The 278,726-nt window shown below is 44.9% G+C and overlaps 6 protein-coding genes across 6 annotated transcripts; 4 read left to right on the top strand and 2 right to left on the bottom strand.

Moving 5' to 3' along the window:
* Positions 1–61,530: 61,530 nt before the first annotated feature.
* LOC121340560 (nascent polypeptide-associated complex subunit alpha, muscle-specific form-like) lies at positions 61,531–63,019 on the bottom strand. Its single transcript, XM_041413384.1, has 4 exons — positions 62,890–63,019; positions 62,551–62,844; positions 61,829–62,380; positions 61,531–61,721 (listed from the first exon to the last, which is right to left on the bottom strand). The coding sequence occupies exons 1-4, from the start codon at positions 63,017–63,019 to the stop codon at positions 61,546–61,548; spliced, it is 1,152 nt and encodes a 383-aa protein (XP_041269318.1). The 3' UTR covers positions 61,531–61,545.
* Positions 63,020–63,963: 944 nt separating this feature from the next.
* Positions 63,964–212,836, top strand: LOC121340554 (endonuclease domain-containing 1 protein-like). Its single transcript, XM_041413375.1, has 14 exons — positions 63,964–64,331; positions 68,681–68,859; positions 89,560–89,893; positions 97,286–97,549; positions 119,920–120,003; positions 173,058–173,141; positions 175,648–176,905; positions 179,335–179,565; positions 179,680–180,284; positions 181,350–181,591; positions 183,007–185,444; positions 205,833–205,884; positions 209,925–210,240; positions 212,262–212,836. Exons 13-14 carry the CDS (start codon positions 209,959–209,961, stop codon positions 212,799–212,801), a joined length of 822 nt encoding a protein of 273 aa, XP_041269309.1. The 5' UTR covers positions 63,964–64,331; positions 68,681–68,859; positions 89,560–89,893; positions 97,286–97,549; positions 119,920–120,003; positions 173,058–173,141; positions 175,648–176,905; positions 179,335–179,565; positions 179,680–180,284; positions 181,350–181,591; positions 183,007–185,444; positions 205,833–205,884; positions 209,925–209,958; the 3' UTR covers positions 212,802–212,836.
* Positions 212,837–217,895: 5,059 nt separating this feature from the next.
* Positions 217,896–221,345, top strand: LOC121340552 (endonuclease domain-containing 1 protein-like). Its single transcript, XM_041413374.1, is given in 3 exon segments — positions 217,896–217,937; positions 217,939–218,181; positions 219,315–221,345. Coding segments are annotated over 3 exon segments (831 nt in total). The 3' UTR covers positions 219,861–221,345.
* A 3,612-nt stretch (positions 221,346–224,957) lies between these two features.
* On the top strand, positions 224,958–228,288 carry LOC121340559 (endonuclease domain-containing 1 protein-like). The gene is made up of 3 exons (XM_041413383.1): positions 224,958–225,062; positions 225,977–226,299; positions 227,948–228,288. The coding sequence occupies exons 2-3, from the start codon at positions 226,011–226,013 to the stop codon at positions 228,286–228,288; spliced, it is 630 nt and encodes a 209-aa protein (XP_041269317.1). The 5' UTR covers positions 224,958–225,062; positions 225,977–226,010.
* A 3,068-nt stretch (positions 228,289–231,356) lies between these two features.
* Positions 231,357–236,320, top strand: LOC121340568 (endonuclease domain-containing 1 protein-like). Its single transcript, XM_041413404.1, has 3 exons — positions 231,357–231,637; positions 233,215–233,533; positions 235,478–236,320. The coding sequence occupies exons 2-3, from the start codon at positions 233,249–233,251 to the stop codon at positions 236,015–236,017; spliced, it is 825 nt and encodes a 274-aa protein (XP_041269338.1). The 5' UTR covers positions 231,357–231,637; positions 233,215–233,248; the 3' UTR covers positions 236,018–236,320.
* A 13,490-nt stretch (positions 236,321–249,810) lies between these two features.
* LOC121340574 (interleukin-2 receptor subunit alpha-like) lies at positions 249,811–264,082 on the bottom strand. The gene is made up of 7 exons (XM_041413415.1): positions 263,956–264,082; positions 255,221–255,406; positions 254,880–255,002; positions 254,358–254,585; positions 252,567–252,620; positions 251,614–251,686; positions 249,811–250,370 (listed from the first exon to the last, which is right to left on the bottom strand). The coding sequence occupies exons 1-6, from the start codon at positions 264,029–264,031 to the stop codon at positions 251,634–251,636; spliced, it is 720 nt and encodes a 239-aa protein (XP_041269349.1). The 5' UTR covers positions 264,032–264,082; the 3' UTR covers positions 249,811–250,370; positions 251,614–251,633.
* Between the last annotated feature and the right edge of the window lie 14,644 nt (positions 264,083–278,726).

The raw sequence follows: 278,726 nt of genomic DNA, 5'->3' as shown, positions 1-278,726 counted from the left end.
AACTTCCTTGTCCTTATGAAGCAAACCCTGTGCGGAGTTTTCCTTCTTCTGCCCCCCTCACTTGGGACCTCACTGAAAGCCTCCAGCACGTTTTGGTGCCTCCCAGCCCAGAGCTGCCTGGGTGGATCTGTGCTGCTTGTGGCTGGCTGCTCTCTGAGGATGGGGCCGCCGAGGGGAAGTGAGAGCTTTCCTAGCAGCAGAAGGTCCCTTTGGTGTTCAGGGACCAGCCTGCCAGAGAGCTCGGAGGTCCCTGGACGTGTGCCTTGGACAGTAGCTGGAGTTGCTGGGAAAGGCCAAGGTGACCACAAGAGATGTTCCCCACGTCTCTTTGCCAGGAGGATGCACACACAGCATTCACATTTTTGTCATCAGCGAGCTGGAACCCCAACTGCAGGAAACTTGGGGATTTTACAATTGTTTGTCAGCCTCGAGACAAATATCTCATCCCCTCCATCAGAAACTTGCTTCTCTACTGCGCGTGTGTTTCGAGTTTCCTCATGCAAAACCTCGCGTGGGCGTTTGGATATGTAATGAGCACATAGTTCAGGATGAAAACAAGTTTCGTGGAAGAGCCAAGTAACGCCAGAAAAATGAAAGCAATACAAACAACAACATGGCATGCAGCCATACCAGCCAGCTCGTGGGCCAGCCGGATCTCACGTCCTCCCCGGAGCTGCGGAGCCGATCAGCTGTTGGAAAAAGAGACCTTTAAAGACAAGCGAGAGAGGAAATAGCATTGGCAGCACAGGCCGCTGCATGTTTCCTTCCAAAGCAGGACAGAGCCAAGGACATTAGGCAGAGCTGTAACATTTGGGGTCTCGTTGCTCAGCCATGAAGCAAGGCAGAAACCTCAAGTGGGCTGCAGTTGTGTAAACTCCTATTGTTTAGGGAGCGGAAGCGGAGCGCTGGCCCGGCGGGGTATTGTCCTACCAGATTTTGGCGGTGCTCACCTAACCGAGCTCCTCCTGCAAGGCCAGGGCCTTGTTTAACTCAGACATGGTGCAAAGGGAATAAAACCTCCTGCACCAGACCCAGCCTAAGAGCTTCCTCCCGAGCCAAATGCCTGCTCCCTCCGCTAGCACCCTCAAAGAAAAATGTTTCTAACCTGTGGGCAAGGCTGGAGCAGGACCAGAGGGAATTCCAAAAACTCCTCAAACTGGCCTCACTTGTCTTCATCTCTCATTTTGATGACATGATGGAAAAAAGTGGCAAAGCTCATTGAGACCCATTTCCTGTGGGGCTGCCATGCACATCCACACCGAAAAGGGATGAGAACAAGCCTTAAAACCAGATGATGTTTTATTTCTCCTCTTAGAGAGAGGGATCATCTGTGCCTCCTTTACAATGCAGTAAAACAATACCTCCTTCAGCATAATAAAATACCTCTTCTGATCTAGGCCCTGATCCAAGCATCTGCTCCTGGGCTAAACACTCCAATACCTGTTTGAGTCCTCTTCACTGCCTCTTGCAGCATCCGTCCTTTGGTTGAAGGCTTAAATCAGTGAAAGACCTCACTGACAATCCAGAAGATTGAAAAGGGCCCGAAATGCCAGCGCCTCCATGCACACATTGGCATAATTCTCTGCATAAAAGCCAGCTTTAAAAGGCTTGTTTTGCAAAGCACAAGTGTGCATTTTTTTCGAATCAAGGTCAGTAACTCAGCTTCATTCACTAGTCTCCAGCTGCAAAACAACATGCCCCAGACAATGGAGGAAAGTGTATCTGAGTCAGAAGATGCCTTTTAAGGGATGCAAGTGGCTCTGAGCCACACTGGGGAAAGAAGGTCTCCTTGGTACCCTGGCATGCTCAGCCCTGTCTGAACTGAAATAGGGCACCCGAGGGCAGGGAAAGACAGTGAGATGGGAATGGTGGCACAAATCACACTCACACTCGCCATCCTTTGGTAAAATCACAGAATGGTTTGGGTTGGAAGGGACCTTAAAATCATCTAGTCCCAACCTCACCTGCTGTGAACAGGGATACCTTCCACTAGATCACGTTGCTCAAGACCTTATCCAGCCTGGCCTTGGACACTGCCTGGGTTGGGTCATCCACATCCTCCCACTGGTGCTCCAGTGCCTCACCACCCTCACAGTAAAGAATTTTTTCCTAGTACCCAGCCTTAATTTCCCCTCTTTCACTTTGTACCCATTACTCCTTGTCCTGTCACTACAGTTCCTGGTGAAGAATCCCTGTCTGACTTCCCTGTAGGCCCCATTCGGATACTGAAAAGTTGCTATGAGATCTCCACACAATCTTCTCTTCTCCAGGATGAACAGCCCCAACTTCCTCAGCCTGTCTTCATGAGGGAGATGTTCCTGTCGTCTTGCCAACTTTGTGGCCCTCCTCTGGACTTTGCTCAAACAATACCATGTCCTTCTTTTTTGGAAAATGCAGTTTTCTGATGTCACCCCCATGCCACTCCCTCTGTGCCCACCAGTGTGACGCGCCACCACACTCAGCTCCACTCCACAATTCAGCACTCGTAGGAAGCAGACTAGACACTCCCAGCTGTGCCTCAGGCTAAAAATATTTACTCATCTCTTCCCCCCCAGGCAGGTGTGTTCATCCCAGGCAGGACTGCTCCCACAGGGATGCTCTTCCACGGCAAGCACTCGCTGCTCATTGTACACTGCAGAGCGTTGGGGTGTTGTGATGATTCCTCTTAATCACCCAAAGAGAGCTCTGTCCTGTGTTTCAGATGCAAAATGTGCCTTGGAATTCAATAGTTGCTATAGTGCCTAATTACACTTTTTATGGCGTACTTAGTCACAATGGCTAGAGCTCTTGTTACTAGACTTGAGCTCCTTCTGTTGCTATAAAGCTCCTCTTTTTGCTAAATGTTTTCTCTCTGCATTAGAAATAGTGTATTGCAGCATTTTCTCCCTCGAAAAATATCCCAAATTCATAGAGCACTGGTCATCAAATTGATAGTAATGATCTTGCAGCCCTCTTTCTGTCTGTGGTGCTCCACAATGCTCATCAAAGTCGCCTCAAATGACAGCAGCAAAATATTTCCCAGGATCCAGGAACTCTTGAGCACTGGTCCAGGCAACACTGCAGTCTGTGGTTTGGAGACAAGTCACACTGTCTGCTTGGGGCATCCACACCTTCCCCTGGGGACTACAGGGAAGGTGGACTCCTTGGGTGCTCTTCCCAGAGGATGATTCAGCCCACCATAGTCGGACACATCTTGTGTGAAGCCGAATCACTCTCCTGAGGTGCTGGTCTGTCTAAGCACATTCTAGAAGGGCTCAGCTTTATTGCAGATGGCTGAGATGGGTAAGACAAGTCCCATGCTCTGCATTCCTCCTCTAAACTGGAGGAATTCAATTGGAATTGACAGGAAGGTCACACCCCACCTAAAACACTATGTTCATCTCTGGAGCCCCCAACATAAGAAGAACATGGAGCTGTTGGAGCAAGTCCAGAGGAGTCCATAAAGATGATCCAAGGGCTGGAACAACTCTGCTCTGGAGCCAGGCTGGGAGAGCTGGCAGTGTTCATCTGAAGAAGACAAGGCTCTGGGAAGACATTAGATCTCCTTCCAGTGCATAAAGGGGCTCTGGGAGAGCTGGAGAAGGACTTGGCACAGAAGAATGGGGTGACAGGATAAGGGGGAATAGCTTCCCACTGCCAGAGGGCAGGGTTACATGGGATATTGGGAATAAAATCTTCTTTGAGGGTGGGGAGGGTTGCTCAGAGAAGCTGTGGCTGCCCCATTGCTATAAGTGTTCAAGAAGAGGCTGGAAGGGGCTTGGAGCAACCCAGTGGAAGGTGTCCCTGCCCATTGCAGGGGAGTTGGAATGAGATGATCTTCAGAATCTCTTCCAACCCAAACCATTCTCTGATACAGGTGCAGGGATGTTCTCCACCATATAGGACAGGATTGGTCTGTCCCCTATTAACTTTTTTTGTGCCTGGTTTTCTTCACAAGGAGAAGGAAGCTAAGTACTTAATTGCCTACTTTCTAAGGACTCAGGCAGGATAATTAACTAATGTTTGGGTAATGTGTCATAGGGTAGGAGTGCTAAGTAGTGTTCTGTCAGCAGCACAGTGGGAAAGTGAAGGACTCAATCTTGTTTTTCAGCTGGGAATGTCACGATCTCCCCTAAGTCCATTGTTCCTATTGAGTGGTTTGCTGAGGGCAGGGAACTTGGGCAAAGTGTTTATAGGAAGGGGATGCGAGGGGACAGCGGAGAGCTGTTTGTGGTCCAGAAGAACAGTCAGAAAAACTGGGTGAATTTTGGAAAGAGAAAACTGCCAATGAAGCCAGAAGCCTGAGACTGCACAGAAAATCCTTACATTTTTAAGGGTGGTGTAAATGTTCAACAGCAACATCCTCCGAGTAAAAAAAGTGCATCAGAGAAACTTTTCTTGCACTGCACTTATTACACACAGGAAACACATTGGGAATTATGGTACAAGGACCCATCTAACTCACCCTGGGGATTGAAGCAGACTCAGCCCAGCAGAGATTTCACATCTTTAATTTTTATTACTCTGCAAATTACGTTATGGATGAACTTCAAGCCCTCCTCATGTCCGCTGATCATAATTTATGAGATTTCAATCGCACCTCCTTGAAGTTAAACATCTGAGAGACACTTTGGTTAATAGTTTGCCTTTCAGAGCAGTGCATTAGTTCTCTTGTGCTCCTGTCTGCTTAATTTAGAGTGAGTGGCCAAGAGTGGTGCAATTAAAGAAGGAGGAATCTTGGGTTGTAGCTCTCGGTGCTTTCAAATGACCAGCAGACCCTTCAGAGCCAGCTTGGTTTTTTTACAGTAGCTGGAACAACACTTTTCGTGACTCACTGCTAATTATGCTCTGGATTTGCAAATAAAGGGTTTTAACCTGTTCTGATTTCATATGAAAATTATAAAATTCAGTGCTCTCCCGGTACTCTCCTAGGATGTTCTGTCCCACCTTTGCAAGCCTGACTCTTTCCAGGCTAATCCAGGGAGGCACATTCTCCTTCTGCCTCTCTTCTAAACAGCCCAAGGTTTCTCACTCTCTTTAGTTACTTTCTCCTCTTGAGGACAGTTCCATGTTTTGATCTGTGCAGAAGATGACTTTTCCAGTGAGGCTGTTGAGCTCTCCCTGTTTCCTGTGGAGTGTCCAGCCACAGGCCACATGGAGATGATGCCAGCTCCCATCCCTTTTCCCTGGAGTGGCTTAGCCAGCTGCAGACCATCTCAGCAGCTTCTGCCAACTGCTCTGCATTCTGTACAGACTTCTCACTTGGAATCTCCACAGCCAGGAATAGGGAGAGGAAAAACCACGGATAACCTGGAACTGATCCTCTCCACCGCGGGTGTTCTCTGATCTTTTGCACAGAGATCCATAAGGAGCAGTAATGCCTGACCTCTGGAAAAGGAAAACATCCTTTCACTTCCCAGGCCTGACGAAATGCAATTATATGGCCACGCACATGAAACATCCACATGCCAAACCCACCAACCCATCCCAGCACTTCCTGAGAAGAGGTTGTGCCCAGTCTCCAGTCTCTGAAAAGCTGCTTTATTCCAGAGCATTGCTTCCTGTTGTGTCTGTTCCTAGTTTTGTAGGTGGAAATACTGGCAGCAGTTCTGGGAAGGGCAGGGCTTGGGGAGGGACATGCCTGTTCACCAAGGTCACCCTCCATGGCCATAGATGCTCCACTTAAGACCCTTTTTAGCACTCAGGTGCAAGTGGAAAATAAGGGGCACACACTGCTCCCATGAAGAGAGATGAATTTTGCTTCCACTTAAGAGAGAAATAAAATTCTATGGAGGAATAAGCATTTTCACTCAGTACAGGTCATTCAGGGATCTCAAGCTGCATTTTACTGTTGCCCCAGCAGCAAATCCACCCAAACAGCCTCCTCTGTCCTGTCCAGGGCCCAACCCCACCCCCACCAAAAGGCTTTTTGGGAGGGGCTGGGGTGACACATGGTCCAGGGCTGTTTTTATCAACAGATCCAGAAGTTCTCAGTCCATTGCGGGACAGTGCTTGCACTTTTTTCGGAAGAGAGGAGAGCCACATAGCCAGCAGGAGGCTAGTTTTTTCCAGGCTCAGCTTCTCCTGCCTCATCAGAAGCAATTTCCCAGGAGCCACAGACAGGCATGGACTGATGCCTGAGCCCTCCATGCTCTGCTGGTCCCTGTGGTTACATGGATTTGCAGTCTGCTTCCTGGAAAAAGGAAGGAGGCCTCCTGTGACTGCTGGAGGCTTGGGATGGACTCGTGCTTACAGGCATCATCTATGTTGGTTGGCAGGTAGAACTCAGAGGTTTGTGGGATGTGGGAGGGCCACCCCTGCTACTTTCCTGACCTGTCTCCAGATCCATGGATTGACTGTGGGGCTCAGGGACCTCCCCACATTGCTGAGAAGAAGGACTCCCTCTACAGAGATGCCAGAAGAGAAGAATACACAACACAAAGCCAGAGAAGAGAGACAGAAATATGACCCAAATCACCACATCCTTCAACATGAGTATCTGGAAAAGCACAGTCCAGAGAGTATCAGCCCCAACACGTGCTGGAATGAAACAAGCTCCCTCCTAACTCCATCCAGCACAGGTTTTCCCTTGCTGGTTTAGACTGGGACACAGAACAACATTTGAGTTGTGTCCTGAAGTGGTGCTGCATGCTGCAAGCCAGGCAAATCCCAGTTTCTCCTGGTTCTGCTAACAGGAGGGACACCAAAAGGCAGCTTTCCCTTCTACAGTCTTGGCACATAGCAAGAGACTTCTCTTCCTGCACTCCACATCACATGCTTGTGTATTCCTGTTTGCCCAGACTCAGGTGTGGAAATTCAAGCTTCTTGGTCACTGCAGAGGGTGAAGGAGTTTGCTCTGCATAAGCCCCAGGTTAAGAGCCTTTGTGCAGACACCTTGTTCCTGGGATTTGTCTCAATGGGGCCTAAGTCTGGCTGTGTCCTTCTGCAAGGCGAGGCCCTGATCCCATGGGAACCCTCCAGTTCACTCTCTTTATCTTCCCTGAGACCCTTAGATCTGCCCTTGGCCTTGAATCCAGTCACCTTTGGCAAGGATGAGAAATTTGGCTTCATGCAAAACTGAAGGAGGGTCAAGAGTGTGTTGTAACCTCATGGAGTATGTCCCTACACATACCCCAAAGCTACAGATTTGTGATTCCCAGCTCGCTGTTTGTCCTGGTTGTCTGGGGAGCACCTGCACCCATGAGAGCTACAGAGACCTAAAAATGAGCCCTGGGAAGGCAGAAGAGCCCTGCCTCTTCCAGCAGGACAGCAGCAGCAGACATAGCCCCCCTGGGTATACATAGCTCCGAGAGTAAAATTAACAGTTCTGGAAATGGAAAAGGGCAAAGCAAGCAGGTTTTCTGGAGAAAAGAGAAGGTGGGAGGATGAGCAACAAGACAATTCAGAGCTGGGGGTTCATCCTACCAAGCAGTTAGGGGGCATTAAGGCTCAAGAAGTACCAGAGACACAGGCACAGAGACACAGACATGCCCTGAGCCTTGTGCAAAGCTTTCCCCTCACAGCACCAGCCCCCCACCATGCTCCTCCCCAGCTCCTACATGTGTCCTTCAGTGCTTCCCCTTCCCATGAAATGATGAAGATCACAGCACTGGGCAGAATGGAGGTGCCAAACCTGCCCATGGTGAGTGCTGAAGTACCTCATGTCAAGAGTCATTCAAGCCACCCACTGCTGCTGCCCGCTTAGACCTCGGCTTCCTCTGCTGCCAGCGAGCAGCAGTCACAGCTGCGTGGGCATCCAGAGTGTGTGGCTGAATGAGGAAGCAGTGAGTGGTTAAAAAGAAGGTAATTCCAAGAATATGCTTGTGTGTGGTAAGCAAGGACAATGTGTACTCCAGACTGCTGAGAGAGTGACCTTTTAGAAGTGATGGAAAACGAGGCAGATAGCTGGGAACTTGGAAAAGGAAACGGAAAGAAGAGCGGTCTTGGAAATTTTTACCTGGCAATTCTGACTTCAGTCCTGAACGCAGCAAGAGGGAAGGCAGGGAGTGACATCAATCTCTGACCGGCGAAAGGATGATGGGATAACAAAAGTTAAGGAGTAGGGCTACCGAGAACACAGAAATTGAGAGATTTCTTATCATTTTGTAAAATGAGTAGATGTGGGAGCGCCATAAGGCAATAAATCAACTCATCACTGAAGACTTCGATGTAGTGTCTAACAAAGCCTTTTTATTTTTTTTAAATTAATTTCTCTTGGCTTGGATCTGAACATCGTCATGCAGTCTGAACATTGCAATCTAAAGGTCCTCTTGGATGGCCACACGGAATCTTGATTCCTCCCAGATAAAGTTTGCGTGTTTCTGTTAAAGACCCCACCCCTCTGCTGAGGCTGGCGCTCTGCAGACATGAAACCACTGCATTCATCTGCTTCCTCCAACCTCAGTGCAGATAAGACTCGACAAAACACCGCATCCTGCAGGATGGAGGCGGGAAGCGAGAAAGCCAGCGAGTGACTCATCCCAGCCTTACGGGCAGGAGTTGCCTGGGATCTGCGCTGTGCAGGAGGCGAAGAGCTGTGCTAGGGGCTTGCAGGAAGCTGGTGCTGGTCCTGCAGGAATGCTGGACTCTTCCCAAGGATCACCCTGTGCTAGCATCATCATCATCATCATCATCATCAACAACAAAAAATATAGAATTAATCATAGAATCATAGAATGGCCTGGGTTGGAAGGGACCTTAAAGATCATCTAGTTCCAAATATGCTGTTGTGGACAGGAGCACCTTCCACTACCCCAGGTTGCTCACAACTCCATCCAACCTGGCCTTGAACACTTCCAGGGACTGTGTGGCCACAGCTTCTCTGGGCAACCTTGGCTGGAGCCTCCCCACCCTCACAGGGAAGAAAGTATTTCTAATGTCCAATTTAAACCCACTCCCTGAGAATTTGAATCCACTCCCTCTTCTCCTGTCACTCCAGGTTGTTGTAAACAGTCTCTCTCCGTCTTTCTCGTTGGCTCCTTCAGGTACTGGAAGGACACAATTAGGTGACCCCAAAGCCTTCTCTTTTCCAGGCTGAACAATCCCAACCCTCTCAGCCCTTCCTCATGGGAGAAGGCCTTCATCCCTCTAACCAGCTTAGTGTCCCTCCTCTGGACTTGCTCCAAGAAGTCCATGTCCTTCCTGTGCTGCATGCAGAACTCAGCAAAACCATGTGCCAGTCACCACCATGTCCTTGTCTCCCTCTCTTCTCCTGCAGGACCAGAAGCCATCTCTGCTGGTTTTCCATCTGGGAAGAAGTGTCTTCAGAGAGGCTGCAGCAGTGGTTTGTGGCCGAAATCCTAGGGGGTGTAAATATAGGCCACACTGCAAGAGAAAGTGGCTTTCCAACTGTGTGGCAAGAATGGTCCCTCATTAAGGAACCAAAACACGATCCATCAAGGCTGTCTCTTGCAACATGCCCAAGTCCTGATTATGGTCATTTTCCTCCCTGCTTCCACTGCATGCCTGGGAAAGGGCCGCAGTAATTAAAGTCTGAATCTCATTAAAACCCAGAAAGTGCTTGGCTTTCTGAGAATCCAATTATCACAAACGCTACGTAACGCCAGTCAGGGCACGGCTTGTTTTTGGTGTTTGGAATTATTTTTGTTAAACATACAAATATGGTGTGAAATCAGATTTTCCAGAGGACATTGCAAATCCAAAGAGAGCACAGTTATAAAAGCAATTGAAGGAAAACACTTGGGAGAGGGAGGGAGAGTCTGCAAGGAGGAGGAAGTGGGGGGAACACAGTGATGCTGCTGAAGAAGGACAGAGCCGAGGTGCCAGGCAGCAAGGATGATGCATATCCTGTCCAAGGTCCTCCAGAAACAATCTGTCTGGGTCTGCATCCTGTGGATGTGGCATGTCCCAGCTCCTGGCTGGTGACTTTAGGCACAGAGCAGTAGCCTGCTGTGGCTCAACTATGCTCCAGCTGTCCATACTCACTACATGGCTGCTTGGGTTTCACAGGGAAAGTTCTTGAGTCAATGAGTGCAGCAGGCATCCATGGGATGGGAAAGAGATGGGAAATTACATGAGCTGGGCAGCAGGAGATGAAGCTGCTCTTCCTCTCCCAACCTCAGTGTAGCAAGCCCTACAAAAATGCATTGTGGGAAGGAGAACCCTGCCACTTTCCAAGGAAATTGATCTTTTTCAGAAGAGCTTGACTGTGGAAAGGCAAGAGATGGGGTCTCCATCCTTCACTAGGACGGGAGCCTTTCTGAGCACACAAACTTTTCGTGTCAGCATACCTAGAACCAGTCCCTGTGGCTGTGCACCAACTCTGTGGGCCTTTCCCCAAACTCTGGTGGGCTGCAGCATCTCCAGATCCCATCCAAAACACCCTTCCCCTCTGCTCCCAGCTGATCTCTGGGCTGTGACCCCAGAGTTTTGCCAACAGTATGTGACAGCATCCATGCAGCCAGGGGTTATGGAATGTGACCCCTAACTGGAACTAGCAGTGGAATTAGGGATGCCTGGCTTTGCTGCTGAGTCCCCAGGGGAAAAGGCACTCCATTGTTCTGTGCCTCAGTTTTCTCAGCTGTAAGTGTGTATTAAAACAATTTGCTAATTTGTCCAGTGCTGACAACCTCCAGCAGCAAGGAGCTCTGCCAGCCTGGGGGAAAGGTGCTGGTTCAGTGCAGAATAGTTCCATGGCTTTCATGGCACACTATGTCTGCCATACGTTGCACTTATGTAACATTTCTTAGCACTCAGTTGGCACTTCACATCTTTAACTAATTACACACATTCAAACCATTTACCAGCATGAACAGAAAAACATCCAATAATGACTGATCTAGAAGCGTTGGACTGATTTCCAGATTTCTTCAGAAGTGAGAATTTGCAGAAGGTGGGAAATAGGGTTTTGAAGAAGAAAGGCCAAGCAAACAGATGTATTAAAAGAGAAAAAAAAAAATGTACAAAAAGTGTGTCTGCATGGAAGGAATGGCAGGGTGAAACGGCTGACTGCAATCCCTCATGGAAACACCCAGCCAGAGCACAAGCTACAGCATCTCCAAAGTGCATTTAAAATTCACCTCCTCCTTCTTTTTGCAATTAAACACATATTCTTATGCACCTCGACATTTAAAATAAATAATGACAATTTTTAGCGCTGGCAATTAAAAGCAACGCTGTTTACATTTTAATGAGCTCCTCGAATGTGACTAGCTCAGCTTCTTTCAATCAGAAATGGATGGATTTAGAAACAAGACATCTTTGAATTCGCTTCAGATTTCTGTAAACAGTAGTCCAGCTCTGCTTTCAGGTTCTCGGGGCGGAGGGAACAGAGAGGCAATCTGCTGGATAGAGAACTCTGCACAGCTTTTCTTCCTGGTGGCGATTCTCTGTGGGAGTGCAGAAAAGGAAGTTTGTTTTGGAAGTGAGAAAAATAAAGCAAGGTTTTGTTCCAGGAGAACACAAAAATAAGTAGCATCTGTGCAGCTGGAAGTGCCGTATGTGGCTGTGAAGCTCATATTTACAGCTGCAAAATGCCAGGTACATTTTCACATCCTGGTAAGACTTCAGAAGGCATCAAAGTGCTACCAAGCTGGTTTCCAAGATGTATTTTCCACCCACCTTTGGCTTGCACTTGGAAAACCATTAATCATGTTTCGGCTCAGTGCCATCCAAGGGTCTTGATTCAGCGTAGTGAGAGTGGATGAAAACTTTATTGCTGATTTCAGTAGAAATAATTGTTTTGTTCCAGCCTGGGTAATACAGGTGGGGTACACTGGGCCCTAGGGCTCTACAGATCAACGCTGCTCCATCTGAACCTCCTCCAACAATTCCAGGGCAGCAGGCAGCCAGCTGGAGCTGGCACATCTGCATCTCAGATGCAAACCTCTTGGAGAAGAGGTGGATGTCAAAATACCACCAGAAAAGCTTTTGCTGCTAAATAATTCTGGCATAAACGCCAACAATGAATAAGTTGACAAAGTGGGCAAAGGAGAAGCAGGTTCAGAAATCCAGCAATAATAGGAGTGGGGTTGGATTTAGTGCTGCTAAGCAATATTCTCCTTCCTGCACCCTCACGCTGCTCAGTGACAAGGTGTCAGCATTTCTGACTCACAGAGAGATTCTAGCTTGCAGGGCAGCAGGAAACACTGTGGAGGTAGGATGAGGATTTAATACTCTTTTGGGGAAAGCTCTCATAGAATCATAGGGACTTCAAAGGTCATGTTGTTCCATAATCCTGTCATGGTCAGGGACACCTTCCCCTATTCCACGTTCCTCCAAGCTCTGTCCAACCTGGTCTTGAACACTTCCAGAGATGGGGCATCCACACCTTCTCCAGGCAGTTTGTGCCAGGGCCTCACCACCCTCATAGTAAAGAATTGATTCCGAGTTTGTAATCTAAATTTACCCTCCTTCATCTTAAATTCTGCCCAAAAATCCCTGTTTCCCAGTGATTTCAGCCCTGGCAAACTGGTAAGGGAGAAGTTCCAGAGGCACTGCAGCTCCTGAGAGGTCTAGCTCTGAAAAATACATTTTCTTTGTTTCTACTTCAGTTTTCTTCTACAAACAGCACTCCTTGGCATGGGGTTAATGTAGGGAAAATGCCCTGTAAAGAACAACCATTGTCATGGAGTTGGGAGAGAAAAGACACGTCCCTCTGATTTGAAAGATAATAGAGCATCTCTGCCATGGCTGAGCATGTAAGGAGAAGGAATGAGGTATTTGGGAGTGTCTGGGGTATTCCCATGGGGAAATTACTCCTCTCTTCAAGAGAAAAATGCTGTAGAGATCCTCCCTTGGACAATTCCTGGCAATTCCTCATGGGGGTGGCTTCTGGTGAGTGAAGCTGCAGGCTGGTCCCTGCCAGCCCCAGGATCCCTGAGACCTTCCCTCACTGCTTGGTCTCCTCCAGCCTCACAATAAGCAGATAAATTACTGAGACCTTCAAGGGCTTTGTGTGGGCACCACGGGCTGGGATCTGCTGGGAGCACACAGCCAGAATCACGCCCAGGTACTGAGTCACTTTCAGAGAAATCCATCAACAGCCAGGCTCTGGGGAAGGAGAACAACCTGGAGAGAACCAGTCCGTAGGGAAATGCCATTTGCAGGCTGACATCACTGCTCCTGTTTGCCCAGTGAGGCGATGACCACCGAGTCCATGTGATTTAGCAATTATTCCCCATGGCAGGGCTGAAATCTGATACTGAAATCTCAGTTTAATCATCATAGCGATTGGAGTGGGATTTTTTTTTTTCCCATTTTTGTGCTTTCTGTGTAGCAGGGGTGGTATTTCAGGCAGAGATGGGCATCCCTCAAAATGCTTCTGCCTTTGGAACTCTCATCCTTTCGCCTTCCACAGAAGCCCTGGGTGGTGAGTGTAGAAACACTGGCACAAAACATGTTCCCCCCACCAAGGCCAGCACAGGGGACGTTTTACCCAAAGCAAGGAGCCTCACTGCTATTTTGGGAGCAGCTCTTGCCAGTGTCTCTCCTCAGGGCCCCATGCTCCTGGCAGCCCAAGGTGAGGAAGCTGCCAGCAAGGACCAATTCCTGGAATGATGGGGCAGAGCCTGGAGGCAGCACGACAAGTGCAGGAGAAACCAGAGCTGTCACAGCTGGTTACAGCTGCCTGCCCTGAGCCTGACATCCTTTGAATCTCCCTTGGATGCTTTGAAAAAGAACCTGTGGCTCATTGGCTCCTATTGTAAGGCTGAAGGACCATCCCAACCTCCCAAAAACTGTCTGCTTCCAGGCTGCACTTTGCTTTTATATTTTTGTAAAAGCGAAGGTTTTTGCAGCAAAACAGGTTGCTCTGTCTTGCTGCTTCGAGGCTGCACTTTGCTTTTACATTTTTCCAGCCAATCCTCCACCCAGTCCCTGCTTCTCTCCAACTCAGCTGCTCACCCCAAAGGATCCAATACAAGGATCCAAAGCATGCACTCATGTGATGAGTTACACTTTGGAAAACCTTCCTAACCCTGCTTCTTCCAGACTGGAAATGGATGGGAAATCTTGGACATGCAGCTTGTGAAAGGAGTTCAGCTGGGCCACAGTGAGGATTGCATAAAGTAAGAAAATAAATAAAACAGGAATTTGGAGGGGTTTAAGTCTCTGCTTGAAGGGACAGTAAAAGCCAGAGGTGAGGGAGAAGTCTGGAAAATCCCAAGGAAGGTTCTCCTTAGGGCTGAAGTCCAAGAGTTTGTCAAACATAAAAGTTGTTCAAGGCTGAGTCTCAAGAGGATCCTCAGGGATGGGGAGCCCTGGACAGATGTGCACTCCCGGATCCAGATGTGTCACTGGACATGCTCCTCCTCCAGCCTCTCCTCCCCACCTCCCAGCTGCTCCAGCCCTTTCAGCACAGAGCAGCATTGCTCATTGGAGCAGATTTGGGGTCAGAATGACACTTCCACAGACATCATGGTGCAGACTGTACTGTGCTGCTGGGGATGGTGACAATTAGCTGGGGCACAGTGATGTTTCCAGCTGGCACAGCCATCTGCAGGGTGGACATCTGCCCGTGGATGGAAAATATAGGGAGGTAACCACGTGGGAGCCTTTTGAGACAGCTAAGAATTGCTGGGAGGAGGATGGTCAGCCAGGCAGCAAAACAGGTTGGTCTTCACTGAAGGATGAAGAGGGGATTTACACCCAAAAAGGAAGTAGGACGGTAAGTGAGGAAGAAAAAGACACTATTGAGAAGCCCAAAGGGCCAATATTCTGAACAATCCTTAAAATCCTGTTCTCCAAGTGTAGGGAGAAAGAAGAAAAAGGCATTCTTGAGAAACTTTATCTTTAAGAAATCAATCTGTATGGGTTGCAGACATTCAGTATTCATTCTCAGTTGCTAACAACAGGTTTCTTTAATGAATATATTGATCCTTGGGTGGTTGCATTTTAAAATCCTTGGACAATGTGATCCTGAGAGGCAGAAGAAGGGAAATGAGGTGGTGATTTAAAACAAAGAAGGGGAGAATATAATTCTGGCAATCACCAGCCTATAAAAGTAGCAGAACAAATATTCTCTAAAAAATCATGATGAAATATTTAGAGCTTGGTTCTGTCCACACAATAGTGTCAATGGGGAGAAAATTTGCAGAAGCCAGATGCTGAATAAAATTACCATGAGACAACAGTCAGACTCAAGGGATGACGGGCACAGAAAACTGCCAGTTTTCTTCTTTTCCAACTTTTTTTGGTGCAAAGAGAAATGCTGTTAGAGAACGGCATGGCCAAAGGATGAAAGCAGTGCAGCCTTTTATGAACATGTGTTTTTATTTTGACTAATGTATTTTGCTTCTTTGTCTTAGGAAATACAAAAATTAGGGGAAAAAAAGCCTTGGTCTGAAATGTGGTTTATACAAACTGAAAACACATTGGGATGCAGTCAGTAATCCTAAACAGGAGTGGGCTACATGGAGCAAGGCCCAGTTATCAGGGCAGAACAAGAGTCAGGGCTAAAGGTCAAGTTTCATTAACATCTTTGCTAATGATCTGGAAGGGCAATGCATAAAATGAGATACACAGAGAATGGTCAATTTGAAGCAGTTTGGTAAATAATAAGGAGTTGTTTTCTTGCGAATACCTGGAAATTTCCATCCAATATCAAGAGGTGTTGAGCACGCTGAAACATCTCCTCTCGCTGAGTGACATCTCCGTTACTCACCACTTAGCCCACACAGTGTCTCTTTTTAACCCTCCCAATTTACTCATGGGCGTATTTCCCAGGTCTTGCTGCAGACCCAGCCCTGGGTTGATGTTTAGAGAGACATTTCTGGAGCAAACAAAGCAGCCCAGCACACGTAGCTGCCTTCTCCAGGTTCATTCTCCTTTCCCCACCTGCAATGAACACTTGTGGAAAGGATGATGATGATGAGCACTGTGCCTTCAAACGTGTGTCCCACCTCGCTTCTCCTCCACTGCTCCGACACAACGTGGCTTAAACTGGTCCCCCCAGCTGCCTCAAGGTCTGTGCTGGCCTCGTGTTCCTCTGGCCGCCTCCTCTTTGCACTATTTGGGTGATTCACGGCTGTTGCTCAAGACCTTTCCATCCGTGAGGGCTTGAGCAACAGCCGTGAGCTGCTGGAGCGGCCTGATCCAGGTCCTTGGAGCACTGAGCCGAGCTCTCTGGGCCATCAGGAGACAGGGAGCAGCAGGGGACAGGGACCTGGGAGCATCTGTGTCCTCTCTAAGCAGGTTAGAAGGACACAGGATATTTCTGGGGAGGATTTCATGGCTTTTTGTCTTTATCACAGAACAAGCTCAGTGGTGGAAGGGAATCAGAGAAAGTGTTACCCTCAGTAAGGGAACCAGGAGTCACTATGGGAAGGGGACTCCTTCATCTGTCAATCTTCTCAGGACCTGCTGGGGAGGGAGAGAGGAAAGAGGTGAGGATTGCAGGAGAAGTGGTTTTCACCTACATTTTCTACGGTCCCAAAACCTCATTCTCTCTCCTGGCTGTGTCTGCCTGTGGCAGATGCCCTGGTCAGAGCATGACCAGTTGTCCTTGGGGCTGCAGCACTGTGCAGACGCCAGCAGCACACCAGGAGCAGAAGGCCTGAAGAAGGGAGGGACACAAAACATTGACACCCTCAGGTCTTCAGGTGTGGTGGGATCTGGTCCTCAGGAGGTGCATTTTGCAACTCCAGAGCTTTAAAAAAAATTTAGACAGGAGGTAGGTGTTGCAAACTCTATCATCACCCACTGGAATTCTTGAGTGCCCTTGAGTGAAGGAGGAAGAAACTAGAAGAAAGCAGAAATAATGGATACCGTGACTGATGAGGGGACCATGAGCAAAATTACCAGGGCTGGGGTGTAGTTGGGTCAGCTGTGGAGGCTGTACCCTGCACAAGGCAGGAGCAGGCAGCATGGGGTAAAACTTTCTGGAGAGAAAATATTTATCCAGTTTGGTTTGAGACTGTTTGAAGCTGCTGGATAATTTGCTCCCAAACAACCAAACAAACAGAGGAAAAAGAAATACATGTGAATGGATCCAAATGTCTCTTTATGGTGTGGGGTTTCTTCCCTTCTTTTTTTTTTTTTTTTTTCTTCTTAATGAAATTTGTGGATTTGACATTTGCAGCACATCAGGGCTAATTTTAGGAATTATTTGCTTTAAAAAAAAATAGCTGGGGGGGAGGGTGGAGTTTGCAAAAGATAATACATGGTCTTCATCCCCAAAGGCTGAACTTTTGGCTTTCCTGCCAGAGAAGCAGCAATTCCTAAGGTGGGAGGGCAGGCTGTCAGCAAGGCCCTCCAACCAAGCTGTGATCCTCGAGCAGGGCAGGGGACCAAAGAAAAATTCTGCTTCCAAGCACGGGGAGCAGGGTGGCCTTCCCAGGGAAAGCAGCTCCAGGATTACCAGAAGCTGGGAGGACCTGCTGTCTGGTACCTCCTTGTCCCTCCCAGCCTCCAAGGGACGTCCTGGCTCAGCAGGGACAACACAAAGCACAGCTGACCCTGTTCCCTCCCTTCATGCTGCTCTCCCAGGCCATGCTGGAATTGGCCGCGGGCACCTCGTTCTCTGACTCAGCCGTTATATCTGGGGAATTTATGGCTTTTCCTTCCTGCCAGCCTTAGTAAATAACCCTGTCATCTGACTGGTTTTTGGGAACCGACCAGGAGCAGGAGCCTTGCCTGCAGGCTGAGAGAAGGACTGCACCCAAGCAGGAAGCAGCACTGCCAGAGCTGGGGGTCCCCAGCAGGACCCTCAGTCATGGCATTACTGTCTCCTTCACTGTGGAACTCTCACTGTCCCCAGTGAGACCCTTACCCACGGCACCACCATTCCTGGTTGGATCCATGGCATCAAAAATCCCCAGCAGAATGCAGAGCCAGGACCAGGGGGTCTAACCCAAAGTGCTTCCCCACTCAGGAAGGGGAACACTGGGCATGGCTGTGCTCCCACACCTGTGACACCTCTCTGGGATTTGGCTTTTATTTTCCTTTTCCTTGGAACATCATCCATGAAACTAGAATGAGGAGAGGAGGGAGTGGGGGGATTGAGGCCATGGTCTAAGCAGATCTCCATCAGCCATGTTCTTCAGCACTGCTGGTACCTCCTTTGCTTCCTTATTCACCCAGAGGGAGCTGCCCAGGTAGAGAGATGCTTTCACCCAGGGCATCCCAAAGAGCCAGGGGCTCCAGTGGGCTGAGCAGAGCAGGGAGACCCAGGTTCTGCCTGGTGGACACCTCATTGCTCCAGGACAGACCAAAACCACCTCCACAGATTCCCTATAGCTAATTTGGGCATCCTGACTTGCCCCCTGGAGGCGGCCCCAAGCACTTGGATGGAGGCAATGAAAATTATGTCGGCAGCAACAAGTATAAGGATGAGCTGATGGAGAAGTTCAAGCACTTTTGAAAGTCTGTGAGGAGAAATATGCACTTTTGGGATGTTGAAGCAGCTCTTTTGGATAGATGGGACCATGCTGGACTGGGAATGGGATGAGCAAGAATATAACTCCAGTGTCTAAGAGGATGCATGTCCCAGGATGGATGCTTATCCATTCCAGAGCACTTTCTCCCATTAGGCACCACAAAGTTAATGGGAATTTCAAGCAGGAAGATAAGAGAGGTGTTTTAACTCCCTGTGGTGAGGGAGGTCAGGCTGAACCTTGGGCACTGCTGTGGAAACTGCCATCCCTGAGCCAGGAATTATGTGCTGCATCCTCCTGGCATGGGCGTGGGGAAATGCCTCTTCCTTCCTGGCCTTCCTCTTCCCTGTCATCACCTCGGCAGGCTTTGAGGACTGCTCCAACACAGGGTCTCTGCTCCCTGTGTCATTGCTGCAGCCTGGATGCCAATGAAATGCCATCAGGAAATAAGTGCCATCTCTCCACCCCCCTTTCCAGGAGTTTGCCCTTTGGAAGGTCTTCTAAGCAGCCCCTCCTCACAAGAAGACTTTTCCCTGTTGTCTCCTGCTCCAGCCAGTTCTCCCCAGCATCCTCACATTACCTGTCACCAAGGCTTCCATTCTCTATTTAACAGCCTCACAGCCCCCAAATCCCTCTCCTTCCTGCCATGGGGCTGCACAACGATCTCAGCTAGGGAACTGATCCAGCACAGAATAACCTTGCAAATAAAAACCCTCCCCAGGCCCTGCTTGGACAATGCGTCTGCCGGGGAGCGGTTCCTGGATAATTTAAGAGTGAGGCTGGCATATCCCTGCATCCACAGAATGGTTTGAGTTTGAAACCACCTTAAAGATCACCTACTTCCAACCCCTCTGCCACGGGCAGGGACGCCTTCCATGAGAAGCAGCCCTGTGCTAGAAGGCTTCAGCACACTGTGAATTGGAGGAATACCATGGAACAAGAGCTGACCTCCAGACCCTGGAGTACCTGTGTGTACTCTTGGGAGCTGGGCTGCAAAGGTGTAAAATATCCTCTGTCTCATGGCTGGGCATTATTTTACCTTCTCGTGGATGCTGAGCAGCTGATAGTACATAATTAGTTTCCTGTCCATTGTGCACTTATCTGTGTGTTCTCTGCATTGGGTAGAGAGTTCATAAATCAAAAGCTCTCAAGAACTCTTCTGTCCCAAAGTGCTTTCATGGGCAAGCAATCCCCAAGAGGCCCTAGAGCAGTGATTAATAGCACCCATCTCTCTGTTTGGGCTGGTTTAGGGCAGCCTGAGTTACTGTTCTCAGTGAGAAATTCGTAGGTTGGCACAATTTCTCACCCCCAGAAAGCTCAAGGCAGCAAATCCCTATGAAACACCAGAGTCAAAAATAAGTGAATAAATAAAAAGTGCTGCTGGGATCCTTATGGAGACCCCGCAAGACAAAAATTGTAAAGACAATCTGCAAATTGCCACTCTGGACCAAGCTGCGGAGGCAGCCTCTAATCACTATCCTGATGTAGGGCTGCCTTAGTCATCCTTTATTGATTCCCTTTTCTGTGAATCATCAGCTCCTCTCGGGGAAGGGCTCTCCAGCTCCCCGGCTAGGAGAGACACAAATTACCAGGGAGCAGCACATAAACAGGAGCGGGAGAGCGGAGAAGATGCCGACGGAGATGCCCTCGGTCATGTGCCCGGCAATTTGGGGAGGCGATTAGAGCTGCTAACCAGGAAAAAAAATTTTAAAAAATTGAATTTTCAGTGGGAAAATGAGCCGGGTGAAAGGTAGCAGGCACGCAGAGGAAGCTGCTGGTCTTCTCCACGAGAGAAAGTCACCTCCTGTTCACTTTCCAGGGAGCAACAGGGAAGGGATTTCTCCCTTTGATCGAGCACTCTTATTTAATCAGGTGAGAGGCTCCTCAAGTCTGAAGCAGCGGGAGCACCTCGGGAGCAGTGATTTGAGGTCACCTACATCTCTCCAACCTGCTCTAAACCCCTTTGAGTCATCCACGCCCCATCACACCCGACCCATCCCCTCCCCTGCTATTCACAAGAGATTGCTCAGTCGCAAGAGCCGAAATTTCCTCTGCTTGCCCCGTGGCCACCTGTGCTGTGACTGTGCACGGAGCAAGGTGGGGACACTGAGGAAGGATTTGGACCTTCTGGGGGGGATCACAAGGAGTGCAGCCCTTGAGGCAGCTCCGGTCGGCTCTGCTGGCTCTGGCGCCGAGCGCAGCTGGCCTCGGCAGCGGCTGCAGAGCATCCCCGGCGCTCTGCAAACACAAACTGCAGCAACAACATCGCGGGGGGAGGAACGGGGGGTGCCAGCCAAAAACCGGCCTGGCTTCCTAAATGCTGAGGGCTGTGTCCTTGCCATTAACCCCCAGGACATGGGAAAGGCCGGAGTCCATCCCTGCTCCAGCCTGGGTTTATTCTCCTGCCTTGCCGGGGAGACGGATGCCGCTGCAAGAGCGAGGCAGGCGGCTCCCCTGCAATCCAGAGCAGAGCGAAGGCGAGCAGGCGCTTCCGCTGCCAGGGAACGAGCTTGAAAGGGATCCAGCGGATAAAGAGATATTCAAAGTTCAGCTAATGAGTGAGATGAGTCACTGGCTCAACGAGACAAAGGTTAGGCTGGAAAATAAAAGCCCTCGCAGCAAGGAGCGGGGCTGGTGGGGGTGCAGAAGGCAGAGGATGGGGCTCAGCTAAAAGCAGTAAGTGCTGACAGGGGCAGAGGGGCAAAGCAGCGGCTGTGGCTTGGTTGTGACCTCGAGTTTACCCCAGATTTGGCCCAGGATGAGTGTAGGGAAGCTGGGATGGTGGCCGTGGATATTCAGGCACATTGCAGCTCCCTCCAGCAGTCAGCAGCCCTTCCAGACCCTCTCTGCGGTGAAGCACAGTTGTTTGGGGGCCCAAGTTGTTTCCAAATGAAACACAACAGCCCTTCCTTCACCACCCAGTGCTGATGAGAAGGGACAGGGGATGGTCAGACCTCAAAAAACACTAATTAATCACTGGGAAGCATCAGCCTACTTCCAATGCTCTCATTGTTACCACTGTGCCCAAGGAAGAGAAATACTGTGGTAAATGCAGGTCCTGCTCCAAACCATCCCGAAAATGAGGACAGGAAAACCATTCACCTTCCTTCTCGAAGATGCTGGCTTGGGGGTACCCAAAATCCTGTTAGAGCACCCCTGTGTTAATGCTGAGCAAAACAGAGGAAAAGTTCTTCTCTCCCCATGGTCTTTTACAGTCCAGAAACCAAAAAGCTGCAGCTTATAGACAGCACAGAAGGGGTACCTGTGGCATGGGGCAGGTGCAGTGCTGAGGGACTTTCCTAGAGATCTCAGGACTTCATTTTTGGATGGGCTTTTATTTCCTTCCCAACTGGGTTCATCCTGGGCCAGCTGAGTTGCCACCTGAACTGCTACACTGAAAAAACATTCCCCTCCTGAGAAAGTGAGAAAAAGAGGAATGGGAAAGGATGTAATGCAAATATTAAATTGACTGCATTTTTGATTGATTGATTTTTATGGTCCTTCACATGCTTTTGAAGCCTAAATTAATCACACACTAGTTTTGCACACTCAAACTGGCTCTGCTTTGCCAGGCCACTGTCCCTCTGCCCACCAAGACCTGTGGGGCAGGCCAGAAACAGTAGGATACACATAAAAATTCCTGGCATGAAGGCTGATGGTTTTAAACTGGAAGAGGGTTTATTCAGATAAGTCATTAGGAAGAAATTTTTTTACAATGAGGACGGTGAAATATTGGCACAGGTTGCCCAGAGAGGTTGTGGATGCCCCATCCCTGGAAACATCCAAGGTCAGGTTGAATGAGCAGGGGCGTCTTCAACTAGACCAGAGCTCAGAGCCCCACCCAGCCTGGCCCTGAGTATTTCCAGAGGTGGAATCACCTCTCTGGGCAGCCTGTACCAGTGTTTTACCACCCTCTTTGATTTCAGAGCTAAATGTGCAGCCTGGGAATGAATGTCTGAGCTGGGCTGCCCCAAATGCACCATCTGCATTGGCAGTGTTAGAAAAGCCAGCTCAAAGAGGTCCTCCTGCAGCCCCAGGTGCTGTCACTGCCAGGAGCTGTCACTACTGTCACCAGAGCTGATGGAAGCACCTCGCAAGCTGTGAGGAATTGGGTGGGTTGAATAGAGACAAATGGATGGAGTCATCAGGGAGTTCAAAGAAAATGGTGACAAGTCAAATTGTTTTTAAAAGTTATTTCCACTCTAGTGGTTGAAGGCTGCCACAGATTTCTCTCAAAAAGCCCTGCTGATGGAGAGTGACTCAAAATAATGCCTTCTGGTAATCAGAGTGTTGGCATTCCTCAGGCTGCACAAAGAGGGCATGAACAGGTTTCAATTAAAATAAAACAATCCCATGACTGATGGATATTTACAAATAAAAACCTGGTTAAAAGGTATCCGTGTGGACAGAATAAGGCTCCTCACACCAAGAATCCTCAGAGCACATTCGCCTCCTCAACATCATCAGTGGTACACGGTGGAATCCAGCCTACAGCATGGAGCAGCCATATCCCACAGGCTCAAATCCTGCCCCCACCTCTGCTCCTGTGCCCCTGTGCTGTGATCAAAGATCTCCAACAGCTGGAGACTGCAATGATTTGGTTATTTTAGTCCTACCCAGGGCTTAAATAATGTAGTAACTGAGTAATTGCCCAGAGAAGCTGTGGCTGCCCCATCCCTGGAAGTGTCCAAGGCCAAGTTGAATGGGGTTTGGAGCAACCTGGGATAGTGGAAGCTGTCCCTGCTCATGGCAGGGGATTGGAGCTTGAGGGTCTTTAAAGTCTCTTCTAACCCAAACCATTCTGAGATTCAATGATTCCATGAACATGCACAGGGGGCTTGGAGAGAAGTTTTCTTGCAACAAAAAGTTTTGCCTGTGCATTTTTCCTTGTACATCTTGAGCTAATCCTTTCTCAGGGTGGTGCTGAGGAGCTTATTAATTTTATAAGAGTGAAAACCTTCCAAAATACCCTATTTGTGTTCAACCATTGGTCTGAAATGCCCGTAATTAAAGTGGAAGTGAAGGATCTTCTGCACAAAATTGATGCAGCCAAGCCCTCAGCAGCTCATGGTGCTGGAACAGAATCATCCCAGCTGCTCCCCTGGGAGCATCACGGACAAAAAACACCTTCTGAAAGCTTTGAATAAAACACCACTTGTAAGGACATGAAATACAAATGGGTTTGTGTCTGTACAGCCAGAGTAAAAATGAGACAAGGAGGCAAATGAAAATAAACAGATCGGGGTTGAGAACGATTTATGCCCAAGGGATGAGGTGAGGGCTGGACTTTGAGAAGTCAGCACTGTGTTTTTGCCATGGGCTTCAGGGCAGTGAGTGTTTCAACAAACATTTACCCTTTGCATGTGTTTATCACACTTTTTTCCACCTTCAAGCACGACCTGGAGGAGACTGGCCTTTCTGATGATGGATGAAAACCCTACATTTGTGCCAGAGAGGCATGAACGAGGAGGGGACCTGATGCAGGGAATCCATTCTGCATCATCTCAGCACCTGGGAGCATTTAATTCACCCAGATGATGCTCCCAGGCCAAACAGACTCATCCCTTTAACGTGACATTATCTCGTTGCTGCTGTGACTCCTGTTATTAGCTTGGAAACGAGATTTACGATGGATTGCCAAGGGGATAAATGGGAATATAGGGGTGAAATTAACAGAGGGAGTGTTTAGGTTAAATGCTGAATTTTCTCCTGGTGGAAATACAGTAAGTTGCCTCCAGCATGTACACTTGGACAAGGCTGAAGATCAGAAAATAAATAGAACAACTCTACACTGGCAGGGATGAGGGCTGGGTGACCTGACATATCTTCCTTCTCTCTATGGTCAGAGCAAAGATTTTGCTTTAATTGGCTTTAAACCATCCATCTAAGTCACTCCCAGTACTCCAGAACCTGAACAAGAGCCAAGTTTTTAATATACTCATCCTCATGCAGCTCTGCAAGGATAGGAAAATACCCAGACCTGGTTTGTACATGGAAAACTGAGGCAAAGAGAGACCACAAGCCTTAACCACAGCTTGCAGGGTGGGATGGCTTCACCACTGGGTGGGATACAGCATCCTTTCCCAAGAAATGCCAAAAGCATGGCACATCCCTTAGGATGCAGAGAATGGCACAGACTGTGGCCAGCTTGAGAGAGATGCTGGACCAGTGTGTAGAGCACCATTTCTTGACTAAGCGTCATCTGTCCTGGCCAGATTTCAGTGGAGTATTTTCAGGTGCTGTCTGCAGTGTGAGTTCACCCACAGATACCACATGGACTAGAGTGTGAATCCTCTCTCCAACACCTACACAACCCTGCCATATTCCAAAATCCTGAAATGTGCTCCACTCCACACAATGAACCAACCACGCTCCAGCACTGCAGAAAAATACTGCTAGCAACTTATATTAAATACCTGGACCTCCTGTGAGTCACTTGGGAAGCATCTCCCTCTCAGCGATGTAGAGCAGGTCTACAACTGCTGGTTTTGATGCCAGTTTACAGCTTGTGTGAGCCCATGCCCCCCTCAGCAAGGCCATCAAGGGCATTGCTCTCCAGCACCTCCAGCAAACACCTGCCCAGAGATAAAGACATCCTTCCTCCTTCCCTCAAGAGAGCAGCTCTTCACTTGGATGTTCTGCGTGACTTGATGCACTGCCAGGCTTTGAGCTTTGGTCTTCATCCAGGAGAAGCAGATACCAAATTCATCAGCTTTTGCCTCAAAGTTCCAGGCGCAAGTTCCAGGTGTTGAGCAGACGAACCAGCGGGACCCAAGGTTGGCCAAAGGTGACTCTGCCATCGGCAGTGACTCCAGAGTGGAGTATCATCTCCTCTCCAGCCAACAGCACAGCAGAGGGGGATCCCAGTTTTCCAGGCTCCTGCTCCACTGTGGAGTCACTGCCCTTTGTCCCTCGTGGCCTCTTCCGTGCGGTCACGTGAAGGCGATTCCTTGGTGAAACCCCAAAGCCATGGAGTCACACTGAGCAGGGGAGGACTTTACTCCTGCCCTGTCTTTCCAGCTAGTCCAGGACAAGGTTCAGCGTCTAGACATGAGTGACTGGCAACAAAACAGGATCGTTCTGGGCAGTCTTTGCAAGTCAGCAGTGGTTGGGTTTTGGCAGGGACAGCAGGGACCAAGCCTAGCACGGGAGCCGGCGGTGACACGGTTGGGCGCCATCGGCTGCAGCCCAAGGGTTGGACCTTTTCCTTTGCGCAGTGAGGAAGGATTGTCCTTCCTTGTCCCAGCAGGACTGTGCCAGACTCCAGGGAAAGGAACAGCACTCATCTTCCCTGACTTTGGGGGCAAACAGGAGCCTTCTGCTACTCTCATCAGCCTTGGCTCCCTTCAGTCACCCACTAAAGAGAGACACAGCTGCCCCTGGAGGCTGGTCTGTCACTTTTGATGCCAACCTTAAAATGAAGCAAATCAGCCCCTGCTGCTGCAGTTGGCATTTGTAATGTTGTGATCTTTGTTTCTTAAGTTATAAAGGTGCTGTAGTGAGACACTCCACAGCCCACCCATGAAACCTGACCTTCCTTATAAATGGTTCTGTTTGTCCTACAGACATGTCCGGGTCTTTTAATGGTCTTTTAAAGTCCGGCATCCATTTAAGGGGTACCACATTCCTGTTGAGTTCACAGGATAGTACAAAGTTAATCCCTACAAAAGCTTTTCATTCCCTGGGGAAGTACCTTCTCTCATTTATTATGACAATGGTCAGCTCAAAATCTGTGGGCATGGAGCACAAATCAGGAAGTCCATGAGCAGTCCTGCCCTGGCTCACCACAGAACTCTGTGCAACCCAAATCTCAAGGTCTCATTCCCAGTATTTTGTTCCAAATATTTCTTACAGATCTTGAATATCCTTCAGGGCTTTGTTTTGTGCCTCTGGCACAGTGGAACCTTGGGCAGTGGGCAGTCACCCAGAAGATGGCTTTGCTGGCAGATGTTCTGCTGCCAGCTCTCAGTTTGGCCAAGGCATCCTCTCTGTCACAGTGGTGTTGGTCCTGCATTTCCACATCACATGGGGAGGAAAGGGATTGTGGACCTTGCAGGACTCTCAGGAGCCACACCCAACGTGCTGGAAAGTACACAAAGATGATGGGTTTTATTACCAAGTTTTAGAACTCTGGTGCCCTCTAAAATGGCTTTATTCAGACAATGCAATCTATAACACATCAGGTGTCCGTTTTGTTTGGTTTTGTTTGGTTTTGTTTTCCTTAGTTAATATATTTATGAAAGTTTCTCCCTCCAAACAGAGACCCTGCACTGGTGGAATTGCAAGAGATGTGGAAAGACACAAGGTGTTTGTTTCTGTGCTTATCATGGATATTTCTATATTCAGTATTTCCTCATTGTCCTTCATCTCATCAGGCTGAGATTATAATTTGTTGTTAGTTCCATAATTATTTTTTGCCTCCTGAACTCTTCAGAAACCCAAAGGAAACTAAGTGCCATGATTTTCTGGTATCTTTGATGGCTTGTTTGTTTAAAAGATTTTTTGGGGAAGAGCAAGCGAAACATGGCTGAGTCTAATCTGGAAATTGGATCTTTCAAAGTGTTCCCCTTCCTGCCTGGCACTCAGCTGAGCTAAGCTGCTCTCTGGAGCAGTTAATTCCACTGAGTGATGGAGACATATGATTTTTAACTTCTAGGTAGCACTCCAGGATGGGTTAGTAAATCACCCAGAGCTTCCCACTAGAAGATGTATTACCTTGCTTTTAACACTGTGAACTCTGGAACATTTGGGCAGAAGTTTTCTGTGCTGAATGTTTTTGTACTAATGCTCAGCCTTCAGCCAAAACCAGGCAGCCATTTCTATGACCAGGAGTAGGGAAGAGCAGGATGTTTCTCCCTTTTAAGAAAATATTTGCGGATTTCAGCTGTGGAGTGGGATTGATTGTTCTTTGGATTCCATCATCTTCAAAAACGGCCATTGGCCAGCGTTCAGATGAGACATCTTCAATGACAGCCACTGAAATCCCAGTGCACTCAAAGCCCACCTGGTGCCTTCCCTGCACCTGGAGAAAGAGCAGGAATATCCCTGTTCCATCAGGGCTGCCAGGTCCATCAGCTCTGCGGGGTTCAGCCTGGAGCAGCCAAAGAACAACACTGATTAGCTGCTCATTAACTGAGCACAGCACATCCTGAGCACTAAATGAAGCAGCAGCTCAGTGCAAAAAATAGCTCAGTTAAGGGCCATCAGGACTCACCCACACAAGGGGGATCATTGCAGGTTGCAGGGATATTTTTAAGCCAGGGTCTTCCCAACTTTCCTTTGCTCAGCTTTGCTTGGTGAGGGTGTCTCACCACAGACATGCCTGGAGCCTTTTCTGCTGAGATTTTAATCTGTGACAAAAAGTATTAAAACTGAGCAGTGCCTTCTTCTTTCCCATGCCCCAAAAGGACCTTGCATCCCCATGCAGGGCAGACCCAAGAAGAGCCACACTCCTTTACCCACAGGAGCTGGTAACCACTCTCATTACTCCCAGTGGGCACCAAGGCAGAACAAAAGTTCCAGGAGCACATCCCAAGCGCCTGCCCCATCCCACCAAAGATTTGTCACAGGTCCATCCGTGGTGACAGGAATAAGGTGACCCTGCCCTCGCTCTGCAGGGCCCCTGTGTCACCTCCCCTGCTCCAGTTTCAGGGTGGTCACACGGTGCTTACTCAGAGGGGATGAGGTAACATCCCTGTCAGCATGACGCCATCGCCTTCCCCCTAAAGCACCCTTCTTATCGCCTTCTCAGTCATGTTTTCCTGGCAGGCAGCCCAGCCAAGGGATATGGTAATCTCCAAACGCTATCAGGGCAATCAGCTGAGGCTGGGATATCTCCCTGTAGTGTTTGTGGTGATAGCATCCATCCCCATGGAATCAAAGAGTTGTTCCGGCTGGAAAACCTCCTGAAGATCAGCAAATCATGCAATCATCTAGGCTGGAAAAGACCTCTTGGATAATGAAACCCAATCATGAACCCAGCACTGCTGTGTTTACCACTAAACCATGTCCTCAAGTGCAAACAGTCTTTTGAACACTTCCAGAAATGGTGATTCCACCACATCCCTGCTCCAGTGCTGGACAGCTGTTTCAGTGAAGACATTTTTCATAATATCCAACCTACATCTCTCCAGGTGCAACTTGAGGCTGTTCCCTCTCCTCCTGTCCCTGTTCCCTGGAAGCAAAGACCTCCCCCCCGGCTGTCCCCTCCTGTCAGGGACTTGTGCAGAGCCACAAAGTCCCCCCTGAGCCTCCTTTGCTCCAGGCTCAGCCCCTTCCCAGCTCCCTCAGCTCCTCCTGGAGCTCCAGCCCCTTCCCCAGCTCTGTTCCCTGCCATGGACATATTCCAGCCCCTCAGTGTCTTTCTCATCATTAGGGTCATCAAGACAAGACAAAGATTTCTGGCTCCCTCAGGCTGTCTCCCTCACCTCCTGTCATTCCCTTCCTGCTCTTCTCATGGCTCTCTCCTTTCCCACCACGCTCTGTCCCTTTTTGGTCTCACCACTGCAAATGGAATCATCCTGCTGCTGTCTCCTGGCCCTTCCAGGGTGATGCAGAGGTGGTGTCCATGGGGTTCTTCATCTGGAAAGGAATCCTAGGCACCGAGTGTGGGTTGTCCTAACGTGCAGCCCAGGGTGGATTTTAGAAATCCACTTTTTCCCCCTCTGGATGGCATTCTTGTTTCTCATGGTAGGTTTCAGCGTTGCTGACTCATGTAATTTTATTATAAATCTTGTGATATTTCATGCCATCGGTGACGCAAGGGTGGCCAGAGTCACATGGTTCTGTGACAAGGAGCTTTTATGAGGGGCAAAATAATCTGGTGTGTTTGTGCTTCTCATGCTATGAGGGAAGCAGGAAAATATGCCCCCTAAAGGTTCGAAAAGCAGGCACAGAAAGGAAAGAAAAACCAAGCACAGCCTAAATCTGGATGGTCATTTTAAAAAACACCATGATTTTTAACCTGCTGTGATTTTTTCTGGTGCTGGATCACAATTCCTGCCCTCCTGAGAGCAGCTGCTGTGCTGGCTTCCAAGCTGTTCCCTGAAATGTGGAAATCCCCCCTTACACAAACAATGGCACTGTTAGTCTTGCTGATTTTCTGGAAGCACAAAAACATGTTTGTTTTCAGCCATGATCCTCTGAGGGAATTTCCTCCCTGGTTTGGAATTTGGGATTTTATTTTTTTTTATTTTTTTTTATTCCTCTGAAATCCATTTTCCCAGTTTCCAAGATCCTTAATAAACTACAATCACCAAGATTAAGAGCATTATGTGGCTGGCATCGGACACAGAAACAGACCCTGAATTGTGGTTGCTTTGGTGGAATCTGGCCGGAATAACTGAGTGAAATGATCCCTTCTCCTGCACAGAGGGTGAGGGTGTAGAATTGATGTGCTCCTCTTTGGGATAACAGGTTGCCTGTGGCAGGAATTTTACATCCATGGAAGGTCAGGCACCTGCCCCAAGTGCTGAACTGTGGAGGAAAGGCAGGGAGAACTTGCTGGCAGCATCAGAAGGTGCTGCTGGGGGATTGCAGGTTCATGGAAAGGAGTTCAAGGGCTTTTCCCGGTAATGGCCGAGTCCCAGGTGCTGCTGGTGACCAGCACATCCTGTGTGTTCTCTCCCACTGCATGGGTCTCAGCAGGAATTTGATGGAGGGATGGATGAAGGGGTGGGCAAAGGACTCAGGTCACCACGGAGGAACACACTGTCCTCATGAGGAGCATGAGAGCATCACTCCTGGAGCTGGTGCTGGGTTTGAGGGCACCTGTGACTCCTCTGAAATGACCCATGTGGAGGCAGGAGCAAGAGCTGCTCCATAGAAAGAGCTTCTCCACTGGCATCACTGGCAAATGCTCTTGTGGTTCCTGGAGCTTCCTGCTGCTCTTGCTCCAGCTGCTTACGTGCCCTTGTCTGGAGAAATATCGGCAACACCAAATCCCGCCCAGACCTCGCAGGGATGGCCGAGTGCCACCAGTGGAGAACAAACACTGACCCATCCCAGGGAGGCTTTTGGGAGCCAGATGAGCTGCAGCACTTGGAGCTGCCAGCGCCGCCCTTCCTTCCTTTGTGTTTCACTGGCTGTGGCCACCCTGTCCCTGTGCCCCGAGCCTGGGTGGCACCACGAACTCTCTGATCTGCGCCACGAACTCAGCAGTGCCATGCTGAGCAATGCCCAGCTTTGGGAGGGCGCTGGGTGCCTCAGCTGAGGGATCTTGGCAGATCTGAAGGGAGGTTTGACCCTCCTGGGGGCTGCAGAGGTGGGGAGTGCCACGAAGGCTCCACGCACGTCCCTCCCATGGGAGCAAGAAGCTCCTCTGCCAGGTACGTGTGAGATCTTCCCAGTAGGGAAGACAGTAGTTATTCAAGGAGGAAGTCTTTGAAACTGTACTCTGCTGCAAGTAGCTCAGACATCCTCAGTGACCCCAGGATGAGTAAGAAAGGACCTTTTTTTTTCCCTAGAATATGTTGAAGGATATGTGGGATTTCCTAAAATCCTCCTATTTGTGTGGCCATGTAGCTTTGATTCCAAGCTGCCGGGCACGTAAGCAGCTCAGCAGCTCAAAACCCTTTGGAGGACAGAAACTGCTGTTGACCATAGTGGATCTTTCCACCACAGGTACACAGTGGAGACCCAGGTGATGCCAAAAATTTGCCAACATCCATTCTTAATCAGGCACCCACAGCAGGCTTTACAGAAGCATCCAAATCTGCCCTAAATATTGTTCCAAGGGAAGTCTTCTCCTGCCACATCTGCAGCTTGATGGTGGGATTGCAGCCAGCGCAGGAGGATGAGGAGCCCTCAACCCCTTTTTCTGGCTGTGTGGGCTGACCCTGAGGTACTCAGCACTGAACTAGATCCTGCTGGGCTCAGGAGAGCATCCCACAGATGGATGTGCAGCAGCAGCTACGCCCTGGTGGGCTCAGGAGAGCATCCTGCAGACAGACACGCTGCTTTTCCCACGGCGCCTTCCCTGCAACGCTCCACCAGCGTGAGAGCTGCGAGGGAGGCAGGACTTAATTAGAGGAATCTGGAGAAAGGCAGATTTTGTCATGTAAATGATTCCTGTCATAGGACACGTTCTAAATTTGGATTCTGAAGCTGGGGCTGAGCAGAACAATCTCTGCCGTAGCGTGGCAGCTGTCAGAGGTAGGGAGAAGCGTGGAATGCCTACAGGAGTGATGGCTGGTGCCTTTTATTTCACTGCGGGGTGCTTTCAACCTCTGAGCACATCAAGTGATTTCATATTGCTGGACAGGAACGATCCTGTGAGACAGCTTCCATCATCCCCACTCCTTTTAACTAAGGTAGCCAAACCCCCAAGTCCGTGTGGGCAATAAAAGGAGTTGTTATCGCAGACATGATTTGATCCTAGATTTCCAAACCCCCGGGCCTGTGCTGAGGCTGTCAGCCAATATCACAGCCCGTTTCTGTTTAATATTTTCTTTCTGAGTTGCTCAGCCCCGCACAGCATCACAATGGGAGGCAGCGCTTTCTGCTCGGCTCCACCTGCTAATGGTGCCTCTCACTGTGTTTTTCTTCTGATGCTGCACCAAAAGGTACTTATTCCTTTAAAATAACAACTTTTAAATAAATGTTAAAACTCCCTAAGGTAGGTATGGTAGCGACAGATAAGGTTCCTGATAAGGATGTCTCTTGAGTGTGAATTCTCTTGTGCCTCATAGAGTTGAGGCTCACCTTGCTTGCAGGCAAAGGTCTTACAAGAGTTCATTTCTCTCTGGATTCACAGGGGAGTTGCAGTCAGCCTGTAATCTTTATTTTCCTTGCTGCTGCATTTTGCTTGCTTTCATTAAACTTCCAAAAATGCTCATAGAATCACAGAATGGTTTGGGTTAGAAGGGACCTTAAAGATCACCCACAGTTCCATCCCCCTGCCATGGACAGGGATACCTCCCACCAGACGAGGTTGATCAGAGCTCCATCCAGTCTGGCCTTGGACACTTCCAGGGATGGGGCAGCCACAGATTCTCTGGGCAATTTCCACTTCTCCATTTATTAAATTCAGATAAAGATGCCACCAAGTTCAGCAGCGCTGAGAGGTGCTGGAAAGGCAGGTATGGAAGTGTGGCTCCAAATAAACAGTGCTCAAACGCATCAGCCTGGCTTCCTTGGGAACCCAAGCTAACAGGAAACAGTAAAAATTCTCCTTGGGAAACGCTGGAACAAATCCTATTGAATGTATAATGTGGATAACGTTCCAGCATCTGGGAGAAGCGCTAAGAGAAGCAGAGCAGAGCGGTAAGTGCATCATTCATAAGCACCAGCTTCTTTAACAAATGTGGCTCCTTATTATGCTCATGAATTATCCATGGAGGAATCACAACTCCTGACAGTGTTCAGCACTCACAGTCGCTGGGTTCAGCCATGTGACCCTGCCCGGACCAGGCACCGGCGCCGCTCTGGAGCTGATTCCATTTGGATGGGATCATTCTGGCTGGCCGGAAAGCATGGCTGCTCCTGACTGGCTGATTATTCCGACAGCTTCAGCCTCGATGTAAATCTCTCAGCTGTGAATATTTAGTTGTAAATTTGATGTACAGTTTCTGTAAGCTGGTAAAAGTTCACCTAGACTGGCAAAACTGTTATTGAGCTAAAAGACCCCACCCACTCAAAACACAAATCTAGTAAATCTCCTGGAATATGGAAGGGAGTAGAGGCAAAACACTATTGGCAGCATTTGCTGAAGTTCTGAGAGGCAAAACACTATTGGCAGCATTTGCTGAAGGTTCTGAGAGGCAAAATACTATTGGCAGCATTTGCTGAAGATTCTTTGTCAGATTTCAGTTCTGTGACCCATAAAGCACATCCATATCGTATTAAATCAAACAGACCATCCTAATAAATCATTTTCAGGAGTAAAGCCCCTGAGGGAGAGGTCCAAAAGTCAGACTGCTTGATATGCCATCACGGACAGCAGCGATCAGCCCTCCTCCTGCCCTTTCCATCTGCAGGGAGCAAGAAGCAGCAATTAGCCAGCCTGGGGGTGTGTTCCCTGCTTGGGCTGAATGACTCCCTGAGCCCAAAAAGTTCAGGTGCGACCCTGTTTGGTGGCAAACCTGGCTTGGGTTCAGGCAGCCAGCGGTGAATCGAGATCTAAGGTCAAGCTGAGTTTGCAAAGTGTTGAATAACCCAGCAGCAATCACACCCCGAGTGCCCCGATCCCAGAGCAGTGGCCCAGCCGTGTGCCGGGCTCAGGACACCAGGTCCTGGGCTTTGGCTCATCTCCTACTCAAAGACGTGGCCCTGATTTTGGAGACCTGATCCTGAGCTTGGCTCAGCTCCAGGATGGAGGAAATGACTCAAGTGACTCTTTAGCAGCAGCGGTGAAGAGGAAATAAAGAAATCCTTGAAAATAAAAATATACCGTCATTAGCAAAGGACAGTGAAAGTCCAGAGTTTTTATGGGGTTTTTCCCCAGGTGAACAATTAAACTCAGAGGGAAGCAGCACATGGTTCAGATTCTTTCTGGGGCTGTATGTATGGACCAGGATGGGCTGTGCAAGGAGTACAAAGCCAGAGCAAAGGACTCACCTCAACCCCAGTGATGGCTTCCACCTCCTGTGCTTGGCACAGGAGACAGCAGATGGACTCAGATTAAAGGACACATAAATGAATATGAGATCTCAATGACAAAGCCATCTGTCTAGCCAAAGTCACCCACTTTTGTAGTCTGTGAGGCATGGATCCACCCACCTGTGTTGTGGAGCCAGACTCTGAGCTCAGTAATTCTGCTTATGGTGGAGTGTGGTGTCTCATTTACAGGGAGATGGATTGTACCCTAAGGGTTTGTACTTCTCTGCATTTACTGCAAACTCAGAGCAGGATTTAGTTGTTGTTTTGTCATCTGTAGTCAACACATCCCAGGCAGACGCTCAACAGTTCAGCTCTTGCCCAATTACAGATAACTTGTTTTAGTGTCTTGATATTTAGGGCTTAAGTGATGGACAAGCAAAGAACTTCAGGATACTCTCATGACTCAACCCAATGGCAACAGGATTTGTGCTCAGAAGGACCTGTTCCACTCTTCTCACTCACTGACACCTGAACACATCTTCTCCCAGACTAGGAAAAATTTAGGAAAAATTTCTCTGTGAAGCACTGGAAAAGCCTGCTCAGGGCAGTGGTAGAATCCTAATCCCCAAGGGAATTTAAACTATATGTAGATATGGCACTTGGAGTTTAGTGTTGGCCCTGGCAGTGCTGGGTTAATGGGTGGACTTGATGATCTTAGAGGTCTTTTCCAACCTCAATGATTCTGTGATTCTGTACTCAGAGGGCCCTGCAGGAGCACAGTGAAATAAAGCCTTTGATATTTTGGTGCAATGATCTGTTCCAGCTGGAAGAGAGGTGAAGTTCCCTGCTGTGCCACGAGTTTGCTTTTTGGTTTTGTGTGCTTGGATGTGAAGAACTGACTGCTCACCCAGCCATTCATCCCAGCTGAGTGTTTCCTTTGAGATCCTGCACACTGGGAACTGGCAGGAACACCGTGAGTGCACTCAAGAGCATGGGGCTGAAGGGAGTAAACACCTTTTGGGGCATTAGAAAGAAACCAGCCAAGAACTCCCATTGTCTTTGGATTAGGCTGGCTTTGTGCAGGTTTTTGTGCCTGCATTGGCCCCACAAGGCTCCTGTGGACCAAACCCAGAGCCCCTGGTGTGGGGCTGGCTCCCTCCCTTCCTCCCCACCCGTGCTGCTCACAAGGACCAGCCTGACAAAATGAAGCTGCAATGTCCCCACCTCCATGAATCCCTAATTTCTGCTTAATAAATAGTCCAGTGGGTAATAAAACCAACCACTTCTGCTGGTTTGGCCCACTGGATGGAGAGGGCTTCACTTGCTGAAGGATCTTGGGGCTTGGTAGGATTTTGTTGTCATGTTGTTATTTTGAAATGCCAGGGCCACTTTGCATTTTTCTGCTGGACATCAACAGGAGCCACCCCACCACCCATATGGGACAGGACAGGGAGCAGGGAGCTGGGCCCAGCCCTGGCAGAGCCTCAGCCTGGGAGGGATTTGCAGAAGCCAACACAGAGCCCGTGCAGAGTCCCAGTGCTACAGTCAGGAAAGGCAGCAGCTTTGCTTCCAATGTGTTTCCTCTGCTGTCCTCCCACCCGAGCTCCTACGAGCTCCTCATCATCATTTTTACAGCACAGCTGACAATTCCCTCCCATGTTTTCTGTCCCTGAGATCTCTCTGTTCAAAGCACCAGCGAGAGCTGCCAGGTATTTAGACCAAGGGCTCACACAGGTTCCCCCTAAGAGCTGTTTCTCCACTATTTACCTGCTTTTTCCTTGTGCAGTCTGCAAAGTATTTGAGGGAAAGACATATTCACCCTCTGGGCTGCTGGGCTTTTTTTGTGGAAAGAGCATCAAAAGCTCCAACCTTTCCAAGCTGTGCTGCAGAGCTTCTTGCGGAGTCATCTCTGTCCTCTGGCAGTGGCTGTCTCGTTAAAATACAGGTTCCATTATCTCTGACTCGGCCAGGAGTGTTACAGGTGCCTTGCCAGTCCTGCACGTGTTTCTCCTGCAAATGCATCACTTTTCCTCTGGTCAGGCTGATTTTTCCAACCCTTCCCACAGCCACTCATTGATTCTTTTAAGCAAATTGCAAAGCAAAGAAAGAAAGAGAAACAAACCAAACCACAACCCCCAAATACAACACAAAACACAAAACAAACACCCCAAGCCTCATCAACCTGTGTAGTTTAAAGCCAGAGAATACATTAAAAATTTCCATCATGGAAATTTCCTAGCTCAGCATGGAGATTTCCCAGTATATTAGACTCTTCTGTTTTTCAGGGCTGCAAGCAAAGAATGGAAATTTCCAATTACTGCATCAAAGGCTGCTGCTCTCCTGACAGTCTGCTTAGCAGGGGTCATCCTCTGCTCCTGTAGGACACTAAATAATTTAAGGGAGGGACAGGGAGGATTTGCTCAGCTGCACCATTTCCTGCACGAGGCATGAGCATTTCCTCTGCTGCTCGGTGGAAGGGAAGGACCTCGGTAGCTGAGAAGCACCTCAGGGTCAGGATTTTGGGAAATGCTTCTCCCTCATGCTGCCAGACCTGGCGTGCAGAGGTGGGACCAGGGGAGTCTGGCTGCCTTTGCCTTGACTGGAGCTGTCCAGCTCTTAACCTGTTGCACAGTTGAATTCCCACCACTGGGATGCACAGGCAGAAAACTTCTCTCTACCAAAGGACCATCACTTCTTTTTCCTCTCAGAGCACTGGACCGGGAGGAGGGGGGAATATGCCAAATCAAGAAGGGATCATACAAACCCCCCACTTTGCAGCTGTGCTCCACCAGCACAAAAAAAGCTTCACTGGCCACTCGCAGCCAGGGTGTGGATGGAGGGAGTCAGAAAGGCAGGAGAAGCAGCCCCTGCTTTCTTCTCCCACTCCACCACGGGACCAGCAAAGCCCACCAAGCCCTGGCGTGGTGCCTGGCAAAGGGGGTGATGCACTGTGGGGTTTAATCCGTGCTCGCGGATGGTGTCGAGCTCCCAGCTGCAGGTCCTGTACAAAAGTGCCAAGTAATGCCATTACACGGGGATTTTCCTTAACAAGTCTCGGCGCTGCAACGCGAGAAGCGCTCGGGATGATGCCATTAACAGTAACCAGCTCATCTCCTTTGGCAAAAGCAGCAGGGAGGGAGGAAAGGGAGGGAGGGAGGAGAAATGAATACATATGAGTCCTAGGAGAATTGAGATTTGAACTCGGTGTCTGATTTTTCACAGGCCGTGTCTTATCTGTCTTTGTAAATCTGGCTCCGGGGCATTTAAAGGAGCTCTTTTGCACTAATGCTTCTTCTGAACTCTGGTACTTACAGCGTGTTTTTTGTAGGTCCCAGCTCGTTACAGAGGTAATCATGTGAGCCTCTTTATCTAAAAGGGAAACTAGATCTGAATGTTCTCCAAACCCAGAACACCTTTTACGAGCATGAGTCTGCAGTAGTAAGTGCCTGAACTTCTGCAACCTCTTCCATCCAAGAAATTCAGGATCCTTTATAAAGCACAGTTGATTTTGTTTCCCTTACAGTGACAGAGAAATGGAGAGAAAAAGGGGCTTGTCTCAATGTTTCTTTCTGATTTATTGGTAGAACATGATTAGAAGCTTGGTCTTATTGTCTCATATAACTTCTCCATCCTCTCCGTTTTAAAGTCAAGTCAGGCTGATTGTAGTCCAGCCCAAGAGCAGGTATTTGTAGCATCTGAGAATCAACATGGGTCACACAGTTGAAGAACAAAGTCAAATGAACTTTTTTACGAGTTCATAACACATTACAGAAAATGCAACTGTTGTTAAGAGGAACGTCAGCATGAGTCAGGTATAAGACAAGTTTCCTGCAGCCAGCAGAAAAAAACATTGCCAAGCCTTCTCAAAATTAAAGGAGATAATTTCTGACACAAATGGTCTTGCACCAAATGTGAGCCAACTGGTTCAAGACTCATTTTGACAGATAAAATTATATTTATCACAAGACTGGAAGCTGGTGGCTGTTCAAAGCCTCGTGAACATCACCTGCAACAGCATTTGGTATGAACTAAGAGAGAACAGACCCAAAGAGAGACACAGCAGCTGGTAGCACAGTAGGTTTCCCAAAGCTGTGGAGAGAAATGGGATAAAACATTGAGATAGAGCCCCTTGAGGAAAAGGCAAGGCTGAGAGGAAGAGAATTTTTTAAGATGCCCAAAAAACTCAAGCGTTCAGCGTGATGTTCATCTTGGGTGAATAGCAAGATGAAAGCAGGAAGAAGAAATAAAAGGCAGAACATAATCAGCACAAAGCAGGGGAAGAAGGGGATATGGACACTGGACAGAAAGTGTCATGCACCAATTAATTAGGGGAACTGTAACTGCTAGAGGCAACACAGGAATGGTTGGGCTGAGCGGCACAAGGAGGATTAGGAGGAGTACTTAGGGTAAATAAGGAGCAAAGGGAATGCCTGCACTGGAGATGTTAAATCACTGCCAAAAGGGAAGAGGGCTACCAAGCCTCAGTGCCTGATGCAGCCGCCTGCTTTGCCTTTCTAAGCAGCTGATGGAGAGAGACACCTCTCCTGGAGAGTGATTCAGTCGCTCCAGAGATGGGTGGGATGAGTTGCTTTCTAAAACTGCTTCCCTCCATTGACTAGAGAGGGGGAGGCCAGACTTGGCTCACACCGAACACCTGACGTTTTGGCAGCTAAAATTAGGTGAGATGAGCCTCATCTGTTGGTAGAACCAAGGAGGATATTGGATATCTACTACAGACAAATATTTTTAGATTAGCCATCGAGGAAATTTGCATCCAGTGGTCCTCAGGAGCTGCCTCCACAGGCCTCTGTATTGCTTGTGTTAATATTTCTGGCATATGGAGGAGCTCCTGAAGGCCTGGAGAAGGATAATCATAGAGTCATGAGATCCTAGAATGGTTTGGGCTGGAAGGGACCTTAAAGATCATCTGTTCCAACCCCTCTGCCAGGTTGCTCCAAGCCCCATCCAGTGCTGATTGCTGACAAGGCAAGCAGGGCAGCACAAGTAATTATAGATATGACAACAGTCCCATGAAAAACCGTGGACATACCACTCAGTCCATATGGTATAAAATGACAAGAATATAATCAGCATCAATCAAGTTGGTTTTGATAGAAAACCAACATTTTTAATTGAGTTTGGCTTAGCATTCTTGAGTGAAATTACAGGTTTGTTTGATAGAGGCAATGATGACAGTACAAAATGCCCAGACCTTTGTCCTTGCACCCCATACTCCCTCGTTGGGGATATATTTCCATTAAAAAACTGGCACTGAAAATGAGCACAAATTATTATTTGCAAAATGGATTAAAAAGCGTCTGCCTGGCAGACCTCGAATTCCAGCTTTGGCTGGGAATTAGCACCAAATGCAATTTGGAAGGTGAGGTGTCACAGGGATGAGGAGTCTGGTGCTAACACAGAGTCACTGCTGCTGACGTGCCTCTTTCTGATCACACCTGGTGGGATGAATAGATTGATTCAGGCTCCCCAAGCAAACTCTGCTCATTTAAATACTTCCTAATGGCAAATTCTCCACCAAGGGAGAAGGATGGCTGGTCATCCCTGTCTGCTGAAGGACTGTACTCTGAAAGATGGGATCATTCAGGAGAGAAAGAACTCAATAGGGTCTCCCAGTGTGAGACTGGTTGAAATGGTTGATGCAAACCCTCTGTAAGAAGCACACCCTCCTTTCTGTGCGTGGTGGGGAGCTCTGTCCTGCTCGTGGCTGTGAGAGGATGTTGGAAAAGGGGTAAAAGGATCAGGAGAGGAATATCACACCCAGAGTAAGGAATGGAGCTGGGGAAGGGTCTGGAGCTCCAGGAGGGGCTGAGGGAGCTGGGAAGGGGCTGAGCCTGGAGAAAAGGAGGCTCAGGGGGGACCTTGTGGCTCTGCACAGCTTCCTGAGAGGAGGGGACAGCCGGGGGAATCAGGCTCTGCTCTCTGGGAACCAGAAACAGGATGAGAGGAAACAACATCAAGTTGCACCAGAGGATGTTTAGATTGGACATTAGGGAAAATGCCTTTACTGAAAATATTGTCAAGCACTGGCACAGCCTTCCCAGGGAAGTGGTGGAGTCCCCATCCCTGGAAGTGTTCAAAAGACATGTCAATACATAGCTGGGGATGGGGTTTAGTGGAGAATTTGGCAGTGATGGGTTAATGGTTGTATTTGGTGGTCTTAGAGGGCTTTTCTAGCTGTCATGATTCCCTGATCAATGCCTTGGAGACTGGAGGCAAAGTTTTGGAGGGAATGATCAGGAAATTCTGGCTTTTGACTACTAATAAGCTGGGCAGAAGTTTGCCCTTCCACAGGATGTGAGGGAGTAGGCTCTCATGGACTCTTTAAACATCAAAAACAATCTTGTCACAGCAAGACACAATGACTCCAAGGGGAAGCCAGACAAGCTCAAAGAAGAGATGAGCTTCAAAACCACAGCAGGAAACTTGATCTACCACTGAATGAGTGGAGAAGTGAGTGGTGGCTCCTTCCCTGCGTGACGCTTTTCTGGAGCACTTGGGCATGTGCAGGGACCCCCACGCTGGGGGAAATGCATCAGCTCATCACCTCAGAAAGGCCCAACCAGATGATCTCACTCCACTCATGACTCTGACTTGAGCTCCCCCACGTCTCCCCAGGTTGGGGCACTTGCCAAGCCCATCTCCCCTCCAAGGGGAGCTCTGCATCAGAAGGAGGAGTGAAATATCGAGATTTCTGCCGGGCTGTTGGGGTCCACTCTGGCTAGCTATGGACCCTTGCCCACAGGATATTTCATAGATGAAGGAAAAAGATTGAGAAGTGCTCTTCTCCACGTGGGAAATGTTCTCCTTTATTCCAAGAGACACACCAGGTGGACAAACCCATGGGAGAAAAGAGGGCGTTCCCTGGTGGCAGGGGACTTTTATACCCCGGGAATGGGGACAGAGGGAGAGATCCACAGCCAATGGATACCATGAGGAGTGGTGAGGGGAGGGGTAACCCAGGAGGGACCACCAGGGTTACTGGGGTGGGTGAGGGAAAGGCCATGAGATGGGGGAAAGGGATAACAAACCACGTGATATAACATAAACTATTCAGTGCAACATAAAACTACTCTGTGCAAATTCCCAATCACCCAGTGCAAGAGAACAGCTAAAACTAGTGCACCACAACAGAGGAGCCCTGCAGAGCCAGCAGTGCCTCCTCTGAGCCAGCTGTGCACACTCACTGCTGGGATTTGCTCCAGCCCTTGGGGTTTGCTCCTGTCCCTGCTGCCGGTCACAGTGCGGTGACCAGGCCCTGACTCAGTTGGGATGTGCCGTGTGTGCGTGACTCCATCTGCCTCCCTGACCCACTGCTCGTGCACCCAGTGCTGATTTCAGGCTCTGGACGTTTTCCTTGCACCAGCTCGGATGACTTCAGCCACAATATTTCCCTGAATGCCCACGGCTGCTTTTCCTGCAGGCACTTCAGCGCTGGCAGCTGTTTGGCAGCATTTTGTGCTGCTGCAGTTGGGATGGAGGGCAATGACTACACCAGCAGTGGATTTTGGGGTTTGCAGCCCTTGGCAGGGGTGGTGACACCCCAGGGGGTGCTGCTGGCACTGGTCTTGTTGCCAGCCAGGCGATTCCCCGTGGCTGCTCAGCTCAGCAGGGATGAGCCGTGACACCCAGGCTGGGCAGGGACATGTTCTGCACAGGGATCTGCCACAAAAATCACCTTTTCTACCAGGAGCCCCCCACCACGTGGAGAGCAAGACAGCTAGAAATGGTGGCTTCACCAGGTGCATCGTGCAAAGTGGGATTTGGCCTCCTCACAGCTTGGGAAGGAGACTTGCAAGGAAAAGGCAGGTGCTGCAGGAAATGCTGTGTGTGAGATTGCACTGATGCTCCTTGCCTGTGTGAGGGGGATCTTATGGAGCAGAGGATGGACATGGCATGCTCTGGCCACGTGGAAGAAACACCCTCCATTCTATGTCCAACCTGTTTGGTGATGGCAAATCTGTGCACTCATTTCTCTGCATGTGCCTCAGTTTCCCTGTTTGTAAAACCCAATTCCATAACCTGAGCAATACAATGATCCCCAGCTGCATCCTACATATGAGGTGGGAAAGAAATGTCCTGGCCATGGACCACAGAAGGTCTTATTCTTCCCAGTCTTCTTGGCTGAACCTGCTCATTTTCTTAGAAATTCTTCCCTGTGAGGTTGGGGAGGCCCTGGCACAGGGTGCTCAGAGAAGCTGTGGCTGCCCCTGGATCCCTGGAAGTCCAAGGCCAGTTTGGACAGGGCTTGGAGCAACCTGGGACAGTGAAAGGTGTCTCTGCCCATGGCAGGGGGTTGAAACTGGATGATCTTTAAGGTCCCTTTCAGCCCAAACCATTCTGAGATTTCTTCAGGAATCCTTTGGATACTTGGCCACCCAGGTGGAATTTCTCCTCATCCTCCACAGTGAAGGTAAGGGGATTTTCCCCCTGCCCCATTCAGACAGGTTGTGTGTTGTCTCACTGGAGACACCCAGCACTGTGGAGGATGCACCACTTTAATCCCATAATTAACCCCTCCAAATAATGAAAATATCGCTGAATAATTCAGCCTAACCTTTCACACTCAAAGAACAGTGTTTTATGGACTGCAACACATTTTCCAGATGGGCCCTGCTGCTCTCCTCATACCACTCTGGACTTCCAGAGACTAATAAATAAATGTGATATAACATAGGATGCCTTTGTGCCAGCCAGTTATACTTGTTTTAAAACAGAGTCAGAGATTTGCCACATGAGTTGGCAAAAATTACTCCAGTAGCCCAAAAAATGCGTTGCCAAGGCTTTTTTCACAGGATGCCCAAGCAATGATGCAATCTAATGCTTCTTGCAGCTTCACTATATCATGCAGAGACAGCAAGAGAAGTGTGCAGAAAGTATCCAAAAGTCCTGGGCTGAAATCCCAGAAAATCTGGTGGCAGGATTTCCATCCATTTCAGTAGAGCCAGGACATCTCCCCTGAGAATTCCTGCTGGCTCTGCTGGGCTGTGTGTCCATCTCCAGCCTTTTTTTCTTTTGTTTTTTTTTCTGTTACCAATACAAAGGACACAGGAGCCCGTTTTACTCATAAGGGTGTTGGGAAATTTAACTCACCCATTCTGACATTGTGGGTGGGAATTACCCTTTTGAAGGGTCAAAATGACCTCATTATTCTCCTTTTTGCCTGAATTTTTGCCTGTGCTGAAGGGTAGGAGCAGATTCATGCTCCCAGGCCATGCTGTGCCTCCAGATGTGAGGTTTGTTGATGGAGTTCTGCTCCCCATCCTTTCTCATTACAGGCTTTAAACTGTGGCCAATTAATATGAATAATGGGATCAGATGTGGGGTTTTTTTCCTGGTGTTTTCTCCTTCCTGCCTGGGGCACAGGTGAAATCCAGCCAAGTGGGATGCCTGGGCTGGGAGATGGACCAACATTATACCATTTTCACATAAGGATCCATCTGTCCATCCATCCTCTGAATAACTCACAGGTTCTCCTGCTCTGCATTTTCTGGTCCAAAAGTAAAGCACAAGATCCATGCATTTTTTTTTAGAGACTTTCATCATGCCAGTCACTATTGTTCTATGTTCATCCTGGACCTTGGGTTTATATCCTTCAAAAAAAGCAACAAAACCAGGGCTCAGATTGTGCTGGGGTGGTTTCCTCTTGGAAAGACTCACAGATCTTCACTGCCAAAGGGCTGAGATGGACTCTCTAGGAAAGAATCATTCCCAGATGGTTTGGTTCCCCAGTGAAACTGGTGGTGGTTGAAAATCCCTTCAAGACACAGAATCATAGAATCATAAGGTTGGAAAAGACATCCAAGACCATCGAGTCCAACCTTTGACTGAAAAGATCAAAGGATGGTGGGGTGTCCTACATCTTCTCCATTGGATGAGCAAGGGTGAGCCAGTTCCTCATCATTGTGTCATGCCCACCTCTTCCTGAAAAGCCAGGAGATATTTGTGTTTAAAATCTGAAATTTGTTTTCCTAAGCAAAAGAGAGCTCCTGGCACAGCATCCCTGTGATCCCAAGACAACGGGAGAGGGCTGGAAGTTCAAAGAGGCAGAAGTGTGGGAGACACTTTTGCCACTGGATGTATCATGGGGCGGTCAAAGCCAGGAAGAAGGTGACATCACAGGTGCATCACCCTGCAGATACAAGTCATGGGTAGGATGGGAAACCAAGGATGAGTCAGAGCCAGCTGCTGGGAAGGAGACAACACTGGTGTGCTTTGTGCTGGCTCTACATCCCCTTTGCTGTCTCAGGCTCAGTGTAATCACCCAGTGAGGTCCTGGAGTATTCCCTCTGGGGGATGGACTTGAGTACCTGTAGCAGGAGGCTGCCATCCAGCCCTGGTGGGATCTATCCCAGCCTTACCTCTGGTTTCCTGTGTGTCCTCCAAGGTCCCACGTCCAATCCTCTGAGAGCTTCAACATCCCAGGTGAAACATGGGTGGTTTTCTCCATTCCCAGACTGCGAGCCCAGGAGGATCACAAGGGACCTGCAGGAACCCAAGCAACCAAAGGGAGCCCCAAAGAGCTCGCCAGCAGACCCACTGCAGCTTTTCCCTGGAGAACATTTTCAAGGCTTCCTTACTTCCCACGTGCCAGGGAAGGCCTGGGCTGGGAAGTTCTCAGGTAAGTTGCTGCAGTTCTGCCCATCAGCTTTCTCATGTGGTGATTCAGATCCCTTGTGTGGCTTTACCCCGACCGCTCCGTCCTCGTGCAGCACGGAGGAAAACACTGCCAGGAGTTTGTGAGTTTGAATATTCCTGGCTAGCAGGAAGCCAAGGTTTGAGTTGTTTGGTGCTCAGGAGAGTTAGAGGAGCCCTAAATGGCTGAATTGTTACTTGTGCTGAAAGAAGCAGGCATGGTGTTTCCAATTATTCTTCATTTCAGACAACAGCGAGCTGTTTTGGTTTATTGGAGCAGCAGCTGGGTAGAGGAACAATATTGAGTAAACGATGCTGAAAAAGGCTCAGTGTGAGGCAACAAATTTTTCTGACATAGACCCAACCTTACTCTGGAATATTGCTGGCAAGTCAATAATAGGTACGGCAGAAATCAATCGGGAATAATGTTGCAAATGAGGCAGGGAGCACAAAAAGTTCTTTCAGCACCGTAAATAAATCCCTGTTTGTTCGAACAAGTTAGCATTTATGACATGATATGGAGCTTCCAAAAGCAGAGATTTGGGCAAACAGGGGAAGATGTTGACTTTATTAAGCAGACAAGAAATAGGCAACCTAAGCAGACAAGAAATAGGCAACCTCTTTCTTCTTTTCCTCCCAACAGCGTAGAGATGAAATATTAGGGGAAAAAAAAAAAAAAAGCAAGCAAAAGATTCTGGAGCTAAAACATCTTAGAGATTCAGCTGGGGGGAGGCAGTTTCCTGCTAGAGATGATGCTCTCTTGGGCATAACATTATTTTTAGGTTGCAAACCTATGTTAAGATCCTATAGAATTTAGCAGGAAATTATACCTCTCTGTCGAGCTCTTAGCTGATATTAAATCAGTGCAATAGAATTTTAGAGGTTATTAAAAACTCTGTAAAAATTAAATTATTCTCTGTTTAACTCTGCAGATTTTAAAATAACTTCCATAAAACTGAGTTACATTTCTATTGACTCCCACTGCTTTCTTTCCTTACCCAGTTCTACGAGATTTTTTTCCCCATAAAGCTATATTACGTAACATTAAAATTGCAGTTGATTTTCACTTGCAAGTGGACTGTCTTTCAGCTATTTTAGTAGTTATTAAAATGTACAACTTGATAGTACTAAAAAATCAGTAGCATGGCAGAAAAATCACATTAAATATCCGCAGATACATATGGAAAGAAATGTGATGTTCAAATCACTTAAAATATATTGAAATTGTGAGCTTTAAACCTTGGAAATTCTGGTATCATCTAGATACTGAAAATACTAAGGGAGAATCAAACTGCAAACAAGGAAGAGCATTAGGAAAAAAAATCAGATTTTTTTAATGCATGAGACAGAGTAAGGAAACCTGGAAGGAAACTGGCAATCTTTCAGACCATCAGAGAGTAAAAGGGGCAATTAGGATGTTGCAGAGAAGAGAAATGATTTCTCTGTGTCTGTTTCCAATTCAGAGGTTGTCAGTGAAATACTTGTTCTGTGCTTGCTCATTGCATGTAATAAATCTGGGAATATTGTCAAAGAATTAGGCTAAACTCATACTTAAACATTTTGCTGGAATAACTGCGTCAGCAGAAGCCCATGTGCTTTTTATATTATAGCAGCAAAAACTCAGCATAATGCAAAAGACAGCTTATTCTGCTGGAGGGAGCCTGTTTACCCAAAATTAACAAGAACTGAAGTGTCAACAGAAGATAAGTGTGTGTAATATCCCCACTGAGGCTGCACAGCCCCATGACTTCCAGGATGGGTAAGGAAAGACCTGCAGGGTTGAGTAGACCTTCCCCACAGAAGGGTCCAAGGCCAGGCTGGACAGGGTTTGGAGCAACCTGGGACAGTGGAAGTGTCCCTGCCCATGGCAGGGCGTGGAACTGGATGGTCTGGAATGTCCCTTCCCACCCAAACCATCCTGGGATTCCGTGATTGGTGGCTTAAAGAGCAAGGAGCCATCCCAGGAAAGCCAGGCAGGAGAGCATGGGTAGGGTCCCATGGGTGCTGCCTCAGGGGGCACCCTGTGCTAGCCTGGTCCTCGTGCTCCAGGGTTTGTGGTATGGACCTGGTGCTCTCCTGGGGGCTTGGATGTCCTTGGCACACAGGACAGGCTGGTGCACATTGGTCTTTCTTGGATACAGACTTAGGACATGGCCATAGAATCACGGAATCATTAAGGCTGGAAAACACCTTTGAGGTCATCCAGTCCAAGCAGTAACCCAGCACTGCCAAACCCATCACTAATTCTTGTCCCCAAGTGCCACATCCACACCTCTTCTCAATCCCTCCAGGGATGGTGACTTCACCACTTCACTGAGCAGATTGTTCCAATGCTTGACCACCCTTTTCATGAACAAATTTTTCCTAATATCCAACCTAAACTTCCCATGGTTCAACTTGATGCCATTTCCTCTTGTTCTGTCCCTGTTCCCTGGGAGCAGGGCCCGATCCCCCGGCTGTCCCCTCCTGCCAGGGACTTGTGCAGAGCCACAAGGTCCCCTCTGAGCCTCCTTTTCTCCAGGCTGAGCCCCTTTCCAGCTCCCTCAGCTGCTCCTGGTGCTCCAGACCCTTCCCCAGCTCTGTTGCCCAGCTCTGGACACACAAAGAAGGCCCAGGAACCACAGAGCTGTTTTCTCAGTATGGGCACTGCTAATGTCCCTTTTAGAACATCCCAGGCCAAGCCTCATCCCCAACAGGGATTGAGAGATATAAAGATCAGTTCAGAGTATACGCCTGTAATGCCTGTTCCTGGTTCTTAGAGGACATTTTTGGATGTTCTCATGCAAACCACATCAACAATCCCCAAGAATGAGCAGGCAAATGCCCAGGGCAGTGTCCCAGCCATGGTTTGTATGTGCTGGCTGTGCTGGCAAGTGCTCTGCTTTGGGACAACCCCAACTACTGAGTATTTCTTAGCACCTCTCTCTGAAGTGTTTATCTGGAGAAGTCATATGAGGGCAGAAAGAGATGCTGGAAAAATAGGATGAACTGAAGAGCAAGAGGCTTTTAGGACTATTCATGCACTTCCACATATTCTGGGGAAAATTAGCTATGAAGTATTAAAGCCATTAGGAAACACATGTGTTAATTGCATTAAAAGTCTGTGACAAACCAAAGGCCTGGAGCACACCTGGGTCATGGTGTACTCTGCTGTGAAAGAGCAGAGGAGTATCAGCAATACTGGCTCTCTTCTCTGGCCCTGTGTCCAACTGGCAGCATCTGACCACCAGGATAAGCTCTTTCACCCTCCAGAACAGGCATCTCATAGTCCAACTTCCCAGCAGAAGAGCTCAGACTCGTGCCCCTACATGATCTGGGAGAACATTCATTAGCCTTGGCCAAAACTAGACCAGGGACCACACAAAAAAATTATCAACGTGAGCAACGCTTGTCCCTGTGCCCTGATCCTGGTGTAGATGTCACCGTTGGGTCACACCAAGCTCCAAGCAGTCCCACAGACAAGCTCCTGCGATGCCCCCACACCCACGGGGCTGTTTGCAGCAAGCAAGTCTCCACCCAGGAGGAATTTGTGACTGTGGGATCTGTCTCACGTCCTGCAGCATTGCGCAAAAACAGGAAAGCCGTGCAGTCACCGTGGCTAAAAGTAAATTCATGATGAGCTAATATGTTTTGCTCTAATAGTAACATAGTGATGTCTGGTGCTAGCTCAATAGCCAAAAATGACTGGTGATAGTTACACCCTGTGCTTTGCACAGAACAATAAATAAATGATCCAACAAAAATGCCTTGCTCGGCTTGTCCCGTTTCCTCGCTAAGGTGCAGGCAGGAGTGCCAGTCCCGAGCTCCTAGAGCCAGGAGTTGTCAGGTTTTAGGCTGAGACTTCCAGCACCCTCCATTTATCACTGTCCTCAGTAGTTTTCAAAAATCTCAGCTATGAAGCAACTATCCCAAGTGAATGTGACAGAAATAGTTGTGCTGGTGAAGGCTCAGCTTGTGCCCTGTGTGGTCACTGTCTACAGCCAAAGAGCTGCAGACATGCAGGGGACACTTCTCTCAGGTGCATCAAAGGCCACAGCACGTGTTGGGGACAGCTTGTGTCCCCCAGGGCTGCTGTTGAGTGGCCTGGTGAGGGTAGAGAGAGAGAGCCTTGAATTCCTTCAAGGAGCACCATGTCCATCCAGCAAGAGCAGCGTGATGGGATCCCAGCTCTCTCCACAAAGTAGAGTTTGTAACAGGCTGGGGCTGCCCCATCCCTGGAAATGTTCAAGGTCAGGTTGGACAGGCCTTGGAGCAACTTGGGATAGTGGAAAGTGTCCCTGCCCATGGCAGGGGGTTGGAACTGGGTGATCTTTATAGTTCCTTCCAGTCCAAACTATTCTATAAAAGGGCAGCATGCACCTGCTGAACCTTTCTCCCTTTGGTTTCCAGCTGCAGAGCACTTCCCAAAGGAGCCAGGCAGGATCTGGCCCAGCAGGAATGATGTGGCTTTCATCTAGTGCTTTTCACCTGTGGCTCTCAAAGCATTTGGCAAGGGGCTCCCCTCACTTTCCTGTAATTGCAATAATCTCAGCAATCCACATAATGAGTCAGAGGTTTTATTACATACCTTTGTGCAAAGGACGTGGCACAAACCCGCCTATCTGCAACTCAAAATAATTTCCCCTCGTTAAGGTTGCAGTCATGAGTTAATTGCAGGAAAGAAAATGCAGAAGACTCCAGATGCAATCCCAAGAAATTGTTGCTGTCATTCATCCAGCTGGTCAAAATGTGACGATCAGGATCAGTTACTCAGCAACTGACCTGGCATTGGGCTCCTTTCATTTAAGGTCCTGTAGACTCACTTGAACTTGCAGGCAGAAATAAGTTCTTCTGAGGACAGATAGTCTCCTCTTGGAAACCTAGTACTTCTTGTGAATCCTGGAATTCCTTTGAATTGGAAGGGTGGAGTTTTTTTCCACAGGGGAGCTGACTGCTTGTGAATCAGACTTCTGAAGAAAAAAATTTAATTTGGTGATAATTTAAGATTTAGCTAATGCACAGGACGATCTTTTGGCAACAGTGTGATGCAAGCTTGACGTTTTCAGGTTATAAACCTCAAGCAAATAAAAAGAGAGAGAAGGATGGCTTCGGAAAAGTTCCATTGGGCTGTAAGTCAGAGGCTGTTCCACAACATTTTATCTCTGAAATGTCATGCTGTACTGGCCTCAAAGCAAGAAGAACAGACGGTTCATCTAATACAATTATTTTAGGATCCTTTCATCATAAGCAGTGTGCATGCCAAAATGAAAACGTATCATGGGAAAGCATTTCTCATTGAAGCCTGAATCTCCTCCCTAATGTTTATTCTATGTCATGGAGAACACTAGGGGCCAAATACACTCTGGGTTAAAAACACTGGCATCGGTTCTTGCAACACAAACCTGGCAGGGATTCAGGATGTGACAGCTGAAGGAGGCTGCAGCCTCTCTTGTACCAACAAACCAGTTGGTGCCCAGTGCTGGTGAGTGAGGAAGGGGGAGGATGAGGAGAAATCTGGAGCATGCTGTGGAGGTTTGCTCCCTCCTGGAGCTGCTGGCTGGCACCTTGGATCATGGCTGTGGAGCCCCAAGAGCCTGCAAGGTGCAAAGGAGGTGGGTAGCAGCAATATCCTCCTCCTGCCTTGATATAAATCCCTGCACGGTGGTGAATGTACCTGCTGGCAACTGCTCTTTGAATGCTATCCTGGGTGGCAAATCAATCTCTTCTTCATCTTCCTGAAGTCTTTTGCTTGGGAGGAAAAAAACTTTGGTTGCTGTTAGTTGAGTTGGGATACTGCAAAATTTTCTCAGCATGTTCCCATTTAGTGGATTTGTTTGGGCTGTTTCGTTGTTCCCACACTCTGGGCTGTTGTCTTTCTTCTTGCCAACACAATCCACACATTTAACAACAGTGACACTGCACTCTGTTGTATTTAAATTCACCTTATTTCCTTGGCTTTCTCTTGCCATGAGTCTGGAACTTCCACGTCATCTTCGAGTTTATCAGTGATGATTATTATCATTTCCTCTGGGTCAATCCCAAAAACACTGAACAACCCAGGGTCCAAAATAAATAAATGGAAGACTTCAATATCTCTAGTCTAATTGAATTTCAAATTGCATTATAAGATCTCTTGCTGAAATAGTTTTTAATCCATTTAGTAACCCAGATTAGGTTTTGTACTGTTTTCCTTTAATTGGGACTGTGTTCAGGAACTGTTCAATAACTTGCAGAAATCTAAGTAATTTATAACAGGCTTATCTTTATTAACCAAACTTACATTCTCATTAAAAAAACATTCATTTGTTTGACATGACAGACTTTCCATAAAACTGCTCAGGCATATCAATCAGGTTAGCATCCTTTAATTCATTACTAATCACAGCCTATATCAGATTTTCTTTGATGCTGTTTGGGATCAGGTTTAAACCAATGAATTTGTAATTACCTGGGATCTTCCTATTATGCAGTCTTTGGATACTGCACAGAGTATCCTTACAAATTTATGCAAAACAGAACAAACACGGTGGGGCAGCTTTGTAATTTTGTTGGCAATCATCTGGAATGAGCAGGACAGCAACAGGACTGCCCCAGACCCACCCATACAGGATTTCAGCATCACAGAGATTTGGGGAGGGAAAGATCTTCAGGCATCTCCAGGCTCCTCTCTCACACCCTTCCATCAGATTTCCCAGAGCCTTTCCCTGGGAAAGGGGAGGATAGAGATCCCAAAAGCTCTCTGGACTCCTGTTCTAGTTGTTAACTACTTCAGTTGCATTTTTCCCCCTCCTAATATCTAGTTTTAATATCATTTTCTGCCACTTAGGTTGATTTTCTCTCGTCCTATCACTGTGCAACTTTAAGCAAAATCTGGTGTTGTCTTTTCAATAATCTCTCATAGGCAGGTAATGACAGCAATAAGCCTTTTATCTTAATAACCTCCACTCTTCTGGGACCCACCAAGGGCTCTCTGTGAGCCCAGGGCTGCCTCCAGTGTGGAGAAATGCCCTGCTTCACCAGCAGCCCCTCTGAGAGCTGTTTGTTTAATGCTCTCTGCCAAAATAGAAGTGGGCAGATATATTCACCCAGCCTAAATGCTACCTCAGCCCTTGGAGCTCCTCAGGGAGAGTGCCCATGAGCCTGGAGAGCCCAAGGAAAGCCTTGAGCAAGAGTCAGCTGTGTGCAGTTAATGAGAAAGAAGGGGCAGGTGGATCTCCATGGAACTGCAGGTCTCTGTGACCTTGCAGGTTTGTGTTCTTCCTTGTTTAGAGATGTAATCATTTTATGAAGAACAGTGACCCAGAGAGCTGGGGACTTAATTTAATACATTTCATATAGGCCTGGGTTTGTTGTCTGATTTATTAAAAGATAGCAGCACAATTTTTGATGGGGGAAAAAAATGCCATCTCTGTGCTGGACCCTATAAAATCTGAAAGGGTGAAGGGATGCTTCAATGCATGGTACACTCAGAGCCCTTGATTGCCTTTCCTAAAAGCCAGCTTGGTCTCACACCGAGCTGGAGAGGGGAGTTTCAGCAGGCAGGTGATCTCTGTAGGGCTTGCAGGAGCATCATCCTCATCCACCATCCTAAAAAAGTTTTTAATGAAGCCTCCTAGCTCTAAATGCATGCCCTGGGAAGAAGAGGGAAAGAGATGAGGGGATGGGAAATGTCCTCTTCCAGTGCTTCTGGATGGAGAAAAAGGGCAAAGACTGGCATATTGCAGAGGTGAGCATGGGTCTGAGAGACAAACTCATTATTAATTAGATCTGCAATAATGGAGTAAAATGAATAATGGTGTCCTATCTGGCAAACGAGCCAAGGGTGCTCTGCAAAGAGGGACTGTACAAAAACTGCCTTGCAAGCCCAGCAGGAGGGTGTGAAACTGTGTTTGGAGGCAACAGAAGTGCAAAGGATGGAGAAAAGTTCCTGTGGGATGTGGACATTGGAGCTCTCTGGGATTGGACTGACTAACAGGGAGGAGATTGCTGAGGACAGGAAGGTGGGGGTTAATTGAGTTGAGAGAGATAAGAAAATGATGGAACATCTTCCTCCAAGGAAAGGAAGGAGTGAGGGAAGCAGAAAAGGGAGGATGAACATCAAGCTGTACAAAGGTGGGAAACAAGACCAGAAAAATTATGTCTGTAAAAGAATAGTGTGACTGTGGAGGACTAAAATGAGAAAGACCAGGGGCAAAATGAGCTTCAATTAGGAAGGGATATAGAGGGTGATAAAAGGGTGCTCTGCAAAGGTATTGAAATAGGAGGAAGGCAATGGAAATTATACATAACTGAATTAATGGAAAATGAGAGAACAGAAATAACAATAGAGAAAAGACTGGAGCATTCATTAGTTTTTATGCTTTAGCTATGGAGGGAAATAATTTTTTTTTTAAAAGACTATGAACTGGTATTTATCAGGACCACTTTTACTGCAGAGGGTAGGACAATCCAAACTAGCAAATAAACACCACTAAAATCATTCAGAGAAGTTAGGCAAATTCAAGTCAGCAGGACTGGATGAAGTTCCCCCTAGAGCACTTCAGGCACTGGCCAGAGCAATCTGACTCATTAGTAATTATCCAGGAGAGAAAGGAGGAGACCCCAGAGGAGGGGAGAAGGGCAAACACAGTGCCTGTTTTTAAAGAAGGGGAAGCAGGACTTGGGGGATTACACAGCAGCCAGTTCAGCGTGTAATGCAAAAACTGTAATGCAATAAACTGTGCAACGATCTCTTTGTGAGCATTTGACTGACAATAGAAAAACATACAGTCAGTCAGACTGGATTTGTCATAGAGGAGTGATGCTAAAACCATCCAGATTCCATCTTTGAACCCAACAACTGTGTTGTAGAATAAGGAAGATGGAGCATATGTCATGCATTTAGAAAGAAGTAGGGTTTTTAACACCATTTCACATGATATTTCAATAAGCTGACCAGGAACTATGATCTCTGTCAAATCATCTGAAGACATACTTAACAGAAAATAAATGTATTCACACAAGAATTACTAATTCATTTCCTTTGGATTTAGAAGGTTTTCCAAAAGGGCTCCCTCAGGGTTTGCTCCTGGACCTGATTCTAATATTTTCATTAGTTATTTGGATGACAAAATAAAGATTATATAAATACTCCAGAGGATGTGTTCCAAAATGTGGCTGGGAAATCAGAGTACCAGTATAAAATCAACCAGATTTTGTTCAGTAAAGTAAAAAGTAACAAAATATGTCAATGCAAAGTGGCAAAACTCTGGTCAAGCAGGCATTCAATGGAAAAAGAGCTGTGAAAGAGGCACTGGAGAGGACACAGCTGTTGCAAAATAAGGCAAATCTGATTCTGGGGCATATGAACGAGAGTGAAACATCAGAAGCAATGATTCCACTCTAACAAGGAAATACCAGGTGTGGGTTTGGATGCTGTGCTAGGAGAAGGTAGAAGAATGTCAGAGACAAATTATACAGGGGCTGGAGGAAAGCAATGAGAATTATAATCTGTTCAAAAAAATTGGAGGATCTTCTTTGCTTCTTCCAGAAGGGAAGAAAACATGTGAGAAGATGAAAACTGCCTTCTAAGGCAGCAGAGACTTATAAAAAGGTTATTGACAGTTGTTCTGGGTCCCACAGAAATAAACTGGCAAAGATTTTTACTGGATTTCTGGGAAAGAAGAAAACCCCACAAATTAAACCCAAAAGCTTTCTTAATTGAAAGCAAACCTATATGAATTAAAATCTAAATCAGTTTGTAAGAATTCCTCTCCGGATGTTGAGTAGCTTCTCTCAGGGATGTTTGGATCCTGCTCAAGGCACTGAGGAGAATCTCCCCTGTTCCATGACTGTCTCCTCAAGGCATAACAGTGCTTCCATCTTCCCCATGCCTGGCCAGAATGTGAAATATCAATGCAAATCCTGTGTTTGCACTTTAGCAGAGCTTCAAACACTCCGTTGGTGTTAATTAATTATCCAACATCACCAGGAAGCCAGTGATACCAAAGGCAGCGCAGAGCTTCCCTGACCAATAACAAAAGCAATCCTTCCTCCTGTGCACTGCAGAGCTCCACCAATTCTCTTCCCTAATGCACCACGAGCAGAATGAAGAGCCTCCTTTTCTGCAGACCTCCCACAGACAGCGTGTGGCTGCCAGGGATGAATGTGGTGTTGAGGTCTTCGCTCCCGAGAGCTCCAAAAATTCGGGAGCGTGCTGGGAGGCAAAGCAGCCGTGCAAAAACACACATTGCATGTCAGGGAAACAGTGTGTTCCTCACTTCTCTCTAAAAAGGAACATCAAATTTGTGAATAAAGGAATAATACATGGATAAAGTTTGCCAGAAGTGTTGTTCAAGAGGAGCAGGTGGTGAGGAAAAAGGAGGAGGACGTACGCAGGCTATATTCCTATCTGGAAGAAATATACTTTCTCTGAACTCTAAGAAGATTATGAAACAATCTGCTGGATGTCTCTGGGTAGTGATAAAGGAAAAGAGAAATCAAACAAAACCAGGAGCAGTCTCATGGTAGAGTTCATTGTACTTCAACTAATGAAAAAAAAAACAAAAAAGGAGATATAGGAACATTTTTTTTAAAGAAAGCAATTATGTAATGAACAAGTGCTGGTAGACCTGAAGGAAAATGATACATAAAGGATATTGTGAATTTTAAAGCGAGAAAAAAGAGAGGGAAAAAAAAAAGGAAAAGAGACTAGAAAGACAAGAGGAGGAACTTTAGATTTTTGACTGATGTGCAGCAGAGCCCTCGGGGTCTTTGGGAATTTTCTGGAACTCTGAACATGTTGCCTTCTTCCTTCTTAGACTAGCACCAAGTTCTGAATGATCAGATGGCAGGGATGGGTTTCTGTGGGCATTTTTTTTCTTGCAAAGCACTTAGCTTCCTCCATAAAAGTAGCATGACTGAAGACTGAACTTCTCAGTATAGATGAGCAGCATGAATTTGAGGAGGGAAAGATATCCATCTATATTTTCAGAGAGGGCAACTAGTCAGTTCAGCTGGTCAGGCAGCATGGAGAGACCCTAGTGCCTATGAATTTGCTGCTGTGTTTTACCTTGAATATTTAACAAAGGTACCAAAGGTTTTCAACTTAAATATCACTTCAAGGATCTCGTATGATGCTCACGGCCATGATTTTATGCTGATCCCTGTCCAGCAACTAAATAATTCCTGTTTCCAGGAGGATGATACAGAGACCAAGAATTTAATAATGTATACTTGGCAAATTTGATGCTCCTTAAAGGTGGGACCCCTTCCTTCATTGGGCAGATGAGGTGTGAAATCAATGTTCCTACAGTCTCTGCACCTCTCTGCTCGGTCGCTGGGGTGGCTGCAGCTACTGCACTTCTCATGCTGCTGAAGAGGTGGATGAGGAAATGATCAGACAGGGTAGGATGTGGTTAAAGCCTCAGTTTGCTAACTGGGGCTAATGTGAGGGAAACACATCTCACATCCATTAAGGCCTCCAGCAATCACCTCCCACGAAGGCGAAGGAGCAGCGGAGAAGGAATTGTGACTTCCTGAGTCCCAGCAGCTCCTGGAGCTGTTCCTGTTAATATTCAATTATGTGCTGCCCTGGACTTAGAGAAGCTTAGAGCTGAACTACGTCTCACTCCAGCCCCGAGGCTCAGCTGCAGCAAACACAGCTGCAGGAGGCTGAGCCACGGAGAGAAACAGCCCCAAAACAGGGTTATCACACCTCCATCTGCCTGCGCGGAACCCGCGCGTAGGAGGAACTCTGTCCACCCCTGCCCTCTCCACCTCCCCTCTCCAGGCTGTGAGACTTTGGGGAGCTGGTTGTTCTGTGAGCTGTGGCTCACAGGGTCATCAGACTCTTCCCCCCGTTTTTTACCCTGGATGTGCCAACTGACCACAGAATGCTCTGCATGTGCTTCCTCTGCATCTCACAGCACACAGCTTCCGCTGTGTCTTTTCCTTCATCTCATTCCCACCCCCCCGAAGTATGTCCCATCCTCATTGACCCACCCACCCTCTGATAAGCCCCTTCCACTTCCAGATCATGGTATTAACTTGACATTTGCAAAAGGTCACCGTGTTTGCTCTGCCTGAGTGTTACATTGCTCACTCTTTTGTTGTTCTGCTTGGTAAGCTCTTCAAGGCAGAGGTTATCTCCTTGGGTGTGACTACACAGTGGCCAGGAGAACGAGGCCCCTGGTCTCAGCTGGTGTCTAACAGCTAAACCAAAAATAATAACTTGGTCATCGATGCGGAGGCTGGCTCCAATTTTATAGATTATTCATCAGAGGATAATGAATCTTAATTTAAATGCAAAAACCTTCCTTCCAGAAGAGGTCCATAAGAAGAATCACAACTGATGTCTTAATTTCAAAGACTACCAGCATCAGATCCCTGCTGTATTTCCAGGAGTCCGGTTGGACCACGTGGTATTGCTGGAGCATATGCCATTTGCTGCAGGAACAAATGTGGGACATAAGGGAGGTGACACACAATACATACTTGGTGCATCCAGTTTATGCAGATGAAGTCCTGGCTTTTTTTAGCCTGGAGTTTGTCATGCTGGAGCTGTTTGTTGCATCAAACTAATTGCAATGGAGATGAGCGCGTATGGTACGTGCAGCATCAGGGTGTCCCCCCTCCGGTGGCTGCTCCCAGCGAGATCAGCTGGTGGAGAAAGGACACATAAATTAATCCTTTGCTCTCAGGTGGGAATGGATCTGATCCTGTCTGCAGTCCTAACCTGACCAGCATTCCCTTAGGTGGAGATGCGGGGCTGGAGCTCTCCCATCTCCGTTAGGCAGCCGGGAGGGCTCCCCCCAAGACAGAGACCCAGCACCACCCTTGAGGAGACACCCCAGGCTCGGCTCTTCTCAAACATAAACCAATTCTGAGCCTCAGCTGCAGCCAGGCTATGCCAGAAAGGAAGATGGGAGAGTGGGGCTGTCAGATGCAGTAGCCTAAAGCGTGTGGTTGAGGCTGCTCTTCACCTGATGCTGGCATTGCAGAGAAAACGCATCCACGTCTGGAAAAGGTGCAGGTGGGGGATCTTGGCCTTTAGCTTTAGTGCCAAGAGCAACACGCACCAGACTGACAGCTGTGCTGGCTCTAGGAACAGCCCGACCTGCTCCTCTGCCATGGTTTGTTTTGGGACTGACACAAAAGCTAAATCATTCCCACAAACAATGTACAGCCATTCCCAGGTATTAACTTTTCCGTTGCTTATAGTGGTACCCCTTAAATTCCTCTATTATTTCGCCTCGAAAACAGCTCATTCCCTGAGTTAGCCCAGTTGCTCTGCTTCTCCTTGATATCTTGCCAGCCAGAGAAAACTGTACCAGGCAGGCTAGGGCAGCGCTGTGGCTCAGAGTCACTTCACAGAGATTAATTGCCTGCCAGGGGTGGGTTGGTGGACTCAAGGTGGATGCCAGCCTGGAGGCGTTAGGGCTGAATTCTGCTTCAGTTCCTGATCCGAGTCTCTCCCTCCTGCCCGTGTGCACCTCGCAGAAATATAACCGAGTTTGAAGTATCTATTTCCTCCCAAATTCATCTGGAATTCATTAATGGGTTCAGAAGCTTTTGGGAGAGGGGGATGGACACGTACCTGCACAGAAAAGCAGCGCAGCAGAACCTTTATTTCCTTAGGGAGGCAGCCTAAAGAAATATTAGCATTTATTCTCATCTGTTGCTGAGCTTACGACCCACACAAATAACAGGGAATAGCGAGCGAGCAGCCGGCTGCAGAATGGGAACAGGGAAAATGACTCAGCAAGCTTGGCACCAATCTGGAGAAAATGCAGGTACATTATAACCTTGCTTGAGCATCAATCTCATCCGTGACATGACGTAGAAACAGCAGCCAGCGTAGATATTTGGATTTGATGGAAACATCCCTTCTGATAAATGATTTAGCTGTGCTCTTGCAAGTAGTTATATCCAGGAGCAGAGCAGGTGAGAAGCTGCCTTCATATATGCCAGCAAAGGAGAGAAAAAGTTCAGTGAAAACCTCTCACTGCTTTACAAATGTGCTTTTTTTTCTTCTGCTATCAGTTGACAAATAGCTGCTGAATTATGGTTTCATGCTTTGTTCATGTCATTTTCCCCAAGAACAGCATTTCCTGCTACATCACCTTAGAAACTCGATCAACAAACACTCTGCTCTACACGTAAACAAAGCTTTATTTTACCCCATTTTTGACAGCAGACAGCATTTTAGAAACCAGAACATTTCGGGTTCTCTGGGCTATTTGCCTCAATTTCACAAACTGATTTTGGTTTTGAGGGCCTGTCAGCATTGTTTATACCTATATCTGTTGGAGTAGTGATGTTTTTGTGTGAGTGGCAAGGAAAATATATTGCTGCAAATTGCTCTCTGGAATCAGACTTTCTTCTCTCAAGAGTCTAAAATGAAAGTGCACTTTCTAACACGTGGGAACTAAAGAGTGAAATGAATAGGAAAGAGAAGTGAAACAAGAAAACTCAGTGTCAACAACAAAAATGAATAAAAAAGAAGCAAAGACAACTCTGAGAATTAAGCAGGACCACCTTCAAAACTCACGCTCCGATAAAATTCAGGAGTGTTATCTCCAACAGGGCACCTGAAGAATTGTGCAGCCAACTTCAGCCTTTTCCTTGTGTAATAACATCAGCTCCTGTCCTGACCTCATGACAAGGTCTTTCCTTTTAACTGTGGAAAAACAAGATCAGAGCCCTATAAAGTTTTCTTACTTTGTTTCACTAGATGAGCATTTCCCAGGTAGCTGCTGTGAACAAACAAATTAATACAACAGCAAACGGGGGATTTCGTCTGGCAGTTTTTTAAAACCTGCACAGGAGCCCCAGCTACTGAGCCTCCTGTGATCTGCCACCACACAGAGTCCATCAGTTAGGGATTAATTTTAAGGCAGATATTAAAGCCTATCACATGATCAAGGATTTTCCTATATGTGGGCTTCAATGGGACGCTTTAAATCCTGTGTGTGTGCATGGATATGCACGTGTATGTGCATGCCGGTGTTTATTCATGGGCAGATGCAGCCTCAGGCTTCTTCAGGCCTGTCCAAGGAACATAAATTTAGGAGAGGGGACAGAGAGAGAGAGAAGAGTCATCTTTAAACTTCACATTTTTGAAAGCAAGTTTTTGAAGGAGACAGGCTGAGGGGGAGAGAGCCAAGATTGTAAAGATTTTATAACTAACAACATTTTTTAAGAGGCGACAGAATCTCTGCTCTTTTTTAGTGCAAGATCTTGCAATAATTTAAAGCAAATTTGGGAAATAGCTCTCTTTTGACAGAAATGCTTCATTTTCCTTTTCTGCTGGGCTGTAACCTAAAGCGTCTTGGCTCGAGAAAATGAAATAAAGCTGAGCGATGATGCGCTGTCACTGCTGCTGCCGCCACTCTGCCTCCTGCAAATCTCCCAAAATCGTGCGCAGCTCTCCAGGTCAGAGCCCGGGAAGGCAGCAGTGCCTTCCCCTTCCAGTGTCAATCCTGCACCGGACAAACTTACCCGGGGCTTTGTAAAACATGGCCGGGGTTTGCAGCGAGCGGCTCTGCCCGAGGTGCCGCTTCCAGGGGTTGGTGTGGAGAGGAAACTCTTCCCATGACACAGCAGAACAGCAACAGCAGCAGCAGCAGAGTAAAACAGATCAGCTCTGGCAGTACTCCTAAAAGACTACTTTAAATCCCAGCTCCAGCCTCTTCCTCCTTTAAGCATGATCTGAAGAAGGGAATACAGAATAAAAAGAGGTTTAGCGAGGCAGGGAAATGAGGCCCGGAGATATGGGAAGCAAGGGAAATTGTAGTTAGGCCCCACAGCAGTGGGACAGTCTGCATAAATGGCAGCAAGGAGCCCAGAGAAGAAATTCCCCCAAAATTGGATGGGAAGGAGAGATAAACATAAACAGTATGGAGGGTGGACGAAGGGAAGACTCTGAGAAGAAATAAGGAAAGGAGGATGAACTGCTCCTCACTTCGTTAACTCTTTTCAGCTAAAATCATTAGTAATTTTTACAAAACTAAAAAAAAAAAAATAATAGTAGAGATATCTGAAACACTGATCTGTTAGATATACAGCTCATGGCATGGGCACTGGAAATGAGTGGGGCAGAGAACAGGAATTCAAGTTCAAAGCACAAATGGGAGAGAGGGAGATGATCCACCTTCACTGCAGGATTGGGCCTGTGCTGGGTGGCTGGGTGGCTCTGGTCCCCTCCCGTGGCTGACAGCCATCAGCACCAAGCCAGCAGTTAGAAAAAAGTCGTTTTTATGACTCCCTTCAAGAAAACGCGGTGGGACACTGAAGAAATTAAATCCCCAACTTGAAATTTACTGCATCTGTGGATGGTGGTTTTTTTCACCTGCTGAGGGGCTGCTGGAAGCTGTAAGGAAGGAGTGAATGCAGGATTGCTTTTCCTCCTTCAGTTTTTAACAACAAATCTATGTCTCCCTTCTCAATCTAGCCTGTAAAGCCTTGCACTTGATCACCAACACTGACATGATGCCACCACTTTGGGAGCAGAATTTGGGGGCCTCCCACAGGAACCTCCCAGAGGGAAAACCCGGAGAGCCCCCTGCGCATTGTCAGCCCGGCGGTGGGACCGTGGAGCGGGTGGGCTTCAGCTCCCAGATCCCAAATCCTGGGGGCTGGTGGAGAGCAGGGAATAAAACCCACTTCAGCACCGCAGGCGGAACAGCAGCCGGAGGAACGCGGCGCTGCCGCCGTCCGGCCCCGCACCCCCGGCGGCTGCAGCCCGGCAGCGGGATGAGCGGGGAACCAGAGGCTGCCCGAACCGCAAGGAATTGTCGGCATCTTCCCTTCGCCGTTCTGTGAGGGCTGGCTGCTTGCTGGTAGTGTTGCAGTGGCCAGCGCACATCCCTAGGAGCGGCTCCTTCCAGCAGCTCGGCACAGAGCCGGCTGTCGGGAGCCGGCGGTGCGACGGGTCGGGACGGTGAAATTGCTTCGCTACCGACTGGCGGAGTTAAACGCGGCGGTGGCGACCACCGCATCGACCCCGCACGGGCAGAACCGCTCACATCTGCTCCTCCTCAGTCCGACACAAACAAGGGGTTTTTCCTCCTTATTTCTTTTATTTTTATTTTTCTTTTGGTTGTTTTGGATTTTGTTGTTGTTGTTGTTGTTTTTCTGCCTCTTCCAGCACCGGAGACCCGCCGCGGCCGTAGACGAGCACCGGATCCCGCAGCCTCCAGGAGCGGGGTCCATCCTTCCGCATTGTGCCTGCCCGGCCGGTTATTCCCCGGTTATTCCTTTCTGCGAAAGAGAAGGGGAAAAAGAAAAAAAAAAAAAAACAACCCACTAAAATCCAAACGCCAAACCAACCCCTAATAAATGATAATAGAAAAAGAAAGCGCAGCTACTTGCTTTAAGCAGAGGGCGGTAGGAGCAGGGAGCGCAGCCCCCCGGGGAGGGAAGGGAGGTACCGGAGGGAGGGCAAGCGAGCACCGCCGGGGCTCGCAGCCCCCCGGGGGTACCGGCGGGTCCGGCGGCGGCGGACGTGAAAGTCCCCTTTAAGTTTCCATAGAGAGGCCTCCGGGTGTCACATGATGGACATGATATAACGAAACAACATCGTGGGGAGGGACGGAGGGAAGCAGTGGGGGAGCCCGGGGAGGCGTCGGGGAGGTGGCGGTGCCCCCCGACCCGCCCGCCCCGGCTGCACCTGTCTCGGCGCGCCGGGAGCGCGGTGTCCGCCCCGCTGATGGGGCTGCGGGCGGCACCTTCCCCCGGGGAGGAGGAGAAGGAGGAGGAGAAGGAGGCGAGCCGGTGGCGGAGGTAAGTTACCGGCGGGACCGGGGCGGGGGGCGCGGGGCGCGGGCGCGGTGTGTGCGCGGAGGGGTTGCGGGGTGTGTGCGTGCGGGGTGTCCGCGGTGTCCCCCGCGGAGCGCCGGGCGTGTGCGCGCCCTCCCGCCCTCCATGTCCGCATTCCAGCTCATGTTGCGCAGATAAAATTCAAACTTGAGGTAAACACAAGCGGCGGGGGGGGGGGCGGACGGGGAACTGGGGGGGAGGGAGGTTCGCTCCATCCCGGTTCCATCCCGGCTCCTGCCGCCCCCTCCCCGCCGCTTTCCTCGCTCCGCACCCGCGGAGCCCCCGCGCACCTGAGAGAGCGCCGGCATCGCGCTGCTTCCCCCGGGGAGGGAGAGCGGAACGTCCCTTTCCCCGCACCCCCGGTAGGACACGGCGGGTCGGGGGCGGGGGGAACGTGGCGCGGCAGGTGGGGGGAGGCGGGGAGGGCCGCACTGCCGTTCACAGCCCCGGTCCGTGACACAGGCGGTGGCGCCGCGGGGATATTTAAGTGCTTTAAGCGGGGCGATGATGGAGGCGGCCGAGGGCGCCCCACAGGTGGGTGCGTGCATGGAAAGGGGCTGAAGCGCTGGTCGTGTGGGGAAGCGTCAGAGCGGTCTCGCACTCCGCGCACTCGCGGCGGGCGGCGCTGCCGGGGCTGAGAGTGAAGTGGGGTGCGGGGACAAGACTTGGCAGCCGCCGGCTGCTGAGTGGCGCAGCTCCGGGTGCCGCGAGCGGTGCGGGGGTGACGGCGGTTCCGCCATGGCGGGTGTGAGGGAGCGGCGCCCTCAGGGGGGTCCCGCGGCCCCGCCGAGGGCGGGAAAAGCGCGCGCGGCCCCCGCCTGGCGCCTCCTCAGCACTGCACCAAGGCGGCGGGGCGGGAGGGGGGAGCTCGCCCGCCCACCGCGCCCCCCCGCCGGCCAATCGCCGGGGCGGCGCGGCGGGGACACGCCCCCCCCGGCGCGCTCCGCGCCCTCCCGACCAATCGCAGCGCAGCTCGGCCCCCCCTCCATCGCCCCCCGTCGCCCACCCGCCTGTTTGTTACGGTCGGGGCCACGTGCCGGTGCCTCGGGCCGGTCACGTGGCCCTGGGGCCGGCGCGTCTGACGGGGACCGTGGGGTCCGGAGCTCTGCTGTCCTTGGGGGTCTGACGGGGACCGTGGGGGGGTCTGGAGCTCTGCTGTTCTTGAGGGTCTGACAGGGACCACAGGGGGATCTGGAGCTCTGCTGTCCATGGAGGTCTGATGTGGATCACGGGAGTCTGGATCTCTCCTGTCCTTGGGGGTCTGATGTGGACCACAGGGATCTGGAGTTCCCCTGTCCTGGGGAGTGAGGGTGTCTGATGGGGACCTGGAGGCATCCTTCCTATAGGATCTGATGGGGTGACACTGGGGAGCCTCCTGTCCAGGGGGGAGTCTGAATGGGAACAGGAGGGTCTGCAGCTCTCCTGTCTGTGGGGTCTGATGGGGAACAGGGGGATCTGCAGCTCTCCTGTCCATGGGGTCTGATGGGGAACAGGAGGGTCTGCAGTTGTCGTGTCCATGGGGAACAGAACTGGCTGTCAGCTTAGGAAGAGCCTGAAGCCCCCCAGCCCAGAGGAGTCTGACTGGGCCTGACTCTGGCTACCTGCCCATGGAGCCTGAATCCCCCCTGCCCAGGGAATGTGGCCTGGACCCTCTTGGCATTGCCCCCAGGCCCTTGCTCACCATGAGCCTCCATTCGGCCCTGGCTCCATTAAACCTCCTCCGAAGGGCCTGTCCCTGGCTGCTGTTCCCATCATGGCCGAGCCGTGACAGCCTGTCCGTGGCTGGCTCTGGCCTCCGGAGAGGGAGGTGTTTCTCTCCCGAGGAGAGCTGTTTATGCCCAGTGATTTTTTTTTTTCTTTTTTTTTTTTTTTTTTTTTAAATTTCTTTCCCCTCCCTCCGTGCTCTCCTGCGTAAGCCACAGCAGCAGCTCGGTGTCTGCCCAGCCCGGCAGTGTTACGGCACGGCTCTTATGTAGGTGAAGCCGGGGAACGCTGCAAGGATCATGTGGAGCTCTCAGTCTCCTGAGCCCGGAGCTTTGAGCCTATTTATAGGTGGGTTGGGCAGTGTTCCGTCTGAAGGACTTGCTCCGCTTTCGAATCCGTGGCAAAACGAGGCGTCTTAACCTGATGGTGTTTTGGTTTTGGGTGGTTGTTCCCGGGAATAGGGTTTTATGGAAGGCTCTGGAGCACGGATTGTTAGTAGGTTATATGGAGAAAGGCAAAGTCAGTTTGGAGTTAAGGAACGTGATGCCATTTTAATGCAACTTCTCGGGTGGCAGAGCAAACAGTAAGAGGATACTCGGTTCTAGATCAGCAGCTTTCGGCTTTGCAGGCAGTGGACAACTCAGGGTCAGTGGGAAGCCACAAAGGAAAGGACGTTGTGTTTTCTGTAGGCTTATAACTCATTAGACTGCTTTCTGCACTGGATTTTGTGGCCGACAAGCTGGAAAAAAAAAAAAAAGGAAATTTACTATTCTAGATCCCTGAGATGTTTTGGTTTAGAGTACGTGGAGGAGGGGTGGGAAAAAACTCATCAGCTGTGTGTTTTGTTGTGTATGTTTCTATTGTACAGCTTAAAAATGTAAAATTCAGTGTATTTTTAAGAGTTACATAACCTTTAGTAACGTGGTGAGTCTCAAGTAGCCTTCAAGAGTTAAATAACAGCAGATCAACGAGGCTGGGTTGAGAAGAGGAAGAGAGGGTTTTATAATGGTGAGGACTATACACAGATATTTAAAACTGCTTTGGTGTTGCACTAGAAACGAGTCTTTGCTTAGTAGGAGGAGGTTTTTGATACCCTATAAATACAGAACATGAGAAGGAGGATAGAAAGATGAGGTTTGCAGTTTTGTGCTGCTCTAGTCCGGAAAAAGGATCAGGAATAGTTTATGATATTTCACATTCTTCAGCTTCTCTACCATCTTGACTTTTTCAGTACAATTTTTTGCAATCTGAAATGATGAGAACTTCCAGATATTGACCACTGTGGGTGAGGAAGGAAATCTGGCCTGAAAATAACAAGAAATTCCAGAAAGGAGTGGGAGACACTGTCGTGGTGAAAGAGCTGGGGTGGTGACACACGTCCTGAGAGAGGGAGCTGGTGCTTTGTGTTGGTTACAGGAGTAATTCGACACGGTGTTACCTACAGAAAGATGTTTATTCAGCCGGGGTGGTTCGTGCTGGCATATCCGTGTTATCTTTGTATTTTTTTGGGGGGGGGAAGAGCCCTGCCTTAATGGAGGAAATGGCTGGGGAGCAGTGGAGGTGTGAGGATACCTGGAGGTGCACAGCGTGCCAGCGCCTCAGAATTCAGAATGTACGTGGAAGTGCTGGCATGGAATTGATGCATCAGGAAATTGCTTTCTCTATTTTTGTTGGTGAGATGCAGTTAACGTAAAACGAGCCCTTTGGATCCCCTATCCTATTTCTCTTTAATATAACTGAGATCATTTATCTTGTCAGGTGGCGAGAAAGGGGGGGAAAAAAAAAATACTTTTGTTTTGTAATTTGGTTCACCTTCTCTTGATTTGCTGGCAGCTCATGACAAGGCACAATGTGTGCTGCACACTGTGTTCCACTGAGTTGTTTTGGTGACAAATACAACATAAATGAAAAAAAGGGCTATGAAAAATAGGTATTGTGCCAGTTCTCTCCACTTTTTAGAGAAACAGTCCCCGTTTTTCTCTAAAGTACACAAAAAGTGTCATAGTAGGGTCTTATGCCTTGTCAGTTTCGGTGGCAGAAAGGTTGATGTTTTAGTCTTCGTAAGTATTCAAAATGCAACTGAAAAGGAAATATTTAAATTACTGTTTGTATTGGTTTTGCAGTAGGAAGTTGTAAAACATTTTGTCAGTTTTAATAAAAAGGGAAATTCTGAACTTACTTTAAAAATACGATTGTTTATGCTGTATAAGTCTGTTGTATTGTTAAAATTAAGAGGATTTCTTTAATCCAAGTTAGATTTTAATTGCTGTAATCACATGTTTACTATATTTCTTTTGTATTTATAAATAAAAACACAGTTACGTGTTTCTGACCTCGTGTATAGCATGACTGGCTGTAGTTCATGCCATATTTGCACGGTGTTTTTCCATAGACATCTTGCTCCTGGGATTATTGGCAGCACCAGAATAAGAGCTTGAAAATACTGTCACATAAAGGGTTAGAGCACTTGCAAACAGGAATGCTGAAATTCAAAGTTTAAAAAATAAGCAGCCTCTCCCCAGCTGTTCTTTCAAGTCAGTTTGATGATAATTTTGGATCCCGACTCGTGGGTTTCTAAATGGCTGGAGATGGAATTAATGGGGTTGCAATTCTTTGTCATGAATTTCAGCATAAACAATATTTTTCTTTAGGCTTTGGATTTCTTGCAAATGCAGTGAAAAATCCCCTGTCCTTTTCCAGTCCCTCAGGATGCTGCACCTCAGCCAGCAGACGTAGTGTTGTTGTCTAACAGCGAAGCTGGAAATGGGAGTTGTTTGTGCTGAATTTTACCCTTACCAAGGTCAGAGATTTCATCCTTCCGTAGATTCCTGACCTGGGAATTTAACACTTGCACTGGGTCCTGATTTAGGAATTTTCATGAACTTTTTTGAGCTCTGGAAGGAATTTAAATGTCCCCGTGTTGTGCTTGTTCCCAAACGTAAGTTTGGAAATGCCTGAAATAGTGACGTCTGCGTGGCAGAAATATTCATGATGGTAATAAAGCAGTCAAGCTGAAAATCCAGGTTTCTTACATAAAACTGATTTAATTGGCAGGACAAACAAAGGCGATAATTGCAATAATATTGCTGTTTTAAATAATTGTGGTCAATATGGGCATTGAAGTTTTCTTTTGACAGTGGTTTTTGACTTACGGGAAGTAATTTGGATGAGGAGAGATGGTCCTACTCTGTCTCTCAGTGGGCTGAATTTCAATGTACTGTTACCTGAAAATTAGTTTTTCATAATTATGAAGTATTAATGAGCCCATGGTAAGTGTTCCCCCCACCTAATTCTTACTGTGATAGAAACTTCTTACTAAAATATGAACGAAGGAAATAGAGAAACAAATGGTTGAGGGCATTTATAACACCACTTGTAAGCCCTGATTTTACAAACACTCCTCTGAATGTGTCTTGTGGAAGGAGCAGGTCCTATTAGGGAACATAAATTGTGCAATTACGTAGAAAATCAGCAGAGTTGGTAAATTCTGAAGCAGTCATCCTGGTTTTTCTGTCCTATATTTCAAATCCTTGCTCTCTTGCAGCCAAGCCGTGGTGTGCTTACATGTGCAGAGTGCTGAGCAGTAGTCTCGTCTAAACAAAAAACTTGTGAAGTCAGCCTGCCAGTAATAGTGACATGATATTATTATTTATTTTACTCTGTTTTTCATTTGTGCCATCTTGCCAACTGTCAGAAGCAGCAATTAGTTGTCTGGGGTGGGGGGGAAGGTGAGGTGAACGAGATGGGGAGAGGGAAACCTGATAAACATAATTTTCTGGTGTTACAAAATTTAGCTATTTCTGCCCCAGTTTACCTGTGAGCTACACCAAGATGTACCAGTTTCAGTGCGGAGCCTGAAGTAATCCTTGTTTTTTGTAATGATTATTAGCAAAATAATAATATAAATATAATAATCATATTGTTATATGTTTATCATCATTATAATGATTATTAATGAACAGCATCCACAGAACTTCTCCTGCTAGAGGTGGAGCATGTTTGGATCTCTCTGGAAAATATACCTTGAATTTGGGCTAATTCTTTTTCATCTTTGTTGTCATTGGGTATATTTTTTGGTAGCTTTCAGATTCTCAGAAATGCAAGATGATTTTTGTGTTCATTTAATAGCATTTTGTGTGAAATTCCCCTAAAATGTGCTGTTTTGAATGATACCTGCGTATGTATGAATTTTAACACAACCGTAGTAGCTTCTCCAGGAGCTTCTGCAAAAAATAGAGTTGTAAAATGAAGGCAGGTACTGGCCTTGAATAAATTCCAGCGTGCTGAGGAAACCAGGCAGGTTCGGAAAGAAAACAAGCATTTCCCTGGCTTTTATGCTGATGATTATTTATTTACATCAGCACAGGAGGGTGTTTACCGGTGATCAGGTGCTGGTGAGACGTGTCTGAGGCAGGAGGGGATCCTTGTGCTGGGATTATTGGAACTTGGGAGATTTCTTGCTACGCAGCAGCTCATGTGAGCAACTCTCAGCCCTCCTGGGAGGGAGACGGAGCCTCCAGCCACCGTGTTTACTTCCAGCAGGAGGAGGAAAAGGACATTTCTGGCTATTATCTGCGTTTTGTAAACTGAAAGCTCTCTTAATGCTCCCGAGCAGGGTGTAGTTGCTGTATCATTCTGCGGTGTCGTTCCCCGCCCCTTTTTTTTTTTTTTTTTTTTTTTTTTTTTTTTAATTTTAGCCTAACTTCAGTGTTCGTCTGTCAACATCTGCCGGCTATTGACGGATCATCCGTAGCTCTTGGGAGATCCTTACATCCTAATTTCTCTGCCTCCGTGGCGGTGCTCCAGGACCCTGGAGCGGTCGGGATTGCGGTGATCCCATGGACAGAAGCAGGATTCCGAAGGTGGGAAGCAGCAGGTACAGTTTTCCGCTGTGCACAGGAGAGCCGTGCGGCGGAGCAGCCTCGGCGGCGCTGCGAGGCTGCGGTGCCTCCTTTCCGTGGAATACTCCGCTCCTTTCCCAGGCGATTTTTCCAGCGTTGCCCTCTGCCGGAGGAGACCCGCAGCGCCGTGTGGGCTCCCTGCATGGAGTCCCTGGCAGCTCCTAGAGCCCACCTTCCTCCTGGAGCCGCTGTTCCAGGCAGAGCATCTCCTTGCTGCTCCTCACTCCTCATCTCTGTCCGTGGGTGGTTTGGATAAACTGGAAGCCAAACAGTGGATCCAGCATTATGGGATAAGTTGCTTCTCCAAAGGTTGTTGTCCCGGAGCCACGACTAATTCTGGCAGGGGGTTGTGCACCTTTGCCATAAAACAGCTTTAACGTTTGGATTGTTGGCCCTGTCTGCCTTTGGTAATCCAGACGGTTTTAAATCAATATTGATCTAAAAAAAAAAAAAAAAAAAATCAGTATTTTGAATGTAAATACGCTTAAATTTGGTTTAAATCTGTTTGATGTTGACACTAAGGTTGGAGTGATTAAATGTACAAAATTTCACTAGCACTGACTGTATCTGCTCTTCTGATCAGCCTGTACTATAGCACAGCTATATGTTGTGGGTTTTCTTTGTTTTGGTTTTGTTTGGTTGTTGTTTTGAGTTTGGTTTTTCTTTTTATTTGTCCTTTTTTTTTTTTTTTTTTTTGTTTTTTTATTTTTGTTTTTTTTTGGTTTTTTTTTTGTTCTTGGTTGTTTTTTTGGTATTTTTTTGGGGTTCTTTTGTGGTTAGTTTTATTTGGTTTATTTTTATTTATTAGTAATCATAAGATAATATTGGGGGTTTTTGGGGGGGGGTTGACATTTTATTTTTCTTTGTGTTTTTGTGACTTAGGAAAAGGCTTTCTTTTTGGTTTTCAAGGAACTGCAGGTTTCATGTATTGCTGGTGTTGATGTTAAAAGGAGTTAAGCAGGGCAGAGCTCAGCTGTACTATTTCAGTGGGATTTGAGTGGGGACCTCTGTTCTCCCAGTCCTTGTTAATGGAAGTACTGACATTCATTGGAAAGTCCTTGCTGAATATTGGAGACAAAAAAAGCAGAGATGGTGACTGTGGAGAAGTAACCAGGAATTGTGAGCTGAAATGCTATTTATTTATTGAATAAAACTGAATTCCTCAAAAGCAGTATTACTTCAGCAGCGAATGAGTCACATCTATAAGCAGCAATAATTTGTACTGGAGCCCAAAATTGTGTAATACAGTGGGGGAAAAATGCTGGTAGGGATGTTTGATAGGTTAACCCAGGCCTCCAGCATTGTGATGGGAGAGCAGCATCTGTCAGAGCACTCTTTCAATTACAGAAGCATGGAAAATAGATGCTCGTTGTGCAGCCTGGGTGGCAGGATCCAGCCCTCCACTGCTGCAAGCAGATGTGCAGTGTGATTCCTGCAGCAGATTTCAGGCTCCGAATTGGAGCTCTCATTGCTCCATTTTTCAGCCTTTTTGTGCCCTTCAGCCTTTCCAGGATACAGTGCAATCACTGGTTGTTTAAAGACCTCTGGTTTCAAAAACAAGCCCTTGTAGCCTTTTCCTCTGAAGCAAATTTTTATGTTCCTGTGGGTAAAGTTACTCTGGGAAGGTTTACGGAAGATTATTCTCCTGGTTGCCTGGATCAGGTAAATACTATAAACATAATTTGTCATGTCTCATGTTCTCCTGGTCAAGTTCTCTGTAGGATATATCTGGTTGTATTTATCCATTTTGTTGATGTTCTCTCTTGCAATTACAAGGTACTCCTATATCATGAAGAGGTTTAATTCTGTTCCTGATGCTTTGGGCTGATAAAGTGCTAATGGATCTTCTGGCAGTTTCTTGTGAGATCAGTTTCCATGAAAAAATTGTATTTACCCAAAGTAAAGTCTGCTTTGGAGCACAGGTTTGTGATGTGCATGCAATTCCTGGCAGACAAGGATTGCAATTTGGTTTTTTTCCTAATTCTGCTACTTCAGAAAAATCTCCCTGACTAGATGAAAACTGTAAGTCAGCTCTGAGACTTTCACATGAAGTCTCTTTGGTAGCTGTGTCAACATTAATTATTGTATAGCTCTAATGTTACGTATAAAGTGACGCCTCTTCTGGCCTGCAACATTTCTCCTGGGCAAGCTGTGCTTGGCTTATTTAGTTTTCATATTTGATACACAAATCTTTGTAAAGATATTAAACAATGTTGTTCTGCTGTTCATTGTTCTTTCTGGTAACGTGGACAGATGTGCATCATGTTTTTGAAAGAGATTGCAGTGATTCTTTCCTAGTTCACATCTTTTCCCTTGAAATGTTCCTTCATGGTTGTGCCTGCAGTCTGTCCATCCTAGGACTTGTTTTCGGGCTGCTGCTGCCTTGCAGGAAACAGAAATGAGGTGACTAAGTCTGTCCTTTCCCTGCGAGTGGCATTCATGATTTGTCTGTTTTCTTCAGTTGTTTTTCTGCGTTTCCTGCAGCAGAAGGAGACTTTGCCTCATTCCTGAGTGCTGGGTTATCTTTGTGGTTTGTTGATTCTGGATATGCAAGGAAAGAATCTGCAAGAGCAGAAATTCCAGCAGGAAAGGACAGCAGTAGGGAGGTTCTGTCTTTATCCAGTTCAGTCAGACTCCTGAGGTCAGCTTTCCATCCCTGATGAGTGTTTTGTTTCCTTCTGCCCATCACTGCCACCAGGTATCCAAAGCACAGGGATGGGCAGAATCCATCCTAGGCTCTCAGCACTGCATAAAGCAATGTTCCCGTGGATTGCAGCAGTGTGGTTCATAACTTAGAGGTTTCTGGAGTTAGGAATGGGATTGTGGAGTCATAAAATTATTTTGGTCAGAAGGGACCTTAAAGATCATCTAGTGCCACCCCCTGCCATGGGCAGGGACACCTTCCACTATTCCAGAATGCTCCAAACCCCATCCAGCTTGGCCTTGGACACTTCCAGGGACCCAGGGGCAGCCACAGCTTCTCTGGGCACCCTCACAGTGAAGACTTTCTTCCTATGAAATAATCCTTCCAGGTTTTTTTTCCTCTAGACCAGGGCCTGTAGGTAGGTGATTTCCCATCCTGTGTTTGTGAGGTACGTTTTCCTGGCATCTCCACTGTGTGTGCTAGATGGGTGAAGGTTTTCAGCATACTTGATTTTAAGAATGATTTTTTAGCAGCCTTTCTTGCGTAACTGACTACAGAATGAATTTCCCTGCTAGCATTTAGTTTAAAATGGATGACGATTATAAATACATGTTTTTTCAGCTAATCTTATTCAGCTGACCCCTCTACTTCTACATTCTGTGTCTCTCAAGGGTTCTGTTAAATAATATTTATATTAATAGTACCATCTACTGCTGAATCCCTCCTGTGGTTTATAAGAGCATATTTAAGTATTACATTATGTTAACCAGCTTCACTGGTAGCTCAGAATTCAAGCTGTTTGTATTTGTAGTTCTGCTGCTAAGTCCCTCATCTCCTGTGAGTGTTGTCAATAAGATTTGGACCTGTAGAGAAGGAGGCCTGGGCAGCAGGGGCTGGGATTGTCCAGCCCTGCAGGGAAAGGGGATGTCCAGAGGTGCAGCCACAGCCACCTTTGCTCTGGGGAATTTGGGGTGTGTGGGTCACTGTCCCCAGCACTGAGGGCACAGGAGAGGAGGTGGGGAGGGGATTTTCTGTGAGAATCTGTGATGTCTGTGAGCATCAGTTCTGAAAGTGGAGAAGTACAGAAACCCCAACTGGGAAAGATTTAAAAGTCGGAGACTGTGAAGAAGAGACAAGTGGCTAACAGAGGGAGACCAGAGTAGAGTCATAAAATCATTCAGATTGGAAAAGACCTTTAAGATTGAGTCCAGCCATTACCCCAGTGCTGCCACGTCCACAGCTTAATATAAAAAGTCAAACAGAACTGTTTCCTCTGTACACAAAAATCAAATTTGAAAAGTTCATTGAACTATTCTATATTATATCTGCTTATTACTAATTTGTATTCCTAGTATATATTATTAGGCATTTTTGCTAACTTCAGGAGCCTATCAATTGACTTTTATAAACTCTGTGTTATATTATTGCATAATTATAATATTACCTACCTCTTGGTGGGGAGGATAGCTGTGTATCCATCTGGGAAGATGTCATCTCGTGCTCAGCTCCAAGACAAGGCAGTAATTCTGAGGCTCCCACTTTGCTGTCTCATCTTCCTACGTGTTGGATTTCTACTGGGAACTTCCATAATCCTTCCAGCTGGCTGTGCTTCCTGTTGATTTGTTTATTGCTCTTCCTAATGAGTTCTAGTGTTCAACCTGGCTGTGTAAACACAGGAGGGTTTGGTGCCTTTTATTGAAAGAAACCTGGAATTGATGGAGGAATTAACTTCAGGGATGTCAAATGCCTGGAGCTGTGGTGCAGAAGTTAGTGCAGGAATAATGCATGGATCTTAAATTTAGATTTCATGGAAAGATATGTCTTTATGTTACCATTAGATTAATGTGTTGGCCCAGGATAGTGCTGTCTTTTGAAGAGCTTATCTTAAAATGTTTAAAAATCTGTTCTTGTGTTTTACCATAAACTGATGTGGTCCAGCAGTCATCTGGCTCACATACTGGAAATATTTTGTTTTTCTTTTAACATGACTCATTACCATGCATTTGTAACTATGGTTATTTTCTCTTAAAGGATTTGTTCTGCCCTTTAATTATCATGTTTTGGGGCATTCAGGTTTGACTTATTACTAACATAGAAATTCCTCCAGGGACTGCTAGCTTCCAAATAAATGTTTTAGGCTGCCTGCCCATAAAATTAGCAGTCCTTATTACTTCAGTGTTAGTCTAAATTAGATCTTCAGTGATGTTCTGTCGCCCTAGTGCATGTGTGAATCTTACAACCTTTTTAAGGTGTCAAAAGTGTTGCTTTTGATGTGTTTGGGGGAGTTCAGCTGCTGGAGGTGCTCTCACTTGCTCAGTAACAGTGGTGTGTGTTTGTTCTGATGAAATAACAAGTGAACTATTGTGGCAGATGTTATTACTGATCATTTGGACTTGAAAAAACATGAAGAAACATTGTCCATGTATTCCTGTTCTCAATAGGGTATTCCATTAATAGCTAGTGACCAGTTCCCTTTCTCTGTGTGTTATTATATATGTTCTTCTGGTTTCTCTTAAGAGAAGGAATTCTTAAGAAGAGGAAACCTCTTTTTTTTCTTTTTTTTTTTTTTAACAGTCAGAGAATTACAATATCTGTTTTTGTTTGCTTTCTGAAGGATGATCTTGCAGTTCCTGTTAATTATTTTTTTTATTGCTGAAGGGGTTATTTTAAATAGCAGAACTTTTGATTGGGTCAGTTTTGTTCATTATTTTTTCAGTTTTGGATAATTCTCTTTCCTTACCTTGGTTTCTTGTCTAAGACACTTATTGCTGATGGTGTTTGTGATATTCCTGCAGAATTAATGCTAACTGCTAGTAAGAGTATTGAACTGGAGATGGTTTCCTAGGATTCTAAGTCTTGTCACTTGATATAGGAAGTCTGATGTTGTATAATTGCTATATAATTTGTACTTTAAAATAATCAAACTCCATCTTAAGGACAGGGTTTTTTACTTCCATTATTGGAATTAGAAGGAAGATTCCAATTTTCAGATCTTAAAAGTCTTCAAATTGCCAGCCTAACATTTTGAAGAGCCATTTCATGCTCACTTTTTAATGATAATTGCAGAATTTGCCTTATGCCTCTTTGCTTGTATTTATTACTCTAATCCTTTTATGACCAGGAGCTATATCAGTTACTACCTCTTCAGTCAGGTAAGCAAACAAAGCCTCTAGTCTGCATTCAGTATTGAATTTTCCATTCTCCCGACTGCCCCAAACTGTGCCTGCTCTGCATTTTTGGCTCAGCACCTTGGTTTGCCTGCAGCCAGAACAGCTAAACCAGCATGGGACACAGTGTCCCTCCCTGAGGATCTCTGTATTCCTCCAGAACTCCAGCCTGTGGTGAGTTCAGCTCGCTGTGCTGGGCTCTGACGTGCACTTGGAATCGTTCATCAAAGCACAAACACGATTTCAGGAACTGTTCCTAATCGTGTTGCTGTTGTTTGCTGCAGCTGAGGCTGCACGAAACGAGTGCTCGGCTTGCCCTCCATTTCCTGCCTCACAAACCCTCATGGTCCTGCCTTTCATTTTGGAGCTGGGGCTCCTCCTGTGTCGTTTCCCAGTGTGGAGGCTGCAGGTGCTGCTTCTCCTCTCTGCCTTCAGCTGATTCCTGCATTGAATGCTCGAGCACAAACCATGGATGGAGCAGAGGGTGGCAGAGCAGGAGCTTGTCCAGGCAGGGATTCATCAGTTTTGGGAGACAGCAAGAACCAGCAGCCACTGTCCTGTGACTGTGACACTGATCTTGGCTGAGAAATGGGAGTTTTGGGTCTAAGGCTATGGCCAGTGGTCAGACAATGTCCTTTTTTCTTTGTTTTTTTTTTCCTCTTAAACTTGTAGAAATGGGCCAGTTCAATCTGCCAAGCACAGAACTTGCATCTGCTGCCATTCCTGCTACCTAAAACCACCTTTCTTTCCATGCTCCAGTGTGAATCCAGGTCCCTTAAGCAGGGCACGCACAGTAATTAGGTGAATTTTCCAGGCAGCCATAAATTGGGGTCACGGTTGCTTTATTTAGCAGGTGGTGTCACTCTGATGATCCATGGTCACGTAGTAATGGGCTAGGATTTTTCCTCCTTCACAGTTTCCAAATTAAGGAGCTGTTCACCTGGTGGGAATATATATTTTACCCAGGTATATGACTGCACATCTGCTGCTGTTGAAATTCAACCCACTTTTATTATTTAAGTCTCTTTTTTCAGTTAGTTTTGTACGTTCTCCTTTCCTAACTCAGTTTTACCAAAAGCCATAAACAAAAGCCAGGATTACTAGTGGGGAAAAAAACACCAAAACTTATCCCAACCTGACGAATTTATAATTCTTATCATCTAAACACATACACCAACTAAGACCATAGCTAGTTACATGGGAAGAACTTAGTGCAGCCCATATGTTGAAAAAACTTGGATTTTTGCATGTTCTCTTTTTGCAAGATTTAAAACTATCCCCGGGTATATGGGTGGATTTAAAAAGTGGATGGTGAGGTCTACTTGGAGGTGTTGCAGCTCATTTGGAAATACCCTGCTCAGTGAGGTAAACCACACAGAGATCCTGCAGGTTTGAGAGCGTTCTTCCAGTCAGTGATGTGAAAGATCATAAGAAAGTGGTTGCAGTTTTGTGTTATTTGGGTAGAAATAATTAAGGCTTCAAATCCAAATACTTGGCTGAGTTAATTAAAGAGGAAACAACATAAAGAATGGAGAAAGAGTTAAACCTGCTTTAAAAGATAAATAGAACCTGAAGCCTCTCTAACACATGTCAAACAATGATAAATAAATATCAAATAGTCTTCAGTCAATTCAAATCAGAAAAAGAATGGGGAATTACAGCTCTCATTGCAGGTGATGGCATTTAACAGTTGGTTCCATCCTCTGTAAGGATGAGGAAAGGCAGGGTAATTAATGGATATGATGGTTTAGAAGGTGGCTAAGAGGTAGGGACAGAGTTAATTTTGGAAGGGAAGGAAAAAGGTGGGTTGGTAGAGAATATATGGATTTTTGGTCATTGGTGGTATGGCTGTGAGGGGTCACATCATTTGCCTGTTGAGGCTTGGCACTATGTAGTTAATATTAAAAATGTAAGAAAATCGTTGAAAGGTTGTGATATTAGAGATATTTAATTGTGTTCCACTGCTTGGATATAGCACGAGTGTTGCATTGATCTTTATTTTTAGACCTGTAGAAACCTGATTCCTTTGATCTGCAGTTTTCATTGTTGGGTGGCTCTGAGTGACTAGTGAACATGCTAAAAGAAAGAGGCAGTGAGAAAATATTGCAGTTTTTCATGTTGTAATTGTGTGGTGTTTACATGAAGCTGTGAGGTCACTGGCTTCCGGCACGAGCCGCTTCCTGAAAACCTTCTACATGGTACATCTAAAAATGTACTTCTTAGAAAAACTCAGCTGATTTTTGTTTTTCCTTCTCGTGCTGCTGCCTGACTACCTGACTTTTGTTTTTGCTCCAGAGCTTGTACAGCAGTGCAGGGTAGTGCTCCCCTGGAATGGAGGGTGATGCTGCAGGAGGCACGGGATGTGCTGGAGAAGGTACCACAGAGAAATTGGGTTCATAAATCCCAAAGCAGGCAGTGGGAGCGTGGAGACAAGCACACAGTCTGACATGTAGAAAGTATTGATAGTCTCAGGCTTTAGCAAACTGTGAGTCATACTTTGGCAAGTGATGCAGTCAGGTTTGAAATAACGAGGTAAAACCAGCATCAGCAAAATTGCTCCATGTTCCTATTGTCCTGTTGAATTTCAAGTATGTAAAAAGCAACTAGTTGCTTACAAAACCTGTTGAAATTAAATAAGTCTGTTTTTTTAATGCAAAGTTTTCATGTTGTTGGTGGCTTCTAAACTTGTATATTTGGAAATCATGGAATTATTAGGCTTGGAAAAGCCCTCTAAGATCATGAAACACAACCATTCCCTCAGCTCTTGAGAAAAACAGATTCCTAAATGCCACATCTTCATGTCCTTTAAATTCCTGCATGGATGGGGACACTAATATGTCCTGGGTAGTCTGTTCTGATCCTTAACAACACTTTTGGTGAAGAAATTTTCCATAATATCCGACCTAAACCTCCCCTGGTGGAACTTGCAGCAGTTTCTTCTTGTCCTGTCTCTTGTTGCTCAGGAGATGGAAGTAGCCATCAAATTTCTGGAAGACATGAAGGATTTGGCAATAATAAAAAACCCCCAAGCATATATATATGTGTGTGTGATAAAGGAAACAGGCAGCCAAGTTTTATTACTCATCACATGGAACACAGTTTTGGATTGTATGACATTTATAATGTAAAAGAGATGATTTCAACCAAAATGTGTTCTTTGAAGTGAAATATGGTCCTCACAAAGCAATATAAATTAACTAAACTGTGGCGGGTCAGCATGTGTGGGAACCAGGAAAGATGAAGAGCATGTCTGAAGGAAGAATTAAAATTCTAAAGTAGTTTTAATAGAGTTATGTCTGTGTTTTTAATTTTTTTAACCGGATTAGATGAACTGACATATTTCAAAAGTGTATGTATTTTTTAAAATAACAGTATAATCCTAAAATGCCTGGATGAAATATTTGAGTTGAATATTTTTTCTATTTTGTGGGGATTTTTTTCTTCATAGTAATTAGCTAAAATACTACTTAAGGCTAATACTTAACCTAGCAGAGTAAAGACTAGCTAGAACACCTTTAAAGGAGTGCTTTTATTTATAGATTATCTAAGTGTTGCAGTGTATGAAAATACAGACATTCTGCTGTGAAAATGAGTGTTTGAACATCATGTGTCAGTTTGAAGGTTGAAGATAAATGTGAATTTCTGGAATTAGTAATACACTCATTAATATCAAATCAGGTTATTTTTTTTTTTTTATGACCATGCACAATATACTGAAACTTGCCAGACTTCACAGTAGTAACAATGGGAAATTCTTAAATACAAATAGTTCTTAACTTTACAAGCACTTCTAACAATACTGTGGTTTTAGCCAGTCATCATGCTGTTTTATAACAGCTATAAACTCTATTTCCAGAAAGACACGCTGCCTGTCAACCTAAAGTTGGCAACATTCCTGTGAATTTCCATGGTAATTTTATTGGTAATTAGCATTTGTCAATAGCTTGTCTGTCATAACCCTTACATGTCTCAAACCTCTTCTGCCTGTGTAGCAGCGAGATTCCTAAAATTCAGCTTTGTGGCTTTTGTCTCTCCTGTGAGGAGAACCAGGGGTTTAAACTCCCTCAGTGTGGTGATGTTCACTGTTCTGTTGATATTGATATTGTAGTATTTTTTTTCCTCTCGTTGTCTGGGTTTTAAACCTGTGGCTGTGGCACCAACATCCTCATCTCCTAGTGTGTATTTTCTTTTATCCTGGGTCTTGGGGAGGATGCAGTGTGGCCATAAGAATTGCGGGTTGTCCCAAAAATTTCTAGTGGCTTGAGATCCAGGTGAATTTTCACTCTGGTAGAGCCCTTGATGATTTTTGCATTTCTCTGTAGGTTGGTGTTGTCATTCATCTGAAATAATCTGGGAATATGTCTTTTGGTTTTTGTCAGTTCTCGGGTGAGTGCATGACCACCTGACAGGTGAGAAAAACTCAGATAAAGTTCTGTTTTGGATGAAATGCAATAACCTGTGATAGAAAAGGGTTCAGATAAAGCGACATAAAGCCTTTGGCCTGCAGAGCTGTAGTCCAGCTTTGTTGTAGAAATGAAGTTCATGAATCTTCAGTAATGATCACACTGGATGAACATTCGTGTTTATTCACGTTCTAAAAGTTTTGTCTTTGGGTGAAACTGCCACATAGACTTAGCTGAAAATTGTGTTGGGGTCACTTAGTTTTCCATGTTGCTTAAGGTCCTAAACTTTTAAGTGCTTTGCACTTTGTGTGTTCTTCTGAAACATGAAATTGTTTTACTGGTTTTACATTTGCTGTGCAGTAGCTACTAGTTATCTTTGCATCTTGATTTTGTCCCCAATGAATCCCTACTGCTGAGCTTTTCGGAGCTTTATTTGGCTGAGTGACAGTGAGCAGTATGTGGCTTGGCAGCTGGAATTTCCCAAAATCAAAGCGAAATGAAGGAAATTGAGAGTTAAAGCAAGGACAGGAGCTTGCAGCAGCAGATCAGTGCAGTTTCAGATAGTTATCACTAGGAGGACACACAGACCGTGATATTAAGGAACTAATTGTTTATCTTTTCCTATTAACTGGTTTGGTACTGAAAAATTTTGTCTTGAATGGGTGCCATATAGTAATGTGTTAATTAAGATACTTGATTTTACTAGAAATTAAAAGAGAGGGTTGTGTAATGGACAAAACCAGAGTGTGATGACGTGAGGAAATCTCCCGGGGATTACTTAGTTGGTGAAGCAGAACATGGATTCTTGAGGGCGTTCGTCCGCCCGAAATAGGTGACATTTAGGTAGAAGTGATCCCTTTTTTTCCCATTTACTTTACAGCTTTGTGTTGCAAGGAATTCCTTACACCTTTGTGTGAAACGTTTGTGGTGTTTCCTGCTGGTCAGGACGCTGTGTGACGTGGATCAGTGGCTGGGATTTGATGCGGCGTTGGCTGTAATCTTAATTTAATCTGTGTGTTGGTGTTTCACAGTGTTGGCAAATAGCTTTTCTTTTACTTGTCTATATGTGTTTACTTAGATTCTGATGTTCAGTGTCTGTGTCAGGTTGAGTAATATGGAAATTAGTCTAATTGATTTAAATAGTTTGTAGACTGCCCATGTTGCTGAGGCAAGCTGTTACCTAATAAAGACTTCGGAATCTGACTTTTTCTGTATAGAATCATTATTGATATCACACATGCAGACAAAGATGATAACTGAAGCATATGCTTCAAATAAAATGACACAAGAAAATGAAAAATGGTTTCAAATTTTAAGTTACTGAAGGATGCACGGAAATAACACCAGATGGAGAGAAAGAGAAACTAAGACAGAGATTATTAATAAGTGTGGTGCGTTGCTGTGATATAGAATAGAATCCTACAGGCTTTCAGTGTATAAATCTTGTTGTTACTTTGGTTATAGTCCCTGTGATGTGTAAAAGTGAAAATGCATCATTTCACTCCTCCACAGTAATAGTCCCTGAGGCTACAAAAAGTAGCACAAGCCAGTTCAAAGTCACTTTCGAAAATGTACTAATAGTTTTGCCGTGGTAGATGGTCAAGATTGAACTATGTCTTCCTGAAAAATAATATTTCTGGGTTTAATGTGATTTTATATCTCTATCTTCATAAACTATCACTGGGAGACATTTTCCTCAATATTGAAACTTGTTTCTGTAGTTCCATTTTGTCAGACTAAAAAGCAAACCACCGAATCTCCCTTTGATAAAACACATGGTCTGGAACTGTTGCATTGTTGTTTTATCAAAATTTCTGTGTAGGAGCACACTGGTTCACCTTGCCCTCAGCGTCTGTGTCTAACACAGTTTAATTTTTCACGCGTTTCTTTCATCTTTGCAGCAAATCCTGCATTTTACTTTTCCTAGGGTACAGTTCCTGTTCATCCATTTGTATTCCCGTCAGTTGAGTTGACTTTATCATTATTTTTCATGGAATCAGTCTTTGCCTTCTAACAAGAACTTGGTGTTCTGTATGAGGTCCTCAGTTGTTGGAAAACAAGGATCCAACCTGGTTCCAAACTTTTGAGTTGAGTGTCTCTTCTGACTCTGTGGACAAGACTGTGCACTCTGCAGATTTCAAGCTTCAGCCTCTTGAGTCAATTAATTCTTCATCATTTGGGCTAAATTGTCAAGGTTTGTCTGGGCACTGTTTTATCTTCTGACCCTGCAGAGAGTTTCTGTATTTTGCAGAACTTTCTAGAAGTCTGGAGTACGACCTGACTCAGCAAAGTAGTTCAAGTTCTTTTTATTTGCTGCAGAAGTTTTAATGACTGAGGCTTCTTCAGTCTGTCTTTATGATTTTTAGAAAGACCTTTAAATAACTCATCCTAAAAATAACCTGGAATACTGTAAACAGTAATTGATGTATGAGCAGAAACACACACACTCTGTGATGTCATTAGAGGTCTGCACTGGTTTTCTGAATGATCTGATTTGAATTTTGGAAAACTCTGAGCATGGAAGGGGAAGATGAGACCTCATATTACTACTCAGAGGAAAGATGAGAATCCTTTTTAATTTTATGAGGAGAATGAGGATGAGGCTGCGACACTGAATTGTAGAATGTTAAAAACGAGGGTTGGGTTTTGTTGAGGGGGGTTTTGCTGGTTTGTTTTGGGCTTTTTTTTTCCCCTGGGTGAAATGCTGTGTACTGAGGGGTTACACTAGAGTCCTGTAATAAGTCAGGTTTATCTCAGGATGAATAAATATTGAAGTACGTTTCTTGTTCATACAAGAATAGTTGATGGTACTGTCAGGGTGTTAACAGAGAGAGTAATTATAGTAACACAATATTTGCAGTGTTGTAGCGAAGCAGGTTTTTGATTATTCAGACCCTTCAAATTAAAAATGGCTTTGTAAGTTTATATTCAATTACACACATCAGTTCGATCAGGTTTTTGTTGTACAACAGAGATTCTTAACCTTTGACTAAAAACGAGTCCTGTGGAAGTCATTCAAGGCGGCGCACTAAGATAATCATTCAGATTTTGAGAGCAATGAAAACAGATCAATACTGACTTCTTGTTCCGTGAGTAGCAGCAAATTAAATCCTCATAAACTCAGCTGGGAGACTGAGGGATGGACAGCTGGGGAAGCAGGAGCAGGGCAGGATGGAGAGAGGGAGGCAGGAGGTTACACAGAGGGGCAGACACTTCCAGAGGAGCAGTGCAGATGGCACCACTGCTGTGAGCATCGGTATTTGTAGGGTAGCACACGAGGATCCTGTGTGCATTACCACTAGGAGTGTACTCACACGTGAAATCCTAATTCCTGCAGCCTTTAGGCTCTGCTGTGACAGATTTGCCAGACTTAGGAGTTTTGCAGCCCCGTGAGGTGTTGCGAGGAGCAGATCAGGGATGAATGGAGCAGCTTTCTGCCTTCTTCTTCCCAGGTGGATAATGTGGGATGGGGGAAAGGAATTGCTGAACAGAGGAAGTTCAGATGTGCTGAAATAGAGCATTGCTATAGATCAGCTTTTCTCTGCTGCTTGCCAGAACTGCACTGCTTTTCCCAAGTTATTGTAGGTTTATTTCCAGAATATGCCAAGCATGGAGCATCTATTTTGCTCTAATCAGAAGACAAAAAAAAAAAAAAAAGCCCAGCTAATGGGGAAGGCTTTCCTTGTCTCCACAACTCCTCAGGATTTTTATGCTGTTGTGTCAGTGAATAATCAGATTTGGTACTTCTTTGCCTTGGTGGAGAAGTGCATTAGTGCTGGTGAAAAACTGTGTTTGGAGCACTGTATTGCCAAGATTGGCATCTTTTTACATGGTAAAGGTGGACAGAATCAGATCCTGTTATTGTAGCAAAATTTGTTGTAGTTTCTCTCCAATTATTGCAAATTTCTGCTAGTGTAAGCCTAAAAGTAAGCAACCAGTTTTTCGTAACTAAAAAAATTTTCAAGAAATCATCTGTGTTTGGATTTCTGAAAATTATAAGGATAAATCAGAAATTCTAAAATTGATTTTACAATCACAACAAACGATCAAAGGGCTATATCAAGTATTCTCCAGTAGTAAATGTATCTTTTTTGCTGTACTCAGTATTGGATAATTTTTTCCCTCCTGCTTTACATTAAAATCTTCTTATCCTTTTTTTGTTTCCACCCTTTAAGCTTTTTTTTTTTTTTTTAACTAAAAGTGGTTTTAGTTGCTAAGTGGGTTTTCTGATTTTAAGTGCCACAGGTAGCAGCAGTATTGGGGTACTGGGTGAGTTTGGGAACGACAGAGAACTGTGCATTGTATAGTTGTCAATGTTAGAACATGATCTTTTGTTTTGACCTGAAGGATTTGTTTCAACACTAAAGCAATTTCTGTGTCTTTCGTGTCTGTATTGTCATGTAAATAGTTCTGGGAGCTGCAGCAGAGAAGTTGATGTTCTCAGGGGCTTTACCCAAATCCATCTGTTGTGCAGTTTTGATGGAGATGCAGGGTGCAGGAGGGGAGACCCAGGGTGCAGCAGTCCCACAGAGTGCCTTGGGTGGCAGAGGAGTGTTTTTACACTTGTTTTTTTTTAACTATCTTACGGGAAATAGATGCTGCAGCCCAGTGGAGTTGGCTTATTGAAGATGAAAGGTAATTGAACCAACATGGGATTAAATAAGGCTTTTCCATCTCTCCATGTGACCTGTCTTAACAGCTTTTAACCAAACAGTGGAAAAGTACAGAGTGTGTCCGTGGCCATTTGGCAGTCAGTTTCTCCAGACACAATTTCCAGGGCCTTCAGTTGTTCCCTTCATTTACTTTAGTCAGTTTGTTGAATTTGATAACAGTATTTGATGTTATTTGATAACAGTATTTAATGTTATTTGATAATATATTCTTCAAGTCTGAGTCAAAACAGAGAGTGGCAGGACAGAGAAGAATGAAGGAACGTATGCACCCTGTACTATGTGAATAGAACAGAAATAATGAAATAAATCACATAAATTCTTGTGTACAAATGGTTGCTGGGGTCTGCTCAGTGCTGGTCAAGGGCTGGTCAAGTGTGGTTTTTTGGTTTTGTTTTTTTTTTTTTTTCCCAACAGAAACATAGGAAATTGATATCCAGAGAGTTTCCCAACTCCATTTATTCTCAGTTATCTCAGAGCTGTTGGCCACTAAGGGTGAAGCTTGCTCAGCTTGCTTTAACCACAGGACTGATAAATTCCAATGGAATTACAGCTCCGTGTTTCAGAAGATACCTTGAAATTTCTTGGGAGAGGAAGATGACTGACACAAATGGATCCGAACAGGAAAGGAAGGATGTTATTCTTGGTATTGTTCAGGGTGTTTTTCTCTTCTGTGGAATACAGTTGAATCAGTAACAGGAATGACAAATAGGAGGCTTGGAAGGGAGTGCAGTGATCAGACCTGATGGTGCTTGCTGACAGCAGGTCTGCATCAGTGAAGTGCATGTTTAAACAGCCCAGGAGCTTTTCTGGATCTCCATGTGGCAAAGACTCAGTAATTTTCTTTTTTGGTTACAAAACTTAGAAGTTGATTAATCTTTTTAAATTTAATTTTATTTATTTTATTTTTAAAAGAAAGTATTGAGTTTGCTGGGTATGTTTTAGTGGGGTTTTATAAATTGTATTTTGGTGTTCTGTTTTGGTTTTCTAACCAAATGCTGAGTAAAGTAGCATTAGGTTTTTAAATCTTGCACATTGCGTTATTAGGGTAACAATATTGTCTAATTATAAGACATAGGTCACTGACTGATGTAAAGATCAGGTGAGGGGAGAACTGCTCTATATTGTGAAGGGGAGAAATTGTGCTTTGCTACCTGCATTTAATTTCTCTTTCCTTCACTCTAAGGTTCTTGTCTATCTGTTTTATCCTCTCTAGGTATAAAAGACTCAGCAGTTTCAGGAAATAAAATCAGATGTGATGGTTCATTTCTCTCACAGAAAGATGAAAAATCTTGTTGTCAGCAGAGAGAGGTTGTGGTCAGACCAGGAGGGCAGAATGTCTTTGTCCTCAGCATCATTTCCTTGGCTGATGACCACGGGGTCGCTGTGTCTTTAATATTCTGGGCTTGCCTATATAATTTTTAATACCAGAAGTACAAATCTTCCTTTTGCCAAGTGTTTAATTTTTTGGACAGGAGCCTTACCGTGAAACCACCTAGGAGAAACTTTGCTTGCCAACAGGATGAATCCAGACTCCAGGAACAGCAATGTCAGGGAATAACTGATCTGAGCAGGTCTCTCTGGACTTCACAGTCAGTGGAGGGCTGCCTTAAAAAGTTCAGGATAGGATTATTCATTTTCTCATGGAGAGAACTGGATTTAGTGAAGTTAATCATAATGAAAGCTCTGCTAGTTTAAGAAGACCTCCTTTACCTACAGGGGTACCTGGACAGCTGGTACTTGGTGTGGACAGTTGAGATAAATCCCAATATTCTGTGATTTGATTGCTGTGCTTTGTAGAGAAGTAGGGGTGGTATTTTTCTGTGAAAATCTGTAGAATCCAGGTCTTTTGTCTTTCAAAATGAAGACAATATATGCCACAATATGCTTTTGAAGGCACAGTCGAAAATTATTAATATTGCACTTATCCTTTTTCTAACATATGTGTTGATTTAGAATCTTTCTTGAGTTGTAAGAATTGAGTCAAGCAGTTGGAGGGGAATGTACTGGGTTAGAATAAAATTAAGACTGTCAATTGTAGATCCATAATAGACACCATGGTGCTACCTTAGCCACTCTGCCATTAAAATCCCAGAAATAGTCCTGATGAGTTTTATTCTGTTCTTGTAATCAGACTCTGCAGTGCACTTGACTGGAGTCTTAAAATACTTGTATGGATTGAATAAGAGGTGCAGAATTACAGGGCTGTGCTCTGATGTACCCATATGATTTCACCATCTCTGGACGTGTCACCCGCTGTTCAAATAATGGGAGGAAAAGTAACAATTGAGTCATGTTGGTGAAATCAGAGATTTTATTGGAAGGTTTAGGTGGCCACTAAGTGCCCTGCTGAAAGGATTAGGTGGGATTTTTTCCCACTTGGTGCTTGCTTTTACACCCAGGTGTAAATATTAGCATGGAATAGAATATTTCAGTTAGAAGGGACCTACGGTGATCATCTAGTCCAAGTTCCTGAGCAGCTCAGGGCTTGCTAAAGGGTTGAAGCATTCAGGTCATTGATAAATACATTGAACAGTACTGGCCTAGGGCTGATCCCTGAGGAGCACTGCTGGTGACAGTCCTGAAGCAGCTGGAACCTCTTTGGGCTCTTCCCTTCAGCCAGTTTGTCACCCAGAGCACCCTGAATTTGCTCACCCCGCAGTGGGGACAGCTTGTCCAGAAGGATGCTGGGAGTATCAAAAACCTTACTAAAAGCCAGAAAAACTAAATCCTCTTCCTGCCCTTAATTCCCTGGGCAGTTGATCTTATCATAGATAGATATCAAATTAATTAAGCTTGTGTTGACACTGTCTGGCAGATGTGTTCATCAAAAGACCCTTAGCAGCACCCACTATAATCCTCTCCATATTTTTTCCAGGAGCTGAAATCAAACTAACAAGTCTGTCCTGATTTTGGCTGGGATAGAGTTAATTTTCCCTAGTAGCTGTGTTATGGATTCAGTGTGAGAATAGCATTGATAACACACTGATGTTTTTGGTTGCTGCTGGGGAGTGATTATTCCAAGTCAAGGACTTTCAATTTCCCAGGCTCTGCTGATGAAGAAGTGAGTGGGACACTGGCCCTGAACTGGCCAAAGGGATATTCCATACCATGGGACATCATGCCCTGGGGGATGTTAGCCAGGAGTCAGTGGTATTTTGGGATGTACTGGGCATGAAGTCTGTGACTGGTGACTTGTGCATCACTTGTTATCTCTCTTTTTATTATTTCCCTTCTCATTATATTATATACTGTTATTATATTTTATTAATTATTAAACTGCTCTTACCCACTTTTTAACTTTTCCCAGTTATCCCCATCCCCCTGAGAAGGGGCTGTGTGGAACTTAGTTCCTGGCTGGCATTAAACCACAACACTTTTTGGTGTAAATTCTTCTCGAATTATTTTCTGCACAAGCCAATGTCTCTTGCAGATAGTTTAATTACCGTGGATTATTTTAGGTATCATATTGATGACATGGGTGAGCAGAAGGAAAGGGAATGGGGTTGTCATGACTACTGTGATTTTTTAAAAAATTTTGTGCTTCGATTTAAAAATATTTTTATCTCTAAATTTTTAGGGATAAGTAATGTCCTTTGCAGATTGTAAATTACTGGTGATACTTCAGACTCCAGTAATTCTAGCAGAAGCAGTTTTTCAAGACATTTTTTCCTGGAAATCAGAAAAGGGTGAAGAGAAAGAGCATTCTCTTGGCAACTTATATAAAGGAAAACTGGGTTAGCTTAATACTCATGTAATAGTTGAGTATAACTTACTGTGGTGCTCACAAAAGGGCATGATTTGTTTCAAATCAAGTGATTTTATATAGAATTTTTGTAGAAATTTTTTTTTAATGCTGGTAATTTTTGCTTGAACTAGTAAATTCCTGCAAGCTTGCAGCTACTATTACTAACAGTAATTTCATTGTTTTATTTAAATCAATATAATTATTTTTCCACGAGGAGATCTTGCAGTACTCATGCCTTGGTTGTGGTTAGGAAGGAGTTTTTCTTGTGGAACTGATTTAGGCCTTTAATTATTTTATAGCAAAAGGAAAACTGATGCAATTTTTAGGTATTTTCAGTCATTCAGAGGGTAAATGAACTTCTTTGTGACTAATTAAGTAAATATTTCTCTAATGCACAAGAGTGGGTGTCTTTTGTGTTCTGGGTGTGTGTTCATTCTTGACCTTTGCATTACTTGGACCATAAACGGTAATTCAGGGACAGAATTCCAGTGCTTTCAGCATCGATCAGGCAGGGATCCTTCCAAAGTGAACAGCTTTTAAAAAAGAGAAAAAAAATTCTTGCATTTTTAAAAATATATCCATTAAAAAAAAAAAAAAAAAAAAAACTACCAGAAAATAAACCCAAAAAACCAGTCCTTGCTTAGATTATCCCTAAACATACATATTTATGTGATTATTACCTACACAGTTCCCTCCTGAATTTGATTGATGCCTCTGGCCTCCTTTATGTGCTTGCTCAGCGACAGCAGTGTCTCTGCTCTGATTCCCAAGCTGGTTTTAGCTCGGGTTGGTGATATAACCAGATCAGTCCAAGCTGAAAATGGGTTCATTTGTCCTGTTTCTCAGCCCTTGCTGAATTGCCTGGTACATGAGTAGGCTGCCACTTGTCCCCCTGGCTTGCTCAATCTTGTTCTTACAGTCTGGCAGTCAGTGTTGGAATTAAACTGCAAAAAAAAAAAATTTGTTCCTCAGTCATCATTTGGTTGCTGGTATCTCTTAACTGGGTGGTTTTGTGCATGTACTGGAGGCTGATAATTTCAGGTATTAATTTTCTGAAAGACTGAAATGCTTTTTTGTTTTTGCTTTGGGTAATTAGAAACAACACCGATTTTTTTTTTTTGTTTTTTTTGTGAAACCTAGTTAATATTATTGACTAATATAAATTACAGGATGAGGAATCTCTAGCAGTGGATTTTTATGCTGTGACATGCAGCTCATTCAGCTGAGGAGCTTGCCTTAAATCCCACACCTGAGCTACTTAAAGGAGCAGATACAAACAGAGTTTGTGAATTTGCAGGAAATGTGAATGGACTTTAAAGCCTCATGTTGCTTAAGATATTTTGTGCAGAGTCTTCCTTTACAGTTTTTAAGGTGTGTAAAGCCAGAAGCATCAGGTGTGAGAAGTGATGGGCTTGGCTCTCCCAGCACTGGATTCCCATCCTGTGTATCCATGGCTGTTCCTGACCACTCTTCCCCAATCCACAGTCTGTCTCTGCATGCTGGATTTAAAAATGCAGTTTGCCCATGGTGGTGACAAATTCCACTTTCCTGGTCACACTGAAAGCAGGAGAGAATTGGAAGAAAATCCAGATTTTCCCCCCTGCTTGTTTTATTTCTACTTCTCTGACAGGTGTTGCTATGTGTGTCAAGGATCTTGTAGTTAAAGGAGCACAGTCTTTATTTTAAAGTGAAAATAGGATTTTGGCAGCACTGGAAAAAATGCTCCTACTTGCCCTGAGCGGATTGTTTCTTTCCAGGGGGTGTGTGTATGTGACAGAGGCTGGAAAGGAGAGGGATAAGTGTGTGTGGGCACTGGCAGCAGGCCACACTCTTCAGGCCATGCTCTGTATCATCCCTCCCTTCTCCCAGTGCCTTGCAGAATGTATAGGCTCAGCTATACAAAATAATACATTTATTTAAAAAATTGTGTTAAATGAGCTCATCTCAGTCACTCAGCAGTTATGAAATCCTGCCAAGTGCTACACGTCTTGTAAATTTAGAGGGTTTTTTTTTTCTTTTTTTTTTTTTTTTTAATTTGCAAAGGATGAAATACTACACAAGTTACTGAGGCAGAGAGAAGGCATCTTCCTTCACCCATAACATACTGAGGCACGAAGAACGATGCTGAAAGCCAAGGTTTCTGGTTTGACCCTCCTCATCAGAGCTCCTGAACGTGAAGATTCCTGACTCACAGAAGCTGTCTGCTCGTGGCAGGCAAAATTATCATTTCTTGCACTCACAGCTGAGGGTTTTCATGGGGTTGGTGACCAGCTCTAGCACAGCACAGCTCCTTCTCCTTTTCCTTCTCCTTTTCCTTCTTCATCACCAGCTTGGAACCAGGAATGGGTGAGACTTCTGCTGCTTCCCTCCTAACGAGGTACGAATTCCAGATCAAATGTTAAGAGCTGCTTGTTTCTACGTGAAGAAATCAGATTCAACCCCTGGATCTGTTCCAAGCAGGGATATCATTACGTTTGACTCTTGTGTTTGAAGCTGTTAAAGCCTGCTGATCTGACACAGCTAGGGATGGAACTAAAATATATCAGCGTTTCGGAGATGGGAACTGATGGGTAATTTAGTCTGACATTTTGGGTGTTGTAGGTCATTACATGTAACTGTTACTCCCTGTTTTGAGCTCAGTAGCTTATGTTTGACTGAAAAAATGAAAAATTAACAGGCATCTGCTGAAAATCCTTTTCAGAAGGGCAGGCTGGCTTATTTGGGAGTTACTTAGACATGAGGATTTCAATATCTCTCATAGTAATTTGTTCTATGGGACAAACAGTCTGTGCTTGCTTGGTTTTGTTTTTTGTTTTTTTTTTTTGTTTGTTTGTTTTTTTTTTGTTTTTGGGGTTTTTTTGGGTTTTTTGGTTTTGTTTTGTTTTTTTTGTTTGTTTTTTTTTGTTTTGTTTTTGGTTTTTTTTTTGGTTTTTTGTTTTGTTTTGTTTTGCCACATTTATAACTTGGATATGCCGGATTCTACATAGTTTCATGTAATTTTAAGCTGACATAAACCAGCAGAATTGCTGTAAGAAGCAGTCAGCATCCCCCAGTTCCTGCCTGGATACCCCTGCTCCTGGCGTGGTGCTCCTATAACCATGGGTGAACTGCAGAACCAGCCACAAAAGCAGCAAAATCAGACTTCTCCAGGGTCAGTACCAAGATCTAGATCATGGCACAGCTGCATGAAGGGGAAGGAACAGTCAGGGATGAGAAATTTGTACAGGTGGCTTCAGCAGCAGGTGGTTAAGCCATGGAGTTGCTGTCAGCTCTTGGTTCTTGGCCTCTTCCTGGTGGGAATGTTGTTTGTTCTTGGCCCTTTTCTGGTGGGGAATAGTGGTGGTTGTGTTGCTCTGCAGCCAGCAGCATCTATGGGTTTATTCTCCTGGTGTTACACACCAAAACTTCCAGCCAGGTGTTCGCCAGAATGCTGGAATGCAAAAAGATAATTATTTGATGTAGCAAAAGCTGTTCAAGTGTTATCTAGGTATTAATGTTTACTTTGTTGTTGAGTTTTTAGTGTCTGTGTTGTAGTAATTGGTAGCTATACACAAGGGAAAAGGGCTTTGGATTTGCTGGAGGGCTTATACAAGGCAAATTAGTCTGAGTGTTGGCAGGTAGAAAGTGGAAATTCTCAGCATGTGGTGGCTGTTTTTAGTAAAGATTTTTTTTCAAAAAATAAACTCTGCTTTAAAGACACAATTTGATATTTATCTTGAGACCAGATGTTGAACAGTATTTAGTGCTAAACCAGGTGACCTTCACACTGAAGAATTTTGTTCTCTCAACTGAATGAATATTTCTCTTAGGAGGAGAGCATTTGGTAAGAAATCTCTGTGCCAGCTCTCATGCTCTTCATACTTTATTGTGGTTTATAATAAGAGGAGAGCATCTTCAGCCTGTAAAAATCTGAGATGTGCGTCATACTAATGTGGTATTAGTTTGTTGTGCTTCCTTTGTAGTCTGAGGAGGGTGAGGTTTTCTGAGATAAGAGGAGGAAAGAGCTGAAACTGCAAAGAGAAGGATCTGAGGACAAGTCAACCCCAACAACAGAGGATTGTGCAGTTGGGGCAAGGGAATGTCTCTATCACCACAAAACACTGTGGAGTTATGGACTAGAAATTCAGAATATGCCCGTCTCCTGGAGCATCACATACTGATGTTGTTCTCTATAGATGGAAAAAGATTTTTTTTCCAGATACTGCTGCAAGTGTTGACTGATCGGTTTTTTTAGTACTGTCAAAATAATTTTTGTTGTTTTCATTTCAGTTTACCAGTAACTCTTACTGTAGTGAAAGTTGTTACGTAAGACTGGCCTGTATTTTCTTGCCAAAAGACTCCAGTATTTTTTTAAGCAACGGTGCTGATTGGTTGAAGCACAAAGTCACTGTTCACCGCCCTGATTCCATGTCTCTCCAGGTAGCACAGAGCAAAGCTTCCTTGTATTTAAGACTGAAAAGTATTCAGTTTTCTTTCGAGATGGATTTGGTTTTGCATAATTTGTGAATTACTTCAGCAAGAGTTCGCCTTCACAAGTTTCAGCTGTACAGGTCTCATTTTAACCATGGGAACTGCTGAATTCAGCTGTACAGGCTTGTTTTGCACAGGAATCTTCATCCCCCTTCCATTTTTGTTCAGGAGCTCCTGGCAGCCCAGGTCATCAGACCTGTTGCCACCACTTACGTGGAAACCCTTTCCCTTGGGATCTGATCATGTGTTCATTCAACTCAAAAACATCTTTTAAAGGGACCGTCTGAATTTGGGCTGCCTTCATTGAAGCTTCTCAAAGTTGCCTGGCCACGCAATCCCAGGGATGTTCTGCTGCTGTACCTTGGCAGTGTTGGCTTCATGGCTGGACTTGCAGGTCTTTTTCCAACCTAAATAATTCTGTGATTCCCTTCTTCAGGTGTTCTTGCTGTTACTGACTAAGCATACAAACTTTGATACCTTTCCTGCCTGTTTTACTTGCCTCTGTACTTCATTTTTGGTTGGCGTCTGATCCTGAGTAGTCCTGTCCCAGGCAGTGCCTTGTGTCCTGATTATTTTTTTACCTGTGTTTTGTAAAATCTTCTGGTTGAATCTGTGGAAAAGCTTGCTTGGCTGAAATTTTTCTGACAACCTGCATTATTTATAGGGGAAATTACCATATTTTTTATTTAAAAGTCTTACTTCAGGTTTTTATTGAAGACAGCAAAGATTCCTTTTATAGTTTTTTTGGTTTGGGTTTTTTTGTTCTGGTCTTTTTTTTGTGAAGGTTTGTGGTTTTTTTGGGTTTTTTGTTTCTTTTTTTTTTCAACATTTGTTCCAGTATTCATTGTGCAGATGTGTATTACCCTAGTAAAGCTGTAAACTAGCCAAGCTGTGCTGATCTTCCCTGGAGGTGGAATAGTTTAAAGAAGGCTTTGTGGTCTGCTTTACTTGTGTATACTTCAAAATAATTTAAGAGAAAGGTGCTTTTTTATTTACCAAGCATTTGCAAGTAAACCTTAATAACCCATCACAGCAAATAGTAAATAATTTTCTTTACAACACAGGGCCTCTTTTTTCTGAAGAGATGGGATTCTTGCCAGCCTTCAAAGTTTTCAGAAGATTGCTCCTGTTTTCTCCTTATTATGTGTCAAATTGTAAAACATAAAAAATTGTTGACAAGCTTTAAAATAAAAAAGATATCCAAGATTGACATCTTTTGCTAAAATACCATTTAACTTCTTTTCAGGTAGAAAATAATGGCTATTAGAAGAGAAGATCAGTAAATGATGCTGAAATAGAAGTTTTTGTGGGTGGTTTTTTTTTTTGTTTGTTTGTTTTTTGGTTTTTTTTTTTTTTTTTTTTTTTTTTTTTTTTTTTTTTTTTTTTTTGTTTTTTTTTTTTTTTGGGTTTTTTTTTTTTTTTTAAGAAAGAATCTTAAATGATTAATTGCTTCTGGAACCTTAGTGCAGTGGCTTTGGAGTTTTCCAAAGGGGGCAGTGGGACTCACTCTCAATGCAGTTCCAGTCTGCTGTTGTATCTATGGCTTACTACCAGTATATATATATTTTATATATATGTATATAGTATTCAAAACATTGAATAAAAAACAAAAACATTGAATAAAAATGAAGTTTTGTACTTGGTTCAAGCTGTCTGGGTGCCTTCTGGGGATGTAAAAGTACAGTTATCAAGGAAACATCAGTTTCCTAGTTGGCTAAAAAAGGTGATTGTGGTTGTGTATCACTTCTGTGCATCAATTCTGAAGAATTTTTTAAAAAAACAACAACTGGAGAAACCAAAAGCTTAAACTAATGGTCATCTGCCTATTCATTGGGCTGTGACTGAAACCAAGAACAGGGCAAAGAGCTTTGCACTAAGAAGTCATGGCTAAAATGTACCTGACATGAACCAAACAGGAAATTCTGCAGAGAAAAAGGGGAAATAAGAACTTGGATCTTGTTAATTAAAGTTTTGGCAAGCTGACCTTCTGGGCCTTTTTGAAAACTCCAGTGTGGGATGCATCACGACTGGTGTTTGAATTTCGTGTGTCTTTTCTGACCACAGTGGGGGGAAAATGTGTTTGCCATCAGGTGCAAGTCTCTGGTGGGAGGAGATGGGACATTCCATGAGAGTATCTGAGGGTATTTTTGGGAAGCAGCTTTTTGGAGGATGGGATAGATAGAGACTAGTCAGAAAGGAGCCTTTGACAAGAATGGAGACTGAGGAGGGCAAAACCAGCAGTCTCTGGGAATGTTCAAACAGGGAAGGAAAGACTTACTTCAGGGATGCAGAGGGATTTGTGAAATTAGGTTGTTAATGGATTGAGAACAAGTTTGAAAAAAAAAAAAAAGAAACCACAATGGACCAGGGGAGTTACTTAAAAGTCTTTTATTCATCTTGCTTTTAATTTTACTATTCACGAGTCCCATGTTTTATGTATTTTACTAATAACACTGAGCTCTGGAGTTTACAGTGCTTTTAGTGTTGAATGATGCTCATTCTGAAGGAGGGAGCAGAGCTCCTCCATCACTCTGTGACTCAGGGTCCCACAGCAGGGGTGGTAGAGGCAAAATGTGAACCTTGAGGCAGCCCTGCGCCAGGAGGCTGGAAATAAACAAAAAAAATGTGTCCTCTCAAGGCTGAGACAGAACGTTTTATTTGTATTTTGAAAAGTCAGTCATTCTTCCACACAGTTCTGGAAAAGAGTGGCAGAATGTGACATCCCTTTCTTCCAAGGGTTGGTCAGAAAGTCGCCTGGTGGAGCTCCATGTAGATCCAGGTGTGAGATGGATGAATGTTACAGAAAACAAAAGGAAATCCAGGTCTTTCACTAAGTTCATCCCATGACTCCCATGCATAACCTTTGTGTGAAAAGAGAGGAAGTCTTAAGAGCCCAAGAATCCAGACAGATCACCAGACAGGCAGAGATTAAATTGGGATTAAGAAGTTTGAGCAGGAGAAGCATGGCAGAGATAAACCAAAGCGCAGGTGGGGTCGCTCACAGAAACAGAATGTCTGAAGAGTATGTGTTAAAATGAGCATATTTAACATAAATACGTTGTATAGAAGTTTCCAAAATACATATTAAAAAGAGAAAAAAAGCTAGCAAGAACTCTCTTAGAGTCTTCAAAGTTATTTACTTAGTCTGAGATGATGAGGATAGGGAAGAGATGCACTGGTTTCATCACCTCCTGTAGGTGAAGACTTCAGAAATCAGCTTGTTGAGGCATTCCTGTAGAAAAGTACAAGATTTAAATCAAGTTGGAAGAAGACTTGCAGCACAGCTTTTGACTTAATCTCAGGGTGATACTGCTCTGAGAGCAAGGCAAATGAAAACGGCAGGCATTGGTGCCTGTTGAGAACTGGATGCCCTGGTTTTCAGAACATCTCAGTGGGTTGAAAGGACTAACACTGGGAAATTGGTCAGGCACCAGATTTGGTCTGAGACAAAGTTCACCTGTCCGCCCTGTGAGAAAAAACAAAATGGGATCATGAGTGCAGAGTGAGGATGTGCTTGAGAGTACTGTTGAGATGTCTGAGGCAGGGATGAAAAATCCACCTTTCCTCGGAGGAAAGAACCATCTGTGATAAAAGGGTCATTTTGAGGCTTTGGAGACTTGGTTTGCCAGAGACACCTGAGGGAACTGGGGCAGAGGAGAGGTTTTCTCCTGCATTAGCAGGACAAGCAGGAGGTTATAGCTGTAACTAGCAAGAGGAGAACAGAGAAAATGCTCTGGATTTTCCACAGTGTTTTAGAATGCTACTTCTGCAGGGAAAAATCCCCAAAAGATGCTTAACAAACCAAAGCTGATGGGCTGAAAAGGAGGCATATTTTCCCTTCCAAAGCATTAAGGTGGATGGATGGATGGATGGATGGCAAGTGTGCCCTGGGCTGGTGGGATGAGGGAATTGGGGAAACTCCTGTTCATCCTAAATTAAATCCAGACAGGATTAAACAGGTCTCACTTCTGGAACTGCTGAGAATGAGGGAAAGAAAATGCCTGGTTTTGTCATGTCATTTTTCAGAAAACTTTTTCATAAATGGGAAAACGAAGTGACTGGAAGAGGTGTGGAGCAGGATGCAAGAAGTGTAAAACTGTGGGACCCACCAGGATTTGCTTTGTCCTTGGTGGGATTCCGTGACAGAGAGAAAGAAAATGGTTTCAGATTGTATTTTTTAGTCAAGGAAGTGATTGAAAAAGAGATTGAAAGAGAGAAGGACCTGCCCTGGAAGGGTGAAGTGAGTACTGAGGAGATGGCTCAGAAACTGTTTAATTTCTCTTACTTCACTGTAGTTTTTTCTGTGCAATAAATGTGTATTTAAACTGTTTGGTTCTAGTAAAACTCAGCTGTGGAATTAACAAACATGCTCTTCTGTCTTTTGGGTGTCTCGTCGTGGAAGGGTGGAAGCAAATCGACCTCTTACTGTGCCAGGCAATTTTGATAGCACAAATCCAAGCACTTATATATGAGTGAGGTCTCGAGAAATCACTGACTTGGACATACTAATCATATCACTAAAGAGAGGGAGGCCTCTGAGTGCAGGAGGGACCATTTCCATCATGGATATTTTTAATGAAAATGATTTTTTTAAGTCTTACGTTAACCTATTTTTTGTTTAAAAAATGAAAATGAGGAAACGAAAAAGATTTTTGAAAAATTAAAATTTATAGTTTTGACTAGTGGCAGAAAACATAATAAGGTTTTGCTTTGGTTTGGTGGTTTTATTTATGTATTTATGTGCAAATTAACAGCTTTTGGAATTATGAGAAATAGGAAAAGAAAAAGGAAAATCTTTTGTACTTTTAGACCAGTGGCATGAATACAGAATTGGATGCTTTGCTAGGCTTCTAGCTGTGTTTTAAGTAAAGAGAATTTTCCTAGTTTTTCAGGCTGAGAGAAGTTGGGAGCAATTTGCTGTATGATACGGAATACAGTGAATCAGCATTTGCAATGGCAGCTATTTATAGTTACTCTATTTTTATTCAAAGCAAAACAATAGCACTGAATTTCAGGCAGTTGGACCAGACACTCAGGAAGGTCTCTCTGGAAGCTGAGGGGAAAATAATCTCATCTTGCTGGATCTTGAGGGCTGAGCTCGTGAGCTCCGCCGGCATCTCCATTTCAGTGCCGTCCTCCGAAGGTGAAATCCGGGGCTGTGCTGGGGAGCTGCAGGAGCAGATGCCTCTAAAATGTGGTTTTCACCCACTATTCAGGGGCTATCAGCATTCCTTGTATTTTCTCTTTGAAGGACTGAGCAATGTAATTAATGCCTGTTAATTTTAACCGTCTCTTCCAGGTTTTCTGTGTCTGCTCCACGTCCTCCTGCTGCTGCTGCAGCCAACGTGGATCCGAATGCCGTGGCTACAAAGGCTTGTCACTGTCTCATGCTGGGTCCCGCACATCCAAGAGCTACTTGGTAGTTTCCAAGGCAACCACCTGTGGAATAATTAAAAAGGATGAAGTGTTAGCGTGCCAGATATAAGGAATTCTTGCCTGGAGAGAGCGTTTCACTTTCTTCCGTCTTGAAGAGTCAAAACGTGCTTCTGCCAGCGAAGTTAAGGTAGTACAATTAAAAAGTAATGGTTTATTTTCTGGAAGTTTTGAGGTGGAGCAACAAGCCTGATATGGCTGGATGTTACACAGAAATGACCGTGGTTCCTTCTGGGTTAATATTTTGGGTAGATTTAAATGGAAAATGCACGAGAAAGGTGGTGATGGGAAGGCAGTAATCAGCATTTTGTATTAGCAAAACAGTTGCATGGACTGTTTTGCACTTCATGCCGTCTTCCCTCGGATGATTTTTAGCTGGGAAGGACTAAAATGGAGCATACATTAGTTGGAGCATAAATATAGGAAGTGCAGCCTTCATGCCAAGTACACTGAGATTTCTTTGGCATTCAGTGCAGTGATAGATATAAAAGGAATCTAGGAGTGGGCTCACTGCAAAATGACAGTCGGAATCAAGGCTTGATCTTTATCCCAGAGCTTAAAGGGTGGGCAGTGACTAAGTCCATGCTGAACCAAACTGATAATCAGGTTTAGCTGCTTCAGTGAGGCAGCAGCTAAAACCATTTTGAAGTCACATATTCCCAAATTCAGAGCTGAAATTGCACAGTGGGAAAAAACCCCAAATATTAAGCAAAAGAAGCCTGTCAGAATAACAAAAATGGAAAATTCGGTTCTGAAAGTTTGAAATGTTACTTCAGAAGTTGATGTCAAAGGTGTTAGACTTCAGATAACTGGAAAAGTTCTTCTCCAAGTATTATATGTTGCTGGATGTATTTGCTCATTATATCTTCCTTCTCTGCCAGTCATTCAAATATAGTTGAATAGAAAAATATTATTCATTTCTGACAATGGAGTTAAATGGAGAAAAACCACATTCCCATTCTTCCCATAGTCCAAATAACTGCTCAGTTAAGTCTGGTTACCTTGCCTGATGCTCTTGTACAGTTAATTTTAGGCGTGATGCTTTTGTGTAATTTATTTTAAGAAAAAAAAAAAAGAGTCCTAAATTTTGAAGTAGAAATATTTGGGATGCCATCTGGGCTTTACATAATAAATTTTTCCTGCCAAAATGTTTGTGGGATTCTGTTGGGATGTGGATGGGATTTCACATTCCATCCCTTTCCACAGCACAAGAAGATCATTGTTTTTTAGATATGGTGGATCCAAGAAGAAATAAGAATTGTGTGGTGGCAGCTCTGTGATCCGAGGGAATACAAATAGAATATATCCAGTAACGACTCTCACCTTTTACAGATGTTACCTAATTTCAACAGCAAATATTTGCAGGTACCAGCTGAGTACAGCTGCAGTTTCCAACCCTAATACTTGATTTCCTGTCCATTGGTTGGTTGTCACCACATCCTAAATGCCAAAATGGTTTTCTTTCTGCAGTAATTCCTCAGCCTGTTAATTCCTTTCAGTATGGAGCTGAGGAAAGTGGTTTTTTCAGGCAAATGCTGTTTTCACATGTGGAAGGAGTGTGCTGGCAAAGTGTCTGCACCAAGCACAGTGAGGAGGATACAGAACTGAGACACTCTAGGGTAGAATGAAGGTGTGTGTGGATTCAGATCCTTGATCTTTCCAGTCAGCATCAGTAACTCTCAGAGGTGGGACTGGCACTTGGGAAAGAGCACACGAGTGTGTTTGTGTGAGCCTGATGTAGTAATGCAGGAGTGTACACAGAGGAGTTCCAGCTTGCTTGCTTCTACAAAACATCCCAAACACATACAAATACCTCCATTTTTCTCTTTTACCTCAAATGCTGTGGATGAGGCTTTTCTCAGGAAGCTTAAATGTCCAGGTGCTGCTGAAGCCACAGGGAACAGCAGGTGGGATGAACAGCTTCCTGACAGTCCTACTCCAGACCCCCTTGAAGGGGATGACTTATCTCTAAAAACGTGCCTGTAGAAATTAATCCATCTTTTCCATGGATAGTTCTGCCTGGATTTAGATGATTTAGCCCAGGTGGCAAACCTTCCAGGAACTTCAAGTGTGCAATTACATATATTTGTATACAAAATTAATTGATTTATGCTTGTTTCTGCATGTTCCATTCCTATTCCAGACTTTCCAGAGCTGAGTGGAGTTGCAGTTGATCACTGGTACAACCTCCTTACTCATCCTTCTCTTCCCAACTCGGACATTTGACCCTGTCAGTTTTCCCAGCCTTTATCTGCAAGTCTGTGCTTCAGTGTCAAGGGTGGTGAAGAGCCCCACAGAGTTTGTTAACATAGTTTGTAAGAGAAATGAAAACAGCCAAGCTAAATTTAGGCAGCTGTGCTGTGTGAAAGAAAATACAGTAACAGGCAAAATTGATTGCTGATGTTTTTTATGTAGGTTACATTCTAACAGTCTTTATCCTTGGGAAGTTTTACAAGACTGAAGGGAGGGAGTAGGTGGTTTGAGGCAGTGATTTGTTCAATAATTTTAATCTCTTAAAGTGATTCAGTACCTGTTGACACAGAAGTTGTTTCTGTAGCCTTGGCTATTAAGAACTAGTGCTGCATGCACTCAGAAAAGTGAAGTTTTCTTTTGAATTCCCTTTCTGTGGCAGATTTGTTTTGCTCCATATTGGAGTAACTTGGTGTCTTTTTGAGAGGAAAAAAATGGGAAATAGTGTTATGGTAACTCTTTCAAAGATTATTTTGATACAGTGGTTAATATTTTCCTATTTTTGTACCATCAGGTCACCTGTATCAAGAGTCAGTTACAGTGTGGTAGTCTAAAAGTGTCATTAAAATACCCATTAATTTTGTTAAATGAATTAGGGCTGTTTCCTGGAATAGGTAGGACTTCTCATCTTGTTGCTTGGAAATCCAGGTGATTTTTGAAAGGGAGTTTTTCCTTCTAGCAAGAGTGGAAATGTAGGGGAAATTCAGGGAAAGGGCAATAAGCTCAAGTCACCTTTGTGGAAAAGGGAACTCAAATAATGAATGGACCCTTTTTCTTAGGCTCGAGGGGAAGGAACTGTTTTGCTGCACTTTGGTGGGTGGATGTTTTATGGGGGGCAAAACTGCATTGCAACTTCAATGCAAACAGAATTATCTACAGGGTGACAGACTTTATGCTTAGGCACCTGATCCCTTTCACCCCTCCAGCTGCTCCTGCTGGGCATTTTGGATATGCTTTTCCAGCATAGTTCTGATGATTTTGCCTGATACACAACACATAAAGTCTAGAATAGAATAAAAAAACCAACTGTGACAACTTGCAGAGAGGTACTGAAGGTAGGAGGAGAAGAGCAGCTCTTGTCATTTACTGACCTAGAGCAGTGCTTTGTCTCCAGCAGTGGCCATAGGTGGATTATTGAGGAGCACAGCAGCAGAAAGGGAACAGGATCCTCCTTCTGCACACCCTTCACTGTCCTGACATCTGTAGGACATGGATTGACTGAGCTGGATGTTCTTTGGGGTTTTTTTTGCAGTGTTTACTGGACTTGGCTTTTGGAATTCATTACTGAAAATTAGTGGGAAGTGTAAAGCTCTGTGGTTCTCCAGCTCAACTAACACATCAACCTTTTCAGTGAAGAATCATCTTCTTTTGTTAACTTCTGAGCCTGAACTCCATTTAAGATCCACTTCTTGCACTGGAAAAGGCTTAAGTAATTTGTACATAACTATTTCCATTACAGCCATGATTTTCTAGAGCTCTGCCTGCTGCAAGTGTTGAGTCATTTCAAAGCCTGCTGACCTATATACATGAAATAGGGCCACTTGCCCCATCTCCACTCATCCTACTTCACACTTAATTTCATTGACAGTCCTCATTAATTTCACTCCTGAATTTCATTTTGATGTCCAGTGAGTTACCTGCACTCATTTCTTTTTGGTATTTCCTACTTATTTACTGCCTTTGCTACTGTGAATAACTTTACTACCATCAGCAGATGTCGTCATCTCGCTGTTGAGCCCTTTTCATGTCATTTATGAATTCATTGAGCAGTGCTGGGAACAGATCCCAGCCCAGATCCCTGTGGAAAGAAGAGCTGAAATGGCACCAAGTCCTGCCAAAAGCAGAGTGGGTTTGCCCACTTCTGCACGTGGCACAGCTGAATTTGTGGTGAAATCCCTGTGCTGTTTGGGTACACTTGTAAATGTGGAGTCACTGTAAAACACTTTGTAGGAATGGATAATAATATGTTAGATAAAATGCCATTCTTCATCACAGGATCATTAAGGTTGGAAAGGACCTCTAAGATCACCAAGTTCTGCCCTGAAGCACCACCATATTCATCATTAAACCATATCCTCAAGTGCCATATCCATGCAGTTTTTGACTCCACCACTTTCCTGGGCAGAGTGTTCCAGTGCTGCCTATTTGTAATTTCACCTTTGACATACAGGGTGGGCAAGGGATTCACCTTTTTGGATGACTGAGGATGATATTTAGTGTTTAAAAGGTCCATGCCTGCTTTGTTCACAGCATTTTTCATCTTCTGAGTTTTTAGTCTCAAAACCAACTTGGTTGGAACCTGCTGGTTTGTCACTCTCTGCATTGACAGTAGATATTAAATAAGGGAAATTAGGTAACAGAATCAATCTCCACATTCATAAATACGTGCTTGGTTTAGAAGATTAGGTGTAGGAAATTGCCTGAGCAGTAGAACTGCTACTTGCACTTTTTCTCCAACATTAATGTAGAGAACATCTAATGTTTGTAAAACTGGGCCAGACTTAAAGGGTCTGTAGCATGAAATAACTTTTCCAGTGGTGTCTTGCAGCTGCAGCTTTGGGAAGCAGAGTTGAGGACACTGAAGTGCTGCACGAGTGCAGTGTTCCAGTGTCCCACTGCTGCTTCCTCTCACTGCCTCTGTTAATTTCTAATTACTCCTGAAATTCTGTTTGCTTTTTCACTGCTCCTGTTGTCAACCACTGTGAAAACTGTATTTTCACAAAGCTATCTGCAGTGACTTCAAGGTCTCTCTTAATCAGGAAAAAAGCTAATTTAGAACCCCTCATTTTCAGTGTGTAGTTGGCTGCTTTTTTCTATTTACAGGGCCTTAGAATTAATCTATTTGAATTTCATCTTCTGTTTTCTCCCCCAGTCACGCTGTATAATAACTAGCTGGAAGAAAAGACTGAGGATAACTGCTTGGATGCATTTACTGGTTTATCTGTAATAGACCTGTGACCTCACAGTGTGTCCTTTTCAGTATAATTTATTGTTCAGTTAAATGAGAGAGGTCTAACTCCAGACCTGCACAGGAGTCTGGTTTTATATGTGTGTGTGTAAGGGTTTATTTTCTCTGCATGTAAATTAACTGTTGGTTAATAAGACCCTTCCTCCTTTCTGCTCTATAACTGAGTTTTCTTCAAGAAGAAATTTTTAGGGACTCCCAATATCCAGGGAGCCCTTTCAGAGCTGTCCTGTCTGTGACCTGCAGATTGCAGTCCATCAGTTGGTATTGTTAATAACTTGGTTTCCTTAGAAATCTGGCTGTGTCCACGTGCTCCTGGCTGTGTAATTCCTGGTAGGCTTTGGCAGTGAGCAATGCTCAGCTTCCCGGAGAGGATCCTCTTTCCTGCTCCTCTCTGCAGGCCGGCGCCAGAGCTGGAACTTCCCTAAACTATTACGTCCTGAACTCTGAGTTCATTTGGGTTTTCATGTGGCAAAGAAGTATTTCTGAGGTTTTTTCCCCCTCCCCACAGCTTTGTCCTGTCGAGCCTTTTATCTTTTGTCACCTACTGGCCCAGCAGTCTTTCTCATAAGCTTCACCCTTCTGGTGCATTTGATAAAATTTCCTCTTAACACATCAGTTCTCAGTATTTTTTTTCAGTTTAAAATGTTGCATTTAGTTTGTTAAAGTCTTTTTTTTTCCCCCTGGAATCACAGTATGACTTCTCTTTTTGAAGGACACGATTTTGAACGTTTTCTTAATATTGTTCTTTATTTTGTTTTAAGTTGCACTTACTCTATTCTTCCGTATGTAATATGGGGTCTTTAGCAAGCTGTCATCCCCTTAATACCTTCCCCATTTTTTGCTTATTCATTTTAGTTTTCTTTATAGCAGTTTCCTTGTTTTTTCATCACAGAATGCCTGAGCTTATTGAGGACCTGACTAAGGTCACCTGGTCCAACCCTCATGCTCAAGCGGGGATTTTTTTTTAGTTGCACAGCTAAAAATAGAGAAAACTACTGTTTCAAGTACTGAACTTAAGTGCTTTGTAATCAGTAATGCAGCCACTCTTCAGCAGTGAAGATCCTGTATGCAGGTCAGGGCTGGGTCAAGTTCTGCCTCTGGTGTGGGTTTTTGGAGTTGTTTGAAGGAGTGCTAATTAATAGTGCCTAAAAATGCAGTGTTTACATTACAGTGACTGTTCTCCACCTCCAAAATCCTGCAGTTTGGCCACTTTAGCTTCAAGAGGTGATGTTTGATGCTGATAACTGTCAGGTACCTTCGTGGGGCTGGGAAGTTTCAGAACCACAGAATGGTTTGAGTTGGAGGGGACATTTAAGACAGTCCAGTGCCACCCCTGACACTGGCAGGGACACTTTCCACTATCCCAGGTTGCTCCAGTCCCTGTTCAGCCTGGCTTTGGACACTTCCAGGCATGGAGCATTGTCTGGAACTAGGAAGTCTCTCTGTGCTGCTGAACTTGGCTTTGTGTCTTTTCTTTCTTACTGTGCTTTTGTTGGATGGGAGAGGTTTTGAACTTCGTGGGCTTTCATGCACTTTGAGCTGCTCTTGTCAGACAAAACAACACAAGAAAGTTTTTACCAGAAAATTTCTCCTTCTTGTGGCTCTCATCCTGCTGGAATAATTGGAGGATGCTGCCCCAGCCAGTGAAGTGGAACGAGCAGTTTAGTTCATCCTTCTGTCACCATCTCTTTGTGGTTAGATGAGCTGCTGTCTGCATTCCCTGAGCTGTAGTGAGGGATTTAGACACCCAAAATCCTCAGAGACCCAGTGCAGGTATTTGAAATGGAGTGAAATAAATTCCACCCTGGTATTTCAGTGTTCTGAACTGGCCAATGTTTTCACTTTTATAGTGTTTTTTCAGTCATGATGATTAAGAAAGAGCAATTTGATACTTGACTAAAAGCAAGGAGAAGGCTTACAAATTCTCTTTGGGTGAAAGAAGTTACAGATCTGTGGGTGACCTGAAAATATAAAATATTCGTGGAATTTTAAATCACATATAAAGATGTTATAAAATAATACTGATTGCAAGGAGCAGCTTGGTTTGACTTGGGTGCTTGATAGTTGCACCTGTTTTTCCTCATTCTTATATAAGTAATTGCAAAGTCATCAACTTGGAGGTGTACTCAGAGACTGTATTTCTAGCAGTATATATTCAATTTCAGAGAGTATTTACAAAAGCATGGAGTGACAGAAAAAGGAGGAATGGCTTCAAACTGAAAGATAGCAGTTCTAAATGAGATACTGGGAATAAATTCTTTACTGTGGGGGTGGCACTGGTTACACAGAGAAGCTGTGGCTGCCCTGTCCCTGGAAGTGTCCAGCCTTGGGATTGTGGAAGGTGTCTCTTCCCATGGCAGGAGGTGGGACTGGATGGGCTTTAAGGTGTCTTCTTACTGAAACCATTCTGCAATTCTGTGAAATGAGGAAAAACCCCAGCATACTCAACAGAAGAAACTGGGTGAGATTAATCTGCCTTTAAAGGTCAGGCTGAATTTTTGTGTTACCACTTTCTGTTCGTTCCATATGGTCAGTGGCAGCATTAGTTGAGCTGTTTCTGAGTTTTTAAGATGAGTTTGTGTCTGGACTTATTCACACACTACCAAGAAAAGGAAAACCCAAAAACCCAAACCCAACCCTGAAGCAGGTCTTTTAACTTATTAGTTGTTAGTGGTTGTTCATCCAAATAAAGGACTGATCTGACTCGCTGGAAATTTTGTGGTGCTTTACCCTCATTATTGCAAGATTGCAGGGCTCGGGTTTGTGTGGGTGAGTGGGCAGCCCTGCCTCAGTGTGCAAGTACAGACTCCTCAGCAACCTCTGGGCTGAGGTTGATGAACTTTTTCTGTTCTCTTTTGTTCTGTCTGTAGCTTCCTCAGTTTTGGGCTCTACAAGAATGCAGACTGGTCTAAAAACTATGTAGATTACATAATGTAGGGCTGGAGTTTCTTCCAGCTGAGTGTTAGCTGATCTTGGTTTCTAGCAGGTTTGAAAAGCTCTTCTGCCCACCAAACCTTTGAGCAGGTGTTTGCTTCAGCAGTGGCATTTGCTGATCTCCTGGTTACGTTAATTTGGGGAAAGACAGGATTTTCTGCCGGTCTGAAGGATGCTGAGAGCTTGGTGTTTATTTGTTCCCATCAAATAAATGTGGATTGAATGCAAATGTTCAGGGATGGTGTCAGGACAGAGAGGGGTGTTTTCAGTTAATGTCTGCCAAGAATTAAGGAGAATTAACACAAAATTCTTGTGGCTTGGGACAATACTCACTGGAGGAGTTGTCTGCTCCACAGATGGGGCTGTGCAGGGTACTTGGGATAACTGGTTTGAAGCAAGGTTTGTGTAGAGTTTGTGGGGGGATGTTTCACTTGCTTTAGATACAGCAATTTGTAGTTCGTTGTTGGGTACTTCTCAAGGGAAGGACCTCACAGTCCTTAGGCAGAAATCTTATTGAAATCAGTGATAAGATTTTGTTGGTATCCAGGCCTGAAAAAGCCTCTGCAGTCAGTGAATAATGAGCTTGGTGTTTACTCTGAGAGTTTGTTTCCTTCAAGTTGCCTATTTTCACCTTTTGTAAGGTCCTAAGGTTATTTCAGGAATGATGTTTCTGGTGTTGTCTATTTTAGGCACTTGACGTGGGATTTCAGACTCTGCTGAGGTGTTGGCAGTGGTACAGCATGTGGCTGGTTTGTGGTAACTCCTGCTCAGATTTGTGATGCAAATACAATCTCTTCTGCAGGTTTTCAGAGCTCTGTTTCCCCTGCAGCTGAGGGTTTCACCTGATCAGCATTGTGAAAAGTGACATCCCTGTTATCCCACTGGATTAAGATTAATCTCACCTGTGTATCTGAATTTTAAAGTGAGATGAGCTTTATCCAGTCTCCTAATTGCTGGAATAATTCCAAACACCAAGTAGTAAGATCTTACCTCCTTTTTGTCATCATGGTTCTAAAGAGGGAACTTGAGCTTCCTTCATAGTTGTTATTTCTTGGTGTTCTGCCATAAAAAGCCCATAACAGTCTAAAGATAATTGGGCAAAGGAAACTTGGTTCTGGATGTGGAGGGTTTTTTTTGTTGTTGTTGTTGGTAGAAGAGCATGAGCATCTTAAAGATTTAAGTGAAACTCACTGGAAGAAAAACCAAAAACTTGATTTGGTGTATAAGCAGTTTTTTAGGATGCTGCTGCTCCTCCTTGAAGCTCTTCCAACTGAAATACACACTCCATATGCTGCTGGAATACCAGCACACAAGCTGGATTAAAATACAAATGAGCAGAGCTGCAGTTTGAGGCGTTAGTTCTGCAGAGGGATCCAAAATGGTTCCCTTTGTCACTCTACTAAACACCTAAAGTTAGTTTTACAACATGCCTGTGCAAAACATTTGAGAGGCTTTGGGTCTGAAACGAGGATGAAGAGGTTAAGAGGAATTTTTCCAATATTCTTGTCTTAATCTAGGAGCAGGCACAGGTGACGTGATGCCAGTGTACCACCTGTAGCAAATAGAGGGATAAGGGGAATTTTGTAAGCAGCTGAAGAAGCTTGGATGCTTCACTGGACATGCAGCTATCCTTTTCCATGGGATTAATCAGATATTTGGTAGCTTCCAGAACTGTAGCCATAGCTCCACACTCGTGTCTACTGCTGCTCTTTACTTAAAATAGCTTTAAGACACCAATATTTAAGTGTTAGCTAGGATTTGGACTTTTTAATGTGTGTGTTAATCTTTTAAAATCTACTTTTCTACTGTAGGAGAATTTGTGGACCATATAAACAGCCTTTGTAATTGGGAGCAGATAGTTTAGATGCCTCATTTTTATGTTTTACATAGATACTTGCTGAGGAAAAGTGCAAAGTTTCCCAGCTAGTCCTCTCCAGAAAGTTGTTTTGAGCCAGAGTAATGATGAATAATAATGAGCAATAAATTAACAGAGCTGTATATTGCTGTCATAGATGGGGAAGTGCTCCTGCTGATTTTATTCCAAACACTGATCCCATAGTGGTTGAAGCTGTGATATTGGGAGGAAACATCTCAGTGTAATTCATGTGTTTTATTAAAGCCATAGATACTTACTTTAATAAAAACATCAGGTACTTGTAATCTGAAAAAGGCTTTTTTTTTTTTTTTTAATTTCTTTCCCTGGATAAAGAAGACCTGACAGGAATGCATGGAAACTATCAACAACATTCCTCACTAAGTGTTCAGGAGCAGTTGGGCTACTAGTATTTCAATAATTGATAATTAATGAGACTTCATAAATAACACTTTGAGTTCTTTTTACGTGCCTGCTGGGTTTTTTTTGGAAGGGGGAGGAATGTCAGACAAATTTCTGGCGTTTCTGTGCTACCTTGGAGACTAGAAAACGTTTCATTGTTGGCATATGAGATTCTTATGTAACTTGGTAATTCTGGGAACAAGAATTTTCAGAAAAATGCTGAGCAGTTCGAATCTCCTCGTAAAATTAGAAGATTTAAAACCACTGTGCTAAATACTTCTGTGATAAATTCCCCAGAAATACGAGTATTCCAAGCTCCTGGAATGCGTTAATTTTTCTAGGATTGCGTCCTTAAGGAGTTAAAACTCCAAATCCCATGGAGTGAGTGACACACTGGCAGTTATTACATAAACCCAGTGTGTTTGCTTTTGCAGAATATTAAATTGGGCTGTATTGGAAGGTGAGGATTTGCTGCCTCGTGGCATCAGGAGCAGAGCTGGTGCTGCTCAGGATGTGGTTTGTGTGTGCAGCCCCCAGCACAGGGCAGTGTGAAGGAGGTTGCCCTGATCTCTTACTGCTGTCAAGAGATTTTTTATTTGTTTTTTCCAAGTTCAAGGTCTGTAATTCTAGCGGGACAAGCCAGGGAAGGATTTGCCCTACTTTTTTTTGTGTAAAACAGTGTGGCTTATCTTATCCATTCTCTTCAGAACTCTTGTTATATTCCATAGAGACAGCTTGATTGAATTTTTTTTTTCAGTATAAAGTGAAAATAGTGGTTTGTTAGTGTTCACACCTGCTGTGTGAATTTCCTGATTCTTAAGTGGATTAGAAATTGCCATATTCCATTACCTTCTTGAGAGCACAGATAGTCTGACACAGGAATCCACTGATTTAGGATGACTCAGAATTAAAAATGAGTCATTTATGCCTTACTTGGTTTAATTTTTTTTTTTTGACTTACAGAATTAGAAATAAGCAGGAGTTCAGAATCTATATACTTTATTTCTTTTGTCAGGAAACGATCTTCCTTCATTAGATTATTTCTTTCTGTGTTTTTCATTTCTCAGGGCTCGTTTGTGGTGTTGGCCAGTTTGTTCTCTTTGTTCCCCTTTCCTCATGGAATGCAAGGTAGAACAAGTACATCTGAAAGTCTTATCTTTGCCTGGATTACTGAACTGGGCGTGCTGTGCACTTTGATGCCTCCAAGTACTGTCTAAACTTCAGTCAAAAATTCATGTTCAGGAGCTGCAGAAGGGGTGGCAGTAAAATGTGTTTGGATGATAGAAGGGCTGGAAAGAGAGAGCTGTGTCATGAAAGCAGCAAGCATGTCTTTAGTCACTCCTGTTAAGTGCTTTTCTGGCTAAGCTAGTGTCCTCTTGCATAAATTCTCATCATATTCTAATAATACACAATCAGAGTTACCATTTGCTTTCCCCCAAATTAAGGTCACGCATTCTGCTTTTTTTCTCTCTTTATTTTCCATGTTACTTCTTGAGGTAATGAGGTGAAGAAAAATAGCAAATCAGGTATTTTCCATGCCTGTATTTTTGCAGATAAGTTTACCAAGGAGGAAAGCAATCTATAAAATGCTTCTTTCAAGGCAAGGGAGCACAGCTGATCTTGAGACAGCATAAAGCAGTAGGCATTACATAGCAGTAACAATAAAATTAAACACAAAAATTAACTTCAATACTAACTTCAGGATTTTTATTTTATAGCAAAAGGCAAGCAGCCTTAGGACAAGGGAATGATTAAAGCTGGAGGGGAGAGAAGGTTTTGATTGGATATTAGGCCGAAATTCTTGGCTGTGAGGGTAGAGATGCCCTGGCACAGGCTGCCCAGAGAAACTGTGGCTGCTTCACCCCTGGAATTTTTCAAAACCACGTTGGATGGGGCTTGGAGCAACCTGGAATAATAGAAGGTTTCAACCCATGGCAGAGGGTTGAAATTGGATGGTCTTCGAGGTCCCTTACATTCCAAATTATTCTGAGATTCCGTGGAATTTTTAGATTCATGTCTCTGTATCAAGCCTGTGTGGTTCTCTTTGAAAGAAGGTAAGAACTTTTCCTGAGAAGTGCATCTTGGAGTGCTGTTAGAAGCTCTGCCATCCTAAAACACCAATGAATGGTAAATATTTAGAACTGCTGTTGCTAAAAAGCAAGAAGTTACTTCCAATTGAAGCTTGTTTCCCTTCCAGCTGTAATATCTTGCTGTGCCTTTCTCTCCAAGGATCGAAGAGCTGTTTGTTACTTGTCATATTCACAAAGTACCTATGAAAACAAGGTCAGGGACTCATCTCCCTCATGCAGGAAACGTTTGGCCTGGCGTCACAGAGTCTGTATCCCAGCCAGACCCACTGTTTTCCAAACTCTTCCCTGAACGCTTGCCAGTCCCTTGGCGTCTCCGCAGCGTGGGTATCAGAACTGGACATGAAGTTCTAGCCTAGAACTCAGCTTGATTTGTTGCACGAACACAACAAATCTGATGTCATCAGCCAAGCCCTTAATGTGGATTTGCCCTGCACTGGCTGTCCCTACCAGAGTGATTCATACGGCTGCTCCCGAGCCCTTTCCCGGGAGAAAGTGTCCAGGTCATGGAGGAGTAGCCTGAACTCCTTCAAATCTGGGTGACGTTGATTTGTTAGGATTAAAATCAGTTGTAAGGATTAAAATCACTTGCTGCCTTCAACCTCTCTCTCAGTGTGGACTGTTCACTGTTTCCTTTGCCAATTCTTCAGTTATCCACAAACTTAACTCCCAAGTATTTTTATTATTATTGTGTAGATGGTGTATAAAATTTCCAGGGCCCAGTCCCATGTCTGTTTCTCCTTCATGCTACCCATTGCCCTCAGAGGGAAGCCACCATCCTTTGCAAGAAAAGCGGTTACCAGCTCTGGAAAAGATGAGAGGACTTGGGTATCCCAGGTGAATATTCTTACGGACAGAATGAGTCATTTTTGTGTGGACTTCTAACACGTGGGTGAGTGAATCATCAGGTGTTGAACAGATTAATCTTTTTTAATAGGACATGCACAAGATAATGTTTTCTCACTGAGACAACTTGTAGCTGCCTAAAGACAGTATTACAGAGACAGAAATACAGTGACGTTGTGTGCTTTGGAGTGTGATACCTTGGGAGATGATCCACGAAACAGCCCAGTGTTGCTTTTCATAGTTCTTGGTGTGCCTTAAGTGGCCTCTAAAGAATTGTTAATAATAGAAGATTTTTGGCAGGGGAAATAATTAAAATTTGACTGATAGTTGCGTACGAAATTGGGCAAGAGTTTGACTTTCTGATGTGCTTGTGTTAGCAGCTGTAGGTAGGTTGTGCTTGTCTTTTCCTGGTGGTAGAACAGGAGGAAATGGCCTCAAGTTGCACCAGGATTTTAGTAAAAATTTCTTCACTGAAAAGGTTGTCAGGCCCTGTCACAGGCTGCCCTTGGCAGTGGTGGAGTTGCTGTCCCTGGAGGGATTTAAAAGATACGGCACCTGGGGACATGGATTAATGGTGGCCTTGGCAGCGCTGGGTAAATGGTTGGATTCTGTGATCGTAGAGCGGTTTTCCAAGCTAAGTAATTCTGTTTAAATTTGCACACCTCATGGTGATGATCCAGCATGTATCAAGAGCATGTGGAAAAATAAAAACCATGTCTTTGTTGAAGAGCTGTGCCCAAGGCCCATTTTGGTGGAGAAAAAAGAAAAAGCTAAATTTCTTAGATTGTCTAAATGTTGGGGATTTTTTTTTTTTCAGTCCACAGCCAAGTTCCACTATCCAGAATTATGCTTAGTGCTGGGTTTTAATGAGGTCTGAAAATGACAGAGCAAAACCGTCTTCCTGTTATGGCTGATTTAGGATAGGAAATGAAGTATGACATTTAGCCAGGGGTTGGCAGGGTTGAGGCCTTCAGTGAAAACTCACCACAAGTTTACGTGAAAAGCTGGTGATTCTTTCCTAGAACTTCATTTAAGGTTTAGTTTTGTACCAGCACTGCGAACTCAGGCAGTTTTCTTCAGCTTTCATTGGAAAGCGTTTCTCAGTAGGTGTCCTTTAGAGGGTTTTGAAGGGATAAAAATTATTTTGGAGAGCACTGCATGGACAAAAAAATTTTCTGAGTGGAACCACTTTTTACATAAGTCAGGACTACAGGATACAAACACATATTTTGGTCACCCAAAGTAAATTTGAAGAGGGATTCATTCAATTGCAAACGAAGGTGCAGATGCTTTTTGAGCCTGACCAAGTCCTTGTACGTAAAAGCATCTTCATGCTTACAGACTTCTGAATATGGATTTCGTATAGAGTAGAAGGGTTGAGCACCAGGAGTGCAATAATAATAAAAAAAACACAACACCACCCCCACTCTTCACACGCCCCCCTTCCCAGCTGTCTAGCTCAGTGAATTTCACACCACGGTTTTAAGGCCAGAATGATTATGAATTAGGGTTAGCACAAAATTTTAGCTATTTGAAAATTTTACAGCATTTTACTGTAATGTAAAGGCTAGAATTTCTCCAGAAATCAAATCTGAAAAAGGCCCGAGGTCAGGGAGGTCTTACTTTGAAAAGCCAATTCATTGTGACAGAAAATGAGATTTTTAACCTTGTCTTTCAATCAGAACGAATTGTGCCTTGTCCCGTTGCACTTTGCCATTTGAGTTCTCATCTGTTCTGCACTCCTTCAAGCCAAGATCTGCATCCCCCCTTGAAGCACATTAAAAATCTTGGGTATAATCAGTGTTTTTTGACTACTGGTTAATTCTTGATCTTTTTTCTGACTGTCCTTGGGCAAGGCCCCAGGCTATCATGACCAAATTCACAGGAGGTGCAGGCTATGGTGAGGTTTTCTCTTTCACTGTGAAGAGACTCTCTGAGGGAGTATCTTTATTGTGGTAAAAGTCATACAGCAGTTTTCACTGTGATTGCAGCTTCAGCATAGCTCACTCTAATTTAGTTAGCCCAAGGCTACGACGTACTGTTTTTCAGGATTCTGGAATGGCCATTAATGGGAATTTGCTGAGAGTGGGTGTGTATGCCTGAAGGAAAGTGTGCATAAAGAATTAAAGCCTCCTGCTTATGATGGTAGTTGGTATGTGGTGTTGTCCTTGATCTAACTTAACTGGCTACTGCAGGTGAGAGCAGCACAGCAGTTCTCTAAATAAGTCGCTTCAGCCTTGAAGTCTGCATTTGATAAGATTTTCTTGGCCTCAGTAGTGTGCAGCTGGTTCTTACAAATGAGTTTTCATCTGTGCACTCGGTGATTTACATCCCTGCATACAGAGAAGTGTCTTTGCTTTATGGATGGCAGAACATACATGGCTTTCAACTATCCCGTGGTTTTCAAATATCCTTACACACAGGTGGTTTTTAATTATATCTTAGAGTAATTGGTGATAAAGATAAAAGTCCAGTGCTCAGTGCATGACCCCTTGCCCTGGCCAGTGACACCTTTCCTTATATTGGCTTTTTTCTTTTTATATGAAACAAAGACAGGTTTAGATGGGATATTAGGAAGAAATTCTTCCCTCTGAGGGTGCTGAGGCTCTGGCACAGGTTGTCCAAAGAAGCTGTGGCTGCTCCATCCCTGGAAGAACCCAAGGCCAGGTTGGGCAGGGCTTGGAGCAACCTGGGATAGTGGAAGGTGTCCTTGTCCATTGCCGGGAGTCTGCACTAGATAGTCTTTAAAGAATATCTACAACCCAAACCATTCTATGACTCTGTAGTATTTAATAATACATGTTTTTTCAGCCTGTTGCTATTCATGGCAATATCAAGAGGTAAAAATTTCTTTTATTGCTGTGGAGGAGTATTTATAGAAATAAGCTCCATCCCAGCTCCCTGCTTGCTGCCATGTTTTAAAGGAGGTGTGAGAGCTGTGAATGCATCCTTCAGGGTTCCAGGAAAGCATTGATGCTTCAGTGTGCTGAGCCAGAACACCTCAGTGTTTGCTGGAATTTAATTACACCCCTTAGAGATAAGTCAGAGTTCCCCAAGAAATCCCAGACAGAAAGGAAAACCAGTGTACATGCAGGAGAAAATGTGATTGCCACTGTAGATTTATTCTCCTAAGACAAAGTGAGGTGGCTTGGTGGCTCTTCTTCTTCCCACTTCATTAGCACAGCCTATTCCTGTGGGATTGTAGGACAGGAAAACTGCTGTGTTCCACAAGGCACTTCCACACAGGGCTCTCTTATCCCTCTCCAATTATGCTCAGTGTGGCAGCTACTGCTGTTAAGGATATGCTGCACTCATGGAAAAAAAAATGCTGGAATTTAGCTTTTAATTTATTTGTCCTCCCATTTGGAGAGAATGCTTAATGTGATTTTGTGTAATAAAGCCAACTATGTGTGCAGCCACAGAGGTGATTTTTCTAAATTTAAGGTTTCCTTTGAATTTATTCTTATCTCAAATAGATTGGATTACTATAGGCTGTGTCAGCGTGAGTCACTTGTAAGTGCCTGTTAATCCAATAAATCTGAGCGGTTTCTTATGGAAATACTATTTTCTGGTTTCTATTTATATGATGGTCCTGGTCTTGTTGAATCCACACTGACTTCACTGGAAATATCTCTTTGGAAAAAAATGGTACAATTTCCCATGCTAATGGAAATTGCAGTGAAGCAGTAAAATGAAAAATAGCCTCAAGAAATTAATAAATGGTTTAGAAGTTCTTTGTGTCACCTTGATTAGGGGTTTTGTAGCAATACTGCCTGAGACTAAAAAGAATCATCAGAGGGTGTTGTTTTGTTCTGTTTGCTTTATGGGTTTTTCTCCCCAGTTAATAATGCTGTTCGACCCTCCATAATATGTTTTTACATTACCCTGCAAGTTTTTTATATTCACTTGTTGCCACTGCCCTACTCAGGGGTATTGGTGTTTGCATCACTTCGGGCATTAATTTCCTACCCATAACATAGTCAGCTACTGAAAACTAAACACTTAAGTGGAGAAAAGTAGCTATTTAAAAATAACTTTAGCCTTTTTCTGTTTTACTTGTGCAGAAACTGGTATTCAGTGGCAGCAGAAGGCAAAAGCTTTGCTATGGTTTGGAATTTTTGCCTGAAATAAGAAGGAAAAAATCAGTGTAAGATATGTTTTTCCAACTTGAGATCAGTGTGCTTCTGTAGCAGAGAGGGAGGGTCTAAACACTCCTAAAAGCTGGCTGATAAAACCTGGTCCTCGTTTGAGCTAGAAACTGCAGAACATAACAATTTATACTATGCACTGGGAATTTCTAGTGCTGGGGTGGGGAAAAAAATGCATTTACTGGAAATAGTTCGACAAAATTCAGTGTTTGTAACGCGTGTAACAGCGCTGCTACTGTAAGGCACCACAATTTTCATAATCTTAAATTTGCTGGTTTGTACCAAGTTTCCAAATAACTTCCTCCTCTCTGTCTCTGCCATTGAATTTTCTCGTGCATGGTACGAGGGATGGGATGCTGAAAATCCCTGGATCTTTGACGTGCTAAGACAGACTTGTGTGGATGTTCACTGCCTGCTTGGTGACACATGGAATGTTTATTGAGCCTGTGCAGTGAAATCCTGCTGAAGCAACTGGGTCTGTAGTGGAGGAGATGAGAAATTTTAATCCCTAACTGTAGCATTTTGCAGAGGCAGCTCAAGACTGTGAGGCTGAGATTTTGGATCTCTTAGTGGAAGTTGTTTATTGGTAGTAACTCCAGATCCTGATTAATTGGGATTTCAGCTAATTTTGCCAGCTAAACATGACCTGGTCTAGGGAAAGGCCCTGGTCTAGTGGAAAATGTCCCTCCCCATTTCAGGGGTAAGAAATACAGAATCTTGGAGGTCCCTTCCAACCCAATCCATTTATGATTCTGTAATTTCTCCAGAACATGCTTAAAAGAAATACAGGGAATATACAGAGACTTGAAGGTTTACAGTATCTAGAATAAAATCACAAGAGAAAAGGGAAAACAAAGCTGTGAGTCACATTGATTATTGAAGATAAGTCGTTGGAAAAGCAGATACAAGGATACAATTTAAAATCAATGTAAAAGCACATTAGAAGCACAGAATGGTTTGGGTTGGAAAAGACCTTAAAGACCATCTTGATCCACCCCTGTTCCATGGGCAGGGACACCTTCCACTATCCCAGGTTGCTCCAAGCCCTTTCTAGCCTGGCCTTGAAAACACTTCCAGGGCTGTGGCAGCCACAGCTTCTCTGGGTAACAATTAGGTAGGGCTTATGTGAAAATCTAAGGTACAGAAAGATGGATAAGCAGCATTGCTAAGGAACATTAAAAAAACCTTGTGAGTACATTGGAAATTGGAGAAAGTTGAGGGAAAATGCAGGTCTCCTTAGCAGAGTGAAGATAATAAATCAAGAGATACCCCACTGAATAAAACTGCTGAGTGTAACTATGTTTAATCATGGATCTTCTGAAGGAACCAAAATCCCTTTGGAGTTGCTGTGGGAATAATTTTGGTAATTAACAGGTTTCATTTGAAAACAGTGAATTGTGATTTTTCCCATCTGAGACCGGTGCAGACTCTGGCATTCTACTGGAAAAACAGATGTGGGCAGTGTGTGTGGGCACGCTGACTGAGCAGCTTGGATGCCAAATTTTTTAAAACACTGATAGTTTAGAAACTAGGAATTCACAAGTGTTTAAGTAAGTATATTTGTTGCAGTGGATTGGACAATTTAGGTAAGACCAAATTGCTTCATGTCACCCAAACAGGCTGCATAACAAAAAGAACAATGTATGGAGAGATGTGGAGAGTAAAGTTGTGGTCTGAAACAAACCTGATGTTTCCTAGATAAATCTGGTTTGTAAACCCAAGTTTTATTTCCTACAGATGTTAAAATTAAGTTTTCTCTTCTAGTAAAAGCACAGACCTGTTTCAAGAAAGGATTCTAAACCAAGAAGGGGAGGGTACAAATGTTTCCAGTACTGGGATACGGAAGCGTTTTTTGACTTTGTGGCCAGCAATGTGACAGAAATTGCCAAGACCTGGGTTTGAAAGTACTGTTCACTTCTAAACACAGACAGTAACCATAAAACCTAAAAAAGATTTTTTTTTGGTGGTTTATGACCTTGTTGCTCTCCCACAGAGTGGGAGAGAAAGGCCTCTCTCGCCAGGTACTTGGGCACATGAATAAGGAAGGCTGAGTTCACCCTGTAGGTTTGCTGGTTTATATGGAATCATGGAGTTGGGTTGGAAAAGATCTTCAAGGTCACTTAAATCCAACCATCAGCTTACCAGCACCATCATGTTCACCACCACACGATGTCCTCAACTGGCTATGTCCTTTTTTTTTTTTTTTTGAACACTTACAGGGCTAGTGCCTCCACCGCTGCCTTGGGCAGCCTGTTCCAGTGCTTGACCACTCTTCCTGTGAACAAATCCTGTCCAATATCTAACGTTACCCTCCCCTGGCACAACTTGAGGCCATTTCCTAAAATGAAAGGTTCAGTTAATAGGACATTTTAACAACAACAGCAGCAACAAAATGACGCAGTCCATTCCATAGCCTTTGTGCAAACCTGGTGTTCCCTACGTGCTGCATGCTCAAATGGAATGATGTATTTCCTTTTAAGAGCAGGAGATCCAATTTCTGTGCCATTTGATGGGTTAGGTTGGTTGCTGGCTGCTTATCAAACATTGAAAGCACTTCAGAGAGGGAAGTAGGGGAAGAAAAAAAAACAAAAAAGTAGTAGCAGAAGATGTTTTGGCAGTTAAATACTTCTCTTGTAGAAGAGTTGTTTCCAGGACAACAAGGTTGATGAAGTTACAAAGTTGAGTGTGTGTTTTCTTTCCTCTTCAACTGGTTCATCAGTGAGGTAGGAAAACTTGCTTTGTAGGTGAGTTGGGTTACATAATTTATTTTTAGTCTGCACTTGATGGTCCATGTGGCTCTTTTCAGCTCTTCAGGAGATACCTGCCATGCAAGAAACCACATTTGCTTTGTGGGTTTTTTTAAGGTCATATGGTATTTTTTAAAATGACAATCTAGACCATTAGCAGCTCTTTTTGGTATTTTTTATGTGTTTGTTTCTCAAGAAGTAAAACAGCTTTGTTGCTTCAAGTTTCAAGCTCATCTCACTGGTGGGATGTGAGTTTCTTTCACTGTTTGCACAGAATTTTTCCTCTGTTGGTATAATACATATTTTTTTGTATATACTAATGATATACTGTCATGCAAATGAATTTGGAATAAATTAAAGTATTAATTTTCTCCCAGAGTATATTCAGCTGTAGGACTCCATTGTGAGATCTATTTTCAACTGGAGTTTGGAACTTGGAATAAGGCAGCACTGAATTAAATGTAGTTGCCAATTTTAAAGGGGCACAGCTCGCATAAAATCACACCCATCTCCAAAATATGTTGATCTATTTAAAATCTGGAGGAGTATGATGAAATCTGTACTTGTGTGGTTTTCCTTTGTATATTTGATTGTACTCTGAGTTTAATTTTTTTTTATTGGTTTTTTTTTTTTCCTGCACAACGTTTTAAAAAAGAAATACTTTTTTTTTTTTTTTTTTTTTTTAACCACAAATATTGGCTGTGCATTTTAGAAGCAGAAATAACAAAAATAGTGTCCAGGTCATTAGTGAAAAACACACTCTGTAAAGCTCTATTGTTCTGCTAAATTAAATAGCTTCAAGTTTAACTGTGCCCCTTATAAATGAGTTGATGATTTCATACCCCCTAATGATACATGCTTTTATTTCATATTGAGATTTTAGAATTTAGGATTAAGAGAACACTTACTGTGCATAGCTGTCTGATGAATTAATGAGATACTCAGCTTCTTGCTGCATGTGTTGGGGTTCTGCTGGTGCTGAAGGTTGGATGCCATGTGCTAAGACCTGGTGATCACTTGAGAAAAATTAAGCTTTATTCTCCAAATCCATGATCCTTTATTGTTTTGGGAGAATGACATGGCATAAAAGTGGCCATGCTCAGGTGATCCTGGTGATCACTGAATTATTTCTGTATCCTGGGGCTTTGTAACTTCTTGGAAAGGGAAGGGAAGTAGTTTGACAAATCCATGCTGGCATTTATTTGTTGCTTTGTTATCCCTTCCTGGCAGCAAACCATAGCCAAAGTCAGGATTCTTTCTGACTGGTGTCCTTCTCCCTTCTCTTTCCATCTCTTTTTTTTTTTTTTTCTTCCCCTTGCAAATTACCATTTTCAGCAGAACAAGAACTGCACTGACCTTGAGCGATGAGATCTTCTGGGCTTCATTTTCCACTCTGTCCCCAGTTATTTAGTTACTCCATTTTCTGGAGTGATCCAGTTCTTCTTCATGGAGGTTTGAATAGTTCTTCCAGGTCGCCACTTAGCCTAGTAAGGGAATGAGGAATTCTTTTTTGCTACTTCTGCTGGAAGTTTACTAATTATGTGTGGTTAAGTAGAGAATGTAGCATCAGAGCATTCTTTTTCAGGACAATACTCTCATAACTCCACTTAGATTTTTCTGTTTGTTTTTCTGGTTGCTTGCTCTTCTTTTGCTTCAATTCCCAGTAAGGTATTATGGATATAATTTTTCCATTTCTGTAGATTTGAATCCAAAGCACAGAACAGGACATAAGGAACGACCCTTCCAATATTCAGCTCCCACTGAAGTGTCTTAAGGTGCCAGGAACACAGGGGTACCAGGTATGACCCCAAACCAAGAGCAAGTCATCACCTCTCTGAATTAGGTGCTGGAGGCCAACAAGGAACCCTCACAGATCTAAGAAGACACCACAAAGATATCTTTGAGCAATAAAATAATTCTTAAAAAATGTTTATTCACTTCATCTGTGGCTACAAGGAATTTCTTTGGTCAACTCTGCAGTAGGTTTTGGAATTTATTTCTAGTCTGTCAGTGTTAATGCTGTAATCACCAAGCAGTCTCCAAGGTTCATCTTGATAGAGCAGTTTCAGGAATACTCTGGCAATCAAAATCAGAGAAACAGTCAAGAAGGATGGCAATATTTTCCAGTGTTGACTAAAAGCAAGCAGTAAGCTTGAAGCATTACTTAACGATGTAATGAGAAACGTCAGTTCAAGCAAATACTTTTTTTTTTTTAACAGAATTTGTTTTCTTTGTTGTGTTGCAGAAAAAGAAACGGTGGCTGATTCGCACAAGCGAACCAGGACGACGCAAAATTTAAGTCAAAGAGGAATGCTCCTTTTCCTGTTTTGTAAGTCTCTTGGTCAGCTTTTCTGTAAGACATCCATTTAATCATAAAGACCATTAGTTTTCCTCATTTCCTGGTTTGTGAGTGCAGTTTGTAGAACTGGTTTTGAGCCACCTGGCTCAACTTGAGGGACACAAGGTGGATCTTTTCTCTGCCTTTGTCATCACTGTGTCAAGGCACAGAGGAGATCAAGGCTGGGTTTGTGTCTTAATTACTGTTGTAGCTGTGGTGATCCAGGGTTGTGAAGAGGAGAGGTTTGAGGGCAAGAAGGGCTGGAAAGGGATTTTGGCCTCCAAAATTTGTCAGTGTTGTCTGTAATATCAGCTGGTGTAAAAGCTTGGACCTTACGTTGAGGCTGCTGTATTTTGGCTGAGTATTTTGGAGTACATTTAAAACATTTACTTGGGTACTGTAAGAGTTGATGGTTTGATTGGAGCAGCCTGGTCTAGAGGGAGGTTTAGTACAAGAGTTTCCATTTTGGTCAAGAGAGCAGCGTTTTCTTCAGTGGTATTTTGCATATCAAGCCTTACAGACCATCTTTCTGATTCACTTGTAGTATTCAGTAGCACATTTTAAAGAGAGCTGCTTCCATCTCTCTTGAACAGAGCGTGTTCTGAGTGGCAACAACATCTACCCTGCAGTTGTAATAACAAAACCCAAGGTGCTTTTACTGAATCTGGTTTCACACCAGCTACCAAGTGGACTCATTATAAGATGATGTGAGGTTTTCTATGTATTGACTCAACTCTGAAATATCTATAACTCTGCAAAATGCGCCCCAGCTTGTTTACTAAGCGAGAAGTGTATTTTTAATGCATAGGTTTTGAAATTATTAGTGACTCCAGTTTTTCCAGCAGCCTTTGTGGGGTGTTTTAATTAAAACTGTTTTGTATTTTTATGGATGCCATTTTAATTTATAGCTATATCTTTATTTTTTAATTTTTTTCTGTCAGAAAAGTTTTTAAGTAATTCTGCAGAGTTGCTTTTTATAGACACTTAATATTTGGAAAAAAGGGAAAAAAAAGCGACAGAACATGTGTCAGGCATCTGCAATTCCTTCAGCATCATGTTTTCCACAATGATTTAATAGCTATTGAGTCTCCTCAAATATCTTTGTTTCCAAGACCTATTTTATGGTAATAAATCATCTTGGCTGTTAAATTCTTGAAATGATTCAGTAGGACAATCGTTTCCTTAGCACATTCCCTGAGAGATCATAGATAGAAATGGAAAAGTCCTTAACGAGGTCAGCTTTTTCCCTGCAATACTTGTAGTCAGTGCTGGAAGTGATAATGAAGTTGCCAACATTTGTTCTGGTGAACTGCAGTTGTCCAGTGTTCCCTGTTCATTTCTTGCTAATTTACAGTGAGTTTTCTATTAGAGGTATTAAATTGCATTGAGAAACGCTGAGCCAGATACAGAATAAGAGACTTGTCGTGGTGTGGTGGAACTTTTCATTTTAAAAAAGGTCTGTCTCAAAATTCCTATAAAAATACCAATGAAATTACCCAAGACTTCCTTAATTTCCTCCTCCATTTGCACCTGAGGGTGGTGGTGGTGCAGTCCTTGGGGTAGAGGTTGATTTAATAAATTGTCAGGTATGTGAGGGTGGTTAATTCGTGATACCTGGTCTGTCAGTCTCTGCAGGGTAGTCATGCATTATGTAACCCCTTGTGGCTTTCTGACACCTTGAAAAAAGGCTGTTTAAATTGGTTATTGCTTACTGGGGGCAGGCAAGGAGGTCGTTCAGCCAAGAGTACATGAGGAATTCTCTGTATTAAGTAGCTCATCTGGAGTATCACATGTCTAAAGAAAAAGGAGATATGGTTTTGGTCAAAACTCTGAACATCTGGAGTTCAGGGAAATAACCAGCAGGTGACAGATGGTATCCCTTGACCTAAAGTGTGTATCTCTGTGAATTACTGCTGGTCTCCTTCCGTGGTGTTTTCCAAGTTGACCATCAGATATGGCTGCAACCTCTATGGCTGCCCAGAGAAGCTGTGTCTGCTCCATCCCTGGAAACGTCCAAGGCCAGGCTGGACGGGGCTTGGAGAAACCTGGGATAGTGGAAAGTCTCCCTGCCCATGGGAGGGGGTTGGAGGAAGATGGTCTTTAAAGTCCTTTCAGTGCCAAGCCTTTTATGATGCTTGAATCGTCCTTTAGGTTTCATGCTGAGGACAGCAGTAAGTTCTGGTGTTATTCACATAAACGTTTCCTGAAAATAATCAGGCTTTGTGATCTGGGGTTCTTGGTTCTCTTTGCTGCCTCAGAAAAGGAAGCAAAGCTTTGTAGCTTCCCCAAGGTTTGGAGCAGATTAATGTATAAAATTAGATTAAATCTCTTACATTTGTTTTGGAAAAGGGAGCTTTGTATTCCTACAGGCCTTAGCTGCCAAACAGAGATAATTCCATTTTAACTGTGCATTTTCATCAGGTGCTTTTACTGCCGGGCATAAACCTTCATTTTTTCAATGATGTCATTTAAAATGATCCAAAATAACTTTTGTTACAGTCACAATGGAGAACAACCCCTGCATTTAAAAGATGGACTCCAAAATTTCGTCTGCCCTGTAGGATCTTGGCAGGAGTGCGCTGTGTCATGGCACTGTATTGATTCCAGTTCATGTCTTAGAGAAAAAAAAAAAGTTGTACTATGCACACAGACATATTCAGGGTTGGTAGAAGTATCTTCTGTCACAGCCCTGTTCAAATGGTTGGTTGGTTGGTTGTGTGAGGCTGGTCATAAAAGATGATCAGAAGCTCTTTACTGGCTGAGGAAGCATTCTGCAAGCTCATGTACCTTCCACAGAGTGGCTTTGTCATTCGTGTTTGTCACTTACACCTGTGAAGTGAGGGCACTGGGGCTGCTTCAGATCTCAGGCACAACAATAACTATTAATATTTTAGCTCTTCATCAGTAAAAGCCCAATATCTGACCCCAGGAGGAGCTCACTCCTGCCTCATCTTTGAGCAAGTAGGTATCTTAGAGCATATTCCCCTTTACTCTGAATGAGAAGGAGGGTTTGAAAAGAAAATTACAGACAGCAAAGGTAAAGAAAGCCATTTTCCTCATCAGGTGTCCCTTCTGGGAAGGTCCATGGGCATGGATGGCATGAAAGGAGACAAACCCTGAAGAGGTCAGTGAGGGGAGTAGCCATTCACACAGTGGGTATTCAAAGAGAAACTCTCCATTTGACAATGCTGTCCTCTAGCTGGCTTAGAAACATAAGAACACAAGTTGGTTTTAAAAGAGAGCTTTTAATTTATGTCAGATGTGAAAGCACCTGTAAGTTTAATGTGCTCTCTGCAAAAAAAGAGGAGCTTGCTGAGTTCTTAGATTTTCTTTTTGTGCCTTGTTCCTGTGGTGAGGTGGCTCCACAGAGAAAACTCTGGCACCTGCATGGACACTGAGAACCTTTTATGTGTCTTTTGTGGGAGCAGTCCTTGTGCCACACGAGCTGTGTGCTGGAGTGATCTGTGTTACTGCACTTCATGGGGCTAAAGGATGGTTTGTCAGTGCTTTGGATAATTGCCTCATCTCTGCCTGCAGTGAAGTGTATCTGCATCTGAACAGATAATACATAAAATGCATTTTACATTATATTATTGCGGGAAATAGAAGCATCATAAATATAGATATTTAGTAGCATCTTAGTAATTTCAATTTTCTTAGTTTCCAAGCAGTGTTTTCTCTCTTCGTAGGATGGAGTGCTGCTTCAAATCTGTATTCAGTGTGCCCATATGAAAAGAAATTTGGCTTTAGATAAAAATTTAGGACTTTCTTCTTTTTTCCTGTTTTCTTGGCTCTGAAATACTAATTCCTTTTATATTGTATGTGTACAGAGAAGGAGATAATGGGTGAGATACCACATCAGGAAAAAAGAAAGTCTAAGCAGCCCAGGATTAACACTTAAATCTGTGTGGAAAACCTTGCTGGAGTGCAAAATGGATTTAGGTTTTTAAAATGAAAGAATGGTAGGACACAGAGATGGAGCCTGGAGATCTGTGTGTTGTTTGTGCTTCTCATCTGTTGCATAAGCTTGGACAAAGCTGCTTTGCATTTTCCTGCTTCATTTCTCCTGTCAGAGATCTGTGTGTTTCACTTGCTGTTGGTAAAGCACTTCAAAATCCTGAATTAGTATTAGCATGGACTTCTCTGAGCTTACTTAAAATCCATTTCCTCCTCACTTACTCTTTCCTAAGGACAAGAATAAATAGAAATTTCTTTTTTTCCCAAATGCTATGGATCGACTGATACTCTGCAGCTGCTCAAGGCCAGATTTAACTGCTCCTGTCTGCTGTCTGAGCATCCACTGAGCAGCTCCAAATCCAGAGTCCTGTTGGGTACATTGTGTTCCTAATTCTCTTAGGGACATAGTCTGTCAAGAGGTGTTTCCTTCTTCATTGTATTCAGCAGCTTAGATTTTCCAAGCCTCCTGGTGTAACAGACTTTCACAGGCTGATCTTCCACAGAAATCAGCCAGAGCCTGGAGCACTCTGTGTGCGTGGCTGACCTGGGTGATGCTGCAAACTCAGTTTGGACCCCCCAGAAGCACTGCCAGGGTATCAATGTTCTCTGCAGCATCCTCAGGTGTGTGGCACAGCACTTCTAACCTGAGCCCCTCCTGGTCCTCAGAAGTGCAGGAGTGATGTTCCTATGTCAAACTGGGGCATAGCGAGTGTGAACCTCAGTGCAGGGAGACGTTCTGGTCCTCGGGCGCTGCTGCTGCAAATACGTGGGGTGAATTCAAGCAGGAATTAGAGGGTGTGGATGCAGTGGTTAACCAGGAAAGTGCATCGATCCTGCTCAGCCAAGTGTTCCAGAAATTCAGTTTGTGGAGTGTTAAATCGCTGCCATTAGAAGAAGCCCCCCTCCAGTGAAACATCCCTGCTCAGAAGCAGCTGCCACACTGCTGGGCAGCTCTGCCTGCTCCATTTAAAACGTTACCAGCATCCTGGCAAGGATCCCAGGGACGGGGCTGAGGAAGTGGATGGTGTAAAAGCAGAACTGTTTGGGCTTTTTGTTCTGCCTCCATCCCTCAGCCTTGCTGCGACTGTGCTGTGACAGAGCATCTGCATTCCGCGTCTGGAGACACGGAGAGTGAGCTCCTGAAGGATGGCTGCTCATCCCTGTGCTTCCGTTCAGGGGTGTTAAAAGCCCTGCAGGCTGTACACAAGCGAGCTGTAATTTATTTTAATTAAATACAATAGCTGCATGCACGCTGCAGAAGGGATAAGACAGGGATTCCCCACCTCTGATTTATCGTCTTGCTGTTTGAATTTCTTTGCCATTGTCTTCCCACTCACAGATTTATGCAGGGATGTCTCATCCTCTCCCTCCTGTGCTGTTAGCAATGGCACGTGTCTTTCAAAATACAATTTTTCTTAAATTTTTCTGTTGTTGAGAAGCCATTCTTGCTGTGTGTAGTAGAGCTGTCCCTGCCTTCCTGACACACATACACACCTGTGCAACGTTTATTTTAATCAGAGAGCTGCAGGAAGCAAAACCCCCATCCTTTGGAAGCCTTCTCATAGCTAATTTTTATTTTTTGAATTAGGGAGCTGGGAGTACCCACCCTGGGGCTGGCAGGCAGCCTAGCAGGAAGCTGGACAGACTGGCCTGCCGGCCAATCTTGTTGCCTTTTATAGAGCTTTTGGTGAAATCAGCACATCTCCACGCAATGGGTGCTTTGCAGTGCAGAATTGTTGTATTTGGGAGGTTTTGGGCTGGCTCTGGGTTTAGTTTGCAGCTTGTGACTTTGGAAAATGGTTGACTGATTTTAATAATTATTAGAGGTGATTTTGTTAGACGAGAGGAGGTGTTTCTATGGAAGAAAATCGTTTTGGAATCATGTTCCTCAGCTGGTGCCTGCTGCACTTTCATGTTGGAGTAGGTGAGTTGGGTCGCAGCAACCTCACAGTCCCCATCCAGAACTCTTGCACAACAACTCTTTCTGATCAAATTGCTGCACAGTGTTTTTTCTTTGAATGGCTTACCTGGGGGAAATCAAAACCATGTGGGACCTGGACCTCCCTCCCACCTCTTTTGGTAGGGGCAGAGCAAGAGCAGTCAGTGGGGAAGCACAGCCTGGAGGAGCAGCAGAAGCCTTTGGGTCTGGAGGGCAGCGTGTAGCTGCTCTCCATCCACACAGTCATGCCTGCTGCTCCATCAGGAGTCATGGCACTCTGGCCTTCAGGCCATGGAATTGCTGGGAGGAAGCCAGCTTGCATTCCAAGGTTGAAGGTTGAATGATGTTGGCTTTTTCTGGATGTCTTCAGCAGGTGATGTACAACCCCTCAAACCCACTGGCGCAGCAGAACCATCCATCCAGCACTTGAGACAGATGAGGCTGATCTTGAGTGTATTTTCCCTCTTAGATCTCCTCTTCAGTAAATGAATCTGCCTCCTTCGAAGATTCTCTAGATTATGAAGCATTTTGAGGCTCTGAGTTTACAGTGAATCACAAATTAGCAGTTCCTAATAAAATAATGTCAAGTGAAATCGGTCTTTGCTTAAATTGTTGCTGCTTTCAGAGAAAACATGAACGTGACCTGGACTCTCAGAAGCAGCTCATATTTTCGTGGCCTTTGAGTGTTCCTTAGAACGGATCTGATGTTTACACAGACATAAATAATCATCTATGTAATTTTGCTGAGCCACTCTTAAATGGAGTGCCATCCACCGGGGAAGGATATATTTGGAAGTACAAAATATTTCTTATGTTTGGGTTTTGTTGTTGGCTGTTGGAGCTCCAATATTTACACAGTCGTTGTCTGAACGCTGAATTTGTAAATCCCATTGGAGGAGAACTTGGATGATAACCGAGAGCACCAGTGAAAAAATAAATAGGAAAACTCTCCTGTTGTGTAATTAGTTTGAATAAGTTTAGTGGTTCTTGTGTACATGGAGTGTAACTTCACAGGATCCCATCCAGGTACACAACAGATAAGTAGTTCCTCAGAAATCAAAGGAAGTTTAATCTTACAAAACTTTCATAATAGGAAAGTGTGGCCTTTTTATCCAGAGGCTAAGCTGGTTAAGCAAACATCTAATATTGACTTACTTCTTAGTCTGGCTTTGGGTGTGAAGAGTAGCTCAACCAAAATTAAACATGCCTCTTTTTTAAAAAATGTATTTATCTTCTTCCCCAAAAAAGTGTATGTGCCATGAGCTCCTGCCTTAGCAAAAGGTGACTCTTAACTCCTTTTGTGCTTTCTGTTTTCTCCCTGTGCTTTGCTCCAGTGCTCAAGGTGCACAGGGAAGTTGAGGTCTCATAATGTGGCTGTTGTTAAATAAAACTAAACTGATATTCAGGCGTTCAGAGCTGCAGGAGTCAAGTCTGCAGAATAGTTTTTTCCATACCCAAGAAGCGTGAGTCAGATTTTGCTAAATGAGTCAAAGCTGTCCTCAGATTCGTTTAAGGTGCTCTAATGGATGTGTAAATTAGACCGGTGTTATTACTGTGCACAGGAATGGCTTCTGAAGCTGTTGTAGTTTGTGGTGTCCCCATGAGTGCCAGGGGGACAGGGTGGACAGAGGTGATGACGAAGTGCAGCAATTTGGGTTTGCCTGGGAGCCCAGGAAGGGCTGGGAATCCTCCTGCAGCACAGAGGGTGCACACAGGTTCCCTTTAGTCCATTGCTGCCCTGGGGGTCATCCAGGGCCTGGGAGGTGTTAATGTGAGTGTGCTCATCCTGGGTGATGCTGCTCAGCTCTGCCTTCCTCCTGACAGCCTCACAGACACGAGGATGGGCATTGTTCCTGGGAGTGAAAAGAGCTGTGGCCAAACCCTACTCGGCTCATCCCTTGGGAGGTGTGTTGGGCTTCCAGACACCACTCTCACAGCAAGAGCAATATTCTCCTAATGCCTTCCTGGAAATAAATGCCTTTCCCCATGCTTTCCATTCCTGATGCCAACATTCCTGTGCATAAAGCTGTCCTCCCAGGTCAAGTGTCTGGAGCTGCCACCCTTCACCAGGATGTGACTCCCGCATGGTTTGCTGGCTGTGTCATGCAGGAACACTCCCTTTCCTCAGAAGGAACTACATGGCCATTAAACCTCAAGCCACAGGCACCTTCCAAGTCTCAGTTTCTTCTCTGTTCCTGTGTTTAACTCTCCCTATGAGAAATTCATCTTTGGATTGTGACTTTTTGACCGGGAAGTGAATTTGATGGCTCCATTCTGAATCGTCGCTCTTTGACTGGCCACAGTCAACAAACATCCTAATATTGTGCTGAGAAAAGTGACTAATCCCTCCTGTGTTGAATGAACTGGTAGACAGGCATGCATTTATTTTCCCTGTTCCTGCGTGTAATCGAACTAGAAGGAATTTTTGAAATTTCCTTTTTTTCCACAGTTTTTTTGGTGGGGACCCAGAGGAAGTGAGTGATGGAATTCAAATGTAGCAGTTGAAAGATTTCTGCCATTTCTTACTTGTGGTACAAAGATTGGTTGGCAGCATCAGATATGTGATATGCACAATCCCTTGCAGGTCCCAGGATGGTTTTAATTCTTCTATAACTCAGACCAGCACTGAGTTGTCTTCACTCTCAATGAATAAGGTCATGTTTTGGAAATTTATTTGGTTTAGATCATTCAGATCTTCATTATCTTTTCTAAAGGGTTTTGATTTATAAGATGATGATTGTAGAAGAGTGGAATTCAGGATTCCAGCAGCAATTCTGTCACTTTTTTCTCTAGTTTAATTCTGGCAAAGTTTTTTGAAACACACAGTGTTTAAAAGGTGTTCTATACTTTTTTTACTCCTTTTCTGTCTCGTTCCTTACTTGTTCCATCTATGTGAGTCTGTGACTCCATTACCTTCCTTCATCTCCAATCTGCCAGTAATTTCTGAGTTAATTAGCAAGAAGCTGACAGCAACAGGTTTGAGATTTTTTTTTGTGCTAAGATTTAATTTTGGGAAACTCTGTGTTCCAATTGGAGAAAGTATCTTTTGCCTGAGGGAATTCAGAAGTCTGCTTCCCTGTCATGCTGACCTGCAAAGCTGTTTCTCTCTCTGATGTTCATGTAAATTTTTATTTCTAAGGAATTTAACAAGATTCACCATTGTCAGTTGCCTCTCTCTGACAGCTGCTCAAGGATGTCGTTTGAAGTAAGCCTGTAATTTTTTGGCATCTGTAGCTGGGAAAGATAAACCCAGTCCTGATCCATACCAGTAATCCAGTTACTGTTGTATGGGTGCAGAGTCTCCCAGAAGGTGTTTTGTGTACATGAGTGCTTTATCCTGTTCCCTGCAGATGGTTAGAGATGCTGGAGTGATTCCAGAGAAGACAGATCTATAATCAGAACTCACTTTTTATTCAGTGAGTTGCACCACTTCCTGGACAATGTGATGAACAGTTACTTGAAAAAAAAAAGAAAACTTTTTATCTTGTTTGGAATCTTTCTTGGGGTTGCTGCCCCACATGCTAAAGACAGATTTGGCTGTTTTGATGTACAGGAAAATGCTTGAGGATCTGGTGTTTAAAGACTATGAAAAACCACTTTAGGGAGTACCAGTTGTATTTTCAACCACATACATTGTTGCTCAGCTCTTTACGTGAGGCATGTGCTTTGTCTCCTCAGACAGTAGAGAAATCTGTCTTCATTGAATCTGTGTGTCATTTTTAAACATGGGAATAAAATCACATTGTTCTGAAGCACCCGACAGTATCACAAAACCCACGTATAAAATTCACCCAGTTGATTCATATTTTGTTGCTGCAGTGTGTGAAATAGAATTGAGGTTTCTGACCCCTAAGAAAATGAATTGCTATTATGGTTTTTTTCTCTCCGCACGTGAAGTCTGTGTTTCACCAAGTATTTGTCAAAAGGGAGGAGAGTCCTTCAGTGTTTAGAAGAGGGCATCACATTAAAACTGAGCTCCTACCGCAGTGTATTTTTTCGCTCTTCTCTTTTCCATTTTTGGGTCAGATGATTCAGGTTTTCCTCAGTGCTTTTAATCTTTTGCCATCTGACTGAGCTGCTCAGGGGACAGCAGCACTGTGAGGGCATCACTGAAAAAATGCCTCTGCTGGGAGAGCTCTGTTTCACTCTCTCACAATGTTTGCTTTCAGTTCTTAGCCCTTTGTTGCTCTCTATTTTTCCTCAGCACTCGAGTGGCATCCTGGTAAACATTCCTGTATTCTTTCACCTCTAACACTTTCCCCTTCTAGTGCAGAAATCCATGTGTGAGATAGAGGGGGGGAAAAGGGGTTTGTAGCTCGTATAATTTACCAGCTCTTCATGGAAATGTAGACTTAATTGCTGTCAAGAGAATAAAAAAATAGACCATTACTATTTCTTGCTGTCATTTGGACAAAATTTTCCATACCGTGCTGGATGTTACGTCATAAAATCATGCTCATATTTAGTTCCTCAAATAATAAAGTGAGTGAACAGCTTCCTTTGTGAAATGCAGGAGAGAATTTCCAGTGCACTTGTGGGCTGCCCTGTCTTTTAATATTTTGAAATAAGTTTTAAAATATTCATAGGGGTGTGCAGGTGTACAGGAGTGTGTAGCACAGCAGTGACTAGCTGGATTATTTGGAAGCAGAGTGATAGAGATGGTAAAAATATATTTGAAAATACCTTCCAAATAGTTTGTGTGGTTCTTGTGCAGTACAGAAATTCTTCACCGAGCAGACCTGAAACAATGATTGTGTTTGAAAAGCAGAGGCTAAATTCTGATTTTAAAATGGCTTTATGTCCTCACGAAGACCAAGTATTTTATCTTGTTTTGAACATCATAAATCTGCCAAAGACTACAGAGTTAGAACAGACCCCCATTGCTGCAAGTGAAAGCTGAATTTGGTCCTTCTTGTTCTGTGCTTTTTAGTCATGTGATAATCTTTCCATAAATCATGCACTTGAAAGGTTTTCTTACTTCCTGCTTTTACCAATCATATCATGTAAAATGCAGATGAGCCCAGCTTCTGGTTTATTAAACATCAGCAGAGCACCCCCTCTAAATCCCCTTTGGTCACACCAGCCCTGTTTCCCCCTCCTTTGAAAAGAGGACAGCAAGAATGACAAACTTTGACTGATAAAGCGGAGTTTTTTTGGTCTCCTCCCTTTCTTACCCTGACCTGTACTTTGCTTTCGCTGTAAAGCGAATGTAGAAATGACCCTGTGGGAGTGGTGAAACTGCAGCACAGAAACAAAAACTATTTGGATTCACCCGAAAGCTGCTCATTCGCTTGCTCCTCTTTTTATTAACGGCTCCAAGCATGCAGCCTGTCTTGTTCTGACTACGTGTCTGTCAGCAAGAGCAGAGGTAATTCTTCATGTGTCTCTTTCCTTTTAATAGTGCTTTAGTTTTGCCAGAAAAGCTATTTATATCTTTATGATTATCTGTTATTTTAACTACTTTAAATATGCGCTTAGAGCAGCCTCCTTTTCCAGTAACTTTTATGGGGTTCTTTGGGCAAAGAAAGTGGGGGCGGGGGGGGGTGGTTTAGATTCAGAACCATGTTTTACAGGTGGAAATCCCAGCTGTCTTCACTGGAGGTTGCAAAGCAGCTTCCTGCAGCCAAAATTCAGTCTATAATGGGTTTTTGCTTTAATCATCCACGTCTACCACGATGAACATCTCCCTGTGCTGTTGGCGTTGCCAGCACTTTCGTGTGAGGGAAAGCACATTACTGTAAACTGATGAGCAAGTTCTTGTTGCTGTTTGCTCTGGCAGGGTAGGATATTTTTAGAAAGTTGCTTTAGAAGTGTAGAACTTCCTGATACTTTTTTGTCCGTTCTCTTTGGACTGAAAACGCGGGACTGGCAGCGTTTGAGTTCCGAGAGGATCGCTCTCCCAAGGCACGGGAAGTGTTCCTGGTCCCTGGCTGCCAGTGCAGGTTGTTAGAGTTACGAGACCAGAGGTATGTTAAAGACCACAGAAAAGTTTGGTTTGGCTGGTGGCTGAAGCAAAAAAGCCTCTTAAATATCGCCGGGTAATTTCGTGCTCCTTAACGCCTTTGCAAGGTTTTTGCGTGAGGGAAGGAAGGAAGGAAGGGCAAAGGGAAATCCTTTAGATTTTGGTAGCGCCACCTTAGATAGCCCCTTCTGGAGCTTCTCCAGAAATCTTACTGGGTGTATTTCTGTGGTCTTCACGTGAAACATTTCCCAGAGCGTTAATCCTGGAAGGTCTTGGTTCTTCTGGCCTGTGTAGCACCAACAAACGCGGTGACTCTGTGGCTGTGTGTGTGTGCAGGGGGAAGTGGTGGCTCCATGGGAAACAGCAAGATGACAAGCTTAGAGCAAGAAGGACCCTTTGGTCCTTCTTTCTTTAAGTTTGTCATCTTGCCTTTTAAAAGAATATTGCCAAGTGCTTAATGACACTTGTAAGTGTGGCTTCTGATGTTTGCATTAATTTTTATGGTTGTAATACAGGTCAGTTTGTCTCTGAAAATGTAGATTTTTCTGAAGTGCTCGGTGAACTCTGTGTTTGTCAGTGCAAGGACTCAGAACAGCAGTCAGCTGTATTGAGCAGGGAAAATACTCATCAGAACCCTAAAGTCAAAGGTTAAAATTAGAGTTCTCTGCCTGTGATCTTGGGCATGTGATTGCATTCTTCCATGTTGCAGTTTCCTATCTGGAAAATTTGGATTAATATTACCTCTTGGTAGATGTGGTGCTTAGGGACATGGTGTAATGGTGGACCTGGCAGTGATGGGTTAATGGCTGACTCAGTGATCTTAGAGGGCTTTTCCAACCTTAATGATTCTGCTTTTATTTCCTTATGTGAAGGAAACAGAATTAATTCTTTACTGTTGTTGTCTCAACATAATCTGTAAGAACCAAGAATTGTTACAGTCAGGAATTCTTCCAAGTGACCATAAAGGTTTGACAAACAAGTCACAATGAGTTACAATTAATGGTTAAACTCTATTCCTATAGCAGCTCATGCCAGTACTCTGATTGCTTCTGTTGAGTTGCAAGCTGATTAGAGCCTAAAATTAGGTTTGTTGAAGAGCAAGAAGAGTTTGCATGAAGGGTAGTCATTACCATCCGCTAAATAAGATTTTATTTAAATTAAAATTGTGCAGTAATACATGGTGTGGGGGGGTGGAACTAGGTGATCTTGAAGTCCCTGCCCAACCTGACACCTCCAGTGACCATCCCAAGATGACAAAATTCTCACCAGTAGATTTGCTGGCGTGGCAGTTGTACTCCATGATTAACTGTGTGTGGTTTTTTTAAAATTCTTTTTAATGTGTATTTCTCCAGGCTTAAAAAATAACTCAGCTCTTTGAAATTTGGATTTCAGCCTCTTTGCTCAAAAGCTGTGAATGTGCTAACATACATTTACTGGGTGTAAGAAGCTGACTAAGTAGAAATGCAGTGCAGTAGATAACCAAGGTGATGCTGTCTCTTCTTGCTCTATTTGAGCTGGGATTTAAAGTGGTAGATCAGTGAATTGTTTATAAAATATTCGTAGTTTTGCCACCCATTTCCAGGTTGTTAAGGGAGGAAAGGTTGTCCTCATTTTTGCTGAAAAATGGACATGAGAGGAGCAGAGTTTTCTACTCCCTGGCTTGCTGAGTCATGCCTGGCGTGGACTTGGTGTCCCTCTTGTTAGTAAAATGAGGGTAATATATTAAATTGTTCACAAGTTTAGAAATTCTTCACTGATTCTAAGCCTCTATGAAAACAAGAGATGGAAACTTAATGCCAGTGTTTTTAACTGGCTTTTAGAACCAAAACTTAGCAATGAATTTGCACCTACATGGCAGCTGTAGAACCTGCCTATTTTTGTCCTTTCTTTCAACCCTCTGCTTAACCACAGCACACATGAAAGTATTACCAAAAAATAGGAACGTAGGAATTCATATTTGAAGAGCATTATCCATAGATGACTTCATGTTTATTCCAGTCTTCCTTATTTTGAGGTTCTGAAATGCTTTTGTAACTTTTTCCATTCACATCCCTGCCTTGAACTGAAGCCATGTTGAAAATGATTTTGCATTCTCTAACGAAAACTTCCAAAATTTACGTCCAGCTCCAGCAACTTTACTGCTATAGCCCTTTTTTTCCTAATCTGCAGAAAGGAGCAAATGGAAATGAATAGAAGCTGGCATGTTTCTTCTTGTGCAGTTTTATTGGTGTGCATGTTTGTTCGTTTGTCTCTTCACTTGTAGAATTCCATGATCTTACAAAGTGGTTTGCGGTTTGGTCTGAATTGGTGAGACTTTCCTATTTTTCACATTTCAACCATTTCTGACATTTTCATGCGATAGAAACAATGCAGCAGAGGAGCCACTGTTCTTTTGAAAATAGCCATTAGATGCATTGGTGCCATCTCATTGCTCTGAGAAGATTTAAAGGGTATCTTGATGGATTTTTGAGCATATTTCAATGAAGATTTTTAGAGGCCTGTTCATTTGTATTTCCATGCCCAATTGTCCAAAGCTTGGTAACAGAGTGACAGACATATCCCAAAATGTGGATCTTTGGCAGAATCCTGATAAGGATGCCTGCAGTTCTTGCTGATTTTTATGTGGAATGTCTGGGTTGCTGCTCACCTACAATCACCCATTGTGTTGTTCTCATGCTTTGACTTAAAATGGAGGAGAATTTGGCTGTATCCTAAGCATGGGACTGAGCAGCAGCACGTGGAACAGGGTTTGGTCAGACCTATGACTGCTGGAATGTGGATTTGAGCGTGATGGCACATCCACAGCTGTATTTTCTTTCAAAAGCAACACTCTGTGCTGTACACACTGTAACAACAATAATACTCTGAAGCAAGAGGTCACATTGATCCACACTGGAGCTCACTGGTCCTGAGACTTCAGCTGAGGTCAGTAATGAACTGAAACAACCTTTCCAGCATTCGCTTTTCCTAGTAATGGTGCCAGTGGAGGAGCTGGGAACGGCCTCCTGGAGTTTTCAGGGAAACTCATTGTTCACATAAACCCTGAGAAGGAATTTCCCTTCCTCCTTGGCCTGCTAGGTATGCAGTGAACCATACAGTTTGCTTTAGCTAAATACCATCTACATTTTATTTTTGTTTTGTTTACTGACTTCCCACCCTCTAGAGTGTTACTGTGTTGTTGTATAGTCCACCTTTGGCAGCAGCCTGGGATTTGCTGCTGGTGTTATGCAAGTTGTTGATCATGGAAAAAATGGAAATAGGTGCAAATTTCACCTGTATTGTGCCTTCAGGGGAACAGGCACAAGTGCTTTGGTTGTTTTGGGGCTGCAGTTTGCCTGGAGCAGGTGTGGTTATGTGTTTTGTCCTGCTGGGACCTGCACTCCTGGGAGGACATCGCTCTCCTGAGGATGAACTTGGCTTCTTGGTTGTCTCTCTGAAGAAGATCCAAAGCTGGTGCACTGCAAGAACAAGCCCAGGATGCCAGGAGTCCTGTGCTGTTGGAGCTGCTGTGCTCCAGGCTGGTGACCTTGGTGTGCCGAGCTTGGGGTGGTGACACTGTGGTGGCCAAACAGCAGAGCAGTCGTGATGCTGAACTCTCTGGTGGTGGAGGATTTGTGCAAAGACAGGAGCTGCTGTGTTCAAGCCCTGCAGGCTCAGGTGCTGCGTTAGAGGAACCAGGGCTGCGCTGCTCTGGGACGCAGGCTGGATCCATGCCTCTCGGAAATACCACGGCCAAGGCAATAAAACCACCCAAAGATGCCAGGAGCTGGCTTTGCAAAGAATAGTATTGTTATTGATGGTTTTTCATTAACTAGGTTACTCCAGCTTCCTGTTATCAGACATATTTGAGAGTTGACTGTGCTGTATTCTATCAGAGTTCCTTTCTCCTGCTTCATGGTCCAGAAGTTCGGCTTTTCTTTAGAGATAGCATTAAGCTGTTTGTTCAGTATCCCTTGTGATCCAAACATGGCCGGATTGTTTGGAGACACAAATCTTCAGTATCCCTGCGGTCACTGTATGAGCTTCCTCAAAGCTGGGTAAGATTGAACAATTGGTTAATTTTCAGCGAGCAAAATTTCCTTTTTTTGTACAGAACTTGTCTCCACAAGCAGTGTGATGATAGGGCTGGCTGCATGACCACATTTAGTAAAACAGTCTCCTACCAAGGGTTCTTTCTGTTGAATAAATCAAAACGTGCTATTTCACTGGGTGACCTCTGGAAAATTAAGTAAAAGTTTTATAATTGGAGCCTCTGCAAATGCTAAATAGCACATCACAATAAAATCATTCGAGTCTCCTTACATAAATTGTTTATATGCTGCTAATCCTTTTTTACAACAAAAAGAGCATTCAGGGGAGTTTTAGTATGGGGAATTTGTATAATCTTGTAGTTACTTACACGTTTGACTTACATGGTTTGGCTGACAAACCTATTGGCAGTTTTTAAATCTGAAGTTCCTACCTGCACCCAGCTGGAAGTTTCTTGTATGGAATACTTCTCAAATCTCCTGTTAGAACTGCAGAATAATCTGGATTACACGGACTCTGCAAAGGAAAGAGATTACACAAAATGCATTTTATTGTCTATCTTTCCAGAGTGAAATTTCATCCTTCTTGCAGTACCTTTGTCCCCAGCATTCTGCTAATGATCCTTTCCTTTCCACTTGCACACCAAGTCCTAAATCTTCCTTCTTGCATGTTGAAACCTGGGAGAGACCTTCTGTAGCCTTAACCTTTACTTGCCATGGAGAGCAGCCAGCACATAGCAGAGCACTGGTGGAGAGTTCGGGATGCGATGGCCAACGCGTGCTCGCTGTGCTGGGAGTGAAATCCCTGGGCTTGGCTGGAAATGCTTAACCCAAGAGCTCCAGATCCGTGTTGCTTCTTGTGGAGGAAGACGTGAAGGGGGACTGGTTCTCAAAGGATTAAGTCCTCAAGGTTCTAGAAGACGTAAAGCACATTCGTTCACGTGTGCGGTGCTGTGACCTTTAACACATCACATGTATGTGCATGGGCTGGGGGAGGCTCAAGGAGGGGCTGGGCTGGAGAGGGGTGAAAACAGAATTAGGGCTGACCTAAAGTCTGCACTCAAACTCCGGGGAATAGAGCGATGTACTGAGAGCAGCGCGGTTGGGTGGAAGGACATGGTCACATTTTCCCCTCAAATCTGGATGGTAAATCAGAACACAGTGTCTCTTTTGGTGACCTTTCTTCAGTCGTACCCATCTGGTTTGTTCCATCTCCTTGCTCTTTCCAAAGAGGAACTCACAGGGAAATAAATACGGTATCACCGACTGTGCCAGAGTGAATTTGCTTATAGACGTGTGAGCATGAGTGGTGTTATGAAATGGAACAAGTTGGGTGTAGGGAATTTTCAGATCCCAGGATGGAAATAATTTCGGAGAAGTATAGACAAGTTTGAAGCATTACCAGTAGAAGTGAAAGTTGAAAGTTGGTAGGCCTTTTTTTTTTTTTTTTTTGCTGCCACCCAGTTCCCTACCTTTTGGCAGCAGACAAGGGTTTTGTTTTGTTTAGGTTTTTTTCTCCACGAGACTCAAAAAACATGAACAAGCCTGCATGGATTTTTATAACATGATACTCACATCATGGGATCACAGAATAATTTGAGTTGGAAGGGACTTCATGAGGTCTGCAGTCCAACCTCCTACTCAGAGCAGGATAAGCTTTCTCTTGCATTTACCTGGTAATGTTGCTGCAAATGAAATTTTAGAAGTAGTAGTGATTCATTGTAGTGAAAAAATACCTGGCAGAATAAAGGTCACTGGTCAGTGCTGTGGAAAGAAAATAGTTAATTTCCAAAAAGCAGGTGTTTTTGGGAGATGGAGGCAAAGAGGATAAAGGGAAGATCAGACACAGAAATAATGAACTTATTTTAATGATAATGCAGAGTTGGGACAGTGTGAATGGCAGGAAGACATGTGAGTTCCCTTGTTTCAGCAGAGCTGTGTTCCCTACTGAGCTCAACTGGACTGCACTGGAATTGCTGGAAGAATTGGAGATCTCCTGATAGGTCCTTACCTAGCAAAGTGTTTTGTGCATGTCAGCAACCACATGAAACTAGGATCTTGTGCACTGAGGCCTTAATTTATAGTAACAGTTACTTCTGAAATTCCTCTATGAAGCAAAAGAATAATAAAACAATAAAATAATGACCAAAATATTACATGTCTTCTAAAAAATGGGATTTCCTGACTTCATTATTAGACGTTGTGGACTGACTTCAGAGTCTGAGTAATTCCAGTTAAGACTCGGGACCATTATTGCTGAATTTAAATGATACTTGAGGTGAAAATAATGCGACACAAATGTTGCACCTGGAAAGAAGTGGAAGGCTGATTATTTTTGTGTAACTAATGGAGCTAAGGAGAGAGTTAATTCCTGGGTACCGGCTGAGGCCAGTGGAGGGACGTGGGTACATGTACTCAGGGAAGAAATTACATGACAAATCTTAGAAATATCCAGCACATTTGGAAGAAGAGGCTCTCAGATAAGCCCCTTTGAAAAGCAGGAAGTTGTGCTTGTTAAAATCAGTCCTTAAAATCGGCGAGCTGCAGGTCTCGGCACCGCTTGGCACTGCGGCTCGTCCAAGGAATATCTTGGCACGAGCTGGGCTTGACCAGGAAATGGTTTTTTCTGGAGCTTAGTGTTGAGGGGAAGCAGCTTCGCTTCTCTTTGAAGGCAAGTCTGGGGAAGGTGTATCACAAATGACTCTGCCTGAGCAAGTTGATAAAAGCGTGTCTGGGTGACAATAAATGTTTTCAGCTTTGCCCTAAGCAGCCACTTCCTTTGAAGTTCCTGTAGTTCCATTATATGATGTTTGCAGTGCTGGGAGAAGTATATCAAACACATTTACAAGGCAACTTCTGTGTTACAGAGAACTCCCAGAAGGTGAGAGAAAAATCTTTATAGAATAAAGTGAGCACCCTACTCCCCAAAGTGGATTTACAAGGTAAAAATCTAATTTATCTCAGTGCATTTAGTCCACGTTTTCCTGTGCAACCTGTCATTTCCCAGTTTTAGTAAAATCTTTGTGTCTCCTAATTCAGGATCAACCTGCAGAGGAATTTTACTTCTCTTTCCTTCAACCCATCATGGAAGGGGAAAGAAAGAGACTATTGAAAACTCAATTGTGACTTAGTTGTCAGGGCAGATAGAGTTAAAAGGGAGCATCTGAGAGAATGTAGGGTTTTAATTCTACATTAATTGTTGTGGTAGTGAGTAAAAATGGGCTGCAGAGTAAAGGCTTTATTAAATAATATTCTTAGGTGTTGGTTTAAGTTGGGCCTCTAATGTATAGGAAAACTGACTGAGGGATGAACAGTGCAGAAGAGACTTTGGACATCTGATTTTTTCATACCCAGCAGAAATTGACAGGGTTTTAGTAGCAGCTTTTTTCTTCCTTTTTTTTTTTTCCATTTAGTTGCATCTCTTGTTCTGTGAAGTGTGTTCTATCACAGAGTTTTATCTGCAGGACATTGTGCTTGACATCTACTTAAGGTTCCAGCATGCTGTACTTCAGATCTTCCGTGGGCAGGAGCTTGCAGCAGCTGATAGCCCTGTTATTTGGCACACAGACACAGCAGGAATGGGGTGGATAAAGGCACTGTGGAAGCAGGAACCTGCTTCAGATACAGCCTCAGAAACAGTGATGGATAATAGCAGTGCAGTGTTAACAAAATGTTCTTCAGTTAAAAGGCAAATACCCCTTCAGACCTGTGCTTCTGCCCTGGGAAACAGCTGTTGGCATTAACAGAGGGGTGTTGGGGCTCAGACAGTTTATAGGAATCTTACGCAACCTCCAGGTAAATGTTCAAACTGGGTGTAGCAGCCCTGACTGGATCAGGTGGGAGGCCAGGACTCAGGTGATGCGGAGCCTGCTTTTATCTTGGAGAGTCATCCTGTTATTTCAGCACGCCACATACTTTGTGTGTGCATTAGCCTCCTGATTTTTGCAAAGTAAATCTAAAGGTTTCAGTCTTAACAGTCTGAGTGAGGAAAAAACACGGGGATATAGGGATGGAAAAGGTAGGTTTGGCTCAGCTCTGTTGTTCATCAGTACAAGGAAAGTATGAAAGATCTCTGTCAGGTACCATAGGTGCTGAGGAATCCACTGGATCCATGTGGCTGTTTGGGGTAGGATAAAACACAATTTTTTTTTTTTTTTTTTTAATTCTGGAAATTTAGATTTGCCAGAGAATTCACAGGATTAAATGAAGGGGTTCCTGCAGAGGGAGATTGGGTACAGCCATAGAAATGTCAGCCATGGGAATGCTGAATGAGAATTGCAGGTAGGTAGGTGGATAAAGAGGGACAGAAGCTGTAATTACTGCCTGCTGTTTGGAAAGCACCCTGGTGCTCTCCAGGCCTCCCAGTGCAGCCCTGTGATGCCAGCCCACTGCAGAAGGAGCCACAGCTGGGTGCCAGCGATTCATATCCATTTTGTGGAGTGGCTTTGAGATCTGCAGATGATAGAGCTGCTAAGTGTTGTTATGAATGATTCAGAGCTTCTGGCTCCTGTTTCCATACATGGATCATCAGGCTGTCTTTCTCTGCCATTTTAAAATAATTGTCTGAATGACCTGAATATCTTCGAAGTAGCTTGAATTTGCACTCAGGCGCTGGCTTTAGAAGTGCAGTCTTTCATCTGATACACTTAGCCTTAATTTTGCTTCTTTAATGCGATTCTCTTTACCCAAATTTACATGATTCAGCTTGCAGTCTGTTGGAGGTGATGTTCTCTCCCAGTGATAAATTTGCCTGAGCATCTCCCAGTATGTGTTGGGAGACACGTAGGTAGCTGTGTGTGTGCCATCCGCTTCCACGGGCACACCAACAATGAGGGGTTTGTTCAGTTTTTGCCCAAACAATACTTGGGAAAAGCTCGTGTCCCGCCTGGCTGTCACTTCTGTTGTTGTACTTTGCTCTTGGTGACATCATTTGGTGGCAGCTAAATGAAGTTTATTAATTGTTGGATGCTCTTTGACCGAGGATGTTGACTTTCCCTGGCAGCCAGGCAGGTTTTTCAGAAGAAGCTGCTAATCTACCATAATGCAGTAATTCAGTTATGAGCTTTGGTGAGAGGGGAGTGGGGCTGTTTTTGTAGATTGGAGATAAATAAAAAGAGAACTGAAAAGCTGGAGAGGGACTTTTGACAAGGGCATGTATTGAAAGGAGGAATGGCTTTAAACTGACAGAGGGCAGAGTTAGATTAGCTATTATGAAGAAATTCTCTACTGTGAGGCTGGTGAGGCCCTGGCACAGGTTGCCTAGAGAAGCTGTGGCTTCCCCATTCCTGGAAGTGTTCCAAGTAGGGTTGGACAGGGCTTGGAGCAGCCTGGGGCAGTGGAAGGTGTCCCTGCCCATGGAACAGAGGGTTGGAATGAGGTGAGCTTTAAGGTCCCTTCCAACCCAAACCATTGTGTGATTATCTGAATTACTTTTACATTTCTGATTCTGCACCAGCAGGAGTGAGCTCAGAAGTGACAAAACTGCTGTGTTCCCAGTGAGCGTGGTGCCTCAGAGGCCAGTCTGGCATGGGGAGCTCGGACAGGCTGCACAGGGGCATGGCCAGGCCAGTGACGCCGCAGGACACGCAATCAGCTTCCACAGAAGGTGATCCCTGTGGTCTCTGCACTTCTTCAGAAAGCTGTTTATATACTCGTGGTTCTCTGCTGAGGAGGAGAGCAGCAAGGTCAGCGAGGTTAAGGAAACACTGGTGCTCATTCTCCTTACGCTGAGAACAAGGCTGAGTGGCCAGGGAGTTTCCAGATAAGATAGATCAAATGCAGCCGTGCTGCTGGGGCCAGAGAAATGTCATGAGTTTCACCTCTGCTCATTAATAGCCATGTCCTTGTGACTGTCCATGAGATCCATCCTCTTCACAGTCATCTTTTCCATGCAAGGGGGGGGCTCAGCTCTTGATGCTGTGCTACAGAAGAACGGCCTCATCTTCCTCCCAATACTTCCTTCCCTGACTGTGTCCTCTCCAAAAATGTAGATCTGATGCAATAAACATAATGTGTGTGACACTGAGGTGGAGACAGTTGTGAAAAATACAGTCTAGAGCTGGCAGTGCACTTTGAGCGTCTTGCCCTTAACCACAAGTTTATTCCTCCTTCCTCATAAAAATCCTTCTATTAACGTAAAAGGGTATTGCGTGATGAAATCCACTGTCTGCCCTTTAGGTTACTGTGTTTGCCTTCAAATTAATTCTTTTAAGAAGGAAATGGATCAGTTACTTTCACATTGCCCAAAGTTCTTTATCCATCTCTGTGTTCTGGGCCAGTGCTGCAAAATCTAGTTTGCAAATTTGAGAATGAAAATTCTTGGAACAAAAACTCTGAGGGGCAACATGCTTACTTATGGTTTTCCATTTAAATAAGTACATAAAAGTTTGTGCCACAAATCATTATCTAAAGGTCCCCCCCCCCCTTTTTTTTTTTTTTACAGTAGCTTAAAGTAGCATTTGAGAATTTGGTATCACTGTAACTCATCTGACAGGGCTGTGACGTTCCTGGCTTCCCTTCTGAGAGGGAAAACATCCCAAATAACTGCCTGGAATAAGTCAGATGAATCATGTCATGCATGCAAGTGACAGTTTCTTTGCACTGACTTTAAAGGAGTTCCCTGTGACTAACCCAGATATCAACATCTGTGCTGCAGGTATTTAAATAGAAGTGAGAATGATCCCACTCATGAAGTATTTTCCTTGCTTTCAGTTGGGATGCAGTGTGTACTGAGTGGTTCATTAGGAGGAAAATCTGAACCAGAATTACAAGAATTTTCATTTATAGGTGATCCAACATTTTTTCCCCCAACAAAATTTTGCAGTGGGGGTTGTAGTTACACTGAGGAATTTGTCTTTTGAAGTAACTGTGGTCTTCATTTAAAAGAAGTCAAGCATCATGGTATATTCCTACTTGTGAGAGGTTCAGCATCATCCACCACTAGAGAGAGGGATGATTAGAGAGACAGAGCTGCATCCAAAGGGAACTGGAAAGATTCAGATGAGATTATTGCATCATTATGTTTGAAATTGAATCCTGTTGAGTTGTTTGTCCATTGAAATTAGAGGCCTTGCTGGAATATTTCAGCAGGATGCTACAGCCATGTGCTGATGTCTTACAGACTTGCTGGCAGAGCCTGCAGACACTGACACAGAGATGTACTCTGGTGTGCTTTGAGGAGTATTTGCCCAGCAGGTCTGTACTGTGTATACAGGAGGATGTAAATGCACAAATAGTGCCAAACTGATGGAACAGGGAAGAGCAGAATTCCCAAAGAGTGTAGCATGGGTACTGCTATGCCAAAGTTTTCTTGTGCTACCTCCGGAGTGTATTTTGGTCCTTCAGTGAGGCTGATGATGGTGAGGGCACTTTGGGCACTTAAGCACTAAATCCTACATAAAGAAAACTTTTATTTTTTTTTGGCTGCAGTTCTGAGGCTGAGCTGTTCTTGTTTGGAAGAAGGAAGATGGTATTTTTTTCTTCCACTCAGAGAAGAAGCACTCTTCTGCCACTGCCCTTTTGGGGTCTGTCAACATCTCTCTCCTTCTCCAGCTCAAATTGACAGGGTTTTTGGTTGGGGTTTTTTTTTTTTTTTTTCCCATTGACACGAGTGCCCATTCCAAAGGCTGAGTCAGATGTTGAAGTGCTCATAGTAAATTGTTAATCCCTGTCTATTGAAGTTGCCCACGGAGGGAATGTGGGGTGCAATGCCATGACAAGTACCAGCTCCGAGCGCCCGCGATCGTTACAGTGGTGCTGAACCGACTTGTTCTTCTTTGAGGGAATGTTACTGGCTTGGTTGGAATGTTGGTACATGCTTGTGCTAATGCACTTTCTAAGTGGGTTGAGTTAAATTAAGGAACTGGCAGCAAGAGCGAGCCAGAAGCCTTAAGGAAGTGGTGCTGCCAGGCTCTGGCATCCCTGCCAAGGCCAGTATACCAGGGCACATCTAGGTACACTCCAAAACGTGTCCTGCACAAGAGGTGACTTGCTCATGAGGCTGTGACTCAGTGTCGTGGGCTGCTGTGTGTTTGCTTATCTATCACGGAGGTCTGTGGGGTGGGAAGTGCTTGACACTTCTGGAAAAGTCACATCTTGCAGGGGATGCTGTGGGTTGGCCTCTTTTTCTCCTGTGTGTGGTGGTGCCCTGAATGTCTCCCTGCCATCAGTTCATGCCAGTGGTGTGTTGGACAGGCTGTGGATGGTTTTTGATCTGTTGAGCTCTCAGGGACGTGCAGAGAGAGCAGAGCATTGCTCAGCTCACGGTGGAACATGGCGTTGTGCATCCAGAGGCTCAACTCTCACCCTCTTTTGCCATTTTCCTCTTGTCTCAGCTCCCTCTGGCATTCAGATACTCCCCCAAGACATGAAGAGATTCACCAAGGCCACACCAAGATGAGAGCTGGAAGTGCTGGAGCTCAGCTCTCCGTGGCAGTCCCTCCCTCAGCTGGCTGGCAGACACTTCCTTCCCAAGCAGGCACATTTTTCCATGCCATTGTCTGCCTGTCCTGGTTCTTTGGCTCCTGAGATATCATTTTACCTGTACTTTTCCATCCCAGGAGAGGATAAGCGCGGTGTGATGCCGAGCAGAGACTTGTGATTTCACTGAGATGATGCCAAGAGTTTCAAACGTGCCATCTAGTGGTATGAGCTTGGAGCACTCAAAATTAAGGAAATCCCCCAAAAAAATCCACCCTCCTCCAAATGCTCATTATTTCTGAAGTGTTCCCGTGTTTGGGGCAGAAAATGAGTGTTTATGGCCCCTGCTACCCTGTTGGGGTTTCTGAGTGCTGGGGAACTGAGCTGTTCAAGGATTTCTTAATCAGAAGAAGGAACAGGGAGTTTTTTAGTCCGTTATTTAAAGCGTATGCTAAGAGATCTGTGCCTTCATACCAAGAAAACACACTTCATGCTGCTGTTGCTTCCATTGGAGGAGCTGAATCAACTTTGCAAACAAAATAAATCTTAAATTAAATACCCTTTACTGGTGAGGAGGGGAGAGGGAGGTAGCAGTAATGTGCTGGTCTGTATCTGTGCAACAATTTATTATCAGCACCCTCTTGTGAGATGCCCTGTGTTTGTGGATCAGTCCTAGGACATATTCCACCCCAGCTCATTACCTGAAATACTTCCAGCTTCCTCCCCCCTAAAGAGAGCACCAAAACTGCAAGAGGCTTGGAAAAAAACCAAACAAAAAACTTTCTAAAATCCTACATTCATCACCAAGATAAGAATAGGCTTACAATGAGGAGTGTTAAAAGGCATGAGGTTTGTACCACAATTCTGGCATGTTCACGCAGTAAATTACAGCCTGAATTAAATCTGTCTTGGGTGTTTGTCTTTGCTGTTATCTTCAGTTCAGGCCCTGGCACAGAATTAAAGTTGCTCAGGTTGATGTTTATGTGTGCTTGCTGTTCCCAGGATTTTTACCTAGAGGTCATCGTGTCCTTTTCTCTCATTACCAAGAAACTTGCTTGCTGTTTGCATTGGATTATGTGATCCATCTGTTGTAGCTACCAGAGTAAGTCAGGAGAGCAATTCCATCCTGCCTTGCCTGCCCCTCACGTCATCCTTTCCATGCCAGGGTCAGAACTCAGCCATTCCTGTCAGCTTCTACAGCTCCAGAATGTATTTGTGAACATGGCTTGTGTGCAGGCCCATGAAATAAAATCTAAAAAACTGCCAACCCTGGAACTGCAGACCTAAAATAGTGCAGCAGAGACCTGTAGAATGAATAAGAAGAGTTAAGGATCTCCGAATTGTTAGCAAGTGAAATGGGAAGAAAAAGGTACGGCAATATTAAACGGTGTCCTGTCTTGGGGTCTGCTTAAACAGCTTGCATAAAACACAAAAAGGGGATTAAGAAAAGAAATTAAAACATAGACTTCTAGATGCCCTGAGAAGACCTTTTCTCTGTAGAGTAAAGGTCAGTCATCCCATCTGGAATATTTTATGTGATTTGGGAGCAGCGGCATGTTTCAGAAGGAGGGGTGAGAGGTCACTACTCGGCTCATAAATGAGTAGTATCAAAATTACAGCACAGTGCCAGGCTGTGGACATAGGAGGAGAAAACAGAATACAAGTTTCCCACTTCCCAGGGAAGAGTCTTTGCAATGGGAGGATGCAGAAGGGTGAGTAGCGTCTCTTTCCCAAAAAGGATGTTAGTGTTGTGTTTTCTGCTGAGCTCAGTGCTGGGTCGTGAGCCCCTCTGAAAAGCTGGGCCAAGGTATCTGCAAGGTCAGTCCTGTAATAATTTAATCTTAAGCAAGAGGAGGTTTAGTTTTGATCTGGTTTAGTCCTTGAGCTGCCTCTGCGTGGTAACACAAAATGGGACGTGGCCGTGGGGGAAAAGCCTTGGTGCTGTCAATGAAGTGCTGTGCAAAAGTGCATGTGCCAATCCAGTGGAGACTGATGTATTTATTTATTTGCATGTAGACACCTAAATGGCACTGGAGTGGGTGTTTCTGTTTCCCTGGCCGTGTCTGTGCTGCCTCTAGCACTCTGGGAGCTGCTCCCTGTCAGTCATAGATGTGTTCTGCCCCAGCAGATTCTCTGCAGCAATGCAGCGTGGAGACCACCATAAGATTTTAATCACAGCCCGTCATTTCTGTCCAGTGGGGGTTTTTTGTTGGTTTGTTGGGTTTCGGTGGTGTTTTTAATTTTAAAGCTTCTGCTGCTTATTACCAATTTAGTGGTTTTTATTTTGAGTAGATAAAACTCAAGAGCTTAAATTTTAAGACCTGGTCACATACCCAGCTTTCTGATCCTGATGCCAATTTGAGTTTGGAGGGAATTGACTCCCCGGGTGATCCTGGGAAGTGTAGATTCTGCTGGAGCAGTGCCAGAAGCCTGCATGGGGATGTGGGAGCCAAACCTGTGAGATGGCCTGACCTGTGCTGCATCCTCGAGGGTTTTTGTAGTGAGCCATCCCTGCAACCATGCTGGGCTGTGCTCTCTCCTAGCAGGGCACAGGGATAACCTGACACATTCATGCCACAGCCCACTGTTCAGAAAGCTGTGTTATTTATTAGTCAGAGTGGACGTACCTGGCAGGAAATATCTGTTTGTACTAGTGGGAAGCAGCATTTGACTTTATGACGGCAACGCAGGTCTTTTATTAGTAAAACTTAATGTGTAACAGAATAATTCCGTTGCACCTACTACTATACTGGCATGATTTTGTACAAAATAAGTTTCTGTTTCCTTGAAGGCCTTATATAAGGCTTAAAACTGGGAATGAATCCAGCATGTTCGATCACAATAAAGGAGCTGCTTCAGAGCAGGCTCTTCTTTAGGAATAGCCGTAAACACATTTATATATAGGCACTGCTATTATACACAAAACTTGCTGAAGAAACATTACCCGAGATCCCGTGGTTTTACAGTGTGCCATGGGGACTCTGCTCAGGCTAAACCTATTGTAGGAATTTGGGGGAAGGTTTAAAACACAAGATCATCTCTCAAATCCATGTCTGCTGGCAGGGCTGGGTGTTGAATGGCTGTAAAAAAAAAAAGGCATTTGATAAAAAGGCTCGGAAACTTCGGCTGGCATCCTACATATGCAAATGTAGGTGCTGTCCATGTTATATTTGGATTTCAGGGTTTTTCAGATCCATTTCAAGGCGATGGGTAGCAGCCTTCTGTGGTTTGATGGCTCGCTTTCATCACCCATCCTCAGTTATTATACATGAGATCCACCAGCCCCCTCGAAGCCACAGTGCCTGCAGCTGAGCATCAGCATGGTTGGGAACAATAAGGGGCTGGCATTTGGGAGTTTCTTTCCCTTCTAATTGGGCAGGACCCAAAATTACTCCCCTGCACAGCTCACCCATCAGGCTCCTGTCTTCAACAGGTACACTTCCATCTGAGCAGCGTGAGGATGTGAGATTTGGGGAGATTTGTGACCCGTTTACATTCAGCATCGTTGGTTGTGTGCTCCGGTAGAGTTTTGGGGAGGTACAGGACAAAAACATGGGAAGACTTCTGCCTTTGTGATTGATTTTTAAGGATAATTTGCCATTTTGTTCCTCGCCTCCTTCCTAATGAGCTGAATTGTTAAAATATGTTAATGTAAAGAGACACACGAGGAAGGGTGAAGCAATATACTGACACGTTGGATAATTAGATCATCTCCTGCGCAGGAAAAAAGTCAAGTACGAAACAGGAACAAGAAACGCTTCCCTCCCCCCCTTGTAGAGGCTCCAGGTCTGGCTCTTTCTGCATGCAGAAGCAGGTTAGACAATTAGATCTTTAGTATTAATTAATTTTTGTGAAATTCCTGGAGATTCAAAGCAGCATTTGTAGTAGCTGTCTCGTGTTTATCGGTTGCTTTTTTGGGAGAAGTTGGGAGCCTTGTTTCGCAGGGCTGAATTTGTGTGCTGTGTAATGTGTGATGAAACAAAAAATGTCTGTTGCTGGAACTGAATTTGTGAATGTTGTAAGTGGTTAATCAGGTCTTCTCAGGAAAATACTTGTGAATTTTGTCCTGAATAGGCATTAGATCGAGGGGATTTTGTAAAGAGGCATGGGACATTGTGGCTGCCTTTCTGCTAGTATTTGGTGTTTTGGCAAAGCTGTGCTTCGTATTTCTAATAAGACTTATTTCTTTGAAATAATAATTAATTAATATTCACTAAGATCCCAGCTCAGTGTGAACTGTTGCCTGCAGGGAGGGCTGTGATGATACTCCACCTTTACTCACAGAAGTAAGCCCTCTCCATGGGTTAAGTTCACTTGTTTGATAAACATAACACTTTGCTTTTGTTCTCTTAATCACTTCCTTCGAAGAGTTAACTTCCTAAGCAGCCACAGATTAGTTCTCTCAGTTGTTTTAATTATTTTTCTCGTCACGCACAGTGAAGGTCTCGTGTTTGTGAAATGTCTTCTTTTATTTTTGTCCCCCCTTCCATGGCAGCCTCCGTGATGCTGGCATTGAGAACCCAGCTGAAACGCGCTCTCCACGCACTCCTGGCATTCATTTTTATCCTTATTTAAAACCAAATTTCACTTTTTTTTTTTTGAATGGGAGTGCTACAGGACGTAACACTTTCCTTTCAGGGTGATCCCAGTGCTCCAGAATGTTGCATTCCCGTAAGGGGTACGCCAGAGGCTCTAGCAGAGGCTTCCACGTGCTCGCTGCTGAGTAATTTCCTTTTGTATTGCTGACAGGTGACTCAAAGCAGGAGGGAGCAGATGGCCACGTCGTTAGCTGGTGGCCACAGCCTTTCCCAGATGAGTTTTGGAATTTCCATCAAAGTCGGGATTAGGCTCAGGATATGGCACAGAGCACCCCTGGGGAGCTTGGAAGAAGAGGAAACTCATTCATAGCGATTCATCTCGTGGTTGGGTGAGTCAGGGGTCTGCTGTTGGTAGTCACAAAGGCACGTGGCTGACGACACGCCTTTGTGTGCTCTGCAGGATGCAGTCTGTCTCCAAAAATTAATTCTCCCCGCTTGATTTGTCCAGTGAGTTATTTCCAGAAAGGAGTTACTGTATTTTCTGGAATGACTATTGTGAAATTCTTTCCCTCTCTCTCTCTCTCTCTCTTTTTTTTTTTTTTTTTTTTTTTTTAAATACAGTGGGCAAGTTTTCAGCTGGTGATTTATCAACAAAGTATTTTACAGGATCGTAGTTAAAGGCTCATCTTAACAAAAAAAACCTACACCCTGTGCAATAGGGAAAGTAAAAGCATCTCGGTTTCCAAGTGATGAAGGAATAACCGAAAGAGCTGGTTCTTGGAATAGTAGCTCCATTGGCACTCATTGGTGATTTCCTGTGCATTTGCTGCAAGAATCGCTCTGTGATGTGAGTAGGTGGTACTAAAGGGTTATTACGAAACCAATTTTCAACCAGACGGTTTTGAGTCATGGATGGGGAAGAGGGATAGCAGCTCCGGAGCTTTCTCTTTGTTCAGGCACTGCTCCTGAAATGCACACCCGGGATATTCCGTGCCTGCACGGAACCGGGCACACCAGGGGACAGGTGTGGGGTCACATGAAGTGCTCTCCTTTGTGCCACTCCATCCCAGGCATGGGAGATGGGAGCGTGTGGGCTGCGAGCCGGCACAGCCTGCGCAAGGTGCACACGGAGCAGTTTTCCCGGCTGCCTCTTCAATTGTAAGTATTTTCTCATGGCTTTTCCCAGACGTGGGAGACAAAATGGAGTTGCGTCAGGACGGATGCCTGTGCCAAAACGAGGTGGTGGTTTGGAGTGGTTTGGTTCTGTTCTGGAAGCAGATGGGCTGCCACTGGCAGGAGACAGTTGGCTTCTCCATCAGAAAAGAAAAAAAAAAGGAAAAAAAAATGAAAAGAAGGGGTGTTTAAGGGAATTGGTCTGGCTCCTAAACCGAAGGAATTGTTGACCCACTGACTCAGTTCTGAAGCATTAGGGAAGCAGTCTTCCTGTGGTTTCTTTTGTTGGTGGCAGATTCAGAGCCCGGCTGTGAGCGTTCGGGTGTGAGCAGCAGAGGAGAGGCAGTTCTGGTACCTGCTGCTGTGGGATTCACTTGGTGCCAGGGAGGGGCTGAGGTGCTGACGGCTGAGTAACAACTGAACTTTATTTCTGATGCTTCTCCTGATACTGCTTTGGTAAGTTTATGTGCTTATTTTCAGTGCTGAGATGGTATCTTGCTAAATGGGATTGAGAGGAAGCTCTTCAGCAGTTTTTTAAAGAGGTGCTTTCATTTTTTTTTTTTCCCCACTGGAGCTTCTGCAGAAAGCACTGGCTGCCGTGCCACAGGTTAGGAGTCTGTGAATGAGGGGGAAACTTTCTTTTTGATCAGGGTGACAGAAACAGTTTGAAACTGCTTTTCCCTCCCACCTTTAACCTACAGACCTCTGCTGATATTATATTGGTGCTGAGCAAAGGGAATGAGCTGGAGCTCCAGCTTTGGGATCACATCATCCCAGAGTCATAGCTAAGCTGTAATTTCCCTGTTACACTGAATGAACAAGGCTCTGGTCTTCTAGAATTTCGCATGAAAATCAGATGTTCATCCCTGGAATTAAATCTAATGATACTTTCCCTAAAATAGAAACTGTGTTATTTTTGAGTGGCTCTGTAAAATGCCAAGGAAAAAAAGATATCAATTAGTGGTTTCTCAAAAAAAAAAATCCAGATCATTAACATACTGTTGGCTGACAGAGCTGGGTCTGGAAGTTGTGCTCCCTGAATCTGCTGTCGACTCTCGCTGAATTTGGGAGGAATTCTTGGAAGGGGGGAGCTTCTTGGGAAAGTAGTTTATTTTTAGCTGTCAGTGAAATGAGGGCAGTGATATTTAACATCCCTTTGGTGCTTCACCGTTAAAACTGTGTTTTCCATTTAGAGAGGATGCTGGTATGGGCTACTGTAGCTCTTGGATTTCCAGAGCATCATTTGGAATGCTGAGATGATTAGAAAATGGGAAAAGTAGAATAGTGATTATTGACTCGGTCTTGCTTTGTGAGTCTCCAAACAACAGCTGTAGGAATTGCAGGTTCTCCACGAAGGGAGGGATCCACTGCTGCTGTTATTTCCCTGGATGGTGACACCAGGACATCCCAAACCCACTTGTGTTGGCACTTAGAGCACTCAGGGATATTTTTTCCCTTTTTTCCAAAACAAAGCCCCGGAGGAGGCTCTCCACGCACCACACATCCCTGTGGAGCAGCAAATAAACCCAGCGGTTTAATGAAAATAAAAAAAAAATTTAAAAAAAAAAAAAAAAAAAAGGAAGGTTCAGCATTGTACTGGGTTTCCTTTCCCTTCCTTAAGTGCTTCCTTTGGATCTTGGGAGAAGAGCTCAAGAGAGGGGAGCAGTTGTACCAAAAGGCGTGGGAGGCCGGGTCAGGGAAGAGTCACTTGGTTGTTATGTGGGTGTGAAAAGCCTATGAAAAGGAAAGGGTGGAGGGAAATATTTTACTTGAATTAAACAAATAAAGGGGAACGTTATATGAATTAGATATTCAAAGATGGATTTTTTTTGCCAAGTGTTTTTGTAAATTAACTGCATATCTCCTGAAAATCATTTATTTAACTGTAACCTTATCAGAATGTTCTCAGAAGGGATTTTTTTTTTCCAAAAGAAAAAAAAAATCATTGTTTTCTCATCACTTCAGATGAAAAGAAAGGAAGTTGCAGATTTTTATTGCCGCTGAATTGTTAACTGTTAAACCTGTATTGAAGCAGCAGATCAAATTTCCTCAGGATCACAGTGGACCAGTTCCATTCACTGAAAAATCCCAAGTAGGTCCTGTTGGAGGAGAAGGAGTCTTAGATCTTGAGTTCACTGCTGTGTATCCACCCTGTGGGACAGGGAAAGTTCTACTCTTGAAAATCACCCGGTTTGGGAAGCTGGCTTTTACCATTGATGCAGTGCACAGGGATGGTTTTCACCCAAAAAAATTAAATAAAACACATTTTGGAACCTGATTTTTTTTTCACATAGAACACAGAATCATAGAATGTGCTGAGTTGGTCATGCATGCAGTATCTCCTTTTATTGGCAGCTTTGAAAATGTCACCTAATATGATTGAAAGAATCTAAATTATATGTTGCAGAGGTGATGTTCTTCCATGCCTTTGGTTGTTATCTTGAGTTAAAAAAAGAAAAGGCTGCACATGGAGGCAGGTGGAACAGCACTCTGTCTCTGAAGCAGAGTATTGTTCATTGCAGTAGTTAATGAAAGTCTGGATTTAAAAAAAACAGGCAAACTAACAAAAACTATGCCTTCATCATGAACAGTATCTTTTGAAACACAAGCCATAAATTTCATGTAAGGAAAACACTTCACAGTCCAAAACTGGATGCACAGGTGTGTGGTGTGATGTCTTGTACCAAGTGCTGGATGTTTTAGGTCTGGGTAGTGTTTTGATAATGTTGATTGGTGCTGATACCTGAGGGATTCCCTTGTGGAAGTTGATAGGCTGTTGTTTGTTTTGTAAATTTTCAAGGCTTTTTTATGGCCCGTAGCTATCCAGAGTTTGCAGCTAAAGTTTGCATAGGAAATGGTGAGCTCAAAACTGGACCTGGAAAAGAGGGAGTGTGAGGAGTCTTCCTCTTCCACTGTGCTGGAATGGTAACACCAGCACCTAAAAAAGAAGAGGTAGTTGAGGCAAATAAAAATACATGTTTTCCAGCAGCATGAGGTATGAATGGAAGCCACTTCTGTCAGTGCATTTTCAGGGCAGAGTTGTGTGTGATGATCTCTGCTGTCTCATCCCCTTGCTTCCTTCTCACATCGTAAAATCACAGAATGGTTTTGGGAGGGGACCTTAAAAAACATCCAATTCCAGCACCCTGCCGTGGGCAGGGACACTTTCCACTGGACCAGGTTGCTCCAAATCCTGTCTAGTGTGCCCTGGAACATTTCCAGGGATGGTGCATCCAGAATTGGATTTATTTCTGCTGCCAAACTGGGACACCTCTAGGCAGTGCTGTCGTTTCCTGCTGGGACTGCAGATGTTCCTGGTGCAGCAAATGGACACTAACAGGCAGTTTCACTTCTCACCAAAATTTGGGCACCTGAATTGTACCTTTAAGAACCCAAGTGGCTACAGAAATTCCCCACATGACCTGTTATTACAGGCTCAGGTGCGAGTGTACATGCAGTTTTATTGCCAAAACATGAGGTTGGCAGAAGTGAGTCATACCTGGGAAGATCTCAGTTTTGCTCTTTGATTTACTTTTATCCACCAAGTATAAAAATATTTCCAAGAATACAGGTAGGAATATGCTGTTCTCCTGTTAGGGCAGAGTTCTCACTGGCTCTTAGGTGTGTTTACATAGCTCATAGGATGTATTTTTGAAGCTTTAGTATAAAGGGAGCTATGTATACATTTTATCTAATCTTCAGTGCAGTAGGCATGAGCAGTTCCTGGAGAAGGGACCAGAATATAGGGCTCTGCCCCTACTCCTGGGAGCCTCTTTCTCATGGAGTCATACTTGCCCTCCAGGGCTTTCTCTTTATGGCTTTGAGAGTTTTGAATTCCTCTGTGAGCTGGCCCAGCTCCAGCAGGAGGGCAGAAAGCAGCCTCAGCCCAAGCTCTGCTGGTTCAGGGACCTTGCAGGAGGTGGGATCTGCAGGGGGGAGAGTGCCCGGCCCTGGGAGAAGTGCCCAGCCTCCCAGGTGAGCTCTTAACCAGTGGGATTCTCTTTCAAGGTGACAATATTGTCTTTTGTGGACACGGCTTTGGGCTGCAGTGGTTGTTGGATGTTGTTTTGCCTTTGGTGTTTCAGTGTGAGCAGAGGGTACCTGCTTTGCAGGTTTCACATGTCAGCTCCTTCCATGGCCATCCTTGATGACCAAGTGGCCTTGGAGTGATCCAGACTGAACAGCTCAATTTGCTGAGCTGAATTGAAAAAGTGATTTTTCTTCTCCGTTTCTTTTCTCTTGGGAAATTAGAGCTGCTCCATCCCCTGACGTGACTGCAGGGCTGCTGGTGCTGATGGGGAGGTGGGAGGAATTCATGGCCAGAAGCAAAGGAGGAGGTGACACTGTCACTTACAGTGACAGCTGCAAGAAGTTCATCAGCATGTACAGGAAACCTGACCTTCCCTGTCTGTTCATCACAGTGGAGCTCAAGGAAGAGTGACTTTAACTTTTTTCTCCAAAACAAGCAGTCTGTTCAACACTCTTTCCTGTGTTCCTTTGGCATCTGGATTTTAGGTATTTGCATTTAACTTCAGCATCTGTTTGAAGCAGAAGTACCTAAGAAAAAGAAAAGTACCTATGATAATATTGTGTAGTGCCTGAGAGGAGTCCATCCCGTGCTAAAATTTCTGGTTATTGATCATAGAATCAAAGAGTGGTTTGGATTGAGAGGAAATTTAAAAATACCTAACTCCAACCCTCCTTTTGTGGGCAGGGACACCTTCCACTATCCCAGGTTGCTCCAGGCCCTGTCCAGCCTGGCCTTGGACGCTTCCAGGGATCCAGGGGCAGCCACAGCTTCTCTGGGCACCCTGTGCCAGGGCCTCCCAACCCTCACAGCCAAGAATTTTTTTCCCAATATCCAATCTGAACCTTAAATCTTACTGTTATATATAAATATAAAAATAAAATTTATCAAGCCTGATAGGCTCATGGCATTTATAAAACTGGCATTTTTTCAAGCAGCATCACAAATTATTCTTCTGGTCATACTTTTCAAAAAACTTCCCTTTGTCTGTTATTCCACAAATCGCCTCCTGTCATAATCAAGAGTCAGGATAGAATTTTCATTGGCCAGGGGAAAAAAAGAAAAAAAAAAAAAAAAGGCAAAATATCCCTGAGCCCCTCTCTCTGCAGGAGGTTTTGGGGCAGCAGTAGTTTGGGCAGTTGCCTTCCAGCAGGCACAGCACAATTGGGAAAGATTATCTTCTACATGCCTCTGCTTTCTACTCTACTGCTTTGGAGTTTTTTTTTTTCTCTTCTTCTGCATTTTTCTCTCACTTTTCTTGATTGATTCTTACTGCTGTTGGAGTAACCCATTTTTCTCACACAGCCTCCTTTAAAACACCAGAGGTGCTCTCGTGCCCTGTGTTCTTCTGCGCCGTCTCCTTCCTGCGTGTGTGCGCTTACCTAACGACTTGAAAATAGCAAACAAAGCGCATGATCTGAGAAACAAGCTGGTATTTTACCCTGAGGGGAGATTTTCTCAGCGCACAAATCAAGAGTTAAATAGTTAAAAATGCTGTATAATATAGATCCAGCCGCTCTAAGGCTGGGTCGCACGTAGGAGCGAAGTGATTTGCATACGTAAATGTTGACACAGTTGAGCTCTGTGTTATCAAATCCACTGTCAAAATCTGACCCCGGGCGTTTTGCAAGGAAGATGATGATTGTCTCTTTTTAATGACATAAATTCTGTTGTAGGAGAGTTCCCCACAACCCTGTCATTACTAAGCCCCTGCCAGTCACATCCCTACTGGCACAGCTTTGATGGGAAGTAACTACAACACCCAGCTCCAAGGGCCTTCTTTTAATTGAGCACTGTGATTATCACACACCAATCAGTCGACTGAGTTGCTGCAGAAGTTGGCCAGCCCTGTGCTGAGAGCTCCTATGGAATTACAGAATCAGAGATGTTAGAGATGGAAGGTGCATTAGATCATCCGGGCCGTCTTGCCAGTACATGTTTCCTGCTGCGTGGTTTTGGGTGGTTGTGGGTTTAGTTTTTTTTTTCCCCTGTACTTTATGTCTAGAGATACTTTAAGAAACTGGGCCTTCCACTTTGATCCTCTGGAATCTTTCCCACAGAGTTTGATGGCAAGATTTTTCTTTGCCTAATATGTGCCCCAAATTTTTCCATTTCTTTACTTCATAATATTTCATATTATTTCAAGTCTACGTTCTCATCTTTCAGTAATTCACTCTGATGTTAACAATCCGTAAATATGAGTGGAATAGTGTTACGTGCTCTTGAATATTAAATGTATCACTTATCTTAAGTGCTGCATGTTCAGTTTTTCAGGATTTGGGAAAATTCTACTGATTGAAGATAGATTTTAAATGGAACTACTAATAGTATAATTTCTCAGATGCATATTTTATTTTAGTATAAGAGTGGTCTGTTCTGGTGTCATTTGAGAAATTGTTGAAAATTACCTGGAAAGGGCAATTTGAATTGGAAATTAAAATGTTTTTTCTATGGAGGAGATAAAATTTAAGTGATTTTTAATTTCATTGTGGCACTTAAACTGTGAGGAAGCTATGTGTGCAGACAAGTCTGCAGAGGGCATTGCAGGGAAACCAAAAAAACTAGTTTTCTATTAGTGACAGAATTAGTGGAAGTTGCAATTTAGTTACTGGAGTCTTCCCCAACCCCCCCATCCCAGCTTTCCATTCAAATTCTTCATAACTATTGTTCTTTTTATAGTTTTGCTTGTTTCTGTGGGATTTGGGGTTTGCCTGTTTGTTGTTTCTTCCTCAGGGCTTGCTCTTCACTCCCAGAAGCTTCGGGTCCCCAGGGAGGGTTTCTCAAAAGTTTTCCTTTGTCGTGACCACTAAGAGCTAGATCTGTATCCCCCCCTTAAAAAAAAAAAAAAAAACAGCAACAAAAACCAAAAAACAACAACAACTTCAGTGCCTATAAAAAGGACAAATGGACTTCTTTTTTTTTGCAGTCACCCCATGAGAGAATGATGGGGTGGGTGGTTGGTGTGAGCTGGCGCAGCCACGCTGGCTTGAGCCAGTCCCTTCAGAGCTGCCCTCTGGTCATGATCCAGCACCTTTAGCCCAGTCCTCTGCATGTTCCTGAAGCATTACCTCTGTTTTTCTTTCCAGAGTATCCCAGAGGTTTGGAGAGTTGTGCTGGAAGTTCCCACGAATGGGATTTTGGCAGGGTTGGGGTGTGTTGGGTGCCTGCTGGAGGCACGGCCAGCACTGCCCAGTTCTTATTCCATCCATCCTCACTCTGTCCAAAGAAAGTGCTGGGCTCATCCAGAAGGGATGGCTGGAAAGGTCATCAGTGATGTGGGTGGGATTGATTTTATGGAGCCTCATGCGCATGGGGAGCACGGAGCAGTAGGTTCCTCCCCTCAAACTCTGGGATGTTGATGAGAGAGGCACGGGCAGGTGGGTCTTGGGAGGCAAAATTCCTCTCCCTGGGTGTATTGGAGGTGTTTGAGGCTCAGGTTGTGTGGCTGAACGGGGAGATGAATGAGGAACGTGAAATGGGTGGGTTAGGAGTGAGTAAAGGGAAGGGTGAGTGGGTGGGTAACGAGACTGGCAAGTGAGAGAGGAGGTGGGAGGGCGTGAGTGCCTGGGGAGGGAGGTAGCAAAAAGCTGGAATAGCGTTATGGGCTGGCTCTGTGAGGATACCTGGAAGACTGGGAACAGCCACCCTCCTGGAGACAGGCAGAGGGGATGGAGAGCAGCCACAGGGGCTGTGGGGTGTGCAGGGCAGCACACAGACCCTGCTGACCTCTGCTGCTTGCCCTGGCCCCTGATTTACTCTGCCTGAGCTTTGCTGTGTCCGGGCATAAAACAGTGATCCTCGTCCTGGTCAGCTGGTTGCATGCTGCTGCTGTTCCTGCAGAAAGATGTCAGACCATAATTATGCATTTGCAGGGTTTTTTGGCTCTAAAATAAAGTCACAGACAGAAACTTTGAATCCATATGGTTTATTGCAGCTTGTAGTGGGCATTCCCAGGAGCTGAAGTGACCCGAGAGCTGCCGGGGGAGGGAGTTGTCTGACTAATAAAAGGTGTGAAGGTGAAGGATATGCTGGAATTACAAAGCTGCAATGCCTCAGCATAAAGGCAGCTCCCAAACTTGAAATTCCTTTAATTTTAATGAAGGAGATAGGAAAGTACAGTAACTTTAAATCATTACCAGACCCTGCCTGACAAGGTTCTTATTAGGATATTTAACTATAGGTGCTGTAAGGTTGCATGTAGCTCACTGTGATTAATCTGTACCTGTTTTTATTACTGCAGCTGAGTTACAGCCCCAGCTGTGACCTCTTTATAGTCAGGTGCAGTCAGGCTGTTGTCCAAGGTAAGGTCTCTGCTGGCTGTTAAGTCATATTAACAGTACTCTCTGTAATACAGCAAGTCCTGTTGAAGCCCAAATAGAGGTGAGCGACTGCAGGCAGTGACAGGGCTTGTCTCAGCTGCCAAAAAGGTATTTACTTAGGAATAACTTCATATGCAGTGTTCTGAAAACACTAGTCCCTGCAGATTTTCACTGGTAGCCAGATAAGATGCCTCACCACCCTCAAAGTAAAGAATTTCTCCCTAATACTGAATCTAATCCTGCCCTCTGGCAGTGTGAAGTCATTCCCTCTTGTCCCAAGTCCCTCTCCAGCTCTCTTAAAGCCCCTTAAATCACTGGAAGGATTTCTAAGGTCTCCCTGGAGCCTTCTCCAGGCTGATGAACCCCAATTCTCTGGCCTTTCCTTATGGCAGACGTGCTCCAGACTTTGTACCATTTCAGTGGAATCTTCCTCATCTTGAACATGGTCACCTGTTGCAAAGTAAATTTCCTATAAAGCTTGGAACTGCAGCCAAGACATCTTGTACAGTAGTCAGTGTTTACTCATTTTTTTAATCCTAGACAAATCCAGAAACAATTTGCTGTACTTAAGCAGATGTTTCTTACCATTAAAACAGCCCAAATTGCTTGCTGATGTTCAAATGCTGTAGTAACTGTGCAGAATAAAATCCAGAGGAACGTGGGGTATGTTTAATACAAGCCTGTTGGGTTGTAGATCTGTCAAACCCTCACATTTGCATTCCTTACCTAAGCAGAGATCCTGGTGCTGTTTACACGTGCTTTGGGAACTGCAGGAACTGAACTGCCTTGTCAAAAAACTCTGCTCCCAATTGCCACCTGTGGGTCTGCAGGGACACAGTTAAAATATTTACAGTGGCAGGGCTAACTGGAAGTTTGTTTATTGTTCTGCTTGTTAATTAAAACTTACCACAACAATCATAAGAGCAACGTGAGACCTCTGTGGAAGTTTGGACAGATTCTGAGTGCACACAGGAACAAGAACCTTCAAGTTTCCCTTCTGGCTAATTCATAGTTTGGTTTTGTCAGTGACAGGGCTTCGCAGCATTTGCAATAAGCCTGCTTTGTCTTTGGCCATTTTTTTCCATTTGGGTGTGTTCTTCCTTTTCATTATGTTGTTTTTCTTTCCTTTTTTTTTTTTTTTTTTCCTTCCCTAACACAGCCACTCCTTTTAAGAATAAACGAGCTGCTTGCTGAGCAGAAAAAACACGAAGTTTCATAAACACAGCAGTTCTGATCCATGTAATCCTTTATTACCTGTAGGGGCAGGTGCAGGAAGCTGCTACAGGAGTGGAAGTTACTGACTTTTCTAAGGCTTGGGTTACATAAGAGGTCAGTATGTTGTAGCTCCTACAGTGAAAGTTGTGAACAACATGATCAAAGGTGCATTGATGAGAAACAAAACCTTTTGGCTTGGCTTCTTTCACTTCATTCTGCCCCAGAGAGCTGTGAGTCTTTCAGCACATATTTTAACCACCACACTGACATGAAGTTACAGGATCACAGGGTGGCTTGGGTTAGAAGGGACCTCAAAGATCCTCTTGTTCCAACCCCCTCCTTCCACTATCCCAGGATGCTTCAAGCCCTGTCCAGCCTGGCCTTGGACACTTCAAGCATGGGGCATCTTCTCTGGGCAGCCTGTTCCAGTGGCTCACTCCCCTTACAGTGAAGAATTTCTCCCTAATATCAAATCTAACCCTGCCCTCTGCCAGTGGGAAGTTGTTCCCTGTGTCCTGTCACTCCATGTCCCTGTCCAAAGTCCCTCTCCAGCTCTCTTAGAGCTCCTTTAGGTGGGAGAAGGCTGTTTCAGTGTCTCCCTGAAGGCCCTACATATTGTCTTAAATTTGTTTCCTGCTGTTGTAAAATAGATTTTATTACTGTAGGTTCTATCTTCTCATGCTTTCGTTACCCAGAGTTTTTCTGTTTGTTGCTCAAAGGAAAGTGAGGGGAACCACTCACTTGATCTCAGCAAACCAGAAAGCAGCAGTTCATGGCTCTAGTGGCTGCGTAATGCTGAGATAGTGTCTGTAGGAAAACAACCAGACAGCTTCAAGAAAAAAAAAATTAAATGGTTTTGGTTTTTTTTTAACATGTTGAAACCATTTAAATTGCTGCAAAGGGGTAGGGCAAGGAGGGTGGTAAAAAAATACATCACCCATCCCTTGTGATTTTGTGGTTTTGTCTGAATAATTTTTTTTTTAATTCCCTACGATCAACCACGCATTTCAGTTGTGATAGCTGCCCCAAGAACGTGGCTGCATGCAAGATGTCTCATTTGCCTAATATTAAAAATATGTGTGTGTAATAACATTTTTTATAATGCTTCCCATCTGGAAGATACGTCACACACTTTTGCATTAAAATTCATAGCACCCTTTTTACATATTACAGGGCTTTGTGATGGAGACTGTGCATGGAGTTGTTAATGTGCAGTTCTGGGCTGAAAAATAGTTCAAAGCAGCTTGTTATTTACTGCCAGAAACAAGTTTCCACTATTTGTCTGTCTTAGTCAGTCTGGTAGAACCAATACATTTGTGAGAGGCAGTTTGTCTGCTTAAATTGTTATGGTTCATTTACTAGAACAAATGCTGAGCAACTAACACAAAGTGAGGGGTCTGTGGACCTTCTTCCTCCAGTCCTTCAGGAGAAGCCTGGAAGCTTTAAGGTTTTGGTCTAAAATAATGTGTATTTCAAATCATAGTGCTATCATAGCATGAGAATTCCTGTCAAAAATAGTCTCAAAATGGTACAACTGCTAAAAGATAATGGTCATGCCATGTGGATTAGCAAGGTTTTGTTCTTTTCTGAGTAAACTTAATAAAATAGTGTCAAAGAAAAGGTGCAGGGATCTGTTAGGATTATAATACGTAGCAAGGGAGCTTCTGAGCTGCTTGTGTACTTCAGATATTATTTAGTGATAAGGACTAATTAATACATCTCCATTTTAAGTGCATAACCATCCTTTGAAAGGCATGATTTCAATGTGCCAGGCAGCAGGAAGCACCTGTGTGCTTAATTCTATCTTGTGGTGACATCTTCTGGATGCTGAGCACTGGGAAAATTTCACCTGTTATTTGAGTAGTTGATAGAAAGTTGAGTTTTTCCGTGGTATTATCCACAGTCAGTGTTGTAGTAACAGAACAAACCAGTCCAAATCTGCTGTCGCTCAGGCTTTGTTGTCTCAACTGTTATAAAATATTTACTTTTCAAAAGGCTTTAAAAACATAACGATGCAAATTTGAACACTCCGTGCAAATTTGACCTGTATTTATACCAGCGCGTTTGGAAGAAGCCCATCAACTGATTTCCATGCTGTTTTCAATGTCTCTCCACTTTATTATTCTGAGAAAATTCGGTGCATCTGCAGCGTGCACGGTCTGGTTTTCTGATATGCAGATGCACAGCCTCGCCTATCTCGTGGAATCAGTGTAGCAACCGCTCTTTACAAACGCTGTGACAATGTACAGCCTCCTATCTGAGAACCAGATCAGACTGAAATCGGGACTCGGTCCAAAAAGCAAAATACTGCAGTCAATCTACTTACTGTGTCAGCACTCAGCTCCGTTTGTGTTCTGTGCACTGCAGGGAAAGGAAGCGGGAAATGCACGCTGGCATCCAGAGACAGATTCCTGAGTCACGGAGGATGGCGGGGATGGGTGCTGGTAATACGAAGTGCTTAAAGGTTCCCCATTTTTGCACACTGTGTGGGCAAAAAGATGTTGCAGGAGATGTTCTCAGCCTGGGTGGCACTCAGGAAGTGTCACTACGTGACACTACGGATGGGTGCCATGTGACTTCCCTGTTTACACTTGCCTGTGAAGTGACAGGGTGACCGGATCGTGTCACAGCATCCTTGGTCCTTGACCTCTGGAGTCATGACCCTTGGTACCAGCGGGGATTTGTGGAATCAGGCCCTTGCAAAACCACACTTCAAGTGCTGCTGTGTTCAGACTGGGGTGACCTCTTGCCTAAGACTGTTCATTTCCTTCCCTTCCGCCTGCCCTGCTGCTATTCCGGGCTGTGGGCTGGCACCGCTCCTCGTCCGGCGGGCATCGCTCTGGGGGCAGGTGGGCTTCCTGCTGCGTGGCTCACCCTCCACTCTGCCTGCTTCCCACTTAACTCTCTCATTCCTCAGTCCCTGGGCTTACCCTGCTGTCCTAAAATTGGCTCAGTCTTGGGAAAATCATCCACCCACTCTCCTGGGAGAGGGCGACCCGTGTGCCCGATGCCGCTCGGATCACGCGGCGTGTTATGCGCAGCAGCAGGGTCATTTTGGGGTTGTAACACTAAATCTTTCAAAAGTAATCACTCTTCTAGAAGTGATTTAAGCACTCATATTTCTGGGTGAAAGCCAGTTGCCAGGGTTTAATCTGCACCCTAAAGTTCTGCTGGTAAATCTAATCTGGCAGTTCTGCCTGCGTATGAGGGGATGCACCAATAACAAAATACCTTCCCTGATAGAGAGCAGTGGGACCTTCAATGTGCACAGCAAAAATAAAAACATTTTAAAGGTTTTATAAACTTGTTACTGCATTGTAGATGTGCAGCAGAATCCATGGATGGTGTTTGGCTCTCATATCATTATATTTTTTAATAGTAAATTGGGTTGCAAAGGAACTTACTGCAGCTGGAGCTCTGTGATGAAGAAAATCATTGGGATCCAGTGCCAGGAAGTTTTCATGACTGTGATTACAGCTTGTTGCTTGCAATACCCATATAACTTTCAGTGTCACAAGCACTTTTATTTATCCATTAAGCTTATTTTTTTGGTAAATTAAAATTCTTGGTTATGTTTTCCCATGGCTATCTAGTAAGTACTGAGTTTCTTTTAGGGAAGCAGGAGGACACTATGTATTTTGAGCCAAAATACTACGGCACCTAAGAAAATAGGGTTTCTGTTCTTAATTGCCAGTTTTCTTTCTGTCTTTTATCATGTCTTTGTTTAAAAAAAAAAATCAACAAGCCCATTGTGATGCTTTTGATTAGGCTTCAGCAGAGATAATAAAAGTGTAGTGTCCCTTTGTGAAAGGAGTTTTTAATTATTGTTAATTGTACTTGCCAGCTTCATTTCTGAAGGGAAACGGAGGTGACCTCATCCTGAAAGTTGTCAGTCTCATGCTGGTGTCATTCACCGCCTGGAAAAGAGGTTGGGGTTTTGTTCCTTGTTGCTTCTTTTAATGAGGAGCTGTCCACAGGCCTGATGGGCTCTGTGGCTTTGGGAATGCTGTCCAAACTCTGTTTCAGTAGCAGGCTTGTTCCTGAAATGTTAAGCTGAGTTGTATCCTAGGGCATCAGCAGAGTCTCAGACCTGTGATGTGCCCATTCCAGTAAGATCTCTGGCAGCAGAGAGTACAAAATACTTCAGGGAGGTGATGGAGTCCTTGTAGAGGAAATTATTCAAGATTTAAAGGGTTATTTCTGCTCTTTCATACTAATCTAATAACCTTGGGGGTTTCCATTATCTACCCAAAGGTTTAATTTCTTAACCCTTCTCCAGTCTTGGCTTTGGCATATTCTTGTGAGGTCCCCACTTCACCTGTGCTTTGCATTTAAACAGGTGACAGGAGAGATTTCCTCACCCTTTGGACTGCAAAGTGTGCAGGGCAGTGGGGGTTATATATCTGGGGAGGTTCCAGGGTATCGGGACAAGTCGTCATTCAGTTGTGGCCGTGATGCAAATGCCAAAATATTTACAATCATTTCAGTTCATTGAGCATCTCCGTATGTCAGGAGAAGCATGACAAGGATACATGTTTTTGTCTCCCTTCACTGTTCTGTATTTCTTAAGCTGTTACCTCGTTTCATCTTAAATGAACCTTCTCTAAAACACCCTGAACTTTTCAATTCCATTTCAGTTCACCCAGTGCCATCTGCCACGGTGTCTGCGATGTATTTCAGTCCTGACGAAATCCCCCTTCCTCAGCGGTACCTCCGCACGCTGTCGTAAGGATGATGTGACAAGCAGAGCTGGCAAGTTGTTCCCACCTTCGTTGCCAATTATAAAGCAGTGTAAAGAGGCAAATTCTGACAGCCTGTGTCCTTAGAGGTGTTTGAATACCAAACTCGTAGTGAAATCATCAGCAGTGAGGCTCTTGAGCATCCCTGAGGCTCTGGGCTGAGCTCTCCACTCACCTTTTGCTCAGGTAGTCTTTCCCTGACATTCATCACTTCGTTGCCTGACTCAGATGTGTATTTAGAGCTGCTGATTATTCATTAGCATCAGAACATTTACTTGTAGATACGGACAGCACAGTTCCCTGTAAAAGGGAATAAGCTTTTAGCTGGTTTGTTTTCTAATCCTGGAGAAATCTGCGAGGTCAGTGAGCCTGGTGTGTGTAATGGGTCTCCTCATGGCTGCCAAATTTGTTGGGGACTGTGGTCTGGAGCTCCCAGTTTTTCTCATTCCTTTGCTTTCTGCTGCTCATTAAAAGATCTAAAAAGAATTAAAATCTCAGTGACGTGAGATGTTCAGGCTGTCTGAAATGGTTTTCATTCTGCGGCTCCCGGATTTTGTTCAGGCAAAAGGAGATGAAGTTTTCCTGAAGCAAACCACATTTTTCAGTAAAAACACTGAACACTGAATTCAGGTCACCTCAGACTGACTCTGCTCAGTCCTTCCTTTGCTGTCTTAAAGTGAGGATTGCAAGAGCACCTTAAAGGATTGTTCTGAAAACTATAATAGTTAGCACTTCTGTAAGCCTGCCAGAATACATAGTAAATGCAAATATTTTTAAGCCTTTTCATCTCCCAGAGTTGTGTTGTTATCTGAACAGAAACACAGGAGACTCAGATCTTGTCTCATTCTCACAAACCAATGCAGAAATTGCAGCCTTTCAAAATACTCCTTGAATCACTGCTCTGTATAATTGTAGACTCCCAGGTTTCAAAATGGGATAAAGAACCTTTTCCCAGCAGGAGTAAACACAACACAGCTCCTCTCCCATGCCAGGCAAGCTTTTCATGGTGTGTTTTGGGAGTACATTTTTCACATGGGCACAACTAGCTCTTGATTTAGAAAAAACAAAATTAGCTGAAACTACTCAGGGGCACAAATAAATGACTGCAAGAATACCAGAGAATTGAGCAACAGGCAAAGGACATGTTGTTTCCTTTAAGAATTCTGACTAGAAATGACGTCACTTAGATAGTTTGGATGTTTGTGAGCACTACAGGACTTGGAAAGGGAAAGCAAATCGGAAAAACACTGGGAAGCTGAACAATTTGTTTTGTTTTATGACTCCCTGGTCGTTTAATGAGGGAGCTATTACTCATGCGCTGTCACTGCACATCTAGAAAATTCCTCTGGGTTTAAAAACTGGCAAGGAAAAGTAGTTTCCTAAAAAACACTGAATTAATGAGATAAAACCCATTGCTCAGGAGTCCCTAACAGGAAGGGTCAGAGGCGGAGCTGTGCAGGGCTCACGGTGTGTTGGAAATCTCCGCAGGGGATTTCAGAGAGCACATAGAGCTGGCAGGGATTCAGGGAAGTGATGCAGCAGATATGCTCAGCATCTGGCTTTTAGGGTACAGAACTATGGATTTGAGCAGATAAAAAAACCACAAATTTGATTGGGGAGTTGTAGCCAATCCTTCCCCTCCATTCTTTCTATCTGAAAATATCTAGGACTGGGGTGTTTAAAGAAAGAGGTTTGTACCTATGGGCAATGATACAAAGTAATGTATTAATGATATTGACTCATGAAGTGAGGGCTGTTATATTTAAGGAGAAGAAAATAAGTATTTGTGCTGTGGGCTTAATTATACAGCTTTAAATGAATTTTCATGGTTTCTTAATTTGTATTCCTATGGTCTGTCAGACTTGTGACTTATTGCTTTGAGTCTGCGTTGCTTTGTAGATCTGTATGGTATTTCTTAGTGCAATACAATGCATTTTTACTTCATTTATTTTAGCTGGTTTAGCCTATCTTGTCACATCCGCACAGGATACACATTATCCTCACCTTAACTGGAAACCTGATACAGCTTTCATGGCCCTGAGGGCAGGATGAGGGTTGTTCTAGTTAGGTGTTGTAGAGAGCACAGTAACCAAAGTGCTGTTCCAGTCTGGAAATGCAAGGGAATATTCCTCACCAGCCCCCTGACACAATTATCCCCTCATAGCAGAAGTTACTGTAATTCCTTTTGCCAAAAAAATGCTGATAAAGCAGAGGCTGTTAGGAGGGGAATCCATAAGGAGTCTGGAAAGTGTGATGTAAGGGTTAGTAATAGAATTAGCAAGCTGCTGTAGCAGTTCTGCTACAGTTTGCCTTAAACTACAGCACTTCAAACATAATCATTGTCATTCCTTGTCTCACTGCAGTGCTGTGCTGTAGTCTGAATCAGTTTTGTCTTCTCTGTTATTGTCCTTTTAAGCACTTTCCAAATTCTTTCGATTATTCATTTTTCATCAAGATTATCACCAATTTTCCGTGTAAATACAGAAGTAGCTCAGGAAGGGTTGCTAAGCTTTGCATCAAAATTAGCTGTGTCCCCCTGTACATGCACCATGTACCCTCTTCAGAAATATCCAGTACTGAGCTTTTAAAGCACATGGATGCCCAGTTTATTGTATCCATGCTGGATTTTTGCCTTTGGGTGTGGAACTCAACTGCCTGGGCCAGAATTAGGAAAAAATTCCTACATGTAATGCAAAAAAAAGTTCTGGATCACAGGGCAGAGCTCCCTTGCCATTCCTGGGACAGAATGAGACCGAAAAGGCTGGGGAGACCCTTGAGGTGTTGAGAAGGTGGCAGGGGAATGGATGTCATGTAATTTTGGAATCAGAATAAGCACTGTAGAGAGAGACACTGCAGAGAGACCTTGTTTGTGACACATTAGACGGGGATTTGGGCTTCAGTTCCTCTGAGGTTGTGTGGGCCTGGCAGGGAGCACAGGGAAGCTCAGGTTTGGTGTGGAACAGCCTGTTGGGTACCAGGAGCCACACAAACGATGCAGAGATGTGTTCAGCCTCACATTTTGCATCTGTGCTGCTCCAGTTTTCCAGGGTGGTGGGAAGCTGAAGGCTGAACAGACACAGAAAGGGGCTCTCCTGCTTTTCAGGTGGTGCTTCAGTGTCCAGTGCAAGGTGATGACCATCAGAGCCTCTGTGCAGCCTTGTTCTAGAAAGGGCTCTGGTGTTGGCATGGAGTTTGGTGGATTTCAGGCTCTTCCAGGGCACTCGGTGGTGTTCAGGCTGCCTTTTTATCGCAGAAAAGTCTAGGTGAGAAGCAGGTTCCCTCCCGCCAGCTGGGACACCTTTGGCTGTGGTACAGCACATGCTGATGCTCCAGCAGCTACTGAGTAGAAAGTTCTATCACTCCAGAGTCTAGGCACCTCAATCCTGCCAAAATCCAGGCAGAGCTGAGACTGATGCCTGCAGACTCCCAGTCTCATGGCAGGGGACACTGTGGGCAGTCATGAGTCCCCGCCTGGTGCTGCATCACCCATGAAACAGGACTGGCCTTCCCAGAGCTCCAGCCCTGTGTGTGTTGCGCTAACACAAGAAAAATTTTATGGCTTGTTACTGAAACCTAACTTAATTTTCCTGTTAATGAAGCTGTAATTGCAGTCCATTACTGTGATCATGGTTCAGCTGATTGCTCCTTGGCCGAGGGTGCATCCGGCGCTGTTTTCCCTCTGTGCTGGAAGGGTTGATGAGTGTGAGAGGCAGACCCCACCTGACTGGGGTCGCTCTTGCTTTACACATGGCCTTTGGAGTGCAGATATGTTCAAGGGACTGTCAGGTTTTATATTTAAAGACTTTCCTCTTGTGTTTTTTTTCCTAAAGCTTTACTCTGTCAAGGCCTGTGCAGCTGGTGTTACGCAGCACATACTTTATTATCCCAGTCATCACTTCAACCATTTAATCCTTTTAACCTTCGCAGTGGCTACAGTAAGAATTACGGGGAGTGAATTTCCTCTTGAGTGAATTTCCTTGGCCACTGTTAAAACCACAAAGAAATCCAGAGTAGTTCCATGAAAAAAGGGATCTCTTGATGGAACTGTTTGCGAAGGACTGGAAGGGGTGAGAGAAATGAGAAGTCAGTCTAGCTGCAGGGAAATGGCTGTGGGGACACCACCGTGGGCTGGCAGCTGCCACATTCCTGCACCCAACTTCCCAGACCTGTTCCAACCACAGAAAAGTTAATTCAGAACAGTCAGCCCTGCTGGGCAGGGAAAGGACCTTGCTGCCAATTGCTGTTTGTGTTGTACATTATCTCCATAGGTTTTGCATCTGTCTTTCCTGCAGTTCCATTTTCTGCCTTCAAAATTCCCTTTTTCTCATTGTGTCTAGTAATTGAATTTGCAAAATATTACAAAGTGACATTAGGATGTGCCTGTTAACAGAGGAGAATAAATTAATTACATGCTGTGAACTAACTGAACTCATTTAGTAATTGATGAATTAACTTATGTCTACAAACAGGAGAACTTGAATGCTGGCAGAACAAACAGTGAAATCTCTCACTGACTGAATCACTAGAGGTTTTTTTAGGTTTCTTTTTCCTTAGTTTAGTAATGGCCACATTTTTAGAATTAGGAAGTTACACCATTTATAGTTTAGAGTTATACCATTTATAGTTGTACCATTTATAGTCATTTGCAATTTAGGGTTCACCTCTGTGATTCCATCCTACACCACTTCCAGACTGACATCTGCTTCTTGAATTCTTTGGAAGCTTTGACGTTTCCAGTTGCTTTTTCTTAACCAAATATTAACACTTGTTCTTCATGCTTCCTTTTTTCACACTGGTCAAAGTTTCAACAGCATCAATCATGCTTCCATTTGAGATTCCATCCTGACTGGATAACCATGATTCTGGGGGTTTTGTGGTCTTCCTTAATCATATTTTTAATGTGCACAGTGGTGTTACATTCTCTGTGTGCACATTCTGCATCTTCTCTCTTCCCAGATTTCCACTGCAGTAATGGATTTGATTATTCTCTCTCTCTCTCTCTCTCTCTCTCTCTCTCTCTCTCTCTCTCTCTCTCTGTAGTCAAGTTCCAGACCTGCACCTGTGTGCATCATTTTGTTTTCCTTCCAGGATGTTTGTGTGGCTTGTACACGTGGATTGATAGCAATCTGCTGCAGCTCAGTTCTGTGTCAACACAAAGGAGCTTTCTCCCATGCCAACCCTCTGTAAATGCCACAAAAACTCCTTTGTGTTTAAGCCTCTGTTTTAAAACTTTATCTTCCTATGATGGCTACAGTAGAAAGGCTGCTAATCTACCTTTATATCAGGTTTTATTGTCTTATTATTCCTTATACTTTCTCTTTTTTTTATGTCTCTCTTTCTTGCCTCAGGCAGTAAACTAGAAAACCAAGCTCATTTTATTCTGTTTTATGTGAAGCTTCTACATCAGTGTGTCTTGATCTCTGTCCTGCTGCAGTAGTTTCCTTCCTTGGATATCACTGGGAAGGTAAACACCTACTGCATAAACTGAGTTTCTCAGGTCCAGAGAAAATCAGAATTTCATCCATCCTTTAATGCTCCATTTATGAGATGCTGACCTTGTTTGCAGCTTCAAAAGGTGGAGCCAGTTGTGGGGAGGAGACTAAAAAATCAGGAGTAATTTGGATGTATGTTATGTTTTCTGATAGACAGGGACATATTTTTCTAGTGCAACTAGAGTTGTTTAATGAATGTTGCAGATCAAAGCAAAAACAAATTTATTTTCAGAATCCAACAGCCCCTTTTCCCATCCCTTGCCTGGCTGTGTTCAATACATGGAGCATTATGTTGTCCTCTAATTAGCTCTGTAATTTCCATGCTGTGTGCCAGCATCAGTGTTTATTATTGAAGCACAATGTCTGCTTTTATCCTCATGATGTGACTGTCCTGTCACAGAAGTCACATGCACAAACTGAGTAGTAAAAGGGGTTCAGGAGTCAGGATCAGTAAATATCCTAAGCTCTGCATGGTTGTGCAGATGTAATTGATGGCAGCACTGCCAGATGCTCACCAGTTCTTGCTCTGGATGCAGTGGAGATCCCTCTCATCTCCTGGGTCTTCCAGTCCCTAGCATGGCTAACAAGGCATTGATCAATCCCTAAAATCTTTATTTTTACCGTAACCATGTGATTTCCCTGCAACTCAAGAGGGGAAGCTGAAGTGGAAATGCAAACACGCATTTAAATAAACCATTTTATAAACCCCAGGTGCTGATCTCAAGAGGGAGTCTTGCATATGCCAGAGGAATATGTTGTTTGAGGGAAAAGCTGCTTATAAATCTGTGCAAATTGAAAGGTAAATAATTTCTGTTTCCAGTACACTGATGGAGTAAGATCTCTGCACTAGTTATTTTTCCTGCTGTGAAGTATGTAGTATATAAATGTATCTGGCATATGTATTTGTCACTGTGCAGCAGCAGAATGTAGGAAGTGAATATCTGTAAAAAAATACTCCTTTCTGCTTCGTAGAATCACAGAATGGTTTGGGTTGGAAGGGACCTTCAAGACCATCTAGTTCCAACCCTCTGCCATGGGAAGGGACACCTTTCACTATCCCAGGTTGCTCATTGCCTCCTCTGGCTTCTTTGCTTCTTCAGCATAACAAGGAAGGGTTCTAAAGTGCTTTGTTTCACTCTGAAATTATTCCTGGCGTGGGTTTCAGGGTTTTTTTGCAGTGTCATATGTTATGGGAGGAGTACAGAATATTTGTCTTTCACTGAGAGGTCCTCTGCAGTGTGTTCCTGAGGCGTGGGAATTGAGCTGAGGTTAAATCTTGAAGTGGTCTGATTGAACTTCCTATCTTTCTTAATTGTTATCTTCTTTCTGTGTGATAATTTTAATTTCGCTTCCTCTTGGGTAATCGTGGAGTAGTCTGAGTTTGTGTTATATCAGAAAAAAGAAACACAGACTAATAAAAGGTTTTGTGCTGTTTACTGTTATTTTTAAAGATACAGACCAGCAGTTCCTTCCAGGTCACTTTGCATGCTTTGACAGACAAAGTGCCACGCTGATGTGTGGAGCAGCACAAATCAATCCAGTGCTGGAGATAAGCAGAGGGGCAGCAGTGCCTGCTTTTGAGAGCTCACTTTGTAGGGACAGAAGTGGCTGTGATCCAGCTCATGGCACGAGGATACAAACAGCAGGTGTAGCTTTGGAGTGCTTCATGACAGGGGCACTTCTGCTCAGGGCTGGGATTAGAGCTTCTATTGAAACTTATATAACAGCCACGGTGCCAGGGTGGTTGCTAAAAATGATGCTGATCACTCTTACGTCCCAAAAGCTGTAAGTCAGAAGAGCTATTTCAAGCTGAAGAAATATTTGGGGTTTTTTTAATTCTTAATGGCCATTGTTTTTCTCCCAGACCCCACTGAGATGGTTTTAAATGTGTCAGGCAGCGGTGGCAATGAAAATAAGTGTTTTTATAATGTAAGACATGGACAGTCAGCTGTGAGTTTTGTTGTGGGTGGCTGCTTCATTATCATATCCTCATTAACATACCTCAGCAATCAACAGGGAATTACGTTTTTTATTATGGCTGTCCTGTTCAATTTCTAAAATACAGCATCAGCTGCTTTTATCCAGCAAATGGTGATCCATTTTGGGGAAAAATCCTACTATTTTCCTGCCTCTGCTGCCCCAAAGGTTGGTGTTCTGCAGAAGGAGCAGTCAGCTGCTATGGTGATGGGCACAGGGTGGGAATGTGGACAGAAATAGAGGGAGGCTGAAGCCAGACTGTTCCTTCTTCCTTATGGTTTCAGTAGCCCTCTCTGAATTGGATGGAGACTGATTCCAAGGATTTCGCAGGTTATTTGTGGTTTTCTGCCTCAGAGTCTCACAATTAGCACAAAATAATACTCAGGCAAAAAAAAAAAAAAAAAATCCAAGAAAAAAAAAAAAAAAAAAAAAAAAAAAAAAAAAAAAAAAAAAAAAAAGAGTGAGATTCTCAAATGGATAATGTTTGTACAGGATGTATGTAATTCCCTGCAGAGCAGCTTGTGCCCGTTGTGCTGGGATTTGGATGCACAGAAATCTCCCTCCTCCCTTCCAGACTGAAGTCAGTTTTTGGTAATGCATAATTCATATCCTGAAGCCTTTGTCACAAAAACATCTTACTGCCTTTCCCCCAGCTTGATAAGCCTGCTTTTGTATTTTTAGGATTTCCTTCCCAGCTAATCCCCAAAATCAGCCTGATGAGGTTTCAAAACAGAGTCCAGAGTAAATCTGAGACAACTTTTACGTCAAGAATGTTGCTTTGTGCAGCAGGTGATTCTCTGGCACCTGCTATTTATGGATTTTGCCTCCACAAAGAATTACTTCCCTGTAGCACCACTGCCACAGTCAGTGCACAAGTGGACTGCAGCTCAAGGGATTCCACCAGGAGGTTTGGATGTATTTTGGATGCATCTCACAAGCAGTGCCTACACACACATTTTGTTGCGAAACAAAGACAGCAATTTTTGGTTTTTTGGTGAATTTTTGGTGAGCTCTAATCCAAAATTACTCTTCCCATGGGGAACATGATGCCTGTATTTAGTGATGGGTTAGTGACACACCTCGATTGCCTGTTCTGACTGCCAGTGCACTCAAACAAGTACAGATTGTCAGGAGTCATAACGTGGTTAAAAAGTCTGTGTAAAACCTGCAGGAAAAGAAAAATTCTTCTCAAGTTGTGTTTTAATTCATCTCTTTGCAGAACAACACAATTCAAACAACTTCTGGTGTTTTCTTCTTCCAGATTCTGAGGACAAACCTGTCAGTAATGAATTGTTCCAGAAGTACACAGAGAGAGCTCTACGTGGTAGAGGCTGTGTTTTCTCAGGTACAGCATATCTTGTCCCTCCTTGGTATGAGTTATTGCAAATACCTTGTAACCATCAGGCTTTTCCTGCTCAAAGCTTTGAGGAGCTTTGAAAGTATAGAGATAAATGCATTACGTGCCTGCATAATGGGTAAATTGGATGTTTCACTGGTGAGAAATAATTGCCTTCATTTGGGGACTCTTTGCGTGTTCCAGAGGATTGTTCCCCAGATCTCTTCACTTCATAGCACTTTTCAGTGCAGCTAAACAAAGCACAGGAAGGAATGTAAAGTACTGTTATCAGTGTAGGAATCTTATTCAGTAATGGTTTGTCATTATTTTCATCCCAAATGATCCAATTTTTTTTTTTTTTCTTGCTGTTTATATGAAGCCACCACAGACCTTCTGATGATGTTAAATTCCAGCTGTGGAGGCTTTGATTGTTTCTTGCACGTTGCTCATTTTAAGATGACAGAATTGTTCAGTGAGAGGAATTCAAATGGAAAAATTGAGGCAGACAGGCCAGTGGGGAAGGTTGAGCCCTGTGCAAAAATCCAGTAAAACTTGAGTAAGAACCTCAGAGTTCAGTGTATTGATTTTCTTGTGAAAGTTCAAGAACTGTGTTTCCTTGCAGGCTGAAACTCATCTCAGCTCCTCATGACCAGCTGAGCAAGAGAGATGGGATTTGATGCTATCCAAGGTGTAATTCCACAGTTCATGTCTTCTGCTAGTGCCAGCTTAATCAGTTTCTGCCCACTCCCAGCCATTCATTTCCAGCTCAGCAGCAATGCAGTGCCACCTCTTCCCTGACCGTGTGGAAAACCAGATGACTGAAAATAACTTGGTCGAGGAAAGAAACGCTTCATTTTTTCCCTTTGTATTAGAATCATTTGAATTAATTTCGTGGCCCACAGGCAGTCGTATTGGTGCTGCTGAAGGTGACAAGAAATGCAGCATGAGAAGCAGCAGTGAGCACTGGAGGGTGTCCCAGTGCTGTGTGATCTTGCTGTCAACAAAAATCTGCTCTGGGACCATATCCTGAATGAAGGGCTTTCACTAGCCACAGGATTATTTATTGAACTGCTGCTTTTCATTTATTTTATTAAGGAAGATTAACATCTTGTTGGGGCAGGTTTGTTTTTTTTTTTACTTGAGGAGATAAACCATCTCTGTGAGAAGTCAGTCAGCTTTGTGGACAGCCATGAATGTCAATAAAGTCTTGGCAAACACAGTAGGTATTTATTCAGCATTGCAAATTAAAAACATTTTTCCTGCTTGTTTAGTGAAGGGAACAAAAAAAAGACAAATTACAGAGCGGATGAGCTCTCTTGATAGTTGGAATTCATTAAGCTGGTGGTGAAAACGCTGGGGGATTGATGGTGCAGAAAAAGAAAAGATGAAGCAGCTTTTCCCCAATAGCTATGGCTTAAGTTCAAGTTGAAAATGACCAAAAAAAAAAAATCCCTTAAAGGCATCTGTAACTGACTTCACAATCCCAGTTTCTGTCTGGGTAGACAGTTCTTTCTCACTGCAGTTAGTATTAATTGGTTTTTCAGTTGACAGATAATTTCTCAGTGGCTCCTCCATCTCCATCATGCCACGGGGTGTCTGCAGCAGCTCATAAATGAGATCCATGGCCAGACGTTAAGTAGGAAGTTCACACAGTCCCTTCCCATGGTACAGACAGAACCTTTCTGCAGACTTGTCACTCTGTCATCCTCCCTGAGCTCCACATTTTATTATTAAAATAAAAAAAAAAAAGGATTTAAAAAGTTGCAGTAAGTTGAGCAGTTTGTCAGATGTTCTCACAGGCCATTGTCTGCAGATTCTGGCTCTGCCTTTCAGATGGATCATAAAGCTGTCGTGAATGCAGCTCTAACAAAATCCATTTACACAGCTCCTGTTATGGCAGGACATGGAAAGGAAGCAGTAGGACTTACTTTTTAATGAATTTCCTGTACAGAATCATCAGTCCACCATGGAAGTCTTTCCAAGTCGCACCCAGTGCATGCTCTGTGTGATTATCCCTGATGAATGGGATGGAGTTCCCACAGTTGACACTCGGAGTCACAGACAGTTCTCATGTCATTCCAAGTGCTGGAATGCTGCTCTTCATCATTAGAAGAGAGAGGGTTCCCCAGTAAGTGTTTAAATGCAGCTAAACCACCTGTAAATCACTAGAATTATTCAGCAGCAAAACAAAGCCTTTGTAAACTTCATTCTTGCAGTGCTTTAATTGCAGACAAAACTTTACTCATTCAAGTGATCCCATCAATGTCAAATAAAAACATGAATTATGAAGCTTGTAAGATGAGAGCTTAAAGTCACTGACATGTCATTCCCATAATTTTCTCTGGAGGATTGCAGAACACTTAATTTGTAACTGCAGAAACCAAAGTGTAATCAGATGTTCTTCCATCTGCAGCTTTTATCTAAGTCATTGAACTCTGGGTTTGTTCTTTCCTGTTGCCCAGGTTCTTACTTGTAAATGTGAAGACACTAACTGCTCTGTTTTTCTTCTTCCCAGTTCAGCAAGAAAATTGCCCTCAACTCTTCGATCATTAAATCTGGGAAGGATGGAGCAGCCCAAGATTTGAAAATGTTTTAAAACTTCCAGCACCTAATTAGAAGGAGGCATCTTGGAGCAGCACAATAGCTCTCTATCTGCAGTTCATTTGGTTTTCCAATTCAGAAATGACAGTTTACAGCCCTGGTGCGAGCGTGTTTCTCGTTAGCCTGTTCTAGGAACACGCAGAGTTATTACAAGTTTTGAAAGATGCTTTCTTCAAAAGTGCAAATGATACTAAACGGCGGAATTTTCTCTCTGGATAGCCACATGGAGAAGCTGTGGTCTGCAGCCATCCCAAAGCTGGTGGTAAAGGCAGAGCCAGCAGCTGGACTTCAGCTTCAAATCCGTGGATGTCGTGGATGCAACTGGATGGAAAAGATGCTGCAGCAGGAATTAGCCTTGTCCAGGGGAGACAGTTGTGATTTGTCCATGCTTTCCTTGTTTCACAGATGGATCTCAAGTTTCTTGGGCTTTTTCCATGAAGATTTTCTTGGAGAGGAGTGTGTTAGCTGTGCTGCTGACAGATACCCTCGTGAGAACTGTCCACACTGGCTTGATTTTCCCTCTTCAGGAGTTGGATTCCTAGTCAGAGCTGGTTGGGTTTGTTGTCCTTGGGGTAAATGAAGACAGAGCTGCGTGTCAGCAGGTGATGAAACTTGAGGAACAGGTGTAATTATTTTTTGTACGTGGCTTTCTGCCCCCTGAAGAGGAGATGGAGAATGTTTGCCTCAGGACTCGACAGATGGGTTCATCTTGCATGGTGGTTTAGGGTCTGGAATGTCAGTTCTACAAGGACTGGCTAAGGGTTGAAAAGGAGACTCAGGGAAGACTTTATTTACCTGAAGACCAACATTTCACTGGGAGAAGGTGCTGGTGAGATGGGAGTCAGCCTCTTCTCCCAGGTAACAAGTGACAGGACAGTGGCAAACAGCCTCAAGTTTCACCAGCAGAAGTTCAGGTCGGGCATTAGGAAAAATCTCTTCATTGAAAAAAGAGTGGTTAAGCATTGAAACAGGCTGAGGGCAGTGGTGGAGTCACCATCCCTGGAAGCGTTCAAAAAACAAGTGGACCTGGCACTTCATTGTAGGGTTCAATGAGCATGTGATGATATTAAATCAAAGGCTGGACTCAATAATCTTGGAGGTCTTCTACAACCTCAGTGGTTCTGTGGTTTCTAGTCAACTATAATCAGCTTTCACAGGGCTTCGAGAGGCAGGTATGGAGCATACCCAGGTATAACAAACTGCAGGAGGGAAGAAAATACAGATGCTTCATTCTTCTTGAAAACACTGCAGCAAGGCAAAATTCTGGACTTCTGCATGGCTGAAGGAAAAAGAGTTTGATTCTGCCTGTGCTCTAAAGCAACTTTATTTTACCCATTAGTGTTTTGTGAGCCTGTGTGGAAGATTCCCAGGCAGCAGGCAGAGCCCGGGGACACGGGCACATCTCCGTCCTGCTGCTTCCTGCCTGCTCTGCTCCACACAGGCACTTTCTGGACAGAAAAGCTGCACAATAAATCCAGTGCTGATGTGGCCTGGCGTGGTGACAGCTCTTCCAGTAACTGCAGGAACTGCCTGCTTGCAGAGGCCCAGCCTGCTCCAGTGGGTTGTTTTCCTTAGAGCTGTTGTTCTGCGCCAGATGGGGCACACGGTGTCTTTGTGCCTCCCTCTGCCATGCAGACACTTTGTGGTGCCTTCTGTGCCGCTGCCCGGGGTGGTTTGTTCCTTTCTGAGAGGCTGTGATGGACCTGAGTGCTTCCCAGAAGATGTCACTGAGAGCAGGGCTGTGCAAACGCTCCAGACTTGCTCGACATCGCTCTGCAGATGTGCTTTGGGTCTGATGTTTGTTCTGCCAGCTGAGATGGGGGGCTGCAGGGAGGTTTTGAAAAAAGGAAAAAAAAAAATGTGCTTGAAAGGGAGTAAATTGTCTAGAACACACTTCACTAGCAGATTTCCAGGAAACAACCCTCTGTCAGACTTCTTAGAAGCTGTGCTGGCTCCAGGTGCTAAGTGCCAGGTCTGAATAGCGCGTAATCAACTCAGTCCTTAATGTTAGGTTTGGAGACACGCTTTTCCCCTAATTTGCAAATCCCACCTCAGCCAGAGCTAGCTGACGAGGTGGGCAGATTTCCAGGCTCTCTGCACCACCTTTGGGATGAATATTCAGCCTTTAGGCACTGATGTGCAGCTTCTGTCACACGCTGGTCTCGGTGCTGCTGCTGCTGAAATGAAGATTTGGTAACATCTTACGTGTTTTGCTGTCACAAGAGGGAGTTTTGCAGCAGTGCTGCCCTTGCTGGTGTGTCTGGATGTAGTCTTGCTGTGGGCAGAGCTCAGCAGACAGAATCTGTTAATAGAAGACAGCAGCACAAGCAGGATGAAGGTCCTTCATTCCTTGTTAAAGCCTTGTACATGTTGTTCAAGCTTGACTAACAAAATTCCTCTGAGTGACACTGCTGCAAGCAATTCTCTTGCTGTTGGTAGCGCTGTAATAGAAAACAGAAGTGAGCATTTGAGTGACTCAAACCAAAGTCAAGGGTAAGAATAAGAAAAAAGCATCAACTGTTTAACAGGAAAAATAAAAACCCGACGTGGCTAGGTATTCTTCTGTGGCATTTCCAATTTATTGTTACAGGAATATCCTCCCAGCTAGACTCAAGCTCCCTCAGGAAGCTGGTTTCATATGGTGGTTTAGATTTAACTATTCATTGTCTAGCACCATTTGAAATCAGTGTTCTTGGAGGAAGAATGCCTGCCTTCATCAGGGAAAAGGACCCTCAGGAGCCTCAGAGGAAAAGAAGAGAAAGTCAAGATCTTCCTTGTGTGGTTCTGCCATTCCAGTTAACCTCCAGCACCAAACAAAGTCCCTCACTGAGACTCCAGGGGTCTGTGACCCAGGTGACCCCTGGGAGAGCAATGGCACAGGGTGATTTCAGAGGCAGAAATTCTGCTGTCATCATGTTTATAATATTTGTGAGTAGTGAGCAATAACTTCAGAACCCAAGAAGATTTTGAGACAGAAAACTAGGCAAAAAAGTAAAATCCAGAACTGTAACTCAGAATTGAAGCTGTTGATTTTAATCAAATAATAATAAATTACTTGATTAATAAAAAATACTAATAAAAACTACTATAATTAGTTCATACAACATGGTGAGGAATAAGGAGGGGAACTACATGTGCTCTAAATTCTTAACTCAAAACCTGTTTTCAGCCTTACCTAGATCTGTTTTTCTCTACCACTTCATCACACTTGTAAATACTTGGTACATGTATCATACAAGACAGACAATCGAATTTGAAACTGGTAGTTCTGCATTGAAGCACTGGCAGTTCTGGATGCTGTTTGCATCCCTCCTGTGTGTTTGGCTTTTTGTTGTGGCACGTTTGGCAGATCAGAATGTGTTTCTTATTTTGTGTGACAAGACCTGCCAGCGTGCAGGGTGGTGGTTGGATGTGCTCGTGGAAATGGCCAGCAACTGAGAATTAGACCACAGGTGGTTGGTGACATTGTCCAAGTCACTGCTGAAATCTGGAGAAGATTTCAAGATTATATTTTTTGAAGTATTTCACTGTATTAAAAATGTGTGTACCTGTTGGTTGATCTTGAAAATTTTCACTGTCTAAACCTCTGTTTTCTCCCCAGTGCTTTAATAAGAATTTTATCAAGTATTTGGGGATTCTCCAATGTGAAATGCTGTCCAGCACATGACTCTTCATCCTTGCAGATCTCCATAACCCCTTTAGAGGATGACTGATTTCTTTTGGTGTTCAGAGTCAATAATAATTTCTAGCACCATTTGAAATCGGTTATAGTGATTGGGGAATTGCACCTCGTGAATTTTTACAGAAGAGGCTCCGGAGAGAAGCTTTAATGGTATGGAAAAAGGGAAGTGTGTTATTTTACTGAATGGAATTGCAGAAATGCTACAAGTTTAAACTCTGGGAGGTGGAGAAGTGTAAAAATGTATAACCCAAGATCTTGGTTTAGGTCCTGTGTGTGAAGATGATCCTTGGAATGGTTTGGAAAACCTTACGGTGCTGAGAGGGAAGATCAAGGGAGATGGTTTTCCCAGTGGGAATTACCAGTGTGGACTTTGGCTCGAAGAAGAAGGACCCCACCCTGTTGGCTTAATGATCTGTCTGTGAGGTATGAGGAAACAAAAGGAGCAGCAGGAAGCCTTCCAATCTGCAGCTCCCATGCTCTGGACTGCTGAAAGCAAGATCTCATGGAGGTTTTCCCTGCCAGCCTGAGAGCTTCTTCCATTCTCCTCTCGTACACTCCTTACAGAGTAAGCCATAAACAACCTGAGTCACCTCTCCAAGGGTGTTCAATATATATGAATTCCTCTGAAATTTCAGTTGTTCAGAGACACAGCTGGCTGGAGGCACAGTCAGAGGTGGGTCCTGTCCCCAGTTCCAGCAGGATCTAATTATCCATGAAAACAAATCTCTGAAAGTCATCCTTCAGTCAGCTGATCCTTTTACATCCAGCTTTTTGGGAGTTGATAATAGCAGCCAACCTACAGCAGCACATCACACACCAACCTGCAGCAAGCCATCCCTGTAGCAGGGCATGTTTTCCTGGATATCCTGGTGAGTGCAGCAATGTACTGCTTTTCCCACTACTCCATACGGGGTAACTAAGAAAAAGGGGTTCTGTAAACAAGTGGAGCAACTTTGGAATATTCAGACGAATTTCTAAGGTTGTGGCTAGTTGTTGGATGCAAATTACCTTCCTTTTATCCCCTCCAGATTTTTTTTATATGTATGAAAATATATTGAAAGTATATTGAAAGCTGGAGAAGGAATTTTGGCAAGGAAATGGAGTTACAGGACAAGGGGGAAGGGCTTTGAACACAGCAGGATTAGATTAGATATTAGGAGGACATTTTTCCCTGTGGTGTTGGTGAGGCCCTGGCACAGGCTGCCCAGAGAAGCTGTGGCTGCCCTTTGATCCCTGGAAGTGCCCAAGGCCAGGTTGGATGGGGCTTGGAACAACCCAGGATAGTGGAAGGTGCCCCTGCCCATGGCATGGTGGGTTGGAATGAGATGGTCTTTATTTCTGAACAGGATAATCACAAACCAAAAGGGACTTTTGTGACCTCTTTCAAGTCTTTTGCTTCCCATCATTCATGACATCCACCCTCATGCTCTCTCTCTTCTCAGACAGAGCTTTGAGAAGTGGTGAGTACTGTGTTTAATACCAAGCACTGTAGGTTAAGCCCTTAAATTAATGGAACAAATTACTGAAATATGGAAAATACAGACTGGCTAGCAGCATGGGTGGTTTGCAGCACGGTGCAGAGCTCTACATGTTTTAGGGGGTTTGACAGATGTTCTTGTGCAGGTTAAAAGCTGTGCAGATTTAAGTGGTGTTGGAAGCGTGACTTGAAAGTAATCACCGTGTTTTAAGTACATCCACTGCCTAAATAGCTCCCATGCAGACAGTTGCTTAAATGATTTCTTGTGGGAAGTCCTTGAGGGAGCAGATGGATCTGTTTGGATTTTGCTGCTTGTGCTGTGCGTGTAGGATTGAAATGTCAGGACTTCAAGGGAACTTGTTAGCACAAAAACTAATCTTAAGGTTCAAACCAGTTACAGAGTGGTGCAGAAACAGGTGAAGAAGGTTAATAACATTTTAATTCTTTCTGTTGAAAGGCAAGAGGTTCTTTGCACCCTACAGTCAGAAAAATGGAGCTGCCAAGTGCTTGGATCTTGTGAAAGTATTTTCAGTCGTGAGCACTGCTGGTGGTGTGCCTGTGTGCTCCCACACAGGATTGTGTCCTGCTCTTGGTGGCTTCTTTAGAGCAACAGGGGAAGAAAGGATGAAAAAAGGAAGAAAAATGCCTGATGGAAACAGAAGCATTTCAGCACAAAATATATCTGAGGAAGAGGGAAGTGTACGTAATGAGTTGGTTTGGTTTTTTTTGTTTGTTTGGTTGTTTTTTTTTTGATTTACCCAATTAAAAAAAAAAAAAGTTGATTTGAGCTCTCAACTCCTGGCCTTTTAAAAAAGTGAAACTACTGGAAGACAGGTCTTCCCTGTCATACAGATTTGGGACATTTTTGCAGTTTTGCAAAATGGTGCCTAAAAAACCTGCACCAGTCTCAAAACAGCAGTCAGGTACCACAGTGGGTAACCTAAACTGTTTGCAAATCTGCTCCATCCTCCCATTGACAGACCCTGCAGCAGTCACAAAATGCAACGTGCAGGGGGATTGTTTCCATGGCCAGAAAAGTTTGTCCCGTTGCCAGTGTTCTGGAATGATGTTAAAATGAAATCAACACTTGGACTAAGCCAAAAGCAGCACTGGAAGTCAACTTCTTCTCCCAAAAAAACCCTCTCACTTCTGGATTAATATAAAATGTGCTGGATGAGAGGGAGAGAAAGATGATGTCTGCTGGGAAATTTTTAATACAAAAATATTTCAGAAATGTCTGACAGTGTACACATTTTTTATTAATGAGTCCTGAAACCACTTCATTCTACTACTTCAAACTGAGATTTCAATTGTTGTCTGAAATTGTTGTGATCTTGCATCACAGTCTCAAAATGGTCAGGCTTCTGTATAAGGATATTCTGTAAAATCCACTGTATGTTGGGAATCTGAGGGGAAGTTAAACTGATCATGTTGGGTAGGGCTTGGGGTGATAAGTGAAAAACTGCTTTGTTTTCACAGGGAATAAATTGAGGGTCAGAACTATAATTTTCATTATAATTGATAAAATATTCAACATTAATTGATAAAATATGCAGGCATAGGATGCTTATGAAAGAGTGGAACAGTAAATGAAACAAAATTGTGATATTCTACAAGATGCTCCCTGATCCCTTCAAGCCAGTTTGAGACTTCCTAACCAAAAATATTTGGGACTTCTTAACGAAAAATTGTGTGGGGATCTGCTGTGTCCTCAGCACACATTTCCAGTGGCAGAATGGGCAGCAGAGGAGGATAAATGCAGGAATTGTGGCTTTTCCTGCGGGCTGGTTGAGTCCTGCTGGGACCTTTGCTAAGTATGAAACAGCAGAGGCTTGTGTTGGCAGAGCTCTGATGTGCAGTAAAACAGGCTGTTAGAGCTCACAGCAGCATAAAGGTGCCAGCAGAGCAAATTCTTCCTTGTTTGGGTAATCCTAATGAAAATAAGTGTTAGAATTTCTAACTGTCTGGTGAACCAGATCCAGTGAGGGCAATGAAGCCAACCTGGGTTAAGCTGCTTGCAACAGGAGGTTGTCACTTTTCAGGTACCACTAGGACAGCTCTGCTGTCCTGGTTTCTGACAATGGTCCCTCAAACTGCTGGGTTTTCTTCTCCAGGTGCTGCAGGTGCATCTCCTCTGGAAACATCCAGAACTTTGGGGTTTCAAGCAGAAAAGCTGGACCAGCTGTGTGCTCCACCTGCTGCTGAGCAAGAGGATGTTCAGTGGGTGCTGGTCAGTGTAATGGTTACAGACCCTGGGTCAGAAGATAGTCCCACTCAGCTCCTTGAAATAGGAGGCAAAAAATATTTTTCCTGATGTCATTCTCACTCTGCTGGGTCTCCAACAACAGTCCATGGAGAGCTGTGTGGCTGCCTACTCCGCTGCCTGGATTGCTGGATATTTAAGTCCCCTTACGTGCAGTTTCTGACTGTGCTGCCTTCTCAGCATCATGTCTGTCTGCCCTAGAGGATTCTTCTCCGGAGAACCTGCCATAGAAGCAGATGACCTGTCTTCAGTCAATAAAATCATTTTCTCTGTGTCAAAGAAGCTTTTTAAAGCCCCCTTGGCAAAAAAAAGGAGAGGTGAGCCTTGGGATCGCAAAGATTTGAGTTCAGTATTTTGGTGCTAGTGAAAGTCACAGATGGTTTGGGTTGGAAGGCACCTTAAAGACCATCCAGTTCCATCCCCCTGCCATGGGTAAGAAGACTTTCCACTGTCCCAGGTTGGTCCAAGCCCTGTCCACCCTGGCCTTGGACATTTCCAGGGATCCAGGAGCAGCCACAGCTTCTCTGGGCACCCTGTGCCAGGGCCTGCCCACCCTCGCACGGAAGAATTATTCACATATTGTTGCAGAGAAAAGTTTTTTTGGTCTCTACTTTCCCAAAGCAATCAGTGTGTCAAGCCCTGTGTAACTCTGGCTGGATTCCAGCCTGGAAAGCCAGACACTGACCCTGATTTGGAGCAGCACAGCCTGGGATGAAGTGGCTGGGAAGGGGCATCAAAGGAGGAGCTGGCTGTGACAACAGTTTGCCAAGCAACACATGGCAGAGCGTGGGCATCAAGAGGAATATAAGGCAGCTCCTTTAACTTCATTGCTTCAAATATCATGACTGTCATTCTTCTATAACATCACTGCATAAAAACCCAGCGGGATTTATTTGTAATTGATGATTTTATGTGGAAGATACTCCAATGCCACCGTGCGGATTAAATCCCAGAACAGACTGACAGCTGTAAAATCCATGAGCACAGGTGAGTGAGCTGGTCTGTTAGTGGCCTCAAGAGGACCACAGAGTGATTTTTTCAGTTGGATTTTGCCATGATTTAATCTTCAGTCTTGCCTGTCCTTACTGTGAAACCGACTGGGAAGAGAATGGCTTGATAGTTCCCCATATGGTTCATCATTACTAAAAATGCCATGAGGTGATGGGATTGCCTGCTGAAAGGTGCCAAAATCCTTATAAATCCAAACCTGTTCAGAAATCACCTCTGGAAAAACGTAAATTTCTCAGGAAATTCATGGGAATTATCATGGATTTCCAGGCTTCCAAATAAGTTGTCACGTAAAGACTCTCCACTATATTTCCAGTGTGAGAACTGAAATCACAACTTGAAGGAAAGAGAAATTCAGTGCAAGTAAATTTTCAAGATTTCTATATGCAAATCAAAATTCCAGTTGGAGAACTTTGGAGCGAAACAATGGTGTAAAAACCCCCACTTTTTAGTTGAGATTAGCCTGGAAATTTTAAGGCGCTCATGAATAATTTATAAACCAGTCTTCCCACGGATGAGCAGCAGGACGAGAGCGTGGCTACGTTTGTCACTGTATTGAGATGTTTCCTGGCAATGGTGGAATTTTTATGGTGTTCTTTCTCATAATGGAGTTGTTGCTTAGCTTTTAATGTCCCAAATGTAAACAGATCTGAGGAAGCAGATCGTTAAAAACGTTTAGAAAGGGCGAATGAAAAAGTGAAGTACTTGCGTGCCGCGTTCCAAGCAAAGCCTATAAATCACCGCCATCGGAATTCTCTGACAAGGAGCAAATGGTTTTATGGACTCACAGAAATGGCATTGGGAGGAATAGTGAAAAGATTAATATTTTAAAATCATGGCAGAAGAGCAGAGGGAATAACCCGAGAGGATTGAGAAGCTGTCCTGAGCTCTGGTTTAAATTTTAACACTTCGACTTAACAAATTCAAAATCTGATTCAAATCTGCTTTGCCATCTTCAGCTCCACTGTCTCTGAAGCTGTGGCACCAGTTGGCTTCACTGCCTGGTGCTCCTGCATTAGCCAGGCTGGGAATGCTTAAATCCATGCGGAGGTTTTATGTGTAGGAGCAGCTCAGGAAAAAAGGGTTAAAAAAAAAAAAAAAAAAGGCAGTTTTCATTTGGTTTTCAACCCTCAAAGCTGCTTTCTAAACTCAAATTTGGGTTTGCAGCTTTCGAGCCTTCAAGAGTCACTTCAGTGACCAACGCCACGTCCTGGGCCGGGCATCCCGTGGGATGCAGGGTCGGAGATGCCAGCCCCTGGAAGGCGCTGGTGCAAGGGGTAGGTGAGTGCTCCTTGTGTCCCCTGGCCCTGGCCCAGCCTGCCCACCAGATGTGAGATGCTGCCTTGGCACGGGCGGCAGCGGGAGCTCGTCGGGAGAGGCCGTGGGTGGAGAGGAGCTGGCAGGGATCCCGGGAGCCGCTGGGAAGAGGTTGCGCGGGGGAGAGCGAGCTCACCACCCACCTCGGATGAAATCATGGAACAGGCGAGCGCGAGGAAAGGCTGGTGAGGAGAAGGAGACCTAAAAAAAAAAAAGGGGGGGACGGGAGAGGAAGGATGCTGGACCAGCGAGGAGAGTGGTTCCTGTGCTGGTGGGTTCCAGGAGGATCTGGTTCTCACAGGAGTCAGATACGGAGCCAGAATAAGAGCAGGAATTTGTCACAGGAAGATTTGCTCCAGCAGCATAGAAAAGAGCTTTGATACCTGACCCCTTCGATGGAAATTCCTTAACTTGTGTCTGAATGGAGGAGTTATTGTTCCCAGGCAGGCTGCTGCTTCCAATCTTAACCTCTAACCAAGCTTGGACCAAGGAAGATGCATTCCTGGAGTGAGGAGAAGGAGATCTCCTCTGGGCCTGGCTGGTTTATAGGTGTGTTTTTAAGGGTTGCTGAAAAAGGACCTTTACAGTGCCACTTTCCTTAAGCAAGAAGTGGGTTGCCTTGGTGTTCCCAGTTCAGTGGGCACATTGTCTCATCCTTACTGTGCAGACCATCAAGGAAAAAGTCCAGTGTGGCTTCCTGTTGCACTTTGAGACTGAACATTGCCCAGTGTGAACTCCTTGGATTTTTTCTCCCCAATATTTATCTGATTTATGATAAATTACACCACTCATGAGAGTAACTACTTCAATCCAATGAGAAGACCTTCAGTGTCTGTGTTTTCCACATGGATTTGTGTCCAAGCTGCCTCCTCACAGCTCATCCCACATAATTTCTGGAGAGCTCAGGCAGGCGAGGAGCCAGTGGAAGGAGCACGAGGTTTTGTCCAGTGCACCCACTGAATACAGCCTGCATCTTCTGCTGGGTTTTGTTGGATCCTTTTCGTTCCTTGGAAGCACAGTTCAGGACAAAACTGTCACGGTCTGACTTTGAGGAATGGGATTCTCAGCACTTCTGTCTCTGCTCCAGCCAGCGAAAAGTGATGCGTAAGACTCCTTCTCCCCCCCGTCAACTCCAGTGGGTGCAAAGTTGTAACTGTTTCAGGAAAGATACAGCCAGAAAAAGAAAAAAAAAAAAACAAAAAAAAAACAACCAAAAAACATTTCCCTAGCTCATTTTCTTTTCCCAGAAAACCAGATGGATGAATCATTACAACAGCAGCTGTGACAGGGGACCAGACAACAGACTGAGCCCAAAGCCCAGCCCAGTCGAGGCAAGATGAAAAACTGTCCAAGGATTTACCAACCCTCCCTCCCACATCTGTTTAAAGGAGCAAGACTCCAGAATTAGGGCATGTGGATTTTTTTTGCATCCTCCGTAGCAGCAAGAGCAGCCATTGCAGAGACCAGGGTGTAATAAATCCAACAGGATCTAGCAGTGAGGTCCAGTGAAGTAATGTGATGGTGTGGTCAGTGGTGATCACCAAAACAGAATCACAGAATGGTTTGGATTGGAAGGGACCTTTGAAATCCCTTAGTTTCAACTTCCCAACAACTTCCACTAGACCAGGGTGGTGCAATCCCTGTCCATCCTGGCCTTGGGCACTTCCAGGGATGGGGCAGCCACAGCTTCTCTGGGCAGCCTATGCCAGGGTCTCACCACCCTCACAAGGACGAATTTCTTCCCACTATCCCACCTAACCCTGCCCTCTGGCAGTGGGAAGCCATTTCCACTTGTTTTGTCACTCCACACTGTTGTCCCAGGTCCCTCTCCAGCTCTCTTGGAGCACCTTTAGGCACTGAAAGGGGCTCTCAGATTTTCCTGGAGCCTTTTTTTTTTCTCCCAGCTGTCCCAGCCTGGCTCTGGAGCAGAGGGCCTGCATCCCTATAAGCATCTTTGTGGCCTCCTCCTGATTCACTCCAACTCATCCCTGTTTTTTCCTGTGTTGTGAGCCCTAGGGCTGGAGGCAGCTCTGCAGGTGAGATCTCACCTGAATGGAGAAGAGGGGCAGAATCCTCTCCCTGACCTGCTGCCCACACTTGTGAAGCAGCCCAGGACTGGGGGTGTGTCTGGGCTGCCATCAGCCATTGCTGGGTCATGCTGAGCATCCCCAAATCCTTCTCCCTAGAGCTGCTCCCCAGCCATTCTCTGTACCTGTTCTTGGAATTGCTCAAGCACAATATCCAGCACCTTAGACCAGAGGGAGCAGCCTCGAGGCTCCATTTGTTTGTGGAGGCTTTCCTCTGCAGGCAGAGTTATTTGTGAGACATGGACATTCTCTTAATACAGCAGAGTCCTATGCATAAAATGCATCAAAATAACACCAGAAGTGACAAGGCTGAGGAAGCATTTAAAAGTTGTGAGATGCCTGCCTTCAGGCTGCCCACAGAACCTCTGTGGGCGTGTGTGGTTCATCCTTAATTACACTTTTGGGAGGTATTTTTTATTCCAGAGGACACTGCCCCACTCCCTGCACGCGATGCTGGTACTCACTTGCTGAAAAGCCACTCAGGGTTAGGGTGGATTTTTTCCTTCTTCACCTTCATCTCGGCAGCATCCGAGTGCTTTGGCTGGAGCAGTTGCTCTGATGACATCTTTTTTTTTTTTTTTTTTTCCCTTGGTGAGGCTCTATTGTGGTTTCTGCTTTACAAACAAAGAACCAGAGCACAGAGAAACGAAGGTCAAAGAATCTGTTAATTTCGGGTGCCCAGTCTGAAGTAGCCAGTGCAAGATATTCAGGACTGTGTGTCCAAAGCGCAGATTCCTCTCATGCCTTTCTTTGTTCTCTTCCAACCCCCTGCTTTGTTCGTTGCCCTCTTCCAACTTCTGCCTCTTGGGCGCTGTAATTACGATTTTTAAATTCAAATGCCGCTCTTAGCTTTCGAGTGTTTTCATCGCTGACTGAAAAGCTGTAGCTGAGCTCCTCTAGGCAGCAAATGTTCCCTTTCTCTCAAGGTAAACAACGAGTCAGGGAAGGTCACTGCAGGTAAAAAGCCACAGGTCTGGAAGAAGAGAGCAGGACATAATTCAAGCCAAAGTACTCAAGAGTGATGTGGAGCTCTCTTCACCTCTCCTGCCCCCTGCGGCTCCCATGAACCCTGTCACAGAGCAAGGGCAGCACAAAGAAGCTGGATCTGGGATAAAAAAATCCTGGGGGTTACCTCAGGTGCTCAGGGCTTGGGTCCATTGTTGCTTTAGCAGAGGCAGCTACGGAGGAATTGCGTTCGGGGAAGCAGAGCAGACCACGGCAGGAGTGGGAGGGCAGAGGGAAGCCAGCGGTACCCAGTGTGTTCTTGTTGTGTTGGGAATAGCTTGTACTTGTGGGACTTGGTCAAATGCCAGGAAAACCCTGAGGGTGAGGCTGCAGTGCTCCTCTTGAGATGTTCCAGCCCCTGGAGCCCTTGGGAACAGCAGTGCTGAACGCTGTGTGCTCTCAGCTGCCCCAGGCACAGCCGGATCCATCCGCACAAGGACACGTGTCCTGGGCTCCCTCCAAGCTGGAGCTCCCAGCACATCCACCTTTCATTCCTGCTGCAGAGTCCTCTGGCCAGGCAGGTTTTGTCTGACTGTGTCCCATGTCTGAAAACACTCCAGCCTCAGCACCTCCCATTTGGCTTTGGCAGAGGGGAGCAGTGGGGCAGTGAGGGGAGGATTTGTGAGGCTGCATTAGCCGGTGGCTGGTGAGTCTGCAAAGGATCTGTCCCAAATGCAGGACAGGCGCCGGGGAGATGAGCACAGCACCAGTGAGCTGAGACCTCAGAAGGCCCCTGGAGTGTGGGTTTGAGTAGGAGAGAGCTGAGAAGGACTTGGGAGCAGGAGGAATGATAATTCACCGTGGAACAATGCCTGGATGGCTCCGAAGGGGACCTGGCACCCATCTGTCCAGGCATTTCCTGCTGCTGCAGGGGATTCCTGTGCTCCTCCTTGCTGGTTCCTCCACCTCTGGATCTCTGCATCACTGTTGCTGTTGGAAACACCAGTATTTCATAAGCTGGAGAGCTCAGGGCTGCAGAGACAGCACAAAAGCAGCTCGAGGACACACAGAAACAGGAAAACCATTTTTTTTTTAAATCAAACTTGCATAGTAATGTTGGGTCCAAGGAATATCTTAAGTCCAGCCTCTCACTCTGAGCAGGACTGTAGCCAGGGTGTCAGCCCTAAATCACCTAAGTATGGGGGGTACAGTTTAGGTGATCTGTGTCCCAGGGCAGCTGTGTCTCCCAGCAAGAGCTGGATGTGTCTCCCACATCCAGCCTGAGCCTCCTGTGTCCCACTTTGCCACTGGTGCCCTTTGGCACAGTCCAGCACGATGGGGAGGACTCTGGCTGTGTCTCTGCACCCCCCTTTCATGTGTTTGTGGCCGGTTCTTAGCCCACCATCAGCTCCTCAGGGCTGTGCAGGGCTTTCTCCCCACTGTCAGCACCATTTGCTCATAGTGAAAGCACAGAAACCCTCCTTCAAACCCCGCTGTGCTCCCCCAAAACCAGGGCAGCAGGCAGAGCAACAGTGGCACACCTGGGGAGGATGAGTCACCAGCAGCAGCATCTCCCACGGGACCAGCCCCATCTCCCACGCTGGGGCCTTTCTGTCCATGTGGAAGGGCCCAGAGGGCAGCTTACAGCTCCCCCCAAACCAGACACCTCCAGACTGCTGGACTGGGGAGATGTGAAGCCCTGGAGGGGGAAACTGGTTCAGATTTCCTGCTAGACCCAGACCCATCCAGGAGACAACATCCAGAGCATCCTGTCCTGCCCTTGGAGGGGGCAGCAGCAGGGTTGGGCCAGGGAAAGCAGTTGGACACAGCACTTGTGTTTTCCATGCTAGAAACCTTCCTACGTGCCAGTTCATGAGGATGAAGCTGTAAATCAGCAGGAAAAGCTTCTCAGTCACCACCATCACCATCTGGGGAAAAGAACTGTCTGGGAGGAGAGATAAGGGGTGCGTTGGTGGTCTTTCATTGTCCCCTTCCTCCAGGCTTCATGCTGGCGATGTAATTAGTGATTAATATAAATATTTTCACTTTTAATTTCACAATGAATATGAGCAAGGCGAGCCCAGATGCAAATAGGAGCCGAGGCCCTTCCGCAGGGACCTCAGGGGACTCTCCGGCCACCTCACACTGAGTCACCACAGCCCCGGGAGCCCCGTGCAGGAGCCAGGAGGGGACGGAGGGGTGACAAGGTAGAGCTGCCTATTGAAAAATAAAGTCCCCAGTTTGCTGGTTTAGTAATGAGTGGAAAATAGAAGTTAATGCTGCGACCTAGTGGAGAAAAACCAGACGTGCAGAGTCACGGCAGAGCTGATTCAGGCGAGGGGAAAGCAGAAGTTTGTGGAATTTGTGCCTGGTCGAGGCTGGAACGCAGAAAGCTGTGATAGTGCAGCTTATTTTTACAGGATTTCACACCTGAGAACGTGGTTTGTAGCCTGTTCAGGTTTCCAGAAGGTGCTCAGCTTAGCCCTAAATCATCTGGGGCTAAGATGATCTTCAAGGCCCCTTCCACCCCAAACCATTCTGTGATTCTGAGTTTCTGTATTCTCATGAAAAGGCTGTGAACATCCCCGTGGCCCATGTTAAACCCAGCACAACACCAATGTGACTGCAAACAGGGTGGGTAAAGGTCTGCTCCCAGCAGTATCCACTTGGGCTTGGACCTGTGCTCCCAGCTACTTCATCCAGCCCCAGAAGGAACTGGAATTGGAGAAGAAACTGTTTGCTGGGCAAAAATGGGGAAAACAAGTCACTGATGAGATGAATTGCCTGGTGCCTGCAGCTGTGTAAACCTGAGCTTGGCACGGTCTGGGATGAGATCCAATGCCAGAGCACCTGCACTTGGGAAGTGGAAAATCCCTAAAACACAGGTTTTGGGTCAATAATCACCCAAATGGGAGACACAAACACCACCTGAGCTAAGCTACTGAGATTGAATGCCAAACCAGGGCAGGGAGAGCATGTGGGGAAAGGCACAGGGATGCTGTGCCCAGGCTTGGGGCCCATGCTGTAAAAAGGGGGCTGGAAAATGGGAAAGATTTCAAAGGAGAGCCCCAGGAGTGAGAAAAAACTCTCAACAGGATGAAGCTGAGCTCAGTGTGTTACCCAAATGAAGAGGGTGGATTTCAGCCCATCACCACTGTGCCTGTGTCCAAGGGATCCCAATCCTGGTTCCTGTGGTGGGTGGCCTGGAGAGCACCCAGGGACCAAACCCCTCTGCTAAGAACCCACAGGAGTTTGTAATCCAGGAGGGTTTGCCACAAGGGAAGGGTCAGGGGAAGCTGCCTGGAACACAGCCTCTGCTGGCCAGGATCTCCCTTGTGCCAAGGGCACTGCAGAACTGAGACGCCTCCAGGATTAAAGAACAGCTGAGCTGGGGGATTTACAGACCCAGGCTTTGGGTGCTGCAGTTGGCATCAAGCTACCTAAATCCCTCCTCTCCATGTCTTCAAAGACAGCAGCTCCTTTGGGTCTGGTGGATACCAGTGGTTAGAGCCACCCAGGACACCTTGTGCTTGTGGCATCACCTCAGGCAAATCACAGCTACGGAATATTATTCCTTCTGAACATGGAGGAATGAAGGGATGGGCTTGGTCCTGCTCTCTTGTGTGCTCAGCCTGGACCAGGGAATGGGTGGCAGCCCTTCAACCTGGTGCCCAGAGGCTGGTGGCACCTTACCCTGAAGCCCTGCTCACGCCACATGTCCTGCTGCCCTCCAGCTTCTGGTTGTCATCGGTGGGGCACACTGAGACCATTAAACACTGCATGGAGAAGGCAGCAGGGGAATTAGATGGAGGAATATAGCCAGGAGTAGCAGCAGGAGAAAAGTGAGGAGGAGGAGGAGAGACTCTGGGGGAGCAGAGAGGAACATACCAGCTCGAGGCAGCTGCAAGGGGCCCAACAGCTGGAAGCCAGAAATAAACCTCAACAGTGAATCAATTAGCTCTGGGGAATGGGTGAACTGGGGGAAGCAGCAGCAAGGGGGAGAGGATGGGGCAGCTGGTGAACTGAGTATGCAGGAAAATCCACAGAGCAATGAATCACCTCCCCAAAAAGCCCCTTTTCCCGAAACAAGGCAGTGATGAAGAAGAAAGCAGCAGAAACAAAAACAGTTATGAGGGAAAGGGAAGTTTTTCCCCCGGTGAATAAACATGCAGAACTGGCTGACCAGAAGTCAGGGAGTGGATAAATCACAGTGAACAAGCCATGGTGGTGGGGCCTGCCAGAGGCACCTGGAGCAAAGATCCCTCAACGTGTTCACCCAGCAGAGGGGCTGCAGGGCTGCCGTGCAGGGGACATGGAGGACCTGGAGATGCTCCTCCAGAGCTGGGTGCCAGTCCCCAGGTGATGGGAGGACAAGGAGTCTCAGGCTTGGCGAAGTGGGCTGCAAATGTTGAGCTGGGCAGAGGAGGGGATGTTAGGCACTGCCATGGGATGGATGGTGGGTCCTAGGGACCAGGATGCAAGGCCCCCTGTGCTCCAAAACACGTTTTTGGGGCATGGGATGAGGCATTTGGAGTATCACAGACAACAGATATTGGGATCATGGTTTGGGTCATGGAACAACCTTTGAGGGTGGCTAAAATTTAATAGAAAGTGCATTCAAAGCTCCTCAAGGAGCAGTCTAGCTGTTAAACAGTGATGAGGAGAGCCTAGAAAAATTGTGCAAAGAAACAGATTTCTTGATGAAAATGCTTCGTGTACAGAAGATTTGGAATTAAATCTGTGGTGAGAAATCACAGAGATTGCATCTTGCAGAAGGCATAGATTTTTTTATTAGGACATGGCTGCTTTTGGCCACCATAGGAGAGACAATGTGTAGAGCAAGGAACCCTAATTTGTAAATGAGTTTTGGGTGTTTTATCAGAAAAGAAGGAATTTGGGGCTGCTTTTTTCCGAGCTGAGTGCCCCAGACACTGGACTGGAGTCCAGCTCTGTCCCTGTTCCATCTTTACCCATCCCCTCACTACTGCTCCATGAGGAAAAGGATGGCGGGCATGAATGCTGGAAGGACTTTGGAGCTGGGCTTGTGTGGGAAGGGTTAATTTCTCCCACCAAGTGCCCCCTCCCCGTGCAGCTGCTCTCCAAATCAGCCTTTCCCAGGAACCATCCCAAGGGTCTGCAGCATCCCAGCACTGTGCTGGGGAAGTGAATGTCCATGAACCGCTGCAGGCAGAGAACGTGCACAGAGAAATTAAGATTATTCACATGGACACGGAATCTTTCATGTCAAGCTCTACACGACTCAGTGGGGATGGAGATGCTCCCACCCCGCATCCCTGGGGTCTGCTCCAGTCCCGAGGGTCCCGTCTCCACGGGCTCCAGGGAAGAGCAGGGATCCTGCTGATGTGCTGTCACTAGAGGGAAGCAGAGCCACGAGCATGGGGCTGGGTTGGGGTGCCAGCGAGGGGACTGTGCAGAGAACCCAGAGCAGCTTTGAGCTGGGGAAAGGGGACAGCTTCGTCCCCTTGGGCTGGGCAGGGCGCCAGCGAGGGGCGGTGGGTGAAAGCCACAGGGAAAGGAGGAGCTGGAGTGATGCTGGGCTCTCCAGGGACACACTTGGTCCCGTGTCCCCTCTCTGCAGTGCCTGTCACTGCTGAGAGCTGACAGCGGGGGCTGAAATGGGGTTCAGGGGCACCCCATAATGCAGGGTTGTGGCCAGCAGGGCTGGCTGGGGACTTTGAGCACCGTTTGCTCTGCCGAGGAGGGGCACTGCTCCTGGGGACAGCTCATCGGGCAGGGCATCCCTCTGCCACCATCCTGCTGGGAGCCACGACCCTCCTGGGATGGGTTAACTGGGGCTCTGGGGGCAAAGGTGGAGGAGGCACGAGGTGGCAGGAAGGGGACAGGACCCCAGACTGCCCGTGGAGGGATGACCATGGGGGAATGACCAGGTAAGGATGACCCTGGAGGGGTGACCATGGGGAGATGACCGTGGGGGACTGACCATGAAGGAAGGACCATGGAGGGATGATCATGGGGATAACCATAGGGGAGATGACCATGGAGGGATGACCATGGTGAGGGGGTGACCATGAGAGGATGACCATGGAGGGATAACCATGGTGAGGGGGTGACCATGAGAGGATGATCATGGAGGGGTGACCATGAAGGGATGACCATGGAGGGATGATCATGGGGATAACCATGGAGGGATGACCATGGTGAGGGGGTGATCATGGGGATAACCATGGAGGGATGACCATGGTGAGGGGGTGACCATGAGAGGATGATCATGGACGGGTGACCATGACAGGATGACCATGGAGGGATGATCACGGGGAGATGACCAAGTTGTGTTGGCAGTTCTGCCGGTCTGGGGACCCCAGGGAATGTGAGCACACACTCATGGAAGCCACACCACCCACAGACAAGGCTGGACTCCAAACCAGCTGCTCTGGGACCTGGAGATTTTCTCCTTTATGAAGAGGACCAGCCAAAATAGTAATTTCCCCCTTTGCCCGTGGAGATTTGGAGGATTCCCCTCCTCTCCTTGCTGGGCTTGGATCCACTTACACCCTGAGCTCTCCCATGGGGCTGCCTTGGCCACAACCCACCTTCAGCCCATCCACATCTCTGGGGAAAGGTTCCCCCAAGCATTTGTCAGCTGCAGATCAGGATAATTTCCTGGCATATTTGGAAACAAATGCATCCTGTAAATTTCTTCCATTTTCTACTGCTCCTGAGAGATTTTTTTGATTCAAAGTTGACCTATTCACCAGCAGCTGCCAGGAGTTTAGTTCAATAACAACCCTTACTGACAGAGTTCTGCCCATGTCAGTACAAGCCTCAATCATTGTGGTTCTCCCAGTGCAGGTCATGGAGCCTGGAAATGCCAGGACTTGCTGCTTTGGCCAGCACAGGGCTGTATCTCTCTGCCAACCTCATACAATACAGGTTAACTTGCTGTTTTTCTCAATGCCATCTCTCCTGCAGAGATGGTTTATGGCACATAAAAAATCATTGCAATGAGGAAATAGGTTTGTCTGCTATAAAGTGCTGGTTTGGAAACAGGACATAAAATATTAGCTGGTATTAGATCTTGAGCTCAACAGCTAAAAATTAGTGCTAGCAGGAGTGGTTTGGGTGAGGAGGGAGTGACACATATGCAAAATGGCTCACACAGGAGGACAGAGACAAAAACTAAAAAAAAAAAAAAAACCTGCAAGGTAAAAATAGTGTTGTATTTTTTGTATTTTGTTCGAGTGGAGGCCACTGGAACTCCTGAAGGGATCATTGTCCACTGGAGCAACAGCAGGCAAAAGATGGGTGCAAAAAGGCTGCAATATTGCAATGACCTGAAGGCAACTGCAAAGCAAAGAACAAGAAGTGCTAATGAATGCCTTGTTTTAAAACAAAATTTTCTCCCCATCAGAGAACTTCCTGCAGCAAAAAACAAGTGCAGCTGCTCCTTTTTTCTTGTTTTTTCTTTTATTTTATTTTTTTTAAATTATTATTTCTTTATTTCAGGTTTGCTGTTTGAGAAGGAGCTGGTTGAAAACTGGTTCTGTGAGCTGACAAACTCCTGGACAGATGGGCACGTGGCAAGGGCTGCTTCAGCCTGCTTAAGTGGCCCCAGTCAACAGCCAAACCAGATACTTGAAATCTAAATCAAGGCCTAGAAACAGCAAATCAGTGCTTAAGGTTCCTACCAAATCTCCAAGTCCCACACAGTGGAAATCAATGCTATGGAATGCCATCACTATGGATACTTTCCAGCACCACTGATGGCTTTGTCTTCCTCTGTAGCTGGACCTCCCAGTGAAGGTTAAATCAAGCTGTAATTGACCCTAAAAGCCAGAGAGACCAGCTTGTACACTGGCTGTGTCACTGCTCACCTGTTCCTTCCAAAGCTATGGACCATGGGACAGGCCAGCAGAGTTGGTAGGGACAACTTTTCCATTGGGTTAAGTTCAGCCTAGGGTCAGACCTCATCATTTGGGTGATAACACAATCCTCTGCACCTACAAGCTGTACCCTGAGACATTTGCTTCATTTTTATGGTGCCTCTGGAGCTGGTCCTTTATGATATTACCCCAGGTACAGAACCATTCTGTGAGTTTAAAGGGCACAGGTTCACTCCTGACATCAACTCGTTGGGTTTGCCACTCGTCTGATGCAGTAACTTGTTTTGTTGGCTGTTTTCCTCTTTTTAACCAAGGTTTCTGGGCTGCCATTAGCAGCAGAATTAAATAGCTGCCTTCACATGTTGAGCTCCACTGAACATATGAAGTTTCACAGGCAGCTGTAAGAGCTGGATTCAGGAATTTTTTTAATTTATTTTTTTTAATCCTTTGCTCATTGTCAGGACATTTGGGTTCTCCTCCTATCCTTGTCTCCTGTTACCCAGAATGGACCAGGAGGCCCTTGCAAGTATCAACAATACTTAAAAATATAAAGGTGAGTGTCAAGGGGATGGTGCTAGACTCTTCTCAGCGGTGCCCAGTGACAGGACAAGGAGCAATGGCCATAAACTAAAGCACAAGAAGTTCCATCTCGACATGAGGAATAACTCCTTTACAGTGAGGGTTGCACTGGAAAAGGCTGCCCAGGGAGGGTGTGGAGTCTTCCTCTCTAGAGACATTCCAACCCCACCTGGATGTGCTCTGTGTAACTTGCTCTAGGCAGGCAGGGGGGTTGATCTCAAGACCTCCCTTCCATCATTAAAGATTCTGTGTTTCTGTAGGAAAATGTGAAAATTCAGCCAGGACAGTGCTGATGCACATAGCACAAAGTAGGGACAGCAAGTCTGCTCCAACACCACTTTCACATGGGGAAAAGAGGAAGGAAAATTAGTGCAATGGGTCATTTTCCAGGTGAAGAGCTGCAGCTGATGCTCTTCCATGCACAAGTGCTGATTTGTCTCAGTAGCTGCAGTTACGGTTGTTTATATTTAATCACACACCGTGGAGCCAGACAAAAACCTATAGACTCAGGATATAGACATGGGTGATCATGGACAACCAGACCCAGCTCCTGCCCTGGCCCCAGGACCCCCAGTCATCCCCTGGTACCTCTGGACACTACTCTGGAGTCCAGAGGATGCAGTGCTGAGCACACTGGGGCAGAACTTGAGGGCAGACATTCAGCCAGCCCTTCTTCTCTGCCAGATCTCATGAAAGGAAGCAAATTTCTGGCCAGAAAGCTGTTTGAAGGGGAGATGTCTCTTTGGGGCTGGCCAGTGGGCCTGCTGGGGAGTTGTTGTAGGTGTTGCATGGATTTGCCCATCACTGGCACTGCTGCAGGAGAAACCTGACAGCAGGGAATGATGGAAAACAGCACTCAGCATGCCAAGGGGCTGCAGGGCTAATCCTTGCCTGCCAGTTCATCTCCCATCTCCAGGAATTATGGCTTTTTATCTGGTCCCACAGGGCTTTATCCACCCCACAGAGCCCACATAAAATTGCTGCTCTCTCCCTTTGGTAGCATCCCCCCAAAGGGACAGGGTCACACTGAGATTGCTCCCAAGAGGGATTAGGGATTTGGAGCAGCCTGGCAAAGCCCCCTCCTGATCTCACCCCACACCAAGTATGGCTCTGTCTTGTGGGAAGTGACTGGGAATAATGCCCAGTGAGTGCTGGAGAACACTTGACTGAGGCACCATCCTGCTCCTGGCCCCTGGCTGCACCCAGGCATATTTCAAAAGTAAAATTCCTGTACTTTTGAACTCAAGTGTAAGAAATCTGACCTTCTCAACTTCTGCTTTTCACTTTTGCCTGGTAAGCATCCATGCTGGTGACCCCACATGCTCCCAGTCACCAAGTTTCCCTTTCATGGCCGAAGCTCCTTGCAGCACAGAAAAGAAAACTTCCCTCCACTTCCCATCCTCGGCCAGTATTTGCTCTGGGGAGTTGAGTTGCCACTGACCACCAACAGGAGCTCAGGTTTCAGAGTCAGAACCCTCCTGAGGCGAGGCAGCAGGGACAGTGTGTATGATAAACATTGTCAAAGTCCCCCTCTTCCCCCCTGCACAAGTTACAACGTGGTGTCCTGTCAGCTGGTCAGAGGCTCATCTCTGCCCTGCTGCTGTAACACCTGCAGGGGGGTGGCTTTGTGGCCTGCTTTGGGAATCAGTGGGGCGTGAGACATTAAGGGGATTGAATTGCAAACCCCTCCTCCTCCTCCTCCTCCTTGTTTGTGAGAGTTCCTGCTGGGAAATGGCACTTGGTGCTGCTTTGAGGGCAATGTCTAGGAGTGTCTGCAGAAAATGGATGGCTGTGATGCTGTTATTATCATCACAAATTTCAAGGTGGTATTTTTCCACTTAGAATATCTCTCTAACTTATTTTGATCCTGTTAAATATTAATCTAGCTCCCCCATGCCCTTGAACTAATTTCCTGCTTGGAAGAGAATGCGAATTTAACCAGGATACGGTTTCCTCCATCAGCTGAGCTAGCAGTGAAAGCATTGAACAGGATCTTGGGAGGCTGTGTGGAAACCCATGTTCTTCCACTCTGGTGTGGACCATTAAAGGCCACAGTACTCTGGGAGCACTTCCCATCACTTCCCACAGGTATCCCAGTGCATTGTGTCAGCCTCTGGTCTCTCAAACACTGCCATGGGAGACATGATCCAAAGTCCTTACAAAAAGAAGCAATATGAAATCATCTGTCTCCTTTACCCACAAGGTCTGCTACCAGCTCACAAGAGGAAGTCAGAGTGGACTGAGAAAATCTGGTCTTTACAAACTCTCTCTCATGTTAATTTAGGATGTTTGCAGAAAGGTGGCCTCAGCAGTTGTTCTGGAATTAAATGAAGCTCATCCTCCCAGGTTTATAGGTTCTGGGGTCCATCTTTTTCTTCCAACCCTTTATTTCTAAAGACAAGCATGACTTCCCCTCTTTCTTCATGTGAAAGCATTTTCTTACCCTGCTCAAATTTCCCCAGTCATTTCTAGCAGCTGCTTTCAAGCATTGCAGAGGTGTCCCTGAGACAGGCGAGGTGAAGGCATCTCCTGCTCCTGGCTACTCTCTGCTTTGTAGATGTCCACAGCAAAAACCACCCTGTGCATGGAGCAGCATATTCAGAGTTCCCTCTGGTCATATGATGATGGTCAGAACACCTAAAAAGGGATTTTCTATTGCCCCAAGCTGTGTTTGGCCTTTCTCATTTAGTCCCAGTAAGCTCTACATAAGGAGGCTCATCTCTTTGAAGCTGACCTGGTTTCTACTTTATGCCACCCTGAAGCTGAGGTCAGTGAAGAGCTTGACATTTATCTGGCCTGTAGTGAGGCCAGATAAAACTCTTCCAGAACACCTTTGAAGAAGAAAAATTATGGTTAGTCACAGAACTATTGACTAAGGGAAAGAGCAGATTTTAGGATCTGAAATAAAGGGTGAATTTGTAGGCTATTTCCCCTTCGGCCTGAATGGTGTTAAAAAAATATTTTCAATTATTGAAAGCTGTCCTGAATCACCAATTGTAGTAGAGGAAATGGCCTCAAATTGTGCCTGGGGAGGTTTAGATTTGATTCAGCAAAACATTTATTCAGTGAAAGGGTTGTCAAGTGTTGGACAGGCTGTCCAGGGCAGTGGTGGAAGGAAAGATTTGAAAGATGTGTAAATGTGGTATTTGGGGATGAGGTTTAGTGGTGGCCTTGGCAGTGCTGGGTTAGCATTTGGACTTGGTGATCTTAGAAGGCTTTTCCAAACTAAATAATTTTATAATAATGCTGACCTCCTCCTCCTTGATGGGCTGATGGACAGAATGTTAAATCAACCTTTCAGCAATGTCAGTTACTAACATGTTTAGCATTTAGAATAGGAATAAAATAACAATCCAGCAGTAAGGGCAGCCACTGCAGTTAGGTAATGCAGGTAAGGATGTGCTGCCCAGGCATGTGGTGGAGTCTACAATAAATAATTTTTTGTGAGTTAAAGGGACAGGCAGCTGCCAGGATTGGTGTATCCTAGATTGAACCTTTCTGGAGGTTGGTGGTGAACTAAGTGCCCTTTCCAGGACAATCTGCTGTGACATTTGGCACACTCACAAACTCCAAGAGTTTCACGTCGGTCACATCGAGGCAGGGAGGCTGAGGCAGAGGATTTAGGAGATTGCAATGGTCCTTTGGCAAGTACCTGTGAAAGCTGAAGTCAGAGCTCAGGAAACCCTGGCTCCCACCCTGCAGCTGGCAGGGTATTGTTCATAACAGCAGAGACAAGCTAAAGGAAGACCAAGCCTGACATTTCTCATAAACAATTTTGCTTGTGTTCACAAGTTGAGCACGCACCATCATACTTTGCCAGCGAAAGTCTTGCTGGCTGGAGTGGCTCACAGCAAAGATAAAGAGGTTTCTGCTTCAAGGCAAGGATCCCATACAGCTGCCTCATGGGGCTTGTGTCAATCCCCAAACAAAACCAGGGTGCTGTGGTCTCAGCAGCTGCTGAGTATGGGGAAGAGTTGCGCCACTTCCTGCGTGCGATCGCTGAGCACGGTCTAGCACAGGCAACCTCCTTCCTGTGCCAGGGCTGTTGACACTCTTCTGCTTCTCCTTAAAAAAAAAATGGCCAAAAAGCATCCCTGGTTCCAGGAAAGCCTCTTCCCCAGCCTCTTCCCCATCGCAGCACAGTGCAGAACGTGACGTGGCGGCCTGGCTCTCTTCCTTCTCCATGCAACATCTTTGCAGTGTTCTAGGTAGGATGGAGTGAAATATATGTGCTTAAAATAACTGGGGGTTTTTGAAAGTAAAACTTGATGGCCTTCTGTTTTATTGCTGGTGTCAGTTCCTGAAAGCCTGTCAGCTTTGGGGTGGGGAAGACGGGACTTTCATGATGAGGCTTCTTCAAAGAACAGTCAGGCAACAAAATGTCTGGAGTTTTTATACCTTGTGTGTTTTGCCCTTGTACATCACCAGGCAGAAGGTGGACAAAGAAATTCTCCATACTGGCACATTATTTTTTCTCAAAGCTTATCAGTAAAATCATCTAACTTTAATATAACTAATTGCAAAATTGAAATTGAAAAATATTAATTGCAGTGTTTGTAACACACCAAAATTTGTATTCTACAGCAAAGTCAGTCTCTGGCAGACAAACCAATAAAAGCTGTGAGTTTTTACCTGATCTTAGTAAATATTATTTGCTTATCTTTGGGACGGGTTGTTTCTGCAGATTACTTTGTTTGGATGACTGAGGATAAAAAACATGCAGCCTTTTAAAGATGAGTGGCCTGAATAGGTTCTAAATGAAAATAATTTAGAGAATGAGGGAGTAGTTTGAGAGTAAGTAATACCTTTAAGTCTGTTCCTCCTTTTTCTGAACGTTTGAGTGATTTCCAAGAGTAAAAACCAAAGTTTCAATATACAATATAACACACAGAGAAAGAATCTCAAATTAGTAGAAGACTTCACAGTAAAAGCACTAACAGATAATGCCCAAGTGCCCAAGTAGCTGCAGGGCACCTGTGATCTTTAGGAGAGCAGAGCTTCGTAATGGAATAATCTGGCTGAGCAGTTGCCCTAGGTTACAATAAAGAGGGGCGTTCCCTGTTTTAATCCTGCAGAAAAACGATGTTTTGAAAGGTTGATATTAAATAATTGCATGGACTGCAATGGCAAGTTTATGCCACTAACCTCATGGTGCCTTCCAAATAATGCACCCACAGGGAATGGATGGAGGGCTGGAGCTCCTCTGCTCTGGAGAGAGTCTGAGAGAGTTGGGAGCGTTCAGTCTGGAGAAAAGAAGGCTCCAGGAAGACCTTAGAGTTCCTTCCAGTGCCTCAAGGGGCTCCAAGAGAGCTGGAAAGGGATGTTGGAGGCACAAGACAAGGGGGAATGGCTTCCCACTGCCAGACGGCAGGCTTAAGTGGGATATTGGGAAGAAATTTTTTCCCTGTGAGGGTGGTGAGGCCCTGGCACAGGTTATCCAGAGAAGCTGTGGCTGCCTCTGGATCCCTGGAAGTGTCCAAGGCCAGGCTGAATGGGGCTTGGAGAAACCTTGTCTTGTTAGAACTGTCCCTGCCCATGGCAGGGGATTGGAATGAGATGATCTTGAAGTTCCCTTTCAATCCAAACCCTTCTGTGTTTCCATGATTGTAATACTCAGGAACAAGTGTGAGAGAGGTATGCAAAGAAAGGGTCATGTTCTCAGCACTGTGTTTCCTGTAGTACAGACTCCCAGCATGCCCTGTTGGGGCTGATGATAACAGCTCTGTATATAAGAAACAGTTGTTTAAAAAAACATAAAAGCATCAACCATTGCATTTTGTGCTGATTTCTGTGATTTTGATCTGCAGCTGTCTGAAAAACAAGAACCAGCACATAGAAACTGAGTGCTAAACCTGGTATTTTCAGTCTTCTTATTGCTCCAGCTTTGCCCACGTTGACCTGCATTTTGGTATTATTTTAAATAACTCTGCACATTTGATTTTTTCATAATACCCATGGTCACATAAAGATTTACCTTTTGACATTTGAGGCTGGACTTGACTCACACTGGCTCCTTATCCCCACCATTCTCAGAGGTGAAACCTCTGCACAAACCTGTGTAAGCCGAAAGGTATTTTTTTAGGATCATAGACTCAGGCTGGAAAAGGCCTCTAAGATCACTTTGATCCTTGCAGCAGATCTACCATCAGTGCTGGATCAGACTGCTCCAGACTGGCTCCATGCTGAGCCAATGGTGTCTCCAAGGGTTCCCACGGGACAGTTGGATCAAATCCATCTCTTTGCATTCAGCACCTCCACCTTGAGGTTGATGGGTTTCTGGTTTAGGGTTCCCCACACCCAAATGATGATGGTAACATTTGCTCTTGCTTTGTCCAGGCACAACAGCCTGTAGCAGAACTGGTGAATCTGACTTTTTCTACCAAGGCAACCAAGAGTTCCAGTGAGGGCAACCAGGTGTGGTCTAACCCCAGAGGTTAAACTGGCACAAACACCTCAAAATCCCTCCAAAATTTCATTGGTATGGGATCTGCCTCTTATCAGCCAGTCTGGATTTCAAATTCATCTCCTGTAAACCAGTTTTGCTGGTCTGGTTTCCTTGCTTGTGACAGCAGATGCTTTTGCTTTTGTTTCTGAAGAATGAAACAACCTCTCCTTAGACCCATAGCTGGGCTGTGGGTACTGCTGCCCAGCACTTCCCTAACCTCATCAGCTGCCTTCTCTGCCCCAGAAAATATCCCTCACTGAGAGCTGAGTCCTGGCAGTCAGCCCCTGGTGGGAAGGTTGTGTTCTAGGGAAGTGCCTTCATTGTCCAAGAGCTGGCTGAGGTGAGATCTGAGCTGGCTACATGCAGGTTTCTGCTTTTCCTTGATAGATTCCTGTCTGGTTTAGTTTGAAGAAAATCTTGGCTCATCACTGAAGCATTTGCCTATTCTTATGGCTGATTTTCTCATCCTGTTCCAAGTCACCCCTGCAAACCCATCCACCCTCCATGTTCCCATTCCTCTCTCTCCTGCCTGGGAAATGAGGTGCTGCCCATGTACAACACTTTCAGAAACACATCAGTGCAGAATCCCACCAAACAAAGGAAATTCTGAGTTTGCTTACCACATTTTGTGACTCATCACATCTTGTTGACCTAGTACTGGAAATATCCATCTAAAATTTCCACAGATGCTTGTTATGGACAGAAGTATATTTTTACCATAATTTTGTTCTCTGGATCTTTCTCTGTGAAAAGGAGCATAAAATTGGGCATCCATAGCATCCAGATTCAGGATTTTCTCACACATCCCATTGGCAATGATCATGTCCCATGAAATGGTATCTGCAGCAGAAAACTAAGTCACAAAGGAAGCATCACAGGTCCCCTCTGAGGTCACCTGTTTGAGATGGAAGAGGAGAGTAGCAGACTAAGGCTGGATCACAAGGGGAGCCCAGAGAAGCCCTAAGGCCCAGAGAAGGACTTTTGACTTGCTTCATTGCATCCGTGAGCTGGCTCTTAGTCCAGCAGGAGGTCTGACTCAGAGCAACTCACCTGCACAAAAAACTTTTGACTTCACTTCTCAAGAACCCAAATTTGCATCTAGTCTGTGGCCAGTTTAGCATGAGCTCATTTTCAGACCAGGTGATCTTATCTTGTTGCACTGTCTGCTCTTTAGGGCTTGAGTAAGGCTTAAAACACACAGCTAACCCTGCAAGGAAGTAAGAAAAATAATCTCTGTTCCTTACCCTCTGTTGTGTTCTTCAATCACATAAAACATCTTGGTCTCAGAATACTCAGACTGAATTGCACGAAGTGCATCCTTCCCTCCTGTTCCTTGCAAAGCTGATTATTTGTTGTGCTCTCAAGAAAACATCCTTCCAGACAGGTTACAAAACTCCCCTGAAATTCCTGCTGGACTGACACAGCAAGCCCATGAAAATGAATGAGGAAAAGCTATTTGCTTTGAAGGTCTGTCCAGAAGGAAAGGGCTTTGGAAATGGATGGCTTTTGTATTTTTCTGTTATGCTTTGGCTAAGTAATGTGATACAGACATCATGGATTTAGAGATGGCAACATAAAGTGGGACTCAGCTCATGTAATGTTGGAGGTGTAAATCAGAGCTTGGCCCTCTGTGAATCCTCCTGGTCATCAGAGAGGAAGAAACACCTTTAGAGTGTAATTCCCTTCATCTTCCAGATGCGAGCTGTGCCCTGGAAATGTGGATATTCCTCTTGCATTGACTCTACAGGGAGTGCTGAGAACCAGCCCTTAAACAGGGTGAATCCTGCTTAGCCAAAACCAGAGCTCCTGGGACTACAAGTAATTTAGATGGGGTGAGCCAGGAGCAAGTTCCTACAGCTGTTTGTTTGTGTTAGTCTGTCCTCAAGGGTCAGTTTCTTGTGAAATTCTCATTATAATGAGGATATGTTCTTAATTAGGCCAGGATTTGAGTCTGCCACCTCCTACAAAAAACATTATCACATCTTTTCTGGCTGGAGGCAGTGAGCTCTGAGTGACACCTTCAGAGGTGAAGGGAGGATCAGCATTGCCCACTGCACACAGCTGGCCCTCCCTTCCCTGCCACATCCAGGGAATGCCAAGCCCAGCAGAGATGACCAAAGGCACTGAGCACAAGGGCTGCTCTTCCTCATGAGCAACATGGATCTTCTGAAGCCCTCTGACATATTTCCTCTTGCAATCAACAACCTCATTTCCACGTGGAGTCAGCCAGCAGTCAAACTGGAAATCATGTTGACGTAACTGCTAATTACCCTCGGCACAACTAATGTGCTGTAGCAAAGCCCGTCTTTATTTAAGTGTGGGGATGGCTAGCAGAGGAACCAAATTGGTGCAGACACTGTTGGAAAAGATCAGTCTCTCCTTAGGGAAAGAGATGAGTGGCTGGGGTCTCATCTAGTTGATGTCTTTTCCCCAGGAGAAACCTGAACCAGGATTCTGGAAGTGTGTCCTCCTCCTGGCTCTCTGAGGTATGTGGTGTGTTTTTTATGACTTTGGGCTATAGAAAGACTTAAAAGTACAACTCTCAGGACCAGAGGATTTGGCCTGTGTTGACATAATTTTCCAGGCAATATCTGAGTGTGGCAGGCCAGGGTGGGGTGGAATGGGAGAAGATGGGAGATATATCTACCACAGGATCAAAGAAATGCTGTTTGGCAACATCAGCTGCAGGACTCTAATTCAGCTGTGTTTTCATGCAGCTGAGTCTTGAGTCACCTGTGTAATTCATCATTTGTCATTTCCCAACAACCTGTTCCAGTGCTGTAGTAGGTGCCTAGAGGCAATTTTTATCCTGCTGTGCAACCTCCCAAACCAGTCTGTGGGTGCTGCCCTTTGTTACAGGGCCTGACACTGCCACAGAGAGCTCAGCTTTGGTGTTCTTGACCTTTTGAGTAGCTGTAGGCGACTGTTGGGCTGCCCTTCAGCCTCCCTTTGGCCAGACTCAGCACGTGTGAATGCCTTTCACAAGGTGTGAATCCCTTTCTGAAGGTGTGTGCTCCATGCCTCAGACCACCTTGGTAGCATATCTGAGAGCAGCTTCAAAGCAGCCAAATCTCAACAGCATTTGGGAGTCCACGCACATGGTGAAATCCTAATACACAAACATCTTCCAGGAAGAAAAATCAAAGGAGGCTTTATAAGCAGGTTGTATTAATAAGAAAAGGTATTTCTTCCTCCTAAGAATGTATCTGTATGACACCACAGCATGGATTAATTTCTATACATACCAAAATGTGATTGAAATTGAAGTGCAGTTATGACTGCTGCTATAGCTTAGGAGGAAGTGTGTTATTACAACTGCATGGTGGAAATAAAATTCCACAAATTCAGAATTCAGGCTCCAGAGTTGCATTAATATGCTGGGACTTCCATTTTACCTGAGGAATAACTGCAGAGTGTGAGAGACCAGAAGGGAAGGGTAACCCAGGTTCTCGTTAATAGATCCCTTGGGGGGGGATTAGAATGAAACAACACTGAATGACCAGTGGTTTTAAGAATAATGTATGTAGAAGGGTTTATTTTAGAACAATTTGGTTGCAATGGAAAGGACGTATGTAGTAATTTTGGTCAGTATTATCTTTATTAATATCCATACTATATATCCATATTTTATATATATCTGTATATATATCTCTCCATATTTATATATATATATATATATATATATATATATATATCCATTAAAATGTCACTTAAGGAAATATATAACATAAAAAAAGAAAGAAAGGATAAGAGTAGAAAGACCTCACACCTCCCATGGATCCAAGGACAAGATTTTATTGTTGGTATTTTAACGTGTGTTGGCTGAAGTGATGGTCACAGTCTTGATCCATCAGGGGATGTTGGGGGAAAAGCTCCCAAACAAAAAGTCCAGTGAGTTAAAATATACTCAGGCTGTGTGGGAATGCCCAGCTACCTCACCTGGCAGGGGGGGAGCTTTCAGTTCTTGTGTGGAAGGCCTCAGGAATGAGTCTGGGGACACTTCAGGTGGTCTTTGATGGTTTATCACCTCTTCTCAGCTGCCTCTCACATCAGGGAAGTCGAGGCTGTTTTGGGATGAAAACCCTCAGGTGTGAATGTGACCTTCTCCAGGGGTGAGGGGTGGGAGTTCTACAGCTGAGCCAGTTGTGTAAGGGAGGACAATTGCCATGATGAAAACACCATCCTACTTCCACAGGATCTGCTTCTTATCATCCTTCTCCCTTATCTGGCTGAAAACCTGGCTTGCAGCTTCCCATGGTGGTTGCTCATTACCCCTGTTTTATGCAGTTCAGAGGTTTTGCCACGTGAGGACCTGAAAGTGAAAATAATATAATGATTTTTGGTCTCCAAAGCCAAAAGAAACTGAAAGAGTGAGTGTAACCACAGGGAGCTCTCAGCTGTGAGTGTTAGTAGCAGGGTGGTGCTTGATTGGTGGCAAGGAGGTGACCCCTCTGTCACCTCAGTGTCACCTGCTCTGCATGCACAGGGACAGTGGCAGCTGGTCTGGTGGAGTTAATGTAACCAAAGATATCCAAATCCCACACCAACTTTTTCAGCTGAACTGTACAGTATTAAAAAAGCTGTTGATCCTTGTGAGGGGAAAAAAAATGCATTGAATAAATTTATCTCCAAAATTCAAGGGTAGCCATGAGCCAGCATTTGGAGTGTTGCATAGAAAGGCTTGAGGAAAAAAAAAATTGTTTAAAATGGATAATGTAGCTCTGCTGTCCCTGGGTAGGGAGGGGATACAGTAACATAATCAATCTTTTATATCCTTACCTTTTCCTTGCACTTTTCTCCATAAAATTGATACTTTTCATATTGCTCTGGACAAGGGGTCTATTTTTCACACAGAAAATGTTCCTTGAGGGAGAAGCTGCACAGCAGAGGTGCTTTAGGGTCACTTCTGGGACGCAGGGGAAGAACAGAAGAAGCAGCTGTTGCCTTTTTTGTGAACCTCTAATCTTTGGTCTGATTGGGTCAGTGTTTTACCCATCACTTGAAGCTCACTCTCCTTTGTACACCTGGCAAAGGTGGACATGTGAATGCCCCATCCCTGGAAGTGTTCAAGGCCAGGATGGATTGGACTTTGAGCAACCTGGTCCAGTGGAAGGTGTCAAAACAGGGGCTTTGGAAATGGATGATCCCTAAGGTCCCTGCCAATCCAAACCATTCCATGATTCTTTCTGTGATTCTATGAACATACCTGGCATGTAAGGTGAGACATGCATGTATCACCATCCTGGCTGATGTAAAGAGTGTGCTGGCCTCGTGGTTTCTACACTCCCTCTCTGTCCTCACTCACAGATCTTGCCTGTGGCCATGGGATCTTTGCTGCCCTTGAAGGAGAGCAGTCCAGAACAGGACAAATCTCCTCAATTCACCTGTCCAAGCAACATTCCTGTTTCTTGCATTTTGTTTTCTCATGTGCATTTGCCTTCTGCTGCTGTGATTTACTTTGCCCTGAAGACCTGCAGCCCTCCCTGTACTGAGTATCTCTTCAGCTATTCACTTCCTTTATCCACAGGGACTGAAAACTCAGGAGGAGGCGTTGATGACATCTCATTTTTTTCAGTAGAATCACGGCATCATTTAGGTTGAAAAAAATGTCCAAGGTCATTAAGTCACACCTTTGATCAATCACCACCTTGTTACCCAGACCATGGCACTGAGTGCCATGTCCAGTCATTAAAGTAGAAACAGTACTGCCCTCTGGTTCAAAACCTCCTTTTCCCACTACTGCACCCATAACAGCTGTTTTCATTTCCCTGCATTCGCTCAGCTACTTCCCAGCTTGCCCTGCTTTTACCATGAGTTTGGACTGCTGCATTTAGCATCTGATAGAAAGAAAACTGAGGGGAAAATCAGGAGAACATCCATTGGGAGAAGCCAAATCTGGACTTCAAAACAATTTCCTAAAAAAGTGCAGTAAATCCTGTATGTTTATTTTTTGTTGGTTTTTTTTTTTCACCGTGATATGGAAAACTTACCAAAAGTACTTCATGTAGGAATCTCTGATCTAAGAACTGCAAGAAGACTGGAGAATCCAAAAGAATTTTTTACAAGTAGAAGAAATGGAAATTTTTCTTATGGAACAGACCACAGGACAGTTGGATCACTGGGCAGCAGGGCTCACGGAACATCTCTCATCCAGATAGTGCACAGCTCAGAGCAACATGTAGGCAGTGCCTCCACTAACTTGGAAGGCAGAGAGGATCCAGTAAATAGTCACTGGAGCAGAGATTTTTATAAAAAAAAACCAGTGAAATGCAAAACCATGAGCTCATAGACCTCAGGCATTGTTTGAGAGATTCATTACTTCATAACCATATCTGGTTATAACAACCAACACGTTATTACTGTATTCCTGGAGTTTTGGAAGTGGAGGAAAATGAATCCAGTGAATCCAGTTTATTTGTCAATGAATGAGCAGTGGGAATAGACTGCTCCTCTGCCAGCTCTGTCCCACATGCACAGGCCATTATCAGCTCTCCAAGCTGAGTGTCCCTCTGCATTTGCCTTCCAGGGGAGCAAGAGCCCTCCACTGAAATCCTCCCACCATGCTGGGGCTGCTGCTGCTGCAGGTGTTGGCCAGCTGCCTCTGGCTGGGACACAGCGAGGTCGTGAAGTCCTTTGCAAGTTGTTCTCAGTTCTTCTATGCAGGGATTCCCCCAAATGATGCCCTGAATCCAAAGAACCCATCCTGGATCTGCCAGCGGTACAGCAACTCGTATCACTATGCCACCCTGTACGACAGAGATTTGCACATTCCAGTGTACTCTGCTTACATCTACCGGCCTGGACCAGGCAAAAGACCTCAAACATGGCTGGTTGAGCCTCAGGTGAGTGTCTCTCTTACAGCACATCACCCTCCAGTCATTATAAGATGAACTGCAGCATTCAACCCAACTTCTCTATTTCCTCCCACTTCCCTACACACATTCGAGTGGACACACTGGACAGGATTCTTCTAATTGAACTTCAAACCCCTGCACCACACAGTTCCTCTGATGCATCTGAGACATCAACAGGAGCATGAGATGAATCACATCCCAAGGGTGCCCAGCTTTCTGCCTTCACCTGACAGGAACAGCAAATCAGATTCCTTTGCATGACATGACAAAGTCAAATGCTTCCCCTCCCTGGGCCCTGCTGTGCTGAGTGACCAAGTGATGGGGAAAAGGCATCCAGGAGAGGCTAAACTTGAGGGACCAACAGTCCTGCTGGCATCTGATCCCCACTTGGCCCTGAGCTGGTCTGCATTCCTGGCAGAGCTTATCTGCTCCCAGTGAAGGGTCAAACAGGCTTTGTGAGTGGTGGGAGAAAATTGTCAGAAAACTCAGAATGGGGTGAGGTGGCCCAGGGACAGAGCCACAGGGGAAAAGGCACTGGAGATGAGAGGGTCAGGTTAACTGTGGAGGGATTTCTGGAGTGACATTTCAGGCAGTGCAAGGTGAGGAGCATCAGTGTTGGTCCAGTCAGAAGGGTGGGATCTCCATCCATGGGCAGAGACCCCTGAGCACCTTTGGCTCAGGCTTGGTCCACAAGGATCCAGCAGACAGACAGAACTCCACAAGCTCTAGAGCCCTCACCAATGTCTTTCAGACAAACTTCAGTAGAACTTGCCAGGCCAATTGCAGAACAGAAGAACAGCAAATTCAGGACCTTTTTATGAGCATAGTAGGAGGAGTGTTTTTGGTGAAACTGTGCAAGATCATATTGTCCAGTTCCAGAGAAAGGCTAAATATGCTTCCCTAAAGATGAACAAGTTGCTGATATTATGAAATATAACCATTTGCACTTCTTACTCACATGATCATGAGCAGCTTATCTGGTCTTGCACCACTGCAGCCTCCACAATAGGGAGGGATAAAAACTTGTCTTTTTGTAGAATCATATAATCATAGAGTGTTTTTGTTGAAAGCAACCTTAAATATCATCTCAATACAAACCCCCTGCATGGGACAGGCCACTTGCCATTAGACCAGCATGTACCAAACCCATCACTGGCTTTGTGTTCCTAGACCTTGGACACAGGATACCTGAAAAACCTTTGATTTTGATAATGTTCTCCAAAGAATATTTTTGAGTGTTTTGTTTTCACATGAGTTTTTTGGGATTACAGGCCCCTCTCAGAATCTGATGTTTTTCTAATTTCATATCAATGATGCTGCAGAAAATGCTCCCTGGCCAGATCAGCCCTGAGACACATTCTCAGCTCTGCTGTAACAGATTACATTCACACTGAGATCTTTTTGCCTACTGAGCAAAAACTGCAGTCCTCCCAGGGAAGCCTCAGCTCCAGGACTGATTTCCTGACACATCTCCCTCTGTATGGGGTTACAGGAGGGAACCTCTGGTGTTCCAGGACTGGGGTACATCTGTAGCAACAACGCATAAAATCACAGAATCAAAAAATCACAGAATCATAGAATCACACAATCACAGCGTGGTGTGAGGGGATCCAGGGAGAGCCCTTGGCAGATTTGGGCTGTGGAGGCAGGAGGAAAGGGAAGCAGATTTGACAGGGGAGGTGTCCCACCAAAGTCACATTTCAATCCTAGGAGTGGGAAATGCTCCTTGTCTCGTGCATCCATCCTGGCTCCCAGCACAGGCTGCAGGCTGGACCACAAAAGTCACAAGTGAAACTGAGAGCAGTCACATTCTGAGCTGCTTGCTCTTTAACACTCTTGAATCCATGCAGGAGGGACATGTGTATGATTTCTCTCAGATTCATACATTTTCATACACTGAGATGACAAGAAATGGAATTTTGACTATCAGAGACTTCTGCTCCAAGGAAATCTGTTTCATTACATGCATCCTCAGTACTGACACCTTTTGCTCTTCTTACCCTGTCAAGCTAATCAACCCAACTTATTCCACGGATATGGATACAGAGAAATCCATCTGTAATCGGTACAAGATCACTCCACAGCAAATTGGCCAGAGTCAACCTATCACCCAAGACTACAAAAACCTCCAGGGTTTGGACCGTGGTCACTTGAGCCCCAGTGGCCACCAAAGTGGCAACAACAGCAAGTGGGCTACCTTCACCCTCACCAACATCGTGCCCCAGAACAGCACACTCAACAAGGGCCAGTGGAAAGACTACGAGAACCAAACGATGGCTCAGAGAACCCAGGGCTGTACAACAACCTATGTGATCACAGGTGCTGTGCCTGGGAACACCTACATCTCCAATAGGAGGGTTAATGTACCCAGCCACATCTGGTCAGCTGCCTGCTGCCAGACCAACACCACCATGAAGACTTGGGCGGTCATTGCTGAAAACAGCAGGAACCACGTCCAGAACCTCACACGGGCACAACTGGAGGCCAACTTGTCCCAGCTCTATGGGAGGGGACAGGTTTCTCTGTTCCACAGTGCTTGTCCCCCCTAACAAACCTCATATCCTGGATGGAAAAGGCTCATGAGCTTTTCCCACATGTCACAGAATCACAGAATGCTTTGTGTTTTATGGGACTTCAAAGATCATCTTGTTCCATCCCTTTCCCTGTGCAGTAACACCTTCCACTACAAAGGTTGCTCCAAACCCCATCCAACCTGGCCTTGAACACTTCCAGGAATGGGACAGCCACAGCTTCTCTGCTCACCCTGTGACAGGGCCTCACCACCCCCTCAGTATAGAATTTTTCCCTAACATCTCATATAACCCTGCCCTTTGTCAGTGTGAAATCATTCCCTCTTGTCCTGTCACTCCATGCCCTTGTCCAAAATCTCCAGATCTCTTGGTGAACTTCTAGGTAGCGAAAGGGGATCCAGCTTCTCCCCACAGCCTTTTCTTGTCAAGGCTTAACACCCTCAGCTGTCTCAGCCTGTCTCCAGAGCAGAGATGTTCCAGACCTTGAAACATCTTTGTGGCCTCTACCGGACTCCACTCCAATATGTTTTTTGTCCTTCTCACGTTGTGGGCCCCGGAGCTGGACACAGCACTCCAGGTGCAAGGACAAGATTCTGGACAACCTGCTCTAGATGATCCTCCTTGAACAAGGGAATGGACTAGCAGGTTTTGAATCATCCCTCCCACACTCAACAATTCAGTGATGATGTGATCCTGAGACATGCTTTTGTTTGCTTGCTTTTGAAACTGCACCTTGAGAGCAGCATCTGTGGTATCAGACAGGCAGGATGAGGCATTAGGTATAAAGAAAGCTTTGAGCAGCCACAGATAAATTTCTATGATGCACTGCTTGGATACCTTAATTCCCTGCCCTGCTTCTGAAGCTTTTCTGCAAAAATATAGGGAACTGATTTGGGGAAATGTATTCAACATATTCAATGTCATAATCAAAAGATCATCACAGGACAGATCATTTAGTTCCTGAGTAGCTCACAATAAAAATTATTTGCTGCAGTGCTGTTTGGCAGGGTCATCTCATGTATAAACAACAAGTTCCTTCTTGCTGAAATTTCTACTACCAATAATGTCACAGTTCCCAGGACATCAGTGCAATTTCAGGCTGAAAGACATCTGCAGACACCTCTGCTGAACCTCAGGGGGTGCCTCTGACTCGTTCACCCACCTCTGCACACTGGCTGGGGCTTGACACCACACTCATCCTCATCCCTGCTCATCCCATGCCCACTGCTTCCACTTTCCAGGCTCTGGAGCTATGGGTGATTGACCAACCCCATGAATCCCACCTCCATAACCTCCTTGGGCTGTCCTGGGGACCTTTACCCCTGGCAGTACCCAGAAATGCCCTGTCCTTCACAGCAAGCTTGTGAAATACTTGGGAAGCCAAAAAGAAGAAGGAATTGGTTTCACAGAATTACTGAATGACAGAATTCAAGGTTGGAATAGACCTCCAAGGTCTGTCACACCATCCTCTCAGCACTACCACTGTAAACCTTAAACCACCAACCCATATCATCCAGTGCCAAATCCAAATGCCTCTGAAACACCTCCAGGGATGGTGCCTCCAGTACCTCTCTGGGCAACCTCTTCCATTGTCTGACAACGTGGCAGTTGAAATTGTTTTTTCTAACATCTAATATGAATTTCCCCTGTCTCATCTTAAAGCATTTTCCTCTAGTCCTCTCACTACTGACATGGTAGAAGAGACTAATTTCAACCTCATTACAACCTCTTTTCAGGCAATTGTAGAGTGCCCTATGCCTGCTCTTCTCGAGACTAAAATCTAATCCTAACATCTAATCTAGCTCTGCCTTCTGTGAGTTTAAAGCTGCTCCCTGTTGTCCTGTCACTCCAAACCCTTCTCAAAAGTTCCTCTCCATGTGAATCACTCTCAGGTACTGAAGAAGCTCTAAGGTCTCCCAGAGCCTTCTCAGCAGAAGGCTTTGCATGAATAAGGGCTCTTACAAAGCCTTTGCAATCAGGCAAGGGAAAATACGCAGCTTGACCCTACTAATTGTGTTCTGAGAGGCTGCAGAAGAGCAGACTGTGAACATCTGGGTGTACTCAGAGACAGGCCAGTCAGTCCAATGCCACAAGAGATGTTCTGCCAGGAACAGGAACACATGTAGGTCCCCGTTCATGGGGAATGAGGAAATGAACAGATAAGTCACCAGACCCAGTTATTTTCTCCTGACACGTGATGATGCAAGAACCTGGGAGAAATCCTGAGGAAATTGCAAATAGCAAATGTCACCCACTTCAGGGTGGTCGTGAACAAATCTCCTTGAATAATAACAGAAAACATTTCTTTTCAGTGAAATTCCTTGTTTATGACAACGGGCAGATTTATGACCAGGTATATATTGCACTGGGACTCCTGAGGGATCAGCCAAGTGTTTCTTCAGAGAGAAGAAGAAACTCTCCAACTGCCTGTTCTGTGACTCTGCTTCAAGGTAAGGTCTTGCTCCTTTCCCACCATTTACTCCAATATTTCAGGACTTTCCTGAGCTTTGGAATAAATATATATAGGCAAAGCCTAGGAGTTGCTGATTTCCCACATCTATTCTCCAAGAAGCAAGGAGGGTTTATGCACACTGAATTTTGCAGCTCTTTAACACTTTCTGTAAAGGAGGGCAAGGACAGAGGTATGATTTGGGAAAGAATTTCAAGCCAAGCCACCTGGAAAATTAACATCAAACTGTTCAATAAGAAGGAGGGGTAAGTTTATTGAGCACCAAAACTCCACCCATGACCTTGCAAGAGGCCTCTGGACAAACACAGGTGGCTGAACTCCTGGGCAAACTCCCTCTAAACACTGTGGGAAATCTAACAACTCTGCCTACTTGGAGATTATATAGAAACAGCCAGTCTGAGACTGCAGCAGAGGCATTTGAGACTCCTCTGCCACTTTGGGGCTGCGAGCAGAATCCTGTGCCACTCCTTCTCACGGTAGGCTGGTTTCTATATATCTGATATTAAGTTAGACATTTAGTTAAATATATTTTAAGCTTGTGGAGGGGGTCCTACAAAAGAACTTTTCAGGAACTTCTCTACTTGATTTGGGGCAGCTATGGGCATGTTCTGCAGAGTACTGTAAAAAGTCACCACTTGTTGTTCCTGTTCTTAGTTTCCAGCTTACTGATCCGGGGTTGCTAAAGAGAAAAAGGACCAGATGCCTTGCATCAGAGCCAAGGGTATATTTAGCTTAATACTCCAGTGTCAGCTGAGAGGTAGGACCCCAGCTGCATCATTTGGGGTTCACTATTGGGTCTGAGTGGAAGAGCTGAGTGTCTGTGTGACCCCGGATGGGGCCAGAGACTTGTAGGAAGTGCAGCATTGCTGTTCTTTGCCTGCCCCATGCCCCATGAGATTCAAGCCCAGCTCAGCATGGCAGGGGGCTGAGCAGAGCCTGTGCCCAGCTGCAGGTGTCTGCTGTGGGCAGGTGCTGAGAGCAGAAGGGAGTGAGAATGGCCTGAAACTGAGTCAGGGAAGATTTAAGCTGGATATCAGGAAGAGGTTTTTCACCCAGAGGGTGGTTGAGCCCTGAAACAGGCTTCTGTGGGAAGTGGTCACATCACCACACCTGCCTGAGTACAAAATATGTTTGTACAACACTGTCAGGCACATGGTGGATTTTCTGGGTCTGTCCTGGGCAGGGCCAGAAGTTGGACCCGATGGTCCTGATGAGTCCATTCCAACTCAGCATCTTCTGTGATTCCATGAGATCATGTTTGGAAGTAGGGGCCCCCCAGCCCTGTTTTGTTGAAGGATTTTTTCTCCAGTGCCAGTGCAAAAGCTGAGCTCTGAGCTCAACTGAAATAGGCTGGAAAAGGTGACCTTGTCCCAGTGCCATATCTCAGTTCCATTATAATTTTGCCATGAGAGCTCTTTAGGCATTGGGTGGGTTTGGAACACCCCTCAGACAGACTATGCACCCACTATTGCCTCCTCTGGGCACGTAAAACCTATTTTACATTGCATTATCTCATGTGAAAAAGGGAGATTTGCTCAAACCTTCAGTGTGTGTTCAGTCTGTTACTGCCACATGAAAGCCAAAACACTTCCCAGTCTGTTGGTGTCCTGTGGTAGGGACTCTTCACTGAGCAGTTCTCTGTGTTGGAGGGTTTGACTGACTAGTTCAGGGTCACACACCAACCAGAGAAAGCCCTCCTGGGTCTCCACACCTTTACCCCCTGCCAGAAACTGTCAGTGCCTCTGAAGGACTCACTTTTAACTATTTACAGAATAACACTATTAATAAAACGGTGACAGGTTAAGGTTTGAGGCTTGCCAGTGAAAGTATCTGACTGCAAAGAGATATTCAAAGTGAGATAATAATTCAGAACAATATACTAAGAAGCTTTAATCTCCAGCAAAAGCTGGCTTGAGGAAATCATTCAGCATGCTTAAAGTAGGATTCTTACCCAATAGGCATCTCCAAGGGAGAGAAGGCAGGTTCAGTCCATCAATTGACCCCAGAAGTTACAATGTAGTCTTCCATCACTTCTCTCCATTTGTAATTCACTTTTATATTATTTCTTTACATTTAGGCGGTGTCTACATGTAGTCATACATCTTTCTCAGTGAGGGGCTCTCAAGCCCTGGGGGTGAATATCTCAGTAAAGTACCTGCAGTAACCTTGGGATGGGGATGTGCGTCAGACCAAGGAGAGGAATTTTGCCATGGTTGCTGATTCAGCAGCAGGACATCTTCATTTGTGTCCCATGGTTTTCAGTTGTCATTCAGTTGGCAGATTATCAGATAGAAAATGCCACTGAGGTGTCTCCTCTGTAAAGCTTTTGAGAGAGCCTGGCCATGGCATCTCCACTCCACTCCACCTGCTGCTTAGGCCCACCTTAGATTTAGTCCTCCTTGTGTGTGGGAGGCCAGGTATGCTGACTGTGTTTCATCCAGGGAGGAGCAGCTGTATTTTCTCCTGTAACCTGTTTACCACTATCCTTTTATCCCCAGTCATCTCCCTGCACAACCCTATAACATTGATGATTTTTCCATATCCAGGAGGACAGAAGTTACCCCCACCTTGGTCTCTCATAGACTCCTCCTCTGCATTTGCCTTCCAGGGGAGCAAGAGCCCTTCACTGAAATCCTCCCACCATGCTGGGGCTGCTGCTGCTGCAGGTGTTGGCCAGCTGCCTTCTGGCTGGGACACAGCGAGGTGGTGAACTCCTTTGAAACTTCATGTCCTCAGTTTTTTTTCCGGGAGATCCCTCCAAATGAAGCCCTGGTGCCGCAGAAACCAGCCTGGATCTGCCAGCGCTACAAGAACCAGTATTACTTTGCCACCCTGTATGACAGGAAGATGCGTATTCCTGTGTACTCTGCTTACATCTACCAGCCTGGACCGGGCAAAAGACCTAAAACATGGCTGGTTGAGCCTCAGGTGAGTGTCTCTCTTACAGCACATCACCCTCCAGTCATTAAAAGCAATATCAAAATAACCATTTGTATTTTGTCCCAACCCACTACATACATGCAAATGGACACACTGGACAGGATTCTCCCCATTTTATTCCAAACACCTTCATCACATGATTCCTCTGATGCATCTGAGACATCAGCAGGAGCATGAGATGAATCACATCCCAAGGGTGCCCAGCTTTCTGCCTTCACCTGACAGGAACAGCAAATCAGATTCCTTTGCATGACATGACAAAGTCAAATGCTTCCCCTCCCTGGGCCCTGCTGTGCTGGGTGACCAAGTGATGGGGAAAAGGCATCCAGGAGAGGCTAAACTTGAGGGACCAACAGTCCTGCTGGCATCTGATCCCCACTTGGCCCTGAGCTGTTCTGCATCCCTGGCAGAGTTTATCTTCTCCCAGTGAAGTCAAACAGGCTTTGTGAGTGGTGTTAGAGACATGAAAGGCAACTCAGAAGGGGGTGAAATGGCCCAGGGACAAAGCCTGAGGGGAAAAGTCACTGGAGATGAGAGGGTCAGGTTAACTGTGGAGGGATTTCTGGAGTGACATTTCAGGCAGTGCAAGGTGAGGAGCATCAGTGTTGGTCCAGTCAGAAGGGTGGGATCTCCATCCATGGGCAGAGACCCCTGAGCACCTTTGGCTCAGGCTTGGTCCACAAGGATCCAGCAGACAGACAGAACTCCAAAACCAACAGAGCTCTCCCAGATGTCTTTCAGTCAAACTTCAGAACTTTAGGAAAACAGGCCAAGGGAATAATGGGCACAAAAAGAGGAAATTCATGTCATTGCAAAGGACAGAGGGGCAGGATTGATTTAGGTGAAAAGGAACCACAGAAGAAACCCATATGCAGTGTTCCAAAGGAAAGCTAAATATAATGCACTAAATGTGAAATGAATTTCTGAAACAAAAAAGTAGTTGCAGTTTGATTGCACTTTGAGATCCTCATAGGAACTCAAGCAACTAATCTGGTATTGTACCACATCAGGAGCAGACAAAAACATGGATCTTGACACTCAGAGACTTCTGCTCTAGAGAAGTCTGTTCAATTATCCTCATCCCCAATACTAACACCTTTTTCTCTTTATTTCCTGTCAAGCTGATTGGCCCAACTTATCCCAAAACTATGGAAAAAGAGTGGACACTCTTAAATCATTACAATGTCACCTTAGAGAAACTCAGCCAGAGCCAGGCTATCCTTCATGACTACAAGAACCTGACGGGTCTGAACCGGGGCCATTTGAACCCCAATGGCCACCACGATGACTACAGCAGCAGGATGGCTACCTTCACCCTCACCAACATCGTGCCCCAGGATGAGAAACTCAACGGTGGTGCCTGGAACAACTACGAGCAGCAAACGATGATCAGGAGGACCCAGGGCTGTACAACCACCTATGTCGTCGTGGGTGCTGTGCCTGGGAACAACTACATCGCCAAGGGGAGGGTTAATAAACCCAGCCACCTCTGGTCAGCTGCCTGCTGCGTGGTGGACAATAACTACATAAAGGCCTGGGCGGTCATCGCTGAGAACGACAAGAATGAGGTTGAGCTCCTCACACTGGGAGAGCTGGAGGACACGTTAACTGAGCTCTATGGGAGGGGACAGGTTTCCCTGTTTGACAGTGACTGTCCCCGGGAATAAGCCTCACATCCTGGGTGGAACAGGCTCAGGAGCTTTTGCCATATGTCATACAATCACAGAATGGTTTGGGTTTGAAGGAATTTCAAAGACCATCCGTGTAGTCTCAGCTCCTGAGCCATGGGAAGGGACATCTTCCACTATCCTTGGTGGCTCCAAGCCCTGTCCTGTGGTAGTGAGTTTCTTTGTTATGAAATTGTGGTGTTATAAGTTCAAAATGGTTTCCTCCAGTTGTCCCCCATACATATTGGTTTGTCCCTGAGATACATCCACCCATTCCCCTGTCCATCTACCTAAAGACCTACCCCTTATTCCACAGTCATCCCTGCTACTCAGGGAGACCCTGCCCTCCTCCCTTGTCCATCACAGAAACCCCACCTTTGTTTCCAGAATCTTCTGCATGCATCCTGGATCCCTCAAATACCTATTGGTCTCCTTGGCCTGCTCTCCTCCCCTGTTGTCTCCCATCAGATGTCATGATGTATACACCGCCTTGTGCCCCTCCCCGGGTGTCTCACCACTGGTCCAAGTTTGTATCCTCCCTATGTTCCCTCCCCTGTACTTAAGATGCTGTTACCCTGTCGGAACATTGTCACTTGTCCCTGGACTCTATCAGATTAAAGCCTCTTGAGAACCTATACAAGTGATCCCTCTCTTTTCCTTCACTCTGGACTCAACTCAGGATTCTAACAGCAGCTGCACAGAGCAGCTTTGCTGCCTCTGAGAGCTAGGCAGCCCTGCTTTACTGCCACCCAGACCGGTACAGGGGGTGGACAGGGAGCAGCCACTCTTGGCACAGGCCAGGAGAGGAGCTTGGGCTAGCCATGGTCATCCCCAAGTGGACAGCCATGTCACTGCCCAACCTGGCTTTGAACACTTCCAGAGATGGAGCAGCCGCAACTTCTCTGGACAACCTATGCCAGGGCCTCACTGTCCTCACAGTAAAGAATTTCTTCTTAACATCTAATCTAACCCCACCTGCTTTCAGTTTAAAGCCATTCCCTCTTGTCCTGTCACTCCACACCCTTGTCCAAACTCCCTCTCTCTTCTAAAACCATTTAGACACTGGAAGGGGTCCAAATTCTCCCAAGAGCCTTCTTTTCTCCAGGCTCCCTCACCCTTAGCTCCCTCTCTCTCCAGAGCAGATGTGCTCCAGCTCTTGGAGCATTTTTGTGGCCTCCTCTGGACTCCACTCCAACAGCTTTGTCTCCGTTTTCTGTTGTGGATCCCAGAACTGGAGGCAGCACTGCAGGTGAGGTCTCACCAGAACAGAATAGAGGGGGACAAATAGACTGTAGAAATGAACAAGACAACTCAAGGGTCCCAAAGACTTCTGATTCATTTCCAGGAAGGTCTGAGAGAGCAGACTTCACATCATATCTATGTTTCATTAGGAAGTGAGAAACCTGTCTTCAGATCAGGAAAATTTATATATAGAAGGATATCCAGTGCTACCTGCTTATAGAGTAGTTTAGGGACTAACATAACAATTTCCATGCTAAGTGTGTAATTTACTAATAAACTTTGTGGAATTTTACATATCTTCTGATTTTTGTTGTTCCTTTTGACCATGAACATTTAGGGATCTTGGGGGGTGGGGGGTGTTCCCTTTTCCTTGAAAGTGATTTTGTGGGCAGAATGGGAGCTTCAGGCAAAGGTTAATAGAGAAACCTTCCTGTTGAGTCATGAGCTGCAGGAAGGACCCCCTGGCTTGGTAAACTCCTTCTGAAGGAGCTGTCTGGGTTCAGTTGGATCCAATCTTAGCCCCAGATTTTGTCAATTGTTATCTAAAGGATTATATAAATGTTATTGAAACTTTATACAGCTTGTCCCATGGGTTTGAAGATTGCAAACTATACATATTTACATAATTATATATGATTTAAGATTATAGTGATAAGGCAAAAATATGTTAATCAGAATTACTTAGTTCACAGTATGGAAGCTATAACTACTAGTATAATATTGTCCACTGTGAAGAGGTATTGAAGCAAATATATTAAAGCAGTTATATAAAAACCAGCAAAAACAGTTAAACAGAGATCACCCATAACAACGACCATGATCAAATCTTGTTGGCTCAGCTTTGAGAAGTGACCTTGAGAGACATCTCCACTCCAGGGAGGAATCTCCACACACACACACTCTCCATGAAGGTGTGTGCCTGGTGTGCAAGAGCTAAAGAGAGCAAAAGCCAGTCTCTACTTCATATCAACAGCAATGTTCAGACACTTCCTGGAAAGCAGGGCACAACTCCTCTAGAAGGCCAGCACTGAAAACTCACACACAGCCCTCCTTCCTCCTCTCTCCCTTAGCTTACATATCTGAGCTGAAGTCATATGGGATGAAATATCCCTTTGCCTAATTTAGGTCAGCTGGCCTGGTTGTGTCCCCTCCCAGGGTCTTGCCCACTCCCATCCCCTGTGATGGGGGAAGGAATGTCAGAGGGACAGTGCTGCTTTGCAGTAGCCAAAACACTGGTCTCTTATCAACAGCTGTCCAGCTACCAGCACAGCACTGTAAGGGCTGTGACCTTTACCTCGGTCAGTCCCAACACAGGCATTCAAAATAAAGTTTACTTGCTGCAGTGCTGGATTGCAGGTTCACCTCATATGTAAATCACAAGTTGCTTCCACTGATATTTCCACCAGCAGTAAAGTCACAGTGCCCATCCTCACAGAAGGTTGGGTGTCCAAACACAACCAGAGGATGCCATAACACCCGCAAAATTGTCAGCATCACATTCTACATACTTCTCCAACAAATGAGGATGAAAAAGTGGGCCAACAGCTCTTACAAGATATCCCCATGGCTCCTTGCAACGTTGACATCCTTACTGTTTGGGGGTAGGGAGCTGTGCAACAAAGAGTCCAATGGGTTCTGTGAGTTCAGGATTATGTGGGATTGCCCTACTTTTCCCCTGGGAGGGGTTTTACACTTGGTCATACAGCACTGTGGAGTTGGGGGATGCTTTGGGGGTCTTTGGTGGTTTATGTCCCCTTCTAATGATGTGACCACTGTTGGGTCCTGCTTTGTTCTGTCAGCTGGGCCTCATAAGGAAGGAGGAATTTGCCCCACCTCCACCAGATCTGCAACTTCTTGGCCTTCTCCCTCATTCTGGATAAACCTTGCTTTCTTTAAGACATCAGTCCCAGGTTAACAGATCAAAAGAAACCATGGGACTCAACCAGTTTGTTTGAACAAATTTTGGTCCTGCACACTTCTTCTGGATACTTCTGGTTTTAACAACCAACTCACAATTCTATTATTCCTGGACTTGTGGAAACAGAAGGAATTAAGTCTCGTTTAGTTTTGAGTGAATGAATGGTCATTGAATGACAGAACATTGTGGGTTGGAAAGGTTCTTAATGACCAGCTAAATCTATGCCCTCCCATGGACAGTGACATTTTCCACTATCCCAGGTTGCTGCAAGCCCCAGACAGCCTGGCCATGGACACTTCAAGGCATGGGGCATTCTCAGCTTCTGTGGGCAACCTGTGCTGGGGCTTCACCATCCCCACAGTAACCAATATCTATCAATACCCACTCTAAACCTACACTCCTTTCAAGCCCTTTCACCTTGTCTCAAGCAGCATCAACGGAAATAAAGGTCGGATATTAGGAAAAAGTTTTTCATGGAAAAAGTGATGAAGTTCTGGAATGGTCTGCCCAGGGAGGTGGTGGAGTCACCATCCCTGGAAGTGTTTTAAAAAAAGACTGGATACAGCACTCAGTGCCGTGGTTCAGTTAAGATGTTGGGGCATGGGTTGCACTCAATCATTTTGAGGGTCTCTTCCAACCAAGTCATTCTGTGAATTCCGTCCTAAAGACGTGGTTTAACCCCAGCCAGCAGCGACAACCTCACTTCCCAAACATTGGGACCAGAGAGTGAACTGGAAGGGGAAAAGCTGGAAAACTTGTGATGCAGACAGAGACAGTTTAACAGGGAAAACAAAAACTTCACTCACAAGCAAAGCATGTCAAGGAGATCTTTCACCATTTCCCATGGACAGAAAGGTGTTCAGCCACCTCCAGGAGAGCAGGGCCCCATCCCACCTAACAGCTGCCTCCAAAGACAAAACCCACCACTCCAAATAACACCTCCTTTCTCCTCCTTCCCCTCACTTTATATCCTCAGCATGATGTCAAATGGTCTGGAATATCCCTCTGGTCAGCTGGGCTCACCTCTCCTGGCTGTGTCTCCTCCCAAGTACCCTCAGCCTCCTTGCCAGCCTTGCAGTACAAAAAGCAGAAAAGGTCTTGCTCTGTGACAGCTCTGCTCAGCAATACCAGAAACATTTCTGTGTTATCAACTCTGTGTTCAGCAGAACTCCAAACACAGCCCCAGCCACTGTCAAGAATGTTAACTCTGAACCCAGCACGCCTATCAGCTCCATGCCCTTGTACAAAGTCTCTCTGCAGTCTCCTGTAGACTCCTACAGTACTAGCTACTGCTCTGAGGTGTCCCCAGAGCCTTCTCCTTCCCAGGCACCTGGGATGAAGCTGTTACACAGCCATGGCAATCAGGCAAGAGAATATTTGTAGCCTGGCCACAGGAATGATGTTATGGGAGGCTGCAGAAGAGCAGACTGTGAATATCTGAGTGCACTCAGAGCCAGGCCAGTCCATCCAATGTCACCAGAGATGTTCTGTTGGGAGCAGGAACACATGTAGGTGCTGGAGCAGCAGCAGCTGCAGTTGGTGGGATTGATGAAATGATCAAGGCAGCCACCAGACCCTGTTAGCTGATCCTGACATGCCATGCTGCAAGGCAGCAAATTTGGGAGAAATTCTGGGGAAAATTTGAGAAACAACTGTCAACACATTTCAGGGTGGGTGTGAACAAACACCCTAACTGAAAACAGAAAGCTTCTCTTTTCTGTGGAATTCACTGTTTACAAGAAAGGGCAACTTCATGACTGGGTATATAGTTAACATACCATGCTGCAAGACAGCAAATATGGGAGAAATTCTGGGGAAACTATGACAAACAACAGTCAGCACATTTCAGGGTGGGTGTGCACATACCTTCCGAATAAAAATAGAAAACTTCTCTATTCTGTGGAAGTCCTTGTTGATAACAAGGGGCAAATCTGTGACAGGGTATATATAGCAGTGGCACTCCTGAGCACTGAAACACTCCTTTCTCCAGGGAGAAGACAAAAGGAACTGTTCACCTGCCTGTTCTGAAATTCTGCATCAAGGTAAGCCCTTGCTCTCTCCTCACCATTGACTCAAATATTCAGAGTCTTTCCTGACATTTTGAAATAAATATATATACACAGACAAAGCCTAGGCTGGAATTGCTGAGCTCCAAGGAGCAATCAGAGCTTATGCATGCCCTGAATTCTGCAGGACTTTAGTATTTTCTGTCGGTCAGGAGGGCAAGTAATGAAGGAATGATTTTGGAAAGAATCTCAAGGCAGTACACCTGAAAATTAATGTCAAACAGTTGAATAAGAAGGATGCGGGAGACTATTCACTACTGAAACAGCACCCATGGCCTTGTAAAAAACCTCTGGACAAACAGAGGTGTGGTCTGAACACATGGGAAAATTTACGCTAAAGGTTTCTTGGGAAATCTAACAACTGCCTCTTCCTGGAGAGCATATAAACAAAGAGTCTGAGACTGCAGCAGAGGCACTGGAGACACCTCTGCCACTTTGGGGCTGCGAGCAGAATCCTGTACCACTCCTTTTCACAGTAGGTTGTTTTCTGTGTATCTGTTAACTTAGATATTGCCTTAGTTAGAACTATTTTAATCTCATGCAGTTGATCACGCTGAAGGAGTTGTCAGACCCTTCTCTGCTTGCTTTGGGGCAGCTTTGGGCATGCTCTGCAGGGTACTGTAAAAAGCCACTACTTGTAGTGCCAAGTTTGGCTCCTTCCTCCTGCAGGCTGAGTGCTCCCACTGCTGCCTCCTGTGGGCTCCTAAACCCTGGTTTAGATTTCACCCTTATTGCCCTCATGATTTTTCCATCTCCAGGAGGACAGAAATTACTCCTTTCCTGGTGTCTCATCATTCTCTCCTCCACCAGCTCTCTCCCCCTGCACAAAAAGGCTCCAGGCCGTGTCCAGCTCTCTCCAAGCTGAGTGTCCCTCTGCATTTGCCTTCCAGGGGAGCAAGAGCCCTCCACTGAAATCCTCCCACCATGCTGGGGCTGCTGCTGCTGCAGGTGTTGGCCAGCTGCCTCTGGCTGGGACACAGCGAGGTGGTAACACCCTTTGCAGGTTGTCCTCAGTTCTTCTATGCAGGGATTCCCCCAAATGATGCCCTGAATCCAAAGAATCCAGCCTGGATCTGTCAGCGCTTCAGGAACTCGTATCACTATGCCACCCTGTACGACAGAGACAGGAGAATTCCAGTGTACTCTGCTTACAAATATGAACCTGGAGATGCCAAGAAACCTCCAGAGTGGTGGATGGTTGAGCCCCAGGTGAGTGTCCCTCTTTACGCACATCAACCTCCATCCATTTGGCCCTGAGCTGTTCTGCATTCCTGGCAGAGCTTATCTGCTCCCAGTGAAGAGTCAAACAGCCTTTGTGAGTGGTGCTACAGACATGAAAGGAAACTCAGAAGGGGGTGAGCTGGCCCAGGGACAAAGCCTTGAGGGAAAAGGCACTGGAGATAAGAGGGTCATGTTTACTGTGGAGAGATATATCGAGTGACATTTCAGGCAGTGCAAGGTGAGGAGCATCAGTGTTGGTCCAGTCAGAAGGGTGGGATCTCCATCCATGGGCAGAGACCCCTGAGCACCTTTGGCTCAGGCTTGGTCCACAAGGATCCAGCAGACAGACAGAACTCCACAAGCTCTAGAGCCCTCACCAATGTCTTTCAGACAAACTTCAGTAGAACAGGCCAGGCCAATTGCAGAAGAGAAAATGAAGCAATTCCTGTCATTGCTAAGGACAGAGTAGCAGGATGGCACTTGGGGGAAGGTGAGCCAGAGAAGGAAACTACATGCCCTACTCCAGAAGAAGGCTAAATATGTTTTCTAAAGATGAACCAAAAGATATTGAAGTTATGAAAAAATGAACTATTTCATCTTATGCTTAGGAACTCAAGCAACTACTCTGGCATTGCACCACTACAGCCTCCACATTCTCTCTTTTTGAGAATCATAGTGGTTGGTGTTTGAAGACCCTTAAAGACCATCTCAGTCCAACTCCACTGCATGGGCCAGGCCACTTGCCACTTGGATCATTGTCCAGCATGATCCAAGCCCTATCCAACCTGGCATTTTCCTCCTGGACATGAACCCAGGCCATTTAAAAAGGCTTTCATTTTGTTGATTTACTCCAGAGGCCTTGTTGGGGTATTTAGTTTCGCCAGGACTCTTCTGAGCTTACAGATCCCTCTCTGAGGCTGATCATTTGTAACCTCCTACCAGCAATGCTGCAGAAAATGCTCCCTGGCCCAGATCAGCCCTGAGACACATTCTCAGCTCTGCTGTAACAGATTCCATTCACACTGAGATGTTTTTGTTTACTGAGCAAAACTGTTCAACCTTGAATGAACTGCAGCCCTGCCAGGGAAACCTCAGCTCCAAGACTGATATCCTGACACATCTCCCTCTGTATGGGGTTACAGTCCTGGTGTTCCAGGACTGGGGGACACCTGTAGCAACCACACATAAAAATCACAGAATCATAAAATGACACAATCACAGCGTGGTGTGACAGGATCCAGGGAGAGCCCTGGGCAGATTTGGGCTGTGGAGACAAGAGGAAAGAGAAGCAGATTTGGCAGGGGAGGTGTCTCACCAAAGTCACCTTTCAATCCTAGGAGTAGGAAATGCTCCTTGTCTCGTCCATCAATCCTTGCTCCCAGCACAGGCTGCAGGCTGGATCAGAAAGCTCACAAGTCAAACAGAGAGCAGTCACATTCTGAGCTACTTTCTCTTTAACGCTCTTGCATTCATGCAGGAGGGACATGTGTATGATTTCTCTCAGATTCAAATGTTTTCCTGCACAGAGATAACACAAAATGTGATCTTGACCGTCAGAGACTTCTGCTCCAGGGAAATCTGTTCCATTACTCTCATTCCCTCTTCTAATACCTCTTTCTATTTCCCTGTCCAGCTCATAGATAACAATGTAAATCTTAAAGAGATGGAAAGGGATTGGATCCTCATAGAGCAACACAAGTTCACCTTAGACCAAATCAACCAGAGCCAAGCTGTTCCTGCCGACTACAAAGGACTGAAGGGTTTGGACCGTGGCCATTTGAGCCCCAGTGGCCATCAGTTCAGTAGTGAGAGCAAGATGGCTACCTTCACCCTCACCAACATAGTGCCACAGGATAGCAGCCTCAACGGTGGCAGATCCTGTCTGGAGATCTCCATGCCTGGAGATACCCAAATGCCAACAATACGTGATTCTGGACAACCTGCTCTAGCTGCCCCTGCTGGATCCTGGAGTCTGGACTAGATGGTCCTGAGAAGTCCCTCGAAAACTCCACAATTTAGTGATTCTGTGATCCTGGAACATACTTTGGTTTGTATGCTTTTGAAACTGCACCTTGAGAGCAGCAGCTGTTGTATCAGACAGGCAGGCTTGGCATCAGATACATGGAAAGCGTAGAGCAGCCAAAGCTGAATTCCTGTGATGCACTCCTTGGACACCTTCATTCTCTGCTCTGCTTCTGAAGCTTTTCTGCAGATTTATGGGAAACTGATTTGGGGAAATGTATTCAATGGTTGTCAAAGATCAATGTCTGCCACATCATGTAGTTTGCAAGAGCTCACAATAAAAGTTATGTGATGCAGTGCTGGATTGCAGGGTCACGTCTTCTATAAATCACAAGTTGCTTTCCACTGAAATTTCAATAGCCACCAGTAAAGTCACAGTGCCCAGAGCATCCTTGCAGGACATAGGGTGTGCAAATGCAATCAGAGGATGTGCCAACATCCAAACCAGTGCCAGTCTCAGACAGCAGTTATTCTCCTGTTAATGGCATGAACAAAGTGGGACAGGGTGCCAACAGCTCATACAAGATATCCCCACAGATCCAGGAACAAGACTCCCAACTTTAATGTCCCCACTCTTGATCCTTTGGCGGTGGGGGCCTTTGCATTTAACAGTTCAATGGGTTCCGTGAGTTCACGATTACGTGGGATTGCCCCACTTTTCCCCTTGGTAAGCGTTTTATACTGGGTCATGCAGCACTGTGGAGTTGGGGGACACTTTGGGGATATTTGATTCTTTGTGGCTCCTTCTAATGATGGGTCCTGCTTTGTTCTGTCAGCTGGGCCTCATAAGGAAGGAGGAATTTGCCCCACCTCCACCAGATCTGCAACTTCTTGGCCTTCTCCCTCATTCTGGATAAACCTTGCTTTCTTTAAGACATCAGTCCCAGGTTAACAGAGACTAAAGAAACCACAGGACCCAACCAGTTTGTTTAAACCAACTGTGGTCTAACACACTTCTTCTGGATACTTCTGGTTGTAAAAACCAACTCATCATTCTATTATTCCTGGACTTTTGGAAATGCAAGAACATGTGTCCAGTTTAACTTTGAGTGAATGAATGCTCATTGAAGGACAGAACATTTGGGTTGGAAAGGACCTTAATGACCAGCTGCTTCCATGCCATCCTATGGGTAGGGATACCTTCCACTATCCCACGTTGCTCCAAGCCCCAGCCAGCCTGGCCATGGACACTTCCAGGGATGGGGCATTCTCAGCTTCTGTGAGCAACCTGTGCTGGGGCTTCACCATCCCCACAGTAAGAAATATCTTCCAAATATCCACTTAAACTTACACTCCTGCCATTTCAAGCACTTTCATTTTATCCTAATGGTGTGGTTTAAGCCCGGCCAGCAGCCACGCCCCGCGCAGCCATTCCCTCACTCCCCGACCACAGGGAGAGAACTGGAAGGGGAAAAGCTGGAAAACTCATGGGTGGCTCCTCCCAAGTACCCCCAGCCTCCTTGCCAGCCTGGCAGTACAAAAAGCAGAAAAGGTCTTGCCCTGTAAAAGCTCTGCTCAGCAATACCAGAAACATCTCTGTGTTATTGACTCTGTGTTCAGCAGAACTCCAAACACAGCCCCACACCAGCCACTGTCAAGAATGTTAACTCTGAACCCAGCACGCCTATCAGCTCCATGCCCTTGTACAAAGTCTCTCTGCAGTCTCCTGTAGACTCCTACAGTACTGGCTACTGCTCTGAGGTGTCCCCAGAGCCTTCTCCTTCCCAGGCACCTGGGATGAAGCTGTTGCACAGCCATGGCAATCAGGCAAGAGAATATTTGTAGCCTGGCCACAGGAATGATGTTATGGGAGGCTGCAGAAGAGCAGACTGTGAATATCTGAGTGCACTCAGAGCCAGGCCAGTCCATCCAATGTCACCAGAGATGTTCTGTTGGGAGCAGGAACACATGTAGGTGCTGGAGCAGCAGCAGCTGCAGTTGGTGGGATTGATGAAATGATCAAGGCAGCCACCAGACCCTGTTAGCTGATCCTGACATGCCATGCTGCAAGGCAGCAAATTTGGGAGAAATTCTGGGGAAAATTTGAGAAACAACTGTCAACCCATTTCAGAGTGGGTGTGAACATACTGCCTGAACGGAAACAGAAAGCTCTATTTTCCGTGGAATTCCCTGTTTTTAAGAAGGGGCAAATTTATGCCTGGGTGTATATTGCAGTGGCACTCCTGCGGATTCAATCACTTCTGTCTCCAGGCAAAAGACAGAAGGAAAAGTTCAGCTGCTTCTTCTGAGTCTTTGCTTCAAGGTAAGCTCTTCCTCCTTCCTCACCATTAACTCCAGTATTCAAAGTCTTTCCTGAGCTTTGGTATAAATATACATAGACAAAGCCTAGACTGGAGTTGCTAAGCTCCAAGGAGCAATCAGCGCTTATGCATGCATTGCATTTTGCAAGATTTCAGTATTTTCCAACAGTCAGGAGGGCAAGTACAGATTGAATTATTTGGGAAAGAAACTAAAGCCAGCTCACCTGAAAATGAACAACAAATTGTTGAATAAGAAGGGTGGGGGAGACTATTCAGTACTAAAACTACATTCGTCAACTTCTAAAAAACCTTTGGAGAAACAGAAGTGCGGTGTGATCTCCTGAGAAAATTCATCCTTAGGCCTGCTTGATAAATCTAACTCTCTTCCTGGAGAGTGTTACAGTGTGTTTTTGTCCTTAATGGTCAATTCCGTTTCCACCCCCTGCCTCATCAGTTCAGTCCAAATTACACCCTCCTTGCTAGCTGTCTACCTTTCCTAAAACCAAGCCCTAATTTTAAACAGTCCCAGTTCCTCTTCCCCGCAGTTGTCAATCCCTTCTTCTACCAACCCCCTGCGAGATCTCCCCTTTGGAAATCCCCAAATCCTGGGAGCTCCATTGGTTTATTCGAACTGTTTCCCTCCCGCTGTGTGCCCAATTGGTTAGAAGATTGCAAACCCTGCCTTATGTTCCTCCCCTAAACTTCTCAGATTGGATGAGGAGCTGTACCCTCCCCTGAGACCTCCCTTGTTGAAAATATCCGGAACCGCTATGTTTGGGGTCCTTTCCTATGGTCAGATAATAAAATTAGTAAATCCTTAGGTCACCTAGCAAGACCTGCCTCGTTTGTCATCAGCATTGATCTGCGGTAGCTGGCTGGGACTCCAGGCCTCCGGGGCATTGTCACAGCACCTTACGCGTGCAGAGGAGTGTGTGCCGTGACAGGAAATCACATAAACCCAGAGAGTCTGAGACTGCAGCAGAGGCACTGCAGACTCCTCTGCCACTCGGGGGCTGTGAGCAGAATCCTGTATCACTCCTTCTCACGGTAGGTTGTTTTCTGTGTATCTGTTAACTTAGATATTGCCTTAGTTAGATCTGTTTTAATCTCATGGAGTAGGACATGCAGAAGGAGTTTTCAGACCCTTTTCTGCTTGCTTTGGGGCAGCTTTGGGCATGCTCTGCAGGGTACTGTAAAAAGTCACCACTTGTAGTTGCAGTTCTCAGTTTCCAGCTCATTGCTCACCATGTTCCTGATCCAGGGATGAACAAGAGAAAAAGAACCAGATATCTTGGGCCAGAGCAGGGCTGTGTGCAGCTCAACATCCTGAATCCAGTGGAAATGGAGAGATGAGGGTCAGGGAGAAGAAGAAGACAGGGGCAAATGTGCAAGGTGACTTGTCATGCCTTCAGCAGTGCTGGGCTCAGCCCCTTCCCAGCCCAAGGTGGGCTTTGTGCTTTAGAGGCTGTGGCAGCTTTCTCTGCCAGGAACCCTTTTACCTGCCTGTCCCAGCTGCCTTATTCCAAATGCTGACAATATGAAATCACTGCACTGAGTGTCTGGCAATGCAAATGGTAGCATCCCTGCTCTCCCAATCCTGTGCTGCCTCTAAAAGGAGACAAAACTGTTATGAAGCACTCCTACCCCAGGTGGGACTGAGTAAATAAAATTTACTTAGATCCTGTTAAAAATTGCAAAGCAAAGGGAAAATCGCTGTGAGCGTAGCCTTTGACTGTACAGGGGAATCAATCAGCAAAGCTGAAGATGGACATCAACAGGAATCCCAGGCAACCAATGGGAAGAACTGCCCCTCAGTGCTTGCACTGCAGCAGCCACTGTACTGATAAGATAGAGGTGTTATCCCTTGTGCTTGCTGCTACCATCTGCTTGGCCCCTTCATTTGCTCCCTCCATGTGTCTGCGAGTTCAGACTCTGGGGTTGGATGACATGGAAATGCAAGGTGAGCAGCAGGACACCCATGGCCCAGTGTCAGCTGAGAGGCAGGACCCCAGCTGCATCATTTGGGGTTCACTATTGGGTCTGAGTGGAAGAGCTGAGTGTCTGTGTGACCCCGGATGGGGCCAGAGACTTGTAGGAAGTGCAGCATTGCTGTTCTTTGCCTGCCCCATGCCCCATGAGATTCAAGCCCAGCTCAGCATGGCAGGGGGCTGAGCAGAGCCTGTGCCCAGCTGCGGGTGTCTGCTGTGGGCAGGAGGGAGGTGGGAAAAGGTGACCTTGTCCCAGGGCTGTGCCTCAGTTGCAAGATCACTTTGCTGCTAGAGGTGATTGCAGTCCTGGTGGGTTTGGCTCCTTCCTCCTGCAGGCTGAGTGCTCCCACTGCTGCCTCCTGTGGGCTCCTAAACCCTGGTTTAGGTTTCACCTTTATTGCCCTCATGATTTCTCCATATGTAGGAGGACAAAAACTACTCCTTTCCTGGTGTCTCATAATCCCCTCCTCTGGCAGCTCTGTCCCCCTGCACAAAAAGGCTCCAGACCATGTCCAGCTCTATCCCCCTGCACAAAAAGGCTCCAGGACATGTCCAGCTCTATCCCCCTGCACAAAAAGGCTCCAGGCCATGTCCAGCTCTCTCCAAGCTGAGTGTCCCTCTGCATTTGCCTTCCAGGGGAGCAAGAGCCCTCCACTGAAATCCTCCCACCATGCTGGGGCTGCTGCTGCTGCAGGTGTTGGCCAGCTGCCTCTGGCTGGGACACAGCGAGGTGGTGAGCTCCTTTGCAAGCTGTTCTCAGTTCTTCTATGCAGGGATTCCCCCAAATGATGCCCTGAATCCAAAGAACCCATCCTGGATCTGCCAGCGGTACAGCAACTCGTATCACTATGCCACCCTGTACGACAGAGACAGGAGAATTCCAGTGTACTCTGCTTACAAATACCAGCCTGGAGATGCCAAGAGACCTCACTCATGGTGGTTTGTTGAGCCCCAGGTAAGTGACCCTCTTTACACGCATCACCCTCCAGCCACGCAGAGATGAGCTGCAGTGTTTGAATTACCAGTTTTATTCCGTAACACACCACTACTCACATGCAAATGGACACACTCGATGGGAATGTCCTTTTTGAACGTCAAAACCCTGCACCACATAGTTCTTCTGATGCATCTGAGACATCAGCAGGAGCATGAGATGAATCACATCCCAAGGGTGCCCAGCTTTCTACCTTCGCCTGACAGGAACAGCAAACCAGATTCCTTTGCATGACATGACAAAGTCAAATGCTTCCCCTCCCTGGGCCCTGCTGTGCTGAGTGACCAAGTGATGGGGAAAAGGCATCCAGGAGAGGCTAAACTTGAGGGACCAACAGTCCTGCTGGCATCTGATCCCCACTTGGCCCTGAGCTAGTCTGCATCCCTGGCAGAGTTTATTTTCCACCAGTGAACTGTCAAACAGGCTTTGTGAGTGGTGTTAGAGACATGAAAGGAAACTCAGAAGGAGTTGAGTTGGCCCAGGGACAAAGCCTGAGGGGAAAAGTCACTGGAGATGAGAGGGTCAGGTTAACTGTGGAGGAATTTCTGGAGTGACATTTTAGGCAGTGCAAAGTGAAGTGCATCAGTGTTGGTCCAGTCAGAAGGGTGGGATCTCCATCCATGGCCAGAGACCCCTGAGCACTTTTGGCTCAGGCTTGGTCCACAAAGATCCAGCAGACAGACAGAACTCCACAAGCTCTAGAGCCCTCACCAATGTCTTTCAGACAAACTTCAGTAGAACAGGCTCTGTCATTGGTAAGGACAGAGTAGCAGGACAGCATTTGGGGGAAGATGAGCCAGAGGAGGAAGCCACAATCCCTATTCCAGAGAGAAGCTAAATATGTTTCTCTAAAGATGAACAAAATTATGTTGAAGTTATTAAAAAAATAGTAACTTCATCTTATTTCGCTTGAACAACTACTCTAGTCTTGCACTACTACAGCCTCCACATTCTCTATTTTTGGAGAATCATAAAATGGTTGGTGTTGGAAGGAAGCTTAAAGACCCTCTCAGTTCAACTCCCCTGCATGGGTCAGGCCGCTTTCCATTAGACCAGCCTGCTCCAAGCCCTATCCAACCTGGCATTTTCCTTCTGGACCTTGGACCCAAACAACCTTTCATTTTTAATAACTTTCTCCTGAGGCATTTTTGGAATATTAATTTCCCCAGGACTCTTTTGGGATTACAGGCTCCTCTCAGATGCTGGTCATTTCTAACTTTTTTCAGAGATGCTGCAGAAAATTCCCCCTTGCCCAGACAGCTCTAGCACACATTCCCAGCACTGCTGTAACAGTTTCCATTCACACTGAGATCTTTTTGCTTACTGAGGAAAACTGGTCATTTTTAAACAAACTGTACCCCTCCCAGGGAAACCTCAGCTCCAGGACTGATTTCCTGACACATCTCCCTCTGTATGGGGTTACAGGAAGCAACCTTGGGTGTTCCAGGATTGGGGTACATCTGTAGCAACCACACATAAAATCACAGAAACAGTCATGGCATGAGTGGATCCAGGGAGAGCCCTTGGCAGATTTGGGCTGTGGAGGCAGGAGGAAAGGGAAGCAGATTTGACAGGGGAGGTGTCCCACCAAAGTCACCTTTCAGTCCTAGAGTGGGAAATGCTCCTTGTCTTGTGCATCCATCCATGCTCCCAGCACAGGCTGCAGGCTGGATCACAAAGGTCACAACGCAAAAGGAGAGCAGTCACATTCTGAACTGCTTTCTCTTTAACTGTCTTGCATTCATGCAGGAAGGCCATGTGTATGATTTGTCTCAGATTCATACATTTTCCTGCACTGAGATGACACCAAATGGGATCTTGACCATCAGAGACTTCTGCTCCAGGGAAATCTTCTATATTACTCCCATTCCCAATTCTAACACCTCCTTCTCTTTCCCTATCAAGCTGATAGGTAAAAATAATCTTAAAGAGATGGAAAGAGAGTCGGTCCTCGTAGAGCAACACAAGTTCACCTTAGACCAAATCAAACAGAGCCAGGCTGTCCTTAATGACTACAATGTGACTGGTTTGGACCGTGGCCATTTGAGCCCCAATGGCCATCAGTACAGTAGAGAAAGCAAGACAGCTACCTTCACCCTCACCAACATAGTCCCCCAGGATAGCAGCCTCAACAAGGGCCAGTGGAACATCTACGAGTCTAAAAAGATGCCCACAAAGACCAAGGGCTGTACAACGACCTACGTAATTACGGGTGCTGTGCCTGGGAACACCTACATCGCTGAAGGGAGGGTCAACAGACCCAGCCACATCTGGTCGGCTGCCTGCTGCGAGGGGGACAAAAAACGCAAAGATGCTTGGGGGGCCATCGCTGAGAATGACAAGAACGAAGTGGAAGAGCTCAGTCTAGGGGAGCTGGAGAAGAGGTTGACCAAGCTCTACGGGGGAAAGGTTACTCTGTTCAACAATGCCTGTCCCCGGCAATAAGCTTCACATCCTCAATGAAAAAGGCTCAGTGCCTTTTCCTACATGTCACAGAATCACAGAATAGGTTGGTTTTCATGGGATCTTAAAGCCTTAATGATCATCTCATTCTGACCTACTCACCATGGGCACGGATGCCGTCCAGTACACCAGGTTATTCCAAGCACTCCCCAGCCCAGCCTTGAACCCTTCCAGGGATGGGGCAGTCAGAATATCTCTGGGTAACTTCTACTTGTACTGCACCCTCCTCAGGGTAATTTAATTCCTTACAATATCATACATAAGCAGCCCTCCATCAGTGTGAAACCATTTCTAGCTGCCCCTGCTGGATCCTGGAGTCTGGACTAGAAGGTCCTGAAAAGTCCCTCGAAAACTCCACAATTCAGTGATTCTGTGATCCTGGAACATATTTTTGCGGGGCTTGAGACCACACTCATCCTCACCATTACTCCCACCATGTCCACTGCTCTCAATTCCCAGGCTCTGGAGCCACTGGCTGATTGACCAACTGTCGTGGTTTGACACTGGCCAAACACCAGGCACCCACAAATGCTGCCCACTCAACCTCCCCTGTTACAGCTGGTCAGAGAAAAAAAATTAATAAAGGAATTATGAGTTGAGATAAGGACTGGGAAAAAACACTGCAAGGGCAAAACTTGTTCAACATAGACACAGAACGTGAGTTTATTGCTAACACAATCAGAGGAGGATAATGAGAATGAAAATAGCCCTTAAAGACACCTTTTCTTCCCCCAGTCCTTCCCTTCTTCCCAGCAACAGCACAGAGAGACAGAGTGTGGGGGCTTTGGTCAGTTCATCACCCAAGATTTTCTTCCTGTGCTCAGGGAGAGTAGTCCCTCTCCTGCACCGTGGGGTCCCTCCCACAGGAGACAGTTCTCCTTGAACTTTTCCACTATGGCTCTACTCTCACAATCACATGTTCAACTAAGACTGCTACTACATGAGTCCTGCCCACAGGCACACAGTCCTCCCAAAACTGCCCTGGCATGGGTCCTCCTTCCACAGGGTGCAGTTCTCCAAGGACTGGCTGCTCCAGCGTGGGATCAGGTGACCCCTCCCTTCACCATGTCTCCCAGTGCATCACAGCATCCTCCAGGCATGCACCTGCCCCAGACTTGGCACATCCCCCATGGCCTGCGGGTGGATCACTGCATCCCCTGTGGATCCCCATGGGCTGCAGGGGCACAGCTGCTTCACCTTGGCTTACAGAGGAATCTGGACTCCAGCACATGGAGCATCTCCTCCCCATCCTTCTCCCCTGACCCTGGTGTCTCCACGTTGTTTCCCCCGCATGTTCTCATCTCCTCCTCTTTTCTGGCTGGAAATCAAACTGCAAGCCCCGCTTTCCTTTGATTTTCTTCTTTAATATGTTATTGCAGAGGTGTTACCAACATCTTTAATTGGCCCAGCTGCGGCCAGCAGCATGTCCATCTTCAGAGCCGTCAGGGACTGGCTTTTCCAGACATGGTGGAAGCTTCTAGCAGCTTCTCACAGAAGCCACCTCTGTGCCCCCCCCCCCCCCCCCCAACTCCCAAGATCCAGCCTGTGCAAAACCAACATAGCAACTCCATCAGTGCCACCTGTAACAACTTCCCAGGCTCATCCCAGGACCTTCACCCCTGGCAGTAACCAGAAATGCCCTGCCATGCCCAGCAAGCTTGTGAAATACTTGGGAAGCCCAAGAGAGAAAAGGATCAGCTTGGATTCTGCCTTATTTCCTATATGAGGACTGTTGCTTTCCATCAGTTCTAATCAGTGCTGGGTCACTGGGGAGGTCCCAGGTGCCTGGACTTTGGCCATTGTGACACCCATCCATAAGAAGGGCTGGAAGGGGAATCTGGGGAATTACAGGTGTGTCCAGCTGACCTCGCTTCCCAGAAGGGTTTTGGAGCAGATTGTCCTGAGTGTGTTCGCAGGGCACATCCAGGATAACCAAGACATCAGTCCCAGCCAGCAGGGCTTTAGGAAAGGCAGGTCCTGCCTAGTGAACCCCATCTCCTTTGATGACCAGATGAGCGGCCCAGTGGATGAGGGGGGAGGCTGTGGAAGTGTCCACCTGGACTTCAACAAAGCCTTTGGCAGTCTCCCACAGCATTCTCCAGGAAAAGCTGTCAGCCCACGGCTTGGAGAGGTGCTCTCCTGGCTGGGTCAGGAGCTGTCTGGATGTCCAGGCCCAGAGAGCCTTGGTGAAGAGTGCCACATCCAGCTGGTGTCCGGCCACAAGCGCTGTCCCCAGGGAGCAGTGTCGGGCCTAGTCCCGTTTATGATCTTTACTAGTGATATGGATGAGGGGATCCTGGGAACTCTCAGCAAGATCATGGATGATACCAAGTTTGGTGGGCGACTCAGCCTGCTGCAGGGCAGGAAGGCTCTGCAGAGGGATCTGGACAGGCTGGATCCACGGGCCGAGGCCATGTCAGCAGGCAGTGCAGACAAAGGCCATGAAGCTGGTGAAGGCCCTGGAGGGAAGGCCTGTGAGGAGCAGCTGAGGCAGCTGGGGTTCTTTAGCCCAGAAGAGGCGGCTCTGAGAGATTATTTCTCTCTCCAGCTCCCTGAAAAGGGGGTGTAGCCAGGTGGGGGGTCAGAATTTTCTGCTGGACACCCAGGGAAATAATGAGAGGGCAAGGCCTCAACCTGCAGCAGGGGAGATTCTGGTGGCACATCAGGAGGAATTTCTTCACATAAAGGGTGATTCAACATTGGAATGGACTGCCTGAGGATGTGGTGGAATCCCAATCCCACGGTGGGGTGGGAAGCACCTGTGTTCCCTGGGAAGATGCAGCTGCACTGACATGGCCGGGTAATTTTGCAGTTTGCTCTGTGTCTGTCCATCTTTGAGGAGAGCTCTGGGCTCCAATGTACCACAGGAATTTAGCCACCAGGGAAAAATTATTTTTGCTGGGAGCTGTGAGGAGACACTGCAACCTCAAGGCTCTTTACTGCAAAGTGTTGGATCATGCAGCTGACTTAGCCCTTTTCCAGTAACACCAAGGGTTCACATTCTGTGGACTGAACATGTTGCCGTGTGCTGTCCCAAAGGAGAAGGCACCAGGAGAATCAAGAAAGTGACATCCTCTGGCCTCTGCTTGTGAGAGAAGCTGGGCAAAGCTCCTTTGGTCCCTCCAGGAAACAAAAATTCCTGTTTGGCAACCCTAATAAGGTTACATTGTAAAGTTCAACTTCTGATTTCTGAGGAACTATTTATCTGTTGTAAATCTGGGTGCGTTTCTGTTACACTCCCTGCAATGAGGCCCTCACTTCCTGTACCTGGGCAAAATGTCCTTGCTAATGGGCAACAGCACTTTGGCACGGGAATATTAGCCAAGAACACCTGGGGTTCAGATGAGGAGGTGCTCAGAAATGCTACTGCCCAAGTGCTGTGCCACACATGTGAAGATGCTGCAGAGAACCTTATGGACAACCTGCTCTAGCTGCCCCTGCTGGATCCTGGAGTCTGGACTAGAAGGTCCTGAGAAGTCCCTCCAAAACACAACAATTCAGTGATTCTGTGATCCTAGCACATGCCTTTGTTTACTTGCTTTTGAAATTGCACCTCGAGAGCAGCAGCTGTTGTATTACACAGGCAGGCTTTGGCATCAGATACATGGAAAGCGTAGAGCAGCCAAAGCTGAATTCCTGTGATGCACTCCTTGGACACCTTCATTCTCTGCTCTGCTTCTGAAGCTTTTCTGCAGATTTATGGGAAACTGATTTGGGGAAATGTATTCAATGGCTGTCAAAGAACAATGTCTGCCACATCATGAAGTTTGCAAGAGCTTACAATAAAAGTTATTTGATGCAGTGCTGGATTGCTGGGTCACGTCTTCTATAAACCACAAGTTGCTTTCCACTGAAATTTCTAGAACCACCAGTAAAGTCACAGTGCCCAGAGCATCCTTGCAGGACATTGGGTGTGCAAATGCAATCAGAGGATGTGCCAACATCCAAACCAGTGCCAGTCTCAGACAGCAGTTATTCTCCTGTTAATGGCATGAACAAAGTGGGACAGGGTGCCAACAGCTCATACAAGATATCCCCATGGGTCCAGGAACAAGACTCCCAACTGTAATGACCCACTCTTGATCCTTTGGCGGTGGGGGCCTTTGCATTTAACAGTTCAATGGGTTCTGTGAGTTCACGATTACGTGGGATTGCCCCACTTTTCCCCTTGGTAAGCGTTTTATACTGGGTCATGCAGCACTGTGGAGTTGGGGGACACTTTGGGGGTCTTTGATTCTTTATGGCTCCTTCTAATGATGGGCCCTGCTTTGTTCTGTCAGCTGGGCCTCATAAGGAAGGAGGAATTTGCCCCACCTCCACCAGATCTGCAACTTCTTGGCCTTCTCCCTCATTCTGGATAAAGCTCGCTTTCTTTTAGACATCAGTCCCAGGTTAACAGAGACTAAAGAAACCACAGGACCCAACCAGTTTGTTTAAACCAGCTGTGGTCTAACACACTTCTTCTGGTTCTTCTGGATACTTCTGGTTGTAAAAACCAACTCATCATTCTGTTATTCCTGGACTTTTGGAAATGGAAGGAACACGTGTCCAGTTTAGCTTTGAGTGAATGAATGCTCATTGAATGACAGAATATTGTGGGTTGGAAAGAACCTTAATGACCAGCTGCTTCCATGCCCTCCCATGGACAGGTACACCTTCCACTATCCCACGTTGCTCCAAGCCCCAGCCAGCCTGGCCATGGACACTTCCAGGGATGAGGCATTCTCAGTTTCTGTGAGCAACCTGTGCTGGGGCTTCACCATCCCCACAGTAAGAAATATCTTCCAAATATCCACTTAAACTTACACTCCTGCCATTTCAAGCACTTTCATTTTATCCTAAAAGTCTGGTTTAAGCCCGGCCAGCAGCCATGCCCCACGCAGCCGCTCCCTCACTCCCCGACCACCGGGATCAGGGAGAGAACTGGAAGGGGAAAAGCTGGAAAACTCATGGGTAGAGACAGAGATAGTTTAACAGGGAAAGCAAAAGCTGTTCACCCAAGCACATCACATCAAGGAATCCTTTCACCATTTCCCATGGATAGAAAGGTGTTCAGCCACCTCCAGGAGAGCAGGGCCCCATCCCACCTAACAGCTAGCTGGGAAGACTATACCCACCACTCCAAATAACACCTCCTTCCTCCTTCTTCCTGTTGCTTTATAACCTCAGCATGATGTCACATGGTCTGGAATATCCCTCTGGTCAGCTGGGCTCACCTCTCCTGGCTGTGTCTCCTCCCAAGTACCCCCAGCCTCCTTGCCAGCCTGGCAGTACAAAAAAGCAGAAAAGGATTTGCCCTGTGAAAGCTGTGCCCATCAATACCAGAAACATCTCTGTTATTAGGTCTGTGTTCAGAAGAACTCCAAAACGCAGCCCTACACTTTCTACTGTCAAGAATATTAATTCTGAACCCAGCAGACCTATCAGCTCCATGCCCTTGTACAAAGTCTCTCTGAAGTCTCCTATAGACTCCTACAGTAGTGGCAGGTGCTCTGAGGTATCCCCAGAGCCTTCTCCTTCCCAGGCACCTGGGATGAAGCTGTTACACAGCCATGGCAATCAGGCAAGAGAATATTTGTAGCCTGGCCACAGGAATGATGTTATGGGAGGCTGCAGAAGAGCAGACTGTGAATATCTGAGTGCACTCAGAGCCAGGCCAGTCCATCCAATGTCACCAGAGATGTTCTGTTGGGAGCAGGAACACATGTAGGTGCTGGAGCAGCAGCAGCTGCAGTTGGTGGGATTGATGAAATGATCAAGGCAGCCACCAGACCCTGTTAGCTGATCCTGACATGCCATGCTGCAAGGCAGCAAATTTGGGAGAAATTCTGAGGAAACTAAAACAAACAACTGCCAACCCATTTCAGAGTGGGTGTGAACACACCCCCTAAATAAAATCAGAAAGCTTCTCTTTTCTGTGGAACTCCCTATTTATAAGAAGGGGCAAATTTATGCCTGGGTGTATATTGCAGTGGCACTCCTGAGCATTCAACCACTCCTTTCTACAGGGAGAAGACAGAAAGAAGGGTTCAGCTGCCTGTTCCGAGACTCTGCTTCAAGGTAAGCTCTTGCTTCTTCATTACCATTGACTCCAACATTCAAAGCCTTTCCTGACTTCTCAAATAAATATGCACACCAAATCCCAGACTGGAGTTGCTGAGCTCCATGGAGCAGTCAGAGCTTCTGCAGGCATTGAATTTTGCAAGATTTCAGTATTTTCCATCAGTCAGGAGAGGAAGGACAGATGGAATGATTTGGGAAAGAAACACAAGGCAGCTCACCTGAAAATTAACACCAAACAGATCAATAAGTAGGAAGGGAGAGATTATTGAGTACTAAAACTCCACCCATGACCTTGCAAAAGTCCTCTAGATAAACACAGGTGTGGTCTAAATTCCTGGGAAAATTTACTCGAAAGGCTTCTTGGGAAATGTAATATCTGTCTCTTCCTGGAGAGCATATAAACCCAGACAGCCTGAGAATGCAGCAGAGGCCACCTGGAGATGCCAAGAAACCTCCAGAGTGGTGGATGGTTGAGCCTCAAGTGAGTGTCCCTCTTTACTCACATCACCCTTCTTCCACTCAGAGATGAGCTGCAGCATTTAAATTTCCACTTCTATTTCCTAACACCCCACTACTCACCGGGAAATTGACACACTGGATGGGAATGTCCTCATTGAACTTCAATCTCCTGCACAACATGGTTCCTCTGATCTGCTCCCAGTGAAGGGTCAAACAGCCTTTGTGAGTGGTGTTAGAGAAGTGAGGACAAACTCAGAAGAGGGTGAGATGGCCCATGGACAGAGCCACAGGGGAAAAGGCACTGGAGATGAGAGGGTCAGGTTAACTGTGGAGGGATTTCTGGAGTGACATTACAGGCAGTGCAAGATGAGGAGCATCAGTGTTGGTCCAGTCAGAAGGGTGGGATCTCCATCCATGGGCAGAGACCCCTGAGCACCTTTGGCTCAGGCTTGGTCCTCAAGGATCCAGCAGACAGACAGAACTCCACAAGCTCTAGAGCCCTCACCTATGTCTTTCAGACAAACTTCAGTAGAACAGGCCAGGCCAATTGCAGAAGAGAAAATGAAGCAATTCCTGTCATTGCTAAGGACAGAGTAGCAGGATGGCACTTGGGGGAAGGTGAGCCAGAGAAGGAAACTACATGCCCTACTCCAGAAGAAGGCTAAATATGTTTTCTAAAGATGAACCAAAAGATATTGAAGTTAGGAGAAAATAAACTATTTCATCCTATGCTTAGGAACTCAAGCAACTACTCTGGCATTGCACCACTACAGCCTCCACATTCTCTCTTTTTGGAGAATCATAGAATGGTTGGTGTTGGAAGGAACCATAAAGACCATCTCAGTCCAGTTCCCCTGCATGGACCAGGCCACTTGCCACTAGAGGAGATACCCAAATGCCAACAATACGTGATTCTGGACAATCTGCTCTAGCTGCCCGTGCTGGATCCTGGAGTCTGGACTAGAAGGTCCTGAGAAGTCCCTCCAAAACACAACAATTCCATGATTCTATGATCCTGGGATCTGCTTTGGTTTGTTTGCTTTTGAAACTGCACCTTGAGAGCAGCAGCTGTTGTATCAGACAGGCAGGCTTTGGCATCAGATACATGGAAAGCGTAGAGCAGCCAAAGCTGAATTCCTGTGATGCACTCCTTGGACACCTTCATTCTCTGCTCTGCTTCTGAAGCTTTTCTGCAGATTTATGGGAAACTGATTTGGGGAAATGTATTCAATGGTTGTCAAAGATCAATGTCTGCCACATCATGTAGTTTGCAAGAGCTCACAATAAAAGTTATTTGATGCAGTGCTGGATTGCAGGGTCACATCTTCTATAAACCACAAGTTGCTTCTTCGGCTGGGGCTTGAGACCACACTCATCCTCACCATTACTCCCACCATGTCCACTGCCCTCAATTTCCTGGCTCTGGAACCACTGGCTCATTGATCATGTCCATCAGTCCCTCCTTTGTGAACTTCCCAGGTTCTTCCCAGGACCTTTACTCATGGCAGTACCCAGAAATGCCCTGTCCTGCACAGCAAGCTCGTGAAACACCTGGGAAGCCCAACAGAGAAAGGAATCATCTGAGTCAATTCAGAATTGCCTTTCCCCAGTACTGCAATCATAACAGAGTTTACATTTCCCTGCATTTGCTTATTTTATTTATTAAGAAAAAACTCAAGCCTAGTCACCTTGAGAAATAACATCAAATATTTTAAGTAGAAGGGAGTGAAAGCATTGTGAATACCAAAACCTCCTCCCCAGATAGCCCAAAAATCCTCTGGATAAACACAAGTGCTGGCAGAACTCCTGGACAAACTCAATCTCAACCCTGTTTGGGAAATCCCACACATCTTCCTTCCTGGAAATCCTATAAAAATAGCCATTCTCAGACTATAGCAGAGGCATTAGAGAGTCCTCTGCCTCCTTGGTGGAAATGCCTTGCCTTCCACAGCAGGAGGTGAAATAGCTGGAAAACACAAAACAGAGGATCAGCCTGGCTGCTGTCTTCCCACAGGTCTTAGAGGTGCTTCCCACAGGAACCCAGCTTGGAGCTGAGCAGAGGGCTGCCCCAGCTGCACAAGCATGCTGCCAGGCACCTTTCAGCTGGGATGGCCTCTGCTCTCTGCTGAGCCTGCTGTGAATGGAGAATAGGGATGGAGCCCTTTGCTGAGCCCGGAGCTGCTCCCTGCCCACGGTGGGGTGGGAAGCACCTGTGTTCCCTGGGAAGATGCAGCTGCGCTGACATGGCCGGGTAATTTTGCAGTTTGCTCTGTGTCTGTCCATCTTTGGTGAGAGCTCTGGGCTCCAGTGTGTCACAGGGGTTTCAGCCACTAAGGAAAAATTATATTTGCTGGGAGCTGTGAGGAGACACTGCAAAGTGTTGGATCACGCAGCTGGCTTACCCCTTTTCCAATAACACCAAGGGTTCAGATTGCATTAAATGAACCCTTTGTCAAGTGCTGTTCTGCAAGAGAAGGAAACAAGAAAATCAAGCCATTTGCATAACCTGGCCTCTGCTGGGCAAATCTCCTTTGGTCCACCCAGAAGTATCTTTGGCTGCTCATTGGGAGGGCAGCCTGGGAGCTGCTTCCTGGTGCTTTGCCATCCCCTGGGCAAAGGAGATGCCATGCCCATCTGGGGATGGCATGGATGGATGATGCTGGATTGGACACATGGGAGCTACCAGATCTCTCTCATGTAGGCAGCAAATGTACTGTGTATGGTTATGCATGAAACATGTTCTGTTTGTGGCACTGCCAGGCCAATCACCAGCTGCTCCTCCAGGGAAAATGGACAACTCATCTCACCCTGCAGGGAGAGGCTTTTTCCTGGGAAATGATGATCAAAGACATGGGGGACATTCCCGAGTCTCACAGGAGGTCCTGCTGGGAGTTTTCTGTCTTAAATTAAATGTTAATCTAGAAAAAGGAAAAAAAAAAAGAATACTTTCACTAGTCTAAGTGCTTTATCTTGCTGGGAGCTTTTAGAAGAGAGGACGGTTAAATTTATCAAAACCCAAATGTTTATTCTCATGCGTTGTTTTTACATCCAAAGTCACATTAAGACATTTAATCCATATTATATGTTTGCTTAACCATTTTAGCCTCTGGATATAAAGGCCACACTTTCCTATTATGGAAGTTGTATAAGATTTAACCTCCTTTGATTTCTGAGGAACTACTTATCTCTTGTGTACCCAGATGGGATCATCTGAAGTTACACTCCATGTACATAAGAACCACCAAACTTATTCAAACTAATTACACAGTAGGAGAGTTTCCCTATTGTTTTGTTTTGTTTTTACTGTTGCTCTTGGTTATTATCTGGGTTCTCCTTCAATGGGATTTACAAACTCAGCATTCACACAGCGACTGTGCAAATATTGGAGCTCCAACTGTCAATGACAAACCCCAAATACATAAAGTCTTTTATACTTCCAAATATATCCTTCCAGGTGGATGGCACTACATTTAAGATTGGCTCAGCAAGATTATCCAGATGATTATTTAGGCCTTTGTAAACATCACATCCATTCTAAGGAATTCTCAAAGGCCTCAACACGTGGTGCTTCAGAGAGTCCGTGTTACATTCACATTTCCTCTGAAAATAACAATTACTTCAGCAAAAGAAATCTGATTTTACTTGACATTATTTTTTAGGAACTGCTAATTTGTGATTCATTGTGAACTCAGTGCCTCAAAATGCTTCATAATCTAAAGAACCTTCCAAGAATGCAGATTCATATATCGAAGAGAACTAAGAGAGAAAATACACTCAAGATCAGCCTGATCTGTCTCAAGTGCTGGATGGATGGCTCTGCTGTGCCAGTGGGTTTGAGGGGTTTTACATCAGCTGCTGAAGAAGTCCAGAAAATGCCAACACCATTCAGTAGCAGTACTGTACTTGGGAGTGCAAGTTGGCATGCTTTTGTTTTTCTTTTCATATGAAGTTACATTTTTCCCCACTACTTTCATAAAATATTCAAAGCCCAAAGCAAATGAAATTGTGTGATATAAATACGATAGAAAAACCTCCAAGCTCAGGAAGGCTGAACCAGTGATTCTGAGCTGGAAGTAAACAGGTTGCACTGTCTCCTCCTTCAGGGAGTAAATGCTGGGAGCAGTGATTTATCTCTGTCCTTCCCTTGCTGGTTTATATGCAGGTGGAATTTATTACTATGGCTACCCACAAACACTTGGTGTCTAGGTAAACTCTGGATCTTAGATACGTTAAAAGATTTAAAACCAAGTGTTTTTATCTTCATTTTTGAGAGAAAAAAAATAAAAGAAAAAAATGAGGAGAAGGTTTGTCTGCTAAGTGTCTTCCAGTTTCAAGCATGAGACGGCTTCAGAAAACAGCAATTTAAGAGTACCAGACAGATTGTGATTATCAGTGAGCAGAGGTGAGGAAGGCAGAACATGAGCCATTGACCACATAGTTTGGGCATGTATAAGCCAGCTCTTGTAAATACACATGAAGATACTCCAGGTTAACACATCACATCCTTTTCTTTTAACAGCTGCTTTAAACTTGTTTAAAGCAGGTGTACTGCTATGGAAAAAGGGAAAAACACTCGCTGGGGCTTCATTGAATTATGGAATGGTTTGGGTTAGAAGGGACAAGAAACATCTCCCAGTTCCAAATCCACTGCCATGAGCAGAGACACCTTCCACTATCCCAGGTTGCTCCAATCCCTGTCCTGGTCTTGGACATTCCCAGGGATGGGTCAGCCACAGCTTCTCTGGGCAGCCTGTGCCAGGGCCTCACCAGCCCCACAGTTAAGAATGCATCCCTAATATCCCATCTAACCCTGCCCTCTGGCAGTGGGAAGCCATTCCCCCTTGTCCTGTCTCTTCATGCCCATGTCCAAAGTCTCTCTCCAGCTCTCCTGGAGTCCCTTGAGGCACTGGAAGTAGCTCCAAGGTCTCCCTGGAGTAATTTCTTCTCCAGGTTGAACACCCCCTGCTGTCTCAGTGTGTACCCTGGAATGTGGCTGCAGACAGGGAATCCAAACCTGCCCATCTTTACCCCATGAAGTGCAGTAACAAACATCACTCCAGGACACAGCTCCTGTCCATGTGGCACAAGAGGAGTGCTCCTACATAATGCGCATAAAAATTTCTCAGTTACAATGGTGGTGCCAGAATTTTCTATACGAAAGCATTATAATGCAGGTAAACTCATAAAATGGAAATCTGAGAACTAGTGTTAGAACACATCTCTGTTTGCAGAGTGCACATTAAACTTACAGGTACTTTCATATCTGACATAAATTAAAAGCTCTCTTTTAAAACCAAATTTTGTTTTTATGTTTCTAAGCCATCTAGAAGCCAGCATTGTCAAATGGAGAGTTTCTCTTTGAATACCCACTGCCTGTGTGAATGGCTTCTCCCCTCACTTCCAACACTGACCTCTTCAGGGTTTATCTCCTTTGCTGCCATCCAAGCCTGCGGAAAAGAAGAAAGAAAAGGAGGAAGGACGGGGAAGAGGAAATGGCTTCCTATTTACCCGTGCTGCCTCTACTTTTCTCTTCAAGCCCTCCTTCTCATTCAGAGTGAAGGGCCATGTCACAGAATAAATTAGGTTGGAAAAGACCTCCAAAATGATTGAGTCCAATCTTTGACCACCTTGTGACACCATGTGTCATATCCAGTCATTTCATGAACACTTTCAGGGATGGTGATTCCACACCCTCCCTGGGCACCATATTCCAATGCTTAACCACCCTTTCAGTGAAGAAATTCTTCCTGAGGTCCAGTTTGAACCTCCCCTGGAGCAGCTTGAGGCTGGGTCCTCTCATCCTGTTGCTGGTTCCCTGGGAGAAGTGGCAGACACACACCAGAGTGGCAGAGAGCAATAAAGTCTCTCCTGAACCTGTTTTTGTCTGGGATAAACAATCCCATCTCCCTCAGCCACTCCTCACAGGACTTGCCCACCAGGACCTTAATTAGCTTCATTGTCCTTCTCTGGACTCACCAGCACCTCAACATCATACCTGACCTGGACACAGGACTCAGGGTGGGATTTCCCCAGTGCCAACTACAGGAGGGCAATCCCTGCCCTGGTCCTGCTGGCCACACTGCTGCTGATACAAGTCACGATGCCATCAGCCTTCTTGATCACCTGGGCACAGCTGACTCATGTGTCACCAGCCCGCCCGGTCCTTTCCCACTGGGACACTTTCCAGCCACTTTGGCCCAGCCTGTAGAACTGCCTGGAGTTATTGTGGCTAAAATGTAAGACCCAGCACTTGATCTTGTTGAACCTCATTCCATTGGCCTCCCACCATCGATCCAGCCTGTCCAGATCCTTCAGCAGACCCTTCCTACCTTCCAGCAAATTAACATTCCCAGCATACTTGACATTGTCCATGAATTTACTGAGGGTTCATGCAATAAGATACTTACTACAAATAAATCCTCTCCCAACAAGAATAAAAAAGCCATGGGAAATACAAACATCAAGGCTATAGAGTGAGAATAACTCAACAGGAATACTAACCAGTAAAGCAATGACACATACACTATTTTGAAACAGAAAACTAGACCAAAACCTCCTCATGTCTTATGAATTATAAGGAAGGGATCCACCCCATTTGGCTCTTGTCATATGCCATGTAAGTATCTGTAGTTAATCTGGTCAATCTGGGCATTGTTAAAGTCAATGCAGAGAAAGTGGTTAAGACCCCGAGTCATTTGACCTGTACATATACATAAATAACTATACGTCTGTGTGTGTGTAAAAATAAATACATATTCACATACATATATTACAGAATAATAATATATGTATTATTATATATAATATATATTTATTATTATTATTATATATATATATAGGCAATAAGGTGAGAAGAACTGCTCTCCAAAGAGACTTGTTCCTCCCCACTGCCTGCCTGGGACACAGATACTTGCATTCATCCAGGTGAAACCCATCTTACCCAGCTGAGCATGGCTAAAAAGAGGCAGAAGAATATCCAGACCTTGCAAATTCCCAATAATACAAGAACATGTCAAGTACTGGGTGTGCTCTTGAGCCTGTCCTCAGATGCCTTTGTGCGGGGCTCTCTCACTCTCTGCAGATACAAAAGGAGCTGCCAGATTAATCAGCCACCATGATCTGCATCATCCTTGCCTGATCTGGAGGAATGATGGAGGAACTCTCATGGAAGGCACAAATCCAAAATAACTGGGAAGAGGGGAGTGATGAGGAATGCATGTATATAGTAAACCATAAGGGAATCCAGTCAGATTTTCAACTGCAGTGCAGGGGGTGAAGGGGTTTAATTTCCAAGGGGAACAATTTGAGGAGAAAGGTGTGCCTGCGCCTGGCCCACCTGGGTGGGGAAGAGGCAGGGGGACATCAGGTGTCCAGCAAAGCTGCTCTGTTTGTGGGGAGGATGGTGTGTGGGCTGAAATGACAGTGGCATCAATTAATGCTAGGGAGAATGGTCCATATGTACTCCTGGTGGCTTGGGAGGGGCTGCAGTTATATTAGAAATACATCTGCTGTGTCGTAGGAGGAGGAGAAGTGGGTTTGGGAAGCAGTTTCAGGCAGGGCTCTTTCCCCAGCAGTCAGTGATGGGGTGCAGTCCTCCTACCAACACTCTGTAGGTGGAAAGTCATGCTGTCCCCATAAGAGCTGAGCTGTAACATCTTCTGCCACCTTTACACATTGGATTTGAGTGTCCAGGCTTCCTCCTTGTTTGCCACTGCTGGTCTTGGGGTCTCTGCTACAATCTGGTTTCTTCTGTGGCAAGTCATTAATTTCACAAGTCTGCATCTGAATGCCACAATTCCCTGAGAAGTCTTCCCTACAACAGGAAAAACACTTTTTTATAGGTGGGAAGAAGCAGGTTTTCTATGGCTTCTTCTATATTTACTATGAGAAACAACAGAGTATTTTTTGCAGATGACACCATTTAGGATCTCAGTTACTCTTTCATTTGTCAGTTCCTATTTCATCTGGCATTGGCTATTTCACCTTTGTTCCACCACAGAGCCAGTACAATATAGATCATTCTTGACACTTTGTCACATAGCACATTTTCAGAAATCCTACAATGGCCCAGGCAATCTGCACCATGGTTGACTATCTTCACTAAAGCACATTTCAAAGCATTGTTTACACTTTATCCAGCCATGAATTGACAAAATTCCACTTCTAATGTGGTTTCACAAGGTCCTCCCTTCCCACTTTTCAAGAAAAATCTCCATTCAGCTAAGAAGCACTTGTAATTAGTAAGGAACATGAAGAGAAACAGGGATGAGGATTATTAAAGAGAGAGGAGAAGAGGAGAATTCCCAAATGTTAAATAGGAACATCTTGGCTTAACTAGGCAGGGGAGCCTATGAACAGGTGCCTTGGTGCATCTCAGTGTAGAAACAGAAACAGGGAGGAGGCCAGACTGAAATAAATCTGAAGTACAAAGTTGTCATGACACAACTCTGAAATTAGGGGGAAGAAGTCAACAGAATTACGTGGTTGTGGTGGCAGATGCTCCCCAGACTTCCCACAGTTTGGCCAGAGAGAAAAAGACTGATTGCATAACCTATGTGAAACAATGTATTTGCATAGCTAACCTTAATTTTCCCACAGAATTAATCTCCCCCCCATTACTGAACTGCCATTCTCAGTTCCACAATGGCTGGGACAAACACTTCATTTTAGAATTAGAGAATCACAGAATTATTTGGGTTTGAAGGGATCTTAAAGCCCATCTCATTCCACTCCCCTGCCATGGACAGGAACACCTTCCACTAAACCAGGCTGCTCCATCCAACCTGGCCTTGGACACTTCCAGGGATGAGGAGTCCACAACCTCTCCGGGCAACTTGTTCTAAGATTTTTTTTTTTATTTGATTCCTCCTCTTTTTGTGCCAGTATTTAACAGCTGAATCAGACAATCCCAAAATCCTAACTCATATTTAACACCAAAGAAGATGTCCAGAAATCTAAGCAGTGCAGTAGGGAAAGGCTGATCCAGTTGACAACTCTTCCACCTCTAGGGATTTTTTTGGTTAGATTTCATGTTTTCCTCATTCTGTCCCACTTACCTTTTTGGCTGCTTGCTGAGTCACACAAAGGCAGTGGGAATGATAAGCAGAACAAACCAGATAGCTGTAAAACCTGAAAATCAATATGGTTAGCACCTGGAGTTACCTTAATTATTATATTTACTCCAGCTGGGAGAAACAGGCAAGATTAAGGATAGGGTCTCATCTTGCCCCTCTGCCCAGAGGCAGGAATTTTTCCATGTTTTCCCATGGCTCCCAGGACCCAAGCAGAGGGTATTTGGGCAACTAGAGATTGACCACAGTCAAATAACCAGGGACTGCTGATGTTGTGGTCTCTGGAGTAGTTTGCAAACCTCCTCCTTCCCTTCCTTCATCTCACTCCATTATTCCCTCTCACCATAATGTGCACTACAGTTTTTGACAGACTCCAGCTGGAATCAAGAGCCCTTGTGCAAAGTCTTGAGCATATGCACAGTAAGACACAATTTCTACTTCATCAGCTAATGGCTGAGTGGAAGATGGGGAAGGGGGAGAAGAAAATGTCTTCAGACTGATCTAAATGCATTGGTTTAGCCGTGAAGAAATGTTCTATTTGCCCATCTTTTTTATGCCTTTGAAAATGTGAAAAAACCTCAGCATTTAAATATTTACTTTTTTTTTCTGTTTTTTTCCACTTGAAGTGATTCGCTGAATTCACAGAAAGTCTCAGAGAAGAATCTGAAAATGTCTCCATTTAAAAAACAGATTTTTGGTTGATTGTTTTCTTTTAGATTCCTTACAAATATTTGAAAATTTCTTTATAAAAGCTTAAGTGCTTAAACAATCTGTTTATACTGTCTTTACTACCTTCTCACAACATACATGGGTATAGATTTGTCTTGCAGCATATTTAGCAACTCTTCTAACAGAAATGGATCTCTTTGGAATAGAACAACAAACTGAAAGACCAACTAAGTGCTCTGGGTGGTGAAGTCTTTAATAAAATGGCATACCTGTCACTGGCAGTGTCCCTGATGAGGAAGGGAAAGAGGACAGAAGATTCAAACCTATGAAGAGAGAAAAATTCGTGATTTTTGTATCAATTTGCTCTCCTGATGAAGAGCACCGGAGCAGTGCTGAGGACAGAGTCAGGCAAAGAGCCAGCTCATTCCAGCACCAAAGCACCAAGCCCAGCTCATTCCAGCACCAAAGCAGTGCCAAGGGTGGAGTCTGACAGAACACTTTAAAATTGCCATGTTTGTTTCTTGGCCATCAGCAGATCTTTCCAGCCTGGATACCAACATATCTGCTAACCTGATCCCTGTTAATGGTGGGCATGAAGTGAACTGGAATGGGATCCATCTAAGATCTTTACTTCATATAAGAGTGGAAGGATGACTTTCAAGGTGTCAAGCTAGTACTTGGAAACATGGTTTCAACCAGGACCTGTTTTTGTCCAGAAATGTAAGCTAAACCTTCCCTGGTGCAAGAAATTAATTTCTCTCTTATCCTGAAAAGGAAGCTCTGAACTTGCCCTGATATAGGGCAAAGTTTTTAACAAGATGCCCTGTAATAGTGTAAAAATATTTTTTTTGTGCTGAATGCTGAAGGAAAACTGAGAAAGTTCTAGCCTCATTACAGACATCAGATCATAACAAATACAAAGGCAACACTTAAGGGGAATAAACATTTGGTACTCGCAAGGACCTGACCTTGCTGAGGTTTGAGAGAATTTTGCAGGAAACTGGAATTACTGTTTCGTTAAATTAAAGGCCAAGGGGGCTTCTTTTGTTATCCAGTCCCATGTTTTTCACAATCCCAATTTAAAATTCCTAAAATATTTGTAGTTTTTAAATAGATGTAATTCCAATAGGCTGTATTATTTTCTAGGACTGGTTTGTTGATGGGCTTTACCTATGAGAGCAAGAAATTCTTTTATCCTGATAGCACCAAGTGAAATTTTCAATGGTATCATTCTGTAGCAGGAACACTCTGAACCAGGCACCACAGGGGAATAGATCTATGAAATAGGGGAGAAAGTGCTGGGCTGATGCTGAAACAGGGTATGCAGTGGTCTGGTATGGTCACAAGGGCTGGAATGACAAAATAGGCTGAATTTCTCACTGCCAGCCATTCATTTTACAGATATAAAAGCCACAGCAAGCTTTCACAAAGCAGAAATCTGTACATTTTCCTGGAAATATGTGGAGTTTCTCCCGTGAGTAGGGACACCTATTTCACAGATACTTCCCGAGGGATTAAGTGAAGGAATCTGCCTGTGTACATTATGATTATTTCAGTGGTAAATTACATTTGACTCCTAATCAGTACTGTTTCTTTTGTTGGCTTTAATATAGGTATCTTGATACTGTTTTATATTATGCTATAATCTACTAGTAGTTACTTTAATTTTATACTGTGTAGTAAGTAATTCTGATGAAAGTCTTTTGTCTGTTACTTCCTGTTCATATGTCTTAATAAACAACTCCTTTTTATATAATTACATCTGATTTTTTTTTTTTTTATATATAATTACATCTGATTCATCAACAGAACTTGCAGGACAGAATGATTCCTTAAATTTAAACTGCTGACAAAATCTGAGGCTGAGGAAGGATTTGCCTTCATTTCAACCCCTTTCTATTAAGCTGTTTAAACATACAAGGGAGTTCTTTCTTCCATCAGTGGCAGGGCTTCTTTAGTAAACTTTTTTTGAAGCTCCCACTCTCCCCATGACAGCTGGGGGGTCTGAACCCCACATGAGTAGGTCAGGACATTGCTGTGGTTAATCACAACCGTCTTACCTGGCCCAATGGTCTGTGGTGGCCACTGGTTGGTGTCATTGGTGCATCTCAGATCAAGGTGGGTCCAGAAGGTTTTGCCATCCACTTCCTTGCACGTCCTGCTGCCAGAGGTGGGGGGTCTCTTATCATAACCTGTCTGGCATTTGAAATGTAAGACTTGTCCCACGTAATGCTGCTGGGGCAGCCTTATGGAGGCATGTGGAATAGTCTTGGGAGGACCACAGAAATCTGTGGGAGCACAAGGCAGCACACGGTTAAAGCAGACAGATTTTGCACAGTGCTTCTCTTCTTGAAAATTTTGTGTTCTTAGGAAATAGAGACAAGCAAGATCCTGCAAGCCTTTATAATTCTTAGTTAGGATATAAAATACTCATTTGCTTATACTGTACCAGCTTATTCAGCCAAGATATTACAGAAATAATTTCTTTCCCTCTGTCTGCAAAATAATTAAATATTATTCACCATTTTTACATTACTACCATGGAAATCAGCAGGAGAAGTATTGAATGAGCTCTTATTTACTTTTTGGTGTGGACTCTGAAAGGTCTTCTTGCTTCTGGGGTGCAGGGCTCATTGGTTCTATTTCTGGCTTCTGTGTAAGTTCTAACTCTGTCTTGAAAGCCATTGCTGATAAATTTTTCATATCTGTGGAGAAGTTATATTTGTTGAGTTACTGCAAGACAAATATCAGAACAAAGTGCCAGAGCACCCAAGCTTCTAGAGGTTGGGTAAAACTGTTGCAAGTTCTAACTTAGAAAAATAAGCACAAAAGATCTTTTGTTAATGCCCAGATTAGTTTTATACCAAGTTACACATGGAGGAGAAACACCTCTATGTATAGAAAAAAAACAGCACTCACTCACCAATGCATTTAAATGGTTGGTGTTCCCAAACAGCACCCTGCTGTTGACTCTTACACTCAATTCCTAGGTATACACTAGCCTCTCTGCCATAGCCAGGGTCACAGGTATAGTACAGTTTGGTCTGTAGTGGATACACGTCGGCAGTAACATCAGCAAATTCACTCGGTGGAACACGTGGGCATACGCCTGCAAATAGAAAGCCTGAGAGTCAGGACAGCCTGGCATTTTACTTTATGGATCAAGGACTTCCCTGTTCTCAATACCAGACATGTCCAGCAGATGGAAAACATGAAACATTTTCTTCATGAAGAATCATTATTATCAACATTTTCTTAATGAAGTTGTACATAATTGTTTTGGAAAGCAGTCACAACCACCACAGTGTGCAGCCCTCAGTCATGGAGTGAGGCACAATAGGCAAAAGTAAGCAATTAAAAGTTGCAATCATCTATGAGCAAACATTGGGAATGGGCACAGACTCTCAGTTCCGTCTGAGGACACCAAAGAGCAGCTTACTGTGAAATAAGTTTGCAAACCTAAATATAACTTGTCCCAAAACAAAGACGTGAAGTGTTGTGTCATCAGCAAATCATATCTAAATATACTTCTTAATCAGCTGGAATGAATTAAGTTAGATCATTTCAGTGCACTTGTAAAGCCTGCTCAAGCTGAGCTGGGAACCCAGAGGTTGGTAAAGGCACTACTTAATTATTATTTAAGGCCTAAAGGCTGAGAAATTAAAGGCTCAAATAGTCTGGTTGCACCAGGCCTGGCACTCTTTATCTTTGGGTGCATGATCTGTGGCCCTTTATGCTTATGCACAAGAGTAACAGCTATCAGGAGTGAGATTTCTTAGTCATCATATCCTCACACTTTCTGCACCCATAATTAATGCAGCCTTAGCAAACAGCAGGAATGACTGCCAAAGGCCATCAAGTCCCTGATAGTTGTTCATCATTTGGTGTCTGCCCTTGTGCTCCCAAAAGTGCTTTCTCCTTGAACGACCAACAGCAACTCAACCTGTGACTCCCACCCCCAGCCCTGCAATGCCTTTTTCTTTCATTTCCTCGCGTCGATATTTTCTGCCCTTTTTATTTTACATTGTCTTGCTGTTTAGTAAGTCACAAAGTTTGAAGAAGGCAACAATGAAAGGTTTGTGAGCAGTTTAACACCTAATCTGCATAAGGGTTGTTTTAATCCCCTTGTACCTCTGTGTTATCAAAGGATTTGCCTTGTAAACGACATCAGACTGTGGCTTTGAGAGAAGCGACTGCACCCGAAATAGTTAACCACATGGTTTACCACAGACTGTCAGGGTGATTAAAATTAAAGAGTTATCAGATCAGCAGCAAGTTGAGATCATGTACTCTCACTTTCCCTAAAAGCTAAAAGCTTGTTTCCCTCAAGACTTCAAAAGCCTCTTTGAAGCAGATTGCAGATCTGAATCTCAGCACAAGGCACTCAAAGCTACAACTCATTAGTCTCTTCTTAAGAAAACCCACAACATTTAACCGACTCATCATAAAGGGCAAACATTCTTTTAATTGATGATCAGTCGTTGGGTTCCTCTGAACTTGCACATATCAGCCACGGATTGTGCAGAAATGGTGCACTTGGGAGATGGTGAACATCCACACTGCAGCTGGATCACACACAACCTTTCTTGGATCCAGCCTTTTAATTTCATCCACATTGCTCAAGTTCTTGTCTTCTCACATCTAAATAACTGCAGTATCTTCTTTGACCTTTACAACCATATTCCTTTCTCCTATCCAGAAAGAATTTTGAAAGAGGAATTTCCCAGGTTTTGTTGTGACCTTGTGCCTGCCTCCTTTTGACTTTTAACTGCTTTATTGTCACATAAAATATTTTGCTCCCATTTTCAAGAACCTTCTCCTTTGCAACCATCATAACCTTTTAAAACATTATCTTATCCTCCCATACTTCTCACCAATGTGTTTGATCAAAGCCGTCAACTTTTGGGTTTATTGTTGTACCAGTCCTCACACTGGGAGGAGCCGTGAATGAATACAGATATTGCAAAATATCCTTTGCTATGACTGCTCTTCAAAATATCTTATATATCTTCAGAAGTCCTTGTCTTTATGTGGTTTTTACTCCTCTTTCTAGAAAAAGTAGGCACTCAGCATGTAACCCATGCACCCTCCTGCCAGGCAATTTTAGGGAGTGAAAAGATCCTCCCCGAGCCTCATTTTCTCCAGGCTGAGCTCCCCCAGATCCCTCAGCCTCTCCTCATCAGACCTGTGCTCCAAACCCTTCCCCAGCTCCACTGGACCTGTTCCAGCATCTCCATGTCTTTCTTCAGTTTCATGTCATGGCACCTCCTGGAATAGTTTGGGAAGACTGCAGAGAGGATGCAGACCTGGTGAGGTCTGGACCGTACTGACCTCTGGAGTGAATTGTGCCTAGAACTTCATTCCATCTTTGTCCCCAAGAAGACTACATCATTTACCCCTAAAAAAAATCAACATCATTGCTGTGTGAGTGGGAAAATAGGCAAGGGATTGGAAGAATCCAGGGAATAGGGAATGGCAGCGTAGATTTTTTCTCCCTCACCAAATTTCTGACTTTTTACATTTTTAGGGAAGATTAGCTTTGTTTTCTGGGGTTTTTTGTTGTTTTGCAACCTGTTGGGAATTAGCCAATCAACTTGTTTGAGTTGGTGTGATATGAAAATATTAGTCTTTTAAGAGGTCAGCATATCTGGGCATAACCTGCCTCACAGCCTTCTCACCTTCTCCAGGACTGCACTCCTGCTATTACTGGTTTGAAATACTGCCCTCACATTACCTTGAGATGTCTTGATGTTTCATTGCCTCCTTATTTTCCCTTGCACATATTCCAATTTTTCGTCCCCGTGACAAGGTGTTGTGTGCCACTATTTCCTTCTCTTGCCATCCTGATGTTCACTGTTCTCTCATTCCTTCATTCACAAAATTCATCAGTCCCTACCAATTATTCTCACTTCCCATACCCCAAAAGTGTCCTGGGACTCCATTTCTCTGCACTTAGAGGTAGTAAATGGGCCAAACAGAGAGGTTGCTGTAATTGTGTTCACAGGGATTTTGCCTTTCTGTCAGTTGCAGAATTATGAGAACACTTAGCTGTCCTAAAACAGATGGGAATTTCTGTTTCTCCCCCCATCTTCATGGATTTTTGGTACCTACAGTATTTGTGGAAATTCTGGAGGTAGTTATAATTATTATGATGGAGTGGATGGAGACAAACCCTTTGAATCAGGAGATTGTGTATTGGGACAATAGGCAGCCATGAAACATAATTAAAAAGTAGTTCTTGGTTCTGCTGGAGTGCTCCCTAAATTAGGTTTGAAAAGTTTTTTGAGACCTGAAAGCCTTGTCATCTGAGCCAACAGATAGGTGTGATCTGGGGTGTCTGATGCCATTTGAGATGTCTCAGGGCATTTGGGATTTCCACAGGAGCTGTCAGATATCAGACAGAAGATGCTGGAGGGAAAGAAACCCAGCATTTAAATCAGCACCAGTTCTTTCAGATTTCTTCCCTCACATTTCCCATTCACCTGTGTTACTCACCCAACCACAAAACTGCTCTTGGTGGGTGTGCTGGCAGTACCAGGCTTCATGAAACCCTCCCTTCTGTTTCTCTTCCACATCTGAGCTGGCAGAGCAGTGACAGATGAGGCTCTAAAACAACACCTTCAGTCCACAAGAAGCGAGTGTGGAAAATTTGTAACAGGTATTTTTAGCGTTAGGTAAAACACAGACAGTGAGTCACGCCACACTAACCTGAACTCAGAACTTCCTCTGTCACGTGGCTGTGTGTCACCAGCACTGACATTATTCTGATCTCAAGTTAAAGCAGCAAGGTGCAAAAATAGAACAATTTTCCCCTTCCTACAAAGGCAGTAGGATGGGATTGGTAGGAAACTGGATGCTCCGAAGTTTTGGGCAGAAGCAGTGGGAGAAACCAGGTACTGCACACACCTGCCCAGTTCAGAGATGAAGAGAGCACCTCTCCCCAGAGACAACAACAAATCAAACCAGTTGAAAATGAAGATACTTCCCCAGCTGTGCCTGAAAAGCTAAATCAGCCCTGGGGATTTGTGTGCTGTGAGAAACTGAGCTCTCTAAATGGTGCAGTCTCATGAAGATGAAACTGGTACAGGCAAAGCGAAGGAATTGATACCGACAACAGGACTGAAAGGGTAATGAACTTTTCCTAATTTCAAATCCTATTCCTTGCTTGTTAAAGGATCCTAAAGGATCGTTTAACAAGCAAGCCTCAGCTCTGCAGGATTCTTTCCCCCATTAATGTCATGTATTGCTTATGTGAATTTGTAAGATGGGAACAGATCCCAAAGGTGGGGTTGGGGAACAGACCCCAACTTTATTGTAATTTGCCTGTGAGATTATAATTAACTGTTCCTTAGATTATAGAGAGATTATTTTAAAACACAATTTGAGTAATAGTGAGTCTGCAGTGTAAGTGACAGAAATACAGTGCAGATAAAATGAGCAGGTGCAAGTTTTAATACGAACAGCAATGGAGGAGAGACCAGCCTTGGGGGGATGGAGGTGGGTTTGAATATTCCCAGCAGTGGAGAACAAGAATGTCCTGTTCTAAGGATCTGGCAGTTCAGTCCCTGCTGAGTTCGCTGTGCCAGATGTCTCTGTTTAAAAAACAGTGTAAAATAAAGTGGAATATGAACTGACAGGAGCTCTAGGACTACAAAAAAACTTTGTTTGGGGGAAATAAACTTCTTTTACCTCTTGGCTTAATCCTGCTGACCAGCTGTTTGCCATTGACCTAGGCAGTGGAATCTAATGCAAAAAAAATTCCATCTACAGCAAGGCTAGAGCAGGTTGCACAGTGGACTAAGCTTTGTCAAGCTAAGTAGAATTTGGCCTCTGGAATGTGCCTTCTTAGCTCCTTCTGTGAGAAGTGGAGCTGGGCAAACCTCTCTAGAGCACAGCAGTCACCTAATTTACCTTCTCCAAAGCAAAGCTTTAAGGTGCTCCTTTCTTTTTATCAGCTGCAGTGGTGGAAGAATGTTCCTACATGCTCACATTGATAATCAGAGTGGTTTACCTGATGCACTGATGGATCTCACACCTGCCCAAACAGAGAGGCTGGGCTGGGGACTTGAACTCAAAATGTGGAATTGGAAGAGGGAACATTAGCAAAGAAGGAAGAGGGAGGAAAACTAGGAACATTAGCAAAGGAGGAAGAGGGAGGAAAACTAGCCTGAGCACTGTATGCTGCATAGAAAGTGCAATAAGTAAAGCATGGGGAACACTTGTTTTTGTTTCTGGGTGTTTATAACATCAGTGGTTCCGTGGTAAAGCCACAGAGCTCAGACTCTCTAAATGCAATCATAGCACATGGTTTTGTAGCAAAACACAGAGCCAAGTTTTGAGAATATCACACATGAAAGCCTTGTTTTGGTGTGACACTTCTGCTTAAATAGACAATCTCAGTAACATGTCTTTGATGTTTTCATCAAAAAAGAAACAAAAATTTTCTTTTTAAACAACAGCAGAGATACAGATTCTCTCCTTTGTCTGGAATTTTCTCAGTCTTGCTTTTTGTAGGGCTGAAAGGCAGTAGAGAATAGCCTCTCTGAAAATAACTGAATGGTCTGACATGTGTGTGTCCCAGTCTTGGGAAAGTGGGAAAAAAATAGGCCTAGTGGGGAAATTTTGATTTCAAATATGCCCTAAGGTTTCATCTCACCTGACTTAGGGACTTTGCATGGTTATGGAGCCTTGCCCTGGAGATCTCAAAAGTGAAATGGAAATTTTCTGCACATGGCAATGATTTTTCTGATGTCGTGCATGAAGTGTTTTTCCACATACAGAGGGTTATATATTCTTTATGTGAAGGCTCACACTTTACAAATCAAGAAAAAGCAGCAGATGACTGAGTGCTGCTCCCCTGGCAGGGCTGAGGAACAGGGAGTCAAGTGAGGAAAGTCATGGAAGGACTTTGGAGATGTGAGGTTTTGGGGAAGCATTGGAGGAGATAGAGCAAAGACTCAGTGAGCCACGTTGTTCCAAAATTCAGGACCAAGGTCAGGGAATGGAAAATATCCAGAAGCTGGGCTCTGAAGATAGCATTAATGCAACAGGGAGAACAGGGCAGACAAAGCTGAACACTGAGGAGGTAGGGAGACCAAAATAACAACAATCTGAAGGCAACAGTGAGCAAAGCCAGCAGTGGCTTTCTAAAAGTAGAAAAGAGTAGATTTTTTTCTGCAATAAAAGGAAAAGGGACATAACAATTCCTCCAGCTGAAGAAGCAGGCACTGCTGGATCTCCATCTGTCTCTAATATCTGCTTTTCCTCAGTAGGATCACACTTTAAAAACATTTTTTAAACTTTTTTTTTACTTTTAGCTGTATATTGAGCCCTTTGTTGCTGAAGGCCACTGTAGCTGAAAGGTTTATAAAGGTATTTGCTCTCTAATTGATCTTAGAACAATCACTTGTGTGTGTTTGACAACTTTAATGTATTCTGCATTGCATTTCAAATCCATGGGAGCCAGCACTAATATGCAAGTATAATGGGAAAGAAATTCCTCTCATTTACATGACTGAGATCTGGTACCCATCTTGTGTGAATGAAATTCACTTGAATGAATTTCTTTCTTTCGTGAGTTTTAATCCTTTCCAGGTTTAAGTTGCAAGTCTGCTCAGTGTATTCCTGTATGATGAACAGCAAGATGGAAAGGTTGTAGGAGCACAGACCAGCTTTTACCTTGTGTTTGACCCTCACTTCAGGCTTCAACCATGCCTGCATCTTCTAGGCACTGATGCTGTGCAAAACAAAGGAGACAAATGTGATACTCTTCACAGGAAAACCAGCATTTCTCTTCCTTTTAGCACTAAGGTGTAGTTTAATTTTTATTAAATGAATGGTCGTCCCATTCCTTAACTTCCCAGGACTTTTTCCTCTCAAGACACTTTGAGACCTCTCAGTGAAATTGTTCTGTAAAACAAATGGTTTTTATTTCCTTGTCCCTCTAATTATATTTATTCCTGATAGTGCATTTTGACAAACACCATCTAGGGCTGGATGTATTTACAAAACTGAACTTGCAGTGCTGGGACAAGGTGAAAATACTAAGGCAAAATAATAAAAAAAGCACTGTATGTGCTGAGACCTGGTTGATTTTTGACCAGTTTGACCCAGCCCCTTTCCCTTTGCTTTGCTTATGTCTATTCCTGGGTCTCCTTGTTGATCCCCCTAAGGAATTAAATCAACAGATCTTACAGTCAAAATGCCTTAAGTATCTCCATGATTAAAAGCCCCTAAATTGGTAAAAGGTGGTGTTTCTACCTTAGCATATTATTTGCATGGAGAAATTACAAATATACATATGTATATATATAAATATTATGTTTAATCATTGGGAGAGACATTGAAAATAAGTGTAAGAAGCTGAGGAAAGAAGAGCTTAGACATACAGTGGGGAATGGAATCCTGTGCATTAATTCATTCAGTGGTGAATAAAATTACATGAAATAGCATAAAATGCAACTGCTCTGACACCCCTCGATTTTTTTTTTCCAAAAAAACAGAAAGGTTTCTGATAAATGAGAACTGCCAGAAAGAAATTTCACAACATGTTCCAGGCAGAGTAATACAGAAAGTGTGATCTGGGGGACCTGACTCATCCCAGAACTGATCCCACTGACACATCTCTGGCTGAGCAGCTCGTGGTGCTGCTCCTGCACGCAGCACCAAACACTTCCCATGGGCTCTGGCTCCTCAGCTGGCAGTGAAAGGAGAAGGTGCAGCATTTACTGGCAAAATAATGAGAATAAAAATCACCTGGAGCTTCAACATTTGTGAAGGTCCTTCCTGCATTAATCAGTTCAGTCATTAGCAACACACTCCTCCCCTGAGATGGCCAGCCTTGAGGAAAATTCCCAGCCCTGCTAAGGATGATCCATCAGCAGTAAGAGTACCAGCATATCTGAGAGCCTGCCTTAGGCTGTGTCTGTTCATACCTCCCAGCCTGGACATCATCATCAGACACAGAAAGAAATATCACATTTGTGGAACACTGAGAATGGAAGGGGTATTTTTTTTTTTTTTCCTGCCTTTGAACAAAGCAGTTTAAATTTAAATACACTAATGCATCACCAGACCATTTCTCAATGCACACACTTGTCACAATAAATAAGCCAAATCTAAGCAGTGTCACCATTTATAAATGTGTAAAATCAAGCTGAATTGGATTAGCTGTCTCCATTCACAGTTTACAGGCACTGCTGATTGAGAGGCATGGCTGAAAAAATATTTCATATCCATAGTACCCATAGCAAATTTGGATGATACCTTTTAACTAATAGCATTGCCATCAATTTTACCTACAGGGGTGCTGGCATTTCAGTGTCTATTTTTGTTTCCTAAACTTACAAGCAAAATGGAAAAAGGAAATTCAAAGGGCTGCCTCAGGCTGCTTTGATCTGCCCACTGTTCCAGCGATGGGTTGGAGGATACATACATTAGTCAGACAAAAAATATCCTCTAAAGCTCTGGATTTTCTGCAGTTGACAGCTTGTGGGCACAGAACCCATTTCTCTCATTTCCTTAGAATAATAAAATCCTTAAGCTCCTTAGCATCTTTCCTTTGCTGAAAGGAGTCAGGATGTTGTGAACACCCTCTTCAGCCACCAAAAAACCCAAATCATTTTTTCCCTCCCCAAAAGGCAAAAAAGAGTCTTTTACCTGGCCTGCTCCCCTTGACGAATCCAAACAAGAGCCACATCAAAAGCCACTTGATCTCCATGGCACTTGTCCCCATCTTTTCTCCACACCTCTGAGGATGGTGAAGTTTCTCAGAAGCGATGAGCTGTTGCCAGCTAAGCCAAGGAGCTGATTACTGCCTGATGAGGCTGTCTGGGAGCATCACCCACGTGTGCAGCAAGGGCTTTGGTCAGCAAATCATCATTTTGCTGGCTCCACGGGAAAGAACAAAGGCTGCTTTCTGTTCAGGTATTAGTCTGTTATCCAGGAAACCAAACTCGATGCTCGCTGTGGCGGAGTGTGCCATCGTGTATAGGAAGTGGTTTGACACATCAGAGCTCCTGGCTCCAGAGCTCTGTCACATTTCACTACAGCTGAGGTCAGTAGAAGCAGGAAGGCTTTAATAGGTTTGTTCAGGCCCCAAATCTGTGGCTGGACAGGTACTAGAGAGGGACCAGGGCTGTGGAATAGATGTCTGGTGTGTGACAGTGGATCTCAGGCAACATCTGTGGGCGCTACCAGCAAAGAAAAGGTTCCATGGCTTCTCCTTTTGGGTTTCAGAGGTCTTCTATTAGGGATGATAAAGCCATACTTCATTTAGTTTGGATGGAGGCATGTGTGCAGTTTCTCTGAATGACAGCTGAGCTTCTGAAGGATGGACAGCTTGATTTAAAAAAAAAAAAAAAAACAAAAACAAAAACAAAAAACATGAGGGTGAGGCTGCCAGGTTTGGAAAAGGTTTTGCTTCCTCCTAAATTGTCTGGGTGTCACATGCTTCAGTGAAATTTTTGTAAATGCCAGTGGAAAACTGGAAATTACCAAGGAAGTGTCACACTTTATGTAGTTTTTCTTCAGCCATTCACACAGAAATTATTTTCTGTTAGTAACTAGAGAACTAAATCGGATAGACTATAGAAAAAAAAAACAGATTTAAACTATCTGTGGTATTCTATCATGATTATTACATGCTGGGCATTTATTCCTCCTTTATAAATCCTCAATTAATTAAATATTCTTAAGAGGCAAGCTAAGGAATAGATGTGATACATTTTTAACTGCTGCTGTGGCTGTATCCATCAGTCTGCCACCTTTCTCCTGATAAATTTCCCTTTGCTCTTTCCATGAGAGATTTTGTGCAGCTTTGTGATGCAGGTGACAAATCCTCCTGCAGGGTTTGCCAGCTGCGAGGCTTTGCCAGGAGATTACTTCTCAAATCCAAATGCAACAGGGCATGGAGAACAGGTAAGATTTCTGAAGCAACTGCTGTGGGTAAAATGCTCTGCTCACCCCAGAGCTGCTTCACGCTCCACAGTATTTCCTGCCTTTGCTTCAGTATCAAATCATCTTCAATATTTAACAGTGTAATAGGAAAAGCTCATGCCAAAGCCATCTGAAGGACTTAGAGAACTTCACTCCTGAAAATTCTGTCTGAAAGTCTTAGAACCCAATCCTTCACTTTTTTCCAAGATGCCTTGACATATGTAACTGCCTGAACCCTGCAGTCATTTGGACTAGTAAAACATTTATTATGTTGCCTGGAATGAAATCCCAAACTTTTTATCCTTTCCTTACTAAATATGGGGTCTGTTCTTTTGAGGTGAAGGGATTTACTTGCCAACATCTGCTTCAATTTCTTGCTTGGTCTAACTATTTAATCCCACAGCTATTTTAATGATGGACACAGATGAGGGATGTTTTCTGCAGTCCTCCAGCTCAATCTTTCATGCAGCCATTTGTTTTCAGGTAGCAAACCTCAGCACAGCTGAGTAACAGCCACTAAGGTTTTATCAGAAAAGGTGAGTTTTTAGCCAGGAATAAATGGAAAGTACAGTCAATTGTACTGGAATGAATGGTGGCTTCACGTGGCTCATTGCTACAAACACAGATGGCATGAGAAAGACCTGTAACTCAGCATTTACAGCTCTTAAAGCTCAGAAAAAAATGGTTATGGTTTGTGAGAAGAATTAGCCAGATCAGCTTTGGAAGTAGGTCAGTTTGCTGAAGGTAGAGAAGGGGAGAGTGAGAGCAGAGAGACCCAGCAAGGAGAAAAAGGCACACAGGCACAGATAAAAACTGGGGGTTTTGAGAGAAAAAACATAACTAGCATTACAATTTGGATTATCAACATGAGATGTTAGCAACAGAATTAGGTGTGACAATAAAGGATGGGAGGTGCTGTGAAAACTCAGTGGGTATCTGGGCAGTGGTGGAGAAAAAAAAAAAAGAAAAAAGAAAAAAGGCATCTTGAGAATTAAGGAAGATGTAGAAGGAAAGTGCTGGGATATCTGTTGCTCCTTGACTTTCCTCCATTGATTAGCAGAGTTTTGCTGCTTAGATAAGTCCTCTGTTTCAGCAGAGAGCTGGGAGGAAACGAGTCTGTCACATAGCTCAGGCCACCACAGACAAGATTATAAAGATTATTTTTATTCAATATCACAAGATCACAAGTACAGAAATGGAGTTGCCATGGAGTAAACCACAAACACAGCTACAGCCTTCCTAGGTCTAGGTTTAACAAGGGCTTTTTGAAACCCTGTAAGTGCTTTTAAGACTCTGCACAAACTCATTTGGTCTGGAGGAGTGTCCTTTCCTTAAACTGGTCTCTCAGGCAGCTTGAAGAAAGGGCAACACTGATCTTTCTGCAGCTCTTCCCACTTTAAAGCAGCTGTAAACATCCGTGTAACTCACTGAAATAAGCAAGCTTTGAGTTTTATTCAACTTTTCTGCTGTTAATCACTCTTATGCGAGTCCTGTGTTCCAAGGAATAACGTTTCATATGGACCTTCCCAGGGAGGGTGTGCAGGTGGCTCTAGCAGCTACCTAAACTCTGTTAATCAGCATATTGCTTCTGCATCCTTAAAATTACAGTAGTGGTGGTTGTGAACTCACACTGTGCACCCACAAGGGCCCTTCCCAACCTCCACAGCAGCATCCAGCTCTGCTGCAGGGCAGAGGTTTGGGGAAGCCTGAGTTATACCACCTCCTCAAAATTACCGTGAGAAAATTTTCATCCAACCTAATTATCTATAAATGTCAAAAAGGTTTTAATCACTTTTTATTTCCCATAAAAGTGACATGGAGCTGACACAAGGCATACAAATTTCAGGCCTTAAGTGGAGCATCTTTACCATGTCCACAGGGTTCAACTCAAGAGAGAGTTGTATGGTCAGTACAGTTGTTAAAGTTCCCCCTTGAGTCAGTGGAGAGTCAATAAGGGCATCTAGAGAGTGATTCACCTCGTCTTCTGAACATCTACATCCACCAGATGAGTCACTCTTATCTTCTGTCCTTCTCTCCCATCCATCTGCATGCAACTGTTAAACCAGCACAAGAGGTCTTTTAGGTAGCCCCGGCTGGATGAGACAAATCCATCCTGAAAATCCATACTGAGTTTGAAAACAGAATTTAAATGGATTGTTTAGTGACTGAGAACAGTCTTTTCTTCCAAACATCCTGGATATGGGTCATCATGGCTCATATTGACCGTTCCTTTCTTTGATGCTGAGTTGTGAGATAAATATGTGAGGAATATGAACTCTTGGATATATTTAGTTTCCATGTAGTGAGTTCTTAACACACCAATGCCTAGACTGGGTTCCTTAATACTTTCCCATGCAAATACAGCTGCGTAGTACAGACAACTTCCTTCCTATTCTTATTTGCAATCATCATTCCCTTGGCCTGAGGAAATAAAAAAAGAGGAATTGGAAAATGAAGTGTATTATTGCATGGTCATATTTGCTCCTCCTCTTCTTTTTATTACCAGGAAATTATAGTGAATCAAGTCTATTTAACCCTGTAAAGTGCACAAGTGCACCCTGCAGTGGGCTTCTTACCCAAGATACCAATTCTTTGCTTGATTTCAGTAATAATTTTTATATTATCTGTAAAGTTATGGAAATATAACCTAGATTAATTATGAGGTCAGTATGAAATTTATTGGAAAATTCCTGAAAAATGCCCTTAAAATGGTTCAAAACTATGTCAAATGGAAGGTCATATTGAGAGGCACTGATTAACTGCCAGAAGAGAAGGATGCACTGAAAGGTGGTGCCCAGGTGAGTCTTTGGTTATTCAGTATTTCCAGCAGTTCCCTGAATGATGAAGACCAGCTGGCAATGTCACACATGAAAAAACTTAAATCTAACCCTGAACTGTACAGCACACATAAAGAAATCCCTTGTTTTGTGCTGTGACAGTGAAGCCATGGACAGGATGCTGCCCCTACTTGTGGGCACTGCACACTGAGAAAAGCATGGAGCAGCAATGGGAATGAGAAAAGGGTCTAGAAAACCTTTTCCAAAAGAAAGAACCAAATAACTTGAAGCTGTCTGAGGAATGATGATGGAGAAGGGGACAAGGTAAGAGCCTTAGCAGTGGTAGTGATGAAGATCATCTAGGCATGGACTAGATGAACCCTCAAATCTCCTTCCAGCACTGAAGTCCAGGGACTATTTAAATAGGGCACATCCCCTTTATTAGAGGCATCTAAAATCAAGAGAGATAAATGTGAGCAAGTTTCAATGCTCAGTTTGGCACATCCCACTATTGCCACTCCGCCTTTGGCCCTTAAATTGCCAAGTGAACTTCCCATGGTTGAAGATCACCATTAGAAATCTTTCTGCTGCAGGTCAGAAGGCACCTTTCTGCATCTTCTTTACCTTCAAGGGCTGGGTAGATGCTTCTGTTTAGAAAGGCAGAGCTCAGTGCCTTCCTTTAGCTCAGTAAAAGCACAGTTAATCTTGTCTTCATGAATTTTGTTGAGTCAGCTCTGAATTTACCACCTCATAGGAAGCTGATGTAGATGTTCCAAGAACTGGGGCTAAATTCTCTGCCACTGAAATTAAAAGCAAACAGTTTCATTTCAGGTCCTAGACCCTAATGTAGTACCTTACCCTGGGAGTGAAAAAAACCTTTTGAGATGGATGGATTTTGAAGATTACTTATAGAAATGCAAAAAATTAGAAGTTCTAAATGCAAATAGTAGTGGGAACTATTTAGAGAAGTTCTTCAGCTTGAGTAACTTGGAAAATTTCTAGATCTAACCACTAACCAAGAAAAGTTGGCGTTCAAGTGTGAAAATTGGTGTGGTACTCAGGAAACAAGTACGGAGTGGGAAAATGAAAAGCTGTATAGAAAGCTCAGAATGCATTTTGCTTCAGCCAGGCTAAAGAAACAGAAAATAATAGGAGTTTTTCCTTCTTGAGCAGAAATTGTTCAACCTGACCATTTTATTCAGTGCAGAATAAGGATTCATGCCTTGTTTCTTTGCTTCTAGTGAGGCTCAGGACTGTGTCCAACATCTTGTGATGAATCCCAAATTCTCTTCTTACAGAATTAAGTGCAATCCTTCCAGTTATTGCTAGAGTAACGCAGGCTGAGATTTGTTACAGAAGTCAGACCTGATGATTTGGGACAGAATTTTGAAACCATAATTTCCTGTGATTGCTGTAGGATTTTTTGTAGGGCATTTCTCTAATGCATGTTCAGTGGTCCTCAAATACTCTAGTGACACCAGTATTCAAGTAGTTGTAGATGAGGCAAACTAAAATGGGATAAGTATGAATTAATGAGGGAGCACTGATGTTCAGCAGAGCTGGACACTCGAAGACAGAAAATTATAGGTGAGATATTAAATAAATAGCTCACTGGTGGGTACCCTTTCCATTGGGTCAGATCTCCATGGCCTGTTTTGGTGCAGTTAACCTAAAACCATTTTCATTGACCAAGCACTATTTGTGCAGTGGAGAAGGGTGGGGTGGGGATGGGATCTTTGGACTATCAAATTGTGCAATTATGGAGTCACAGAGTGGTTAGGGTTGGAAGGGGCCTTAAAGATCATCCAGTTTCAACTTCCCTATCGTGGGTAGTGCCACCTTCCCCTATCCCAGGCTGCTCCAAGCCTTGTCCAACCAGGCCTTGAACACTTGCAGGGATGGAGAGTCAACAGTCTGTCTGGGAAACCTGTTCCAGTGCTTCACCACCTTCACAGTAAAGAAATTCTTCCTAATATCTAATCCAACTCTACTGTCCTTTGGCTTAAGGCCATTTCCCCTTGTCCTAACACTCCATGCCCTTGTGAGCAGTGCCTCTCCAGCCCTCTTGTGAGCCTCCTTTAGATACTGGAATGCTGTTCTAAGGTCTCCCTGACCATGAGATGATGGATGCTCAAGGTGCAAAGCTCTGACTAACTTGACAGGCCTGTGGAGGATTCCAAGGCACATTGTGTCTTTCTCCTGAGGGAGCTCAACTGCTGAGACAAGATGAGAAAAGAACTTTGGATCAACAAGATGGTTTTCACATTTTGTCAGTTAATGAGATGTTGGTGTAGACACAGACTTTTGAGTTAGTCACCGGTCTGCTGCCGCAGAGAAAGGAGAGGAGAAGCAGCAGCTCGGATGACCTATTTCTGATGCCTGCATTGGGGTGAAATGAGCTCCACTGCCAAGTGGCTGCTTCACTGCACTGGCTGTGAACACCCAAATGCTGCAGATGTCACATTGGGTTTGAGGATACTCACCAAACCTCCCAGCTGGCACTCAACTGCCATGAACAAACTCTGCCTGCTATAATTAGCACCAAACATTGCCCTGTGTTGCCTTGGTGTACATAACAGTCTCCCGGTGCTTAGAGACCTCAGCAAAAACAACTTCCTTACCACCAGGTTTAATCTCTTCAATCAGATGAGCTAGAAATGTGTCAGTTGTCCTGGATCCAGACCCTGTCACCAACCTCACCATCTTTCTGACTTGTGCACAGGTTATAAATGCTGGAGCACAGCAGGTTTGGGGCTGGATTCTAGACAATTTCATTCTTGAAGGGTAATGCAATTAAAAGTGAAAGCAATGGACTGCAGCTGGCAAATCTGTAGTATGGAAAGGTACAAGATGTCCACATGAGCCCAAATACCTGTTCTGTTCAGGGCCTCTGATGGTCAATGCCTCTCTACTGTTGGGAGGAAAAGGAAAGAGAAAGGTGACCTAGACTGGATCAAGCTGACTGTAAAACATGCTAATGAAATACAGGAGTTATTTCCATAAAGCAGATCATATTTCATGTCCTGGAGCTGTTCTTCAAAAAAAAACCAGCAGCTATTTATCAGGCTGTTCAACATAAGTACTCTTGCCCTAAGGAAGTTCTCCTCTGACCCTAAGGAATGAAACTGTCCACATTTTACAGCCAGACCTTATTTCATCACCTGCATCCATCCAACTGAGGGAACTGCCTGGTGGTTGGCTTTGGAGGTTGCAGAGGAATCATTCATGTGGGGCAAATGGCCTCAAACTTCCCCCCAGAGATCAGGACAAAGCTCATTGTAACTTAAGGACATTCAGTGCTGAAAAGGGGTCCTTACCCCAAAATTATGAGCTCACACAATGAGTGCAATTAGCTTAGAATCTGATTGTATTTACCAACTGTACAAACTGTGCAAATTTTGCTGGAGGTCACCTTCATCCAGCAGAATTCCATCATGTGTGGGATGGTCTTGTGCTTTGAAAGGGTACAGTGACACTGCAGGCATGAGATCAGATAAAAAAAACAACATGTGGGATCTTTTGTATCTCTCCTGGATGTACTCTTACCCTCTTCTCTATTGATACCTCTGATTATCACAGTTCAGCCCTTCTGAAGTCCTGTTTATTTTGATCCCTGCATGGTGATAACCATAACTCTATACAGTCCTCTGAAGAAAGCATTAAACAATCTTCTAATTTTAGGCTCTGTCCTCAGGTGGATGGTTCCAACTCCTAATTTTCTTTATTTCTAGTTTCTATTTCTAGAGATCAACATGCCCTCATCTTGTGTTTGACTTACTTTTAATATAGGGAATTATTAAGTAAGTCTTTGAAAGTGAGAATATTTTGGGTAGAGTTTCACATGTCCCCATGTCCCACAGAGGTTGATGTCACTTGTGTTGAAGGAACAAAGAGAGGGCAATTTCCAGAGCTGATCTACCTCCTATCAGCCAGACTGCCCCTCGCTCAGATGCCCCCATGGCCATCTTCATTGTATCTGTCACCTGCATGATACAAAGAGTAGCACTCAAAAAACATCTCGTTAGCCGTTTTCACAGTGAGCAAGTGGAAAACCTGAATTTGTGATGTGACTAATAAAAGACAGACACTGAGCTCCCTCAGTTTGGAGTGTTTTTGTCAGGTCATTTAAAGTTAGAAGTGGAAAGTACTCCAGATGCTCTGCCACATATGTGCAGCTTAGACTATAAAAGAATAGATGAAAGATAATATGAAAAAATAAATCATAATAGAATGATAGTATCTACCTGCTTGGCTGTTCAGTATTCACCAAGATGCTTACATCTATATCATCCGTCTTTAATGGGATCAAGAAAATTCAAAAATTAAATATTTGCACAAAGACAGTAACTGCACCCATTTTAATGCAACTGGGTTTGCATCCTGGTTGCTGTGGCGTCTCAAATGTCCATGCACAGCCAAACCTCAGCTTCTCACACTCCCCAAAAAGTGACATTGTCTGAGCAGAGCTGCTGGCACTCACTGTTTCTCACAGGCATTGCTGTGAGCTCCCCATGGTGGCACAGCCTGGCTCTGCCCTTGGAATGCTCCATTCTGGCAACATCCAGCTCCAGTGGGGAGCTTTGAAATGAGAAATCATAACCAACAAATGGGAATTTCCAATACATGGAAACCAGAGGAGCTAAGAGAGGGAGAGCTTCATGAGAAGGACCGGCTGCCAAAGGCAACGAGCATCAGAAGGAGCCCGTGATGCCTTGAGATGCTGCCTGGAACAGAGGCTAGACAGAGTTAGAGGAATAAAGTAGGTATTTATTTAAAAGGTCTTCAAAGGATACACCTTGAGCAGTACAAGAGCCTGGCTGTGGCTACACCCAAGATGGATGACTGGACACAAATTTTCTCACTTTAATACGTTTTGGTCCATTTACATGTTGGAGTTAATTGTCCAATTACAGCTTCAGTTTATGAAGTCCCATCCTCCCAGATTGTTCTCCTCAATTCACTGTCTTTTACATTTTTGGGGCCTGAAGCTGCAGCGGTGTCCTTGGTTCTCAGGCTGGAAAATTATTGTTTTGTCTAACTAAACTGTGAAGAGAATTTGCTAACACTTTATATTTTGGTTTATATCTTGGCTGGTTTTGTGCACAGGAATGCATAAACAGGCATCTTTCAGGTCTACAACAGTAAACCACCCTAATTCGTCCGTCAGTGTGGTCAAAAGGATACAGGGATTGGCTACCACTGCATGCATGTCCTCTGTAATTTTGTTAATTGCCTTAAATCTTGCAGTAATCAATAACTCTTACCATCTGAGGAGACAGCTAGGAGCACCTTGTCCTAATTTTGGCTCCTCCACTAACTCCAAATGTGGATGGGCAAGTCACTTCCTTGCCTTTCCCCTTGCCCAACACCTGTAAACTCTTGATTACAATAAATTCTTGATAAAAACCTTCATGTTAACTGCAGAGATGTCTCTATGTTCTCCTGCTTGATGCCATGTACAGTGCTGGAGCTAAGACAGGACTCTGTCTTAGAATCACAGAATCATTTGGGTTGGAAGGGACTTTAAAGATCACTTTGTTCCATCCCCCTGCCATAGGCAGGGACACCTTCCACTATCCCAGGTTGCTCCAAGTCCTGTCCAACCTGACCTTGAACATTTCCAGGGATGGGCCAGCCACAGCTTCTCTGGGACATCTGTGTCAGAGCTCACTACACACACAGTAAAGAATTTCTTCCTGATATCCAACCTAATGCTGTCCTCTGTCAGGTTACAGCCATCCCCCCTTGTCCTGTCACTCCATGCCCTCACACAAAGTCCCTTTCCAGCTCTCTTGGAGATTGCTCAGGTACTGGAAGGTGTCTGAAGTTCTCCCAAGACCCTTCTCTTTTCTGGGCTGAAGGATCATTGAAAACATCTCCTCCTAACTCTGAATAACTAGAAAACAACAGAGCAGAAATTTAGTCAAAATGTTTCTACCTTACATTTAAAAAGAAAGAGAGAAAAGCTTCATTTGTTTTTGCTTCAGGAAGCTCTCTGCACCAACGGAGAAGAAAGTCCCTTTCTAAAATAACAAGAAATTCATTAGCACTGCTTGTACTTTTTTAAGGTCACCATTACAGATATTTTTGATAACACATCCTTTTACGTACATGTGGTCTGGTCTGATGGTGGAGATAATGCTGTTTACCTGAAGAGTAGGTTTGGGGTGGTTTTCTTTTTATGTCTTCCTTGTTTTTCAGGAACAGAAGGATGAACAATGCTCACACCTGGCCATTGCTCGTTTATGGTTAAGGCATTAGAATGAGTGTAGAAGGAAAAACAAGGCACGTGGTGAACACTGTCAGGCTGAAAAAGATGAAATCTCAGTGTTCAATTTCCATCATTTGCCTTCCATGATACAATGATCTGATCTATGGTGGGATCAGATCATCAAGGACTTTAGAGTCCTCTATCTCTGGCTACACTACTTTTGTTTTTTTAAGAAATAGAAGAGTTGATAGGCTAGGCTACATTACACATCAGGGTAGGTCAGTATCAGGTCTTTTTCAGTAGTCAGGATAATATTTCTGAAGGAAGAGGCAAGAAAACCTGCCCAGAAAAATGCAGAATAATCAGCCTTTGTTCCTAATCTTGTTTTAACTTCTAGTCATTAGGTTGCTTTATAACACATAAAAATTTTTCTGTCTTGAATGAGATATACAGTCAGAATAAACACACACAGCTCTTTGTTTCTTACTCGAGCAGTGTCTTATGAATTGTACAGATATCAAAAACTGCATGGCAAACAAATATGTATTTTAATAAAATTAAAACTATGACCAAAAATAAGTCCTAGGATATAAAGTGTAATATGGAAAGTGTCTCAGTAAATTGGGAAACTGATGATCCAAGGATTGTGTTCTAGATGTGATTGACCACCTGGCCACAGCCTGTGCTTGAAAACATATTAGCCATCTTAATTTTAGAAAGATAAAAATTTATGAGATTAATTATATTCTAAGTGTATAAGACAATATCCCTGCGTCCATATATCCATATATATGGTCCTCTTGTGAGATGGAAAGTCTAACTTCTAGACAGCTGGAAAATGCTGCCTTGGGGTTTGAGGAAGTTCCAAATCCTAAACCAGAGTCATATCCCTTAGACCTGACTGGTCAGGGATGAGGATGCTCCAGTGTTCCTGTTTCTGTTGGCATCACACCTCTGTGGCAGAAACATCTGGAAGGGTTGGCATGTAAGTCCTCTACAACTGCCCTAAACCAGCATTTCTTCATTCAACAGATTCTGAACATCTGTCTTAGCTTCAAAAATTCACCTGGAATATCAATGCCACCAGACACGCTTCAGGGCCCGGGATGCTGCACTTGATCCATATGGGAAGAAATCCACACAAAAAGACAGACAAGACCATGTCCCAGCACAAAATTCTGCATGGAAAAGAAGCTGAATTTCTCTTTAGAAGCTGGGGATCCCTAATAGAGGAGAACTCCTTTTGACATTTTCCCAGTGGTCAGAGCACTTGGAAAGTAAATCCAGAGCAAGTCTGGGGGCTAAATCTTCTCTTTCATCTCTCTGAAGTACAGCAAGTAACAAAGCCATAGAAATAATCACAGATTCATCAAACACTTCAGACTGGAAACAGGGCTAACAATGAGATCCCACCTGGATTTTTTCACTTGGCCTTGCAAACCTCCAAGGATGGAGACTGCACAACCTCTCTGGGCAATCTGTTACTGTCCATGAGCACCTCAGTGCCCATTAATGTGTTTCTAACACCAAACAGTTCTGTTTATACCAAGAATGTCGTGACAGCCACCACGACAGGATGTCAGAGAATTCTCTTTGAACTTCAAGTTCTTGGACTCAGCTGTTTTGGGCTAAAAACAGCGGTTAATAAGAACTTGATATAAATCTTGAGCAAGAGGAAGGGTAACCTCACCTATCTGTGAATCATCAGAGCAGAGGCATTTCCAGAGCTGTGTCGCTCTGCTTGATAACAACCCACAGTTCTTAGAATTTAATCTCCCATCCAGAATTTTATTTCAGTCCAAAAAGACTACCTGTAAATTTGGATAGAGCTTTCATTCTGATGTTTGTAAATCTGATTTTCTTCTCCACTTCCAAACCCTCCTTCACTGTTTGCCTTGGCTTACATTGCCTTGCTCAGTTATTAGTTTTAAAACTGGTGACCAATGCAACAGAGGTTTAACTCCCCCCATCCCCCTCATTTTCATAAAAACACAGAATCATAGAACATTTTAAGCTGGAAGTGACATGCAGGGTTGACTGAGTCCAACTCCCAGCAAAGCTTCTTAATCCAGATCATTGTAGGTCCATTTCGATTCAGGATCTTCTAGAATTCCAAAAAGACAAACCTGAAATCCCTCCAGTTTCTCAGGCAGTGGGATTTTCAGCATGTAAGAAACCTGAATTTTGGCACAGAAATCCACTGTGGCTAACACGGGGGAGTTCTGAATAATTTCTTATCCAAATCCTTCCTCTACCAAAGCTGCACAGCCCTTTTTTTTCCTCAGTGATGGCAGATATCCCATCTGTACTGAGTCTAGTCATGTGTAATATTTTCAATGCTGTGTTTTTGATGTTTTTCTCACTTCTTCAAACAAGCTTGAGACCGTGGTGGTAGGACAAAATGGTCATTTCCTCATTTACAGCATGGTTTGGTTTTTTTTTTTTCCCATGGCTGGCCGAACAAAAACACTCCCTGTGCAGAGTCAAAAGCAATGGAGTTTTTTTCAGCTGTCATCAAAAATATTGAAGTATGTGTGTTGGAAACTTCATCTGTGAAATATTTCTGTTCTGAGACATTTCTTACTCATTTTAGTTATAGAACTCAGCCAAAATATGAAACTAGGTGAAACTGTGAAGCAAGTAAAAAATAGGGGAAAAACCCCCACAATTTTCTGGGGATTTGGGTTATTCTGTATATGGCAAAAGGCACTGTTTCCTTCACTGCTTTCACAATCACATCTTCAGCTGTTCCCTTAGGAGAAGAAAGAATATTTCAAATGCCTTTCTAACCATTTTCAATTCCTTCAGGTTGCTACTGCCTGAAGTTTGGGTTTTGGGGTTTTTTTAAGGCAGCAAACCTAAGTCGATCTTCCCAAGCCAGGACAAGTTTTCCTCTGGGACTTTTGTCACTATATTTCATTTTGCCCTGTAGGCAAAGCTGAAGATCACTGGCAGGATAACAGCAAGCATTTTCTGGAGGGGGAAAAAAAAAAGTAAAATCAAATCCAGAAAGGTTTGGAGGCTCTGGCAGGGTCACCACAAAAAGTGTGGTGCGTAGCAGGGTTAGTTCTCTACTTGGGATCTCCACCACTGGCTGGAAACCACCATTTAATGGGATTTTAAAACTTTTTGAGCAGGTTGACACTGCTCTGATCAGCCCTCGTGTTTTGCTTTTGTGCCTCGTGCTGACCCCAACCATTTCCCACTTGTGTGAGTGGGAACCACTCTGTTGTCCTGATCATCAGGTGTTCTAAAGGATGGTTTCTCACAGCCACCCCAAAAAACTCCAGTTAGGTTGCCTTGTACTGCCCTCTAATGCCATTTTGGCATATTAACAGCCCTCACCCTCAGAGGAGATCTGTAACATAAAACAAATCATTCACCAAAAACTGTTATCAATGCTTTAGGGAAATCATACATAAATGAGACATTTAATGGCTGGTTTGTTTTTTGGTTTTTTTTTTTTTTTTTTCCCAGCACTGCTTTATTTTACCCATTCTTAAAGATCACCATCAGGGAGAAAAATGAGAACTCCCTATTTATCTTTTCTGGACCATTTTGGGTGCTTGATGCTTCCAGCGTCCCCTTCAGCTGCCTCTTTTCACCCAACACATCTGATTTCTTTAGGTTTTTTGTTGCACTGCTGCTTCTTGGAGAGGATGAGATACCCAGGAGTGCAGGTGGCCACTCAAACGTGAATGTGCACATTGGATTTATGAGGATACTTTCTCCTTTTTTAAGATTTTAATGCTTCCCAGCAGCCTGTTTGCTTTCCTGCTTCCTTCCTTCACTAAGTAGGCATTTCAGGAAAATTATCCACAATGAATGCAGCATCTCTTTCCTTAATGGAAGCAGCTGATTTAGAGCTGCTGCTGTGTGTGTTTTGTTAGTGCTATTTTGTCTTGTGTGCATTGCTTTGCATTCATTAACACTGGGTCCCATCTGCCATCTCATCACCCAGCCAGTGCCACACCATCCTTCTGCAACTTCTTCCTTCCAGCTTTTGGCTGATTACTCTGAAAAACTTGGGATTTGCAGCAGATTTCACCACCTTGGCTGTTCACCTTTTCCAGGTGGCCTGTTGGTACAATGAGGGGTTCCAACCAAAGCTTGTGGCTCTTCTCACAGTGGGAAAATCAGTTTATCCACAGCTTTTTGGACCTCCCAGTAATTAATCCCATCTCCATAATCCTCCTCTCCTCTCCTCTCCTCTCCTCTCCTCTCCTCTCCTCGGAGTTCAAGAGACTCAGCTGCATCAAACTTATCTCAAAATGATAAGAAAATTGTGAAGCTGAGAGAAAAGAGCTGCAAGAAAACATAAAGACAGAGCCAAGTGAAATTAGAAAGGCAGGTACAGATGTAGAACTCATGACACAGAAATCATGGGTGGGATTCAAGAGGAAAAGCACCACCATGGAAAGGTTTGAAACATGAATGGAAAAAAAATAAAAATACCTGGAAGATCAGACTTCAACATCTGTGAGGGTCTGTAGGAGGCACAGAGC

Source organism: Onychostruthus taczanowskii, unplaced genomic scaffold, assembly GCF_017590055.1.
Source record: "Onychostruthus taczanowskii isolate IOZ18803 unplaced genomic scaffold, ASM1759005v1 scaffold41, whole genome shotgun sequence".
Lineage (NCBI taxonomy): Eukaryota > Metazoa > Chordata > Aves > Passeriformes > Passeridae > Onychostruthus > Onychostruthus taczanowskii.
The sequence above is the reverse complement of the archived record's forward strand: the minus strand, read 5'-3'. Positions and strand labels throughout refer to the sequence as shown.

What these genes read in the sequence shown, in the direction of transcription:
- LOC121340574 (XM_041413415.1), bottom strand. Translation starts at nt 264,031, where the DNA reads ATGGGGACAAGTGCCATGGAGATCAAGTGGCTTTTGATGTGGCTCTTG. An exon ending in CGTCAAGGGGAGCAGGCCAG is followed by an intron (nt 255,407 to 263,955) that starts GTAAAAGACTCT and finishes TTCTATTTGCAG; the next exon opens with GCGTATGCCCACGTGTTCCA. An exon ending in TTCAGAGTCCACACCAAAAA is followed by an intron (nt 254,586 to 254,879) that starts GTAAATAAGAGC and finishes GTGCTCCCACAG; the next exon opens with ATTTCTGTGGTCCTCCCAAG.
- LOC121340568 (XM_041413404.1), top strand. Translation starts at nt 233,249, where the DNA reads ATGCTGGGGCTGCTGCTGCTGCAGGTGTTGGCCAGCTGCCTCTGGCTG. An exon ending in GGTGGTTTGTTGAGCCCCAG is followed by an intron (nt 233,534 to 235,477) that starts GTAAGTGACCCT and finishes TTCCCTATCAAG; the next exon opens with CTGATAGGTAAAAATAATCT.
- LOC121340559 (XM_041413383.1), top strand. Translation starts at nt 226,011, where the DNA reads ATGCTGGGGCTGCTGCTGCTGCAGGTGTTGGCCAGCTGCCTCTGGCTG. An exon ending in GATGGTTGAGCCCCAGGTGA is followed by an intron (nt 226,300 to 227,947) that starts GTGTCCCTCTTT and finishes TCCAGCTCATAG; the next exon opens with ATAACAATGTAAATCTTAAA.
- LOC121340554 (XM_041413375.1), top strand. Translation starts at nt 209,959, where the DNA reads ATGCTGGGGCTGCTGCTGCTGCAGGTGTTGGCCAGCTGCCTCTGGCTG. An exon ending in CATGGCTGGTTGAGCCTCAG is followed by an intron (nt 210,241 to 212,261) that starts GTGAGTGTCTCT and finishes TACCCTGTCAAG; the next exon opens with CTAATCAACCCAACTTATTC.
- LOC121340560 (XM_041413384.1), bottom strand. Translation starts at nt 63,019, where the DNA reads ATGGCGGAACCGCCGTCACCCCCGCACCGCTCGCGGCACCCGGAGCTG. An exon ending in GGCAGCGCCGCCCGCCGCGA is followed by an intron (nt 62,845 to 62,889) that starts GTGCGCGGAGTG and finishes CCACACGACCAG; the next exon opens with CGCTTCAGCCCCTTTCCATG. An exon ending in GGTGCGCGGGGGCTCCGCGG is followed by an intron (nt 62,381 to 62,550) that starts GTGCGGAGCGAG and finishes GCGGACATGGAG; the next exon opens with GGCGGGAGGGCGCGCACACG.